Here is a 227,568-nt window from a genome sequence, read left to right as displayed (position 1 = left end):
CTAGTCATGAAGTGACTTTGTCAATAAAACTCTTATAAAAGAGAAAGAGAAGGAAGCACTGTGCAGGAAGCTTGGTAGTCAAATAATCATTTTAAAAATAAGCTAGCCCTTGAGCCTTCCCAGGGTTTCTTGACATAGCTCTGCAAGTCTCCTCCTAGATACAAAGCAATGAATTCAGAGCACCAACTTCTTTAATTTCATTTGATAAATGAGCCTGCTCAATACACACATTGATCAGAAAGCCAATGAGTTAAAAAGAGCACAGCGAGGTAGTTAATATTACTATCCTCTTGAATTCAGATTATTGAAATAGTGAGATATAAAAAGCAAAAACACCTAATCCCTTTTTGCACGGTTGCTAAAAGAATGATAAAGCATCCTTCAAAGTAATTTATTTAAAAATATGATCAAGGAGGGTTTTATTTTGTTTTTGTTTTCAGAAACAGAGTTTCCCTGCCCCCTGGCTATCCTTGAACTCTCTTCGTAGACCAGGCTGGCCCCGAACTCAAAAGATCTGCTTGCCTCTGCTTTCCAATTAAAGATGTGCAGAGTGCACCTCCACTCTTGTTTATTTTTAAACAAAGCTTAAAAAAAAAAAAAAGGAGTGCAGAATAGCCCAGCTCAAAGAACCCAAACCTAGTTTCTCGAACAGGGAAGGTGAACTTTGAGAAATGGGAGCTAACATTTTATAATTCTGTGAGAGGCGGAGAGTGAACTGAGGCAAACCCAGCACAAATGAGGGTGGTAAGAAATCTCACATTGCACATTGCACATTGGAATGGCCAGGTCAAGAGGCAAGCCAGTCAATCTGGAATTTCTCAAACTTTCCAAGGTGTTTTCAGAAGTCTGGAAAATTGTTCCCTCTGGTGAATTCAGTTTCCAGCATAATCTCTGTGTGGCAATTTAGCCCTGTTGGTAAAACCACTGACATGAAAGAGATTTTTGCTCCTTTTGCTCATTCTGCGGCCATTTTGATAGTTATGCTATCAGTAATAGTTTGATGACAGGCTAGAAAATGACTTCCCAGGGAAGCAGATATTATACCCTGTCAAAGACAGACAAGAACTTCCCTCCCTTAAACGATGGGGCCTCAGGACAACCAATTGGACCGCCCATGAGCACCCAGGTCTCCATCCGACTCAGCGCTTATTCACCTAAGTTCCCACTCTCAGTCTCAACCACGGAAAGCAAGGCAAAAACATAAATCAGGCCCCAGATTTATAGATTCATCTTTTTCTACCATAGCCAGAATGTGGCTGGTTTGCTGTTCACAAAAGGTAGTTAGGTGTGAACTTGAAAATCTGACCTTAGGGATGTGGCTAAAGTGAAATACTATTATGTGACTACTGAGCTCAGCCCAGAAAAACGACCCCTGTGGCTGTGGCTGTGGCTGTGGCTGTGGCTGTGGCTGTGGCTGTGGCTGGTTGATCATCCTAGTCCTCTTCATAGCTTTGGATCCCTCCAGAGCCTTCATCTTGCCTTCACCGATCTGGATGCTTCCAAGCACATAACCCAGATGAGCAGACTTCGTACGAATAATTCCTAATCTATCAACTTTATAAGACGTATAAACTAAATCTTATCATTGGCAAGTTATGTAACGTAGTGCCTTTAGAATGGGTTTCAAACATCCTGTTACCAGAAATGTTTTTAGAGTCTCAGTGGGGTTGCTTCGTGTTACCAGGGAAATTGAGGTTTCCTTTGAGGGCTCTTAGACTCATTACAAATAAAATGAAATAAAATAAAGAACAGACTCAGAAGAAAGCTCAAGGAAATTTTTATTACAGTTTAAAAAAAGAAAAAAAACAAACAAACAAAAACAAAAACGGGGCATGCAAGCTATAAATCTTAGCAACTACCCCAAGAAGGAAGATGGGAAGATGGAAAAGAAGAAAAGAGAGAGTCATACTGTTTGTGTTAAGCTGGCATGTACAGCCATGGAAGTAAAGCCACACAGCTAAAATGTGGAAGAATGGTGCTCAGAGTGTTCACTATATAAGACATGCTTAGAAAAGACACAGGGGAGCTGGAGAGATGGTAGCTCAGCGGTTAAGAGCACCAACTCTTCTTCCAGAGGTCCTGAGTTTAATTCCTAGCCACCACATGGTGACTCACAACCATCTATAATGGGATCCAAGGCCCTCTTCTGGTGTGTCTGAAGGCAGTGATCATGTACTCACATAAAATAAGTAAATCTTCAAAAAAAAAAAAAAGACAGAGGAAAAGGGGAAGTTACACTTTTCTGACTCATTGAGAAAAGCAGGCTGACTTAGAAAGGCTTCAGAAGGGATCACACAAGAGCCAGGAATTCTGGGCAAAACAAGTACATTATCTCTTTAAAGAGCTACACTGCTCCTCTCTTTAACATAATAGACAAACCCGCCTTCATAGGCGTGGTCTCTTGGCCAGGATGCTGACCTGCCCACCTGGATTAATTCTTAAGGAAGGAGATAATGACAAGGGCAACAGCTGCCCTTACCAGACTTTCAAAACCTTTAACCCAGAAGGGTGTGTGTGTGTGTGTGTGTGTGTGTGTGTGTGTGTGTGTGTGCGCGCGCGTGTGTGTGTGTGTAGGTCTTGGAGGGTGTGCTCCATGGATAACAGGGACTGCGGTAAATGAAACAATGTTTAATTTTCTTGGAGGAACGTTATGTACTTTCTATGACAGGAGATTACCATGAATTCACTCTCATTGCTAAAAGCTAAACTGAAACATTTCAATGAGTATAATTAAAATTCTAAGTATAGTTACACTCATAAACTACTGCATTGCCCTCTCCCCAGCTTGCTACCAGGCCACAGTAGATTCTGTCTATTGGGGGAGTCTAAGACCTGTTGAGTTTGGTTTTGTAACACCGTTCTCACTTTGCAACACTATCCATACAGAATTTTATAGGGACACAAACTTCCAAAGCTCACTACGTTGCTGCCTTGGTTGAAGCAGGACTTGGGGATGTGGCCTTGTGCTGCTTCTAGCTCCTAGACATTTAAAGGAAATCCCAGGAGCCCTTGGGAGCAGGGTTTAAAGGTCACCGTTATATCAATCAATAATTAGGCAGAGTCAAGCTCTGCACACTTAGTTTCCTTAGAATAGCCCTACTATCTACCAGTTTGTATTGTGGAATTTATTTACATTTTCTACCTGGATAACTTCTTATGCAACAAATTCCATTTTTCCTTAAAATGTATGTGTGTGTGTGTGTGTGTATCCTTGCTCTATTTTTTCCTACCACTGCCCAGTTCAGGCCAAGGTTGCATTACTGCCTTTGCCTCAGTACCCCCTTCACCCTACTTCCAATTCATCTTCTATACATTCTCTAAGAAATTGTTCTCTGGCCAGGCAGCCTTAATGGTCTTCACCAAACATAGTCCTAACCCTCTTAGGCCTTTCCACAAAGCCATGCCATAGCTACACCTTACACTGCAAGCAAACTCCAAAGGCCTTTCAGTAGTACCCAAGGCCTCCCAGGGCCTGATGACGTGCCCACTGGCGCCCCAGCTTGGACTCTCAGTCTAACCTCCTGAAACATGGAGACCACTTCCCCAGGCCTGGTCACGTCTGCTCCCACATGGCGATGCAGCTCGCTTGTTTACTTCTTTCTAATCTTTGGTCCAATTCGATTTACTCCAGTGTTCCTGTGGTAGTTTGAATATGCTTGGCCCATGGGAAGTGGCACTATTAGTGGTCTTGTTAGAGGAAGTGTGTCACTATGAAGTCTGGGCTTTGAAGTCATACACACACACACACACACACACACACACACACACACACACACACGAGCGTGCTCTCAAGTCTGACCAGTAGTCTGACCAGTATGAGACAATCCTCTTCTGCTGCCTGCAGATCAAAATATAGAACTCTCAGTTCCTCCAGCACCATGTCTGCCTAACCCTGACGCCATGCTTCCCACCATGATGATAATGGACTGAACCTCTGTAAGCCAGCCCCAGTTAAATATCTTCCCTTGTAAGAGTCGCCTTGGTCATGGTCGGGCATCACAGCAGCAAGACTCTAAGACACTCAGTCCCTGACCTCTCTGTTTAAGCCCCTTTTCTGTCTGTCCCAAAGCACCTCCCTCCTGGCATTTAGACCTGGGAAGATTTGCACACTTGCTTCCCATCAGGGTCCTTGAAGACGATTTACTTCCCCCCAGTGCTAGAGACCGAACCCAGGGTCTTGCACATGCACCTTTCCGACTGACCTATACCTCCAGCTCAAGGGACGGGGCTTAGGGCCCATTTCTATACTTTCCATCCACTAGACCAGATGCTAGCATCTATCTGATGCTCAACAAACAGCAGCAAAAAGAATAAATCAATGGATTTCCCAGAGCGGTTACAGCACCTGCACCCAATTCCTTCTCTTTCTACCTCAGAATCACCGAGCCCCACAGGATCACCCACAGTTCCTTCGCACAGCTTCATGACCCTTCCCAGAGCCTTGTCAATCATTATACCCATGGATGACTCGCAAAGATTGTCTGCTGAGTGAAAGAAGCCATTTGAAGAAGGCCTGTAGTGTCAGGTTCCATTCATATGACAGTCTCAAAAGGACAAAAGCATACCGGGCATGCAGCCACTGTGCCTGAAGTCCCAGCACTCGGGAGATGGTTACCAGGACGACAGACCATGAGTTCAAAGCCACCCTGGTGTACATAGAGAGTTCCAGGCCAGCCAGGGCTACAGAGTGAGATCCTGGCCAAAAAAAAAAAAAAAAAAAAAAAAAAATCAAAAGGAGACCACTTGAAAGGACAGATCTGAGACCCAGGAGAGACAGTAGGACAGCAGGACAGGAAGACAGGTTGGAGCTGGGCACTGTAAGCTTGTGCACAGTAGGCCTAGGGGTAACAGACCTGCTTTACATCTTAATTACAGTGCTGTGTGCCCATCTGTATGTTGAAATTTATAACACTGTACTCTAAATCCAAACTGATGGTAGTACATCAATTTAAAATGTCACCTAGAAAACAAGTTTCCTATCCTCCAAGTGTGTTCTCGTGTTTGTAAAATAGAGGAAAAAACGACATTATTTTCATGCCTGAAAACCTTCAAAGGATGGAAAGAGAAATCTCTTTCTAATTATTCCCTCATGATTTCCCTTTTCTAAAATTTATATTTTATTTATTTGTTTGAGACAGGGTTTTCACTGTATACGCCGTTGTTATCCTGAAACTTGCTCTGTAGATTAGGCTGAGGAGAGGAGGGGAGGGGAGGGGAGGGGAGGGGAGGGGAGGGGAGGGGAGGGGAGGGGAGGGGAGGGGAGGGGAGGGGAGGGGAGGGGAGGGGAGAGCTCTCTTGAACTCACAGAGCTCCACTTGCCCCTTACTCTGCCTCTCTTGGCCTCTCTGCCCACCACTCTCTTTCTGCCCATCTCTCTCTGTCTCTGTCTCTCCTTCCTTCCCCCGCTCCCCCCTCCTATCTCTCCCACCCCCCACCCCCCACTGCCTCTGCCTGGCTCTCCCCTCCCTCTCTGCACCATCCCCCACACACCCCCAGGGCTGAGGTTAAAGACGTTCACCACCATGTCCAAGCTCCTGATTTTATAGGAACCATTTTAAATTTCCCAAATTGCTAAGTTTCCAGAACCACTACAGGGCCTTCTAATCTGTCCAGGGTAGATGTGCCTAATTTTACTTTCCTTTTGCCACAATAAAATATTGGGAGCACAACTTAAGGGAGAGAGGTGCAACAATTCACCGTTCTGTTAAGTTTGTCATTGGTGGAGGCTCAAGGAGTTTAAAGCTGCTAATCTCAGGCACATCTGAGAGTCAGAAGCCGCACCTAAAGCATGCATGAGGCCACTTACCTCCCTCTCTACTCACGTCCAAGATCCCCTGCCTAGGGAATGGTCGGTTCACTGTTGGAACACGGTCCAAGTATAGAGTCCTGTGAGGAGATTTTTGAGTGCAGTGAGAAAACTCAAGGAAACCGAGACAAGCGTCTCATGACCTCAGTTTCTTCACAAACTCAGAACTCTTCTTGGGTTGTGCTTTCTCACCCCTCCCAGTTGTAGCAGATGAGTGTGAGTTTACTTCAGCATCTTCCTTACAGCTGATTATTGTTATTTGTTTATATGCCTCAAAGGAAACACATGGTTTTACTGCCTGGGCTTGTCCTTGTAGTGCACACTTTATTCACGTGACACCACTTTTCTTTTTTGGGGGGGCGGGGGGTTCGAGACAGGGTTTTTCTGTGTAGCCCTGGCTGTCCTGGAACTCACTTTGTAGACCAGGCTGGCCTCCAACTCAGAAATCTGCCTGCCTCTACCTCCCGAGTGCTGGGATTAAAGGCGTGTGCCACCATGCCCGGCACCACTTTTCTTCTTAAAGATTTATTTATTCATTTATTTTATGTATACAAGTGCCTGTCTGCATGCACTCCTGAATACCAGAAGAGGGACTTGGATCCCATTACAGATGGTTATGAGCCACCATGTGGTTGTGGGGAATTGAACTCAGGACCCCTAGAAGAACAGTCAGTGGTTTTAACAGCTGAGTGGGCTCCCATCCCCCACGTGACTCCTCTTTACCCTCAGAGTATAAATTGTCTGATGCTCTGAATAAAGTGAGCTATTGCATGAGACCTCAGTCTGCTTCATTTATGGGCTCTCAGAGTGATAAACACTATTGTCCTGATGCATTTCAACAAAGCAGCACTGCAACCACACGCACACGTGGACACTTAGATACTCAAATTATAGACAGAGCTAAAAGTGAGTTTAGTGTTTATGTACAAAGGGCATGAAGTACAAACACAACTGAACACTCAGACAGTTACCTATCTGAAAAGGCATAGTAGTGGACCCGGACTTGAACCCTTGCCCAAGTTCTCAGCTCGGAATCAGAACCCATCTTGCAAACGAACAAGTTTATTTTCCAAAACCACAGTAACTGGATCTTCAGCAGCACAAGCCAAGATTCTGAGAACTAAAAGACACAGAAACACAGAATAGAGTCTCCCTCCCAGACTAATGTAAGATCTGCCTCATTGAATTTTAAATAATTTCTCTGTAATGTTATCAAAGCCAAGCCAGAGTTGGGATCATTTATATGAACAAAAGTGTGGACTTCACCAAGAAAGCAGAACAGATTTTATTAGCATCCCTTTGGTGACAGGAGTCAGCCAGATCACCCTTTGTCAAATCTCTTCCATCTGTGCCCCCCTCGCCCAACCCCCAATCATTTCCTTTTTCTTACCCATGGGCTTCCAGCTGCTTGTGGCCTGAAACGTGAGACAGGCCTTCTCATCCTGGGAGCTACCCTTGCTGGGGCTCTCTACACTGAAGATCTTAGAGACTTTCATGTTATGTGGTGCTCAGCTCATCCACGAATGCATATGTACCAAATGAAGCTACCAAAAAATGGTACCACCTGTCTTCCACTGACTGATCTTGATTGTGGAACGTGTGTGGCTGTGGGATATTTGAAACAAACTGTACGGTTTGCATCCAGAACCCTGCCTCACACCACGGTTAGTATATTTACTCTTTTTTTTAAATATTCATTTATTTATTATATGTAAGTACACTGTAGCTGTCTTCAGACACCCCAGAAGAGGGCGTCAGATCTCATTATGGGTGGTTGTGAGCCACCATGTGGTTGCTGGGATTTGAACTCAGGACCTTCAGAAGAGCAGTCAGTGCTCTTAACCTCTGAGCCATCTCTCCAGCCCTATTTACTCTTTTAAAATAATCTCATGACTAAAAATTACGGTAAAATGAAGTAACTTACAAAGGTATAAACGGTTTTGGATTTCAGCAGGTTGGAGTTGAAATTCTGATTCATTGATCAACTGGATAACCTTGTGCCAGAAACAAAATCCTGTGCTCAGCTGGGTGTGGTGGCTCATGACCATCATCCCAGCCTTCGGAGGCTGAGACAGGAGGATTGTCACCAGTTTGATGTCAGCCTAGGCTGTCCAATTAGTCCCAAGCATCTCTGAGCTACAGACCTGGCCTCAGAGCAACAACACTCTTGCCACGTGGTATGCAGAGTGCAATGTATTTGCCTGTGATATCTGTATTTGTACATACAGTGTATGTGCCATGTCGGGAGGAAGCCGTTTAATATCATCCTGGAATGAGGTACTTCACACATGCATGGTGCTCATACGGATTACAATGCACTTGATGTGGCTCCAGTCAGGAAAGTCAAAGATAAACATACATTTTTGTGAATTTTGGTTCTAGATTCTAAATATTCTAACTAGGAAAACCATTCCATTTGGGATTTTTTCCATACTTTTTTTTTCTTGTTCTTTTAAAATTTATTACTACTTTATTTCATCTGTGAGACAGTGTCTCATATGCCCCAGGCTGACTTGGAACTCACTGGGACTCCTGATGGTTCTGCTTGCCCTTGAACTGCTCAGATGAGACGCAGCCCTGTTTGGAGGAGTTCATTCTCAACATTTTTTTTTGAGACAAGATCTTGATCTTGCTATGTGGTCCAGACTAATCTTGAACTCGGCTATCCTTCTGCTTCAGCCTCCCAAATGATGATGTCACAGCCATGTACCACCATGCCTGGCTTTTCAGTTAACAACAACAACAACAACAATTTATGCAAGGTTTAGTGGCTCACACGTGAAATCCCAGTTCTTGGGAGGCAGAAACAGGATCACTGCCGTGATCTTAAAGTCATCCTGAGCTACAGAGAGTTCCAGGCCATGCAAGGCTGCATAGAAAGACCCTGTCTCAAAAAATTAAAAAATAAAAATCTAATGACTTAGTCTACATTCATACATAAGAATCTTTTATTTCTTTTAAGGATTCACTTGAGGGCACAGAGGGAAGCATTTATATTTACTGAGCTTTAAGATAGAAAGAAAAATCACACTGTAATGTGTCTCCATGATGCCTCAAAGTGAGAGCGGTTAGGGATGTGGCTCAAGTGTTTGCCTTGTATGAGCAAAAAGATCCTAGCAGCAAACACACAAACACACACACACACACACAAAAGCTAAAACAAACCCAGCTGTTCCTCTCAGCAACTTCTTGAAAAGGGAAGAAAGAGGGGAGAGAAAGGGGGAAAAATAAAACGGGGTGCTCTTGGCTGTTTTTTGTACAGTAATTAGGACTCCTCCAAGTACACCAATTTAAAAATGGCCCTATGGTTCTGAGTGGGACATGGCGAGTTCAGCTTTGGAGGATGGGCAAGGTGACTGTCATCTAAAGAGACATGAGCTCGGCTGATGCTGAGACCTGTGCCCTCATTCTGATTAGAGGACACTGGAAACGTGGACGATCCCCCCACCTGAGTTAGAAACCTGTGGGAAGCCGCCCCCACATTCGCCGTCACAAGATGGCGCTGACAGCTGTGTTCTAAGTGGTAAACAAATAATCTGCGCATGTGCCAAGGGTATTTCTCCACCCCATGTACTCTGCCTTCCCCGTGGCAACAACTCGGCCATGGGCTGCAGCCAATCAGGGAGTGATACGTCCTAGGCGAAGGATAACTCTCCCTAAGAGGGAAGGGGTTTCGCTTTCGTTTTTGGGGCTTTGGGCTTGGGGCTGTGGGCTTGCTCTCTTGCTCCTAAAGATGTAAACAATAGAGCTCTTGCTCTGCGCTCTGGCGCTCTGGCGCTCTGGCGCTCTGGCGCTCTGGCGCTCTGGCTCCAAAAGATGTAAGCAAAGGGGGGTTTACACTCTTGCTCCTGAAGATGTAAGCAATAAAGTTTTGCCGCAGAAGATTCTGGTTTGTTGTGTTCTTCCTGGCCGGTCGTGAGAACGCGTGTAAGAGAAACCACCCCACCTGAATGCTCCCTACTGACTAGGAGTCTCGGCTTCAGAGATGTACAAGCCCAATTTGGGTCTTCTTTATTTTTTTAATGGTTTTTCAACCAGTTTTTCCTCTGGATATACCTGGCTGTCCTGAAACTCGTTATGCAGACCAAACTGGCCCAGAACTCAGAAGATCCACTTTGTCTCTGTTTCCCATCATGCGCCACCACTGCCCATATCAGTGTGTGTGTGTGTGTTTAATGAAGACAGCTCAGAAGGTTATTTAAGTCCACTCAACTGTGTTTCTTTTTTAAGTCACGTGTTACACCACAATTAATAAATTAGGGGAAATTACTGTCTTCTTCCTTTCCTCTAATTTGCCACATGTACCACTCAAGCAAAGGCAGGCAGACAAGAAGCTAGGTGTTTTTCATAGGAAGGTTTGTCTACAATGTGCTCTTTTTTTTTCTTTTCTTTTTCCTTTTCTTTTTTTTCACCAATAAGAAATCCTCATTTTTTTTCCCCTCTTCCTGAATTTTATTTCCCAGTTAGCCTAATGACAAACCATGGTAATATGTTTTTGCAAGCAATCTATGCTGGAATGAAGCCCCCCCAAATGGATGAGGACACGCCCCTCTATGCATGTGACCTGATCACCGTGGCAGATCCCTGGAGCCTCTCAAGTCATTTTGAAGTGGAAGACAAGGATTCTTGCAATCAAAATTAAAATCATGTTTTGCTAGCTTTTCTGGCTAAACTCTCTGTGTGCAATCCAGCCACTCACTCTGTCGTGCTAACGGACCTCCCCCTTGTGCCTAAATTTTGTATTGAATTCCAGCCGAGCTAAAATCACCAAAGACACCGGCCGTGGCTGTCCTGGGAAATGTGCGAGTATTTATCAACCTGTTAGAAGTATCTTCAGTATGAATGAAGTTCCATGTTTATTTTGTAAAAAGTCTAAAAATAGAGTGAGGTAATGTTCAAGAAACTGTGTAAGGTACTGCGATAGATCCCAAAAGGCAAAAGCAGAGAGAAGAGACCAAACTGAACGGGAGTCTCTGCTGTGACCTCTCAGTGTAGGCTGATGGTCCACAGCCATAAAGGTTCCCTGTTATGTAGGTTACAAAGGCAAGAAAAATCAGTCTTCATGGAATATTCTGGTGACCATTAGTGGATACCACAATGCTAGTTCATTTTTCCTTGTTCATAGCTTCCCTAATATAACCTGGCATTGAGGCTTAATGTAGCCCGACTAGACCAGAAAGAACATCTAGTTTCACAGGATTTCCTGAAGTTATGACTTGGGTGATAAAGTTAAGAGACCATGATTTAAATTCGTCTCCTTCAAAATTCGGGTGTTTGTTGATTAATGGCTGATAAGATGCCATTAGAAGTTGAGGGCTGCTAGGTATAGTGGTACACACCTTTAATCCCAGCACTTGGAAGGCAGAGGCAGGCAGATTTCTGAGTTTAAGGCCAGCCTGGTCTACAGAGTGAGTTCCAGGATAGCCAGGGCTATACAGGAAACCCTGTCTCAAAAAAAAAAAAGAAAAAAGAAAAAAAAAGTAAAAAGAAAAAAAAGGTGTCAAAGATAATCATATTGGGCAAATAAGCCTGACTCAAAATTCCCATAGTGATACTGTGGTGGTTTGACTACTCTTGGCCTATAGGGAGTGGTACTGTTAGGAGGCGTGGCCCTGATGGAGGGAGTGTGTTGCTGTGGGTGTGGCTTTTGGAGGTTGCCTCCTATGTCCAGGCTCCACCCACTGCAGAAGAGAGCCTCCTCCTAGTTGCCTGAGGAAGTCGGTCTCCTGTTAGCCTTCAGAACAAGATGTAGAACACTCAGCTCCTCCTGTACCATGCCTGTCTGGACATTGCCATGTTTCCTGCCATGATGAATATGGACTGAGCCTCAGAACCTGTAAGCCGAGCCCCAGTTAAATGTTGTCCTTCATAAAAGTTGTCTTGGTCACGGTGTCTCTTCATAGCCATAAAACCCTAACTAAGGGGCTGGAGAGATGGCTCAGTGGTTAAGAGCACCGACTGCTCTTCTGAAGGTCCTGAGTTCAAATCCCAGCAACCACATGGTGCCTTACAACCATCTGTAATGAGATCTGATGCCCTCTTCTGGTGCATCTGAAGACAGCTACAGTGTACTTAGATATAATAATAAATAAATCTTAAAAAAAAAAAAAAACCCTAACTAAGACATCATTAACATCTTTACATATTATACGAAAACCGAAGAGGGCATGCTCCAGCTTACTCTCTGTTGTCTGTAGTGCCAGCTTTCGGGCTGTGCTTAGCTTGATTGAAATTACCCCATTTTATAAAGTCTTGACCTGAGTCATACCATCTTGAACCTAAACACCAAGAAAGAATGGCCATAGGACATCTTGTTCAGGGGCACAATAATCACTGTTAGCCAGCGCCGGAGGCACATGCAGATAGTTAAAAAATGACCTACCAATGGATTACAGGAACCGTTCAGACACGATTTCATAGGCAGAGCAACCCTCTGCCTTAGACTACATAAGAGGTACCCTGAGGGTGAAAGATGGCAGGCACACTGGCTAGTCACCCAGGCACCTGTCCCAGGACGGTGACCAGGAAAAACTGTCACAGTGAGAGACTCCTGCCATTGTCCCCAGACTCCTGCTCAAATGCACTTTCTCCTGTCCTTAACATTCAACCTATTTCAAAGTGGCCCATGAAGTGGCCTGTCCCTGGGACCTGCCTCTCACATCTCTGCACCTGAACAGCTCTGGGTCTACAGCTCCTAAGGCCTCCTCTGAGTCTATGATAAAACATGGACCAAAAGCAGCATGGAAGGAAAGACGTTTGTCTGGCTTGCAAGCAGAGCTCATCATCAAAGCAAAGCCTAGGCAGGAACCTGGAAGCAGGCACTGAAGTAGAAGCCATAGAGGAATGCTGCTTTCTGGCTTGTTCCTCTGATAGCCTGAGGACCATCTGCCCAGGCGTGGCACCACTTACAGTGGGCCAGCACTCCCCTATCAATCATTAATCAAAACAATGCTCACAGACATGTCCACAGGCCAATGTGATGGAGGTGATTTCTCCACTGAGGCTCTTTCCTCCCAAGTACATCAACTTAACAACCAAGATTGGCCATCACAAGTCTACCCCTTGTCAACTTGACACACAAATACATCAATGTTGTCACAATCTTTCTTTGTCCCCTATGCCTGTTAATATCACAATACAAAATACAGTTCAACTTTTAAAAGTCCCAACTTTTTTTTTTTTTTTTTTTTTTTTTTTTTTTTTTTTTTGAGACAGGGTTTCTCTGTGTAGCCCTGGCTGTCCTGGAAATCACTCTGTAGACCAGGCTGGCCTCAAACTCAGAAATCCAACTGCCTCTGCCTCCCGAGTTCTGGGATTAAAGGCGTGTGCCACCACCACCTGGCTGAGTCTCAACATCTTTAAAAATTATTTTCAGTTTTTTGGTTTGTCCTGTTTTATGAGACAGGGTCTCTCTCTCATAGTCCTGGCTGTACTGAAACTCATTATGTAGACAAAACCAGCCTTGAACTCACAGAAATCCAACTGTCTCTGCCTCCCAAGGGTCAGAATTAAAGGCATGTGCTACTATGCCTGTTTGTTTTAGCTTTTAAAGTACAATGTCTCTTTCTAAAAATCCAAACAAAGTCTCTTAGTGTGGGGGCTCTTATAAAAAAACAAAACTTTTTACTCCAAAAGGGAAATCCAGGGCAAAAAGACAATCACATTTATTTTGTTTTTTAAGATCAGACACCCCAGAAGAGGGCATCAGATCTCATTACAAGTAGTTGTGAACCACCATGTGATTGCTGGGATTTGAACTCAGGACGTTCGGAAAAATAGTCAGTGCTCTTAACCTCTGAGCCAGCTCTCCAGCCTGACAATCACATTTAAACAGAACTGAAGACCAGCAGTGTGTTTACAAAGGTACTTTGGTGTCTAATACTTGGGCTTCAGGATCTAGGCTCTAGGGGACTTGGGCAACCCCACATTTCTGCCTCTGCTATCTGCAGGACTCAGCTTATCTAGTCAGCTCAAGCTAGCTCCAGGCCACCCCTGCCATTGTCTATGGAGGTTATTCCAGAGTCCTGGTGTCTCCCAAGTGCTGTCATCTCCACTGCCATTGAGGATACACTGGGCTGATGGCTGATGTCAACTGTGCCAAACCTCATCACCTCTCCATGACCATCTCCCATTGTGGGGTTTCCACTGCCTCAGAGGCTGCACCTTCACCTCAATGCCATGCTCCAGCTGCTCTCCAGCACCCCAGGGAGGGTCTTAGAGATTAGCAAGTCTGACAGGCAGCACAAGGTACAACCTTGACCCCTTCTGACCACAGCTTCTGTGAGCTGACCATGAAGAACTACTTCCCGGAAACTTGCACTGCAATGATGCTGGTCTCTTATTTGTCACAACTGACTTTTCAGCCCAGTAAGGCAAAGGTTTCATTTCCTCAGACTCTTTATCTCAAAAATATCACACAAGACAGGCTGTGGCACACTTTTAATACCAGCACTTGGGAGGTAGAGGCAGGTGGATATCTGAGTTTGAGGACAGTCTGGTTCACAGAGTTCGTTCCAGGACACCCAGAGCTACACAGTGAGATCCTGTCTCAAAAAAAAAAAAAAAGATTTTAAAATCACACAAATAAATACCAGTGTGTTCAAGGGACTCTCAAGATCCTAACAGTTCATCTTTTTTCTTCTGAAAATTCTTACCTTCATGGTTCCCACAACAGCTCAGTAAGCTCTGAACACTTCAAGTTCAAAAATTCCAAAAGCTTCAACAATACATCCTACATCAGACCACCATAGGCAGGTCTAGCTCAACAATTCCTCACATTCCCGGTACCAACCTCTGTCCAGTCAGGTCAACGACAGATTTCTTTCCTCACCCTCCCTCCGCTGTGTGTGTGTGTGTATGTGTGTGTGTCTCTGTGTGTGTGTGTTTATGTATGTGTGTGCCCCCATCTATAAGTCAATCTGGTATGTGTAGGTCTATAACAGAGAAAAGACAGACATCTTAGCCCTCAAGATGATGAAGCAGGAGGATTGCAAGTTTGAGGCCATGGCCAGAGCTAAAGCCAGAGCTACAGTCAGAGCTACAACCCAGAGAATAGCAGAAAATATTCACCAATCTTTTATCTGGTAAGACTTCTCTGGCCCGATTTTTTTTTTTTTTTTTTTTTTTTGAGACAGGGTCTAACTGTGTAGCACAGGCTGGCCTGGAACTGCCTCTGTAGTCCAGGCTCACCTCAAACTTACAATCCAAAGGCATGACAGGAATGGCCAGTAAGCTGACCATTTGCTCAGGGTCCAGCACCACGGTGTGATCAAAAGCACCCACAGTACTGTGGGCTAACAAGGATGTGGGTTCCCGGAGCCCAGTGCACTGCCCAAGGAGATAGGAAAACACCCAGAACCTTCTGCCTGTCAATCAAAACATTCAGATGGCCCAGTGGCCCAGCACTTTCACTCCTGGGTATCTACCCAGGAAACAGGAAACAGCAGCAGCTGTCCATCAGTAGTCATAGCAACAGCGTTCCTGCCTGAGAAAGTGGAAATTCGGGGCCAGCCCATAGCTGTAATCCCAGCACTGGGAAGGTGAGGGCTCAGAGATCATTAATTTGCATCATTGGCTACATAGCATAGCATGGCTACATAGTTCAAGGACAACCTGGGCAATGTAAGACCCAATCTCAAAACAAATACATTAAAATAAAATAGACAAGGGGGAAGAGAGAGAGCACTGACCAGCTAATAAAATGGTGTGTATCTCTACAACAGAGTACTATTCAGCTGTCAAAAGGGACAGAACAGGTGATATGCTCCTTTAAAGGGGGCCAATCACAAAAGGCCACACATTTTATTATTCTATTTATATTAAACGCCTAGAATATGTAAACAACTATACAGAAGCAAAACCATCAGTTATCAGTGGTTCTGGGTTTGTTTTCGGGGTACCAAATGTTCTGCCTCCAGTGGTAAAGATGATTGATTGCACCAGGCTGTAAGTGTACCAAAATATTATGCACCTCAAATGAGTCATACTGGATTGTCAATAAAGCTGTTTTAAAAGAACAATCAAGTGGGTGCAGCACACTCATGCAAAGCCAGCATGTGGGAGGCTGACGCTGAGGCCAATGAGGTTGAGGCCATAAGTTCTAGAACTAGCCAGGAATGGTGGCACACAACTTTAATCCCAACACTAGGGAGGCAGAGGCAGGTGGACCTGAGTTCAAGGGGCAGACGAGTCTAGAGTAAGTTCTAGACAGCCAGGGCTATACAGAGAGACCATGTCCTCAACACAGAGACAGACATACAAAGAGCAATGGGCCAGTCATTAGTTCATGTCTGTAATCTTACCACTATTTGGGAGGCTGAGGCAGGAGGATCACAGAGTTTTCAAGCAGAGCCTGGGCTACAGAGTAAACCTGTGGAAAAAAACTGGTAAAAACCCAGGAAGGCACTGCCCCTACTAAGCATCCATGGCCTCTCCCAGACACCCCTTTTTCTTGCTCTAACTCGCTTCTTTGCTTTCCCTTGCTGTGGGTGGACCTGAACCACTTTCAAAAACACTACGATGCCATGTTCTTAAGAAGCCACATAGCAAAAAACAGGGATGCCAGAAGAGCACTTTGCAAAGTGTGGCGTGTGGTAGTTCAGGTTGTCACGAAGCCAATCCACACATTTATGTTCTGAATGCCAGGTCTGCATGAAGTTACAGCTTGCTGAGTTGATGCTTAAAACAGACATGTGAACGAGGAAGCAGCACATCGCGGAGGGCTTCACGTACCCTGAAGAACCCAACCTGAGAAGAGCAGGGTGCAGCATCACTGTCACAGCGCCGCACAGTGACTGCAGGTAACAGCTAAGGTAGTGTGTTGTGCAGATCTCAGGGTTAAGCTGCTCATCTTCACTTATCCCAAAAGCAAATAAAAACCAGTGAGAGCTCTCTGTAAAATCCATTTTATTATTCCAGTATAAGAAAGCATTTCCAATTTTATTTCCAATTTGTTTTGAAACAAAGTACCCTGAATTTATGGACTGTCACAACATCTGAGGTGAGGGACACACAGTGTGAGATGGAGACTGAGCTCAGCCTGGCAGTGTCTAAAACAACACTTAACAGTCACCTCCACTCAACAGTCTGCTGCTGCAGACTGACGCTGGGCTCATCTGGACATCACTGTGGCGGGGACTTCAGCATGGCAGCCATAGGGACAATGAAACACCACTGTACTCGTACTTCGTCAGTCACTCTTTACGATGTCCAGTTTGTGCTTTGACCCATTCCACAGGCCAATCAAAATACAAATCTATGCAAGAAAATGGGCTTTGAAAACTTAAGCATGCAAGAGAGCAGGCTGTAGTTCAGGTCTGAGGTAATTCTGTGTGTTCAAGCATCATGCACACGCCTCCCGGGAGAGCTCGTACAAGGCATGTGTTCACTGGGCCACTAACTCAAGAGCCAAACCAAGTGCAATAACACTTAAGGTTCCTAGCTAGTAAACAATCATTCGCTTTACACAAACAGGATTAACTAACATTTAAATTAACTTTTAAAGCAAAATTCACTTACATTTTTTATAGTCTTTGAAATTAAAAATTAGTTCATTAAAACTACTTGAAAGTTTTGCATTTAACTTAGAATAGTGACAGAAGTATAACTAGCTTAAACCCAAACCAATGCAGCGGGGCAAACCATTCCAAGGAAGCCTCGTCTACTGTACGTAAGATACACAGGAGCTGAGGAAAGGGGCTGCTCACGCTGAGGAGAAGCCAGGCCTAAATCCATGCACTGAGGCTGAAGGGAGACTCAGAATGTTCTCTGCAACCAGGAACTCCTGAGTGGCGTCAAAGTGGCCCATCAAACTGCAATATTCCATACCTGCCAGTGGTCAGCCAGTGGGGATCAGAGGCCGTGAGCTGCTCCGCCTGCCCAGGCTGCAGACCAACCTGAAGCTCGCACTTTAATGTCCTTATGCTACAGAGAGGTGCAGGGTGGAAGCCACTCAGAGCCTGATGGAACGGAAAGGTGAACTTCCATTTTCTGTCACCCATCAGCTTCCTATAATTCAAATCTCCCTTGAATAAAATAAGATGTGCCTTTTGCAGTTCAGCGTATAAGTCAGGGGCGACCTGGGGCATCACACAATATGGATGAGGCAGAGTCCAAAATGCATGGTCGTGGTAAGCCCACCTCCCCATCCTAGCATAGGCCTCCCAGCAGGCCCCACAGGTGGACATGGACTCCAGATTGCTGCTCTTCATGTGCTCAACTATCCAATTAAAGTCATGCTCAGTAACGTCAGACACAAACCATGGGATGCTTTTCCCATGGAAATGAATCTCAGTAGCTAACTCCGAGGAAAATAAAAAGTCCGCCAATACTAAATCCGTAATCAGTTCAAAGCCAGAATTATCCAGAACAATGTCTACTCTAACTACGGGCGTTTCTACTGTTTTCTTTAACTTACTGAGCAATGCCCAGAGAGATTCTGTGTCATTTATCAAAATGAATGGCTTTAGGTCTTGCAAACAATTTATTATATTGGCCTTCTGAGAACTACTTTCTCCACCTGAGAGAGACAGATCACACTTATTCCCCCAGAGGGAAATCTGAAATGAAAAAAAAAAAAAAAGTCATTACTCTTTTATATAACCAACAACTCCACTGTACAGAAAGGTACCCAAAAATACTCATATTTCTATAAAATTCTTAAAATGTCCACTAAATCTATAGTTTCTCTAACACAGAATGTATTACATGATACTGTATTTAGTAAAGTAAGACTGACAGTTTGGTGAATATGTAAAAATTGTAAGTTGCATTAGCACCTACATTTCTAATTTAGAGACACAGATGTTACAATACCATCAGAAGCTCTGAGAGAGAGGATCACAACTTATTTTATAAGTAGAAATCAAGAGAAGAAGCCAAGCTCTTTTACTCTCCACATCCCCAAACTGTTGCATTTCTTTGTACTAACCATACAAACTTAGGAGGGCATGGCAGCCCCAGACCTAGCTTGTTTGCTTGCTAATGGCCATTGGACACACAGACATCTCAAGACCTAATCCTTAAGACCAGGCGTGGAGCCGGACCTGTGTTTAAACATTGTCTGTTACAGATCATCAGCAGTTAAGGTCCCTAAGGCTCAGGTTCTGCAACCCAAACCAGAACAGAGTCCTGCCCACCTGAGGACTGACATAACGCATGTCACGGCACACCAGTCTTGGCTATGGAAGCATTTGGCACAGCAGCTGGCATGAAGCTCAGGCTTTCAGCACTTGCCTGGAATGCCTGAGGGCCTGGGTTCAACCCCAGTATCACCACAAAAAAGCATGAACTACACGGTCTCTGTAATGCCCGTCAGCTCTAGGGGTTAGAAGGGAAGTCACTGCAGACAACGTGGAAATGGACAACTGCCTTCCAATTAACACTTCCTTTTAAAAAATCACCCAAGGGGCTGCAGGGATGGTTCAGCAGCTAAGAGCACTGACTGTGCAATCATGGGGACCCAAGGTCGATACCAGCACCCACATATCACACCCAGAGTCCCAGACCCCTGACTCCTCCAGCTCTGAGTAATCTAGCACCCTTCCTGGCTTCCAAGCACACACATATACACTCATTTGTGTACACACACACACACACACACACACACACACACACACACACACGCACGCACACACACACACACACACGCACACACACACACACACCACCACCACCACCACCACACATTGTCCAGAGAAATTCTACTCTCCTTTATATGCACTTTTTCTGAAATAGGTTTTCACTATCCATTTCTGAATGGCCTTGAATTCACAGAGATCTTCCTGCATCTGCCTTCAAATGCTGGGATTAAAGGTGTGCACCACCATACCCAGCTATCACTTTTAAAGTTAGAAAAATGCCTAGGTACTATGGCACGTGGCTACATTCCCAGCTACTTGAGAGAAGGCTCAAACAAAAGGACCACCTGTTCCATGGGGTGCAGGGCCAGCCGGCATAGCATGGAAGGCCCTGGCTCAAAACAAACCAAACAAACAAAAAACTAAAATCAGGATGATACATCTTCAACCAGGAGTATCATTAAGATCAACTAATGGATCTTTTTTTTTTTTTTTAAGACATAAGGCGTAAATAAAACAAAGTGGGGCTGGTAAGGTGGCTCAGCAGGTAACAGAATTGGCCACCAAACCTGATGGCCTGGACTCAGTCCCTGCATCCCATATGTGGAAGGAGAGACAACCCCTGCAATTTGTTTTCTGACCACCACATGTACACTGTGGCAAGAGTGTGCCCCATAAATCACTGTAAAAAATCAAAAGCAGCCGGGCCTTTAATCCCAGTACTCGGGAGGCAGAGGCAGACAGATTTCTGAGTTAGAGGCCAGCTTGGTCTACAGAGTGAGTTCCAGGACAGCCAGGGCTACACAGAGAAACCCTGTCTCGGAAAACCAGGAAAAAAAAAAAAAAAAGCAAAAGCGAAAGACCCATCCAAGCCAGCCTTCCCCCAGCCTGCAGGGACCATGTGCACACGGCAGAGCTGACAGTGTCCAGCTGAAGTGGTGCCTTCTGGGCCCTTCAACCCATCTCAGGTCATCCATTTGCCCCCAGTATCACAAGTACTAAGCTGGGTGTGGTGTCTCACACTTGTAATCCCAGCACTTGAGAGGCTGAGGCAGGAGGACTGCTGTTGAGTTTGAGGTTAGCCTGCACTGTATGAATTACAGGTCAGTCAGGGTAGGGTGAGACTGTCTCAAAACATAAAAGGTACTAAAGCAGCAAAGGTAGCCATTTCTTTTTCTGTTACCCTATGTCTACAAAAGTGTTTAGCATAGTAGGTTCGTGGACAGTCACAGACCTATACGGCTTGAAAAGAGATCACTGTTCCCTATGAGCTGAACGAACTTCAGGCTTCTCTTAGGACAAGAAGACAACTCTGGCCTTATCTACGAGGGAGCAGAAAGACAGGAGACAACCGGCTGACCCCTCCCCTTTAGGATATGTATGGGACAAAGGACACAGGTTTAAAAGAAACTTTCCTGAAAGAGTGAACTGTCAGGAGCAATGAGCTGGCATGTAAAGTTCTCTTTCTTTTGAAATCTCAGGCTACCATGATGACCGTTCAGTTCAGCAAAAGAAAACACCAAAGGAAAAAGACAAAAGTAGCTAAAAAAGAATCACTCGTAATACAGTGTTACTGAAGTGTAACTGTCTGCATCACACGTCGTGGTTGCATAGGGTCCTGCGTGGAGTACTCTTTGTATACCTGCAGGAGTTTAAAGAACTCATCCTGGATCTGCTCTTCCCTGAGGCCTTTGACGGGCTTCAGCTGCAGCAGGTGTGAACACAGAGCATCGATGGAGCCCTGCGACTCGAAGAAGTTCTCCTCTTTGCTTTCCTTAAACACGTCGAAGTCATGGATTGGCGGACTGTGGCAGGAGAAAAGCAAGGTGAGGCATTTCTGTGAGCCCTTAGCCTTTAAACCCACAACAAGAACCCACAACAAGAGCCCCTCGGGAAGAGAGCACTACCACCTTAGTAACACGCAGATCTGAGACACGGCACCAACTGCTCAGTCCCACGAAAACAAATCTCTGGGCAGGGGCTGGAGAGACGGCTCAGGGGTTAAGGGCACTGACTGCTCTTTTTTTTTTTTTTTTTTTTTGCATTTTTTTTAATTAGGTATTTTCCTCAATTACATTTCCAATGCTATCCTAAAAGTCCCCCCTTAGCCTCCCCCCCACTCCCCTACCCACCCATTCCCACTTTTTGGCCCTGGCATTCGCCTGTACTGGGGCATATAAAGTTTGCCTGTCCAAGGGGCCTCTCTTTGCAGTGATGGCCGACTAGGCCATCTTTTGATACATATGCAGCTAGAGTCAAGGGCTCCGGGGTACCGGTTAGTTCATAATGTTGTTCCACCTATAGGGTTGCAGATCCCTTTAGCTCTTTGGGTACTTTCTCTAGCTCCTCCATTGGGAGCCCTGTGTTCCATCCAATAGCTGACTGTGAGCATCCACTTCTGTGTTTGCTAGGCCCCGGCCTAGTCTCACAAGAGACAGCTATATCAGGGTCCTTTCAGCAAACTCTGACTGCTCTTTTGAAGATCATAAGTTCAAATCCTATCAACCACACAGTGGCTCACAACCATCTGTAATGAGATCTGATGCCCTCTTCTGGGGTGTATGAAGACAGCTACAGCATACTTACATAAAATAAATAAATAAATCTTAAGACAAAACAAAACAAACAAACAAACAAAACCCCAAATCTCTGGGCCAGAAAGGTGGTGCACACCTTTAAACCTGCTGCACCGGGGCTGGAGAGATGGCTCAGCGGTTAAGAGCACCAACTGCTCTTCCAAAGGTCATGAGTTCAAATCCCAGCAACCACATGATGGCTAACAGCCATCCATAATGAGATTTGATGCCCCCTTCTGGGGTGTCTGATGACAGCTACCGTGTACTTACATATAATAAATAAATCTTAAAAACAAAACAAAACAAAAAAAAACCTGCTGCACCACAGGCAAGCCTCCTGTGCATTCCAGGCCAACCAAGGCTACATAGTGAGATCCTACTGTGAGACCCCCGACTTAGAACCTTTCTCCCTGGAAGGTAAAGCCCCTGGACGTTCCCCAAGCTTGTTTTCCCTGATCTCTAAAAATACAGCCAGAAAGAAGCTCTTTGTTCCCTATAGCCAGCAAAAAGCCTTTTTGTTTCTGTGCGCTACAGCCAGAGATGCGATAATTGTAGGAAGACCTACAAGGACATGGAGATAGACGCCGGAGAGGAGCTGTAGCCAACTCTCCTCCCAACTCCTCAGCTAGCTGTTAAAAGCCCCCTACTGTCACCGCTTGGGGTCGAACTCCCCTGCCCGGCACCGTCCTCAGCTAGCTGATAATAAAACCTCTTGCAGTTTGCATCAGGTGTGGTTTTCTCTCGAGTCTTTGGGGAGCTGGCCAGCTCATCCCGGGACTTGAGTGGAGGCCCAGCTTCGGGGGTCTTACACTATCTCAAAGAAAGTAACAAAGCAAAACTGAAACTCAAAGTAAAGTCACTTTACTAAAACTAGCTCGGAATTATACAGACTGTGTCCATGGCCATTTCCCACCAGCAAAGAATGGAAACGGGAAAGGAGATTACAAGGTACCTAACTACGTTAGCTAGACATCCTTTCATCCCCTATGTGGAGGCTCCTAATGACAAGAATGGAGAGTAAACCCACAGCATGAATGCCACAGTCATCACCAAGAGTAGCAGCCAGAGAGCCCCTGAGGAAAACTGAATACTCTGTAAATGATAGTGGCATAACGAATGGATCACTTGTGCACAGATTTAGACACTATCAAACTTTACTCCCAGGTCACTTCTGACCTAAGGTGATGTTTGTGTTCATGAGAAGGTATGTGAGAAAATAACTAGCAAGAAATAAGTACTAACATGAAGGCCGTTAAGGACCTGAAACGACATCCTGATTAACTGATATAGGGTATCCAGGTTAGGATATAAACAATGGAGGTCTCATGTAACGAAGCTCACTTGTTCAATCTTGTTTTGAGACAGGTTCTCTGTGTGGTCCAGGCTGACCTAGATCTCACGGCAGTCCTCCTGCCTCAACTTTCTGCAAGACTGTTCTTATAAAGGACATACCAGGTGCTGCTGCTCCTTCTGAGCAGCAGTGAGTTGGGAAGCCACACCTCTACTCCAAGGGTGCTGTCATTGCCAAAGCACTTTGCAGCTCCTCTTTGGGAACTTCCTTCAGAACCTGTGGCATATTATTAAACATTGTCAGTGACTGGAGCACTCTTGGCAATGGGCAAGAGTCACTCAGAAATGTCAGTAGAACAGACCACAATCAAGCTGTGTAAAAACATTTTGATTAAAAAACTTAAGAGTGACTCAAAATTAATGAAACTAATTTTCCTTTTTGAGGACTGGAAATGGGCTTGGAAATAAATTCCAAAGAATTAAAAGGTATTTTTTAGCAATGACAGCGTTATTAAAGTCAATGAGTCCCTCAAGGTAACTTAAAAGGGCAGGAGGCCATTTGGACGCACAAGTTCAAATGTGGGGGATGGCAAACAATTCCCACAGACCCAGTGAGGCCTGTCATATGTGACCCAAAAACCAAGAATGGTTAGCAGTTAAGTAGAAGAGAAATTCAGTCAGGCGTGGTGGTCTATGCCTGGAGAAGGCTGAGGCAGGAGGCTTTTCTGGAATTTAGAGCCAACCCGGGCTTCATAGTGAATTCTAGGCCAGCAAAGGAAGGAGGGAGAGAGGGAAGAGGGTGTCTATTACACCATGGTGGCAAAACTGTGTTTCTATGACAAAGACCATTGGCCTAGAAAGCTAAAATACTCTAGCTCTCTACAGAAGTCTGCTAACTCATGTTCTTTAACTAATAGTTATTGATTAAAGTCATAGCCCTGGTATGAACATGAATTTTGTTCATGATTAAGGGAGCAAATATCACATAGATACGTGAAGTTTCTCATTTTAGAACATTCATTACTTCAGAATCTAATGAGGCCATGTATGGCCATATGCCCTGAGCAAACGCTACGCATAAAACTATTCCCAAAAGAAACACACATACATCATCATCAAAAACAAGTTTACAACCGGGCAGATGAAATGGGGCTCAGTGGTAAGAGCACTGGTTACTCCTCCAGAGGACCCAGGTACAATTCTCAGTACCCACATGGAAGCTCCAACCATCTGTAACTCCAGTTCAAGGGGATTTGATGCCCTTTTCTGACATCTGCAGGCACTAGTTATGCATGGTGTATAGACATACATGCAGACAACACATACATACACACAAAATAAAAAGTAAAATAAAATAAATCTAACCCAAAAAACCCATGTTACAATGTTTGTAGCTTCATTCTTTATAAAAATCTCAAACTGGAACAATTATGCTATCAGCACCCCAGAGTACGGGACTGAAGGCTCACAATGTGCAGTCCTCCTCAGCAATGTGGACAACTGAGAATGCTGTGCATCAATACTGATGAGCCCACCATGTGACAGTCAGTGGAAGAAGCCTCCATGAGCGGTGTGGTGGCACTCACCTGCAATCTCAGCACTTAGGGGGCTGAGACAGACAGAACTCCCAGCCTGGGATATGGGAGTTCAAAGACACCAAGACCATGTCTCAGGAAGAAAAGACATTTATATATTGTGATGGTTGGTATATGCTTGGCCCAGGGACTGGCACTATTAGTACATGTGGCCTTGTTGGAGTAGGTGTGTCACTGTGGGTGTGGGCTTTAATAACCTCATCCTAGCTGCCTGGAAGTCAGTTTTCTCATAACAGCCTTCAGATGAAGATGTAGAACTCTCAGCTCTGAAAGCACCATGCCTGCCTGGATGCTGCCATGCTCTTGCCTTGATGATACTGGACTGAACCTCTGAACCTGTAATGTAGCCCCAACTAAATGTTTTTTATAAGAGTTGCTTTGGTCTTGGTGTCTGTTCACAGCAGTTAAACCCTAAGACGTATATAATCAGTAAATCAATACATAGCTTAAAAGCAGGCAAAAAAACAAAACAACAACAAACTTGACCCAGGTCAGGTAGTTGTTCCCAAAGATGAATCAAAGTTCTAGAATGTATCTGTTCAGCAAAAACTAGACTCAAAAGTTCTATTATTTCCTAAAATGATTTTGTTTTGTGATTAGTATTGGTTTGACTGGTATGATTCACTGCTTACTCCCTTCTTTTCTTTCTTTCACCAGGTCTCATGTCGAGGGCAACCTGGAACTTGGTATACAACTCAGGTTGCCCTGTAACATGTACTCTTTGATTTTAAATAACCCTATGATTGTGGGTCCAGGGAGCCATGGGACTAGAGGCGCTGGTCAGGAGAAAGAGTGGGGTTGAGATGCGTTCAAACCCAGAAATCTTGTTCTGAGATGGTGGTAGGATAGCTTCATACCTGTCCCAGGCCTGCATATCCTGGCCCATACAGCCCTGCACCCCTACCCTTGCCCCTCAGAGAGGTCACATAACCTGGCAGCCGGAATGAGCTTCCTCTCCTCATAAGGCTATGTCCAGCAGTATCTGAAAATCCTCTCCATGCATATGAGGCATCCTCACTGCCCTGGCCCCTGCCAATGATGGACACTCTTCCCGAAGACCCCTACCCACTCCCTAAAGGTTTAAATAGCCTCTGTTCTCCCAATTAAATATGCTGTCTCACCGAAGCCAGTCTTGGGAGAGTCTTCTCAACCATGCTCACTAGCTGCCTGATGTCTCTATCCCCAGCCATTCCTGCCTTCCTTCCCCAGCTGTGATAGCAGCCACAGGGTTGCAGGCTGGCCGTGAAGCCTGACCTGAACTACGGTGTTTGGAAATAAGTACAAAAGGATTACTCCTACATCAAACTTGGAACCTACAAACTAAAAGAACAGTTACCATCACCACGGTAAAATAGATGCATATCACAATTTCTTTTTTTTTAAAGATTTATTTACTATATGTAAGTACACTGTAGCTGTCTTCAGACACTCCAGAAGAGGGCATCAGATCTCATTACAAATGGTTGTGAGCCACCATGTGGTTGCTGGGAATTGAACTTAGGACCTCTGGAAGAACAGTCAGTGCTCTTAACCTCTAACCTCCGTGAGCCATCTTTCCAGCCCCCACATCAGAATTTCTTAAGTAAAGGTAAACAGAATAAATGATCTATAAAAAGTTTTTGGAGCCCACAGCATCCAGGAGAAGCTCCACTCCCAAGCACTCTAACACGCCCAAGCCCACAGCATCGAGGTGAGGAGGACACATCTGTCCCAACACCACCAGGAGCAACTGGAACCAGAGGGATCCAGGGACACAAGAACCCCGCCCAACCAGTGGCTCGGGTTCCTTTCAGTCTATGCCAGTTTACCTTAGGCACAAACTCCACAGCCAGTCCCACAACACCCAGAGGAAGCTCCACTCCCAGGGACTCAAACATGCCCAGAATCACAGAATCACAGGATCTCAAGAGCATGGCCACACCAGGATCTCAGGGTCCCAGAGGCAACTTGACTCCCAGAAACTCTGACACACTCAGGATCATTCGATCACAGGATCCTGGAGACAGGGGGACTCCAAGGAGTTCTAACACAACCAGGATCACAGGAAGAACAGGCTCCAGTCAGATATAGCGAGGGCAGGTAGCACTAGAGATAATCCTATGGTTGGAGGCAAGCATAAGAACTTTTTGTTTGTTTTTTGAGACAGGGTTTCTCTGTGTAGCCCTGGCTGTCCTAGAATTCACTCTGTAGCCCAGGCTGGCCTCCTTCCTCTGCCTTCCCAAGTGCTGGGATTAAAGGCATGTGCCACCACTGGCCCACCAAGCATAAGAACATAAGCAACAGAAACCAAGGTTACTTGGCATCATCAGAACCCAGTTCTCCCACCATAGCAAGTCCCAGATACACCATCACACAGTAAAAGCAAGACTCGGATCTAAGATCACTGCTCATGATGATGATAGAGGACTTTAAGAAGGACATAAATAACTCCCTTAAAGAAATAAAGGAGAGGGCTGGAGAGATGGCTCTTCCAAAGGTCCTGAGTTCAAATCCCAGCAACCACATGGTGGCTTATAACCATTCATAATGGGATCTGATGTCCTCTTGTGATGCATCTGAAGACAGCTACAGTGTACTTAGATATAATAATAAATAAATCTTTAAAAAAGTTAAAAAAAAAAAAGGAAGAAAGAAAGAAAGGAAGGAAGGAAGAAATAAATACAGGAGAACAGCTAGAAGCCCTTTAAGAGGAAACACAAAAATCTCTTAAAGAATTATAGGAAAACACAATCAAACAGGCAAAGGAAATGAGTAAAACCATTCAGGATCTAATCACAGGGGCTGGTGAGATGGCTCAGTGGTTAAGAGCACCGACTAAGGTCTTAAGCAGTTAAGAGCACCGACTAAGGTTCTTAAGGTCCTGAGTTCAAATCCCAGCAACCACATGGTGGCTCACAACCATCCATAACGAAATCTGATGCCCTCTTCTGTAGTGTCTGAAGACAGCTACAGTGTATTTACATATAATAAATAAATAATTTTTTTTAAGAAAAGAAATCACAAAAGGAGAAAATCCCAGAGTTAGAAAACCTAGGAAAAAGATCAGGAGTCATAGATGCAAGCATCACCAACAGAATACAGGAGATAGAAGAGAGAATCTCAGGTGCAAAGATACGGTCAAAGACAATGCAAAAAGCAAAAAGGTTCTAACTCAAAACATCCAAGAAATCCAGGACACAATGAGAAGACCAAACCTAAGGATAATAGGTATAGAAGAGAGCAAAGATTTCCAACTTAAAGGGCCAGTAAATATCTTCAACAAAATTATAGAAGAAAACTTCCCTAACCTAATGAAAGAACATACAAGAAACCTAGAGAACTCCAAATAGACTGGACCAGAAAAGAAATTCCTCCCATTGCATAATAATTAAAACACCAAATGCATTAAACAAAGAAAGAATATTAAAAGCAGTAAGGGAAAAAGGTCAAATAACATATAAAGGCAGACCTCTCAGAATTACACCAGACTTCTCACCAGATACTATGAAAGCCAGAAGATCCTGGCAGATATCATACAGACCCTAAGAGAACACAAATGCTAACCCAGGCTACTATACCCAGCAAAACTCTCAATTACTATAGATGCAGAAACCAAAATATTCCATGACAAAACCAAATTTACACAATATCTTTCCAGAAATGTAGCCCTACAAAAGATAATAGATGGAAAACACCAACACAAGGAGGGAAACTACACCCTAGAAAAAGCAAGAAAGTAATCTCTCAATAAGCTTCAAAGAATATAGACACACAAACATAATTCCACCTCTAAGAACAAAAATAACAGGAAGTAACAATCACATTTCCTAAATATCTCAACATCAATGGACTCAATTCCCCAATAAAAAAATATAGATTAACAGACTGGATATGTAAACAGGACCCAGCATTTTGCTGCATACAGGAAATACACCTCAGTGATAAAGGCAGACACTACCTCAGCCAAAAGGCTGGAAAACCATTTTCCAAGCAAATGGTCCCAAGAAACAAGCTGGAGTAGCCATTCTAATATGGAATAAAATTGACTTTCAACCAAAAGTTATCAAAAAAGATCAGGAAGGACACTTCAACTGGTCAAAGGAAAAATCTACCAAGATGAACTCTCAATTCTGAAAATCTATGCTCCAAATTCAAGGGCACCCACATTTCATAAAAGAAACTCAAAGCACCCATCATACCCCATACAATAATAATGGGAGACTTCAATACCCCACTCTCAGCAATGGACCAACAGACTGGGAAAAGATCTTTACTAACCCTATATCAGATAGATGGCTAATATTCAATATATACAAAGAATTCAGGACTCCAGGGAATAACCCTATTAAAAATGGGGTACAGAGCTAAACAAAAAATTTTCAACTGAGGAATATCGATCGGATAGTCAAGAAGCACCTAAAGAAATGGTCAATATCCTTAGTCATCAGAGAAATGTAAATCAACACCAGTCAGAGTGGCTAAAATCAAAAACTCAGGCGTCAGCAGGTACTGCTGAGGATGTGGAGAAAGAGGAACACTCTTCTATTACTTGTGGGACTGCAAGCTGGTACAACCACTCTGGAAATCAATTTGGCGTTTCCTCAAAAACTGGACATAGTACTATCTGAGGACCCAGCTATACCACTCCTGGGCATATACCCAGAAGATGCTCTAACTTATAATAAGGACACATGCTCCACTATGTTCATAGCAGCCTTATTTATAATAGCCAGAAGCTGGAAAGAACCCAGATGTCACTCAACAGAGGAATGGATACAGAAAATGTGGTACATTTACACAATTGAGTACTACTCAGCTATTAAAAAACAATGAATTTATGAAATTCCTAGGCAAATGGATGGAACTAGAACATATCATCCTGAGTGAGGTAACCCAATTACAAAAGAACACACATGGTATGCACTCACTGATAAGTGGATATTAGCCCCAAAACTCCAAATACCCAAGATACAATTCACAGACCACATGAAGCTCAAGAAGAAGGAAGACCGAAGTGTGGGTGCTTCAGTCCTTCTTAGAAGGAAAACAAAATACTCACAGGAGCAAATATAGAGATAAATTGTAGAGCAGAGACTGAAGAAAAGGCCATCTAGAAACTGTCCACCTGGGGATTCATCCCATATACAGTTACCAAACCTAGACACTACTGTGGATGCCAAGAAGTGCTTGCTGACAGGAGCCTGATACAGCTGTCTCCTGAGAGGCTCTGCCAGAGCCTGACAAATACAGAGGTGGATGCTCACAGCCAACCATTGGACTGAGCACGGCATCCCCAATAGAGGAGTTAGAGAAAGGACTGAAGGAGCTGAAGGAAAGAACTGAAGGAGCTGAAGCGGTTGCAACCCCATAGGAAGAACAACAATATCAACCAACCAGATCCCCCAGAGCTCCCAAGGACTAAACCTCTAACCAATGAGTATGCATGGAGGGACCCATGGCTCCAGCTGCAAATGTAGCAGAGGATGGCCTTGTGGAACATCAATGGGAGAGAGGCTCTTGTTCCTGTGAAGACTTGATAGATGCCCCAGTGTAGGGGAATCGAGGGCAAGGAGATGGGAGTGGGTAGGTAGAAGCAGGGGGAGGGAGGATGGGATGGGGGCTTCTGGGAGGCAGGGAACCAGAGAAGTGGATAACATTTGAAATGTAAATAAAGAAAATATCCAATTAAAAAAAAGTTTTTGTAATATATGACATTTAGTTTTTTGGATTTTTTTGTTTTGTTTTGTTTTTTAACTTAGCCATTTAAAACAAAACAGCAGGCTGGAGAAATCCAATGGTTAAGAGCACTTCCTGTTCTCCAGGACCCAGGCTTTGTTCCCAGCACCCAAATCAATTCACTGACAACATCTTGTAACTCCAATTCTAGGGGATCCGAGGCCTCCAGCCTCTGCTGCACCCACGTATGCATGCACACTCCAGCGCACACACCCCTAATGTACATGCAGATAGTGCATACACATACACACAAGCAAGTACTGCATACATACACAAACAGTGCATATAAACACAAATAAATCGTTAAAACTAAAAGAAAAGCAGAAGAAAGATTAAGAGTATGTGACCAGAGTCCCTTCTCTGATTATTCCCTTATAGAATGAACTCTGATATCTGATTTTAATGGTGTACACTGATTGTCAGCTTAAGGAGCTAAGCCCTTGGAGGCAATCCCTGAACAAGCCGGTGAGAATATCTAGATCAAGTCAGGACCCATCCTAGTGTGGGCAGCACCATTCCCTGGGCCGCACAAGGAGAGCGAGCTGAGCCCCAGCCCTCCTTACTCTCTGCTCCTGACTGCTGATGTGACCTGACAGGCTGCCTGCCCTCCCATTCATTGCCACATGCCTCCTCTGCCACCATGGAACACACTCTTGTCCCTAGCCACAGTCACCCTTCCTAAGCTGCCTTCAGCCAAGTGCTCAGCACAACAAGAAAGGTAACCAAGCACATTTCTTGTTATCTATAAAAAAATTGCTTTCTTTGCCCCTTTATTAATTGTTTTTTGTTTTGTTTTTGTTTTGTTTCTTTTAGAGAGACAAGTTCTCACTGTGTAGCTTTAGCTGAGCTGGAACCCCCTCTGTGAACGAGGCTGGCCTCAAACTCACAGAGGTCCACCTGCCTCTGCCTTCCAAGTGCTGGGATTAAAGGTTTGAACTACTACCATCCAGCATCTACCTTAGTTTTAAAAAGAAAAATATAAGGCCCCACTATGTAGTTCCGGCTGGTCTTGAACTCAGAGATCTACCTGCTTCTGTCCTTCAGGTGCTGTGGTTAAAGGTGGCCACCACAAACTTCAGCTCCATCTTAAATTTCAAATGAATGCTTTTTATTCAGTAGGCACTATCTGTCCTTACTGTAGAAAACTTTTTGGAAAGCGTTTCTAAGGCTGAGAGTGAAGGGTTAAGAACTGATGTCCATAAGCTGTTCTCTGACCTCCACATGCACACACCGAGTCTTTAGGAAGGTATATCATTCAGTCATTTGTGGAAATGTCCAACAGGATTATTTCTATTTGCTGAATTATTTTCTCTAATTACATTTATTTATTTACCGAGGGTGCTCATGTGACGTGGTATGCCTACGGAAGTCAGATCAAAGGACAACTTTGGGGATTCCGTGCGCTCCTCCCACTATGTGGGTCCTTCCATTTTGGCAGCAAACCCCTAACCTGCTGAGCCATCTGCTGACCCCTGATAAACTATTCAAAAATAGTTGTCAATTACATAAACACTTGTTATCTACTGGCTGTACACTTGCCTCTGCATGATGGCTTCATGAATTCTCCGATACATGTAGCACTCTACAAACAACCAGGGTGAGAAGAACCAGCGTGGCTCCCCATCGCCTTCATTTAAAAGGCTCCGCTGATACTCCAGGTATTGATTCCATATGTGGGTGTCAACACACTTGTCCACCAAGGGGGTGATTGGTTTGTCTGTCTGCAGTTCATTCCGTAATTTAGAAAGAAGAGAGATGGCTTTCTTTTCAGCTTCAATGCCTTCCTGTGAAAGTACAAAAGGAAAAGAAAAAGCCTTGCTGTTTGTGGGTGCACACACGTATGCACATTCCTTCAGGGCTTCGTAGCTTTATAGACCTAAACTGAAGAAGGAAAAACGTAGTGTTTTAAACCCACACTCTGGCTTTTATATGCCCTTACAGACAAAACGTAGATCTTAACAACCGTTCTTTCCTGTTTTCTTTTTTCTTTTTGGTTTTTCGAGACAGGGTTTCTCTGTATAGCCTTGGCTGTCCTGGAACTCACTTTGTAGACCAGGCTGGCCTGGAACTCAGAAGTCCGCCTGTTTCTGCCTCTGCCTCCCAAGTGCCAGGATTAAAGGCGTGCGCCCCCACGCCCGGCTGGCCTTTCTACTTTCAAGGCAGACCAAGGCAGAGGGAAGAAGCACACTAGCATCCCCTCTGCACCTTGCCCACTTGCACATCCTTCCAGGGCCATGACTAGGAAAAAGCTGGAGTCCCTGGGTTCCTCCTGGCAGCTCTCCAGTCTACATCCTTGCTCCCGGGTCAGTGACAGACAGATATCCCATCCCTGTGACACATCAGAGAGGAGACACAGATGGGATAACAAGACAGTGCCTCAATTCCACACCAGCAAGATTCCTGTCTCGTGGAAAAGGGCTGGGCACTACTATAATCCCAGTACTTGTGAAGCTGAGACACAAGGATCAAAGGGCCAACACCAGCACAGGCTGAACAGAGTCTGAGGCCAGCCTGGGCTACATGAAGGAGGGTTTTTATAAGACCGCTATTAGGAAAGTCCCCATTGTGTTTCGATCCCATCACTTGGCCAGTCTATCCTCACTCTTCCTCTCTGCTCAGAGTGGAAGCCAGCACTCCACACACGCTCGGCAGGCACAAAACCACTGAGCTACACCCACACCTAAATCTTTTTTGTATCAAGTAGGGATCCACTTTGCTGCTAGAGGCTGAGGTTTTAAGAGATTTGCAGGGTCACAATGTTAGAAGATGCAAAAACTACCAAGTTTTAGAAACTAAGCCTGAAAGTCCGTGTGTGTGTGTGTGTGTGTGTGTGTGTGTGTATGTGCCTGTGGCTGGAGACTGAACCCAAGGCTGGCACACTAAGCACTCGCCCCGCCACTGAGCCACATCCTCACACAATACATGTCTTTCCCTTTTTGAAATTTTACTTGTTTATGTATGTGCCTCTGTATGTATGTGTGCATTCACAGAAATACATATACAAATACATATATGCACACGCAGAGGCCAAAGGAGAGCACAGGTCCTTCAGAGTTGGAGTTCCAGGGTTTGCAGGAAAGCAGGCTTGCTCTGTGGCTGCTGGCATCCAAATTCCAGTTCTCCTGCTTATGGAGCAAGTGCTCTTAATTGGTCAGCATCTATCTCTTCAGCATGGCCTCCATACTAAGGAGGAACTTACCCTCTGCAACCCTCTGCCCTAAGATCTTTCATTTGAATAGATTGTTTAAGGATAAGTTATAATTGAGATTTTGTTTGTTTCCTTCGAGACAGGGTCTCACTGTGTAGTGCTTGCTAACCTGGAATTCACAACATGACCCAGACTAGCCTTGAACTCACAGAGCTCCACTTTCCTCCGACTCTCAGGTGTGGGGATTAAAGACACACACTAGCACCCCTGGCCCCAGTGGAGATGTGTATAGCATCATCTTCTTATAAAAGCCAAGAATTAATGTGGCATTAATACCTGTTTTTTATCTTGTTTCACTTTAGTTCAAACATTTTCTGAGTCCTATCTGTGCCAGGTACTGTGTTCAGAGTCAGAGACAAAAACAAATGAGGCCTGTGCCATTTACCCAATCAGGTAGTCTAAGGGGCAGGATGGACATTTGAGAACCACAAGACAGACATGGTTCCCTTGAGGATGTGGTATTGCTCATAGAGCCAAACAAAGGAGAGAGGATAGAAAGCATGGGAGCCCTAAGAGGTTACAGCAGTAGAGCTGAGTGGGAGGCTAGAGCAGCAGAGAGGGAGAGGAGACAGTTTCACCGGGAGAGTTTCCAGCAGCTATGGATGAACTGGGTACCTGAAAGGGAGGCTGGAAATGAAAAAGGATAGTGGGGAGGGGGCAGGGGGAGCATGAAGCCAAGACAAAGTTTTCTGATTAAGGCTCAAAGTTTAATATTTAGCACTACGTTAGGGAGAGCCCACAGACCCATCCTTTGTTTCAGGTGGATTATGTTGCAAAGCAAGCTCAGTGGGCAGTCTGCTCCTGTGGGAAATTGCAGGTGAGGCAAGGAGGAAGACTCCACTCAGATGGCAGAAGACAATTAAGGTCTATTTAGCCTGCTCAAGGCTGGGGGAAGGGCACAGTAAAGTTAGTTTGTGGAAGGAAGAGTCCACGTCTGAAAGTGAAGTGTAATTGAGTGGCCAGGTGACAAATTAGAGAAAGACTTGACAGAATAGAATCTGCCTAGTTCTCATGAGAAAAAAAGAACAAAGGGAAGCTACTTACGGGAGAGACAGACAGGACAGGAGAGAGTACAGTGCAGGAATGCAGTCGAGTTCACGGAGAGCAGTGCAGTAGAGTTGAGAAGGAGGGTGGAGCAGCACAGAAGGAGGCAGTGTTATTGGAAGAATTTTACAGACAGATCGAAGAGAGAACAAGCTAGACACAGAAAGATTAGAAAAGACTGCCCGAGTCAGTCTGACGCCAATTCAGAGGCAGAGAGGGAGTTTGAGCAAGAACAGCTGAGATGAATCAGCCAGCCAGAGTTCAGAAAGAACTAGAAAGGGTGAGCTTATTTAACAGCAAGTCCCAGAAGCTGAAAACATTCTAGGCCTAGATTAGACTGGAGGCTAGAAGCTTCCAGGACTAGGCATAGGTTAGCAGCTGAAGACAGTAAGCCTCCCAGAGAAAAATTACAACAGAAGAATAAAAGTTAATTTTACATATTTCTGTTTCAGTAAAGGAGGCAATTATTAAGCAAAGCACCTAGATTTGGCTCATTTATACTTAAGAAAATATACACATCCATCCAGATGAAGCTGCAGGTATGTATAAAACACTGGGACATCCATCAGCCCACATGTCAGTGTCCAAGATGAGCCAGACATCAGCAATGAAAAATAACAGGGAGTGGGGGGTGGGAGGCATGAGCCACTGACCCTAGCCAGGAAGCACAGGCAATGGCTCTGAGTTCAAGGCCAGCCCAAATTGAATAGTCTCAAGGAGTGAGACAAAAGCAAAAGATGGTCCTGTATTATACCAGAATTTATTTAAAAAGAAATTGCTAAAGACCTGGGCTTGTTTCCCCTCATTCACATGAACCCCATCTGTAACTACAGTCTGATGTCCTCTTCTGACCTCCACGGCCACTGCATGCTGTGTGTGGGACACAGACATACACAGAGATCAAACACCACATACATAAACACATAAACACACAAACACACACACACACACACTAAATAAATAAATAAATGAAAGAACTCTATACTCAAAATACCTGTGTGCACCCTTGTTCCTTTTCAATCAGGCCAATAAAATATCACTACAGCTTAGTGGTAGGGGCACACACCTTTAGTTCCAGTACTCAGGAGGCAGAGGCAGGTGGATCTCTGTGAGTTAGAGGCCAGTATGGTCTAGAGAGTGAGTTCCAGGACAGCCATAGCTACACAGGGAAACCAAAATGCTAGAAACCAAAATGTCTCCAAAAAACCAAAAAATACAAACAAACCACTAATCAGCAGTCTAAATGTTTGCTGCAACGTGTTCAAGAAATATATAGGACCTGGCATGCAGCTCAGTGGGTAAAGTGCATGTCTACCATCCAGAACCCCTGGGTGAAAAGGAAAGGGGAGGGGAGGAGAAGGGAAAGGGGAGTGGAGAGGGGAGGAGGAAGGGGGAAGAGGAGGGGAGGGGCAGACTCTTGTGATCATCCTCCAGCAGTGTACAATCTGCATATGGTGGCTCACAACTGTAATCCACGTGTTCAAGATCTTTAGGTACTCAAAACCTTGTCTTAAATTAAAAGGACAGGAAGGAAGCAAGGCAGGCAGGGAGGGAAGAAGGAAGGGAAGAAGGTACAACTGCATGCCGCACAATCCAGAGATAACTGGTCCCATAGCTTTAAAGGCTTTATCCACATTAACGTAATTACTTACTTGTTGTTGTTTTCTCACCTGTTGATTAAACAGGCACGGTGAATTTTAAAGTCGTCCTCTACCCCAACCAGAAAGTCTTTCCTGTGTTTAATCACATTGTGTTGTCAAGCAACTGTAATCCCCACTGCCCTTCACCCCGAGGTTTGCACTTAGGGGACTCAAGGGCTCCAATTAGTAACACAGATGCTGTAAGACAGACAGGTCGCTGTGACACCTCAAAAGCTCTTCAGAGAAGTCAAGGCCATCATTTATGACCACTAAGGTCTAGGGAGACTAAGCTATTAGTGCACAGGTCAACCAGAGGCTACCTCAACACACAGAAAAGCAGGTAAGTATTTATGCCAGAAACAGTCTTTACATGAGAGCGGAAACCTTCTATAAATACTGTTATTCTTGTGAAGAACTAGCACAAAATTAAAGCTGAAATATAGTTCTTACCTCTCCATGTTTTTCAAAAAATTCACTTTTATGTCGATGCAATGTATCAATAACCTTGGTTAAGATCTGCGGTGTTCTGTCCTTAATCGTAAGATATGCAAAGGACCTAGGAGAGAGTCCAATATCATGCATTACTCAGTAGCTTTGACACTAGAAGGCATGCCCAATTTTAGTTTCTGGAACACCTCATTTGGGTCCAAATTCCTTTTCATATGACTATTTTAATACACCAGTTTTATTTGCTTTATAGATATGAGACTGAACTCCTAAACTGCTCACTTGTCTTGTACGAATGAAGCTCCAGAAGAGGAGAAAACACAGCGGCACACAGCTGGAACCCCTGCTCAGGAGGACAGCAGGAAGAGGAGCAGGAGTTTAAGGCCATCCTGGGATAGATAAGATTCATCTGGAAGGAAGGGAGGAAGGGAGGAAGGGAGGAAGGGAGGAAGGGAGGAAGGGAGGAAGGGAGGAAGGGAGGAAGGGAGGAAGGGAGGAAGGGGGAAGGGAGGAGAGAGGGAGGGAGGAAGAGAGGGAGGGAGGGAGGGAGGGAGGGAGGGAGGGCTGGATGAAGGATGGGAGGGAAGAAGGCAGAAGACCCGAGACAATGTGGAACTCTACTGTCATGACCACTGCACAAACTGTAGTACTGGGTTCTGCCCCAGAACTTGACTGAATCATTTTCTTTTCCATCTACTCAATTTCTTTTTCTAAATCAGAAACGACTTCAGCAATGTGGTTAAGTTCAAAAAAGGACAGGTCTTGCAATTCAACAGGCTCTGGTCCTAGGTCACTGGCTTAGAAAGATGAAATGAAAATCTCAAAGTGGTTTTGATTTGCATTTCCCTGGGTAGGGTATGTGCAGGTGACTGCTGGGGCCAGAGGCTCTGGATCCCCTAGAGCTAGAGTTACAGGGCAGGGTAGGCCACACCTAAGCACCTAGGAACTATTCCAGGGGCTGGAGACAGGCCTCAGCAGGGAAGGGCACCTGCTACCAAGTACAACCTCCTGAGTTCGATCCCTGGAACCCACATGGTAGAAGGACAAAGGGGACTCCCTACACAAGTCGTCCTCTGACGTCCATTCCTGGGTAATGTCACAGGTGAGTGCCACACTCCCCCAACACATAAAAACTAATTAAATCATTTGAAAATAAAGTATTTGAAATATGAATTTGGAGCCTAGTGGTGTCTCCCTCTATAATGACACAGAGTATAATGGCAGGAGTATTGGGAGTCCCAGGTCATCCTTCACTACATAATTCAATAGCTCCGTGTCAAAAGAAAACCAACCATCCAGCCAGACAAGAAGATTGGCTACTTAGCCAATGCTTATTTCTGCTCTTACTTATAACTTTGCTCTCAGCGTTGTAGCATATTGTAATTCCCCCTTTGTCCACAGGTTTGCCTTCCCAGGGGCACTCAACCAGTTTAAAAACATTGCAAGTGGAAAATTCCAGCAGTCAACGATCTGTAAGTTTTAAATAATTTTAATTAAATTTAAAGTAAACTAACGTCCCACTAATTGTTCCATTTTGCTATTAGCTGTTTTGGTGAATCGATTGTGCCTAACAAATTTCATGAGAAGTGTGTATAGGGGGGAAAACTCTAAAGATGAAAATTGCAAGAACTACTTCTAATGATGTTTATTTTGGGGGCCAGTGAGATGGCTCAGTGGGTAAAGGCACATGATAAATCTGCTGCCCGCGACCGAGTTCTCGTTGAACTCCTGAGAGGTGAAGGAACAAAATCGGCTCCAGAGCTGTCCTCTGACCTCTAACGCGAATAATGGCATGTGCGCGCACACGCAAAATTAGGACGTTTTTAAATATAGAGTTATTAGTTTGACCCATACCATTAATACACACCGCAGTAGGTATGAGTCCTAATTGTTGGCCCCCGCAGCGCCTTTCCTTCTCACTTGTTAGAGACAAGCTTTTTCCTAATGTATCCCACAGTGAGCTCGAACTCACTACGAGCTCAAGCTGGCTTTAACTCGCAGCAATACTCCTGCCCCAGCGTCTCAATTCGGGACAGAAAGGAAGAAGGTACACAGCGGAACTAGCTAGGTCCTGACGCCGGCCAGCACAGCGAGCCGGCTCTCTCCCACCGAGGTGGGACTCGAACTCTCAGCTTGAGGATCCGGCGCTCCCGACCGCCCACAGCTTCCTCACCCAACATGGGTTTTTTCTCCCAAGAGCGCAAGAAAAAAAAAGCGAGACGCACCCCTCGTCCTTAGCGGAAAGAAACGCCGGGGACTCGGCCATCACACCGGCACCACAAGCCACTCAACTGGCGTCGCCCGGGGTTCAACGGCCGCGGTTCCAGAAAGGAAGCGTTGGAGCTTTTTTTTTTTTTTTTTTTTTTTTTAAGCGCTTTTGAACTCAGAAACTTTATTTGGTGGTCTGGCCAGGGTCAGAACATGGGGCGCAAGGGCCTTCCGGCTACGCGAGCGGAAGCCCTGGAGGACCGGAGGCGGTAGCCCGCCGAGCGGAAGGGGGGGGGGGGGGCGCGGAGCGGTCACGTGTTCGGACGGTCACGTGTCCCAGCTTGCCGGCCTGGGGCTTGCAGTGCGCCTGCGCCGCAGCGGGGCGGGGCGGGGTGTGTTTCCGCAGAGGTTCCTGCGGCGGGAGCGTGCGCGTGGGCGTCGCGGTCGTCCTCTCCGCGCACAGGTCAGTGCTTCGCGCTTCCCCAGCCGGAGAAGCTGGTGAGGAGGTGTGGGCTTCGGCCAGGGCCTGGGAATTTAGCCGGGAATCCGAAGCACCTCAAGCCAAACACTCCCGACCCCGCCGAGTTGGAAGCAGGGCATAGTAGTAGCTGCCAAGGTGCATGAAATCACCTTGAACTTAGGAACTGGAAGAAGTGCTCCCAAAGGTCAGCCCCACTTACCCGCTGAATCTAACCTGGATGCAGCCGCTTTTTTCATTGATGGTATTCTGCATCTCATGTACAATATATTTTGGTTATGTCCACCACCACCCCCAGCCCTGCCGTCAAACGCCTAGGCCTACCCATGTCCCACTCCCAACTTAAAACACTAAGTGCAATTAGTGCTATCCTTAGGCACATGGACATATTATGCTTAAGGATAATGCTCAAAAACTGCAGCTCCCTTGTGTTTCATTTTAAAAATTTACTTGACGCCTCTGTGCCCAAGGACACTACTGTCACTGAGCATAGGGGGACAAACACAGAAACCTGCTTTTGAAGAGAGGCAAAAATCTCCTTTATTGCTTTCTGATATCACTGTCGCTAACTAATATATATTATCCCTTATTTGCTCATTTCCAGAGCTAGCATACTGCACACGGTAAGGAGTAGTCATTGCATGAATTAAAAAGCTAAAAATACAAGGTATGTAAGTGGTGCTAAATATGAGGACAAAGTAAAAAATAGCAAGAGAATGGATGAGTGTTGGTTATAAGTATTAATCCTGTCACTCCAGAGGCAGAGGCCAGCCTGGTGTACAAAGCAAGTTCCAGGCCAGTCAAAGAGAGAAATTATAGGTTATCCAGAGAAATCCAGTCTTGAAAATCCAAAGTGGATGTGATGGATGTGTGTTGGTTATATGTATTATACCAAGTCACTGAGGGAGTCAAGTCCTTAGGAGGAGAGCTTGTGGACAGGTGAGTGGAAAGGCCCAGAGGGCCTGGAACAAAGGCATTCTATAGGGAATGCTGCAGTGTTGCAGAAGGCTCAGAAGGGCGTTTTAGGGGCATTGGCTTTTATTGTAAATGTAAAGCCATCATCAAATTTGACTCTGGGAAAGGATAGGATTCTAGTTAAGGTCTCAGAATTTTTGCTGTAGTCCATTGTGAATGACCTGTAGGAGGCTGTAAACAGTGGCAGGGAGCCAGTGTGCCAGTTGCCTTTCATGTGACAAGCTGCCTGAGGAGAAGCAGCTGAAGGGAGGAAGGGTTTGCTGCTCATCTAGAGTCCTGCATGGCAGATTAGGCATGGAGGCGGGAGCAGGCAGGGGCCATGCATTGCTCCACTAGAAAGTCCAGTGGTGAAAGCCGGCAACCCATCCCCATGGTATAGTCCTATCCATATTTCAGGGGGTCTTCCCTCCTGTTAACCTATCCCAGAAAGTCTGTCACAGACATAGCGGTGAGTCTCCATGGTGGTTCTGAGGCTAGTCAGATAAAGGTGAACCATCATAAACAGGTAAATGGCTATTATAATCATCATGGGAAAAACCAGAAACTCGGGACAGGTGGCAAAAGTGTTTGCGGTGGGTACTGGTCAGAAAAGGCCAGTGGATTTACTGACAGACGAGTAATAGGGACTGAAGAGAAAAGCAGAAGCAACTTCCGGGTTTAGGGCTTAGGCAAATGTGAGCATGTGACTGGCACTTGAATAGGGAAGGCTGTGGTTTGTGGAAGCCTTCAGATGCCCAGTTTTGAGCTTGTTACATTGTTGGTGCTCAGAGGGATTTAGAGATAAATATGTGCTACTCATCCTGATGACGTATGAAACACGGGGTCGGGTAAAGTCACCGGGAGACTGATTGGGAAGAGAAGTGGCCCAGAGTCTGAGTCCTGATGTATCACATTCTTGAATAGATGAGGAACCAGCAAAAAAAGACCGAAGGAAAATGGCCAATGTGGTATTCTAGAAGCCAAATAAAAAGCTGCTTCAGGGAGTGGGCAGTGAGTTGATGGGCATCCAGTGCCCTCTTCTGACCTCGGTAGCACCAGGCATTCTTGTAACGCACAGATACATACAGACAAACACATATGCCGGTTAAATAATAACAGTTTTAAAGAGGGTGGATTGATCGCCGGGTACAGGAGCAGTGAGTGCAGGCTGATGGTGGCGGAGGAGTCATTTTGTAGAACTTTCTGTTTTGTTAGTGGAGGAGGAATTGAGGTCATTATTGAGAGTGAGAAACTAGGAGGCGGCCTGAAAGTGTGAGGGGTTGGGCAGTAGACTTTGCTGAAGATATGGTCCTGAGCAGTGTAGACGACCCAGTGTGGCCCTGGCTGGAGAGGGAGCTAGGAGGAGGTTAGTTGGCTGTCTCCAGTGAGCTGCAAGAGTGTAGGCACAAATTAAATCAGGTGAACCCTGTTCAGTTACGACTGAGGTTATGCCCCGTGGAGTACGGAAGGATGCAGGGGTTCACAGTGAGTGGGAGGGTTATAGTAGACGCGGAACATTAGCTGGGTGTGAAGGACGTGGACACTGGGGAGGAAAGACTGGAAATTGTAGGTCCTGCTGAGGGGGACAACTGTTGTTGACTTTGGGTAGTAGAAGGAATGGACGGGGAAGATAGGCAGAGTCTGGAGAGTAATGGCTAAAATCAGGAATGTGGGAGGAGACCGGGAGATTGTAGCTTTGTAGATGCTGCACTGACAGAAAAAACTGGGTAAATTTTACATTAATATCCTTTAGGCACTTCTGACAGGGCTTTACGGGTGACTAAGAGAGAATGGTAAGAACATAGTCCTAGCAACAGGGAAAGCCAGGGTTGCTTTCTTGCTTTGTTTTTGTTTGGGGTCGGGGAAGGTGGAGTTCAGACATACCACAGCATATGGAGGTCGGTCAGAGGGCGACCACAGGAACCAATTCTCTCTTACCATGTGGGTTTGGAGCACTGAACTTAGGCCATCAAGTGTAGCAGCAGGCACGCTTACCCACTGAGCCTAACCGTGAGCAACTAGCCTCTAGTCTTCTCCTCTGGACTATTGTGAGGTCAAACAGCATTTAGAATGTAGAAGGTACTAGAACATCACATCTGAGTCTTTCTCCGCTTTTTCTTCACAGCATTAGCAGAGACACGTTTCTGAGACACCCGACTATGTGACACTCTGATTTCACAGCCCTGACTTCCCCACCTGTGGAACATGTAGGATCGTTTGGTGCGTCTTTTTGTATACTTTTTTACCCTTATCTCCTGCCGCTCACTTCTCCCTCTGCTGAAGTTGCAGCCCAGTTGTTAGATAAGTAATATGGTGTACCTGGCCTGTTTGCTTTGCTGATCCCTCTGCCCTTTCATGAGCCATTGCAAATGTTACCCCTGAAGGTGCCACGCTCCTCACCCCAGGTGCTCCCTTATCGAGACTGCTAGTATTTTGTGTGGTGTATTCTCTTCGGCTTTTCTGTGAATTATGAAGTCTGAGTAATGCTTGAGTCTTTGGCACCTAATTTTTAAAGAATTGTTATTACCGCTTACTGTAGGCTTGCTTTTAAAAGAGTGCTATTTTATATTGTAAGTAGAGGAGGGAAATTACATATAACAGCCCATTTCCTCAGGCTCTGTGTGTGCTTGCCTATCTAATATGCCTGTCTAATTTATATAATATGTCTAATATATCCTACTCCTATGTCCAGTCCCCACCTGAAAACACCTTCCCCCTTGAAAAACAAAAGCTGTTTCAGTCTTTCTGGGAGCCTTTCCAGTAGAACTGAGGGGGCTCTTTCTGTTTGCTCCGTGTCTTGTACTCAGCTCTGTGGTTTGGTCTCTTCCAAGGCTTTTCAAAGAAGAGGAGAAAATGCCTGTCTTCTCCAAAGGATCTAAGATATGATGGTAGTTGATGTTTTAATTATAAAGGTTGAATAAGTAATGTGTAAGTACGGGTTGGTGTGTGTATGTGTGTGCATATGCATATTTATTGGTTTGGTTGGAGGTTTTTATTTCTTTGGTTGTTTGTTTTTGAGAGTCTCCATCTGTGTCTCTTACTGGCTTGGAACTCACTGTGCAGAGCAGCTACCCTTGAACTCACCTGCCTCAGCCTCCTGAGCTCTGGGACTAAAGATGTGCACCATGACACCCAGATGGTTTTAAATATTTGATATTCTTACAAATAATGAGGAAGAGAGAGAGAGATGTTAGCTAGTTAGGATTAGGTTATGATGTTTCTGTTTTACAATTTTTGTGAGTGTTTTGTTTTTGTAAGTGTTTATACACCATGTGTGTGTCTTCTACAAGAACAGGTGCTGGGCCTATGTGGGTAGCACAAGACTTTAGTCCTAGCACTCAGGAGGCAGGAACAAGCAGATCTTCATACATTTGAAGCCATTCTGCTCTACATAGTGAGTTTGCATTCCAGGCCAGGTAAGGCTGCATAGTGTGAGACTGCGTCTCAGACACCAAACAGAAAAGAGCAAGTGCTCTTAACTGCTGAGCCATCTCCAGCCCATGTGGGACAAATTTTTAACAGAAAATATATTTCCTTAGGAAATATATGTATACTTGAAACATATATTTAAATCCAAGCTGACTTCTTAATTCTTCTGCTTTCAGCCTAAGATGCGACCATGCCATCCAGGCTTCTCCACACCCTGGCAAGTTTACACAGCATATCAGCAAAGGCTCATCAGTGCCAGAGACTTACTTGGCTTACATTAAGACCACTTAGGAAATCTGAAAGTACAACATGCCACAATGGCCTGACAATACAGCAACATTTACACTCATTCTTTCCAAGTATAACAGCTGACAGTTTGAATAAGCCAGAGATCCTGGAAATGAGCCGGATAACATCAGACACAAGCAGACTCTTTCCGTTAAATGCTGTCCATTGGTTGGACGGCAAAGAACACTGGCCAAGCATGCACCCCTTTGGGACTCACAGGAGCATGACCCACAAACCAAATCTCTTGTGTTCTAAGTGGTTTATAAAAGCAGTAAAGAGGCATCACTCATCTGTATCAAATGAAGCACTTGTTCCCAAACAAGACCTTCCGCAGATCAAGAGGCCGCTGAAAGCATCCCGGACCCGGCAGCCATCCAGGACCAACCTTCCAGATCTGTCTGTGAATGAGGTAAAGCCCCTACGTGCCCTCTAAACCAGTGAGTGTCGCACTGTGGCCTTGCTGCTGATGCAAGAAAACTGGGCAACCAGCTCAGAACTCTGTACAAAACTTTTGAAGCCTACCATAGCCAAACCTACAGAAAGCTTAGCTTGCTGGAGTCGGTTGTCCCTGTGAGAAGTGTGGCACAGAGAGGCCTCTTCATTACTCAGGAGGGTTAGTTAGGCCGAGGGAGGGCCAGATGAGGAGCTGCCGTCCAGTCCAGCCAGGGATGCAGCTTCGGGAAACACCTGTGTTTCTAAGAACTGAGCCAGAAATGTGTTTGAAGAGATTTAACTGCCAACCCGCGGGTGCTCGTTGCTAGCCTAGCCTGTGGCGACTGCACAGGGTAAAGAAGTGGCGTGTGAGGCAGTGGGGGCTTGGCTGATTTACTCTCAGCAAGTACAAGGCATTTCTTGTTTTGTTTACTATGGTTGCAGGGTTTCTGGAGATCTTTCAGGTGCAGTTTGCATCTGTCCTATGAACAGTTTAGAGTCAGACTCAAGGCTTCTGTTAACTTTGAATCTTGAGTGATAGATATCCTCAAGCCATACCTCGTACTTAATGCACTAAATTGGAAAAGAGGCAAAGATCTTTTCCATCTGTAGGGCTGAGGTTGGGATGCCAGCCTTCCTACCTCTGGAGAAGTGGAGGAGCAGAAGGTTGCAAGCTCTGAGTCAGAGCTTGTGTTCCCAGCATCCTGTCCTGAGGAGGCCGAAAGAGCTGCATCATCTGAGCCTAGGAGTCAGAGGCTAGCCTAGATGAAGAAGAAAGTGAACACATTTAAACCTTTGTTAGGCCTCCTGGATGTACCAGAACAGTTAGGAGGTCTGTCTTCAAACCTAAGAGAGTGGACCCTGAGTTTGTTTAATTTTGATGGGGCTTACTCTTACTGAACTGCTGACAGATTTTAAGAAGGTAAACTTTGTCAGGCATGATAACAGTCCATGGCTCAGAAAGATAGATAAGAGGATCAAATTTGAGGCCAACCTGGGCTATATAGTGATACCCTTTTTCAAAATAAAGTATTGAGCCCATGCCTTTAATCCCAACACACTGAGTTCAAGTCCAACCTCGTGTATATAGCAGGGTCCTGCCCAGCCAAGGCTGAATAGCAAGACCTTGTGTCTAAAAAAGAAAACAGTGCCAAGGACACACAGCCTGGTCCTGGGGCATGGAAGAGGGGTGAATGAACGGCGTGGGTTTCGATCTGGGTGTGGCCTCACTCCTTGCACTGCCTCTACACAGACACTAACAGATGAAAGTGCAGACAGGGCCTTCTCACAGAGCTGTGCTATGGCCTTAGTTAACTCACCAGCCAGCCAGCCTTCCTACCTCTGGAGAAGTGGAGCAGAAGGTTGCAAGCTCTGAGTCAGAGTTTGTATCCCCAGCATCCAGATCCTATCCTGAATCCACCCAGAGCCCAAGAGTTACCTCAGTAGAATAAACAACACTCCTGTCAGACTAGGAATTCCAGGGCATATAGGCTGTGTGCCAGGAACAAGAACGTAGATCCCCAAGTGATGCTTCAGTGTCCCGTGTCACTAAGAAATTACAGCAGCTTCAGTTCTCCTGGGAGCTAATCTACGGATAACGGCCAGACACAAGTCTCTTCTGCCCCAGTGTCAGTAAAACAGAAGCTGCCCCACCACTGCACACAGAATGCTGCAGGAGTGACGTTCTCAAACCACGAGTCAGCAATAGATTGCTAGCCCCATCTGCTGGACCAAGTCTTCTGTGGCCAAAGGAACACACACGTTGAAACAGTGGATTTGTTTGTTTTGTTTTACATTTTAAAATAGAAAGGTGTAAATCTGAGGCCTTTTCCAATGTCTGTTTTATAAGGCTTTGGTCATCTATTTAGGAACAAGCTCCCTTCCCCAAACCTGAAGTGCACGTGTGTAAGAACTAGAAAAGACAATGACCATGGTGCTACCATTAAACAAAAACCCTACTGCAGGAATCCCTCCCCTTCCCATGTGGGCTTCCGTGAAACAATTCCCAAATAAGATGTCAGAAAGTCACTTTGTAAAACTTGTGATGTGTTTAATAGAAGCAGCCCACAGCCATACATACAGAGCACAGGCAAGTCACCGAAGCTAACTGCATCTATCCTGAGGAAAGCACAAGTAAGTCCTCAGAACAGGCCATCAGCCATGGGGGATAGGAAAGCTTGCACCAAAGACTTAGGCTTCAGTAAAGCATTATGTTTGAAGATGTATTCTACATCAGCTTAGAATACATTTTCTCATCAGTGATTGAGTAATTTTCCTTTGAGAGTCCAAACTTGCATTCTATCACAGAGGGACAGGCCAGCAACATAAACAGGACTTCTCAGCCTTGTGACTAAGATTCAGTGAAGTAGGGGCTGCCTCACCCAGAGACATCCATCCTAGTTGGGGAGGTTCAGATCCTGCACTTAGAGATCCTAGAAGATCTGCGTGACCGTTTTCACAGGTCACATGTTGGAAATGCTCCACTAAGTGAGGTGTGGTGGGGCATGTCTTTAACTCCCTGCACTCAGGAAGCAGAGGCAGGAAGATCTTGGAGTTTGAAGCCAGCCTGGTCTACATAGAGAGTTGCCAGATGGCCAGGGTTTCATAGAGAGATTCGTCTCAAAAAAAAAAAAAAAAAATCAGAAAGAGGGAGGGGGTGAGAGAAAGAGAAGGAAAAGAAAGACATGCTAAACTTGAGTCAGCTCCAGGTATATGGTTTTGTGCTGAGTTTCCAGGCAGTTCTAAAGACTTGCCTGCATTCTCTCATGTGCAGGCCAGCCCCAGGCCCATCCTCTCCTGGTTTTTCTCCTCTTTATGTCCGCTGCAAACCACACTACACCTGTCAGCTGCAGGCATGGGAATCATTCAAGCATGTACCCTGCTACCCTGATTCTGTCCTACAGGCGTCAGGAAATGTTCTAGTTCTCAGTGAGAGAATTCCTTTCAGCCATCTTAACATCTGCTCACATCATGGCAGGCCTCTTTGGAGCCCCTCATGTCTATGCCATAAGCACACTGCTGCCTGCAAGCTGTAAGCTGCCATTCCCACCTTTGGCTCCCTTGACCCTTGGATGGTAGCGTTTTCATGTTTTCCCTGTCAGTTGTCTGCAAGAGGAGGGTGCTTCTGATCCTCACATTCACTAGTTGCAGCTGTCTGACTTGGTTTCTTCTGGAGTTACAAAGTTGCGAGCTCTGCGTGCTAAGCAGTCCACCCTGGGTCCTCTGGAAGAGCAGCCAGTGCTCTCGACTGCTGAGCCATCTCTAGCCCTTGCTCAGTTGCTTCCATTGGGTTACTCCCTGCACTTCTGAGTGGGTATCTCCTTGGTGTGACATTCTGCGTGGACACTGAAGTCTCCTTCCATTTACTCCTGTGCTGCTTATGAAATAGAGCAGAAAGTGTAACTGACCCAGAAGAGGCTAGGCTGGCTGAATCCATCCTTCGGGAAGTTGAGAGTTAGGCCAGGGGAGTGGGAAGAACCAAAGAGACAACTCCAGCTGGGTTCCTTACGGGAATGACAGAGCATGGTGGGGGAGGCTGGCATCTGATGTGGCCGAGGAGACAGTAAATACTGAACAGTTCTGAGCAGTTTATCAACAGTCCCATGAAGTAAGCATTTCATTAATGAAATACATTTTCTCCCAAACTTTTTGTCTGAAATCCTTATTTTTGGTTTTCTGTGACATCAGCTCTGATGCTGATAGCTTTCAAACTTTTGACCATATTTCTAATTTTTTACAGCTGGGTGGTAGTGGCATATTCCTTTCATCCTAGCACTTGGGAGGCAGAGGTAGGCGGATCCCGGAGTTTAAGGCCAGCCTGGTCTGTAGACTGAGCTCCAGAACACAGAGAAACCCTGTCTCACAAAAAAGAAAAAGGAAAAGAAAAGAAAAGAAAAGAAAAGAAAAGAAAAGAAAAAGAAAGAAAATTATTTTACATGCCTAGTGAGTGATACACAATGCATACATAAACAGATGTGTATGTCAGAAAGCTGTGTAATATTTGCTCCTAGGAATAATGCTCTGCAGTACTTCCTGACTGTTAGTTTTGTTTTCCAGTGCTGGGGGTCAGACCAGCATCTATGCCAGGCATGCCCATCCTCCCTCTAATTTATCTGAAAAGCTGGTTTGGGTGCTGAAGAGATGGCTCAGCAATTAAGAGTGCTTCCTGCTGTAGCAGAGGACCCAGGCTCAGCCCCTAGCTAGCATCTGGTGGCTCATAGCTGCCTGTGACTACAGCCCCAAGGGACCATCCTACACCATCTAGCCTCCGTGGGAATCTGCACAAACACAGTGCACAAAACACTCAACACAGGCACACACAGGGACACATAAATTAATCATAAATCTAAAAAGCTGGTTTGAGCCAACTAAAATGATATGTGAACTTCCAGATGGGCTGCTGTGCCATTTGCTGTCTGGAGAAGCTCTGAGCCTTGCTTCCACACGATATGAGTGTCTGCATAGCTTGTACTCTGCTCCGTCCTGTACTACGAGTCAGGGCATGCCCTCAGATATGCAGACCACTAGTTACTACATACCAGGGAAAACACGGGATCCTTTGTGGATTGAGGGGATCTCTGCTCCTGCAAGGCTAGTGACATTAGCTGCTTATGCTGATGTGAATGGAGCCACAGACTTCCTGAACTGGAGAACTGAAATATTTTTCAACTGGCTTTCCCCTTTTCAGTGTGTGCTTGATCCTACCACTTGTGCAATGTGGCTTTTCCTTCAGGGCTTCCTAGTCCACCTTTTTGGCTGGCAGACATGGGTTCTTTTCTAACTAGAGGTGAGATTTGCCTCCATGTAACTCATCCCCTTCATCCTTGCTCAACTCTTTATGTACACCTCTGAGGTTCTCACACACTTTGCAGAGTAGAGTTCCCTAGTGGGGTCCAGCTACCATTGGAGGTGCTTGAGCCCTTCGCTAACCTCAGCCCTATGATCATCCCCCAAACAGGACCTGATGCAGTGCACAGCATTTGCAACCGCAGATGAGTATCACCTGGGAAGTCTGTCTCAAGAGCTGGTCTCCTGTGGCTATGTGGAAGTGACAAGCCTGCCTAGAGGTACTGCTGCCTGAACCCAGAGCCAAGTACACTATGTGTTAGAAAATGACTTTCCTGGGATGACGTTTCTGGTGGACATTTTTTTCCCATTTCATTTTCCACTGATTTGTATTATGAAAACAGTCCCAGCCAGGCATAGTGGTGCATGCCTTTAAGCCCAGCACTCAGAAGGCAGAGGCAATCTGGTCTCAGTGAGTTCAAAGCCAGCCTGGTGTACACAGCAAGTACCAAGACAGCCAGAGCTATATAGTGAGATCTTATCTCAGAAAAAAAGGAAATAGTCTCAAAGGTCTTTATTCAAATGACATGATTAAATATATTTGTAGAGAATTTTTGGATTAAGACAAATATACTGTTTTAATTTTTATAGGATCACTGTCACTTGAGAAGATCAAAGAACATGTGGGCTAGCTTCCTGTAGTGGAATTAAATACCTACAGTAAATGTAAACAGAGGAAAGGTTGATCTTAGCTCACAGTTTGGAGATTTCAGTCCATGGACAGTTCCCCGTTGTTTGGGGGTCTGTGTTAAGGGGCATATCCTGGTGAAGAACTGTGGCAGGGGGAGCTGCTCATGACACGATGCTGGCGTCCTTTTCAAAGGTGTACATCCAGTCACCTCTCTTCCTTCCAGTAGGCCTCACCTCTTAAAAACTGCAGCACTTCCCAGTATGGTGAACTAGGCCCCGTCCTTTAACACACAGGCCCAACCACTGCTCCATATTGCTGCTTTCCTATAACATTAAAAAGCTGCTGTGCAGCCAGCAGTGGTGGGGCACACCTTCGATTGCAGCACTTGGGAGGCAGGGGCAAGTGGATTTCTTGAGGCTAGCCTGGTCTGCAGTGCAAGTTCTAGGACAGCCAGAGCTACACAGAGAAACCTGCTTCCAAAGCAAAAAAACTATTTTGCACATGTGTGCGTGCATACGTGTGTGTATGAACATATACACAACTCATACACGCACACAGCCCTCACAAATAACAATGATAATAACTGATAAACATTTTTTTTAGAATTAATCATTTTTGATTTTTATGTATGTGAGTACACTGTAGCTGTGCAGATGGTTGTGAGCCTTCATGTGGTTGTTGAGAATTGAATTTTTTTAGGACCTCTGCTCGCTCTGGTCAACTCCACTCACTCAGTACCTGCTTACTCCTGCCCAAAGATTTATTTATTATATACATAAGTATACTGTAGCTGTCTTCAGATGCACCAAAAGAGGGCGTCAGATCTCATTACGGGTGGTTGTGAACTACTATGTAGTTGCTGGGATTTGAACTCAGGACCTTCAGAAGAACAGTCAGTGCTCTTAACCACTGAGCCATCTCGCCAGCCCAATAAACATTTTTAAAAGCTATTTTAAAAGCCATGATAGTGACAGGACCTGAGAGAGGCTTTAAAAGAATTTATTAGACTAATACTTTTTTTAAAAATGATTTATTTATTTTATCTATATGAGTATACTGTAGCTGTCTTCAAACACACCAAAAGAGGCTTCGGATCCCATTACAGATGGTTGTGAGCCATCATGTGGTTGCTGGGAATTGAACTCTTGAAGAGCAGTTAGTGCTCTTAACCGCTGAGCCATCTCTCCAGCCTTAACTTTTAAGGAAACAAAATTAAAGCAAAAGTTAAACACATGAATATAAGAAAGAAAACTACCTTAGTATTTTAGGGAAGTTTAAAGGACTCTTGGAGACTGGTCCAGCTGGGTGGTGGTGCACGCTTTCAATCCTAAAACTCAGGGGCAGAGGAGGTCAGATCTCTGGGAGTTTAAGGCAGCCTTGTCTATGTAGTCAGTTCTAGGGCAGCCAAGGCTACATAGAGGCCCTGACTCAGAAAACAAACCCAAAAAAGACTCATTAGTCTTTTTACCCATAATGGATTGAAATGACATACGTTTTCATTGCTAATTGTATGAACAGACTATATTTGATGACAAAACAAGTTCACTTAGAAGAACAAAGCTCTGCAGAAAAGCTGAGATGAAAAATTGGTCAGGGACAGCCATGACTGACATCAGAGGCGGCCACTAGTGTGGCCCTGGGGCTTGTCATTCCCCTTACATACTTGGGGCTATGCAGGTAAACTGTCTTGTTAGCATAAAGTGTTTAGGGGAGTTGGGCGTATGCTCCAAAAGGTTGTTAGAGTTTTTGTCCCTGTCAAAACCCTGCCAGGAATCCTGCGGCTTTGAGAATCCTGATGTGAGAGACCAAGTGTAATGCCTGCACTAGAGGGACTGAAGAGGAGCACAGGGACGGGCCAGGCTCGGGTATGGCTAGACATGGTCTCAAACACAAAGACTAAGAAAACAGAACTTGTACATAACTGTATAAATTAATAGCAATGTCTTAATTGGGTTATATTATTTATAATTTACATTATAGAACATATGCTTATAAGAACTATTACTTACACCAATATAAAAGGTAAGATGAATATTGATACATTCTACAACATTTAAAAGACTAAAAATTATATGGCTACAGGTGACTATACTTCCAATTCTTGTGACTAACCTTGATGTTAGCTAGGTTTTGACATTGTCACGTTTGTGTTCTCCGTGTTTCCTTTCCTCCAAACTTAATACAATTTAAAGTTAATAGGCCTGGGACCAGTTGATAGCATTTGCCTGTTACGCACATAGCCCTGGATTTGATCTCCATCCCTAAAGCCAAGCCTGGTGGTGAACACCTGCAGTCCCAGCACGGCGGAGGGACCAGAAGTTCAGTTATCGTTAGTTACATGCTGTGTTGGAGGCCAGCCTGAAGCACATGGTGCCTTGTCTAAAACAATAGGAGACCTTTAAGTCACTTAAAGAAAATATGTAGTAATTCTATGTATTTTATTTTAGTTTTGTAGAAAGACATTTCATTCTTGACCTATAGTTGTACTGAACATAAATTGTAATATTACCTGGACGACTAGTTACAGAGTCAACATCAGCATGAATGAGTAGCTGTAGACAACACCTCTAGTACTGTAGGTTGGAGCATGTTGTAGGGAAGTAGTTTCTTACTTTCATTTTCCAAGACTTTTCTTTTTTAAACAGCATTTTATTATATGTGTAGGTATTTTGCTTATATTTCTGGCTGTACATCATACTCACGCTTGGTGCCCTTCAGAGTCCAGAAGAAGGTGTTAGATCCCCTGAGACTGAAACTATAGATGGTTGTGAGGCACAGTGTGGGTGCACACAGCTGAACCTAGGCAGTGCTCTTAACCCTGAGCCATCTCTCCAGCCTTGTAAGATTGATTGATTGATTGATTGGTATTTCGAGACAGGGTTTCTCTGTGTAGCCCTGGCTGACCTGGAACTCACTCTGTAGACCAGGCTGGTCTCGATCTCAGAAATCCACCTGCCTCTGCCTCCTGAGTGCTGGGATTAAAGGCGTGTGCCACCATGCCTGGCTAAGACACAGCTTTGACTGGTGTTTTACATCACAGATGCAGCAAATATTTTGGTGATGGGTGTGGAAAGTTCTGCAAAAGAAGGTGATCCCGGAACAATATTCTTGTTCAGGTAAGACAGGAATGGCATGGCTTTGGGAAGATGGTTTGCACCCAGATGCTTGTCGTCCCTAGGGTGGGGTGTGCCTCTCCTGGGATCTCCCGTGTCAGTGCATGAGCAGCTGTAGACAGCATTTGCTAATGCTGTAGGTTGTGGAATGTTGTGTGTCATCTTTTTATTAAAGAGTTATTTATTTTATTATGTGTATGAGTTTTTTGCCTACATATATGTCTGTATACCACAGGCATGCCTGTCCGAGGAGACCAGAAGAGGGTACTGGTTCCTCTGGGACTGGAGTTACAGATTGTTGTAAGTAGATGCGTGGGTGCTGGGAACTGAACCAACTGTTCAAACAAGTGCTAGGAGAGCAACAGGTTCTCTTAACCACTGAGCCATCCCCAGCCCCCGGTAGATGTCATCTTACAAGATGAAAGGCTTTTTTAATGAATTTTAACAAACTTTAATAAAACAAATCATCTTTGCCTGGTATGTCTTTCACTGAATATGCAAATAGGGCAAAGCAGCCTTTTGAGTCATTGTCCTTTTGAGGCTCCATGCCTGGTGTCCTTCCTTACTTCTGCAGCATTTCAAGTAAGATTTTAAGCTTGCCTGTCAGATACGTAAGAGAGGGACGCCGGCTCACATAGTCTTCCTTTTTGAGATTTGAATGAGTGACAGTGGCAGTAGCAGCCACATAAAACACATGCTGTCTCATTTTGTAGCTGATGAAAGGAAGGATCAGATGCATTTGGGGAGCAACCTATAGTCAGGGGACAAGTAACTAGCAGAACAGAAAGATGGACATCCAAAAGAATGCACACTGTAAGCCCGATGTAGTAACGCACAGCCATACACTCCAGCAAGCCAGGCTTAGTGATCCATCGAGTGATTATACTCCCGTATTCTCAGTGTGCTCTCAACTGCTGAGACCCTTTCACAAGGGTCACCTACGACCATCAGAAAATACAGATGTATATTATGATTCATAATCATAGCAAAATTATAGTTATAAAGTAGCAGCAGAAATAATATTATGTTTAGGAGTTATCACAGCATGGTATTAAAGTGTCCCAGCATTAGAGAGATTGAGAAGCACTCTGACAATGGCCACCTTATCATAACTTTCAGTATGACTCTGAGGAGTGTCTTCTGGGGGCTAGAGAGAGGGCCCAGCACATTCAATTCTCACCACATATATTGGTGGTTCATAACCAACTGTAACTCTAGTTCCAGGGATCTGTCACTCTCAGCTGACCCTTCGTGGGCACCAGTCACATACATACACAGTGCACATATATATTTGGAGGCAAAATAAATAATCTAAAAAGAATGTGTTCTCCCTCTGCCGAGGTTGACTCTCCTATTCTTGAATCAGGGAAGGAGCTGCTGTGTTCTGGAATGTAAAAGAAAAAACTGTAAGTATAATAAAGTATAAACTATAGTATTTTAAGAATAACTTGTCACTAGCACCCAGCAGTCTGAAGCCTGGAGTACAGGGACATCACACAATGCACAGTTGATAATACTTATCCCATTTTCCTCACCTTACAAAATATTCTGATTTATGATACAGCTGAACTAAATGAGACACTCATAAGTGCAACCAATATACTATTTGTCATCCAGAACTCAGTAGGTGGAGGCAGGAGGATTATGAGATAGAAGCTAGTTCCTGAGTTAGAAAATCTGCCTCCAAAAAGAAGAGAAGGCTGACTGGACATGGCAATCCGAGCCTGTAATCATGGTGTCTGGGCAGTGGAATCTCGGGATCGGCTGCACTGTGAGGCCAGTCTCTGGGGTAATGTGAGAGGAACCACACCTCTTCTCTGCCTCTCTGAAATCCTGATTCTCAGAGGGAGCCGTGAATAATCTCAGAGAGATCCTTCTCGGTGTTCTCAGGGTCACTAAAAGGAGGGAGAGACACACACCATGGGGGAGGGGAGGTGGGGGTAACGAAGTGGATGGGACCAAGTGGCTGCCTGGCACTGCAGAGACAGAAGAGGCCAATAACAGGCCCTGCCTTATGGGTGCTCATGGATAATAAGATTCTAAGAGGGAGAGCTATTTTGGAGAGCAATTGGAAATACTTACCAGAATTCTAAGCATGTATGTCTATTCCCCACCCTTCTGTGTTCCCTCCCCTTCCCCTTGTCCCCTTCTTTTCAGTACTAACAGTAGTCTCACTTCCAGGATGTTGGACCTCTGCCATAGGGCTGTAGCCATAGCTCTTAGCAGTTCTTCAAGAAATACCTCACAGCAGGAAGACATAGGCAGCAGAGTTGATGCCCTGAGATGGAAGAGCATGGAAATCATCCCACAAGGATAAAGATTCAGGGTGTAGAAAGAAATTGCACAGCTTCCTTTAAAGAGACTAGCAGTGAAGATGTCCATATGTACAGTATTGAAGTGGTAGTATTGTTACCGCTAAACTTCCTGATATGCTGAGCTACCACAATGGCTGGGCACTCCCAAACCTCCCTGCGGCTAATACACTCCCCCCTCCGATATTCTTGAATTATTACTTATTAAAACCTTTATTCTATCCTGGCCGCCACGGACTGAGGCTGGTAGCCCGCATGGGACACATTCCCTGACTCTTATATGTTGGCAGTGTTTTGGTCTCTCTGCTCTACAGGTCTCAGGCCAGGACCTTCTCCTTTGTGGGCAACAGTGATTCTCCTCTTCCCTTGAGCCCCCCTGACACCCAACCTCAAAGTCCTGCCTCTGTTTCCCTGCTCAGCTATTGGCTGCTAACAACGTTGTTTACCAATTAGATCCAGCTGGGTCAAAGACCATCAACATCTCACACGCTGACATGCAAAGTTTCCATTTCATTTGGGAACCCAGTTAACATAATATAAGCAATAAACCAAATACATAATATAGCCCCATTCATATAAAAAAATTACACATATGCTCATAGAAAACATGTGGATGCATGTGGGTCTGTCCTTAGCCCTGCAGAAACAAACATGTGGAAGGATATTCACTAAGTATAACCACAGCCACCTCAGCAGCAGGACGGGGGACCCTTTTCTTTCCTTTTCTTTTCCCGACTTTCCTTTCCCTTTCCCTTCCCCTTCCCCTTTCCCTTTCTTTCCTTCCTTCTTTCCTTCCTTCCTCTCTCTCTCTCTTTCTCTCTTTCTTTCTGTCTTTCTTTTTCTTAGATTTACTTATTATTATATGTAAGTAAACAGTAGCTGTCTTCAGACACCAGAAGAGGAGGGTGTCAGATCTTATTACGGATGGTTGTGAGCCACCATGTGGTTGCTGGGATTTGAACTCGGGACCTTCAGAAGAGCTGTCAGTGCTCTTAACCGCTGAACCATCTTTCCGGCTCCAGATACTTTCTTTATTTACATTTCAAATGTTATCCCCCTGGGGACCATTTTCTAGACCTTCGTGTTGCTTTGGCTTTTGTTAAATTTAGCTTACGTGTGTGAGTATTTTGTCTGCATGTTTGTATGTGCACCATGTGGATGCTGGACGCTCTAGGGGCTCGGGAGATGACATCAGGTCCTGGGGAACTGGATTACAGCTACATACTCTGTGGGTGCTGAGAACTGAACCCAGGTCTTCTGCAACAAATCCAATTAACCAATGGGCCATCTCGCCAGTCCCTATTGCTTTAGTTTTTACAAGTAATTTGTTCAGGTTTTTTTGTTTTTGTTTTTTTTTTTTTAAGAGACTTAACAAATAAACTCTACTGTTAGGAGTGATTTTCTTTCAATTGCTGGATATGGTGATTTTTATTTTCTTTTTTATGCCCATTGGTTAGTTTACTACAATCCATTGGTTAGTTTACTTGTCAGGGTGAACTTGCCTTTTCTTTAAAAGCTAAGATTCAGAAAACACGCTGTTGAACTAGTGGGAGCCATTTATGAGGAAGTCGGTGTAACGCAAGCGAATGCCCTTCTCTCCTAGATGAAGCACGTGATGCAAGTTCTAGAGAGACACGAAACCCAGCCCTATGAAGTGGCTCTCGTTCACTGGGAGAACGAAGAACTCAACTACATAAAGACAGAGTAAGCAGTGTCTCTGCACATGCATGACGAGGGTGAGAGCGGCGAAGCCAAGCAGAGATTACTGCAAATATATGGAGAGCCTTTAAGCTACTGGTACACGCCCAGCACCACACCAGACGACAGGATTTGTGTTTAACTTCTCACGGAATCAGCTAAGTCAAACAAATACAAGTATTACTCCAAAATTAAAATCGTATTCTTTGTGAGCAACCTAAATTAACATAGCACGGCTTCATCAGGCGGGTTTATGAGATTGTTCCGGGAAGGATTTACTGTTAAGTACATCCATGTTTTCCCAGTTGACTTTGTCACAGAACTACAGTGAGCAGATACAGGAGAGCCACTCTGAGAATGCTGAGGCCTGACAGCATTCTCGGGTGAGGAGGCGAGGCCTGGCCACAACCTACCTGAGTTTCTAACTGTAATTTAAACCCTACTCAGCCTCCTCAGTGCTCTGACTACAGGCTTACGCCTTTAAGTCTAGCCTGTTTGTTCTGTGGAATTACTAATCTACTATATCTTTCTATTGAGTCATTTTTTCCCTGATGTTTTACTGATGAACATTTGACAATAAAGTCTATTGTGGAGTTAAAAGATGACTCAGTGGTCAGGAGGACCCAGCTCAGTCCCCAGCACCAGCTCAACAGCAGTGTATTGGCTGGGCAGAGTAGCTCAGACCTGGAACCCCAGCACTCAGAAGCTGAGGCTGGAGAATTCCCATGAGTTTGAGCTCACCTAGGCTACAGTGTGACACTCTCAAAATATAGTAAAAAAGTTCACAAGTTTTACCCGACATTTTTGTGGGTTAATTCCTAGGAATAGAATTATGTGGGTCAAAGGGTAGGAGGACATTTATAAAATGTAATAACAAATTGTTGCCAGGCTGGCGACACCCACCTTTAATCTCAGCACTCCGCAGGCAGAGGCAGGTGGATCTCTGTAAGTTCTAGGCCAGCCTAGTCTTATAGAGCAAGTTACAGGAGAGCCAGGTCTGCATAGAGAAGCCTTGTCTCAAACAAACAAACAAAAAAAAAATGTCAAAGTGGTTTCTAGAAGCTGGTGAAGTGTTTTTCAGAAGAGCAGCTGCTTTTAAGATTTCAAAGCTGATTTTTCTTTTCTTTTCACAGGGGACAATCAAAACTGCACAGAGGGGAAATCAAGCTAAACTCTGAGCTGGACTTGGATGACGCCATTCTAGAGAAATTTGCGTTCTCCAACGCTCTCTGCCTGTCAGGTAAAACGTCCCTGCTTTGTGGATGACCCAGATAACATGTTCTTAAGCACTAGATGATAATTTCAGTCTCAGGACGGCCCCGATATTCCGTTTCTCCTTAGAAATGTATGAATTTATGTTGTCCTTGTTACTGTACTGTCAAAGCCCCACTTCTCCACAGTGTAGTTCCTTAGTTCCTTTTCCCGGACTCACTGCCTTTGTTCTCTCCTCTCCACGGCTGCTCTACTCGGTGCTCTAATTCAGAGATAGCCCAGCTCGTGTGCTGAGATCCGGAAACCATGGGTGCTGTGTAAGGCCTCCTCTGTGCAGCCTCTGAGGTGCTGGGATTCGCTCACAGCCCTGAGGAGTATAAGAAAGGCCATGAAACTCTAACCCCCTGCCTCACGCACAGCACTACCTGTAAGGCTAGGTGTGACTTGTGCCCTCTGAGTTTCAGAGACATGAAAAAATATGGAATTCTAGGAGATATACGTGTTCTTCCAACAGACTTAGAAATCTGGAGTCCACGCCCTCCTTTTCTTTCTTTAACTTCTTTTATCTTTGGCTTTGAAGTTTTAGTTCTTTGGCTTTTTTTTTTTTTTGGTTTTGTATTAAAATTACTAAAAATTTCATTGTTGGGCTGGGGTGGTGCACACCTTTAACCCAAGTACTCAGGCAGCAAAATTAGGCAGATCTCTGTGAGTTCAAGGCCAGCCTGCTCCACAGACTAAGTTCCAGGACAGCCAGGGCTACACAGAGAAACCCTGTCTCAAAAAAATCAAAAGTATGGGCTTGAGATATGGCTCAGCAGGTAAGATCATCGACTGCTCTTCCGAAGGACCTGAGTTCAAATCCCAGCAACCACATGGTGGCTCACAACCATCCATAACAAGATCTGACTCCCTCTTCTGGAGTGTCTGAAGGCAGCTACAGTATACTTACATATAATAAATAAATAAATCTTAAAAAAAAAAAAAAAAAAAAGTGCTGGGCGGTGGTGGCCCACGCCTTTAATCCCTGCACTTGGGAGGCAGAGACAGGTGGATTTCTGAGTTCGAGGCCAGCCTGGTCTACAAAGTGAGTTCCAGGACAGCCAGGACTATACAGAGAAACGCTGTCTTGAAAAAAACAAAAAAGGGGGCTGGAGAGATGGCTCAGCGGTTAAGAGCACTGACTGCTCTTCCAAAGGTCCTGAGTTCAAATCCCAGCAACCACATGGTGGCTCACAACTATCTGTGATAGGATCTGATGCCCTCTTCTGGTGTGTCTGAAGACAGCTACAATGTACTCATATAAAAAAATTAAATAAATCTAAAAAAAAAAAAAAAAACCAGAAAAGAAAAAACAAAAACCAAAAACCAAGTAAGTGAATAACTAAAATAGTTGACTACATAGAAATCATGTGACAGTCCATTGCCTTCGTGTCTGAGCCATACTTAGAGGGCCGGGGTCAGGCTCGAAGTCATCAGGACTCAGGTATGAGCTCCATGCCCAGCTGCGCATTTGCCTGTTAGTGAGAGGCAACAGAGGCCCTGTGCACTCTGTGAGCACTCTGTGAACTTGATGGTAAGAAAACTTTCCTCTTCCTCTTTCCCCAGTGAAGCTGGCTATTTGGGAAGCAACCCTGGACAAATTTATTGAGTCTATTCAGTCCATTCCAGAGGTAATTATATCAGCTCTCTGCTTTTTATCAATAATTGGTTTCTTGGGGGGAAGTACTAATTGCTCAGCATAATAATATGCATATTTGAATATAAATAGTAACTAGTAGTAAGACACTTTCAGTTACACACGAAGCGATGAGCTAACGACCAGGAATCCCACATTGGCTGTGACTTGAGATGACTCTGCTGTGACTGCAGTGCTCTCAGTGTCATTCAGGGAAGGGCCAGCACTGCTGGGGGGAGCCCAGTGGGGACGCGCTTGTCGCGCACTCACAGAGCCCCAGGTTTTTACCAGAATGGACTAATAGGATCAATCATTCCTGGGAAGGAGAACCCACTTTACAGGTAAGATAAGGAGCGGGGCTACAGAGACGGATATTGAGAGCACTTGCTGCTCTTGCAGGTAACCTGGGTTCCCAGCACCCAGATGGGGACTCACACCTGCTTGTCACCCCGGTTCCAGGGTACCCAGTACCCGATTCTGGTGTTCACTGGAACTAAGCACTCATGTGACGCACAGATATACATGCAAGCAAATACTCAGATAAAAATAAGTCGCCGGGCGTGGTGGCGCACGCCTTTAATCCCAGCACTCAGGAGGCAGAGGCAGGCGGATTTCTGAGTTCGAGGCCAGCCTGGTCTACAAAGTGAGTTCCAGGACAGCCAGGGCTACACAGAGAAACCCCGTCTCGAAAAACCAAAAAATGAAAAAAGAAAAAAAAAGTCAGTGTTTGCTGTGATGTTTGTAGAATAACGGGAACTGTGCCTGCTGGAAGGGGTGCAGGTTTTAATACTCTCTGACTGCAGCTCATGGGACCCACAAAGGACCATTGTGTATGTGTTTTTGGGTTTTTGTTTTGTTTTATTCCCAAACAGGCATTAAAAGCTGGGAAGAAAGTCAAACTGTCTCATAAAGAAGTTATGCAGAAAATGGGTGAGCTCTTTGCCCTCAGGTAAATTGTTCTCTTGTAAATGAAGGATTTCCTTTAAGACAAAAGGAAATAAGCAGGAAAACCATTCTCTACCCCCCGAGCCCCCACCCCCATGAGGAGCAGCCAGGCTCTGTTAGGACTGTCGGGAAATCTGATGGGTTCACAAGAGCAGAACTCATCTACATTAAGCCTGTCACTCAGCACAAGACCCCCAAGAAAGCAGGACAATGGCTGCAGGAAGCTTTACCCTTCTTTACTGAGGCTGACGCTGCACAGTAGGCAGCTGAGACGAGCTTGTCACTCAACTGTGCTGCGTTCCTGTCTTTGGAGGGATGCATCCTGGTTGCGGAGGTCTCCCTGGACAGTGTCATCCAGTTCCTTCTGAGTGAAGTGCTCAAAGCTCCTTGTAGATGTTTTCCTGAGAACTGTCATCCGACATGCCCACCACAGGAGGCCCAGCATTTCAGCATCTGTGCTTCTTACCATAGGGCATTCATCAAGAACATCCAACAGTAGAGCCACACAGACTTTGTGTATGTGAGACGTAGGAGAGATTGTGTTCCCCTGTTCTCTAATACAAGCATAATCTATAAGCAAAGTATAATTCCCAAACTCAAAAGTTAGGTCTAAATAGATTTAATTCTCAAATTGAATAGTTTCTACAAAGCCTGACTTTCCTTACCCCGTTTTTTAAATCTTTACAGTGAAAGTTCTTATGTATTATTACAGAGTGTGACAGGCCAGCAGGTGGCTCATTAGTAAGGCGCTTGCCAGCAAAGTTGACAACCAGAGTTTGATTTCAGGAACCCAAGGAAAAGCTTGGAAACACAGAGGCAATCCACAAAGCTGTCCTCTAATCTCTACATGTTTCCATCCCACGCACACATCCACACACACACACCATCCGCACACACACCATCCACACACACACATACACCAAACACACACACCATACACGAACACATTAATAATTCTTTTTTAAAAGAGAAAGAATAGGACTAGAAAGCAATTAAGAGTCTTGTTGCTCTCCCAGAGGACGTGAGTCTGGTTACCAATACATCAGCTCCCAACCACCTGTACCTCCAACTCTAAATCTGACACCTTCTTCTGGCCTCTAAGGACATGTGTACATGCACGCACAACACACACGCACACATCTGCACAGACACATAGATCTACACACACATAAATAAAAATAAACCCCTTTTTAAAAAGAGATGTAATGATCTGTGAAAAGAAACAAAGCTAACTCTCTTAGGTAAAAAGTTAGGTCTCGGTCCTGCAGTGCAGCTCAGTTGGTAGCAAGTCTGTCTGGCATGCACAGTCCTAGCATGCACAGTCCTAGCATGCACAGAGTCCTGGCTTGGATCCCCAGCACTGCATGATCAGAAGTTCAAGATGATTCTCAAGCTAGTAAGAAAGTTTGAGACCAGGGTAGATTATAAGAGACACACTCTTTCTTCTCAATCAGCCTTGTAGACAAGGCTATCCTTGAGCTCAGAAATCTTCCAGTCTCTGCCTTCCAAGTACTGGAATTATAGGCATGCACCAGTATGCCTGGCTGAGACCTTGTCTTAAAAAAGTTAAAAATTACCAGATACAGTGGTGCATGTGGTGGGAGGAAGCAAAGGCCAGCCTGTATATGCTGCAGTAAGTTCCAGGTCAGCCAAGGTTACAGTCTCAAAATACAAAAAAAAAAACAAAACAAAACAAAAAATAAAGTTGCAAATTATTATATGGCATTATTCCATTTGCATAGCAAAAATATTTTTATTTCTCTTAACATAAACATATATACAAATCTGTACATGGAGAAGCCATCCTTAGAGAGTTTGGAACTGTTTGGTAGGTTAAACAGACTCACCACTGTATCCAACATATTTTTTAAAGAATGAACAGCTACTTGTATTTATTTTACTATGTGTCTTAGTTAGGGTTTCCATTGTTACTACAAAACACCATGATCCAAAAGCAAGTTGGAGAGAAAAGGGTTTATTCGGCTTACACTTCCATATCATTTAGTTCATCGTTGGAGGAAGTCGGGACAGGAACTCAAGCAGGGCTGGAACCTGGAGGCAGGAGCTGATGCAGAGGCTGTGGAGGGTGCTGCTTACTGGCTTGCTTCCCCTGGGTTGTTCAGCCTGCTTTCTTATAGAACTCAGGACACCAGTCCAGGAATGGCATCACCCACCATGGGCTAGACCCACGCTGCTTGATCACTAGTTGAGAAAATGCCTTCCAGCTGGATCTCATGGGCATTTTCTCAACCGAGGCTCTTTCCTCTCTTTAGCTTGTGTCAAGTTGACACACAAAACCAGCAAGTGTGCTGTGCAGCATCAATTTTAAAGTAAGCTCAGACATCTGACACAAAAGGATAGGTAAAAATTAAGTCAGCCAGTGCGGTAGCACACACAAACCTTAATGTTCTTAATACACTAGAGACTGAAGCTGCCAATGCCAAGCTAGCCTGAGCTACATAGTAAGTTCCAGGCCAGGCTAACCTACAAAGCTAGCAGAAAGGGACCTAGTGTATTTTTGCCTGTCTTGTGGTTGCGTAACGACTGAAAGGATATAGAGGGACCTTAAAGGTGGTCAATGAGTGAGATAGGAGAGCTGCAGGTAAGAAAAGTGAGGCTTATTGTGTTACCTTATTTCATCCTGGTGTTGTTTTAGGGTACACAGGTACTTCCCCCATATTTTTTGAAGTTACTTTTAAGAGTGCTCACATGACACTATGAAAATATGGGCTAAATAGTAGCTGATATTTAATTCACCATAAATAAGCTAAGCTGTCCTTTTTTTATTTAGGCACCGAATAAACCTGAGCTCAGATTTCTTGATCACCCCTGACTTCTACTGGGACAGAGCAAACCTGGAAGAGCTTTATGACAAGACCTGCCAGTTCCTTAGCATCACGCGAAGAGTTAAGGTATGGTGCATGCCTATATTTCCAACACTCTGAAGGCAGAAGCAGGCCAGAGTTCCAGGACAGCCAGGGCTACACTTGGGCAGGGTTTCTGCTACAATTAGTATAGCTGAAATTTTCAGCATTTGGAGAAATACTCTTTGGATTACCAGTTCCTCGTGTCCTCTCTGCTGTCACTTTCCAGTCTCTCTTTCTCAGGAGACAGACAGGACAGTTGCTCTCAAGACCAAGCTGGACTAGAGATAAGAACCTGACAGCCTTGACCACCTGAAGGAAGGTATAAAACATAATGGTTACAAGAGGAGTTTTAGATACAAAATACCACACTGTAGCCCAGGCTGGCCTCAAGCCCCATGCTCCTCTTGTCCTAGCCCTAGTTCTTGGGTTACAGATGTGAGTCACATTTGGCTCCACTTCTCAGCTTTCTGTGTCAAAGGTTCACTCCTGAGAGTTCCCTGGTTTCAATGCTTGTTTCCTTGTTTGCTTGGAGAGTAGACATCTCACTGTACTGCCAGGCCGGCCTTGGACTTGGGAATCCTGCATCAGCCTCCCAAGTAGCTAAACATGATTTTTCCTTTGCATGTTACATGTGGTGTGATACTTGCTTGTGTTCATTGTATATATACATGTAGATGTGCACATGCCTTATAGACACTAGAGGGTAACTTCAGTCTTCCTCTGTAGTAGTTCCATATTCCAGATGTCTGAGACATTTGCTAATCCAGGTTGTCTGGACAGATGAAACAAGTATGGCTTTCCTGATTGGAGAGTACACAGGCTGAAGATGAAGATGTGAGGGAGAGACCAGAGTTGTGTGTCAATGAGGCCTCTCCAGCACTGGCATCAGCTAACTGCCGTACAGTTTCCCTAAAACTAGCAGCTGACAGCAGCTTTGTCCTAGTTTCCTGGGCCAGGGCCTCTCATAGAGCTGCAAGCAGTTGCGGCCTGCCTGCCTGGGAAGGACCGGCTTCCTGCCTTTTCACATGGCGGCTCATACACTAAGGTTTCAGCTCCTTACCACAGACGCTTCTGCACAGGGCACCTACTAACCATTGTGTACACGGTAAGGCAGTGCTAGAGAACACATGAGGCAGTGTCTCACTGCCTATTTACAGGCCCAGGCAACTCATCCTTTTTGCTGTGTTCTGTTTAAAACAAGTCGGGAGGCCTGCTGACTTTTTAGCAGCCTACTTCATAAACACTGACCTACATATCCGCATAAGACCCTGGCTACAGAGTGAGTTAGAAGCCAGCCTGGGTTCCATGAGACCCGGTCTCAAAAGGATGTTGATTCCCTAAGTATGGAGTGGCTGGCAGGCGAGTAGCGTGTTGCGGAGGGGTTAGTGAGCTGTGCGGGAGGAAGTGGTTCCGTGAGGTCTCTCAGACTAGGATGCTTAGAATAGGCGCATGCGATGCAAATGCTGTCTCCACTTCTGAAAATAAAGCCCCTTGTGACAAGCTTCTAGGTGCAGCCATACTGAAGTATTCTAGTTTCCCCTTTGATGTCTCTTGGTGTGCTTTGTTATAATAGTCATTACAATGAGATGGAGTATGACTGCCACCAAGATGTAGGCAGCTCCCCCTCTTAGAATTGGCCTGTTCCCACGTAAGCTTAATGAATTGGTCAGGATCTAGCCGTGAGCTCAGGGCTGTACACTGCTGCCTGCACCACCACCACGTTTCCTGACCTCTGCTCTCCCTTTCCTTGGAAATTCTTACTGGATTCATCTAGCTGCATTTCCCTTCCTGGGTCTCCAAGTGATCTCAGGCTCTCTGTACTGACATTCTTAGGTATCCACTAAACCAGCAGTTAGTCTCCTGAGTCTGAAACTGCTTTGGCTTAGGCTAATCCAGCTTTGAACTAAAGAAAACTTAAGTTTAATCATCAAGGGACTTCTTGTTTCAAGATGGGGTCAGTGTAGCTCTGGCTGGCCAAGAACTTGCTATGTAGATCATGCTGGCTCTAGATTCTGAAATCTGCCGCCTGCCTTTGCTCCAGGACTGAGATTTCACAATATTCACCTCCAGGAATGCTCCTTATCTGTCTTATGTGTGTCTGTGCGGAGTCACAGGCAGCTGTGAACTGCTGATAGGAGTTCTGGGGAGCAGCCTGGGTGTCCTCTGCAGGAGCAGTCACACTCCTACCGCTGAGCTCTCTCGAGGCCCCAGGAGTCTTTAACGTTGTTACAGGAACACTGCACAGATTGCTGTTAAAGCAGTAAAGTTGGGGAGGAGCATGCTCTCTGTGCTGTGTACAGTTGAAATGGAGAGAGGATCTTAAAAGATGAGCACACCAGAGGCCAAGACTAAGCAGTGGACAAAGACCACAAAGGACCGCAGTGCCACCCTGACATTTATAGGTTAGAAGCTACAATGTGATTCTATCAACCGCTGTGTTCTGTGTGTTGACCCTAATTGGTAAAGCAGTTAAATGCTCTGTGCCAAACCCTGAATATGACCTGCTATGATGCTACATACTGGAAATCTGGATGCTACACCATGGAATCCCTGCCTAGACTGCTGCTCATACTGGCCAAACCTGCACTCACTAACTATAAATGTTCCGACTTTACAGCTTTCAGAAGTGCACAGGTTCTAAGAAGGTAGATAGCTACACTCACATCCAGGTTTAAAGTCAGATGCTATTTGGTGCAACTCCCATCCATACCCCACTCCAGCTTATCCAAGGCGTCATAACCGAGAACCTTTGCCAGTTCAGCTAGTGATGGTGCCATCTAGTGGTGAGTTTCTGTTACAGGTACTACATGTTTGAGTAAAAAGCCTTATTAGCTTAGCCCCTGTGCCAAATCAGTCTTTTTTTTTTTTTTTTTTTTTTTTTAAGATCATATTAAAGGCAGGTTTATTGGGAATTGAGGCCAGGAGGAGTTGCCATTGGGAGGGATGGGGGACAGAGAAAGAGAGAAAGGGTATGAGCATAGAGAAAAGAGAGAGAGGAAAAGTGCCAAATCAGTCTTTGTCATGCTTAATAAAGTTTCTTGTTCCCGTAACAAAATGCTATTTCTTAAACATCCATCAGTCATGGATTAGTATGCAGGGTTTCTTTTTAAACTGCAATACAAAGGGACCAAGAAATAAAACTGACCTGGTAGTTTAGTTTGCCATCAAGCATGAAGCCTCAAGTTCAGTAGCCAGCACTGATTTCATGTGGTGGCCCATGGAATACCAGCATTCCTGGAGGTGGTAGCAAGAAGACTTAAGGCCACCCTAGGTTACATGAGACCCCATCTCAAAATAAGCGGGTGCGGAGATGGCTTGATTAGGAGTGTGTCCTGTACAGAGTTAAGATCCCAGCATCTGCCGGGCAGTGGTGCTGCACGCCTTTAATCCCAGCACTCAGGAGGCAGGCAAAGTTTGAGTCCAGCCTGGTATACAGAGGGAGCTCCAGGGAAGCCAGGGCTGTACAGAGAAACTCTCTCAAAAGAACAGATCGGGGCTGGGTATGGTGGCGCACGCCTTTAATCCCAGCACTCAGGAGGCAGAGGCAGGCAGATTTCTGAGTTCCAGGACAGCTAGGGCTACACAGAGAAACCCTGTCTTGAAAAACCAAAAAAAAAAAAAAAACAAACCAGATCCCAGCACCCATATAGCTCGCTCACAAACGCTTAGTACAAGCTGGCCCCACAGGCATCTATGCACATGTACATTCATAAACATACACAATAAAACAAAACTGCATTACAAAAAGGTTTCTAGATGGAGTCATTAAACACCCTTTGCTAACCGCTGGTCATCTTAGAGGACTAAGCATAAGAATTTGATGACCTAGCATATCTTACCTGTTTTCTCTTTCTTGCAGGTCATGAATGAAAAACTGCAGCACTGCATGGAACTAACAGACCTAATGCGGAATCACCTCAATGAGAAGCGAGCACTCCGCTTGGAGTGGATGATCGTCATCCTCATCACCATTGAGGTCAGCAGCAGCCCCGCCCGGGCTCTACTCCCAAGTACTTGCATCGGATGACTAGGCTAGTGTGCAAATGCAGTAAGTGAGGTCCCGAGTTTTAAAGACGGCATTGGCTCCTTTTCATTAGTTTGCCACGTGGAGCCTAACACCTACTCGGCTACCTGAGCCTCAGCCCTGCAGTCTTGTGAGAAGGCAGGGCCACATCACTAACCGCAGTCTTCAGTCAATGGCCTTCACTGCTATGCTGTTACTTATGTCAGCCTGACACAGTGAAGAATCACCAGGGGTTTGTGGACCAAGGAAAGCCCCTTTTTTCTTAGAAAATGAAATTCAGTTCTACCACAAGAAGTAGTAACTCTCGCTCTGTGTTTTCCTAAGGTAATGTTTGAGCTGGGGAGAGTCTTCTTCTGACCTTGTGATCATGAAAGCACCACACTGGCAAGAGAGAAGTCAAGTTCTGAACCAGCAAAGCCAGCGTTCACTACTGGTGACTCTTACTCTACCCTCTAAGTCAAGGGGCTGTCAGTGCGCAGGGGACACACCTAGAACCTCAGGAAGCTGAAGCAGGCAGATCCTGATGTCCAGAGCAGCCCTGGCTACACAGGGAAACGCACTCATCTCTGCACTGGAAAAGCAGAGGCAGACTGCCCAGTTTGAGGCCAACAATAACACAGCAGAACTGTCTCAAAATAAAACACAAATGACATAATGATCCTTTCAGCTCTTAATTATGTTGCTACCTGAATAAGAAAGAGTTCAGAGTATGGTGTTTGGGTCAATATACTCAAAGTTCTAAAGGAAAAAGAATGACTAGGCCAACTTTCAACACCATTCTTTTTTTTTTTCTTTTTTTTTTTTTTTTGGTTTTCAGAGTTTCTGTGTAGCCCTGGCTATCCTGGAACTCACTTTGTAGACCAGGCTGTCCTTGAACTCAGAAATTCACCTGCCTCTGCCTCCTGAGTGCTGGGATTAAAGGAGTGCGCCACTCGATACCATTCTTAAAACTCTGGAATCATGGCCCTAGCTTACAAGCCATACAAACACTTGTGTTACAAATGTATGTTGTTTTGGCAGTAATACATTGACAAAGTCGGTCTCCCTACAAACATACTGTATTATGTGCATGTCTCATGGATCACTCATATCACAAACACATACAATTAAGGACATAATTACCTTCATGGTAATTATTAGTCATATTTTTAGTCATAGCTCTGCCCCCCCCCCACTCTGCCAAGATCCCACTGTTCATGTGTGTGTGTGTGTGTGTACATTCATCCAGTACTGCTTTGCATACACTACAATGGAGCATTCATTTTGTGCCTTGGCCGACTACACCAGAGAATACACATTCAGTGACATCTTGCTGATGCTGTGCTTGCTAGTACTGCCAAGGCGAGTGTGTGGCCTTTCTTTCCAGCTCTCTGCAGAGATGCTGGGGACCCCACTGCAATCCCTATAACCCAAGGGAACCCAAGTTTCCCAAGGAGTAGTAGCAGCAGCATGAGCCAGCTGTCACAAGCCTGCTGTGAGTGTAAAAACAGCAGCATCTCTCAGCTACCCTACATAGGTCGGCTGCATTTAAACAGCCTTTAAGGCTTCAAACAAGCTGAGTAAAAGGACAATTAAATTGGTGAGTATAGCCTTTTGAACAAGACCAGAAAATCTGTTAAGAGATGTGTTACCAAAAACGTTGACTTCAGATTCCAGTAAATGACAGGTGCTATTATCTAAACAGAAATGGTAACAATTTTAGTAAGGCAGAAAAACTATGGTGCCAGAAGGTCTGACAACTTTTGTTTTGTGAGACAGGGTTTCTCTGTGTAGCCCTGGCTGTCCTGGAACTCACTCTGTAGACCAGGCTGGCCTCGAACTTAGAAATCTGCCTGCTTCTGCCTCCTGAGTGCTGGGATTAAAGGTGTGCACCACCACTGCCCAGCAAAAGTTAACATTTTTAAATGTTGCAAAAAAAAACAAAAACAAAAACAAAAAACAAGCAGATTTTCATAAACATTTATTTGAATAAAGTTTTATGGGGAAAATACAAAAGCAGTAGCAAAAGAAAGAAATATGAGAATGGTTCTGTACTTCAATGGACCATGATAGACAAATGTTTTAATATATTGCATCCATTATGCAACTTAAAGGTGGCGATATAAAAGCAGTAATGATAGACTTTCAGTGTGATAGCAAAAATCAGTATCTTTTCAACTAAGCATTTAAAATTTTTAGTTATACACAAGCAAAACAAATCTTTTAGCTAGTGTAACTGTCACAGTGCAACCCATTATGACATCTAACTAACATGCTCATTAAGAAAAACTACTTTAGGGCTGGTGAGATGGCTCAGTGGGTAAGAGCACCCGACTGCTCTTCGGAAGGTCTGAAGTTCAAATCCCAGCAACCACATGGTGGCTCACAACCATCTGTAACAAGATCTGACGTCCTTTTCTGGAGTGTCTGAAGACAGCTACAGTGTACTTACATATAATAAATAAATCTTTAAAAAAAAAAAAGAAAAGAAAAACTACTTTAGCCTGGTGGGTGGTGGTGGTGCACGGCTTTAATCGAAACACTGGGGAGGTTGAGGCAGATAGGATCTCTGAATTTGAGGCCAGCCTGGTCTACAGAGTAAGTTCTAGAACACCCAAGGCAGAGAAACCCTGTCTTGAGAAACTGAAAAGCAGGCAAGCAACTTTAGATTTAGTACCTCAAGAACAAAACCAAAAACTAAAGCCTTTGTGCGCCTGGACTGTATCACATTTGTATCACCATGAGAAGTCAAGGGTAACACCAAACAGACTCATGTTTGCTTTAGTGTTTCCATCTACTTGGCAAGTCAAGACCCCTCTCTGGACCCTGTGTTCTCATCTCGAAAGTGATGTAAATGTACATATATGTATATATGTTTTTAAGATTATTTATGGGCTGGTGAGATGGCTCAGCAGGTAAGAGCACCAACTGTTCTTCCAAAGGTCCTGAGTTCAAATCCCAGCAACCACATGGTGGCTCACGATCTGATGCCCTCTTCTGGTCTGAACATAGCTACAGTATACCTATTTATAATAAATAAAGTCTAGCCTCGAACTCAGCAATCTACCTGCCTCTGCCTCCAAAGTGCTGGAATTAAAGGTGTGCACCACCACGCCTGGCTAAATAAAATCTTTTAAAAACTTATTTATGAATATATTATATGCCTACAGGCCAGAAGGGAGCACCAGATCTGATTATAGATGGTTATAAGCTACCATGTGGTTGCTGGGAATTGAACTCAGGATCTCTGGAAGAGAGCAGCCAGTGCTCTTAACTTCTGAGCCGTCTCTCCAGCCCTGAAGTGGATTGCTAATGATCTAGCTCACTGGGGATGTAGCTCAGCGATTGTGTGCATCCTAGTATACGTAAAACCCTAAGTCAGTAATTTTGGCCAGGTAAGACCAGCATATTTGAACATTGACAGCCACCCGCCTGGGATCTTGCTTCAAAAAACCAACCAAAAACTCAAGCTGCTGGGAAGTCAGTGGTTAGTACAATATTAAGTTATGATCAAGTTAACTATGAATATAATCCAAGGACAGAAGTCTGTGATTCTGGGGCCAGAAAGATGGCTCAATGGTTAAAAGCACTTGGGGGTATTAATTCCAGTTCCAAGAGACGCTACAACATCCACTAGCCTCTACAGGAACCAGGCAGGCATGCAGGATATACATACATGTAGTCAAAATGCTTAATACACATACAATACAAGGTTAAAAAGAAACCAAATTTTCAGGATCTCCTCCCACTTTTCCTCAACGTGGTGCCAGAGATTGCAGGTTGTTTTCAAGCTCATTACCATCACCATGTGCAATGCTGGCTATCAGAACCCGGAACTTCATACATGCTAAGCAGGTACTCCTGCCAGCTGAGCCTCATCTCTAAACCCACAGGACAGCCATGTTGAGATCAGAGCTAGAGACCAACAGCCCCGTTGAAACTTTTACAGGAGTGCTTTAACACTGAGTCTTTTAATCCGATTGGTGATGCTTAACTGATGGTTCTGTTCTTGTGGGATTATCAAAAAACCCTCAAATATAAAACAGACTATCTCTTCAGAGTAAGCTCAAAAAAGAAAAGTTTTTAGGGCATCTCTACATGAGGCCCATCAATCTTATGACGTGAGCTAATTACGGTGCTTTCTTGTATTTGAGCAGGGGGGGGGGGGGGGGATCAGGACAGGGTTTCTCTTCTATAGCCCTGGCTGTCCTGGAACACATTCTGTAGACCAGGCTGCCCTCTGCCTCTCAAGTGCAGGGATTAAAGGCATGTGCCACCACCACCTGGCTACAAATTTGTGTATATATATTACTCTCAACTTCTTGGGAAACTTCTTCTTCAAGAAGTCATGGGAAAACCGAGACAGGTGCCCCACTGCCTTGCAAAGCTTACAGACAATGAAGACAAGAGGAAACCACTAGGCAATGAGCTTTAGGGACAGGGACTAAGCTGACTAAACAGATATCACCATTTGAATTTTAAAACAACAAACACATAAGCTTTTAAATGTCTAACTTTGCTTCCATACAAAACTGGAATCTGCTTATAACAGTGACCATCTTTAAATACTGCTGTTGAAGAGATTAGGCTGAGGGGATGCTGGCTGCTATCAGCTGAAGTCTTACAGAGGGCGGCAAACTAAGAAAAGCAATGGGCTACATTCAAATCTAAACCATTCCTAGCTCAGGACTGATCTTCACATAAAGGCACGAGGACTGAGTTCTGATCACTCAGTTTTCCTTCTAGGCACCACATGGCAGTTAAGTCCTCTAATTTTGTGACCCTCTCTCTCCTCAGTGTGTCCCAGAAATGTGAAAATCCTGCAAGAACTGGCCCACCAGTCTTCAGACCCCCTCCTCTTAGCCCCTGCCTCAATGGCTACAGAGCCACAAGCATGATGCCTCTCCTGGGGCTGGTCTTGTGTGCTGTGAATCCAAATGCTGAGTTGTGTCCAAGTTCAGGTTGCAGTCTGGACATAGGTGCTGCATTGGCCAATGTGCTGTCAAGAATGCTCTCCCATAATCTCTGCCTGGATGATAAAAGGCTAGAAGCTGTGACTGGGCAGGAGAGGAAGGCAGGGCTTGACATGGAGTAGAGGACCTCAGTAGGAATCACTAGGGGGAAAGGCAGGGAAGATGACAACCATGAGGCAGGGTGGACGATCAAGAGCAAACTCAGCAAGACTCAGTTGGCAACGTTCACAGGGCCTATGGCTGGGCTGTGTTATAAATTCCTTAGGAGCCTGCCCATTTAAGCTTATAACTTGTTAATAAAAATACCAGGTTTGTCTTTTTTATTCAGGAACTATATGGGCTGGATGGAGAGGGGAGAAACCTCCCCATAAAATTACTTCTATTCTACCAATCAACAGCTATTGTCACAAACAAAAATATTATCAGAGGATGTACAGATGTGTCTCATTTACTGTGGGATTCACACACACACACACCCTCCAAAAAAAAAAACCCACGGGTGGAAAATATAGATGAAATGCATTTACCTTACCTTACTGCCAAACAGCAACAGAATGCCAGCTACCAGATGGGATCACCAACAGGGAGCTGTAGCTCACTCAGGAGATTCCTGCTAGAGCACACCTGCACCCTCAAACCAAAACACTGGTGGGATAAGGATACACCAGCGCAGAGTGTTTGCCTACTAACGTAAAGCTCTGCCTTTATTATCAGTACCACATCCAACAGCCCTGGCTGCAACGCCTAGAATGTCAGCACTTAGAAGGATGGCGCAGGAGCAGCACAGCTCAGGTCATTCCTGTCTACATAGGTGAGCTCTAGACCAGCTGGAGCTACAGGAGGCTTAGAAAAAAAATAATCAATTGGTTGAAAAAGTGTAGCACTCTTACAATCTTGGGATTTTCATTTACAAATTCTAGTCACAGCCAGGGCTTAGTGGAACACATTTTTTTTTTTTTTTAAAGTGGAACACATCTTTAATCCCTGTGCTCTGGAGGGATTAAACTCAGTGGGTCTCTGAATTTGAGGCCAGCCTGATCTACATGTCCAGGACAGCAAGGGATACCAGTGAGACCCTGTCTCAAAAATAAAATAAAATAAAAACATGTACTATTGAATAACTACATTAGTACTTCAGCAGGGCACTGGAGCTGTGATCCAAGCACTTGGCAAGTCGAGGTAGGAGAGTTCAACAGTATCCTAGACTACAAAGTAAATTTCGGGACAACCTGGGCCACTAGACCCTGCCTCGACAGGGTGGGGAGGGCATGCAGGGCACTGAGAGATGGCTCAGCAGCTAAGAGAACTCTTACCTCGGGTGAGGACTTCAGGTCAGTTTGTAGCACCCACAAGTCAACTCACAACCATCTGTAACTCCTGTACCAGGGCATTCCGAGGCTGACCTGGGGCACCAGGCACACATGTGGTACACGTGCACACATGTAGGTAATACCCTCATAAAATCGATAGGGCCAGAAGTTAAAAGCACTTGTTGCTCTCGCAAAGGACCCAAGTTCAGTTGCAAACACCCAATGCTTTTCTGCCCAAAGGGCACTAGACACACCCATCGTGCACATGCATTCACACAGGTAAGATATTCATACACATAACTAATAAACCTTATATATTTTTAATCTAAAAATTTCACTTCTTAAAACACTTGTGGTCTAGAGTGTAGCTTAGTGATACAGCACTTTTCCACAAGGCCCAGGGCTCAATCTCCAGCAGAGGAAGAAAATAAAACCAATCTTGAACTACTGAATATGTGCCAGGCAAAGGCTTTATGAACCTGAAATCCTCTAACACTTGGGAAGTGCAACAGGGTGACCAGAAGCTCAATGAGGCAGGAGAAGATCAGGGTAAGAGTACTTGCTGCTTTGAGGACCAGACTCAGTTCCCAGCACCCACACAGCTTCTCACAACGATCTTGAACTCCAGTTCCAGGGGATATGACACCCTCGTCTGGCCTCTGGGCACCAAGTACATAAAGGGTATACAGAAATACTTGTAAGAGAATACTGATACAGCTGGGCATGGTGCACGCCTTTAATCCCAGCACTCAGAAGGCAGAGGCAGGCGGATTTCTGAGTACGAGGCCAGCCTGGTCTACAGAGTGAGTTCTAGGACAGCCAGGGCTACACAGAGAAACCCTGTTTCAAAAAAACCAAAAAAAAAAAAAAAAAGAATACTGATACACACGGGCTAAAAAATGTCTTTGTTTTAAACATAAAGACTAGACTAGGGTATATAGTAAGTTTGAGACTAGCCTAAGGTATATGGGACAACCTACAAAATTTTGTTCTAATTTGGATATATCTCTCATCCTATTTAGCTGGATTAGTGTGTGTGTGTGTGTGTGTGTGTGTGTGTCTCTCTCTCTCTCTCTCTCTCTCTCTCTCTCTCTCTCTCTCTCATACACACACAGAATTGAAATTAACAAGACTGCACATGGAAAGAAAAATCAACTTTATTGTATATATAATATGAAGTTGTTTATATAGAAATCACTTATTTCAGAAGTTTATTAATGAACACTATCATTTATTGAGGTACTGTGCTAGATAATCACCCCCTATATTGTACTGACTTACTCCACACAATCTTGATAAATTTATCCCTGTTGGAAATAAAAAAAAATGAAGTTTAAGAGATTAAACAATGTATAAAATATAGCACAATTCCAGACCAGATGCAAATGCAAAGCCTTTTCCTTCTTGTTTCCTGTGCCTGGTGCATGCGCATCACAGCAAACATTCAGGAGTTAGAGAACAACTTTGTAGGGTCAGTTATTTCCTTCCACCTTTCCATGGGCTTTACTGTGGCGAACAGACACCATGACCAAGGCAATTCTTAGAAGGACAATATTTAATTGGGGCATGCTTACAGGTTCAGAGGTTCAGTCCATTATCATCAAAACAGGAGCCTGGCAGCATCCAGGTAGGCAAGGTGCAGCTGAGAGTTCTTTATCTTCATGTGAGTGAAGGCTGCTAGCATAATACTGGCTTCCAGGCAGCTAGGGTGAGGGTCTTAAAGCCCATGGCCAGTGACACACCTACTCCACCACACCTCCTAATAGGGCCACTCCCTGAGCCAAGCATATACAAACCATCTCACAAGACTCCAGGAATTGAACTCAGTTTACCAGGCTTGCTAAAAGCAAGCTCTTTTATATGATGAGCCATCTGACCAGCACTTCACCTTGTTTCCTGAAATGGTCACTTTATTTAGGCTCCAGCGGCTGGCCAGCCAAACACTAGCAGTGCAGCATACAACTTTTAGGTGGGTGTTGCAGAGCTACAAGTCCTCAAGCTAGCAAACACTGAGTCATCTCCCCAGCCCACAAAGTCTTAACTACAATATAAAATACTGGCTCCACTGTTCATGAATACCAACCACTACCACTCCCAGAACGGCCCTTTTGTCCTTTTCCTAACTCAACACAGAGAACACCAAAACATAGGTGAGTCAAACATGACTTCACAGCAGCTCCATTCAAGGGGGATTCTGCTGTAGTAGAAATGCTCTGTGGTATCCGTCCTGCCATTTGTACCTGTGTGACTTAGCTACTGAAGTGGACCACACAGATCTAGAGAAATCACAGAAATAGACATTCCAGAGGACCAAGTAGCTTATGATGGCAACTTACCACCAATAAAAGTAACAACTCAATGTAGATGTCACCCAACTAAAACTCCATTTGCACACCTTCTCTTCAAGAGTCTGTTTCCATACCATCTTTAGTGTACCACAGCACATCTGTAGACTAGAAACTATGCACTACATTCTCACTGTCACTCCCCAGTGCATCTTTAAGAGCAAGGCTAAGCCGGACGTGGTGGCGCATGACTTTAATCCCAGCACTCGGGAGGCTAAGGCAGGCAGATTTCTGAGTTCGAGGCCAGCCTGGTCTACAAAGTGAGTTCCAGGACAGCCAGGGATATACAGAAAAACCCTGTCTCAAAAAAACAACAACAACAACAACAAAAGAGCAAGGCTAAACACATGCATACACAAATGTGTGCACACATTAACATGCAAACAAGCGCACACATGTGCACACACACACACAACCTATAACCTATACCTAGATTCACTTTTCCATTCAGCTCTAGTGAGAAAAATCATCTTAGGTGCCCCAGCCTTAACTCTTCAACTACAAATTCACTGTAAGCTGTTAAGCCTTTCAAGTACCAGCAGTTCACAAAAGCTCACTCAAGCTTACAGAGGGTAAGGGTTACAAAATACAAAACAAAGTAACCTACATTTAGGGGTAGTCTTATTTTCATTGATAGGTGGAGTGATTGTCTAGCAGGGGAGGACACCCTGGATTAGATCTCCAGCACCCTATAAACTGGGGTGGTGGTGGGGTGGTGGTAATGTACACCTGTAATCCAAGCACTTGGGAGGTGGAAGCAGGATCCCGAAGCTTCAAAGTTCAAGGTCATCTTTGACAACAGAGTTTCAAAGCCTGTTCAGGCCACCTGAACCGTAGTGGGGGGGGGGGGGTGTTTGTTAAGAGGGAACAGGCATCACAAAGTTTACAAAGTGTGGCAGACGGTACCAACACTCCCAGGCAAGGACAGGCCCATATATGAAGTCCCAGGCAAAACCATCTCACAATGTTTTTTAAAAAGACACTGGGCATGGTGGCGCCATGCAAAAACCAAAGAGGAAACAAAAGAAGAAAAGAAGAACAAGGTTCCCAGTGGCAAAGAGCCTGTGATATAATAAACAAAATAAGCCGGTGATACCAGCACACATCTTTAATCCCAGCACTTAGGAGGCAGAGGCAAGCGGATTTTTCTGAGTTCAAGTCCAGCCTGGTCTACACAGCAAACTCCGGAACAGTCAGGGTTGTTACACAGAGAAACCTGATCTCTAAAAACCAAAAACAAACAAGTACAAAATAATCTATGGTGTCCCATGTATTACTTAGAAGGTCAAAGAGAGTGGAGAGATGGCTCAGTGGATAAGAGCACCCGACTGCTCTTCCAAAGGTCCCAAGTTCAAATCCCAGCAACCACATGGTGGCTCACAACCATCCGTAACGAGATCTGACTCCCTCTTCTGGTGTGTCTGAGGACAGCTACAGTGTACTTACCAATAAATAAATCTTAAAAAAAAAAAAAAAGAAAAAGAAAAAGAAAAAAGAAAGGTCAAAGAGAACTGGGAAGAGAGACTAAGATTCACCTACATTACTAACAGCAGAGTCTCTATCTTTTGTTTATATCAGTAAGCAAAAACCAGTCCTAGAAATAATTCTATAGATAAAAGTTTACAATGGACATGGTGGTCTACTGCTTTAATCCCAGGCACGTGGGAGGCGGAGACTGTCACAGATATGTAATGAGAATTTGTCAATGAATGAATGAATGAACAAATAAAACATTTCTATGAAAATTTCACACCAGTTAAAGCTGGGTGGTAACCTAAATTATGTAATGTTAGCTACCTGTGGGAGAAACTTAGCAAGACCTTATCTCAAAATAAAAAGTAAAAGAACTAGGATTTATCTCAGTACCATACACTAGCCTAATACACACAAGGCCTATGTTCAATCCCCAGTACCAATCATCTCACAGTGTAAATGCCATAGCTTTCTTCATCCCTCATTCCTCTGGACTCTGATGGCACCTGCACTTGCACATGTTCACATCCAAACACATACTGTGGTGGTGTCCCCACAGGACATGTAGTTCAACAGTGGTCACACTGGTGGTGCTGTTTGAGAAAGTTCTGAATCCTTCTGGGTTAGAGTCTTACTGGATGAAACATGTGTTGGGGGCAAGCTTTGAGTCTCCCCCTCACCTCCAGCTTGCTTTCTCTGTGTGACTGAGATGTGATCTGTCAGCTTCCTGTTCTGCCATTCAGCGCCCTGATTCCCTGATGTGTCTCCCCTGCTGCCGGAAACTCTACCTCTGGAACCCTAAGCCAAAATAAATTTTCTTCCTTTAGTTCTGGTCATGGTATCTTATCACAGCAACAGGAAAGTAACGGACATATATATACATACACATAATTAAAAATAAATCCTTCTTTAAAATCCACAGACCAGGGGCTGGGGAGATGGCTCAGTGGTTAAGAGCACCCAACTGCTCTTCCAAAGGTCCGGAGTTCAAATCCCAGCAACCACATGGTGGCTCACAACCATCTGTAATGAGATCTGACTCCCTCTTCTGGTGTCTGAAGACAGCTACAGTGTACTTACATATAATAAATAAATAAATCTTTTTTAAAAAAAATCCACAGACCAGAGATGATTCAGTGATGCAAATTCCAAAGAATCCAATGCCCTCTTCTGGACTACAGAGGTGACAGGTGCCCAAGCACATAGTATGCAGAAGTCCTTTAAATATATTTTAAATTATATGTGTACATACATATATATATGTGTTTATATTCTACAGACACACATATACACACACTCACTCAAAGCTGAACATCAGAAGCCTGCAGACTTGGAGACTAGATAAGTGATCTTACTGTACCTTGTTTAATAACGATTAAAAAAACAATTGCCAGCCAACTTTCTCATCACAATCAGATTATTCATGATAAAGGTCAGAACAGTTTACTTTTCAAAGACTGAATCAGACCTCAGGGGAAGTAATTATCTTCTTTGACTCTCCTTTTACAGTTAAGGTTGAGCCCTTAAAGGAAAAAAAAAAACTGACTTAATCAACTAATTAATTACTCACCGATTGACTTCAGCTAGTTATCTGATCCCATCCTAATCCATCTAGGAACTGGAACAACCTAGAACGGAGCCAGCTATTAACTACTCCACTTAGAGACTTATTTCCCGCCTACTGTCAGGCCAGGCTTGTGCTCTGCACTGCCACTAGTCGGCACTGACAGCCTCTACCGGTGTATGGCTGCTTCTTCACTGGGGCTTAAAAGTCTAGTTCTTGGGGAACACCAACCACACCAGGACATTTAGCAATCCAAGAAGAGCTGGAGCCTGCCAGCCAAGTAGCTAGACACCGGGAAGCACCTTGGAAACAGATTCAGCAGCCACAATAACCTGACTGGAAGACCCTGTCACAGAGCCTCTCTCTCAGCTCACTACTCCGATACCTGACCACAAAAACTACATGAGAAACATATGCCTTACTATTATCTTAATGTTGGCCTGGTTTACAGCAGCAAAAATGAATGTTTCCTCAGACTGGGATCCCTATTTCATTTGGGTCATGAAGTAAATGCAAGACAGTTCCATCAATTTTACAGATAACATGCATCTTTCATTCTGGCACTAGGGAAGAAAAGCCAAAGGGCCCAACAATCCAGAGAACATGGCAAGTTCCAGGCCCACCTGGGCTATATGAGACCCTTCTCAAAAAATAATAAAAAGGGCTGGAAAGACAGCTCAGGTTAGGAGTGCAGACTCCTCTTGCAAACAACAACTCAGTTCCCAGCACCCACAGCAAGTAGCTAACTACTATTCCCTAACTTAAGCTCCAGAGATTTGACACCTCAGACTTCAGTGAGCGCACAAAAAACAAACATAGAGAATTTAAGATGTGGCTCAGCAGGGCAGAGTCGCCTGTGCAAGCCTAATGACCTGAGTTTGATCCTCACAACCCTACAGAGCCCTAAATGTGGATGGACCCGAAGCATTCCTCTGCTTTCCAAACATGGGCTGCAGCACACCCCCATGCATGCCACACAGTATTTTTAAAAGGCATTCATTCCTTAGCATTTCAGTGAGTTCTCACAGATTTGCATGCCCTTAACTACTGCGGCTCTCTGAAGCATAGGGAATTCATCTCGAAGGACAGTGATGTAACCAACCCCTAACTGGTAGGTAGTTCCTAACACTTCTATGATACAGCCAATGAAATAAATATAACAGTCTTAAAATTACTTGGTTTTGTGTCTGCTCTATTTGTGGGGTTTGTTGTTTTTTGTTTTAAGACTGGATCTTGTTCTGTAACCCTGACTGGCCTCAAACCCACAGCAACGCTGCTGCCTCAACCTGACAGCTGATTACAGGTATGTGCCATATTTGGCTAAAATGTATCTTTCCCAACATATGTTTATTATATAACAGAGGGCATGAGACAGGCATGCTAGCATAGCCTTTTGATCCCTGCACTCAGGAAGCAGAAGCAGATCTCTAAGTTCAAGGCCAGCTGGGTCTACACAGTCCATTCCAGGACGTTCAGGACCATACAGAAAGACCCCATCTCAAAGCACTAAAGGGCATGGCATGCCACATACACTCTGAAGTCCAACATGCAAAAGCATACCATTGTCCTAATTTAAGAGGTTACTCAACAGGACACCCTTCATGACATCTAGTGGAAGGCAGCACTGGATTCTAGTCACCTTTATGACCAAGCTCTTCCTGTTAACTTTTCTTACCAATGTCTAAAGGAAATTCTACCTCCAACCTTAGCACACACAATTCACCAAGTTTTCACCAAAACCATGGGTTTAAAGGGTAAGTACTGAACTACTAATTTTTTTGTTCACTGTCCCTGTCACACTGGAACTATTCTCTTCAAAACATGCAAATAAATGCCTGGTTTTATGGCAGTATCTCTGCACAACAGAAACCAAATCTTTAATCTACATACAAGACTCCACAGAATACTCATAACTTTTTTTTCCTGATAAATCCACTCAGATTGTTAGTATTGTTTAAAATAAAACTAGTTTGAGCTCCCAATTTACTAGATGTATTTTCAAAATACCAAATCAGCAATAAACTGACAAGTTTCTATCCAACTTGGGGCAGGCATGACTCTGTGTCAAGCAGACTTCCTAGAGAGGGAAGGAGTGTCCTTGGCATTGTCCTGGCCTGCACTAACTGATCCTTCTCTGCAAGGGCTGCTCTTCCCTAGCCTTCCCATGTGAACGCTTCCACTTAGACACGGTAGGAGAAAACACACGGAGCCCATACAGTCCCCTTAAGCTACTAAGCCACAATGGGGACTAAAAACCCAAATACCCTGCACATCTGGTGAGTCAAGCAGGCTGGCCTATGACTTCAAACTAGCTAGCAGCAAAACAGCCCAGTTCCAATCTGAGCAGCAGCTCCTATGGAGACCAAGATGCTCTAGACAACATATTGCTCCAGCAGGTCCTGAGGGAACAGGGATATGTGCTCTTAGCACAAGTCTTTAGAACCAGAGTAAGAGCTTACCACCAGGTTGTTTCTGTGAAACTGTTACAAAGTGCTGACAAACTATTCCTTAAGACTCAGAGAGATGGTATGTGGTACACCCTTATAATCTAATCCCAGCATCCCAAAGGAAATAGAATTGTGACAAGTTCCAAAGCAGCCAAGAGTTGCATAGCTTTTGACATTCTGTCTCAAAGACGTCCTTCCATCAAACCACCTTCACAAAGAACTCCACAATCTCAACTTGAAAGAACGAAGAACCTAAAAACCTTAACCATGACTCTCTCTACACAACAAATCACATTCATGTTGGTCTCTTTCTAAAGGAAATAGAGCATTCCAGTGTGAAGGACAGCACTGCTGTTTTACTGATAATGCCCTAGAACTCGCAGGTCACGGTCAGGACTCGTTTGTGGACGCAGACGTTTAAGCACTCTACAAGCCATTCATCTAGCTGATCAAAGGCTAGGAAAGTTCAAGGCAGGTATCCACGGGATCTGTTACTCACACTGGGCAACACTACAGCTACACAGATGTTTACATCCTCGAAGAAATTAGTCATCAGTAGGTGTACATACAACTGGATTGCTAAGCACACTCACTCGAGGTTTCTAGGACGCACAGTCAGTGTACAGCATTGTGCTAGGAGTCTGACTTTCAAAACCAAACGGGTTTGGCATCAAGGTCCTTACAGACTTCTGTGCTGGCAAGCCAAGTGTTAGCTGCCAGCACTTATTTACAAACAAGCGTAAAATCTAAGCTATGTAAAGTAAACCACTAACTCAAGCACGCAAAAGGGATAAAACTGTACTACCTGAAGCACAACTTCTAGCAAAAGGGAAACATAAAAGGTCAACTTTAAACCCTTAAGAAGGTTCAATCAGGGCATTCCAATTCCCCCGCCATGTTACCTGTTTCAGAATCTCCCTTTAACACACCCCACAGGATGGCAACTCTTGACTCTACTCCACTAGATCCTCAAGAGACCAAAAGTCAACCAGAGTATCGTCCTGTCCAAATGCACACAGCGCAAAGCACCACAAAGCTTAACGCGCAGGGAAGTATCCCACTCAATCCTAACGGAAACAGCTTAGCCTACAAGTCGCCTATGCAACGCAGCAAGCACCTCGACCTCGCAACACAGGACATGCAACGATAGCTACTTCTGTATGACTTTCAGCCAGCACCGATCAACAACAGCCCAACTCCGTATCTTCGGACGAATAGCTAACCCGGAGCAGTCCAAGGACAAAGGCAGAGAGAGCCAAGAGATGTCAAGCATCTCTTGACAGGAGAACGGGCATGCGTCTCCCTCTGCACCCCTGAAAAGACCGTCTGCAGCGGCAGGACTGGTCCTACCTAAACACTCTGTAAACAAGGGGGCCGGGCCGCCAGCCTCCGGGCCCGGCCGCTGAGAAGTTTCCTCGCCTCAGCTGCACATGGCTTGCAGAACTTTGGCTGGGGCCGCGAGCCCAGGCTGGGTGGAAGCCGCAGCGCCGAGCTGCAGGCGGCGGCAGCAGCGGCGGCGGCGGCGGCGACGGCGGCAGAGCAGCAGGAGGCGGAGGCGGGCGGGCAGGGGGGAGGGGAGCGGCTGGGGGGGCGGAGGGGCTCTTGCCGCCACTGCTCTCTCGCCGCCTCTCCCCCCCGGCGGGAGCCGCTCTCAGCCGCTTTGCACTAGTCGCTCCGCTCTCTCGGTCATGTGACCTTAACGTAACCGGACAGGAAAAGCCCCGCCGCCGCCGCCCGCCGCCGCGCCGGAGACACCGACCGCGGCGGCAGCAGCAAGCAGCAGCAGCAGCAGCAACGCGGGGCAGAGGCGGCGGCGGGGACAGTTAGGCCAGGCCGCCCGGCTCTGCCTCCCCTCTCACGCCCCGCCGCGGCCGCCCGCACCGGCGACAGGTAAGCGCGCACCGCCACCGCGTCCCGGGGCCCACGTGCCGCCCCCGGCCCGGGCTCCGGGAAGCAGCAGGGAGGGGCGGGAGCCGCCGGAGCTCGCAAACGGTTCCGGCAGCGGCCGTGGCAACAAAGGCGACGAATGACTCCCGGTCCCGGGGCTCCCGGCGAAGGCAGGCGGCGGGCCCTAGCGCGCGGGGCGCCGGGGCGGGGGCGGCCCCGGCGGGGCGGGGGCGGCGACGGCGCCAGGCGCCGGGGCCCTAGCCGCCTGACAAAACCATCCAGGCAGCCGGGCGGCGGCGAGTCGCGGCCGCTCCATCCGGGGCTTCGCAGGAGGGGGAGGGGACGGAAGCCGAGAGGGCGGGCGCAAGGGGAGGGGGCGCTCCGCGTTCCGGTCCTAGTCGCCGGTGTCTGCTGCCCGCCGCGGCCAAGGGCGTCCGGAGCGGGCGGCTGCCGGTGAGCGGTCCCGCGCCGGAGCCCCGCCAGGTGGGCCCATCAGGTGCGTACTCGGCCGTCGCCTCCCGCCGGGGTTGTTGTCTTCGCCGCCTCGGCGGCCAGGCCGCGAGCTGCGGAAGTGGGTTTGGGGGAGGGGAGGCAGCAGGGAGGGGGAGGGGAGGGATCCGGTCGGACCGGAGCAGGCCCGGCCTCTCTGGCGCGTCTCCCAGCTGCAGCGGCTCCTACAGCTGCTGTCGCTACTGCTACGGCTCCGCCTCCCGCTCGCGGGCGGGGGCGCGCACGCGCGCTTCCGGCCTCGGGTCTCGCGCTGTCTGAGGCTCTCGCGCGCGCTGCTCCCCTCCCCTCCCCCCTCCCGCCCCTCCACCACGCCCCTGGCGCCGGGGCCGTGGCGCCGGCCGGGGCGGTGCGCGCGCGAGGCGTAGGCGTCGGCATTGTGTTGGGCGCCGCGGGACTCGGGGCGCGGGCGCGCGGGCGCGGGCGCGGGCGCGAGCGTGCGGGGCCTAAGGGAGGGGCGAGCGAGCGAGCGAGCGGCGCGACCAGAGTGCGTTGCTCCCCCTCCCCTGGGCCCCTGGGGCGGACCCGGACGCCGCTCCGCCCGCTCCGCCCCCTCCCTTGCGGGGCGGGGCCAAGGCCTCCTGGGCGGGTCTTCGCTGCCTAGGGCTGCAGCCGGAGCGGTCGCGCCCTCCTCTGCCTGTTGGGCCAGGCTGGGAGAGTCTGTGCCGGGGAGTTAGGGGTTTGGGTTGCTGCAGGCGTTAAGCACAAGCTCCCAGACCGTTCGTTCACAGATCAGAGTGCATGCACAATTGAAAGCTGTGTAGGGTGCAAGCTTTCTGTTGCTTTTAGCTGGTAGTGGGTTATAAAGACTCCTGCAAATTAGATCCCGCAGCCGAGCAGTAAGAGGAAAAAATCTTGTGCCTGACAGGCTATTTGCTGCGAGAACTTCCCACCCAACTTCTCGAACAACTTAATCACACCTCGGGGAGTCTCTCTCCCAGTCAGTATTGTTCTTTCCCACCATCATCATACAATACCTTTGGCCCACTTAGCGCGAGCGCCTAGATTTTATTCATCTTCAGGGTGTATTGTTTTAATAAAATATGGCATAAAGAGAATTGATTTGCCGGGCGTGATGGCGCACGCCTTTGATTCCAGCACTTGGGAGGCAGGGGCAGGCGTATTTCTGAGTTCGAAGCCAGCCTGGTCTACAAAGTGAGTTCCAGGACAGCCAGGGCTACACAGAGAAACCCTGTCTCAAAAAGAGAGAGAGAGAGAGAGAGAGAGAGAGAGAGAGAGAGAGAGAGAGAGAGAGAGAGAGAGAGAGAGAGAGAATGGATTTGAGGCTATCGGAAGGGATGAACTCAATGTGTCTAAATGGTCTGTGTGTCCTTCGTGGTTGACACTGTCGGTATAGACCCTGACCACCAGACCAAGGCATTTGTACAACTAACATTTTATTCTGAGAGTCATGAAATTAGAATACATTTTGCAAGTGTGTTAGTCTTAGAGGCAGGCAGATCTCTGAGTTCGAAGCCAGCTTTGTCTACAGAATGAGTTTCAGGACTACAAACCCTGTTCAAAGAAGAAAAAAACCCTAGGACATTTTAATTCTCATTATTATGGTTTCTTACAAACAGAAAAAAAAATCAAATTTGGGGGTGGGGACATTCATAGTAACAGCTTTAGTTTGGTCAGGATATTTGAGACCTTGATAATTTTTAAGAATGTAAATTTTTTAAAGATTTATTTAATATCACACATAAGTACACTGTAGCTGTCTTCGAACACACCAGAAGAGGGCACCAGATCTCATTACGGGTAGTTGTGAGCCACCATGTGGTTGTGGGATTTGAACTCAGGACCTTCAGAAGACCATTCAGTGTTCTTAACCACTGAGCCATCTCTCCAGCCTGTAAATTCTTTTAAGCATGACATTGTTTCTCATTTAGTAAACTTGGGATTCCATGTTTTTTGTTTTTTCCTAGCTAAGGAACTGGCCAATTGTTGAAAACATCGTATTTTTTTTAAAAAAACAGGTGGAAAGTGTGACAGAAAGACGCACTAGTAGGCATTAGAGACCTTTGTCCCCTGGTTCCTGCCTCCTTGCTCACTTGTAAGAATGTGTCTATAAATGGGGGCAAAACTCCCACCGAAGTACTCCAACATGTCTTAATCATAGAACAACGGCTGGTAGAGGTTTTTTATGTAAAATTATATAACTGTACAGTGACTTCCAGATTTTTCATTTCCCAAGTCCTTTGTGGCGGCTTGAGTAGAATGGTCTTGATAGACTCATCTATTTGAATGCTTAGTCACCAGGGAGTGACACTATCTGTGAGAATTAGGACTGAGAGGTGTGACCTTGCTGGAGTAAATCTGTCACCAGAGATGGGCTTTGAGGTTTCAAAAGTTCATGCCAGGCTCAGGCTCTCTCTGCCTGCAGATCAGGATGTAGCTCTCTGCTCCTCTAGTACCACAGCTGCCTGCCTTAATGATAATGGACTAGACCTGAAGCTGTAAGCAAGCCCACAATGAAATGCTTTCCCTTGTGAGAGTTGCCTGCCTTGGTCATGGTGTCTCTTCACAATAACTGAACAGGGACCAAGAAAACCCTACAAAACTCTTTATTGCAACACACCCTCAGGAGCTGAGCCTTTTCAACCCATGATTTTTGTTTTGGTTTTGTTTGTTTGTTTTTGAGACAGGGTTTCTCTATATAGCCCTGGCTGTCCTGGAACTCACTTTGTAGACCAGGCTGGCTTCGAACTCAGAAATCCGCCTGCCTCTGTCTCCCGAGTGCTGGGATTAAAGGCGTGTGACACCACGCCTGGCACCTTCAACCCATGATTTGAAGTACCTACTGGCTTGCCCCCACCTGTGGAGGTGGGGGTGCTTTCCTGCCTGAGAATTCCTAGAACAGGTAGACAGTGAAGAAAACAGCTTGGCATCAGCTTTAGAGTGGGGACTTCAATTGAAGTGTCCCTGGGTCTTCCATCCCTACCCCCAGTGCCCTTCCCTGTAGATGGTTCAGGATGAGGTAGGAGAGAGAAACTGAGGATTCGCTGGCCTGTGGCCAATGGCACTCCTTGGGTCTCCTAACAGGACACTAAGACGCTATCAGGGGATTTTGGAGTGATACTAAATGAGACTCCATGTGTCTCAGTGGTAAGATGGTCATAAAGATGTGGGATCTAGCCAGGCACATGCCTGAAATCCCAGCACTCCCAAATTGGAGGTTTGAGAGTCAAGATTTCAAGTCTGCCATCATGAACACAGAGAATATGAGGTCTACATGAGACCCCAGAAAAAGAGGGGAGGAGAGAGACAGAAATGGGGGAGGAAGGAGAGGGAGAGAGACAAGGGTTATGGGGTACAGAACAGAAGAACAAATATCAGCCACAGGACCCTCACTAAGGAACAGCAGCCCAGGTTGACAGGCAAAATTATTTTTTCCTGGTTCAGAGGCCCAGTTAGATGCTGGTGTTACATTCAAACACAAGCCCTAGACCAGTGCACGAGGCATGTACTTGTGACTCTTCAAGAAAACTCAAAAAAAAAAAACCAAAATCAAAATTTTTATGTCCTGTTCCTTTAAAATTCTGTGTACATTATAGGTCCTGCACCAGGGAAAGTGTAGAATAATTTCAAAATGATTTTAAAATGTGTGAGTATGCTGAGCCAGACTAGCTGATTATTTTGATTTCTCAGTCCCCAAAATGTGTATATAAGTATCTCCAGTCCTTGTGAATCCCATGGTTGAATTCCATATGGCTGAAACAATTTTCACTAATGATGCTGATCTTATTTTTCCAGTGTGTTAGCATTGGGAAACTTTCATAATTCATTGAGCTGATATTTTCCAAATGACCACTAGATAATGATTAAAAAAAAAAAGGCATATGAGTGCATGGCTTAGCAGGTAGAGGGCACATTCCACATTCGGCCATGTCTGATAACCTGAGTCCCACCCTAGAACTCACGTATGGGGGAGGGGGAAGCCTGCACTGTCATCTAACCTCCAAATACTCACAAAGAGGCACAGGCAGGCAGGCATGCTTTTGCACACACACAGGGCATGTGATTTTAAAGCAAGAGGCGAGCTATTTAAGGTGATAAAGAGCCATCAAAGAGGGCGGAGGGAGGCAGGTGAAGGTGGTAAGGGAGCAAACATTATTAGCACAAGGTGGTCGGTGACATAGCTGTGAAAATGCCATGGAACCCGTTAGTCTTTAGAAACTCATTCCAGTTAAAGTACAGGAGTCTGAGTTGAGACCTGGAGGTGGTGTAAAAGGGGAGGTTGTGTTGTCACTTCTGCTGGTGTAATCCTTTGTTGGTTTTGTTTCAGTTGACCGCTGCATAGCTTTTAGAATTGTCACTAGTGTCTCAAGCTTGACTTCTCTGAAATGCAGCATGTCCCAGTAGTCCAGTAAGTGCTGCTGCATTGTTCTCGCCTCTCCTTCTGTAATTACTACGGAAGAGGAGTTGGGAAAGGAAAAAAGATGTATTTCCTACCTCTGACCTCAATTTCTAAAATACATTGAAATCCAGATGACCAGCATCGCTTGGGTTTAGTTAATGCCCCACTCATTAACACGTTAACTTTTATGAGTATTAACTGAAAAGACAGTTTTTCTTGGTAAATGGGCTAAACTATGTGACCGAACCCATCTTATTTGGAATGGTGCTTCTTCAGCTCCTGACGTACCCCATGCATTACAGGATTCGTTATTCTTGGTGTAAATAAAATCAAGTGTTTCGGGGGACCCTGTCAGTGATCTGGAAATGAAGTCTAAGTAGTGTTTGGTGTGTTCTGAGAGCTATTATCTTCCGAAAGGGAGTCGTCTATTCCCAAACACTGCTGTTCCTTTCTCAGTTTCCATACTCAAACTGCAGGAGGACGGGGGTGGGTGGGTAAGGGGGACTTTTGGTATAGCATTGGAAATGTAAATGAGCTAAATACCTAATAAAAAATGGAAAAAAAAAAAAAAACTGCAGGAGGAGCTTAGGTTGGCAAATAGACCACATTTATACACTCTGCTCATGTGTCCCTCCAAAGACAGTGTTGCCTGGGGACTCTGAGAGCACTTGACAGCTAGGTCTTCAGTGTGTCAAAGCAGGAGAGAGGGCAAAGATAAAAACTAAATCAGTGAATATTCTAAACCATTTAACTGGCTCTGGAAAATGTTTGTAGTTTTACTTTTGACATGATCTCTGGATTCACTATACACATACAAAGTAGAGAAAGCAGACATTCTATAAATGCCTTCTTAAGAAATGTTCTCTCGACAGGCAGTGGTGGCGCACGCCTTTAATCCCAGAACTTGGGAGGAAGAGGCAGGCAGATTTCTGAGTTCTAGGCCAGCCTGGTTTACAGAGTGGGTTCCAGGACAGCCAAGGCTACACAGAGAAACCCTGTCTTGGGAAAAAAAAGAAAGAAAGAGAGAAAGAGAGAAAGAAAAAGAAATACTCTCTCCACCAAATGTGATGTGCACATCCCAGCACCCACTGAGAAGGAGGTGGAGACAGTAGATCTCTGAGTTTGAGAGCTACCTGGTCAACACAGTGAATTCATTTGGGACCAGCAAGCACTCCATAGAGACCCTGTCTCGAAAGAAAGGAAGGAAGAAAAGAGATGCTCTTTGACTTCAGTTCCTTACCAGTCACTATTCTCATTTAGGAAAGACACGTTCCTTTTTTATTTTACTATGTTGTGCACCTACATAAGTTCAGTGCCTGCAGAGTCCAGAAAGAGGTATTGGATCCCCCAGGAACTGTAGTTACAAATGGCTTTGAGCTGCCATGAGACCCGTACCCAGTTCCTCTGCAAGTGCTGCAGTGCTCTTAAGACACCGAGGCAGCTCAGCAGCCCCGTGTGACTTTTCATAAACAGCTTTTCTTTCTTCTTTTTTAAGTTCTATTTTGTTGTATTAAGTGGGTGGGGATTTTATTTTTTGTTGTGGAGAAAGTCTCCATTATCAAACGGGGGGGGGGGGGGGGGGGGGGCTTGACCTGGGTTGGAGAATGACAAGGCCTCCCTTACTTCCCTGGTGCTGGAGTTACAGGCATGTACTACCCACACAAGGTTTATATTGGGGGGTCAGACCCAAAGCTTTGTACATTCTAGGCAAGAACTCTGCCAACTGAGGGCTAACCCAAGGCTGCTTGAGGATTCTCTATATAGGTCTAAATGTGCAAGCTCATTGCTGGCTTTGTGACAAGCATTGGTAAAATCTTCTAGAAATGTCCTGTAGAGCGAGGCAGGGCTGCACACAGACCAAACACCATCTACCCAGAAGGCAACAAGCTTGAGTCCTGACTCACAGGACGCCCCTCTGGACCACTCCCATACAATCCCATGACTGCATGCTGAAAATTAAGGGCTCCAGCTCTTGAGTCAAGTAGTCTGGCTTCTCTGAAGACCTTCAAACATCAATCACCAGACTTCAAGCCCCAGACCAGGCCGGCCAGAGCGCTACATCCTGTCCATGTCATCCTAGAGAACCCAGAGGTCTTGCAAATGCAACATGTTCTTTCCTACCAAACTAAGATTTTGGCCTTATCTCCCACCTAAAACCTACCCAGCTATTCCAGAAAAAAGCCTCCAGGGATTTGACTTCTCCACCCTCCTTCCCCCTAGGCAATGATGCGGACTGGAATCTTCCAGATGTCTTTCTAATCCATTCTGTTCTCCCTCCCCCTTTCTTTCTCTCTCTCTCTCTCTCTCTCTCTCTCTCTCTCTCTCTCTCTCTCTCTCTCTCTCTCTCTGTCCCCATCCTCAGCCCCTCTCTTGTCCAGAGCTGGGAAGGACTCCCTCACCTTGGTCTTTCCCACTGTGACCCCTTCTCATTGCTGTAAAGATTAGAGCTGAGGTCCTCCATCTCAGTCTGCAACCTTACCCACTTGCATCTTGCCTCTCTGCCTACCATTCCCCTGGGCTCTTAGGACACTCTAAAGCATTGGCCACAACTTAACGTGTAGGAAACATCCCTGGACATTTTTAAATGAGGCTAGGTCAGAGCAGAAGGAACCATGGCTGGAGCTGAACCCTCTTCCTTTAACACCCAGTTAGTAGTTTTAGTTTAGCAGATGGTAAACACCATGCTGGACAACCTCTTAGGCACCTAGCAGTGGTAGACTCTGCTCTCAGCAAGCATCAGGAGGGCTCAGAACCAGCAGAGCTTGAGTCAGGGCGACTGTATGAGCACAGGAGTGTGAGTGCACACCAGTGTGCATTGAGTGCGCACCTCAGTAGACTGCTCTGAAAGCAGAGTGAGCAAGGAAACGCCCCAGGCTCTACATTCACAGGCCCACCTCACCTTGGTGACCAGAAATGAGGCGGCCCCGTGTATGTGGAGCTTGTAGAATAAGGCCATGGCAGGCAGCTCTATGTTCCCTCAAAAGTCCGTAATGACACCAGCACCAAATACCTAGGGAAATGAAGGCTCTTCCATTCCTCAGCCACTCGTCCAGAAATTTCTGAATGACCATCTTGTCTCCCAGAGCAGCGTCCTTAGCTGAAAAGGGATGGTTCTGTCGGATTGGTCCTTGATTACCAAACACTGCTGATTCAGCACCAGATGTGAGGGTGACAGGTGTGTGAGAGAATCTTTGATGATGCTTGGATTTTAGAATACTCTAGACACTTTGTAAAGATCACCAAGCCGACTGTCTTATATCTTGTGTGCTAGTCTCACACCCAGGTAAAAAAAATCACAGTTTCAAGAGCTGTGTGGGCTACATAAGAACCTGTCTGAGAAATAAATCAAACTTTAAGGCATGATGGCGCACGCCTTTAATCCCAGCACTTGGGAGGCTGGGAGGCAGAGGCAGCCGAATTTCTGAGTTCAAGGCCAGCCTGGTCTACAGAGTGAGTTCCAGGACAGCCAGGGCTATACAGAGAAACCCTGTCTCAAAAAAAAGAAAAGAAAAGAAAAAAAGAAAGAAAGAAAGATCTCTTCCTATCTAGTGGTGCAGTTCTCAACCTTCCTAATGTTGTGTGTGACCTAAGGGGCACAAGATGGCTGAATGGGCAAAGGCACTTGCTACCAAGGCAGGTGACCTGAGTTGAATCCCCCACATGGAAAGAACTTACTCTCCAAAGTTGTCCTGTTCCCTGCACACAGTGCTGTGTTGTGCACACACACACACACACACACACACACACACACACTAAATAAGATCAGAAGAAAATAGAAGGCATGGGGACTCATATCTTTAAACTCAACTTTGAGAAGCAGAGGCACACGGCAGGAGAGCTCTGTGAGTTCAAGGCCAACTTGGTCTACATTTTTTTACAGGAGTTAAATGGATAAAGTTTGTGAAGACACTAGAGTAAACAGAAATAGAGAGTTAATATATGCATCATGTCATTAAATATTCATATCACAGGAAGTAAAATTAGCAAATATTTGGAAGGATTCCTCAAAAAGTAGTACTGTAAAGAAAAAAAAAAGCCGGGCGTGGTGTTGCACGCCTTTAATCCCAGCACTCGGGAGGCAGAGGCAGGTGGATTTCTGAGTTCGAGGCCAGCCTGGTCTACAAAGTGAGTTCCAGGACAGCTAGGGCCATACAGAGAAGCCTGTCTCGAAAAACCAAACAAAAAACAAAGCAATATTGTAGCTCTTGGGTGGTGTGGCTCAGTTGGAGCATGCTCACCTACTAACATGTGCAGAGTCCTAAGTTTCTCCCCAGAACTTAGGTGGGGGAGTGTGCTAATATATATAGTATATATGCAGGGGGGCAGCTTGTATATTTGTATGTCCATACAATTTTACTGTTACATACTATTTCAATCTTTTATAAGAAGTATACATACTTGTAATTATTTTTAAAAAATAGTATCTCTTAATTTAAACCAAATAGCAATCCAATCCTTAAGAGACTGAGGGAAGCTGGGCGGTGGTGGTGCACGCCTTTAATCCCAGCACTCGGAAGGCAGAGGCAGGTGGATTTCTGAGTTCCAGGACAGCCAGGGCTATACAGAGAAACCCTGTCTCGAAACCGCCCCCCCTCCCCCAAAAAAAGAGTTTTTGTCAGGCTGGGCAGTGGTAGTGCATTCCTTTAATCCCAGCACTTGGTAGGCAGATCTCTGAGTTGGAGGCCAGTCTGGTCTACAGAGTGAATTCCAGGACTGTCAGAGCTACACAGAAAAACCCTGCTCGAAATCCCACCCCCCCAAAAAAAAGGATTTTCTCAGGCTGGAGAGATGGCTCAGCAGTTAAAAACACTGACTGCTCTTCCAGAGGCCCTGAGTTCAATTCCCAGCAACCACATGGAGGCTCACAACCATCTGTAAGGGAATCCTATGCTCTCTTCTGGTGTGTCTGAAGACGGACAGATGCAGCATACTCATATAAATAAAATAAATAAGCGTTTTTCTCAAAAACTCTTCAAACACAATCCAAGGAACCGTGGTCTGAGCAAGCCGCCTGACTTCTCTTGCCATTTCCTTGATTTACCCTAAATGCCTCATTGGTGTGAAATAAAATGGTAGTGTATGAGGGGTGCGAAGAGTGCAGCGGCCGCTCTCACAGATGAGGGGTAGACGGCTGGTCTAACCTTTGCTCCTAAAGGAGGAACAGCAGCTTCAGTGTCTTTTTCACCAGTGTTTTGACTTTATAATTGTCAGTACTGTGGGTGCCACTTCACCCAAGCGCGCAGAGAATGAGAAATGGAATGGGCCGGGCGTGGTGGCGCATGCCTTTAATCCTAGCACTTAGGAGGCAGAGGCAGGCGGATTTCTGAGTCCACAAAGTGAGTTCCAGGCTACACAGAGAAACCCTGTCTCGAAAAATCCAAAAAAAAAAAAAAAAAAAAAAAAGAGAGAGAGAGAGAATGAGGAATGGCAGAAGTATACTCAGGGCCATTTCAGAAATCATAGGAACTCCTGTCATAATCTCAGGGTAAACTTATGGTTTGGGTTTTTGTTTTGTTTTTTAATGAAACTTAAGTCAGCCAAACAGCAGAGTGTTTTTGTTTTGTTTTGTTTTTTACAGCCTTGCATTCTGAAGTGTACTGACAACCTAGAGAGAGAGTAACCTGCTACTGAGATGCTAGGGCAGTATGGCAGCAAACACTAAATCACGGGTCTGGATTAAACCGCATAAGAAGCAGACGCTGCAGCTTATAACTTGAAGTGGCCACACACCTGAGCTGAGGCGCTTTGGGCATTACCTTTGCTACACGAAGCACTCCTGCAATAAATCCAAAGCAGGGCTGCAGTGAAGTGCTGGCATGCAACACTTCAGATCTACCACAAAGCTAATGTCACACAAGTGGCTGCTGCGTTGAGAAACACTCTGCTGTTGGCAGTTTTTCATGTCCTACACATTCAGTTAGGAGACACTGTATGGGCCCGGCTGTACCATATCCCACTAAAATACTGACATTGACACTTGTCATCTGTGGACATCTCTGTCACCACAGGTGTCCTTGTTCCCTTTGTAGCAATACCTACCTGCTTCCCCCTCACTAATGCAAGTCTGTTCTCTATTTCTCTGAATTCCCTGGCTATTCTATCAAAGAACACATCAGTGAGTTTTGTGCTTAGTCGGTTTTTGGTGAGCATAATTCACTCAGTGTGCCGGCCACTAAGGCCAGCTGTGGTTCATCTCTTCCAATGACTAAGTGGTTCATGCCACAGCCCAACTATCCAGCGACTGAAGGACAGCTGGCTTGTTTCTGGTAAAATCACTACAGCCGTCAGTGTACAGTTTTGTGTACAAGTACATTTCATTTCTTGGAATACACATATCAGAATAGCCACTGAGCTGTATTTAGTCCCCAGGCCGTGTGACATCCCACAATCCCAGCAGCAGCGTGAGCCAGATCCTCTGTGTCCTCAACAGCAGGCCCTGAGCACTGTAGCCTCTTACCCCTCCTTCCCCTTTGGTCACCACTTTAGGCCCATCCATCACGCTTACTTCCCAGTTTGTTTTTGTATATTGAGTTTCAGAGTTTTTTCCTTACTTTCCGAGCACTGACCCTCTGAGGAGTTGCAAAGTTCCAGATGTTTTCTCCTAGTCCTTAGCTATCTGTCCATCCTTAGCAGAACACTTCCCGGAGACACTTGTAATTTTACCTCTTCCCCCTTCTGTAGGTCCCTAAGATTTTTTTTTTTAAATCCTTTTGTTGTGTGCCTTATGCTTAAGGCCACAAATCATTTTTAGTGTGTTTGTGTGAAAGTGTGAGACTTACTCAAGGCTCTTTCTTGCCTTCGGAGGTTCAGCTGGTCCAGCGCTGTGTATGGGAGTTACGTATGCAGCCCTTGTCAAAGGATCCATCCTGCATCCACCTGTGGGCCAGCCCCATCTCAGTGTCTCTTCCTGGAGTTCTGCTTCCTCTGTTTGCCTCTCCACATCTTTTCCAACAATCTTGTCTGTCTACAGAAAGAACTCTTACAGAAGATTTGAGATTTAGCACTGTGTATTTTTCACATAGAACTCCTATCCAGCAACTGGTAGTTTACCTGTGTACTCCATTATTTGGATTGTGGTGGTGATATTTCTCATTTCCATGTTCGATGCTAGTGTATGAACTCACAATTAGGTTTGGGAGTTTTGGTTTTTGATGCATTTTACACCTTACCAGATTAATGTATTAGTTATGGAGACTTTTGTATAGATTCCTTGGGCTCTGTACATTACAGGTTTGCTTCTTCTCTTTCTGGCTATAGACTTTGATTTCTATCTTGCTTTCTACCTGGCACTCTGAGTGCTGCTGGTGAGGACCACGCACTCTAAGCCTTGCTCTGCCTCTTGGGGAAATGGGTGCTCATCCCTGCAGTGGGCTTTCCTGGTGTGCTGAAGGAGGAATGGATTGCCTGAGCCTGCCAGCTTCCGGCGGCTTCTCACAGTAAATGCGTCAGTCCTCAGGACTTTGGTAGGGTGACGGAATGCTGTAAAGAGGAGAATCTGAAGTAGATGCATTCAAATTTAAATTTGAACTCCTTTGCCTTCCCAGGAGGCCTGGGGCAGCTTACTTACAAGTCTCAAAATCCATTTCCTCTTCCACAAAAAGAAGGCGCAGCTCCATTGCTAATGGTTATGCAAGCCTTTGTGGGGCTGCCTGTAGTGGAGGAGAGGTCTTGGTGAAAGACTAGGCAGGTTCTCGAGAATCATTTAGTGTTAGCTGGACAGTGGTGGTGCAGGCTTTTAATCCCAGCTCTTGGGAGGCAGAGGCAAGCGGCTTTCTGAGTTCAAGGCCAGCCTGGTCTACAGAGTTGAGATCCAGGACAGCCAGGGCTACACAGAAAAAAAAAGAAAAGAAAAGAAAAGAAAAGAAAAGAAAAGAAAAGAAAAGAAAAGAAAAGAAAAGAAAAGAAAAGAAAAGAAAAGAAAAGAAAAGAGAGAGAGAATCATTAGTGTTTGCCTTGGGGATCCTTTAAGAACTGATACTTGGAGGTGTTCTGCCTGGGTTTATTTCCAGCCTCAGCAGGTTCCTCCTCCTGATTTGCCCTAGATGACACCGGGTCCTGTTCCAAGGACTGTTGAACTAATGAAATGAATTGATGTATGTTCCATGTTTAACGGGGCCCGACATGTTAGCCTTGGTGACATGTTAGCTGTGAACATTACTGTAACGTTAGGGACACATTCTTATTTGTGGAACACCTTTCTTAAAAATAAAATTGTTTACTTTGCAGATTTTTTAAAAAATGGATTTGACCAACCATGGACTTATTCTACTGCAGCAGTTAAACGCTCAGCGAGAGTTTGGTTTCCTGTGTGACTGCACGGTTGCAATCGGCGATGTGTACTTCAAGGCACACAAATCAGTTCTCGCTTCATTCTCCAATTACTTTAAGATGTTGTTTGTCCATCAGACCAGGTAACTAAAGTGCTTGATAATAACCTAAGGGCTGTCGACCTCCTGATGCTGGGCCCCTCTTCCCACTGTCTGCTTCACTCAGACCGTGGGTCTCTCTGCCTCTCCAGGATCTAGGCACCCACCCCACGCACTTGAGAACCACCTACCTTTACCTGGCCCCACGCAGCCCCTTGCCCTCCAAACTGCCTTCCTGAGTCTCACCCATGATTGGCCAGGAGACCTCAGCGAACCGTCAGTGAGCCCTCCTGCTCCTTCAGGCCCAATCTCCTGGTTCCCCTTTATTTAGTTTCAAATGAGGAGCTGAAAAGTACAAATTTCCTGTTCCCTCTTTCTTTTCTTTTCTTTTCTTTTCTTTCCTTTTTTTTTTTAAGATTTATTTATTTATTTATTATATGTAAATACACTGTAGCTGTCTTCAGACACCCCAGAAGAGGGCATCAAATCTCATCGTGGATGGTTGTGAGCCACCATGTGGTTGCTGGGATTTGAACTCACGACCTTCAGAAGAGTAGTCAGCGCTCTTAACCACTGAGCCATCTCTCCAGCCCCTGTTCCCTCTTTTCTAATGCAAAATTTCTGTCTTTGCTATTTTTTGTTGTTGTTGTTGTTGTTGTTGTTTTGTTTTTATTTCTCCTAACTATTTTAGGGAAAAGAATCTCTAGGTATGTGAGGAAAATAAATCTCCCCTCTTCCTTATCCCTTCCTTCCACCTCTCCATCTTACTCTGCTCTTCACCAGCCTCACCCCTCACCCCACCCCCAGTCCCTGCCCAGTTTGGGGGGAAGACTGCCCTTGACCTGACCAGCAGGGAATGCTGGCTGATTCTCTGTTCTCCTTGAACCTCCAACAGCTCTGCTCATCCCGCACTCTTCCTGTCCACTGCGCTGTGGTTTCCTCTCTTCCACTGCAGTCGCGTTCCAAAGGACTCCTCTCCACCAGAACACTGCCCTCCTGCAGGCCATGCTCCTGTTCTCCTCAGCCCTCACTGTGACCAAATGTCCTTTGTTCTTCCTGGGGCCTCCTGAGCCCCTGCTGTCTTTGCGCATTGTCTGTGGTGTCCAGGTCATCTTCTCCCTTTCCTTGGCTGGTAGAAGCTTGTTAGTTTCAGGTCTAGCCTCCATCTTCCTAGCTACAGAAGCCTGCCCTGGCTGCCTGATGGTCATTTAGACCTGAGTACCCTCACTCTGTTTTTCTCATTGTGCATGAATAACACAATGAGAACTAAAAGGCTCTCTCCAAAAAGACTCTTGGCTTGCCCATTTTCATCTTCGAGTAACCCAGGCTTCAGATCTATTTCAGATCCTATCTCACCGATCCTAGGCCATAGCTCTTCAACACATGTGCCAGTGCCCTGTCGTTGCTTGCTCACTCCCATTCGTAACCATCCATTGCCCACATCACTGTCAGATTAGTGTCCCTAAAGAGTACTTGGAGTGAGGTGAGCCTTTGTCCGTAACTTCCCACAGTGGTGCACTATCCACTGTCCACCCCTGACTTTCTCTGTCCTTGCCCTCATCCTAGTCAAGTGGACAAAATCCTCAAGGATGACTGTCGTGCCTCCTCAGGAGCTCTGCGTTCACCTAAATTGCTCTCTGTGCACTCCCCCTCCGCTCTCTTGAAAATCACCATCTGTAGACTTGCCCCTTCCTGCTTACAGTGAAAAAGCAGAGGGGTTTACAGATCTACACCACCACCACCGAGGATGGCTGAGGCATCAAATGGTAAACATCCGTCAACATACTGTCCCAGAGCACTGGGAATGAGTCCTTGAGAGGTCATATGACATGTGGGAGGGGGACATGGGAGGCTGAGGCAGGAAATTTGTCAGGTCCAGACTAGCCAAGACCCTATCTCAAAAGAAATTCATAATTATATTCGCCAAAAATGTTATATGCTACATCTAATCTCAACCCAGTGAACTAATTGATATTGAAAAAGAAATGCCTTTAATTTGGAAATGTAAAAGACAATGTAATGCATTGGGTGTTTTTGTTTGTTTGGTTGGTTGGTTTTTTTTCTTTTTCCGAGACAGGGTTTCTCTGTGTAGTCCTGACTGTCCTGGAACTCACTCTGTAGACCAGGCTGGCCTAGAACTCAGAAATCCTCCTGCCTCTGCCTCCGGAGTGCTGGGATTACAGGCATGCGCCACCACGCCCGGCAGATTTTTAATTACATGCAAGAAACATTGTCCCTTATTTTACATATAGGGCGGTGAACCAATGTCTTTCTAACAAAGGGATGTGTCTTTCTAGCTGAGAACCCCCGCCAGGTGACCATCCTTGTCCACACCTGTGCAGGATTCAGGTTTATTGTCACCAATAGAGCAGAGAGCAGCATGCTTTTAAGCAGCTCTTCCTGCCTCCTGGCAGAGGCACCCGCCTGATCTATCTCTAGGCAAAATGGAAAGGTGCTGTCCTTCAGTCACCACTAGGTGTCTCTATCTTTTCTCTGTAGAATAAACGCTGAAAATTCACATCTCCTGGTAAGAATAACCTGCCGAGTGTGGTGGCCTGTGCCTTTCTCTAATCTAGAGATCCAAAGGCAGTGGCAGGTGGATCACTGTGAGTTCAAGGCTGGCCTCGTGTACATATTGAGGCCCTGTCTCCTACTTTAAAACTAGAATTGCAGTGAAGGAGAAACTGAGGGTGGGATTTCTGTCTGTGGTTGTGCTAACACTCCCTTTGCCCTTCTCCCACCTGGCAGATGTGTGCACCTCGAAGCTTAGGTGGGACTACTTGTGTGTGTTGTAGAGGAAAAGTGACAGTCAGGCCCCATCATGTTGAGTGGATAGGAAGAAAGAACAGTCCATCCAGCCCCCCCAGGAAAAGGAGCCCAGGATTCCAGTAGCTGAAACAGCACAGAAGAAACTACGTATATGTGTGTGCACATGTGCTGGCTGGGCTACCCCGGGGACTCCCAGCTTCCTGCCCATAGTATTCTGCCAGTGTTGCCAAGCCCAGGAGCCCAGCACTTACTGCAGTGTATGTAGTGATGGCTTCCCAGGTCTGTCCTTGCATCATTAAGAACTATAAACACTTGTTTAAGTTGTAGAGGCTTACTGTCAGTAACAACTTCCAAGCAATCAACAGACTGGGCCATCTGACCACAGTGAGCAACTGCAAAGCCTGCAGAAAGGGGCTCAGCTGGATAGGACCGGGATACAGGAGCTCAGCTGGGCAGGACCGGGAACACTGGAAGAGAGCCCCGGCTGGACTTCCCTTCCCTTGAGGACCACATCTGACTCCTGGAGAAATGCGCATCTCTGGCCTTGGTCTCTGAGTTCCTGGGCCTCTGCCTGATGATGCCAGTGGCACCTCGCATTTTAGTTCCAGTACTGGGAAGCAGGAGGTGTGTCTCTGTGAGTTCCAGGCCAGCCAGATCCATACCTGGAAACCTTGCCTCAGTCAGCGTGAGAGAGAAAAGGCGAAGTAAAGATAGGAACTAACAATCTTTGTCTTTTTTTTTTTTAAGAAACCGCATTAGGCTTGCATTTCCCATACCTGGGTGCTGGGTTTTATGCTTGACTCTGACGTTTTGTAGTTAAGCGTGTGGAGTCTTAAGTCTTCACAGAATACACACTGTGCTGCCCAGCCAGTGATAGAGCTGTCCCACCAGAAGCCTAGAAGTTGATCTTGACATCACATTAGCCTTTTCTCTGTTTTTCTTTTTTCTTTTCCTTTGTCTTGCACTGTAGCTAGGCTGGCCTTGAAGTTCAGACAATCCTCCTGCCTCATCCCTCTGTGTGCTGAGATTATATATCATGCCTAGCTCATCTATTTTTATTTTAGTAAAATAAAATGTTAAATTTAGAAGATGAGGTAGGCCATTAATATTTTAGCATGGTGAGAGACAATTGATTTAAACAGTGAACATAATTGCTAAACCTGCCAAAAATACTTTAATGACAAGAAGTTATATAATGAAAATTATTATAAATTCTAAGGACATTCAAGGGAACTGTTTCCAGAATGCTTAGAACATATGTACTTGGTGGGTGATCTTGTATGCCGCCTCCTCTTCAGAGAGATGTATCTCCTTGGCCTCTGGAGATGTGAGAAGTTCTCTCAGTAGTGATGGTCTGAGGAGGGGCCCCACTTCTTCCTTCACTCTCAGCTCTGAAGCATCCTATAGGGGACGCTGCTTCTGAAGTGACCTTAGTCTAAAAGATAGACAGCTGGCTGAGCCACCACGCCTGCAGGTGCTTTACTGCTTACCAGAGGAGGCTGCTCAGACACAGCATGTGCCCCACAGCTGCTCTGGGGGGCCTCCGTGTGGCTTTGGAATTAAGCAGGCCTAGCCCCACCACTCCCCAACCCGGAAGTGCACCGTGAGCCCTACCGCCTGTAAAGGAAGCATTACGGTGGTTACTGGAAAGGCCGCAAAGCCCACGGCAGGACGCTTGGCGAGGCCTCCCTCAAGGTGCTTTCCAGTGCCACCTTGCAGCCCTGGAAAGGTGGTGGGAAGGTCTCATAACTCAGAGAGGTCCTGCTCATCTGCACTGTTGTGCTACCAACCCCTCCCATGTCACTTCACAGCTTTAAAGGCTTTCCAATCACAGCAGGTCTTTTCCTTACCTTCCTTGTTCTGCTGAGCTCTGAACTGGGTCTGTGACTACGCTCAGTCAGCGTGGTCATTTGGTTTCGAGTGTCTGAGCTGTTCTTCAGGCTTCAGTTGAGTCAGAGGCTGCTGTTTCCTCACGGGTCTCTACTTTCTTTCAGTGAATGCGTCCGCCTGAAGCCCACTGACATACAGCCTGACATATTCAGCTATCTGCTCCACCTGATGTACACAGGGAAGATGGCCCCACAGCTCATCGACCCTGTGAGGCTAGAGCAAGGGATCAAATTCCTGCACGCATACCCCCTCATCCAGGAAGCCAGCCTTGCCAGCCAAGGCAGCTTTTCCCATCCCGAGCAAGTCTTCCCTCTGGCCTCATCCTTGTACGGCATTCAGATTGCAGACCATCAGCTGAGACAAGCCACCAAGATGAATTTAGGGCCTGAGAAACTTGGACGGGAGCCTAGGCCACAGGCATCCAGGATGAACCAGGAGCCTGTACCAGAGACCTCGCAGCTGTCCCAGCTGACTTCAAACCTAGCCCAGGTGAATCGGACAAATATAACTCCCGAAGACCCCCTGCAGACCTCGCTGTCACCTGAACTTGTCTCCACACCTGTGCCTCCCCCTCCTCCTGGGGAGGAGACCAACCTAGAGGCCTCTTCCTCTGACGAGCAGCCATCATCCCTTACGATCGCCCACGTGAAGCCAAGCATCATGAAGAGGAATGGAAGCTTCCCCAAGTACTATGCCTGCCACCTGTGCGGCCGTCGCTTCACGCTGCGCAGCAGCCTGCGGGAGCACCTGCAGATCCACACCGGGGTACCCTTCACTGCGGGCCCGCCAGGGGAAGGCCGTGGGCCCCTGTCTCTCTGCAGCAATGCGGCCGACCTGGGCAAGGATGCTCTGGAAGTACCGGAGGCGGGGATGATCAGCGACAGCGAGCTGCAGCACATCTCCGACTCCCCCATCATCGATGGGCAGCAACAGTCGGAGACCCCACCGCCCTCAGACATTGCAGACATCGACAACTTGGAGCAGGCAGACCAAGAGAGGGAAGTGAAGAGGCGCAAGTATGAGTGCACGATCTGCGGCCGCAAGTTCATCCAGAAAAGCCACTGGCGTGAGCACATGTACATTCACACGGGCAAACCCTTCAAGTGCAGCACCTGTGACAAGAGCTTCTGTAGGGCCAACCAGGCCGCACGCCACGTGTGCCTCAACCAGAGCATTGACACCTACACCATGGTGGACAAGCAGACACTGGAGCTCTGCACGTTCGAGGAAGGCAGCCAGATGGACAATATGCTGGTGCAGGCCAACAAGCCCTACAAGTGCAACCTGTGTGACAAGACGTTCTCCACACCCAATGAGGTGGTCAAACACTCCTGCCAGAACCAGAACTCAGACGTGTTCGCCCTGGACGAGGGGCGGTCAGTCCTGCTTGGCAGTGGGGACTCAGAAGTAACTGAACCTGACCACCCTGTGTTAGCGTCCATCAAAAAGGAACAGGAAACTGTGTTACTAGACTGAATGTTACTTGTGTTTTTAAAAACTGTCATTTTTTACAAAGAATCTTCTCTATTCGGGACAGTTTCTCCATGGCATGATACAAATGGGCCCCAGCTCTTTCCCGCCCCCTTCTCCCAGCCCCATCTCTGTAAGGCTTTGTGCATTATAATCCTGAACTATATTTACTTTAATTCAGGGGATATTGGAAGGATAATGGTCAGTAGTACTTATAAAGAAATAGGTTTTGAGAAGTTTTAGATTATTGTAAAAACCTACTTGGAGTTAATTAAGAGTATATAATAAAACAACTAGAATATAATTTGGTCAGCTAGAATTATGACTGTCCCTGGGTGATAAGTCTTCCTTCTCACAGAAACAAAGTCAGAAAATACAGCTTCTCAGAGATAAAGCGGGCACTGCTATGCAAATCTGGAAGGTGTGGGAGACTTTAAACCCGAGAGAGAGAATGTTTTTAATCTTTGTCCTCTAGGTGTCTGATTTCAGAATGTATCCTTTGAGATTATGTCCGGTTAAGGAAAATCACTAGTTAAGAGAACTACTTTAACAAATGCAAAAGAGTAATAATGTGACGGCAATCTTCATTTTTGGATAAAACCTGACGGGCTATGAATTTGTCTGCGAGCGAACGCATATGGATACTTGCTACAGGCAAGGGGATTGGTGCGCATGCCTTACCCCATGGCTGGCCTTTTTCCAAGAAGAACAAGAAGATGCTGTGTTTCGGTTCCTGACACACTTGTTTTAAAATGAGATTTGAAAACGTGATCCTGTAGAATGTCTTTCTGAACAACAATGGCCAATGGTGAGCTTGTGTGCTTGTGTGTGAGCCAGCTAGCCAACTGCCTGTAAATCAGTTGTGCGCCCTGCAGTGACGCACCACACAAGGCAAGTTGTGAGCCAAAAGTATAACTTTAATGAGGGCTAAAGTTGATGCTGCCTGGGCGCCAGGTGGGATGGGAGCAGGAGGATTAGGAGTTTGAGGCCAGCCTGGGCAAGACCTTGTCCAAAAAATAAAAAAATGCAATGCCCATAGTTCATTGGTGACATCTACTAAAGCATCAAAAATAACAAATCAGGACACAAAATCTTTTTGGAGGAAAAATAAACACAATTGATTTTGTTGTATATCCTCCAGTTTTTGTTAACACCTGAAATTTTCCCCAGTGGCCTAACAGCATGAAAAGCTGTCCATTAATCTTCCCTTGGGCCAATAAGAAAGTGGTCTCCCAGGATGCAACGGAGCCAGAAGTGAGGACTAAGGGGCAGGGTGAGGGTAGTGCATAGCTATACCCTACGTGTATGTTAGAAACTGAATATCCCACCATCCTCTTATATGTATAGTTGAGTTCTAAGATTTGTAAGTTTTTATACATCCTTTCATTGAATAAACATTTAAGTAAATGGGCATGTGATCGTTTTCTTGCTTATCTGTCTAACTTAAGAACACAGGAATATGGAAGCCCTCTATCAAGAGTCATTCTAGAGGCTGGAGAGATGGCTCAGCAGTTAAGAGCACTGACTGCTCTCCCAGAGGTCCTGAGTTCAATTCCCAGCAACCATATGGTGGCTCACAACCATTTGTAATGGGATCTGATGCTTTCTTCTGGTGTGTCTAAAGACAGCTTCAGTCTGACATTATATAAATAAATAATCTTTGGAGAAGGGGGCTATAATCGCACTGGGTCATGAAGTTGTGAGACTCTAGAACTCCAGACTCCAGAAGACATTAGAACAGACCCACAGGACCACATAGTTCATCAGAGCAACTGTCTTTACAAAGACACAGGGTGCTGCCAACAATAACACAAGGCATAATACGAACCTAGATTATTAAACATTAAGGGGTCCATTTCATCCTTTTTATATTCAAATGTTTATGTAAGTACACATTTAAGGAAGTATCGGGAGTTAAAACTGTGTTGTGTATTATTTACACCTTTTTATTTACCTCCCAGTGCCTGGCTCCTCCATGTTCCTTATCACATAGGTTATACTAAACTAAACTGCTTGGTGTCCAACTTCGGCCTACCCTCCCCTGAAGAGATACAAAAGATAGAAACTTTTCTTTGGCATTTCTCTAAAGCAGTGGTCCTCAACCTTCCCAATACTGCGACCCTTTAATACAGTCCCTCTTGTTATGGTGACCCCCTCCCCAACCATAACATTCTTTTCATCGCTACTTCATAACTGTAATTGTACTACTGTTATGAATCATAAGGTAAATGTTTTTGGATACACTGGCTTGTCTAAGGGGTGGTGGCCCACAGGTTGAAGACTGCTCTAAAAGTCCTCTCCCCATCCCCCTGCCTATGACAGTTCTCTTATTCTTTTAATCCATTTCTCTTTTTGGTTTTTGTTTAGTTTTGTTTTTTCGAGACTGGGTTTCTCTGTGTAGCCCTGGCTGTCCTGGAACTCACTTTGTAGACCAGGCTGGCCTCGAACTCAGAAATCCGCCTGCCTCTGCGTCCCGAGTGCTGGGATTAAAGGCGTGCGCCACCACGCCCGGCTTGATCCATCTCTCTTAATGAAGTGTCTCTTTGGGTTTCACCTTGGACTCTTCCTTTCCCTTTAAGGGCATGTTGTGCATGTTGTTTCTTTTTTTTTTTTTTTAAGTTTTTTTTTTTAATTCATTTATTATATGTAAGTACACTGTAGCTGTCCTCGGATACTCCAGAACAGGGCATCAGATTTCGTTACGGGTGGTTGTGAGCCACCATGTGGTTGCTGGGATTTGAACTCTGGACCTTCGCGCTCTTAACCACTGAGCCATCTCGCTAGCCACCCCCCCTTTTTTTTTTTTTTGAAACAGGGTTTCTGGCTGTCCTAGAACTCGTTCTGTAGACCAGGCTGGCCTCGAACTCAGAAATTCACCTGCCTCTGCCTCCCAAGTGCTAGGACTAAAGGCGTGCGCCACCACACCTGGCTTGCATGTTGTTTCTGATATAACAGACAGTCCCTTTTTAAAATCTATTTAATCTATATGAGTGTTACATCTTCATGTACACCTGCATGCCAGAATCACATTACAGATGGTTGTGAGCCACCATGTGGTTGCCAGGAATTGAACTCAGGACCTCTGGAAGAGCAACCTGTGCCCTTAACCACTGAGCCATCTCTCTAGCTCCTGGACTGTCCCTTTTTAATGCTGTCCCACCTCATGGCCCAGTCAGGGCTCCAATGTGGTAATATTCTCTCTCCTCATAAAGTTCATTCCTAAAAGATCATTTAAATTGTTCACCTACTTAACCATGCAATTAAAGCAATTCTCTTTAAAAAAAAAATTTTTTTTTTTGAGACGGGGTTTTTCTACATAGCCCTGACTATACTGGAACTCACTATGTAGACCTTGAATTCACAGAGATTGTCTTGCCTCTGGGTCCCAAGTACTGGGATTAAAGGCATGCAGCTAGCTCCACCATGCCCTGACCGAGATATTTTAAAGCCTCACATTACCACAAAGGCCCTCAAGTTTCCGTGCCACAGAATTCTCTGGAAGGCTTGAGCAGAAAGATTGTTGGCCCTACTCCTGAAAGGATATGGGTCACTCTCTGCAGGGTGGAACCCTTACGGTTCTTTTGTTGTTTTTTTTTTGGGGGGGGGGGATCTCACTTAACCTAGGCAGGCCTCAAACTCCTTAAGTAGCTCAGGATGACCTTGAACTCCAGCTTCCTCCATCCTACCCCTGCTAAGTGCTGGAATTTCAGGCAAAGGCCACCACACCTAGCTTACAACGGTGCTACAGAAAGAACCCAGAAACTGGGCAAAAGTCCTACTTGCTGAGTCTGGAGCCCAATCATTGCTCAGACATTCCCAGATAATGCTGATGCTGGTAACAATACTATGAGCAGCACAGGATTCCTGGTCATCTTTGCTGTAGAATAACTGTCCTTTCTTCTCTTCCATGAGGTTCTCAGAATTGTTGGAGTTTAAAGGCTCTACAGCTTGTTCAAAACTTTCTGTTCTCAATCTAGATGCACTCGTAATCTTTGAGCACTTAATAAGAATGTAGTCCAAGTGGCACTTGCCTAGGATGCCAACACTTGGAAAGCAGAGGCAGGAGGATTACCATGAGGCCAGTCAGAACTACTAATAAAACCGCCAGGAAACAAACAAAGAAAAGCCAAGACACCTTGGAGGATGGGGTAGGAGGTTCATTAGGTGTTCCAACTGACCTTGGGCTGCAGAGTGAGTTCAGGGTTAGCCTGGGGTAAACTGAGCCTTTGCTTAAGGAGAGAGGGATAGGGTAGGAGGAAGAAGAGAGAAAGCAAGGTAACACATCACTAAATTTTCCAAGAAATAGCCTGGTCTTCCCCTTCACAAGGGTTTGGGGGTGGGGAGTGGAGAAGATGAGAGCCAGGCGTAGTAGCACAGGCCATGAATGCCAGCACTCCCGACAACCAGGTGACTCTTGGAGTTAAGAGGACAGCCTGGTACACACAGCAGGCCCGGTCTAAAAACAGACAAAGCATAGCCCCAGAGGCTCTGCCCAAAGTTCAGAGCTCCCCACCATCGCATCACCATCTTCCCAATACTTCATTCTTCACCATTTTTCTATAAATATTTAAATGGATAGATTTAAAAAATGTTTCTCCTTTAATCCCAGCACTCGGGAGGCAGAGGCAGGCAAATTTCTGAGTTCAAGGACAGTCTGGTCTACAGAGTGAGTTCCAGGACAGCCAGGGCTACACAGAGAAACCCTGTCTTGAAAAACAAAAAACAAAACAAAACAAAAAACAACAACAAAAAAAAAAAACCATAAGGGAGGTCAAAGCCATTATTCCAAAACTATCAAACTATGCAGAGGTGACTGCAGCATGTGCCCTCTCTCACGCAAGGCTTCTGGGGGTTTCTTACTTTCATAGCAAGAAAATACTATATTAGTACATTCCATCTTTACATTCCATCTGCATGAGTGTGTGTGTGTGTGTATGTGTGTGACAGAGAGAGAGAGAGAGAACATGAGTGGTACCCATGGAGGCCAGAGAAAGACATTCTGTCCCTTGCAGCTGGAGTTACCACTGTTATAAATTCTCTCTTCCTCCTCCCACATGAGTGCTGGGAACTGGACTCAGGTCCAGTTAACTGAAAGAAGAGAGCTCTGAATGCTGAGCTAGCTATCTCTCCAGTCACTCTTTACAAAACAGTACGAGTAAGTTCTAAGTATGGCCTGTCTTGCCTCTGTTGGATGGTATATTCCTGTGTGACAACCAGACCCTCCATACTAGGGCATAGAGATCTTGTTGACTTTGAGGTCAGCTGCTATTTGACACTGTTCCTGGGGAAACATAAACATCTACTCACTCCAGATAGGTAAGCAACAAGAGATCAAATTAAGGTTACTTACAAAAGTATAGTGTGAGGGGTTATTTATAGGAGCAGAAAGGTCCCAAAGACAACTCCATCACTGAAGCTTTCCCCAGCATGAGTAAACCCTGGAACTGAGTGCATGACTTGCAGGCAGCTCCATGGGTCCCAGAGTATCTCTTCTAGGTAGCTCAGTTGGTCTGGGCCTCTTCCAGGAAGTTTAGCTGCTCTGAGAGTCACCCAGCAGCTGTTAGTGTTTAAATAAGCCTGGGGAGGGAGGGGCCTATTAATTGTGGTCAGTTTCAGGAACATCCTGAAACTCCTGAGTTGTTGTTTACTTTCTGAGCTTCCAGGGTTGACTGCTTCTTTTGAGGAAATTGCTACACAAAACCAGCTACAGTTCCACAAGGGAGAGAAGAAAGGGATGGAGAAAGAATGCAAAGGAAGGGGGCAGGGTGGCACCAAGCCAAAATTTCTATGATAAACTTAAAGAAATTTTTTAAGGAACTGGGTATAATATGGTGGCCCATTCCTCTGTATCTCAACTGCTCAAAATAAAAATATTGGTAAAATGAGATGGTATTATAGTTTCCATCTCAGTGGTACAGTGTTTTCTGTGGGTTTTTTTTGGGGGGGGGGTTGTTTGTTTGGTTTGCTTGCTGGAAAATGGATGACCAACCCTGAGTGCGGGCAGGATCATCTTGTAAGACCCCCCCGAAGCTGGGCCTCCACTCAAGTCCTGGGATGAGCTGGCCAGCACCCCAATGACTCGAGAGAAAACCACACCTGATGCAAACTGCAAGAGGTTTTATTATCAGCTAGCTGAGGACAAACTCCTTGCGCCCTGCAGGGCAGGGGAGTTCAACCCCGAGCAGTGACAGTAGGGGGCTTTTAACAGCTACAGCTAGCTGAGGAATTGGGAGGAGTTGGTAAGAGTTGGTAAGAGTTGGGAAGAGTTGGGAAGAGTTGGGAGGAGTTGGGAGGAGTGTTCTTCTCTGCCCGGATGTCCTTGGTAAAATTACAATTATTGCATCTCTGGCTGTAAGGCTCAGAAACAAAAAGGCTTTTTGCTGGCTATAGAGAACAAAGAGCTTCTTTCTGGCTGTATTTTTAGAGATCAGGGAAAACAAGCTTGGGGAACGTCCAGGGGCTTTACCTTCTAGGGAGAAACACTCTAAGCCGGGGGTCTCACAATCTTATTGATTGGGATTGTAACAAGAAAGAAAGAGAAGCCGGCTAAGCACTAGTTAGCTTCCAATGCCCATAGTGTAACCAGCTGCCAACTGCTGATTCCTTACGGCCACAGAGTAACTAGCTATCCGTCCCCCCCCCCCCCGACTCCACCCCAGGACAGAAACAATCCTTCCTCCCTTAAGTTCCTCAGTGTCATATTTGCTCACAGCCATGAGACAACTAATTGAGAAAATTTCATGGGCATCTCAGATTGGGCCTTTCCTAGATAACTGCGTCACACTCCACATCCACACTGCCTCTGTGTCCAGGTTACTAATGTAGAACTTAATTCTTTGCCCTCTCAATTCCCGCAACACAATCAGTACTTTGATGGTTCTCTAAGACAATAAAATTATTTATGTGCATGTGTTACATCTGTGTACATAAGCACATGTGTGTGCAAGTACCTGTAGATGCCAGAAGGCGGTATGCAGTTACAGATGGTTGACACCCAGTGTGGGTAATGAGAACTGGAGAGCATCAAGTGCTTTTAACCACTGAGCCATCTCTCCATCTCCTGATAATCCTTTTGATATATTTTTTGTTTTTTATGTATATAGATGTTCACCTATATGTCTCTGTGTGCACCATTTGCATGCCATGCCCAGATTCTAGAAAAGAACCTTTGATCTTTTGCAACTGGAGTTTTGATTGATTGTGAATTGTCTAGTGTAGGTGCTGGGGACCAAGCCCAAGGAATCTGAGAGAACAGGAAGTGCTCTTAACCACTGAGCCATCTCTCCAGTCCCAGAAGAGATCTTCAAATCTTAAAAAGTCATTTTTCTTTTTTTCTTTTTTTGGTTTTTTGAGACAGGGTTTCTCTGTATAGCCCTGGCTGTCCTGGAGCTCTCTCTGTAGACCAGGCTGGCCTAGAACTCAGAAATCCGCCTGTCTCTGCCTCCCGAGTGCTGGGACTAAAGGCGTGTGCCACCACCGCCCAACAAAAAGTCATTTTTCTTCTGAAGTGTGGCCACTGACACATTGCTCAAGCTCTAGTGGAGGCTGGTGAGATGGCTTAGCAGGTAAGAGCACTGACTGCTCCGAAGGTCCTGAGTTCAAATCCCAGCAACCACAAGGTGGCTCACAGCCACTTGTAATGAGATCTGACTCCCCCTTCTGGTGCGCCTGAAGACCGCTACAGTGTACTTATGTATAATAATAAATCTAAAAAAAAAAGTTCCAGCGTACAGCCCCACACCCATGCTCACTGGCAGTACTAACTGCAATTAATGAGTTACAAAAAGGGCACAGTAGAGAAGGGTAGATAACAAAGTTGAGAGAGGGATGTGTTGATTGTAGATGGGGGTATGGTGGGTAGGCATAATTAAAATACATGCATGAATTTCCAGGATCAAATGAGGCTCAAGAGGCGAAATGCTCTCACTAGACTGTATATACCAACCTGTCCTGTATTATTCCTGCCCTACTTCCCAAAAGCTAGGATCAAGTCAGAGGTATACCCCATGGGGCCCTTTCTGGGGAATTGAAGAAAGGGAGTCTTATCTGGTTATTTGTTGATGTCTTACATTTCTATTATGGTGAAGAGACACCAAGGGCAAGGCAACTTATAGATTTATTGGTGCTTAAGTTTCACAGGGTGAGTTCATGGCCGTCAAGGTGGGGAGCATGGCAGGCATGGTGCTGGAGCCATAGCTGAGAGCTTACATCTTGAGACACAACCACAAGGTGGAGAGCAGCCAACTGGGAATATGGTATGGGTTTCTGGAACCTACAAGTCCACCTGCTTAGTGACACACGTCCTTATCCTTCCCCAACAGTTTTTTAAACATATGAGCCTATGTGGCCATTCTCATTTGAAACATTATAGTTGGTGTGTTAGGGGAGTTCATACTGACTATTCAGAAATTGCCTGAAACTGTATTTGCATGCGTTCTCTAGATAGACCTCCATTTACCAGAGCTGCAAGTACCTTTACTATTTGAGCCATTTTGCCAACCCTTATTTTTGTTTAGGGGGGGGAAAAAGGCAACTTTTTTTTTTTTTAAGGAAATAGTTATATTTGTTTTTGTTTTAAGGTTTTTCAAGAAAGGTTTTCTCTATGTAACGCCTCTAGCTGTCCTGAAACTCTTTGTAGACCAAGCTGGCCTCAGACTCAGAGATCCACCTGTCTCTTCTTCACCATGTTCAGCAGGTTGTTTTTTGTTTTGTCTTTATGCTTTTAAAATAAAGCCTCAGTCATTTTTAGCTAGTCTGAAACTTCCAGCAATTCTCTTGCCTCTGCCTTCCAAGGGCTGGGATTACAGGTTTGTACCCCACCTCCTGGTTATACTGGTTTCCTTCAACAAAACCCACCCCGTCATGACTTCTTCTAATTCTGTAACAAACCAGTACAAAGTAATGTCTTCATGGGGTGACTAGTAAGAAAGTTTCTCTCATTGTCTTCTCCTTGCCAGTATCTTATAGTAAGTATGTGATCCAGGCCCCTCAGTATTTAATAAAAAAACAGTGAATATAAGTGAAGCAAATATTTTTATTGAAATCAGTTGTCAAATCACAATTTATCCAAAGGAACATAATGTAACATTGTTCTTAAAAGAAGGGGCACAGATATAATACAGACAAACTCCAGTATCTATCAAAATACCATCTGTAAAGAGCAGGTCTCACTTCAATCTGCATATGAATTCGGTCCAGCCTAGAAGAGTACAATCCAAAAAGTAACAACAAATTCCTTCTGCGTTAGGAAATAGCTCATGGCCATGGCACACTCATCTGTCCATATTGTTAAGAGATGGGGCTTAATCTGACACTAAGGAGACTTCTTTCCAACCTGGACTGGATTAGAAAAAAAAAAAAAAAATGTTGTCGTAATGTTGGGACATTCTGAATGTCTCAAAATGGAGTTTTTATTTCTGAGCTCACTGTGCATAGGAAAACAACCACTTTCAGAGGACTACGAGCCCACAGAGTTAAGCATCAGTAAACTTTAAAAAGACTTGTATCTTCCTGCCAGGAATGTTATTTCTCTGTTTGCTGCAGGTTACAGTTGAGGCTTGGGGCTTCTCAAAGCTTCGCTATGGCTGCACACCCATTATATACTGCATAATACAAAAGGCATGTGCTTAAACCTTAGAAAAAAAATATACAATAGGTACAGGAGGAGGACTACATAAAACATACATATAAATACATAAAGGAGGAGGCTCCAGTTTGAGAAGTGGGACTAGGTATTGCCGACATTGGTTCCAGGTGGAGAAAGCAGGACCTTAACTCTGAAATACATGGCACCAAGGGGCAAATCAAGGGCAGTCTTGAAAAGAGGAAATGTTAGCTGGCTCTAGCTCCCGATGCAGCCTCAGGATTGTCGGGGTGCTCTGCAGGGTTGAAATCATTGGACGGCTCTGCTCTCTGCACCTCAAGGGCTCTGAAATTTTGGTCTCAAGGTCCCAACAGCAGCATCTTGTTCCGTGACTTCACTTCACATTCTAGTTTTACAATGAGCAACTGGAGAAAGAAGAGAGAGAAGAGATAAAATTCCCCTTTCTTTCCTCATTGTATGGACAACAGGATAACTGCCCAAGAGCCACAGGAATGGGGAGCTCTGGGTATGGGGAGCTCCAGGCCCTAAATTAAAGTGTTAAAAGTTTTGGCTGAGCTGGGTGTGATGGTGCACACCTTTAATCTCAGTGGGGGAAGGAGAGAGGCGAGGCTAGCCTGGTCTGCATGGTGAGTTCCAGGACAGCCAGGACTACATAGTGAGACCTGGGCTCAAAACAACAACAGCAGCAGCAAAATTAAGCCATTATTTTCATTATATCAGCAAGACTTGGGATTCTGATGAGGTAAAAAAAAAAAAAAACAAACAAAAAAACCAAACCAAACAAAAAATTCAAATATCCACCCTAGATCCAACTGTAGTTGATAATTATTTCCAACTGAAGGTTGGTTCTGTATAAAATCAGTTATCTGTCTGTGTAATTGCATAGATGGGGCAGGGAAACGGGTGGAGGAGGACTAGCCATCCAGAAGGAAGTTTACCTACCTCACGTCTTAGGATTCTGTCAGGTCTCCCTTTGGCTCCTGTAGGTCGTCCTCTTCTGTCTGGGCCTTGTTCATTTCTTCTTTCAGGGCATCTCCTTCCTCGGTTAGCTTTGGTCCGTTGGTGTCTGGGGACTCTTTGGTTAGATTTCCAGAGGCATCCGCCTCTGCCTTGGCTAAGCTTTGGTGCTGGGGGCCGTCAGCAGCATGTTCCTTTTCATCTTTGCACTGAAGAGGCAGCTTCTCAACACTTTCTTTGACACTGGCACTTTCAACTGCAAGCGTGGTGATCATTTCTGAAGCCTTGCTCATGCCTTCAGAACTATCAGAAACCGCAAGTCCTTCCTGGGCTACGGCACTGAGTGTTCCATCTTGGGGGGAGACTTGAAGGTCGCTTTCATCTTTGTCCAGCATCTGTTGTGCTCCCTGGCTGTCAGCCTGCATCACAGGAACCTGATTCTGTAAATCAGAAGCGTGGGTTTCGGGGGCTGTTTCTGTACGTGCAAACTGGTCGACGGCTGTCTGGATGACACTCTGGACAATCTTATTGCTCTTACTCTCAAGTTCCAAGATCTCAGGTTCAGCCCTGAGGATTTTCTCTCTTGCTGCACTCTCCTTGCCGGCAGCATCAGGACCAGCATCTGGCTTGTTATCTTCATCTGATCTCTGTTTCTGGGATGCGCTCACTTCTCTTTGAAGGTCAGAATGTAGGATGCTTTCAGGAGCAGGAGTTACTATTATTGGGATGGACTCTGCCTGAGACTCAGGCCCCTGGGGCACGGTGTCCTCTCCATGCTGAAGAGTCCCGTAGCCACCGGTTTCGGAGAGCTTCTCAGCTGGTAATGATTGCGCACCTGCACACTCCAAACTTTCATCCATCTCTGAAGTTGCCACAGTTTCTTCGACCTTTTTCACAGCTTCGGTTGTTTGAGTGACTGGTGTGTCTGAGCTTTGAACTTGAACCTCTATGCAATCTGCTTTGTCTTGGTCTGGGAGAGAAGGGCTTCCTTCAAGGCTGCCCAGTGCCTTTCCCCTCTCTGAGTGAGGCATGTCAGCTGTCAGGACTGGCTTAGGGTGGGTTCCTTCATGCTCAGGAGCAGCTGTTTCCTGCTCATGTTCTTCACTGGCTTGCTCTGTCTTGGTCTCTGTTTCCTCCTTTTCAACGTCGGTTCCCATCTCTCTTTTCTCCGGGCTAATACTCTGTTCTTCATTACTCTCAGTTTCCTGACATCTGGCCACTTCCATTACTTCACTGTCACGTGTCAAGTCAGCAGTCTTTTGACTGTTGGGTCCAGTGTGCACAGGCACCTCCAGTTCTTTAACACACTGTCCGTCTTTGACTTTTTCTCCATCAAACTGGCCAGCCTCACCCTCTTGACCCACCTCAGCCTTTGCCAGAATAGGCACTGCCCCGGCAGCCAGCGCTTGTGTGGGTTCTAGAACATCCCTTCCTGGTTTTTCCCTGTGTTCTTCCTGGGCTGGAAAACTAGATGGTGTTGAAGGCCCCTCCGTCTGAGCAGCAGCTGCCTCCTCTTCAGTGACCTGTGACTGCTTGACGGCGGCAATGGCATTACTGTCCTGGCTGTCAACGGTCTCGTCTTGCTGTGTCCCGTTTGGAGTGTCTGAATCTGCGAGGGGAGTACTTCCATTTGTCTCACTGTCTGTCAAGGTTTCAGATGACTCAGGGGCCACAGCCTGTTCCATCAGCTGCTGGTGCTTGATAACCTGGCATGTGGTGGCACGGTCTACATCCTCTGTGACTTCAGGAACTTCAAGGCTCTCTGGGGTAGCCTGTACAGTCTCGGAGCCCTGTGCAAGATGCTCAGTTTCAGCTTCCTGCACGGGTCCTTCCGGCACAACATCCTTCTCTTTCTCGGTAGCCAGCACCTCGGAGTCCTCCTCTACCTCCTCCACCTTCTCCAGTGCTTTCGGCCCTGCTCTCTGCAGAGTCTGGGTTGCAGGCACCTGGGAGTCCTCTTTCACTTTGTCTGCAACGGCTTGGAGGACGGCCTGCGTCTGGCGCTCCTGTTCTTCCGTATCTAGCATGCCACCCTCTACCTCCTGAACTGGGGTGGCTTCCTCTGTGGTGTCCGGGGAGTCGGACAGCTGGGAAACTGCAGACACCATGTCTGTGGTCTCTTCTGCCCCTGATGCTTCGGTAAGTTCTTCAGCGCGGAGCGCCTCTGTGGTTTCTGCGGCTGTCACTGCTTCTGAGGTAAAATCCACTTCACTGGTGACTATGTCGTCATGGGCATCTTTGCCCCCTGGTAAAGTCTGGGCGAGTGCAGGAGTTGCTTCTGCAGTGATGTCTTTTTCAGTGACCTCTCCAACAGGCGGTGTGGCCACTCCCTCTGCGTGCTCAAGAGGTTCTGTCATGGAAGCAGATATCCACGAAGGGGACCGCTCTTCGGCACTGGTGACTGCCCTGGTCCCATCAATGACCGCGACACTCACGGTGTGAACCAGAGTCTTACTAAGCTCCTCAGACACATACACAGCCCCCTTCAGCTGGGGCAGCTCCACGTTCTCCTGAGCTCGCTGCGCTTCCAGCTTCTCTCTCTCTACCGCATCGTACTCAGACAGAGGCACAACAGCTGGGACGTCGGGGTCGTCCTCATTGATCTCTCCTGGCCCCGAGTCTTCAACGGCGGCCTGTTCTTGCTTCCCATCTGCCCTTTTCTTCCGCCGTCCAGGAATAAATTTCTTAATGGAAACCCAAGATTCCTCTCTACTTGGTTCGATCTCGGAGGCCAACTGCTCTGCACCGGAGTCTTCGGCTCTCTCTTCCAGTTTTGACTTGGATTTTTTTCGTGGAGTGACTAATCTCTTAAATGACTCCCAGGTGGAGACGCCCTCCCCTTCAGAAGGGCTTCCAGCTGGCTCGGGTGAGGAACTTCCGTGCGCTTGGTCTTGTTCCTGGGTGCTGGCAGGAAGAGCATCTGCTTCTTTGTCTTTGCTAGCCTCCTCCGCTCTGTGGCCATCCCCTCCCAGTGTTCTTGGCCCTCCTTCATCATCTGAAGAGGATGCCTTCCTCGCTCTCTTCTTGGACGATCCGACACAAATCAACGCCTCCCAAGACACTGAAGTATCCACCCTGCGCTTTGGCTCCTCTGACCTTTGCTCCTCGCCAACCGCTCTGACCTCATCCTGCATTCCAGACGCCGTGCTCTCCGTGGAGGACAAGGTGGCACTCTTGACCTTATCCAGCTCTTCTTCCTTGTCGCTCTCAGAAGGTCTTCGGACCCGTTTCTTGGGTGTCACCATCTTTTTGAAGGATGCCCAGGGGGTGATCCCTTCCCTTTTCTTCTCTCCGTCGGAAGTCGCTCCTTCCTCAGCTTCCGCTTCCTGGGGTGCTTCCGATGGCCCCTTCTCCAGACACGCGATCTCCTCGGGCTCTTCAGGGGAAGAGGCAGAGCTCTCTCCCTTCTGCTCGTCAGCACTCTCTGGGGACTCGGTTTGAATGTGTTGGTATTCTCCTGGCTCTTCATCTCCCCCGCCTCCTCCTCTCTTCCCCTTCTGCTTCTTCCCGGAGAGCTTCTTTAAGCCCGAACTGCTGAAGAGCTTCTTCAGGGGACTTCCCTGTACCTTGATTCTCTCCTGAGAGGACAGCATCTCCACCTCACTGACAATGCCTTCGGGGTGTTTGGGTAGCATCTTCTCTTCAGGACTTAGATCTGTCAGCTGAGTATGGTCACCCCCAGAGACGCATACTTCTTTGGTCTTCATCAGCTCCTCCACAGGCTCAGCTTCCTGGGGGACCTCCTGGGTCTCAGCCAGTTTCTCAGGGGGCAAGGATTCTCCCGATCCTTCCACCACCACATCCCCTTCCACCTCTGCTCCTCCTTGCCCTTTCGTCATCTTCTCCACGGTGCTCACGTGGACCTCTGCAACAACTTCTTGGTGGGCTTCCGTCTTCTCATCAAACACTTCCGTTGCCAAAGGAGCACACTTCTCCGACAATGCCTCCAGGTCACCGACCTGGTCTTCCAAAGGCAACTCCACCTTCTCATAGTCGGCTGACAACCTGGCCTGGTCTGTGCCTTCTGCAGGCTCCTGCTCCTCGGCTGGGGCTGGCTCTGTCTTTTCCCCTTCTTCCTCGTCTACTTTTTCAGCCTCTTGCTCCTTTCTCTTCTCGGAAGTTTCCAGATCATCTTCCTTTGGTTTCTTGAAGCTGGTCTTCTTGCGCCAGCCGGCCCAGCCGTGAGTGAAGAATTTCTTGAAGGAAGATGTTGTCTCATTGCTGACAGGGCTGGTCGGAGATTCTAGGGGCTTGGTAGGTTCTTTCTCTCGGTTTTCTTCTCCATCTTTGGCTGCTTCTTCCTCGGTCCCTTGACCAGATTCGGCTTGAAGGGGAATTTCTGTGCTGCTCTGTGCTTGCTTCAGGGTGCCTTCTTGCTTCTCTGTGGATTGCTTCAGCTCACTTTCTTTGGATGCTGATTCGCCGACGGTCTCCACTCCGGGCTCTTGGTGGTCTCCTGCTCCGACGGAGGCTTCTGCCCCTTCGCCTTCATCCTTCTTGACAGTGAGTAGCTGGACGGTATCTGACTTTTCGTTTTTATCCTTCTTCACCGTGAATTTAAAACCAACAAATTTAAATACCTTCTTGAAGCCGACGTCATTAGCTTGGGACTCAGCAGCCTGCGCCATTTCTTCCACATTGCTCTCTGAAGCAGGGATCTGTTCGATTATTTCCGGTGTTTCCTCCTGCTCGTCCTTTGTGATATCTTCAACAACTGTGGAACTGGCTGCCATTTCTTTAGCTCGGTCTTTTTCTTTCACATCTTCTGACTCTCTCTGTCCAACTATTAACAAGGGAAATGGAGAAGAAGGGAAAATTACTTTGTTCAACAAGCGTAACACTCTCCTTAGTAGTACAGCGTAGTAGATTGTGGAAGTATTTGTAAATGTTTCATAGATTGGACCATGGCTACTCCTTTCCAAGGAGCAACTAAAACCTCTTCAAAGGCGCTACACGCTTGGCTCCTTACCTCTCCTTTCTTGGCTGTTGAGATATTAGTTACATGGACTGCAGACAGAGATGCCTCAGTGCTTAATAGCACATGCTGTTTTTGTAGAGGACCTGGAGGCTCAATTCCAAACACCTACATGGTGGCTGGATCCAACATCCTGTTCTGGCCTCTATGGGCACTGAACACACAGTACACAGGTGTGTATATATGCAAGCAAAATGTATACAAGGAAAGGATATCATTTTTTAAAAATCCTCATGAATGCATGAGTAGGGATACAAAAACAAGATCCAGTAAATGAGGAGTGAGGAGTATTTTTTTTTTTTTTTTTTTGGTTTTTCGAGACAGGGTTTCTCTTTATAGCCCTGGGTGTCCTGGAACTCACTTTGTAGACCAGGCTGGCCTCGAACTCAGAAATCCACCTGCCTCTGCCTCCCGAGTGCTGGGACTAAAGGTGTGCGCCACCACGCCCGGCAAAGAGTACTATTTTTTTAAAAAAGATTTATTTATTATATGTAAGTTCACTGTAGCTATCTTCAGACACTCCAGAAGAGGGTGTCAGATCTCATTGTGAGCCACCATGGTTGTGGCTCACATGTGGTTGTGAGCCACCATGAGGTTGCTGGGATTTGAACTCAGGACCTCTGGAAGAGCAGTTAGGGCTCTTAACCACTGAGTCATCTCTCCAGCCCGAGGAGTACTATTTAAAAAACAAAATCAGGCCGGGCCTTGGTGGCACATGCCTTTGATCCCAGCACTTGGGAGGCAGAGGCAGGCGGATTCATTCTGAGTTTCAGTGCCAAACCAAATATGAAGGTGGGGGTGGGGGGTGGGGGAGGGGGAGTCGGGAAGAGGAGGTCTGTTACTTAGAGAACAGGGGCAGGAAGGACTGCAAGCTTGAGGACCATCCTGGGCAAAGTGAGACCTCGTCTCAAAAGTAAAAAATAAAGCCGGGCATGGTGAGCTATGTCTGTAATCCCAGAGAGCTTGAGAGGCAGAGGAGGTCGATTCCTGTGAGTTCCAGGATGACATAATATGTCTCAATTAAATAATCTGCCTCGGGCTGGCGAGATGGCTCAGCGGGTAAGAGCGCTGACTGCTCTTCCAAAGGTCCTGAGTGCAAATCCCAGCAACCACATGGTGGCTCACAACCATCTGTAACGAGATCTGACGCCCTCTTCTGGGTGTCTGAAGACAGCTACAGTGTACTTACATATAATAATAAATAAATAAATAAAAATAATCTGCCTCAAATAAATAAACTAAAATAATAATAAAAAATATGGTGGTCGGAATAGTACATACAGTCAAGAATCAAACGTTGCTAAATTCACTGGGAGAAAAGTTTACAGGAAGCATAAAGTTTCAGAATGTTGAAGTCTGCCCCCATAGTATAGCTGGAGCCATTTTGTTCCATGCCTGCCAGCTATTTCCTATTGTTGCTATAACATGCCTAACAGTCACTGACTGAGAAAAATAACTTGACTCAGAGCAGGGTCATGCTGACCACATACCCTGTTATGCTCTATATGCTATAAGGTTTATTAATCTTAAGAAATTCAACAACCTGGGCTGGTGAGATGGCTCAGTGGGTAAGAGCACCCGACTGCTCTTCCAAAGGTCCAGAGTTCAAATCCCAGCAACCACATGGTGGCTCACAACCATCTGTAACAAGATCTGGCGCCCTCTTCTGGAGTGTCTGAAGACAGCTACAGTATACTTACATATAATAAATAAATAAATCTTTAAAAAAAAAAAAAAAAAAGAAATTCAACAACCATAAGCTTCACTTAGGACCCAAGTGATCAGGCCTGACAACCTGTGGGAATCACTGAGAAAGCACATGTCAGATTCCCAATGAATGGAATCTAGTTGTGAGGAAATGATAGGCCAAAGGCGCCCCGTGCTCAGCCTGGTCTGCTAAGCCAATGACACAAAAGGCCAAGGTTAAGCAGGAAGGTTTGTTTGCAAGAAACTTCAAAGGCTGGAGAGGAGGGAGAAAGAATGTGGTAGGCTATTGATGATGCTGTGATTTTCTGTTATATCAGCATTTAAGGAAATTAAAAAAAAAAAAAAAAAAAAAGATTGGGTAGGGTCTGGAGAGAGCGGTTAAGAGCTGTGACTGCTCTTCCAGAGGTCCTGAGTTCAATTCCCAGCAACCACATGGTGACTCACAACCATCTGTAATGGGATCTGATGCCCTCTTCTGGTGTGTCTGAAGACAGCTACAGTGTACCCACACACATAAAATAAATAATAAATCTAAAAAAAAATAGATTAGGTGTAAAAAGTCAAACATGATTTAATGAAGCTCACGGGGCCCAGGGAACTGCAGTATGGGGGACATTAGGGACATAACTAGACCCCTCCCCCGGCACTGAATCACACAGCAGCTCACTAGCGAAAACCACCACTGAAAGCATAGTTGGTGATGGGGTGGGGTGGGGATGTTTGTAAGAATGATTTAAAATTAGGTGAGGTTTATTTTTGTAAAATGAGGGAGTGCAGGCTTTGAAAGACCAACAAGTAACTTCATTTTAGCCTAAATTCTCTGCCCCATCTTTCACAAATTATTATCAATTATCATAGGGAGGGATTTAGTATGTGATATGTTTTAATCATTTTGCTAGTCTGAGTTCAATTTCATGCACTTCTAAAGCAGCACAGGATATGTACTTCTTTATGTAACAGACGAAAAGGTCCATTCAAACTGGCGGAACATTTGACTACAGGAAGGGTAGGCAGATTGGCAGTCCAGTGCCAGCTTGGGGTACTCACAAAGATCCTGTCTCAAAATAAAACATAAACTGGGGCTGTAGTTCAGTGGTGGAGTGTTTGCCTAGTATGCTCAAGGTCCTGTGTTCCACACCCATCACCAACAACAAGGAGGATGCTGGGGAACTCCTATGATCTCATCCATCCATCTATCTATCACAAACTCGAGTGGTCCACTCATATAAGGAAGCAATATAGCTAATACATGCATATTTCAAAACTGCTATAATAAAATTTTTAGTGGTGTTACCACAATAAAATAACATGGTCACATAATGGCTACGTTAATTAGTTTGAATGGATCTATAGTCTGTGCATGGCTCCATGATTTTTGACTTGTTAGCCTTCAGAACCGTGTGCAAATATATTTACCACTTAAAACATGGAGAAAAGGAAGAGGAAAACAAAATCATACTTTGATGAAAACAGCAATTTTACTCCAGAAAATATACACAATTGTTATTTCTCTATTGAGAATCTAAAGTTAGCCAAGAGTCAGAGGTAGGCAGATCTCTGAGTTCAAGGCCAGCCTGGTCTACAGAGTGAGTTCCAGGACAGCCAGGGCTACACAGAGACCCCCCCCCCCCCACCCAATCCCCGTCTCAAAAAAAAAAAAAAAAAAAAGAGAAAGGAAGGAAGGAAGATACTCTAATTCTTTGCTTCTTGGAAGGTAAGTTATTGTGGGCTTGTGCTACAAGGTGGAGAAATAAAATCAGTCACTGACAAACTCATTAAATGTTACTAATAACTGGGAAAAGTATAAAGGATTCTCTTACTCCAAGCCCAAGACTAAAATACCCCCTTGCCTTCTCTGGGGGTAGGAAATGCAAGAATTTTCTTGAACAGGGTAATAAAGAGCAGTATTCCACACCATTGCCTCTACAAGTTAATAGGAAAGACTTTTAAATTCATTTTTAAATATTTATTTTTATTTATCTTATGTGTGTCTGTGTGAGTGAAGGCCTCGTATGTGAAATTAACACAAAAGCCAAAAGAGGGAGTCAGATCCCTTGGAAGTGGGGAGCCTGCTAAGTCCTCTTTTTTATTTATTTTTTTTCCTTCTCTCTCTGGCCTGCTAGCTCCAGCCCAAAGATTTATTATATGTAAGTACACTGTAACTGTCTTCAGACACCCCAGAAGAGGGCATCAGATCTCATTACGGATGGTTGTGAACCATCATGTGGTTGCTGAGATTTGAACTCATGACCTCTGGAAGAGCAGTCAGTGCTCTTAACTGGTGAGCATTCTCGCCAGCCCCCCCCCCCCCACCTTTAAGTCCTCTCAAGAAAGCAAGAACTCAATAGAGCAATTTCTCTAGTCTCCATAACAATTAAAAAGATTTATTTTCCCTACAAATAATTTTTTTGGGTTTTTTTTTGAGACAGGGTTTCTCTGTGTAGTCCTGGCTGTCCTGGAACTCACTCTGTAGACCAGGCTGGCCTCGAACTCAGAAATCCGCCTGCCTCTGCCTCCCGAGTGCTGGGATTAAAGGCGTGAGCCATCTCCACCGGGTGGAAAAGAAATTAAAACAAAACAAAACAAAAATCCTAGTTTATTTTTATGTGTATGTTCTGCCTGCATGTTATAAATATACTCGCACCACTCTCAGAGGTCAGGAGCAAGACGGATGGTTGTGAGCCACCAGGTGGTTATGGGAAACCAAACACAGGCCTTCCTCAAGAACAAACTGTTTTAATCACTGAGCCGTTTTCCCAGGTCCACCCTTTTCCCTTTAAATTCTACACTGGGTGCTTAGAGTTGAGCTACAGGACACAAAACAAGCAGGTGCCAGCCAACTAGCAGGACAAAACAGGTAAGGATGGCGAAGCAATACTCAAGGAACTGCTTTATGTACTCTTTTTCTAAAACAATGTTGGGGGTGGGGGGGTGGGAGTGGGGGATGGAGAGATGGCTCAGTAGTTAAGAGCACTGGCTGCTCTTGCAGAGGACCCAGGTTCAGTACCCACAGGGTAGCTCACAGCTGTCTCTAACTATGGTTCCAGGGGCTCTGACACCCTCTCACCAATGCACATACAAAATAAAAATAAATAAATAAATAAATAAATAAATAAATAAATAAATAAATAAATGCTTAGGAAGTCTTAAGTGGCTTACTAGTCCTGTAGTAAATTATAAGTAAGTTTCTTATTTAAGAACTGTCCTCCAGATACAACCCCAAATTATGAACATAGATAGCATCCTTTCCGATTTGCCTATAGGATTAGACTACTCTGCGGTTTTGTCGGCCTCTTCTTGCCTCAATCCCTGACCCCAATTTGTACAGAACTTACAGGGAAGTTCACTTCCAAAAATTCGGCCTCTACTGCATAGCCAAGCTATCAAACATCCGATGGCCCAAGCCTTGAGCTTAGCCTTCGCAACTACCAAGCCTGGTGGCCAAGGCCGTTTAAATCAGGTTCCAACAGGATACAGAAATGTCCTCGCGCACCACTGCGGCGTGGCCCACACGCGCATTTGCAAAGCCTGCATCATGTGCTTGAACCCACAGCCCACGCAGAGATGCGGTCCACCTCCCTCTATGCTCCATGGTTGCTCTCTCCAGGCTGGGGAGGGGGTAAAATGACCTCTTTAGTCTTGGATCATTTTCTGGCTCTCTTCTGCCAACCACCTCTGTTCCTTCTCCAAGCTATGGTACTGAAGGCTGTGCCCTCTGTCTGGCAAGAAGTGATATTTTACTCTTGGGGTAGCCTGTGTATTGACCCTGTGTGAAAATCTATTATGCTCCGCTGCCGCCCCCCCCCCCCCCAACAACTGGAGCAGGGGCTGTCCCTGAATCTGTTCCCTGCCTGTGGATCCTGTTCCCTAACTGAACTGCTCTGCCTTGCCTCAGTGGAAGAGGATGTGCCCAGTCCTGCAGTAACTTGATGTGTCAGGAGATACCCTGGGGGCCCTCCCCCTTCTCAGAGGAAAAGTGGAAGGGAGTGGGCTGTCCGGGAGGGGGGCATGAGGAGGAGACTGCTGAGATCAGAACGTTAAATAAATAAATAAATAAATAAATCAAGCACATGACCTTCATGGAGGCTTGGCCCTGCTCTCCAAGGCTAAGTTGACTTTGGAGTGCAGAGCTCGGGGTTGGAAAGCAATGCCCTCTGTCCTGGCCTGCCTCGCCTCTCAGGAAGACTGAAAGGCTGGAAACCACACACCCCTATCTAGAGCAATCACCATTCCCAGCCACCGCCACGCTACGGCCGCCAGGGGGCGCACTACTCACAACATAAGTTACTCCACCAGGGCATGGTGGCTGGTGGCCCGGAACAGCGGCCCGAGAGGCCCGGCCAGCCGCTCCCGGCTGCCCCATCGCGGGGCACCAACCGGCCGCGGGGCAGGCGTCGGCCGCCCAGTTGGAGAGGGGTACCCTTGGGGACGGCTACATACGTCACAGAGGCCGGGCATTGTCGGCCAGGTAACCAAGGCAAGCCCACCCCCCCACCCCCCACAAAATCCAGAAGGATCTAGAATCACGTGTGGGGGCCTCACCCCCCTAGCTCTAGCACAGGAATAGACGAGGGCTTTCTGGCAGTCCCCACTCTGTGTACCACCTATATCTGACTACCTAGTTAACCCTCAAAGTAATGGCCACAGGCTCTCAGGACACATTTCTGCGTGGGTTTGGCTTGGGTGTAAGCACTTTAAATGGATAAAACCCAACTGTGGTGTGGTATGTTCCAGGGCTAAATTCTTTCCTATTGCCATATACAGTCTTAATGCTTGAAGGCAGAGCCTCCAACTGGTTCAGAAGACACAGGAACTTCAAAAATGGCCACATAGGGAGAAGGCCCCTACAGCGACTTGGGGGGACAACTTGGCAGTTTACTACAATACTAAACACATTTTTTTATCCTTCGAGACTGCAATCAAGATCCTTGGCTCTCACAATGAGTTGAGAGCTATAGTACACACACACACACACACACACACACACACACACACACACACACACTTGACACACTTGTACTTGGGCACTGATTTCAGCTTCATAACTGATCGAGTAGCCAATATAGAATTCAGTAGGCAGTTAGGTAAAAAGATCGTGGGTTGACAGGGGATTAGAGAAGAAAGAATGAATAGGTAATAAGGGATGTGCTAGGCAGGGCTACTATACTTTCTGGTAATAATTATATTGAAAGTATACACACCCTTGACATTTGTCACAATCCATCGAATGTACACCACCAGGACAAAATTACACACTCGATGCTCTGACTGTTGCTGTGCTGTGAGGCTTCGTCATACGTCCATAACAAAGACACCGCTTTGGGAAAGGATTTTGACAATAAAGACCAAACACGGAAACTTTGGATTATGGCTAATTTTTCTATGAACCCAAACTGCATGCATGCATGCATGCATATATATATACACACACATACACATCACACATGTACACACAATACATATAAATAAAATATATAATAAATATATAAAACTAATATATAACATATAATTATAAGTGTATGGTACTTGGAGATAACTGAAGGCTGGCTTGAGTCAGGGCTGCAATGGGAGAAGCATAAAGTTTGTCTTTTTGATTCTATACCCTTTCTTTTTTAAAAAAAAATATTTATTTTTTTATTTATTTATACACTGTACACTATAGCTGTCTTCAGACACTCCAGAAAACAGCATCAGATTTCGTCACGGATGGTTGTGAGCCACCATGTGGTTGCTGGAATTTGAACTCAGGACCTTTGGAAGAACAGTCGGCACTCTTAACCACTGAGCCATCTCACCAGCCCCTCTATACCCTTTCAAAACACAAACACCCCCTACTCCCCATCCCATTAAGTCCTTGTAAAATATGAAACCTGTAAGTGCCACAAGACAAGAATAAGTGTTGGGACATGTCACCTCTCCCATCTGGACAGGAAAATTACTGTATGTGTAAAGCAGACAATGATTGTTCTGGTGTGAAAAGTGGCATTTAAGCCGGGCGTGGTGGCGCACGCCTTTAATCCCAGCACTCGGGAGGCAGAGGCAGGCGGATTTCTGAGTTCGAGGCCAGCCTGGTCTACAAAGTGAGCTCCAGGACAGCCAGGGCTATACAGAGAAACCCTGTCTCGAAAAACCAAAAAAAAAAAAAAAGAAAAGTGGCATTTATTCATGCTTACTTTCAGTTATATTGAAACCAAACAAAAGAGCACACACACACCCCTTGTCCATCCACTGGGAGCGACTTCAAAGATCCCCTGGCCATCATTTTGAAACAAGGGGAAAACTAGCTAGGACAAGAAGTATTTACAGTGCTAAATCAGAATGTGTTTGTCAGGCGAGAAACCAGAAAACAAATACAGTGAGAAAGTGTGTGTGTGTGTGTGTGTGTGTGTGTGTGTGTGGAGGTTCAGTAACCAATAAGGGACAAATGTCACTCTGCCCAGTGTCCTGAGAAGGTCCCAGCATAGCATTCTGGCTACATTACCTAAATATTGAACCAAAGCAGACGTAAGGACAGCATAAAATAAAAGCAGCCAAAAATATCCTAGACAGGGGCTGCGCATGCTGTTCTTTGTGCAAGATGCAGCCACTAAAGTCACAACTCTCAGCTGAGGTAGACAGGTGCACTCGGTTTGCAAAAGACCAGCGAGGTGAACTGAGCTCATCGGTGGTGTGGGTGGGGGGGCAGGGCTGTTTCTCACTGCTAACCGGCTAATGGCTTGTTATATATAGAGTCAGGCAGATAGGGAGTCACTGACTCAGTTACTGATGACTCCATCAGATTCAGTGGATACTTCCAATCCAGTGCTCACACAACACAGGGGGCCCTGGTTAAACTGAACGGTCACAAAACTAAGTCCTGGATCTGGAAAAGGTAGAGAGAGATAAGGGAAGGAGAAGGCTGGGAGGACATAAGAAAGGGGATGTGTGGGGTGAGGTTTCAGGAAACATCACATCCATGGAGGAAAGTCCTAGAACAAAGTCTTTCCTTAGGGGCCAGTGAGACGGCTCAGCCAGTGAAGGTGCCCGTTGACCTGAATTTTATCCTGGGGACCCACAGGGCAGAAGAGAACCAGTTCACACAAGCTGTCCTCTGACTTCCATTAAAGTACTTCGGCATTCACATGTATTTATGTATGCATAAAATGTAATTTTAAAATTGCTAGGTGTGGTGGCACTTGCCTTTAATCCCAGAATTTGGGAGGCGGAGGCAGATAGGATCTCTGAGAGTTCTAGGCCAGCCTTGCCTTACATAGTCAGTTTCATGTCTCTCTATTCCTCTCTCCCAACCCTTCTCTCTCTCCCCTCCCTCAGCCCTCCTTGAGGCTCCCGGGGGCTGGGTTTACAGGTGGGTAAAATGGAAAGTACAGCTTTCCTTCTCCCAAAGGAGAAAGAAGCCAGGTAGTGGTGGCTCGAACCTTTAATCAGCACTAGGCAGAGACAGGGGAATCTCTTGATTTCGAGGCCAGTCAGGTCTACAGAGTGAGTTCCAGTACATCCAGGGCTACACAGAGACAGTCCTAATCAGTCAAGCTATCCCATCCCACCCCCTGCCGCTGTATTGCTCCAGTGAGCCAGATCCCCAGCCCAAGGACTGGGGTCTTTACATTTTGACTAAAACGCTATTCTCACCTGAGGAATACCGAATGGCAGAGAAGCACCTAAAAAAATATTCAACATCCTTAATCATCAGGGAAATGCAAATCAAAACAACCCTGAGATTCCACCTCACACCAGTCAGAATGGCTAAGATCAAAAATTCAGGTGACAGCAGATGCTGGCGAGGATGTGGAGAAAGAGGAACACTCCTCCATTGTTGGTGGGATTGCAGGCTTGTACAACCCTCTGGAAATCAGTCTGGCGGTTCCTCAGAAAATTGGACATAGTACTACCAGAGGATCCAGCAATACCTCTCCTGGGCATATATCCAGAAGATGTCCCAACCAGTAAGAAGGACACATGCTCCACTATGTTCATAGCAGCCTTATTTATAATAGCCAGAAGCTGGAAAGAACCCAGATGCCCCTCAACAGAGGAATGGATACAGAAAATGTGGTACATTTACACAATGGAGTACTACTCAGCTATTACAAAGAATGAATTTATGAAATTCCTAGCCAAATGGATGGACCTGGAGGGCATCATCCTGAGTGAGGTGACACATTAACAAAGGAACTCACACAATATGTACTCACTGATAAGTGGATATTAGCCCAAAACCTAGGATACCCAAGATATAAGATACAATTTGCTAAACACATGAAACTCAAGAAGAATGAAGACTGAAGTGTGGACACTATGCCCCTCCTTAGAATTGGGAACAAAACACCCATGGAAGGAGTTACAGAGACAAAGTTTGGAGCTGAGACGAAAGGATGAACCATGTAGAGACTGCCATATCCAGGGATCCACCCCATAATCAGCCTTCAAACGCTGACACCATTGCATACACTAGCAAGATTTTATCGAAAGGACCCAGATGTAGCTGTCTCTTGTGAGACTATGCCGGGGCCTAGCAAACACAGAAGTGGATGCTCACAGTCAGCTATTGGATGGATCACAGGGCTCCCAATGGAGGAGCTAGAGAAAGTACCCAAGGAGCTAAAGGGATCTGCAACCCTATAGGCGGAACAACATAATGAACTAACCAGTATCCCAGAGCTCTTGACTCTAGCTGCATATGTATCAAAAGATGGCCTAGTCGGCCATCACTGGAAAGAGAGGCCCATTGGACACGCAAACTTTATATGCCCCAGTACAGGGGAATGCCAGGGCCAAAAAAAATGGGAATGGGTGGGTAGGGAAGTGGGGGGGGAGGGTATGGGGGACTTTTGGGATAGCATTGGAAATGTAATTGAGGAAAATATGTAATAAAAAATATTTAAAAAAAAAAAACCACACACACACACACACAGCCGGCTAATTAGTAAGCTGGCTGGTTATGCTCATCCAAAACTCAAATGGCTTTGTTTTGTTTTTCAAAAACAAATGTGCTTATTGTTTTGTGTTGGCTTTGGTTTTTTTTAAAGATTTATTTATTTATTATATGTAAGTACACTGTAGCTGTCTTCAGACACTCCAGAAGAGAGAGTCAGATTTCATTACGGATGGTTGTGAGCCACCATGTGGTTGCTGGGAATTGAACTCAGGACCTTCGGAAGAGCAGTCAGTGCTCTTAACCGCTGAGCACTCTCTCCAGCCTTGTTTTTGTTTTTTTAAGCAGGGCCTCAAATATCTTGAGGTTAATATGAACTAGCTATCTAGTTGAAGCTGGCCTTGCATTTGTAATACCCATGCCTCCACTTCCTAAGTGCCAGATCCACAGGCAGGCACACTATGCCCAAGTACTTAGCTCATTTCTCTGAGTTCTTAACACCATCTATCAGTAATCTATAGAAACAAGGATTCCTGTTAAGACAATATGCAGAGATGATCACTATTAATATTTATGGGCTTTGTTGTTGTTGTTGTTTTTGATAACTTGTTCAATGGTTTGCCAAACTATAGCATAATGGTTGCATGATTCATGTTTATGTGCTCCTCCCCCCCCTCCCTCCTCCCCCCCCCCCCAGCCCCAGGGAGTGTCATTACAGAGTTTGAGCACAAGAGAGCAGTGTTGCCCAGCTGGCTGCTGTGGACCAATAAGGTGCAAGAGCAGAACCCAGAAGGGCGGTCTGGTGCACTTTCAAACTCAGCCAAGTTGCAAGTTCCACTGGTGCCTTTAAATAAGAAAAATAAGAAAGACAACAACAACAGATTTTTAATATAAACCTTTCCAGGGCGTTAAGGAAAGCCTCTGTCTCTCTCAAGTTGGCTCTCTTACCCTTTTCTCTGTTCCATGCAAAGCTGCAGACCCCTCACCCCATTCTGACCCGTGTGAGCCTGGTGTGGCCTCATGGTCTGTGTTTTTACTCAACTCTTTACTCCCCATCCCCTGCTTTTAGCTCTCACTGGCCCACCTTGAAACATTCAAATTACTTACATTCCCGAGTTCTAGCTGGCAGCAGATATCCCCAGACCAGACATCGTTCCCATCCACCCATGGACTGCCTGAACCTCTCTGACAGACAGGGTCCATTCACAGACATCGCTTAGCTAACAAAGAGAGGCTTGTTTTTGGCAGGGCTGCATGTATACAACTCCTCATATAGCTGAGATTAGCCTTGAACTACTGATTCTCTTGCCATGCAATCCAAGAGAATCTTCTCAATCAAGAGCTTGAGAAGTTGTTGAATGCTTGAAAACAAACAAAAAAAACATAAAAAGACCCAAAGATGGGGGTGGGGGTTAAGAAGACCTAAACCACCAGGCTTCTAAGGGAGGGAAGGTGCCATAGGCCTTTAATCCCAGCACTCTCCAGGCAGAAGCAGATGGATCTATGAGAATTGAAGGCCAGCCTGGACTACATGGTGAGATCTGGTTCATGTCTGTCTGCCTCACACACACTCACACACACACACACACACACACACACACTCACTCTCTCTCTCTCTCTCTCTCTCTCTCTCTCTCTCTCTCTCTCTCTCTCTCTCTCTCTCAGTGGTAGAGTCCCTATGGGCAGCAGAGGCTGGTGTTCCCACCAGCTATGTGTGGATGGATGCATGAGCGCCACCACACATGTGTAGAAGTCAGAGGACAGCTCTGTGCAGTGGCACCTTCCTCCCACCTTCACACGGGCTCCGGGGATTAAGCACAGATTACAGCTGAACTGTGGAGCCCTTGGAGTCAGGGCAAGGGGTTGAGTCTGCAGGGCTTCCAGCTCCTGCACAATCACCTGCCTTAGATTTGCCCCACTAGACAGAAAGTGGGAAAGCTTAAAGGTCCCTGGAAGCAACACTGACTCAGGGTACATTTCCTTGTCCCCTTAAAAGTCTATGCATCTAGCCGGGCGGTGGTGGCACACGCCTTTAATCCCAACACTTGGGAGGCAAAGGCAGGCGGATTTCTGAGTTCGAGGCCAGCCTGGTCTACAAAGTGAGTTCCAGGACAGCCAGGGCTACACAGAGAAACCCTGTCTCGAAAAACCAAACAAACAAACAAAAGTCTATGCATCAACAATACAAGCAGTTGTAGAAGAGATCTTTCTCTCTCGGTGTACAGTAACTACTCAGTACAGCTCTCAGCAGTCCTACCACTGTGAAGACAACTGCTATTCACACAGCGAACGGGGCTCAGACTCACCAGGATCGAGACGAGGGCACAAACTCGAAAGGTCCAAGTCAATAGCAATGGGCATCTTCATATCGCCCTCCCCGCACCCCGCCAGCAACCCATCTTCTCCTGTCCCGAGGATAGGGTGGGATGAGTATTCAACCAGACTTAGAGCAAAAAAAAAAAAAAAACAAAAACAAAAAAAAAACAAAAAAAAACAAAAAAAAACAAAAAACAAAAACCATTTTGGGGGAAAAGCTTCATTTAAACTGAACTTGCAGCAACCCCGTTTCTTCATCACCTCTCCTATAGGACAGTACAACCGTGTAACAACGATTTACAGGTGGTGCAAGGACTCTAGGAGTGTTTAAAAGCACAAATGGCATGGGCTGGTTGAATAAAATCACTTTTTCTCTAATGGACACATTTTAAAGGAGTCTTAGAACTAATTTCCCACAAATGTCAAGAGACAACCACACTTAGGAGATGGAGATAACACACACACACACACACACACAATTTGGAAGCTTAAAAGAAAAAAAAAATAAAACTTTCCTCCTATATTTCACAGAAACGTTAAATATTTTAATCTAAATTTAGCCGTTGAGTTTAGGTGACACCACTTCGTAAAAACAAACAAAAGGTGCAACACCACAAAAACTATACTATTCACTATCCAGGTTTAGAATAGCCAGTGCTCTCTGTCCCCAGGCACAGCTTACTGTGTGGGACATCTGGAACTGTTTAACTTTCCCCCCACGAGCTCCTGGAGTCTTTCCAGAATTCTCTGCATTCTGAACCCACCCCTTATATCAAAACACGCCCAGCTCAACTCTGCTCGTCCTGGCGCTCATCAGCCATGAACCCGCCAGGCAGAAAAGCTGCTTAGCGGGGCTTAACACCGAAATGTAAAAGGACCAGCCAGGTGACACCATTACTATGCGGCTCTTTGGCCACCGTGATGCAAGGGTGCCCTGATAGCATCATCTATGCCTTCAGAAAGAGATCCTCTATGAGGTACTCTGAAGCTAGGCGTGGGTAACTTCCTTTTATGACATGAGGAAGCTCACCACTCAGGGTTCTCCCAATTGTTGGAAACAAACAGTGGAGGCCACCAAGCACCAAAAATACTGAGTCAACGGCCGCAGAGACCAGCGCAGCACCTCAACTCTCTGGACTACTGTTCTGTCCTCATCACAAACCGGAACCAACACTGACACCGATCCCAGCCATGTGCAGCATATTGCTCCCCCACCAATAATTTGCATAGAAAAGTACATTATAAGCTCTCTACAGTATGCACAAATGCTTCTGTGGCTTAGGTTTTGTTTTGTTTAATTAAAAAAAATGTAAATCTCACTGGCTCTTGTCCCCCCCCCCCCCCTTCAAGGACACCACTGGCTCTTCCCCTCTCTCTCCATTTTTTCAAAAAAAGACACACTTTGTAGCCCAGGCTAGCCTCAAACCAGAGTTAATCCTCTGCCTCCGTTTCCCAGTGCTGCTGGATGTATAGGAGTGAGCCTCCACACTTGTATCCCCAATTACTCTGCAAGATAAAGAATGATGTTAACTATCAGTTAACCTGAAAAAAAAGTGCGTGAATGAATGAAAATAGAAAAAAATGCCTTAAAAATTTATTTTTAATTATGTTATATGTGGATGTTAGTGTATAGGAGTGCACATGAATGCAGGTGTCCCACAAGGACCGGAACAGAGGAGTATCAGGAGACTCCCTGGAGCTGAGGTTAAGTTAAAGTCACCCGTGAGCCACCTGATGTGGGTGCTGGGATCACACCTCAGGTCCTGCTCATAACCGCTGATCCATCTCTCCAGCTCTGAAAGATACTTTCTCTTAACTCAAAAAAGTAGTTCTGGCAAGTTAAGTATGCATAATCTCTCTCGTGCACACATGCACGCACGCACGCATGCAGGAACACACCCTAGTAATAAATAAGATGCAAGTAAGTAGTGACTCTGGATTGGCACAGGTGGGAGAGTGCCCCTGCCTGGTGTACATGAAAGCCCGGTGCCATCCCTAGCACTGCACAAACTGGATGTGGTAGCAGTGTCCTGTAAGCCCAGCACTGGGAAGGAGACACAGGAGGACCAGAAATGGAAGGCACGGAAAGGGTGATCCTTGCCTAAGTAGGGAGTTTGAAACAGCTTAGGCTAGGTGAGACCCTGTCCTTTGCTGTCACAGCACCACTGTGCATCAGGGAAGGAGCCACTTTCTCACAATCATGTCGCCAACAACTATTTTCTAGTTTCTATGCCCAGTTAATGCTAATGGAGGCCCAGAATGACGTTGCCACGTGCTGTGGGGCAATCCCTCAGATCCTAACTCAGCGTGTACGGCCTAAACCTCATATCTCATATGTCTGTGTGAGCTGGAAGAGAGGCGATAGAAAATGTCTTTAAGATTTCTCCTGCTTTTAGAACTAAAAACATGGGGCTGGAGAGATGGCTCAGTGGCTAGGAGCACTGACTGCTCTTCCAGAGGTCCTGAGTTCAATTCCCAGAAACCACATGGTGGCTCACAACCATCTGCAACGGGATCCTATGCCCCCTTCTGGTGTGACAGTGTACCCACATACATAAAATAAGTAAAGAAATTTTTAAAAAGGGAAGAAAGAAAGGAAGAAAAACAACAGAGTTCCACGTAGTTGCTATACACACTCCATCATCTTGCCTGCATTTAAGAAGTGAGAGCACCAGGCTCCTTCTCCAATGCTACAAAAACTCTCTTCCCTTTTATTTAAACAAGCAGTTTAGAAGCCTTCACTGCTTTTAAGATTCTGAACAACTGTCTGTCTGAGTCAGGGTTAGTCTGTGTAGCCTTGGCTAAGTGGTTCTAGAATTAGCTTTATACATCAGGCTGGCCTCAAACTCAGAGATCTGCCTGCCTGCCTTGGCCTCCTGAGTGCTGGGATGGAAGGGTCACATCACCACGCCCAGCTCTGACCTACTCCTCTTACCCCCCCACCCCCCACAGGGTTTCTCTATATAGCTGTGGCTGTCCTGGAACTCACTTTGTAGACCAGGCTGGCCTTGAACTCAGAAATCCACCTGCCTCTGCTTCCCAAGTGCTGGGATGGGCATGCGCCACCACACCTGGCTCTGACCAACTTCTTAATGGCTACTAAGAATACATCTTCCTTAATCAGTTAACTTACAAAAAAAAACAAAAAACAAAAAACAAAAACAAAAAAAAACCTCAAAAAACCAAAAAATCAAAAGCATAAACACAAAGACACCGAGATTCTCTTTGAAGAAGCTGCTTGCCCTGTAGCTGCCCAGTTCTTTTCTGTTTCTCCCTAGTTTATCTTTTTTTTTTTTTTTTTTTTTTTTTTTTTGAGATGAGGTATCATTAATCCCAGCCAGGCTTTGAATTCCTGATTCTCCTTCCAGATTCAGGCATGCTAGCAAACATTTTACCAACTGAGCTATACCTCCAACCCCTTGCCATTAAAGATTTGTGCTCTTTCTTTCTTTCTTTCATTATTCTTTCATTATTTCCTCCTTTCTTTTGAGGCAGAGTTACTCCATGTCACACCAGGCTTCCTACACCTCTCTATTATAGACCAGACTGGTCTTGAACCCATGGAGCGCAGCTAGCCTCCTCCCCGAGTGCTGAATCCTGCACCAGCACGTCTAGTCTCTTGTGCAGTTTCTGATTACTGGCAAAAAGTATAAAACCAGGCAACACTGTCCATATGCACAGTGTGAAGTATAATCTAGAAAGCCATAGATCCAACCACTTAATAGTACCTTAAAAACTGAACGGTTCTTCTAAATACTCTGCCTGTGGCTCCACTGGGATTACCCGCTGGAACCCCCTCCTTCCCACAAGAAACTGAGCACGAGACAAATTAATAAAAAATGGAATACACAACACCTTATACACACACACACACAAAAAAAATGCCAGGAGAGAGGGAGATCTCAGAGGACCCATTCAAAGTGTTGTTCATCCATCCATCCATCCATGCAGACACCCTGACTCGGGCTGGAGAGAGGGTGCAGCAGTTAAGAGAATAAGAGAATAGACAACTCTTTCTGAGGCCAGAAGTTCAGTTCCCAACTAAAACTATAAGCTGTAACTATAGGCTCTAGGGGAATCCAACATCTCTGACTCTGGAGGGCACCTGTACTCATACACGGACTGACTGGCACACACATATACACATTATCACAAACAAATCTTAAAGAAAACACCTAATGAACTTGGAAGAAGAATGCTATTCATTTTTTTAAAACGTCTTTAATTTGTAGGTTTCATAAATGTCCACCCTGGCCAGCAGTAGAAAGACTAGAGACATGACAGATGGGACAGACTATGAAAGAGCCCTCGGCATAAACAAGCTAAACTATAGGAAGTGAGAGATATTTTTAGCTCTGCTAAACTTTTGAAGTCATTTAAAATTCCACAGGGAGACACGGCTTTGGGGGGAAGAGTCACACAGAGAAAAAATATGGAAGCCCTGGAAAGTCTACGCCCCACTTTGAGACAACAGATTTGGCAGCATTCATCTTAAATATTTAAATCGGAGCCACTTTTGTAAATGTAAGTTAGCAAGTGGAGTTTAATTTTCTAAGAGCGTAAACGGGAAAGTGAGCGTAAACACGCACTCTCCTATATAGCCAGTCTCAGACTATCTATCAAACGCCAAGTTAGTGGATTTGCAAATGCATTCTGAACGCCTGGCGTAGACTGCCCACTTCTAGAAGTTGGCATAACATTACAACTCACACAAGTAGAGTCCTAGAAAACAAGCATGGGAAAAATAATTATTTTCACTACCTTTTTTTTTTTTTTTTTTTTTTTTTTTACTAATACTTAAATGGCATTTCTTCCCTTAGGTTTAGTAACTATGTATTATGTATTAGTATTATGGCTAATACTAACCACGTATGACAGAACTAAACTAAAATATTAGCCTGATACACGACTTCACTCAACGTTCTTATTTAATGAGCTCTAGGAAGCACTGAACGCTTACAATTTCTCAGACATAGGAACTTTTAAAATTAGACTAGGGCAGGTTATCCACAGTGAATCTGATGCTGATTCAACTCGCTAGCTGCTGTGGCTTCTCTCAACAGCACAGCCCCCACTTCTCTAAGGGGACCGGATAAGGCTCCCAACCAGATGCATTGTCCCGTGAGCGCTTCCAGGAAGATTTTGGTTTAAATAAAAATAAAATGTGCGGTTCATTGGTTTCCGAGGGGCTATGGAATGCTCTCCATATTCAATTATCTCTCCCTACACCGGTGAAAGTGTAGGGAGAGATAATTGAAAGCTAATAAAATTCCAGCCACACGGCTCACCTCTTGAGACTCTTCTTCCAGAGTCACATCAGCAGGAAGAAGAGTCACCAGTCTTACCTGTGATGGTAATAGTCCCCAGCATATTTAGTTACAGTTTTCGGCCTCTTACGGCAGGAAGTCTCCTTCTCCTCTGTCTACTCCCGGCTAACCAGTGAGATGAAAAGGAATGCAGTCCTCAGAGCATCAAGGAAGCTCTCCAGCCCTGGAGGTGCAGCAATGCGCACTGGAGAAGCGCTTCTCTGGCTAATTATAGGACGGCCCCGCCCACGCCGTAGGCCCCGCCCACAGCCAGCCAGCCCACACCTCTGTCCGGACTTGGCTGCACCACCCGGGGAAGTCACGTGCCCCATTTTACAGGGCTGGTCTCTGTGCCTGGTCTGTCGCGACCCAGGAGAAAGTTTTAAGTCTCTGGGGTGAGCCAGACCCCGAGCATCAATATTTGATCCAAGCGGTGACTTCATCCCTGGCACCGACTCCTGCATCTCAAACTTTTAAAATTATGTAAAGGCAATAACTGCACAGATATTAAATTCTCCGATTTTTAACGCCATTTTTAAAGGTGGATGAGGTGCAAAGCGGCATTTCCTTTTTAAAGCCCATAGTATGTTGCCAACCGTTTCCTACACTCCGGTCAGCGTAAAGACCCACAACTCTCTGCGATCCCAGGCCTTTTGCAAAGGGTTGTCACAAAGCGAACTATCTTTAGCATTTAACCGAGACAACTTTCTAAAAAGCAGAAATATCTGACCTTTGGGTCTCTCTACTTTTCGTGGTAGAAATGAGCTAAACATTGGGTTGAAACTTCACCAACACTCTCCTCCTGTTACAAGCGTATAGCAAATAAAACAGCTGCATTAAAAATCCAGGCAGCCCAATATTTCTTTTCTGTTAATCTTGAGATTGTTTCTCTACAAAGACACAAGTAATAAATGAGCTGGATCTTCAGTTAGGATAGGTCCAACTGGCCTGTTGGAGCGAACCACCTCTCCCCACCCCAAAATAAAAGGTTATATTATTGCTCTTCTCGTCAGACTTGAAGGCCTTGTTCATGACTACTTAGGGAACTGGAGCGGGGAGATCGGTGCGGGAAAAAGAGTAGACAGAGACAAGCGACATAAAAAGGGGATTAAAAAAATTTTTTTTGAAAGAAAGATTTCAGACATCCACGATGGTTGCTGCTTCTTGCCACCAGGAGGCACAATGCACCACATTCCAGCCCAGAAAGAGCGAAAAAGGGACAACTCCTGGGCAATCAGACAATGGTTACACATATCAGCATTACAAAGATCCAGAAAGGCTTCCCAGCCAACGCCCAACCTGGCTTTGAGTCTCGGCAAGCCAGGCAATGGGTCTTATCCTGGTTGGTTAAGATCTGGGAGCAGACATTTGCCCTCTGCATTCCCAATAGGTGGGGTTTCAGACAACCCAGACATCTCTCTTCCCACCATCTATTCCCTGTGTGTAGATCATGGATAAGAAGCCCTATATGCAGGGTCAGTGGTCCACATTAAACTAGACACTTCCCCCACAGTGTCCCAGGATCCCTGAAGGCCCAGGGAACTAAGAATACAGAACCACTTCCCAGTATTCAGTTGTAGACAGCACATGGCAGTCACCCCACTCCTCTGTGGATTCGGGTTTACATAACTGCATCACCAACACCTTCCCTTCTGACCCCAAATTCTAACAACAGCGACGCCACTTTGATAGCTAAGGGGAAAATTCACCAGATACAAAGCAGACAAAACACTCTTTTAAGAAAAGGCTAAGTAAGGCAAGATCTTTGCTTTCATAACACAGGTGACAATACACTCCTCAAATGAGGTTCAAAGTGAGGCAGCTAAGGCTCAAAGACAGCACAATGGATGCTGTGCTAGAGGCTGACCCTCCCAGCACACAGTTATCTGGAATCACTACCTCCCTGTGTAATGAAGAACAGGGAGTATATATAGCCGTGACCATCAGCAAGTTCCTCTGGGGCTGGCCTTAAAATGGAAAACCATCAATCAGGACAGAGGCAGAAGGAAAGGTCAGACAGAGGGGTCACTGCAAGGGCAGGCACCGTTCCCTTGACATTACTCCTTTCCACTCGCGTGAAAGGAGACGTTTTAGAGCCAGGCATCACCACCTAAAACAAAGATGACAGAATATATGCCCATCACTTGGCGGAAGATTGCTAGGGGGTGTTTTCTTAAATCTGCATGATCTAGTCAATAAATATTTGCCAAGGTCATGCTCCACTTTTGTTGTGCTGAAATCCACTGGGCGCTAATCAGATATTATGGCCTTAGGATACTTAGTTGAGAGTGGCAACCCCTGGGGATACAAGGATAGAGCTAGCCTAAGAGAAGAATAGGGACTCCCTAATGTTGAATACAAAGAAGCAGCATCCTGGGGCAATGTCTGGAAAGAGTGATTTGGGAACTCAGGGGTGGGCTCCTCATAGCTACTGTTACTTACAGTTCATGTTCATGTTCAGAGGCCCAAGACAGCAAAGGAGAGCTAGAGATGCTAACCAGAAATGCTAGTTAACAAGGAAAGATTTCTACGGACATCTTAAGAACTTTGTAATAACACAGTCTCAGCAAGGAAAGCAGACAGCCAGGAATGGTGTACTTGTGTAATTCCATCACTGTGGACAGAAGGCTAGCCTCAGCTACATAATGACTTTGAGGCCAGCCTGGGCTACATGAGTCTCTCCCAAAAAATAAAAATTACAGTAACAGGACAAACAATCTGAGTACAGCATATAACTTCTTTAAGATATACAGAGATGCACATAACAGCACACACCTGTAATAGCAGCACTTAGGTAATAGAGGAAGATCAGGAGTTCAAGGCTACCCTCAGGCCAGCTAAACTATTGGACCACATTTCAAATAAGCAAAGAAAGAAAGAAACAGACAAGAGATGCAAATGTGGGGCTAGCGGGATGGTAGCTGAGTCATTAAAAGAGGATGTTGTTCTTGCATCCAGCACCCATCTTTTTTCTCTGCTCCCCCCCCCCCACACACACAGGGTTTCTCTGTCTAGCCCTGGCTGTCCTGGAACTCACTTTGTAGACCAGGCTGGCCTCGAACTCAGAGATCCACCTGCCTCTGCCTCTCAAGTGCCACCACTGCCCGTCAAAAAATAACTCTGTCTTTTTTATTTTATTTTATTTTATTTTATTTTCATTTTTATTTTGTTTTTTTGAGACAGGGCTGTGTAGCCCTGGTTGTCCTGGAACTCACTATGTAGACCAGGCTGGCCTCGAACTGAGAGATCTGCCTTCCAGCACCTATCTTAGGTGGCTTACAACCATAACTATAACAACCGTAACTCCAGTTCCAGGGGATCTGATATCCTCTTCTGTACTTTGGAGGAAACGCACACTTACATATGCACATATCCACAAATATACACATAGTTTGAAAAGAGGGGGTTGTTGAGATAGCTCAGGGGTTAAGAATACTGGCTGTTCTTTGGAAGGACCAAGGTTCAATTCCAGAACCTAGATGGTGGCTCATGACCACCTGTAACTCCAGACTCATCTTAGAGCCTCCTCTGGCAATGCAACCACAGATATACATTAAGATAAAGACACACATAAAATGAAAGTCAAGAAAATCTCGACAAGCAGTGGTGGCACATACCTTTTTTTTTTTTTTTTTTTTTTTAATCCCAGTGCTTGGAGGGGCAGAGGCAGGCAGTTCGAGGCCAGCCTGGTCTGCAGAGTGAGTTCCAGGACAGCCAGGGCTACACAGAGAAACCCTGTTTCAAAAAACAAACAACAACAAACAAACAAAAAACCTCAGAAGAAAAGGTTTTTGTTCATTTCTTTTCTTTTGTTGAGACAGGGTTTCTTCTGTGTAGCCCTAGCTGCCCTGGAACTTGCTCTGTAGACCAGCTGGCCTTGAACTCAGAGATCCACATGTCTTTGCCTCCTGAGTGCTGGAATTAAAGCACGGCTGGGCAAAAGAAAAGTTGTTGTTGTTGTTGTTGTTTAATTAAAATAAATCTTTGAGATAAATGTTAATAAACCAATGAGAAGATGTTCAACATCATTATCCATTATAAATATGTAAATTAAAACCACTTCACACACCCCCAGGATGCTAATAGCCAAATGACAACAATAACCATGAAGAAGCTGTTGCTGGTAGAAAGGGAAACTGATGTGAAAAGTGCCTGGGACTTCTCCAAAGCCTAACACAGCTGCCGGATGACCCAGCAACAAATATGCACCCAAGAGCATGAGAACACACAATCAGAGGAGAACCTGGACCATTCGTACTGACGTTAGGAACAAAGTGTAAAGCTGTGTCTTTAAAAACAACTTTAGTGTGCCCACCAACTAACAACAGGCTGAAACAAGTATAGTGGGTCTTACACTGTAGTAAGTGGTTCTGTGTAAGGAAATAGCAGTGATTAAAATGGAGTTTGTGGGGGCTGGACCCAGGTTCAGTTCTCACACCCTATGAGGCTGTGCACAACTGTCTATAACTTCAGTTCCAGAGGACCTGATAAATGTCCTCTGAAGACATCAGGCACGCGCATGTATACACACGTGCACACGCGCGCGCGCGCGCGCACACACACACACACACACACACACACACACAGAGGTATATATGCAGACCAAACACCCATACACATAGAAGAAAACTTAAAAATCTCAACCCCAATCCACAAAAAGCTAAGATAATAACATTTTGTCACAATGGGGAAAAAATGACACACAGACATAGCACAGCTAAAGAAAACCAGAGAGAGGGGAGGCGGATCACACATGGAAAGGGAAGGCTTCCCCTAAGCCTGTGACTCACTGAGAGATCTCGGTCTGGGGGCAGTCAGTCCCTGCTAGTATCAACTGTGGACGTTGTGGTCTAGGGCACACTGCTGTTTGGGAGCAGAAAAGGGTTGCCAAGATCCTTTGGGGTACAGGGCTATTATTACCTGGTGGCTGAGCATCTGTGGCCTCCATGCGTAATGTGCACAGTCTTGCACAATGCACACTGCAAGGGACCACCAACAACTGCAAGGTGAATACACACTGACTTCCTACCACTTTGGGTTTGCTGGTTTCCTGCTTGTCTGTTCTGACATACCAGGCTGGCCTTGAATTCCTTATTTTCCCATCTCCCAAGTGCAGAAATGAACACACATGTACAACTATATCTGGCTGTCTGTATGTTTTTGTTTTGTTTTGAGACAGGGTCTTACTGTGTGTATAGCCCAGGTTAGCCTCAAATCTCAACTTTCCTGTTTTGGCTCCCTCCATGCTAAGATTACAGATATGGGAGTCCCCATGCCCTGCTCTCAACAGTAAACTTTAAACCACTCCTGGATTACTTCCAACACCCAATAGAATGCAAACCATCCCAGGGTAACAGTAGCCATTCTGGATTGCTGGATGTCTGTACCTTCAGAGTATCCCAGCCAAACATGTTTGCAAGGATGGACAGACAGACAGACAGACACAAACACACACACACACACACACACATACACACACACACACACACACACGATTGTTCAGAGGCTAGCTGATCCTATGGTTGACTGATTAAGTGTGGAATCTGCAGTTCCAGAGGATGTACTATGTATACCTAATATCAGACTGGATCTCTCTGGGTAGCCCTGGCTGTCCTGAACTCAGAGATCTGCCTGTCTCTACTTCTCAAGCACAAGGATTAAAGGCTATACTGAATATCTGAAGGGATACTGACAAGTTATCGACAGGATAGCTGGTTCTACTGGGCTCTGAGTCTCTGCCCTAAGGAGCAAGAGCACTAGCTAATTGAATTTTATGGTCCAGATGCATTGGATATGTTAACACAGATATGGTTACTTAAGTTTTAAAAATCCAAATAAATAATCTGGAGAGCATGAAATTTTAAAACACTTCAAAAGCGTAGAGGAAAATGGAAAAAAAAAACCAATCTGAAGGAGGGCTGGACGATGGGCTGACAGCTGAGAGTGCCTACTGCTCCCTCTGAGGACCCAGGCTTCACTGCCAGCTCCCATATCAGACAGCTAACTAGACACCTGTAGCTTGCACAGACCTGTTTGTCTCTGCCTCCTGAATGCTGGGATTAAAGGTGGGAGCCAACCCCATACCTATTTCTTTAGAGTGAAAGCGGAGAGTGAATATTTTGATGGAGTCCCAAATGCTATGTAACATGTGTGTTTTTAGAAATTGTTTGTTTAGTGGGATATTGTGTGCTTTGTATGGGTTTGTGTATGTGTGTGCACCTACCTGTGTGTGTGTAGGTCAGAGGTCAGTGTCTGCTGTCTTCACTGTTCTCTACCTTGTTTCTGAGACAATGACCTCGGAGCCTGTCATTTCAGCTAGACCTCAGGATCTGTCTGTTTCTACCCTCCCAGTGCTGGGATTATAGACAAGAGCCATGAGAGCCAGCTTTTATGTCGGGGCTGGAGATCCTCACTGTGCTTCTCGCAGAGCAAGCACGGGACAATGGGAGCCATTGTCCCTACCCATTGTCCTCAAGTCTTAATCAAGAGGAGTGGGGAGGAGGGATAATCTGAAGCTACAGACTCAAAAGAAATAATAGTGATTACATACATGGCACTCACTGATTCTCTGTGACAGCAATAAGAATGAGAGCCCCAAACCACACAATAGCCAGCCTCAAACCTTCAAGTAACCACGTTGGAAAACACAAAGGAAAAAGCTGAGGATTTGCCATATATACATACATACATACATACATACATACATACATATATATATATATACACACACATACATACAATACACACACACATATGCATGCTTAGTCATCAGGGAGTAGAACTATTTGAGAAGGACTAGGAGGTGTGGCTTTACTGGAGTGGGTGTGGCCTTGCTAGAGGAAGTGTGACAGTAGGAGTGGGCTTGGTGTTTTCAAAAGCCTGGATAGTTTCACACATCCTGCCCAGTATTTCTCTCCCTCCCCCTCTCTGTCTTCAGATCAGGATGTAACTATAAGCTACTGCTCCAGCACCAGGAGTGCCACCATGGCCCCTCCATGCTCCTGCCATGTCAATAAAGGACTAATCCTCTGAACCTGTAAGCGAGCGCCCGCCCAGTTAAATGATTTCTTTATAATAGTTGGTTGACCATGCTGTCTCTGCACAGCAATAGAGCAGTGACTGAGACAAGTGGACAATGAACTTCCCCAGGTGAGCTGTCTGCATTTCTAGCTGACAGGTTATCAAGTGGAAATGGATCCTGGAGATTGTTTTCTGTGAGCTTCGGGAGGCTGAAGTCTCCAGGAAGCACACAGGGGATGTCTGGATAAGGGCAGGTTGGACAGCAGTGTATCCATCATGCTGACCCTGATGGAATCTCAATGTGTCTGAACGGAAATTATCTCAGCGAGGGGAAACTCAGAGCCAAGATTTGACAGTCATGATGAAGTGATACACTTCTTTAAAAGTTCATTCACTGACTATCTCAGTTGGCTTGGGCAATGACACAAAGCACCACAAACCTGGCACACAGCTCCCGGACACCCAGGGCTCATTCTCATCACTCTGAAGGCCAGAGGTCTGCAGTTAGCATTCTGTCATGGTGAGGACCTGGTGAGGTTGGACACTCTTGACTGATTTTGGGGATATTTTGTTTGTGTTTGTACTAGGGATTGCTTAGGGCCTAGTGCATTCTAGCCAAGTGTCCTGAAAAGTCACCTCTAGGAGTTGGCAAGATGGCTCAGGGGGTAAAAAAAAAAAAAAAAGGAACTCCCTGCCAAGGCTGATGACTTTAGTTAGATCCCTGTACCCCACTTGGTGGAGAGACCTGACTGCTATAAATTGCTCCAGAGAAAGAGGCAGGGGGTGGAGGGAGAGAGGGGAGAGAGGCTAAATGTAATAACAATAACTTTTTTTTTTAATTGCCATATCTGGGGCTGGAAAAATGGCTCAGCAGTTAAGAGCATTAGCTGCTCTTGCAGAGGACCTGGGTTAGGTTCCCAGCACCCACATGGTAAACAGACATGTAGGCAAAATACCTGTACACCTAAAATAAAATAAAATTATATATATTTTTTTAATTTAAAAGGCAGGGTCTCTTGCCGGGCATGGTGGTGCACTCCTTTAATCCCAGCACTTGGGAGGCAAAGGCAGGAGGATTTCTGAGTTCGAGGCCAGCCTGGTCTACAAAATAAGTTCCAGGACAGCCAAGACTACACAGAGAAACCCTGTCTCGAAAAACAAAAAACAAACAAACAAAGGCAGGGTCTCTCACTGGCCTAGAACACACCAAGTAGAGTAGACTGACTAGCCACCAAGTTCCAGGGACCCTCTTACCTTGGCCTCCCTGGCATCAGGATTTCAAGCATGCCCCATACCACACTTGGCTTTTTAAATATAGGTTCTGGGGGATTGTACTGGAGTCCACAGGCATGTTTACCAACTGAACTATCTCCCCAGCCCTTTTGTTAGTTTAGTCTTTGAATAATGTCTTAGTTAGGGTTTTACCACTGTGAAGAGACACCATGACCAAGGCAACTCTTATAAAGGACAACATATATGTGGGTCTGGCTTAGGAGTTCAGAGGTTCAGTCCATTACCATCAAGGTGGGAGCATGGCAGCATCAGGCAGTCATGGCATGGTGTAGGAGGAGCTGAGAGTTCTATATCTTCATCTGAAGGCTGCTAGGAGAAAACTGACTTCCAGGCAGCTAGGATGAGGGTTTTGAAGCCCACGCCCACAGTAACGCACCTTCTCCAACAAGGCCACACCTAGTAGTGCCACTCCCTAGGCCAAGCATATTCAAACTGTTACAAACTGTATCCCAGGCTAGCCTTGAACTCAATATATAGTAGAAGAGGATCTTGAACTGGTGTTCCTGATTTTACCTCTCAAGTGCTGGGGGTTGCAGCCCCATGCCTGGCTTTACTCTTACATTTTAAAGAGAGTGAGAGATAAGCTTAAAAATGAGAACTAGTACTAGTGAGGTCCAGTTAGTTTTGGCAGGCTTCCACCAGGCACATTCCTCTTGAAACATACGTAAGTCCTGGTGTTTTTTCTTTCAATGCAAGGCAGCTTCTTTTCTCTGGAGATATTAGGGAAGATGAAAGCGGCACGTGATTGATGTTTGCAAATACTTAAGAGGACTGCCTTCGGAAAGGGAGGTGAGTGTGCTCTGCGGAGCTTAGAAGTTAGCCCTGGAGACAGGCAGATTTTCAGGCCTCCTTTTATGGAGGAAAAAAACCAAAACAAAACAAAAAACCTCCCCAGAAGCAGCAGCCACAGCGGGCAGGGACCTGACACATCAGCCCTGTGACTCTCTTCTCTCTTCTCCTTAGGCTTCTTGGTCCCAAATTTGACAATCACAGGATGTTAAGCTAACTGCCCCCTTCCCCTCCACCCTCATTTTAGAGATAAGGACTCACAAAGTGTGAGTTGGCCCTGAATGGGCTAATGTGGCTGAGGGTGACCTTGAACATCTGACCCTTTTTCATTATCTCCTGTGCCACCATACCCCAATTTAATGTAGTTCCAGGGAGAGAACCCAGAGCTTTGTGCATGCTAAGTAAACATTACAACTGGGCCACAGCCCTAGGCTCTGAAGAGAAAAGGCCTTTAAATAGCCAATTAAGCCAAGTATGGTGGCTCTACCTAGAGAGTCTGAGACTAGCCTGGGTTATAGAACAAATTCAAGGCCAGCATGGGCAACTCAGGGAATCTTTAAAAATAAAATATAACATAAAAATGATTAAACAAAGGGTTTAAAAATGAGGTCACTTAAGGTGGGCTCTAAACCAAAAACCATCTGGTATCCTCATGAGAAGAAATTTGGACAATTAAAGACACCCATGGATGTAGAAAGGAAAGACAATGTAGGGATAGCAAGACAGCAGTCATCTACAAGCCAAGGAGAGACCTCAGGAGTTGTTGAAACCGCTCAGACTATGGGAATAATAAATGTCTGTCTCTACATCACAGACTATGGGAAGGATAAATGTCTGTCGTTACGTCATCTGCTCTAGAGTTTTATTCTAGCGGCCCCGACGGACTCGTACAGTGAGGCAATGGCTACACACTTGGCACTTTTCTAAACATGACACACCTGTGTTACGATACAGCAAAGCTGGAAGGCAAGATAGCTCAGCCAAAACAAAGAAAAACCAAAAAAAAAAAATCCCAAAAATGCTTGCTCTTAAGCCTGGTGACCTAAGGTCGATCCCTCAGACTCACAGGGTGAAAAAAAGAATATCAACTGCAGTGAACTCCATGAGCACATAAACACACACACACAGAAAGACAGAGAGAGAGAGAGAGAGAGAGAGAGACAGACAGAGAGACAGACAGAAAGAGAGGTAATTTTAAAATGTTAAAGATACCTTAAAGCAGCCATGCACAGTGATCTGTCTTTAATCCCAGCACTCACCTGAATAACATATATATTCTATACAGACATTTGAGTAGCAATAGCAGTCAGAAAAAACCTCAAAGTATAAGCACACATGGGGAGGGGGGATGTTTGTTTGTTTGTTTGTTTGTTTGTTTGTTTTTGAGCCCTGGTTGGCCTGAAGCTCACTACCAAGCTGGCTTCAGATGGAAAACAATTTTCAGTCGTCACATATTGATTGCACATGTCTGCAGGTTTCCTGTGTGTATGTGTGGGTGTGCACGTGGAGGACAACGTTGTAGAGTCAGTTCTCTCCCTCGACTTCTCTGCCAACTCCAGGGAATCGAAGGCAGGTCGCTAGGCTTGTGCAACAATTAATTGCATTTACCTGCTCAACCATCTTGCTTGCCCAGAGGCTGCGTGCTAAGCTAAGAGAATGCATTTCTCTGCCTAACTGCTGTGCCTAGGTTGATGACCACGCCACAGGGTGGTGTGATTGGAGGATACCACAGGCCTTCAGGAATAGACTGTACTGGGGGACCTTAAGTTATTGGGGACATACTCCTGGCATGGATTATAGTACAACCCCCTTCCTGCTCCTTTTGCTTCCCAGCAGGAGATTAGCATCTCGTCCCATTACATGCTCTGGTCCTGGCTATTTGGCACACCCACCTACCTGAGACCAAAGCAGTGGACGGCCCAGGCTTGGACTGAGGCCTCTAAAGCAGTAAGCCAAGATGATTGGTTTCTTTCTCTTGGTCATTTAACATCCTTAGGTATTTCTTCACTGTGTCAGAAAGTCACTCAGACACTTGCTGTACTGACCCCTACACCATCCTCACAAAGAACGTGACTAAACGGAGTGGTGAACGGACTACATAAAACCATAGCCATCTGTACTTGGCACTTCTAGAATTAGCTAGCTGACAGGAAGCAATGGCTTTTGTCAACATCATTTCCATCCACTCTTCTTTCCCAGTCCTAGCCTTCCAGGAACGCAGCAGCACTAACACACTAGAGATCCACATGACACCTTGTGGCGACATTCGTTTATAAAGCCATTAACCTTGCTCCTCATACCCAAATGCCTCTGAGGCGAGATAGTATTGGATACAATGTCCCCTCACGAACCTTTTATCCAATTACGATTAAAACTTCAAATCCAGAAAAATGACTTTTAGTATCAGATTAAGGAAAACCTCTGAGGTAATTTATAAATAGGCATAATGACATTTTAAGCACCTGTCCAAGGCTCAGGTGTCTGCATGAGCTAATCCTCTGTGCTTCTAAGGCCCAAAGGAGTGACACTGATGAGTCAGCCTTCAGAGGATGCTCATTTTACAGACAGAAATGGATTCCACAGATATATGGAGATGTATCTAAATGAAGGCCGTCTGCATGCCTGTGTGCATATGTGCGTGGGTGCGTGTGCGCATGCGCGTGTGTGCGTGAGTGTGTGCGTGTGCGGTTAAGAGAAAGTAGAAGCAGAGTACAGTGACATGCACCTGTAATCTCAGCACTTAGGAAGCTGAGGCAGGAGGATTGCCTGGACTATTTCAACACCAGCAGGAGTGAATCTAAATGAGTTCCCAGGGTGGCACACCTAAAGACTTTCCCCGGAGTTCAAAGCTTAGTTCACGTTAGTGCTCTATAGTTTTCAAAACATCAACGAGACAGGACGGAGCTTGAGGAAACACCACACAACATTATTGTATCTGAAACACACAGTGTGTGCTGTGTGTGGGGAGGAGGCGCTCCTGGGTCTACAGGACATTTCTAGGAATCCTTGTTCACTTATGGATAGGTCAGGATGGTATTGCAGGCCTCCAGGCAAGATACCAGCCAGCAGTAGACACCCGAGGGCCAGCTGCACACTCTGAAAGGGATCTAGCTTTGTTAACACCTATGCAACAGAAGGGAGTGTGGCCAAGACTCACAAAACTGGGGCCCTCACAGACATGGTGCATGCACCTGTAAGACCAGCATTGCCAGGAAACGACATGAAGACTACCGGGAGTTTGAGGCAATCCTGGGCTACATAGAGAGACTCTAACAAAAATAAAGCAAAACAGATTGACATACTGAACCAAAGGAATGGAGCTGTCATGAACTCTCCCTTCACCAGGTCCCCATTCCCTGGCTCTGTTCTCTATCAAGGAGGCGGTAAGAGAGACATCAGATGTCAGGTGCTAACAACTGAAACCAAGAGACACAGAAGGAAGAATAACAATAGGGTGGCAGGCAGGTCTTCCTAAAACATACAAGATTATATCACATGTTAAATTGGAAAAGGAGGCAAAAATCATAAAATATTTCTTCTGAGTAGGGAAACCACCTTTATCTGAAAAGCAAGTGTGTGTGTGTGTGTGTGGGGGGGGGTGTCTTTGTTTACTAGGAGCTAGGGCAGGCCTTCGCGTGCCTACTCTCCAGATCAAGTTGTTATTCCTCAAACGAGGAAGAAGGATCACTTTTGATTCCAGCGTAGATGATCTGTAAGGGAACAGACTCACTGGGAGAGTGGTAATTATTCAGGTCACCTTTGGTTTTTCCATATCCCAAAGGTACTCAGCATTAGGAAGGGGAAAGCTCAGATTCAATAAAACAAGTATCAATAAAAGCACCATTAGCGAAATGTATTCTCCACAATGCAGCAAATTCAGCCATTAAATAATTGAGTTACCAGTCCTCCACTTATGTTATCCCTGAGGGATAGCATGGAGGTATAGAAAAGTGGATTCTTGTGAAATTGAGAACTAGACACTCTAGACAACTCTGCTTTAACCAGTGCCCTTAGGGATGGAAGGGGTGAGTGACAAGCTCAGACCATGTAACGGGGACTCATTCCCTGCATGCAGCCTCTTACTGCTCTCTGATGAACGTGACACTCACTGGTTCACCTGGCTAATACTTTCAGAGTGGATGAGTTCCACAGGAACAAGTACCAACCACAAAGCAGGGAGGGACAAATACCAGTGCAAATTCCCTCAGGTCAGGGTGCGCAAATGCTGTAATACCTACATGAAGACAATAACTGAAAACAAGGACAGAGCACCACTGTTCTTTCACTCACACAAATGTGACCGGAAAGATTGAAATGTCGTTTTTTGTTACATAGACTCCGCAAACCACAGAAACACCCAGACATCCCTGCCTTGTGAAGGAAACACCCAAATATACTGAGATCTGAGGCAGTGCTGGGCGACTTGTGTGAGGTTCCTTAGACATTTTGTTTAGCAACGGGTTATAGTAGCATCCACAGTAATAGGATGTTTATCTGTTTGAGGAACAGTAGTAAAAGATGCTCAGAGAGAAAGCCAAGCAGTTTTAATCAGAAGATAAATTGACGAATCCCCGGAAGAGGATGCGGAGACTGACTCTGAAAGGGAAGGGAATTGCAGTGATTTTTTTTTTTCACTGCACATAAACATTTGCATTCAAACTCTAAACATGTATGGCCTGAAGATGTCCCTGGGGCTGGCTGGCAATGTGTCTAAGTGGGTAAAAGAGTTCACCATGCAAGCCTGAGGACCCTAAGATTTACCTCTGGAAGCCATGAGAAAGAAAGGTAGACATGGTGGTGGCCATTGGTGATCCCAGCATTCCTAAAGATGCAATGAGAGGCAGAGGCAGAAGATGCACCCAGATGGATGTGGGCCAAGTAGCCTGGAGGATGCAGTACAGTAGCCAAAGCCTCAAATAAGAGCTGACTCAAAAAAACTGTCTTCTAAAAAAAAAAAAAAAAAAAAAAAAAAAAAAAGCTGGGTGTGGTGGTACACACCTTTAATCCCAACACTTGGGAGGCAGAGGCAGGAGGATTTCTGAGTTCGAGGCCAGCCTGGTCTACAGAGTGAGTTCCAGGACAGCCAGGGCTATATAGAGAAATCCTGTCTCGAAAAACCAAAAAAACCCAAACCAAACCAAACAAAACAAAAAAAGTCTCTAAGAAGGAGAGAGTGAGGGCAGAAAGCACCCATGTGTTAGGAGCGGGTGTGGCGGCAGTCCCAAAGGCGCCAGGGACTGTAGCTAAGTCGTATGACTTGCACCTGACTTCCTCATATAAGCCACAAACATCTTGAGAGCTGCACAGGTGCACCAGGATACCGGTGAATCCAGTTTGATGGAAATATGCCCCTGCTGCCCTGATTAGCTGAAGCTGTGTGCCTGGTGAGGCGGCGTGGCCTGCTGTGTGTGGATGAGAGTATAAAAGGAGTGAGAGGCCCAGGGTTCGGGGGAGATATAAACAAGAAGAATCAGGACTGAATAAACTGCTGTTAGAAGGACTGGTGGTCGTGTCGTTCTTGCTGGTCGAGAGCGGACGTGACACCCATGGGGAAAAAAAGATTCCAATATATCTGAATTATTGATATATATTTTGTTTTTCGAGGCAGGGTTTCTCTGTGCAGTCCTGGCTGTCCTGGAACTCACTCTGTAGACCAGGCTGGCCTTAAACTCAGAAATCCACCTGCCTTTACCTCCCAAGTGTGGGGATTGCAGACATGCACCACCACTGCCCGGCCTTATTGATATTTCTTAATTTCAGAAAAAGCAAGCAAGTTATAATGGGAAAATGTTCACTTCTGTCTGTCTAAAACTGTTGTCAGCGACTTCTTGAGTTGTTAAAGTCTGCAGGAGCTAGAATTACCTAGGAGACAAGCCTCCAGGCACCCCTAGAAAGATTTTTCTAGATTAGGTCAGCCTAATCTAGGCCGCTGACCTTTCCTAGAAGGGTTATCTTCAGTAGGTTAAGTGAGATGCAAGACCCACCCTCAAAGTAGACGCCATTCCCTGTGCTGAATCCTGGTCTGCAATAAAAGAGCTAATTGAACATTGTGTTCATTGCTCCCTGCTTCCTGACTGCAGACGCTATGTGAGTATCCACGGCAAGCTCACATAACCTGTCTGCTGTGGGGGGACCTGTCTGTTGTGGGGGGACTGTACCTTGAACTGTAAGCCAGAGGAAACCTTGTCTTAAACTGCTCGTCAGAGTATTTTAGCACAACAGTGAAATCGACTATAGAAAATTAGTATCAGAAGTGCCCTGGGACTTACTATGTAGCCTAGGCTGGCCTTGAACTTTGAAGCAATCCTTCTGCCTCAGCCTCCGAAATTCTGGCATTATAGGCAGGTATAAATTACCATAACCACAGATCATTTCTCTTCTGCCTTTGGTGGTGCTGGGAGTCAATCCCAGAGCCCCGAGCATGCTATACAAATATTCTATCACTGAGCTACGCCCATAGCCTCATAAGTAGCACCTGCTGCTTTAAAGTAACCGTTTGGCAAGAAGGCTGCTTGAATCAGAGGGTAAGTAAAAACACTTGCTGTGGGAGCAAGAGGATGGGAATTTGACTCCCCAGGACCCACGTGAAAGGCAGGCTCAGCTGTGAGGTCAGGTAACCCCGGCATCGGAGGTGAGGATCAGAGACAGATGCCCTGTCTCCAGACAGAGCTGGCTGCTGAAAACCATGAGCTTCTGCTGTTGTGAGGGGATCCAGTCTCTAAAAACAAGGTGTGAGGAGGGGGCAAGGCGCTCTCACCTGGCCTCCACATGCATGCATGTGCTTGCGCACGTGTATATAATTTTCCTAAAGGCGTCTAACAGGGGTCAAGGCCCCTGTCGTGAAGCCTGATGACCCACGTTTAATCACTAGAACTCCTAAGGCAGAAGCAACTCCCATAAGTTGTCTTCTGACTTTTACATATATACACACACACACACACACACACACACACACACTCCACAGGCTTAACACTAATATCAATATGAAAAAAATGCTGATGAAGAATTTAACATGAGGATTCCACCTGCATTAACACAGCCAGGCTGGGAATTCTGATAGCCAGGCAGATAAGAGCAAAAGCAAGTTGGGGAGGACAGGGTTTATTCGGCTTACACTTACACATTGCTGTTGATCACCAAAGAAAGTCAGGACTGGAACTCAAGCAGGTCAGAAAACAGGAGCTGATGCAGAGGCCATGGAGGGATGTTCCTTATTGGCTTGCTCAGCTTTCTTTCTTTCTTTTTTTTTTTTTTTTTTTTTTTTCTTTCGAGACAGGGTTTCTCTGTATAGCCCTGGCTGTCCTGGAACTCACTTTGTAGACCAGGCTGGCCTCCAACTCAGAAATCCTCCTGCCTTTGCCTCCCGAGTGCTGGGATTAAAAGCGTGCGCCACTACGCCCGGCTTCAGCTTGCTTTCTTATAGAACCTAGGACTACAGTCCAGGGGTGGCATCACCTACAATGGGCCCTCCCCCCCTGATCACTAATTGAGAAAATGCCTTACAGCTGGATCTCATGGAGGCATTTCCTCAAGTGAGGCTCCTTTCTCTGTGATAACTCCAGCCTGTGTCAAGTTGACACACAAAACCAGTCAGTACAGTGGCCTCTACAGTCCTCTCAGAGGATGGCTACCGTTCCCAGCAGTTGGGCTTTTCTCGGGGTCTTCTGAAGGAAGTCTGTTCCTCTCCACTCTCTCAGTTCTCGGCATTCGGTGTGTGCCCAGGCTTCCCGGACCAGCCATGGTTAACTGCCTGAGTCTGCTCAGGGAAGCCATGCAATGCAGTCACAGGTGGGGACAGGATGGCTTTTCATAGAAGCTGGTGTTTAGCCATGTGCTGAAATGTCTGAGAAACCACGTCTGGGGAAAAGAAGACAGCAAACAGCAAGCCTCCACGAGACAAGTCACAGATGACAAGGGACACCATGCTTTCCAGGATGTCATGGGATGAGTGCCTGGCCCCGATCCCAAATATCTAGCCTACACATTGTACGAAAATCACTCATGGACTTGCAATACTGCACAGTGGAAAAGACTTGAAGTCAAACATTGGGTTTCATACAATAGAAGGTGAAAACTGACTTGTGTGTGCACCACACACACACACACACACACACACACACACTAAATAATTAAAAATAAGAACAGTCGGAGTCAGGGTGGGTGGCAAGATGGCTTGCCCCTGGTTCCTCTCACCAAATCTGATAACCTGAGTTCAAGCCCCAGAACCAACATGGTAGAAAGAGAGCCAATTCTTGCCAAGTTGTCCCCTGACCACTACAAGCACACTCAGACCTCTGAACACTCACAGATAAGTGAGTATGTGAACACACATCCACACACACTCACAGCAAAGAAATTAAAATATAGCAGATTTAAAAAAAACAAACAAACAAACAAAAAAAAAAACAAGACAAAACACCTCACTCAGACTGTCTTTTTTCTGCCACATTTCAAAGATCTCAAATTGTCCACAAAATCCTCCACAAACCAGTGGTTTGGCTCCCTTTTAACCAGCCCCAGTGTTTTCTGTCTGGGTTTGTATTCAGGCTTTGCTACTACAACCCAATGTTGTCATCTATAAAATTCACTCTTGAGAAACATGAAATCAAGTCACACACACACACAAATCCCTCATGACGTTTTAAGTAAGCTTGTGATCTCGCGCTGAGTCACATTCTCAGCTATGCTGGGCCACGAAGCAAAGTGATCAGCAGATGAAGCTCAAAGGAAACCTCTGGTGTCACACTTTCTCCAGGCTGCTTCTATATGTGCCCCACATGGGGACAGTGCAGTGGTTAATAGTCAATTTAGAATACTAATAACCTAGCTTTGAGTCCCTAGAAGAGTACCTAGCCCACAGACATTGCCATAACTACTGACAATGAGGATGAAGTTTAGGGAAGCTGTGGTGGTTTGAATATGCTTGGCCCATGGGAAGTGGCACTATTTGGAGGTGTGGTCTTATTAAAATAGGTATAGCCTTGTTAGAGTGGGTGTGGCCTTGTTGGTGGAAGTGTGTCACTGTGGAGATGGGCTTTAAGTTCTATACTCAAACTCTGCACAGTGTAGAAGAGAGCCTCTTCATGGCTGTCTGAGGAAGACAAAGTTTCCTCCTGTTTGTCTTCGAATCAAGATATAGAACTCTCAGCTCCTTCTCCAGCACCACGTCTGCCTGCACACCACCATGCTTCCTACCATGATGATAATAGACTAGACTTCTAAAACTGTAAGCCAGCCCCATTTAAATGTTCTCATTAATAAGAGTTGCCTTGGTCAAAGATAGACACTGGCAATTGTCTAGAATCTACAGGACCCTGACTTCCAACCCTAACACCACAGGGAAGTGATCAGACATCAAGTGTTGGCTCTGGATGGTCTCGGTTCTGCTAAAAACCCATTTCATTTCTTACAGTACTATGCATAAAACCTGGGCCTTGCACACTATGGATAAAAAGTGCTACAAACACTGGGCTTCGTCCCCTAGGCCTTATGGTGACATATCTGATTCCAGCTTCCTCAGGTGTTAGTGCTACCCTTGAACTCAGGGAGATGCTCCACCCGAACTCTGAGCAGCTCCCATCTCTTGCAAAATTCTTAGGTAATCACCAAGCAGCCTCTTCTTCGTCTTATGTTTTACTTATTTATCTTCTACTGGCTGCCTTCTCAAGTCCCCTGTTGGGAAGAATCAGAAGTAGAAAACCTGAATAAATGGTCTCTGAAGTACCTGAGCCACAGTGACTTCAATGGGATGAAAAATAAAAATAATTCATTGGACAGCTGTAGAGATGGCTCAGGCAGTAAAGTTCCAGAATTTGATCCCCAGAGCCCATGAAGAGAGCCAGGCCACGGTGGCATGAGCGTGGTCTCTTAGTGCTAGAGAGGCAGATCCCTGTAGATGCTGTTCAAACAGCCAAGCCTTTTGGAAACGCTTCGGCCATTGAGAGATTCTGTCTCAAAAATCCAAAGTAGATGGCCCCTGAGTAATGACGCAGAGCTTGTCCTCTGGCTTCCTCCTGCACACACGCACCTGTACACACAAACTTACACACACAGACACACCAGCCACTGTCTGGCTCAACTCAGAAATGAACATGGAGAGGACAAAGGGTTCTCCTCGGGAATTTGATTTGGGTCCACGCCAGCTGTCTGGTGGGGATTATTTGAAAGTCTCACACTCAGTCGGGGAAATACTTCATCTGTGAGACTATGTATGCATTTCTAACTTTATATGGTGCCTGTGGTGATATATAAAGATCAGTTCTTCCCACCAACTTCAAAGCAGCTCCTGGCTTGATGCAGCACTGTGGGGGTATAGGAGAAACGGGTTCCATGTGTTCAGAGGATCTTATCCAGCGAGGCAATGCCCAGTGCTTTCATCTGTGCCTTATCTATATTACACAGAAGAGCCAAGTTACTACATGGAATATACCCTTTAAAACTACATTTATATATGTATATATCTGTGTGTGTGTGTATGTTTTAAGTGTGTGTGTGTGTGTGTATGTTTTAAGTGTGTGTGTATGTTTTAAGTGTGTGTGTGTATGTATGTTTTAAGTGTGTGTGTATGTTTTAAGTGTGTGTGTGTATGTATGTTTTAAGTGTGTGTGTATGTTTTAAGTGTGTATGTATGTTTTAAGTGTGTGTGTGTGTGTATGTTTTAAGTGTGTATGTATGTTTTAAGTGTGTATGTATGTTTTAAGTGTGTGTGTATGTGTATGTTTTAAGTGTGTATGTATGTTTTAAGTGTGTATGTATGTTTTAAGTGTGTGTGTGTATGTTTTAAGTGTGTGTGTATGTTTTAAGTGTGTGTGTGTGTGTATGTTTTAAGTGTGTATGTATGTTTTAAGTGTGTGTGTATGTGCGTGTGTGTAGAGTGTATAGGGCAGAGAGGACAACTTTCAGGAACCACTTCTTTCCTTCTATCGTGCAAGTCCTGAAAACAACTCAGACTGCAAGCCTCAACGGCAATCACCTGTACCTGCTGAGTATCTCAATGGCTCCTCTATATCCTGAATTGAATGGCAAATGGCCCCAGCACTACTGCCCCATGAACAAACATGGAAGCAACACTTTGGCTAAAGATGCAGCAGCCCATTGTCCCTTCTTCCCCACTGCACTCAAGAGCTAGATGTGACTTCCCTGATCACAGCTGAGGGAAGGAGATATATGTACATGCCAGGAGATCTGTGCGTGTGACACAGGCATCTTTGGAATGATGCTAAACTGTCGCTTTCATTTTTAGTTGGATCAGGTGTTGGACCCTCACTTTTATAAAGCAAGCATCTTTCTAATGAGAATTCATACTTAACATCATCACTCAAGAATGAGGGTCTGGGCGGTGGTGGCACGCACCTTTAATCCCAGCACTTGGGAGACAGAGGCAGGCAGATTTCTGAGTTCAAGGCCAGCCTGGTCTACAGAGTAAGTTCCAGGACAGCCAGGGCTACACAGAGAAACCCTGTCTCGAAAAACCAAAAAAAAAAAAAAAAAAAAAAAAAAAAAAAAAAAAAAGAATGACGAACAATGATTTAAAAACCAAAAAAACTCCAAGAGAAGACCATTGAAGAGAGTGTGATGCTAACACCGGAGTACAAGGGCTACCCAGACTGCATGTTAAACATCTCCTGAGACCAGCTGACTGTATCGTTGGCATTATGCACTGTGAGTCAGTACAGTACGACAGGGTTTTCTGTTGACAGCATGTGACAACCCAGTTCACTGCAAGTGCAGTCTACCCTCCAGCTCCCAATGTCCTGCCAAAGCCAGTCTGGCCTGCAAGGACGGCTTACCATCTTCAACAGTGACTTCTTCCTCTTGCCCATCCTGGCTTTCCTCTTGGACGTGGACATCTTCTTGTTCAGCTACACCATTGACGGCAGACAGCTGACCATTCTTCTGTGGGAGCTGGGGGGAGGAGGGAGACAAAGCCACGTAAACATGAGATCAGTCACATACTGTCCCCACCCCACCCCAGTGCAAGTTAAAAGTAATGCCTTGACTTCCGGTGTATAAACTATGAAATGGCGGGGGGCGGGGCGGCGGGGAACCTGAAGATGAAAGTTCTAGAAGATTCAGTAACCATATAGAATACCTGATGTTCTGTCACCAAAAGATTGACCCTTGCATGTGCAGTGTGTGCACAAGTCCATGCACTCATTCCTCTGTCCATTAGCTATTTAAGAGCCTGTTTCAGAAACTGCAATGCAGCACTTGGGTGAGTCTCAGCCCTGAGCTTACATCCTAGCATAGCACAGAAGCTAAACTTACCTTGTCCCTTCCATCTTATTCTTGTGATGCTGGGGGCTGGAGATCCAGGACCTTGATACGCTAGGGAAGAAATCTATCATCTGTGGTCCTAGAAGTGTGTGTGTGTGTGTGTGTGTGTGTTACTATAAAATAGTAATTCAACGACTCTGGCTTTTAATAGGCCACACCCACTCTTGGATGTATTCCTTGAGCATCTCTTCCTACTAACAGCTATTCCTAAATCTGTTAAAAATGCCTTTTAGTAAGGCCCAACCCTTGGGCTGGAAAGTTGGCTCTGTAGAACACATAGCTCTTGCTGCCAAGTCGGACGGCCTGAGTTTGATCTCTGGTAGAAGGAGACTCAATTCCCCACAAACTATCCTTTGACCTCCATGTGTGCACCACAGCACTCATGCATACACATGTGCCAGCACACACCAATAAATGTTAAAATTTAAAAGAAGGAAGGGATGGAGATGACTTAGGGCTAAGAACACTGGCTGCTCTTACAGAGGCCCATGTTTGCTTCGCAGCAACCACATGGGTGGGGGACAAACAGCCATCCAGAATGTGTGCCCTCCTCCAGGAGGGTACAAGGCACACACGGTGCACATAAATACATGCAGGCAGAACATTCACTTACCTAAAGGAAGGACATTTATTTTAAAAATTATAAGATCCAACTCAGCTTCTTAAAAACATTTAAAACTAAACAAGTAAAACCACATTTCTTTGTGGCCAGATACAGGTTAGGAAAAATAACTGAGCTTTATAAGTAAGGTGTCCTTAAGTTAGAGCTTCAAACTTGTATGTAGATGGGTGTTTTGCCCCGCATCTATGTATATGTACATGTCTGTGCCATGTATACATAGAGTGCCCAAGAAGGACAAAAGAGGACATCAGATCCCCTGGAACTGGAGGCAGAGATGGGTGCTGGGAATCAAACCTGGGTCCTCTGGAAGAACAGCCAGTGCACGCTTTTAATATCTCTCCATCCTTCAAATCTGCTGATCAAACACAGTTACTGAGTGGCAGTTATAAAGAGTGCCACGAACTGACTGCTCTTCAGAGGTCCTGAGTTCAATTCCCAGCAACCACATGGTGGCTCATGACCATCTGTAATAGAATCTGATGCCCTCTTCTGGTGTGCCTGAGGGCAGCTACTCCACTCATATACATAAAATAAATAATGAATAATTTAAAAAAAAAAGCACCATGAAGCAATTATGCAAAGCAAGTGGTAGCAGTAGATAGCTCCAGGCTGTGGTTGGGGTGTCCAGGGCTTTATCAAGGAGGTAGATAGAGCTGAGGGTTCTCCTAGAAAGGACTGTGTGAGAACAGAGGACACAGCGACGGGAGAGGGTCAGTCCATAAAGAACTTGCCTTAGGTTAACTAAGACCTGAATTTGTTTGGATCCCCAGACCCTATGTGAAAGTGTGGTGACATGTGTCTGTAAACCCAGAGATGTCAAGAGGGGAAATGGAGACACAGAGATTCTTGGAGCTCATGGGCCAGCTAGCCTGGTCACTTGGTGACATTCGAGGACAATGAGAGGCCTTGACTCAGACAGAAGGTGAAAGGTGACTGACTGAGGCTGTTCCACATATCCGCCATGCGCATGTGCATGTGCACACACACACAGAAAAGAAAGAGAGAAGAGGGGCTAGTCACAAACTCAGCTAACCCCATGCTGTCACTGCTCATGGGGCAGTGGATAGCTCCAGACAAAGAGGTACTGCTCTTTCTGGAAAGTTCTGTGGCCTTTAGACTAGTGTACGGATCTCACCGTGCAATTCTCTATTCCCAGCAAAGCCCTTCCCCCTCTTGCATTTCCTCTGAAGTAGCACCACACACGGACACTGCAGACAGAGCAGTCAGCTTCAAAATGCCCATGCTGAGTCCAGTTATTAGACGAGATGCTCGGATTACAGTTCTGCTTCAAGGGTTCACTTACCAAAATATGAAAGATGGGAATTTTAAATGAAACAAAGTTAGAGGAGAGATGGTGTCTCATCAGGAAAAAAAAAAAAAACAAAAACGCCAGCACATTTTAAACTGAATAGTGCAGGGCTGGGCCGGGGTTGGATCGGATTGAGTTAGCAGTCTGAAGGGCAGGGGGATGGGGAGACCGAATCACATGTTATGATGAATGTGTGGTAATTGAAAGAATCTTTGGCTCTGTTTTGATGTGCTAGTGGTGATGGTACAAATCTGTAATCTAGGGTACTTGGGAGTGGGGGATGAGGCAGGAGAATTGGGGGTTCAAAACCAGCCTAGGCTCCATGAGACATTGCAAGCACCAAAAGAAATTAGACAGAGATCTCAGGAAGGATGCAGTGAAAGATGTATCTGTGAACACACACACACACACACACACACACACACACGAATCCATGGAGGCTGGGTTTACTAGGGCATATCTTCCCCAAATGCTCTCCAGTTTAGTAAGGTCTTGTACTAAACCCAGGTCACCTGTCTTTGCTGTCCACGCGTGCTTAATAAAACCCACTTTTAATGCTGTAAACAATAGGTTAATTGTAAACTCTAAACAAACAACGGTTCTCATCTTCTTCTTCTTCTTCCTCCTTCTTTAATATTTTGGCTTGTTTTTGTTTTTATGTAGCCCTGGCTGGCCTGGAATGCTCCAATAGATAGACCAGGCTGGCCTCAAACGCAAGAGATCCATCTACCTGCCCAAGTACTAGAATTAAAGACATAGACCGCTATGCCTAGCTCATACATTTATTTATTAGCATGTGCCTTAACTTTTTCTCAAAATCACACGTATGTGTCTGGGTATAATATATGTTTGAGTGTAGGTGCCTTCAGGTCCCCCGAGGCTTCAGATCCCCTGATGCTGGAGTTCCAGGTGGTTCTGAGCAGCCCCCTGCATGGGTGCTTGAAGCCAAACTTGGCTCCTTTGCAAAAGCAGTGTATTCACTTAGCCACTCAACTACCCCTCCAAAACCAATACCAGCATGTGCTTTTTTTCCCCCCACAACCACAAAACTGGAGCATCTGCACTGGTCCCCGTACTGAGAAGAGCTCCTCACTAACTCTTCCTATCCATCATCCTTAGCCGGGATCTCCTTTCCTGGGACTCTCACAGGACCTCTGAAGACAGGATTTACACTCCGCTCAGGGCAGGATGAGATGTGAATGGACCCAGATGACGTCAGCTGGTGTCCAGTTCAGGGAGAAAGGTAATTTTGAAATTCAAGGTTTTCAAGAAAGAAGGTGATCCAGCTATTTTTCTCTCTGGAGCTTTCTCACTCAGCTTTACCCACACATCTTGGACTTAAGTATTAGGGATACATTTATTTCTTTTGAGACAAAAAATGGAATAGAGAGACACAGCCCTCACCCCATAAGCACAGTGAGTACCAGAAACCCAATCTCCCCACTGGATTTGCGATTCAAAATGTGAAGACGCCTCCTCTGACTAAATCAAAACCCTAAGTGTTTTGGAGCTCATATCCTCTGGGCAGGTCAGCCAGAGTTTATCCCAGTAAAGTATTACCATGTTACAACAAAGCAACACTAAAATAATCAAACCTCTCAAATGTTTCCAACAACAGCCTTCCTCTAGGAACACCCGGGGATATTCAAGGCAGTTGTAAGACATCTGAGAGTGAGGACCGGGCATCTCTCTCTTCCCTTCGTTCATTATAAAACTGTCTAGAGCTTGCCCTGAATTCTCTGTGTGGAATATGAATTTCTTAAACAATGAACAAAATCCATGATGTCCTGCCATCTTTCAGGATGGTGAGGATGGAGGAGAGGCTGGTAGAAGAGCCACTTCCTCTGCAGGAGCCATCTTCCTATCTTACGTTCTTCCCGATTGGCCCACACAGCTGGGGATGACCCAGCATCTGGAACATATAGAGGAGGCAGCTCCAACTCCTGTAACTTGCCCTACCTATGATACCAGAAATCATGTGTACAAATAATCAGAATGGGTGTGGGGGGGGGGGGGGGACTGGGATCAGCCAGGCTTGGTGGCACACACCTTTAATCCCAGCGTTCAGAAGGCAAAGGCAGGAGGATCTCTGATTTGGAAGCCAGCCTGATCTAGAGTGAACACAGAGTCAGTTTAAGATCAACCAGAGCTACACAAGAGAAACTGTGCCTCAGAGGAAAAGATTATCTCAACCATTATATTATAGTTGAGTCTGAAGTGCCAATATTTATTGTCTTCATCATCCTTAGCATATTAATGTCCTCAATCAAGCCATTCACCAAAATACCAACCAAGGCTGGGATATAGGCCCATGGACAAAGCAATCTCTTATAGGACAGTCCCATGTTTGATCATCAGCAACACATGCACCCCTAGAATACCACCTGACACATGTTAAGATCCTAATAAGTCAACTATAAAATTCTTGATACGTTATGTGTTGTCAACAAATGGGGTCTCCTGACAATTCCTTGTCAAGCGTATGTTCTGTGGGCAGAGCACTCCGGGGACTCGTGCATGTGTTATTCATGCTTTGGATCCAAGGAGGAATCTGGCGACTGGGGAGAAACCACAGTCTCTTTCTTTTTTTTTTTTTTTTTTTTTTTTTTTGCTGGTCTGGGAAAGAAAGCAAGGAAGAGCCACAGAGGTTGATGTTAAGGAGGAGAATGGCCTGAAGTTTTGTTTCTATCACTTGGTTGTTTGGGGGAGGGGGACATATGACTTATCCATTGTTCTATAAAATAGCATGACCAGAAACAACTTGAGGAAGAGTTAATTTTGCCATATGGTTCCTTCCACATGGTTTCAAGCAGCAGGCAAGAAGCTAAGGGTTCCCATCTTTGACCTCAAGCGTTAAGAGAAAGATCTCTGGAAGTAAGGCTGTCTCCTCTCGAGTCCCCTCCTAGTGATGCACTTCTTCCTGCAAGGCCACAACTCCTAAACCTACCCAAAATGCTAACAACTGGAGACCAAGCATTGAGATGCCGCAGCCAGCCAATGGGGGACATTTCACATTCAAACCACTGCAGGAGGTTTTCAATCAGACTGCATGGGGTAAGTAGTACTGAGGTCAAGCTCTCATCCCCCCAGGCTCTGAAACCTCACCTCAGCTCATTTTCCCAATTATAAACCAAGACCTAATACACTTTTCTGTTTTTAGACTGTCTGGAATTCCAACGAATAGTATCTGGGACATTCTCTAAGTCATAAAAGCACACACTGAGCCGGGCTGTAGTGGTGCACGCCTTCAGTCCCAGCACTTGGGTGGCAGAGGCAGGTGGATTTCTGAGTTGGAGGCCAGCCTGGTCTACAGAGTGAGTTCCAGGACAGCCAGAGCTATACAGAGAAACCCTGTCTCGAAAAACCAAAAGAAAAAAAAAAAAAAAAAAAAAAAAAAAGCACACACAGGAGACCCTTTATGTCCTGGTCCAGTCCATTTGTTTAAATGAGGACATATGCTCTAGGCCAGTCTTTTCTGGCTCTTGTATCACACTGAGGCCATCATTTCTGAATTGTCCTCTTGTATTGACAAAACAACATTAGCAAATAAACTGACATATTTAAGATGTTACTGTCAAATATTCTGCCAGAACAATGAAAAAAACTAGAGTGCCTTTAGATTTTCCAGAGTTGGAAGAAATGTTTTCTTTAGGGAATTGTCTCAGCATTTTGGCGACAATGAAACCTGGCTCTCTGGTAGCATTGGCCACCCTAGCACTGGGGAGACAGAGGCAGGAGGATTAAAGTTTGAGGCCAAGCTGAGCTAGTATAGCAAGAATTTCTTTAAAAAAAAATAATAATAATTGGGGGCTGAAAAGATAGCTTAGTGAGTGGTTAAGTTGTTCTTGCAGAGGACCGAGTTTGATTACTAGCACCCACATGGCAGCTCACAACCATCCATAACTGCAGTTCCAAGCGATTCAACGATCCCTTCATCTCTGCAGTCACCAGTCGTGCACATGATTTACATAGACATATATACACAAGCAAGCAAAACACTCATACAAATAAACTTTTTAAGTCTAAGAAGCTTTCTAGCTAGTTAATCAGATGTCAATACAGGGGATTGGAAAGACTCAGATTAAGAACTCTTCCAGACCCTAGTTTGGTTCTCAGCACCTTCTTTAGGCACCTCATTATATCTCCAGCTCTAAAGGATCTGACTTATAACTTCTATGGGCTTCATACACATGTGGCACGTACACGTGCGCACACATACTTACATACATACATACATACACACACACACACACACAAATCTTAGAAAACAATCCTTCAGTATAGATAAGAAATTTTCAATTTTTTTTCTAGTTTAAACAGAAGAGGGGCTGGAGAGATGGCTTCTGCTTTTCTGAAGGCCCTGAGTTCAATCCCCAGCAACCACATGGTGCTTCACAACCATGTGTAGTGGGATCTGATGCTCTCTTCTGGTGTGTCTGAAGACACAGTGTACTCATATACATAAAATAAATAAACTTGGGGGGGAGAGATGGAGAGAGAGAGAGGGAAGAGAGCAGAAGAACTAAGGAGATAGCTGAGTTGGTGGTGGTGTTGGGGAGGCACAGTAGGTGGATTTCTGCAGTTAGTCATACCTAACTGGTGAGTTCCATGCCAAGGAGAGAGAGGGAGGGAGGGAGGGAGGGACAATGCCTCAAAGCAAAAAGAGCATGTACTACACACACACACACACACACACACACACTAGTGTAGCTTATTGGGCAATGGCACTTGACACTAAGCGAGCCAAGAATAAGACTTAAAATGCAAAGAAGCAATTTAAAAATATAGTGCAGCGAGTGATCAAGCCCTTGGTTATGGTACAATTTTATGTATTTATCTATTTATTTATTTATTTATTTATTTATTTATTTATTTATTTATTTAGAGGCAGGGTTTCTCTGTGTAGTCCTGGCTGTCCTCGAACTCGTGGTGCAATTCTTAAAGTAAGAGACATGTATTTCTCTTCAGTACATTTAAAGAAAACTAACCTTCAGGCAATCAGAAAGGCCATGAGGAGCGCTCCTAACTAGCAAGAGCTTTCAAAGACAATAAACGGACTGCTTATTAGGTTTCAGGGGATTACGGCGCTGCTGAGCCAAAAGCTCTCTCCAACCACATGAAACTGAGAAGAATCCATCAGGAGACTCCAGTGACCTCCAGAGAGATCTGGGAAGTCCTTATCTCAGGCAACTGAGATAAAACAGTCACTCCAGAGCATGGAGTGGCCCCACCACACACACACTCAGCAGGATACAGAAGATACCTCCACTGAGCTTTCTATAGAATCAGGTTGTTTCCTTCCCCTCCCATACAGCAGAACCAGAAGCAACAGAAAGCCTCCTTAGTGACTGGCTTTAATTTGAAGTTCAGAAGACAGGATACTTACATTGCACAGGAACATCCTGGTCTGCAACCCTCCCATTTCAGAGCCTCCAGTTCTAGGATCTCACTTAGAACCAGTGGTACTGTCCGCCATCACCCAAAGACCAGAGTACAAGCGTACACAAATCGCCACTTAGCCCTTTAAATGCTTGATTGGCATAGGAAAAACAGATGTAAATTTAATCTCAGTGTGAAATTCTGATTTTCAGGGAGCTGCAGAGATGGCTCAGCAGTTAAGACTACCTGTGCTTTTTTTTCAAAGGACTAGTCTAGTCCCAGCCCCTAGTTGGGTGACTCACAATCACTTAGCACTCCCAGTCTCAAAGGATTTGCTCTCCATTGGCACCCACACATGTTGGTACACACACCACCACCACCACCACCACCACCACCACCACCACCACCACACAATGAAAAAAAAAAAAACAAAACTTTCTGAAAATGAAAATTCTAAAAAAAAAAAAAAAGTGTATCAAAAGATGGCCTAGTCGGCCATCACTGGAAAGAGAGGCCCATTGGACTTGCAAACTTTATATGCCCCAGTACAGGGGAATACCAGGGCCAAAAAGGGGGAGTGGGTGGGCAGGGGAGTGGGGGTGGGTGGATATGGGGGACTTCTGGTATAGCATTGGAAATGTAAATGAGTTAAATACCTAATAAAAAATGGAAAAAAAAAAAAGTGAAAATTCAGATTTTCATAGAAGAAAGAAACTTCTCCGATGCTTTTGACCAGAGTCACATTTATTATCTGAGGAAGGATCTGGGATGCTATCTGCCCAGAATACAAGCTCCGGCCAGTCAGTGCCCCTTGATGCAGCTACCTTCTTTGGCAAGTCTCTATGGCAACTCTCTATGGATGCTCGACCTTCGTGTTCTTGTAATTTTAAGTAAAATTCATGAGAATCTCTTAACATAATTTCAGGAGGAAGACCTCAGCTTTATCTTTATCATGAGAAAAAGTGTTCCAAGACAGCCACTGAAATGACCAGTTCGCTTTTAGTGGGCACAATTCGCTTTCTCTTCAGCCAAACACTTCAAATATTCCAACTTTTGAAAGTCCTAGAGAGTAATTAACATAATATTGTTCATGCAAACAGACCCTGAGGTGGACTCATCTAATTAGGAGCATTGTCTACAAATTAGACCTCTTAAAAACCAGCCCTTTTTCAAACCAGGATCGGGATCTAAAACCATCATCGGCACAGCGGGCACCCGCCTAAAAAGGCTCTGCACTCCGCTGTGCTTGGAAAAGTGAGCTTTCTCGGAATTGAGCTTGTTTACTTAAATTTAAAAGGACCCTTAATGTGCATTCTGAGCCTCTGTGGAGAAAAATCACTGTAGCATTTTCTGAGAGGATTTATCCAAAGCACCCCTGTGAGTTACAGCTAGTAGCCCCGTCCCTAAGTAAGAGACCGCGAACACACTCCAGTGTGTCAACACACGGCTCAGTCAAGTATCCCCCAACCCCACCCCATACACACACACTTTAAATGATAGAAATGTTTTTAAAAATATTAAAACTTCTGGGTTCTCTGGGAAAGTATGTAAAAGAAAACACAGAGTTCTAAATCTGGTTAGGGGGAGATCAACCATACTGACTTCAGGCAAAGGGAATTTATAAGACCTCTGCTTGAGACAAGGGACATAAAAACTACCATCTAGCAGCAACAGCAACCCACTGAGAAGACCGTCCTTAGGGCAGCTTCTCCCTTGCAATGTTTGGAAAACCCATAGCCTCAGTCAGGGTTATGCAGACGCTCAGGTAACACAACAGTAAAAAGGTGTGTGAATCTAAAACTGCATCCCTGATGCTTCTAGCATCTTCCTCTGCATGGACGTTGTTAGGATACAGGCGATCCTACCAGCCTGCTCTCAGGGTCGTAGCAGTCATCACCTGCTGCTTCCAAGGGGTGTGCTGAGGATAAAAAGCCCCCCCCATTCCCCTCTCTGCCTCCTCTCTCGGGCTTCTCCTGTGCCCTCTCTCTTTGCCTTCACCTCTGCCTCCCTCCCCCCACCACTGCCCTCTGCCTGCTGTCTGTGGATTATTAGTATGGAAGCTCTCAGCCACTGCTCCAGTGGCATGCTTGCCTGCCTGCCTGCCTGCCTGCCTGCTGTCATGCTCCCCACTATATTGGTCATGGGCTCACCCTCTGAAACTGTAATCAATCCCCCAATTAAATGCTTTCTATTGCATGTCGCCATGACCATGGTGTCTCTTCACAGCAGAACAGGAAGTAAGACATAGCTAGAGCTTTGACCTCTACTGTGAGGTCAAGGGTGAGTTCAGAGCTGCAGAGCATACATACAAGCTATCCAGGACAAATCACGGGCCATCATCCGTCGTCCTAAACACAAAGGCAGCAAAGTAGTACTCTAAAGTGACAGAAAAATGAAAATGGCAGCTGTGAGCTAATGCAGGAGTATGCACCTGTAATCCTAGCACCCAGGACAGCGAGGCAGGTGGATTGCTGAGATCAAAGCAAACAAAATATACAGTGAATTCATGGCTAGTATGGATATACATGATGAGACTCTACCAATAATATAAAATCGGGTGGCAGAGTGGTTTAGCTCACACCAAGCCTGATAACTGATAAGTTCGGTTTTCAAGATCAACAATGTGGGAGGAGAAAACCAATGCCAAAAAGTTGTCCTCTGATTTCAACAATGTATGTTGTGGCATCTGTGCTCGACTCCAAACACACGCAAAGTAGGTAAAATATAAGCATCAAATAGTCTCAAGACACAAATTAGGATGCAGAAACATTTCACACAATTCTGGTAACCTGCATCCTGGGTTTCTTTTAAACCCTGTACCCAGGAGTTCCTAACAGGATGTATTTGGAGCAGACGTCAGTATAAGGACCTAAATCCTCACTTAACTGCTACGTGCACCACATAGCCAAGGACTTCAGCCATGGCTTTTCCCAAAGGAATCTGCCATTTCAGAGTAAAATAATTACATTATGTTGCTGCCTAGTAAATTTGATTATAAAATTTGTTTTGAGCCGGGCGTGGTGGCTCTCGCCTTTAATCCCAGCACTCGGTAGTCTGAGGCAGGTAGATTTCTGAGTTCGAAGCCAGCCTGGTCTACAGAGTGAGTTCCAGGACAGCCAGGGCTATACAGAGAAACCCTGTCTTGAAAAAAAAAACAAAAAAACAAAATGAACAAAAAAATTGTTTTGAAATTCACTGTGTGCCGTGGAAAACCTACAGCCATGGGATGACATAAAATTTCAACCAGGAGAAAAAAACAAAACAAAACCCACACACACCCAAAAGCCAGTGGCATCCCCAGTGAAGTGTTTTGGTTTTTTTTTTAAGATTTATTTATTTATTTTATGTGTGTGAGCACGCTGTCCTTGACACACCAGAAGAAGGCATCAGATCTAACTACAGATGGTTGTGAGCCACCATGTGGTTGCTAGAAATTGAACTCATGACCTTCTGAAGAACAGTCAGTGCTCTTAACTGTTGAGCCATCTCTCCAGAACCTGAAGTTTAAATTTTAAATTTTGAAAAAAAAACAAAAAGTTTTGGAGACAGGGTCTCATTACGTAACCCAGGCTGGCTTCGAACTCACAAAGATCTACCTACCTCTGTCTCTCAAATGCCGGGATTGAAGTTGTGCACCATCAAGTCAATGGTGATCCCTGCCTTTAATCCCAGCACCAGGGAGGCAGAGGCAGAGGCAGAGGGATTTCTATAAATTCAAGGTCAGCCTGGTCTACAGAGTGAGTTTCAGGACAGCCAGGGCTACACAGAGAAACCCTGTCTCGAAAACCAAAGCAAACCAAATAAACAAAAACAGATGTGCCCCCACCATGACCAACCAAAGTATGAGAAACTGTCAATGCCAATGCAGTTTCTCATCAAAGGCATGTCCCCAAATCAAGGGTGGTGCCATATACTTGTCATCCAGCACTGAGAGGACTGTTCAAGGCAATCATTTATGGCCGTAATTCTCAACCTTTCTAGTGCTGCAACCCTCTAATACAGTTCCTCATGTGATGTTGACTCCCCAACCATAAAATTACTTTCAACTGTAATTTTCCTACTGTTATGAATCATAATCTAAATACCTGGTATTTCCAATGGTCCTAGGCTACCCCTGTGCAAAGGTTGTTCAACACCCACCAGGGGTGGAGACCCATGGATTGAGAACTGATGAGGTATTACACAAGATCCTGTCTAAAAGAGGTAAGACATCCCTAACATAGGTACCAGTAACTTCACCATGTGAACGTGATCAAGCTACATTGTATGTATGGATGGAATTTTCAAAGAATTACTAAAAATGTTTATAGTTCTTAAAAGATAAAAACGTGCTCATGGAGAGATGGAGAGTGTGGAATTCACAGAGTTCCAACTTTACAGGATCCCCCTTAACATCAGGGCAGAAGGCAGAGCTGGCCAGGAGGAACACACTGAGGTCTCCATACTAAAGTTTTCCCTACTCTGCAAAAGGCAGCAGGCACCAGCATTTCTTGGCGGTTCTTCGTCATGCCGGTGGTTGGGATATACAGAAAGGGGAGCAGACGTTTACTACTAATTTAGCTCAATACTGGCAACACGTAAAAAACATAAAAACCATCCACCCTAAGAAAATTCAGTGGCTTTGAGACATCTTCATAGAGGGATTGCTGTCTTTTCTTTTTAACCCACTCAGAATGTATTGACCATCCCTTTGCGCTTTTCAATTCTCTTCTGTGTGCCACGTTTCTGTTGAGAAGGAAATAACAAGTGAAACCGCTTGTCTTGTTTTTTGCAGACTGCATCTAATGCAAAAGCATTCCAGCAGTCCAGGAGAATGTGATTTTCCCAGGAGCCGACAAGTGCTATGCCATCATCCGATGCACAGAACCGTTCTAGCACGAAGAAAACAGCAAATTGCTAATTCACCAAGAGCCATGCAAGGATTGCCAAAAGCATCCATGCTGGGTTCTACACCACTTCTCACCTGATTTAAGCATCTCTGACTTTTATTCCTTCCAAAGTCTGCTAAGGAGGAGGCCCACGGCCAGGCGGCTCCCTGAAGGTAAGTTAGAAGGCACAGGGAAGAATGCTGTGGAGCAAGGTGGCCAGGTGGCCCAAGGACTTCAAAAAAAGGTTCCTTTTGTGGGAAAAGAAGAAACAAAGTGTCCCACACACCATCACACAGATTCTTTAATGAAGTCATTATATATTTAGGTCTGATAATGGACCAGAGGGATGCCATCATGGTGAATATACTTCAATGGTTATTAGCAAAATTAAAATGATAAATTGGAATTGGATCCGCTGACATATATTCTTAGGTTTGTACTTCATAGAATCCAGGCCACTGCAAATCAAAATAAAAGTGGTCAGCACCCTATCTTGCAGCCTTCGGCACCATCAAGATTTACTAGACTGGCCAGTGGGAGAGAAGGCTTTTATACATCAACCCACTGGCTCTAAAGATGTTGACAGTGGTTCCTTCTATAAATCATCTAACACTGTTCTCTGTTAACACTGCTCCCAGATTTTCTTGGTCAGGAAAATCAGAATGCAGGTGTCCCCAAGTTTATAGGAGGGGCCTAAAGTATCTGAGAAGAGAAGCAGGGGGCTTACCTGCTGGATCGTGGGGGCAGAGATGGGGGAGGGTTGGAGGCAGGTTACAAAACAGACCCACACAAATCTAGGAAGTTGGAGATCAGCACTGCACAGAACAGGAGGCCAAAATAACATTTGACTTGGTGGTTTTGTTAATCTTTTAAGTTTTGTGTGTGTGTGTGTGTGTGTGTGTGTGTGTGTGTGTGTGTGTATGTGTGTGTGTGAGAGAGAGAGACAGACAGACAGACAGACAGACAGACAGACAGAGACAGAGAAGGAGTCAGAGAGAGACAGACAGAGACAGAGAGAGATGGAGAGGGGATGGGCCATGAACACGGAAAGTCAACATCAGGAGTCTGTTCACTCCTTCTACTGGGAGCCACTAAGCCATCCTGCCAGCCATTGTTTGGTTTTGCTATACAAACCAGGGTGCTGAGATTGTAGGCCTGCTACACCATGCCTTGCTGAAGGGCACCAGTAAAGAAGCATATAGGGTCTGGAGAGATCACTCAGTAGTTAAAAGTGCTTGCTGCTCTTTCAGAGGACCTGAGTTTGGCTCTCAGCATTCACCCTGCGGTGCTCACAACCACCTGTAACTCCAGCTCCCGGGCATCCTATACCCTTTCTCCTGGCTTCCATAGGTACCAGGGCACCTGTATCTTACAAACATGCAAATATACATACATATACAGAGTTTTTAAAAGTGTTGCTCTCTTTACTTTAAAAAATATATATATTCTCAGGACGGGCAGGGGTGGTCCACATCTTTAATCCTAGCACTCAGGAGGCAGAGGCAGGTGGATATCTGAGTTGGAGGCCAGCCTGGTCTGGATTCCAGGACAACTAGAGATACACAGAGGAACCCTGTCTTGACACAAAACACACACACACACACACACACACACACACACACACACACACACACACATACACACCACACACACATACACACACACACACACATCCCCCCCTTCAGAAGATGGTCGTACTGTAGATGGGAGTCGTGGAGCCTTTGCTTTTTCTAGACAAATACGGGATTACAGAAAGTAACTTGCTCTGAATCTACAGCATATAATAGAAACTGGGAAACTTTTGGTTTTCCTCATCACACAGCTCATACAACTCCTCTTTCTCCAGACAGCTCATCCAAATGACAGACTAGCATACTTGGGAAATATTCTTGTTTTTACATAATCCCTCACTCTTTCATTGTTGGAAAATCTTTGACTTCATGGTCTCACCATATATACCAGGCTGGTCTTGAACTCAGAAAGATCCTGAGTACCACACTTGGTGAGAGCAATTTTCCGAGACATCTGAAGAAGCAGGTGCAATAAAACAAATACAAGATGCATTTTTCTCATCTTGAACTTGCCTGTCACTCTCCTAAGACAAACTCCTCTTTCCCTTGAGAATTCTAGGTTTGATAACTAGGGTTTTGTGAAAGATACATGAGATCAAACACAGTGTACCCCCAGGCAAGGCCAAAATGACAAACCGTTTGATGGGAATCACTGTCGAGACAGTACCTGTCTGAGTTTCACTTTTGTTGCCATGATAAAAGACCCTGGCAAAAAGCAGCCTAGGGGGGAAGGGTTTATTTCAGTTAAAGCCAGGTCTTAGTCCACCACAGAAACTACAAAGAGTAAATCACACCACATGTAGTTATGAGCAAGATCGAGGCATGCTAATCCCAGCACTTGGGAGGCAGAGGCAGGTGGATCTCTGTGAGTTCCAATGACACGAGGGCTACATAGTATTGCATGCTCTCAATTTTGCTCTTTTATAGCTCAGGAACTCTACTTAGGGAATGTTTCGACTCCCAGTGAGTTGGGTCTTCCCACATCAGTTAAGATTCCAACAGACTTGCCCACAGCACAACCCACCATAGACAGTCTTTGAGACACTCTTTGAGAAACTTGCAAGGGGACCCTGGGTTGTGTGGACAACTAAAGCTACCCGTCACAGTATCCGTCTGTATCATAATGAGAGAAGTTTTGATGTTAGAAAGCAGGCAAGCTTGCATGGACAGGCAAAGTTTTAGGATGGATCATGAATTTGATAACATCCCCCACTCTGTTGATTCCTGGACCATGATCTCTTTCGCACCATTCTCGATATGGTACAGATAAGACTTGAGTACATTCTAGAAACTTGGTACCCGGTGTAGCCATGTTCCATAGATGGAGCTTTGGAGAAGTAGACTAGAAGGAGGTAGTCAGGTTTTAGGAGTTACACCTCAGGAAGTGATTCATGTGTGCTTCCTTGAATGACCAGAGCAGACCTTCCCTCATGCTTGACCCCACTCTGCCTTTGTTTCTCCAACACATTGCAAAGTAGTCTGGGGGTCTTTGTGAAGAAGTCAGCTCCATGTTGCTGGGGTTCTCCAGCAACCAGAATTATGAACCCCGTAATCACCTTTACCCTACCCCTCATAGTCTTTAGAAAGAGGTCGGGTTTATTGTGTGTGCTGCAAAGGACACTGGGCAGGGCAGCAACGAGAGTGCCACTAGGCATTTTGTTACAGTAACAGCAGGCAGACTAAAGTCTCGGGACTAACTTTGCAACTCAAACCATCATTTTCCCCAAGCCTCCAACTCTTCAAGTCTCTGGTTATTATTAGACACATGATTTACTGCTCTGCTGGGTCCCCACAGCCACACAAAGCTGACCTAAGGAGCCAAGCTGTTCAGGCAGAAGTCAGCTTGGGAGGTGCAAAGAGAAGAAGCTGAAGGGAGATATTTGGGGCCTACAGCCTGCCTGAGGATATGGAGATGTAGGAACTATTACAGCTTTCCTAGGTAACATCCAACAATCCACACACTCTAAAAGTCTACAGACCAGCCTGGCCAAAGTGAGATGGATGAAGAGAACTGCAGGAAGCCCAGAGGGCCGGAAGGACATTCATGAGTAAGGAGGCATGAGGGAAGTGCCTGGGCTAGCAGAGTGGAGCTGAGAGACTTCCTGTTCTCCACTGTCAAACACTAAGCCCAGAGGGGAAGGGGCACTGGGCAGGCTGGGTTCAAATCTAGACCTCACAACCTTGCACAAGCCACGTCCCTAGCCAGGCTGTACCTCAGCCTCCTTTCTGTAAAATGGGAATAAATGTGTCCAGACAACAAAGAGTTTATTAGAGGAATGCATGGAGTAGTGAGGGAAAGAAAGGGAAGCAAATCCTGGAGAACAAACAAACAAACAAACAAACAAACAAACAACAAAGGTGAGGTAGAAGGAGTGTAAAAAGCAAACGAAAATCAGAGACACTGAGTGCCTTAGGGTCTCCATTGCTGCGAACAGACACCATGACCAAGGCAACCCTCATAAGGACAGCATTTAACTGGGGCTGGCTTACAGGTTCAGAGGTTCAGTCTATTATCATCAAAGCAGGAGCCTGGCAGCATCCAGGCAGGGATGGGACAGGAGGAGCTAAGAGTTCTACATCTTCATCTGAAGGCTGCTGACAGAACACTGGCTTCCAGGCAGCTAGGGTGAGGGTCTTAAAGCCCACGCCCAGTGACACACCCACTCCAACAGGGCCACACCTTCTAATGGTACCATTCCCTTCGCTGAGCATATATACAAACCATCACACTGGGTCTCAACTTCATAGATGGCCCCCAAGGCAAGGCTTACACTCCTTCAATATCAGCTACAGCAGTGGTTCTCAACCTTCCTAAAGCTGTGACTCTTTAATACATGTCCTCATGTTGTGGTGACCCCCCTCAACAGTAATTATTTTTTTGCTACTTCATAACTGTAATTTTGTAAACATCTGTATTTCTGATGGATTCTAACCCTTTCACAGGGGTCTGAGACCCACAGGTTGAGAACCCCTGGTCTAGACACAATGGACCACACACAAATCCTGGGTAGAGAGCATCTGCTCCTATGTGCAGGCTCAGAATTCCTCCCCCGCAGCACCATGGACAGCAAAGGGTAACAGTGGGTTGAGTTAAGATTTGGGGCTTAGCGTAGGAAGCTAATCCTCACACACAGAGAATGTCTATGGGAAGATGTTTTCAGATCCTCAACAAACTGGGAGCAAATTTTGGGAACAAACAAAACAACAAACAAACCTGGTAGCCCAGGTTGTGCTGGATTAAATGAGAAATGTCCACCATAGGTTCACGCACTTGGACATTTTGTGTCCAGTGGGTAGTGCCATCTAGTGGGTAGTGCTGTCTGGGGAGGTCCTGGAAGGTGCCCATCACTCAATACATCACTTTGGAAGCTTATAGTCTTGCCCCACTTCCAGTTTGATCTCTCACTAAGCGCTTGTGCGGAGGATATGATCTCTCGGCTCCCTGCTCCAGCCACTGGCTGCTGTGCCTACCCTGACTTTACGGCCTCCCACTCTGAAACTGTAAGCCCAAATATTCATAAGTTACCTTGGATCATGGGATTTTACCCCAGCAACAGAAAAGTGACCAATACAAAGGGCCGACTTACAAACAGGGTATGCCTTCTGAGGTTGCACCTCCTCACCACCCTAAGGCATTCTCTGATTGGTTTAATAAATCTGATAGTCAATTAGCTGGGCAGGAAATGGATGGCAAGACTTCCTGGGAGGGAGAAAGGAACTCCTGGAAAACGAAAGAGAAAGACCTTTTGCCAGGAGACATGGGAAGAGACGTGTCTATGGGCCTGGAAGGTATAGCTAACCGTGTGTCTGGATGGGGCTAGGTAATCAGGTCAACTTAGATGAGCTACTTAAGAGTCTACCTAGTTGCCGGGCAGTGGTGGCGCACGCCTTTGATCCCAGCACTTGGGAGGCAGAGGCAGGCGGATTTCTGAGTTCGAGGCCAGCCTGGTCCACAAAGTGAGTTCTAGGACAGCCAGAGCTATACAGAAAAACCCTGTCTCGGAAAAAAAAAACAAAAAACAACAACAACAAAAAAGAGTCTGCCTAGCTGGGGCTGGAGAGATGGCTAAACAGTTAAGAGCACTGACTGCCCTTCTGAAGGTCCTGAGTTTAAATCCCAGCAACTACATGGTGGCTCACAACCATCCGTAATGAGACCTGACTCCCTCTTCTGGTGTGTCTGAAGATAGCTACAGTGTGCTTACATATAATAATAAATAAATCTTTAGAAAGAGTCTGCCCATCTAAGGACTATGCTTTGAAACAGTAAAAAGTCTCTGTGTGATTATTTGGCGAACTTGCTGGTTAAGGAATAACTGCAGCCATATCAATTTCCATTAATTAATATGTACAGAATGTTAGTAATCTTTACACATATGGCCAGCAAGATAGCTCAGTGGATAAGGGTGTTTGCAGCCAAGCCTGAGGGCTCTTGTTTAATCCTCAGGACCCACAGTAGGAGAGAACTCACTCCCACAAGCTGCCTTCTGACCTCCATGGGTATACAATAATACATAGAGCTTGTGTGCACACACACAGGGGCTTCCCCTAACTGCCCCTATAAATAAAAGTAACTGAAAATATTGGTAAGACGGGGATGGAGAGATAAACTCAATTTTTGTGCATATTGTATTTTCAGAGGACCCAATTGCTGGCCCCAGCACCCATGTCAAGCAGCTCTCAATCCCATATATAGTTCTAGCTCCACAGCGATCTGATATTTTTGGCCCCCAAGGGCATTTGAATTTATGTGCACATACCTACACAGGCACACACACACACACACACACACACACACACAAAAGGTGTTTTTTTTTTCTTTTGGTTTTTCAAGACAGGGTTTTGGTGTATAGCCCTGGCTGACCTGGAACTCTCTTTGGAGATCAGGCTGGGCTCAAACTCACAGATCCATTTATCTCTCTGCCTTCTGAGCTGGGAATAAAGGTGTGTGCCACCACTTTCCAGCAGTTAATAATAATAATTTTTTTTTAGTTTATGCTCTGACCTCTCTCTTGCTCCCTTGCTCCCCCTCCCCATTCCCTTGCCCCGCCTCCACACGGTCATGGCCGGCCTCCACATATCTACTCTCTGTTCTCTGCCTTTCTCTCTGCCTCTGCTACTCTCTTAACTCCCCTCCCCATGCCCTAAATAAACTCTATTCTATACTAAAAACAAAAGCACGAGAGGTTTCTTGTTTCATTTGGACAGGGTTCCGTATCCCTCATGCTGGCCTTGAACTTGTTATATAACTGAAATAACCTTGAACTCTGGATTCTCCTGACTTTATTTCCCAAATGCTGGGATAATAAGCGTGCAACAACACCATGCACAGCTTGAACCACCAATTTCAAAGTAGATAATGACATAGGCAAGAGCCAAGTGGCCAATAAATATGGCTCATAGCCTAAAATTACTGGCTGGCATATGGAATTATATTTATATACGTTCCATAGCCTAAGGAAATGCTGAAACCAAGCCAATGCTAAGGCTTCACCCTTCACCTATCAAGGCAATCAAAGCACGCGTGACACTGGAGTTCATGCTTCAGGACGGAACCCAGGACGGACCCTGAAAATCTTCCATCTAGCCTGCATCGAGGCACACACAAGTTCAGCCACACACCCTAGGAAATGGCAGCATTAAAGACTCAGTCCATACCTTCATTTCCCCAGTATATAGACCCTTCCCACTGAGCAGCGAGGCCCAGCAGCTTAGGTGAAGGAGCCCTCAGGAGGAAGGAACAGAGACAAAGCCATTTCCTGCAGAATGGCAAGCTGCTGTCAGTGTGCTCGCTCGCAAATACAAACGACAGCCTGCTTAGCTGTAAAGTGCTTGTTACATTACACAAAATATAAGGAATGAGTGTTCTACAGATGCAAGCAAAGTGAGACTTTTCCAAGCTGACTACAGCCTAGAGAAACCTCATGCTCATCAATGGACGCCAGCATGGGTGGGGCCGGGTATTATCTAATAAAGAAAGCATGGGTGTTAACCATATTTATTTTTCTGGCAGCAGACTGCTAAGGACAGAAGGATGCTGAGATTAGCATGGGCCCTATGCAGGAAGGACACAGAAATTTGCAAAGTGTTCCACATTTCTAGATAGAGTCTATGCTAAAGAGATACTGGAAGCTGAAGGGGTTGAGCGTATTCAGAGGCCTGACTTGTTCCTTGTTTAACAAGTAAATTTGGAAGAGATTTACTGTATGAAAAACTGGGACGGTGTAACTCGAATTTTGTATACAAAAGTTGTTTTCCTATTGCACGGGTGCCTATATGCCCATTTTAGCATTTGTAATAGCAAAACAAGGGCATTGCCCTAAATGTCGATGAGCACATATATTAATAAAGGATATTTATATCACTAAACAAGTAGCCATTAAAGCTTTGAGCTGGATGTTTGTGTATATGTACATGTATACACACACACACACACACATACACACACACACACACACACGCTTGACAGAAATAGGAAAGAGAAGGGGAATAGGAGATGGTGGTCTGACTAGCTTTGGCCCCCATACACTCATGTGTTCGAATGAGGTGTAACCTTGTTGGAAAATTTCTGTCCTTGTTGGAGGAAGTGTGTCACTGTGGGGGTGGGCTTTGGGGGCCTATATGCTCAAGCTCCTCCCATTGTGGAAGAGGCAGCCTCTCATGGCCGCCTTCCGATAAAGATGTAGAACTCTTGGCTCCTTTTCTAGCACTGCGTCTGCCTGGCTACTGCCATGCTTCCTGCTAGGATGATAATGAACTGTAGGCAGCTCCAATTAAATGTTGTCACTTATAAGAGTTTGACTTTGGTCATGGTGTCACTTCTTAGCAATGGAAACCCTACCTAAAACAAGACTGTCTGCCCAACAGGAGGGTCAGGGTAGGACTTGGGAAGCCACCAAGGCAGCATTGGTGAGGCATTTGTGCATGTGCATGTCTGCAGCTAACTACTGAAATCTTTATGCAAATGATACAGAGGGGTAAGGTAAGTTTTTCTGTTGTTTATTTTTGAGACAGGGTCTCTTGTAGCCCAGGCTGGCCCAGAATTCATAGTGTAGCTGCGGGTGACCTTGAACTCCCTTAAGGATGTGAACCACCACACAGAGTCTGTGAGATACAAAGGATGAAAGTCAGCACTTCACGAATGCCAGTCAAGTGCTCCATCAGTTCAGCTCCAAGATGAAGTACATCCTAACAAAGAATGCTTTTGCTTTGATTTTGTACCCTGTGCTCAGGCTAACCTAGAACTCACTAGGTAGCACAGGATGACCTAAAATCCAAGAGGTAGAGGTAGAGAGATGCCTCTACCTCTGAGTGCTGGGATCCCAGGCATGTGCCTAGCCTGGAGGATGTTTTTGAGCTGGTCATTCCTATCTTAGCCACCAATCACTTCCTCCTGCTAACAATAGTACCATTACTACAGAGAGCATAACCCAGCTCATGGTGGACATTCAAACCCCAGGCTTCCCAGAAGCCACGCTCTGCTCATATTCTGATGTGCTGACTCTTTGATAACAGTAAGCTACTCTTGGCTTCTCTTTCATTGAAAGTTTCCACATAGCTACAATGGATGCAAACAAGGAGCTCAAAAGCAGAATGTGAAATAAAGCCATGAAACTTTAAGCTTCTTTTAAAATTTTGTTTTCTGGAGACAGCTTCTCTGGGTAGCTAGCCCTGGTTGTCCTGGAACTCACTCTGCTAGCCTCAAACTCAGAGATCTACCTGACTCTACCTCCCCAGTGCTGGGATTAAAGGTGTGGGACACCACCACCCACCTAAGACAGGAAAAATGTAAGAACTATTTGGTGATACAGTTTCCTCTCTGAATACTTTAATACTTCCAGGATGCACCCACACACATGCCTGAGTGGCTAATATGAATATGATTAATCATTTTGTTGTTGTTTATCATCACCTATAATTCCAGCCTTCGGAGGCTGAGGTAAGAAGGTCTCAGGTTCCAATTAAGACTAGGCTATACTATTAAACTTTATCTCACTAAACAACAAGCCAGGAGGATGTTAATTTTATCATAAAGGATGAATGTAGAGGGCTGGAGAGATGGCTCAGCAGTTAAGAGCACTGACTGCTCTTCCAAAGGTCCAGAGTTCAAATCCCAGCAACCACCTGGTGGCTCACAACCATCTGTAATGATATCTGATGTCCTCTTCTGGTGTGTCTGAAGAGAGCTACAGTGTCTTCACTGTATATATAAATAAATAAACCTTTAAAAAAGACACAAACCAAAACCAAACAACACAAACAAAAAACCACAAACCAAAAAACAAACAAACAACAACAACAACAACAAAAAAAAAAAAAAAAAAAAAAAAGAACCCCAGAAGGATGTAAAGTCCCATTAAAAATATATCATGCCAGGACAAAAAAAAAAAAAAAAAAAAAAAAAAAAAAGGTTAACAGTTGTGGGGCTGGTGAGATGGCTCAGTGGGTTGGGTAAGAGCACCCGACTGCTCTTCCGAAGGTCTGAAGTTCAAATCCCAGCAACCACATGGTGGCTCACAACCATCTGTAACAAGATCTGAGCCCTCTTCTGGAGTGTCTGAAGACAGCTACAGTGTACTTACATATAATAAATAAATCTTTGAAAAAAAAAAAAAAGAGGCAGTTGTGTGTGTGTTTTACACACACACACACACACACACAGAGTCAATTTTCTGACAAAAAGCTCATCTACTCCAGGTGGGCTTCAGGCTCCTCACCTCCCCCTTTCATCTGCTAAGTTCTGGGATTCTGGTCAGTGCCATGCAGACTTTATGTGAGATGAGAAACACGTGTATTGCTTACTAAACAGTCCAGCCTGAGCCTCATTTGTAAATGACAACCATTTCTTTCAGTTCCATCCATCAAGGGCTCCATCCCCCTCTGTTGTTTCTGGAGACCAGTAGTAATGGACCTATCTTAATTTGTGCGTGCGTGTTTGTGTGTGCGTGTGCCTGTGCGTGTGCGTGTGTGTGTGTGTGTGTGTGTGTGTGTGTGTGTGTGTGTGTATGTGCTTAGTGCATGAGTCAAGGTGGCAAGGTCAAAGAACAATTAGCAAACACTGGTCCTCTCCTCCCACCCTGTGGGGTTGGGGAACTGAACTCAGGTCAGTGTCAAGTTTGGTGACAGATACCTTTTCTAGCTGAGTTGTCTCACAGGGCCCCAAATACCTTTTTAAAGTGATGCTGCAGTCACTGAGAGATGCATCCAAAACTAGGGGAGCTGCACCCCTCCAGAGCTAGAGTAAATGCCTCCCTTCCACTGGGTGGGGCTGGCTGACTCTGCAGGGGGTTTAATGAGCCGCGCTTTCCTGTTCCACTAAAGCCCTAAGCACAACTGTAAGCGGGCACTCAGATATTAGCAACAATGACTTAATTCCTTACAAGTATGAGGGGAATTCTTAGAGAGAGAATTGCAAAATCTTAACTTATTCCTGGATCCAACAAGTCATAGCAACAATGATACTTCACAGCAGCACTGTGAGCGACAGAATCCCCTCGGAGGCTGTGAAGGAGACGCCACAGGTACTGTGCTAGCTGTGCACATAAAGACCTGGAGTGGGTTTGACTTAGTTCTGTTTGTATTTTAATGTTAATTTGCCCCCCCCCCAAACTGTTTGCAGGAGAGAGTCCACCCTTGAAACACTGAGGGACCAGCCCCCAGCTAATTCTGAATGGTAAATAAAGATGCCAGCAGCTCATAGCTGGGAGAAGAGACATAGGCGGGGTTTAGGTTTCCTGGACGGAGGAAAGAAGCAGAAGGGGGAGACACTCTTAGAAGAGTATGCAGGTGTAACCTCCCCCAGCCTGAAGCAGGCTAAGCCAGACCTTGACCTTGATGCCACAAAGATTACCTAGGGAGGAGCCTTCCTCCCTAGATCACTCTATTGTTCAGCCACTGCCTCTGTTCCCCTTCAAGACACTCCTACCTGCTGGGAGGCCACTATTCCGGAGACTACACCCTATCATGCACATAGTTACCTGCAGCTGGTTCCAGGCCCCAAGAATGAATTGGTGGGAATGGGCCTCCCCCACTTTATAAGGGCATTTGCCATTAAACATTTGAGCTTTGATCAGGAATCTTGACTTAGCTCCATTTTTCTCTCGACCGCCTAGTTCCCCTCCCTTTTCAGCCCCTGCTTGCCTCCCAGGTGTTTCTTGTGAGCCACAGGAAGGCTTCCAACAGGCAGGAGAGAGATGGAAGTCACCATGGAGTAGAGAAGCAAGGAGAGCTCCCTGGGCTCTGGGCCAAGAGAACGTGGCCCAGAGGGCTGACTAATTGGAATTAAGAGCAGCCAGGATGAAACCTAGAAATTAGTAAGTAGTCACTTGGAGTTATTGATGGGAAAGTGGTCTCTTAACAGCATGGAGGGGAGGCAGTTGCCCAGCTATTGAGCTACTTAAGGCATATTAAAATATAAAGGCTGTGTGTGTCTTTCATTCGGTGGGTCGTAACCCCACGCCAGGATTTATTCATTTTTAACTACAAAGACTGGAGCACCACCGAAAAGCTGAGTGGTGAGTACCTGTAACTCCAACCCTGGGAGGGATGGAGGCTGGAAGATCCCAGCTGATTGCTAGCCAGTCAGTGTAAGCTGACCTGTGAGCTCCAGATTCGGGAAGAGACTCTCAAAACTAAAATGGAGCGGTCAACAACATGGCTCAGGAGGTAGGGGGGCTTGCGGTCAAGACTGACAACCTAAAGACCGACCCAAAATCCACATGGCAGAGAGAAGTAGCTCCCACAGGTTTTCTTCTGCCCTCCACATAAACACCGTGAAACACATACAATAAAAAGATAAAGGTAAAAAGCATTTGAAAAAAATCAAAACCCAATCAAGGACAAGAGAGATCAAGGACACCCAATATCAACAAACACACACATGCATGGATAACCACGCCCACGCAAGCACCACCCTCTGTCACACACAAAACCAATTCCTATAGTTTTTTGTATTACATCTAACTTTCATTCAATAAGTTTTGGTTTTGTTTGCCTTTTTTCCAGTCTAAGACAGGGTTTCTCTCTATAGCTCTGTATCACCAGTTTTGGTTTTCAAAGTTCAGTTTTTCAGCAGGTCTATTCCCGTGTTTTCCTTTTCCATGTGCATGGTGTGTATATGTGTATGTTTGCATACAGGCACATGCATGTAGAGGATAAAGGTTGATGTTTAAAATGATGCCCTGAGGCTAGACAGATGGCTCAGCGGTTAAGAGCACTGACTACTTTTCCAGAGATCATGAGTTCAAATCCCAGCAACCACATGGTGGCTCACAACCATCCATCATGAGACCTGACTCCCTCTTCTGGTGTGTCTGAAGACAACTACAGTGTACTTACATATAATAAATAAGTAAAACTTTAAAAGAAAAAAGAAAAAGAAAAGAGAGAGAGAGAGAAAGAAAGAAAGAAAGAGAGACAGAGAAAGGAAGGAAGGAAGGAAGGAAGGAAGGAAGGGAGAGAAAAGAGAGAGAGAAAGAAAGAAAGAAAAGATTCCCTGGAACTCAGGCTGGCCTCAAACTCAGATCTTAATGCTTCTGCCTCCTAAATGCTGGGATTAAAAGCTTTTGTTTCGGTTTGTTTTTTTTTTTTTTTTTTTTCCGAGACAGGGTTTCTCTTTATAGCCCTGGCTGTCCTGGAACTCACTCTGTAGACCAGGCTGGCCTCGAACTCAGAAATTCGCCTGCCTCTGCCTCCCGAGTGCTGGGATTAAAGGCGTGCGCCACCACGCCCGGCTTCGGTTTGTTTTTTGTTATCTATTTTTACTTGTATGTGCGTGAGTGCGCTGTACTGTAGCTATGTGCAGGCTTCTAGAGAAGGCAAAAGAGACATCAGAGCTCAGGAAGCTGGAATTACAGGCAGTTATGTATGAGCCATGGACATATGGGTGTTGAGAATGTAAGCCAGGTCCTCTGAAAGAGCAGCCAGTACTCTTAATCACTGAACCATCTTTCCAGCCCCATCACTCAAAAAAAAAAAAGATTTGTTAAAAAAAATAACATTTAAGCCAGGCGTGGTGGCGCACGCCTTTAATCCCAGCACTCGGGAGGCAGAGGCAGGCGGATTTCTGAGTTCGTGGCCAGCCTGGTCTACAAAGTGAGTTCCAGGACAGCCAGGGCTACACAGAGAAACCCTGTCTCAAAAAACCAAAAAAAAAAAAAAAAACAAAAAAACAAAAAACATTTATTGTTGTACATTGAAAATTATATTTCAAGTTCTCTATGCTGAACATTACCAAAATCATGCTTACATATAAAATTTCACTCTGGCCAATTTGTTAATCAAGAACTATTGGGATCAGGCAAATACTTAGTGGTGTCACCAAGTAATTTTTACTCACACTAATGTTTACTTAAAGCAGCAGACTCCCTTCACACACAAATGCTAAACAATTAAAAGCAGTCAAAATGAGCAGAAAATAACAAATAATTCTTCAGGAAAACAAGGAATTCTATTGATTTCATCTATATAAAGACATTTAAAAAAATTAAAACCACCCTCTCTGCACCCCTCAGTGGAGAGGAATATACACAACCTGCACTTATCCATCTTCAGCAAGAAATGATGTGGTGCAGGTGGTCCCAGGCCAAAGCAGATGAAAAGAAAATAACCCTGTAAGTCTTTCTTTCTGCCTTGCCAGCATGCCATAAATAAGATTTCTCAGATTTGCCAGGCATGGTGGCGCACGCCTTTAATCCCAGCACTTGGGAGGCAGAGGCAGGCGGATTTCTGAGTTCAAGGCCAGCCTGGTGTACAGAGTGAGTTCCAGGACAGCCAGGGCTACACAGAGAAACCCTGTCTCGAAAAACTAAAACAAACAAACAAAAAGATTTCTCAGATTTAATGTTCCCAAGTCAATATAATATGTAAAAAATATTCTGATTTAAAAAAAAAACTTATAATTTTAACTTCTGTGTGTGTGGGGGCAGGGTGTACATGCAAAGTTCTGAGGACGACTTGTAGAAGTGGAATTGCTTCTCTCTTTCCACTGGGTAGTAGGTCTCAGGGAGAGGAGGAAGGTTGGTTGTAAGGTTTGCTGAACCCTCTGGCCAACGCCCAAGTGTTTCAGCAGGTTAGTGATTTTCTTTTCCTTGTGTATATGTTTGCATATTCACACATGCACATACATGTCGAAGCTAGAGGTTGATGTTAGATAGTTTCCTCAGGTGCTCTCCATTACTTAATGAGGCCGCACCTCTTCAAAGAACCTGGATACAAGTTATAAAAGAGTTCTTGATGGTGGTGGTACATGCCTTTAATTCTAGCACTTGGGAGGCAAAGACAGATCTTTGAGTCCAGCCTGGTCTACAGGGCATGTTCCAGGACGGCTAAGGCTATATACAGAGAAACCCTGTCTCAAGAAACCAAAAAGTTCGGGTTGTTATAATTCCCAAGGTATGGTTATTTTTCTTCTCTAGTAATCAAACTATAACGCTTTAGGTGATCAGACTCAAGGCAAAAACAAATCAGGGCCTTCTGAAGCTCCGACTTTATATCTGAGGCTGAAATAAAGCAGCTGGTCAACTCCCAGCAAAGGGATCGAAAGCCTTGGAGGTTTTCCTTCTTCATGACCATAAAAAGCAACAAGCGGGTGACATTTCCCTGCACTCGAGTTTGCCAGCAGAGGAATTTGCAACCCCATTCAAGCAGGCTGTCTGACCCTTCCCTGCTCTTCCTTCAAGTTCACACACAGGCACAAATCTAGTATTCACTCTGCAGGATCGGGCAAGGGCTTGAGGAACATAGTAATTTATAGCTTTTAAACTCCACAGTAGTCCAATTGTCTCCAGCCCTAGAAAACGGGGTGAGGGAGAGTGCGAAGGCTTAATGCGGGGCTTGAAATTAAACCTGTAAACAGTTATTATTGCAGTCAGAAAGTCGAATGAAATCTGAAGCAGGTTATCTGGATTCTTTGAACAATAAGGTCAACTCTGAGAGTTCTGGAAACTAAATTTTCTAAACCATCCCTATTGTTGCCCCATTTTCTGCTTCATCTCCTATGCGCCTCGCCCTGTTGACTATCGCCACATCTGGCTGCAATTAAATAAGAAGATAAGATTTTTTAAAAAGGGATAGGTAGGTAGGGTGGCTCTGGGCTCCAAACCTCAGCACTTGGGAGGCTGAAGCAGGAGGATCAAGAGCTCCTACCTAGCAGGGATAGCCTGTCTCAAAAGAGGCACAGGACATAGGTTTGATTCCCCAGTGCCATAAAAAATAAACTTAAAAGCCTGGCGTGGTGGCGCACGCCTTTGTTCCCATCACTCAAGAGGCAGAGGCAGGCGGATTTCTGAGTTCGAGGCCAGCCTGGTCTACAAAGTGAGTTCCAGGACAGCCAGAGCTACACAGAGAAACCCAGTCTCGAAAAACCAACAAAACAAAACAAAACAAAACTTAATCCATTACTTAAATCAAATCCTGGTGGAGGGGCGAGGTGGCTGCGGTTAAAGGGCTTGAAGGTCTGAATTCAGTCCCAAGAGGCCATGGGAAGTCAAAAGGAAAGAACAGACTTTGTTAGGTCTCAAAGAAACCTGGGAGGAACGGCAAGGTCCCTATTAACATATCAGAACAGATCTCAGCCAGTTCCCCCAAACCCAGAGCTTGTGGCTCCTCCCACTTCTCCCAGCATCACTCAGTGCCTGTGGCTCCTCCCACTTCTCCCAGTAACACTTTGAACTTGTAGCTCCTTACCCTAAACTTCTGGGGGGGGGGGGGGCTGGGCTTCCTCTTCCTTTTCTCCCATCTTCTGTACACTAGGGCACCTCCCACTTAAATAGGGTCTCACTGTGCAGCTCTGACTTTGTAGACCTGCTTTGTTGACCAGGTTGGCCTTGAAGATCTTCCCACCTCTTCCTCCCCAAGTGTTGGGATTAAAGGTTTACACAATGCCTGGCGATAAACAAGAATTTAAACGTAGTAATATATATGGGGATAAAGTCTCACAGTGCAGCCCATGCTAGCCTTTCTTTCTTTTCTTTTTATAAGATTTATTTATTGTTGTGAGTACACTGTAGCTGTCTTCAGACACACCAGAAGAGGGAATCAGGTCTCATTAAGGATGGTTGTGAGTTACCACGTGGTTGCTGGGATTTGAACTCAGGACCTTTGGAAGAACAGTCAGCACCCTTAACCACTGAGCCATTGCTCAAGGGCCAGCCTCTAACTTTCAATCCCCCTGCCTCAGAGACTTTGGTGTTCAAATTACAGGTGTGTGCCACCCCATGAGTCCTGCAGAAAACTTACTTTTACACAACATGAAACCAGCCCTCCCTTCCTCTACTCAAAGAGATTTTCTTTTTTGTTTTTTGTTTTTTTGTTTTTCGAGACAGGGTTTCTCTGTGTAGTCCTGGCTGTCCTGGAACTCACTTTGTAGACCAGTCTGGCCTCGAACTCAGAAATCTGCTTGCCTCTGCCTCCCAAGTGCTGGGGTTAAAGGCGTGTGCCACCACACCTGGCGAGATTTTCTTTTAACGTTTAAAAATTATTTCAGTTCTAGCTGTGAGTGAGCATGGTGGGAGAGCCTGGAGGGCTGAAGCAAGACTGAATGAATTTGAGTCAGTGTGAGCTACCCTCAGAGACCTTGTCTCCCAAATTAAACACACATTACTACATTTGTGTGTGGGCATGCATATGCCACAGAATTCCCTTAGGGGCCAGGGGACAAATCCTAGGTGTTACTTCTTTCCTCCCACCATGTGGGACCTTAAAAATCATGTCACCAGGTTGAGCCTTTTTCTCCTTTGAAAACCTTGAGGTTTTTCAGTAGAGTATATGTGTGTGTGTGTGTGTGTGTGTGTGTGTGTGTGTGTGTGTGCGCGCGCGCGCGCGCGCACATGGGGGGGGGGGTCAACCGTCCTGGGTTTTATCCCATTACAGGGCAGGCCTCTCTCACTGGCTGTATTCGCCGTTTTAGCCTTTATGGTGGAGCACTAATTTACAATTCTGGGCAAAGTACAGTTTCCCTAAGCACAAGTTCTCCATAGACCGCAGGTGCCGTGGTCATCTGTAATTCTACCCGGTCAAGTTCAGTCCCCCTAAAGTGCCTAACATCACCAGAGAGGATCCCCAGTTCGCTTTATGTGTATGTTTGCACACAGGATTTCCTGTACCCCAGGATAGCCTCTTATTCTGTAGAGTAAGCTGGCCCAAGTGCTGAGATAACAGGAGTTTGCTACAGATGAAACCCAGGGCCATGTGTAATGCCCAAGTGTTGTATCAACTGAACTGTATTCCCAGCAGCCCAGATCCCCAGTTCTTCTTAAAGGACTCTCCTTCCTTTTCTTGCTAAGGGTACTTAACTCCTGTTTTCTCCCCCTACTCCTCTTCTCTTGCCTATGACTATTACTAGTTTATTTTAATATGTGTATTTCTCGTCTATGAGAGTATATGTCACCTGTGTGTGGGTTCCCAAAGAGGCCAGAAGGGACCATCAGATCTTCTGGAGCTGGAGTTATACGCAGTTCTGAGCCTCCGATGTGGGTTCTGGGAACCAAACTCAGGACCTCTGAAAGAGTGGGAAGCTCCTACTTATCAATCTTTAAAATAAAATCTATTTCAGGTTCACACAGCCACAAATATATATATCTCAATCCCACATATGACTTTCCTTTTCTTGGAGACACAGGCTTTAACAGTGAATCTGAACTTTGAATCCAGCTCTCCAGAGATGGAGATGGCAACTTCATCCTGCCTGCCGCCTAATTTGCTTAAGATGGCAGCATTAGAGCTGGAGAGATGGCTCAGTGGTTAAGAGCACCGACTGCTCTTTCCAAGGTCCTGAGTTCAAATCCCAGCAACCATATGGTGGCTTACAACCATCCGTAATGAGATCTGACGTCCTCATCTAGTGCATCTGAAGACAGCTACAGTGTACTTAGATGTAATAATAAATAAATCTTAAAAAAAAAAAAAAAAAAAAAAAAAAAAAAAAAAAAGATGGCAGCATTCTGGGAGAGGGATCTGCTGGGTTCCAGGGCTCAGAGAGACTGCCTGAGAAGCTTTCTCTGGCCAGTGTAATACTTTAAACCGTGGCCTACTTCCCTGATTCCTCGCATTCCTCGCATTCTTTCATGTCATAAGGGACTTGACTTGAAATCTCACTGTTTTCAAGAATCTAGATAGCACTGTTGGGTCTCAGTCTGTCACCACAAAAATCTCCACATAGAATAGCAATTTAAAAAAATCTTATCTAAAGACTCCAGCTTCTACTAAAAGAAGTACTGGTTTTCATGTTGATCAAAGCAAACAAGTTTAGTTTATTATAAACAAAACAAAAGGCTTACTTAAGACTTACTTGAATTTCTTTCAAGGAAATTTTAGCCCTTGAGGCTTTGCAATCAAGAGTATGTGTGTATAAAACTCAACCAACCTGGGTTTTGTTTCCATTACAGCCCAGTATTCTCTGCCTCACTTTTATTTACCATTTTGTGCCAAGACTGGGAGAAACTGTGATAATAAGGAAGGATTTGACAACATTTATAACATTCCCTACCGTGTGAGTGACTTATTTTATACAAAACAGAGCAGAGAGATTTCGAATTTCCATTTAAATGTCCACAGTTACAATACAGAAGTTGGAGCTCAACTCTAAATACTGATTTGCTTGTATATGTCATTTCTGAAGCAATTAAAAAATTCTCAGCTCTCGGGAGGCAAAGGCAGGCGGATTTCTGAGTTCGAGGCCAACCTGGTCTACAAAGTGAGCTACAGGACAGCCAGGGGTATACAGAGAAACCCTGTCTCGAAAAACCAAAAAAAAAAAAATTCTCATAACCCAGGTGGTGGTACACACTTTTAGTCCCAGCACCCAGGAGGCAAAGTCAGGAAGATCTCTGAATTTGAGGCCATACTGGTCTACAAAGAGAGTTCCAGAAAGCCAGGGCTGCACTGAGAAACCCTGTTTCAAAAAAACAAAATAACCAAACCAACCAACCAAACAAGCAAACAAACATCGATCATGGAGAGTGGATGTGTAATGGTACCCACCTGTATCCTCATCATTTGGGAGACTGAAGCAGGAAAACTGCCTTGAATTCAGGGCCTGCCTGGGATATACAGTGAGACTTCGATTCAAAAATTGAAACAAACAAAAGTGGCCAGTTGTTAGTGATCTAGAGACCATCTTGTTCCACCTCACCTGTCATTTGCACTGTAGTGTCAAACCAAGTATAAATTCAGGGTAGAGATGGCACAGCATGGAACTGTCTACAGAATTTAGTGCTCACCCCCCCAGTGAAGAATAATTCCAAACAAAAGCTTCTAAAAAGGCATTCTCCAAAATGTCTGCTAGGACTTAGCTTAAATGATTGCTAAGAACCAAATGTATAAAATCTAACAATCATTAAAGCAAAGGATAAGGGCGCAAACCTGTGAACCCTGGGGTCAGGAAGCATCTATCTAAATACATTAATTCAGCCAGGAATGGTGGCCCATGCCTCTAATCCCAGCACTTGGGAGACAGAGGCAGGAAGATTTCTCTGTGAGTTCAAAGTCAGCCTGGTCTACAGAGTGAGTTCTAGGAAAGCCAGAATGATATAGTAAGACCTTGTCTTGAGAGAGAGAGAGAGAGAGAGAGAGAGAGAGAGGAAGGAAGGAAGGAAGGAAGGGAGGGAGGGAGGGAGGGAGGGAGGGAGGGAGGGAGGGAGGAAGGAAGGAAGGAAGGAAGGAAGGAAGGAAGGAAGGAAGGAAGGAAAGAAGGAAAGAAGGAAAGAAGGAAGGAAAGAGAAAGAGAAAGAGAAAGAGAGAAAAAAATGAATATATTTTAAAAAGTTAAGAACTGGGCTGGTGAGATGGCTCAGTGGTTAAGAGCACCGCCTACTCTTCCTAAGGTCCTGAGTTCAAGTCCCAGCAACCACATGGTGGCTCACAACCATCTATAATGAGACCTGACTCTCTCTTCTGGAGTGTCTGAAGACAGCTACAGTGTACTTACATATAATAAATAAATAAATATTTTTTTAAAAAGTTAAGAACTACAAATCAAACACCACCACTGCACACTGCATAACAACATACCCTTCATGAAGGAAAACTACCAAGTCACAATGAAGCACCTGTATGTGTGTGTGCATGTATGTGTGTGAACTGGTGGTACAGGTGCAAGTGTGTGAATGGAAGCTAGGTCTTCTCCAATTGCTCATCTTTCACAAATTGTATTACGTGTATTTCTTGTGTGTACGAGATCACGTGCACTCATCCACCCATGGCATGGGGCACGTGTCCAGGTCAGAGGACAACTTCAAGGAGCAAGTGATCTCCTGCTACCCTGCAAGCTTCAGGGATCAAACTCAGGCCGGGTGCAAGTGCCTTAATACATCAAGCAATCTTGCTGCCCTGAACTTATATCTATTGTTGTTGTTATTTGTTTGTTATGACAGGGTCTTACTAAGTAGCCCTGGCTGGCCGGGAACTGGCTATGTAGACTAGGCTAGCGTCAAACTCAGAGATCTCAGCTTCTGCTGAGATTAAGGGCATGTGCCACCATGTTCAGCCCCAATTTAAGTTTTTAAGCTATAGTCTTTCATAAAACCTGCAACTTAACAATTTGGCTGGACCGGCTAGCTAGCAAGCCCTAAGGATCGATCCTGTTCATTCAACCCCAGGGATAGATGGGATTGTGGGTACATGCCAGGCTTTCTCACTTGGATGCTGGGGACATGGCTCGGGCCATCATGCTTGTATGAGAAACACACTGCTGACTAAGCCATCTCCCTGGCCCTCCTTTTTTCCTCATCCCTCTCCTTAGGAGATAGGTTTACTATGTAGCCCAGGCTAGCCTTGGAGTTGCTCTCCTGCTGGGATTTATAGGTGTGTGCCATCCTGTGTGGGTCAAAGTACACTTTAAGAGAGGATCGCCAATATCAAGGAGAATTTAGCCAGTATGACGGCACATACCTCCAATCATAATACTTACGAGGCCGAATCAGGAAGATTATCACATGCTAAAGGCAGCCTGGGCTACATAGTAAGTTCCAGGACAGCTTTCGCTACAGAATGAAACTGTGCTTAAAATTAAAAAACAAGAGAAGTAAAAAGTGACCTGAGCTGCAAGATGGCTTTAACGAAAAGCAAGCCTGGGTTAGGTCTCTGCAACCTAAATTAAAAAAGACTTTAATTACATCCGGGACCCCAACAGGCCCTGTGAGATGGAAGGCAGAAACAGGAGAGAAGTGCTTGGAAGCTCCAGTGCCAGCCGGCCTGGAGGGCAGCACAACAGAGACAAGACAGACTCTCTAACACACACACACAAAATAATAATAGCATTAGTAGGAATAATAATAATAATTGGGACTTTCTTTGTTTTGTTTTGTTTCTGTTTTTTAAGATAGGGTCTCGCCGGACATGGTGGCGCACGCCTTTAATGCCAGCACTCGGGAGGCAGAGGCAGGTGAATTTCTGAGTTCAAGGCCAGGCTGGTCTACAGAGTGAGTTCCAAGACAGCCAGGGCTACACAGAGAAACCCTGTCTCGAAAAACCAACCAAAAAAAAAAAAAAAAAAAAAAAGACAGGGTCTCTCTGTGTAGCCCTGACTGTCTCTGAAATTCACTCTGCAGACCAGGCTGGCCTCACACTCAGAGACCCGCCGCCTCTGGGATTAAAGGCGTGTGCCACCACCCCTGGCTCATCAGAACATTTGGAAAAGAAGCTTGCACCGGATCCACTGATAAGCAAGCACACGCTCAGACACTAACAAGGAGAGCAACCACCAAAGGCCTTGTCCTCAGCACAAGCCCAAAAGCAGGCACGGGACATGCACATTACACTACAGACACTTTTGGAATTTGGGTTTCTTTAAAAACACAGAAATATTATAAGAATAATATCTTTTGTTTTAATCCCAGGTGTGGGATACAGGCTGCTTCAGGTGGTCTGCAGCAGCTGATTATGAGTTGCCGTATGCTCTAGCAGAGTTTTTTTTTTCTGTGATTGTGTGACGTTTGGAATTCTGAGAACTTTTCAGAGGGTATATAAATGCTAAAGCCCTGATAGGCGGTGTTGCTTCAAGGGGGTTGGTTGTAGTTTGTTAGCAGTCATGCTCAGAGAAGAAACAAGACAAAAGAAATTAGATTTAAGGATTGCCCCCTTCTTTCTTTCCTATCTAGTGATGGAAAAAGAAGAACTCACAAAGTATCAAAGACCAGTACAAGCAAAGAAGAAACAAGAAAGAAATTAGACTCACGGACCCCTATCTCTTTCTCCCTCTGTCATTTCTCGCCTATCTAGTGATGGGGTGGGGGGATAAAAGGTGGAAAAAAGAACCCACAAAATAGCAAAGACTGGCAACAATATTCCCCCAAAGCGAGTCATCCCTAAGACATCTCTTCGGCCTGCAAACAGAAGGGGTGTGGTCAACCCTCAGGGACCTTGTCTCGGATGGAGAAGTCTGGCTGGCTGGAGTAAGTGCTGTTCTGGCAGCTGCCCAGCTCACTGCCTTTCCATTTTATCTTCTACTTCCGAGCTCTGCCCCTCCCTTCAGGTTCCACAGCATTACCCACTTCTATTGATGACCTCCGTGACACACCACACCCAGTCTTTATTCTCAGGGAAACAGCACTATAGGAGATATATAGCTAAGTATAAGATGCCTGGGCCATTACTGAAGCCCCCACTTACATATTTATATACCTGTGACAGGCGCTGGCCATATAGCTGACCTCAAACTCAAATCTTTGAGGGTGCACCCTCCTGTAAACCAAATTTTATTACTTACAAGTGATGTCCTAGCTTCATTTCTGTTGCTGTGATAAAATACCCCGACAGAAAGGAGCTGAGCGGAGAAGGGATTATTTGATCTCCGTTCCAGGTTACAGTCCATCACTAGTTAAGGCAGTGGGAGCTTGAAGTAGCCACATCCACAGCCAAGAATAAAGAGATATCACTGCGTGCATAATTACAGCTCAGCTAGTTCTTTTCTTAGAGTTTGGGGCTTCAATCCAGGGAATGGGACCACTCCCCTTCAGGCTGGGTCTCTCCCCATCAATCAAGACAATCTCCCAGATATGCCCATAAGCCAACCTGCCCTAGAGAATCCTTCACGGACACTCTTTCCAGCTGATTTTAGGTTGTATCAACTTAACAGTTACAAGTGTCTCCCTTCAGTGGGGCAGTGGTAGTGCTTGCTTTTAATCCCAGCACTCGGGAGGCAAAAGCAGGCAGGTCTCTTGTGAGTTCAAGACGAGTCTGGACTACAGAAGGAGTTCTGTGTAGCCAAAGCTGCCTAGAAAAACAAATAAGGGCTGGAGAGATGGCTCAGTGGTTAAGAACACTGACTGTTCTTCCAGAGGTTCTGAGTTCAAGTCCCAGCAACCACATGGTGGCTCACAACCATCTGTAATGGGGTCTGATGTACTCTTCTCGTATGTGTCTGAAGATAGCTACAGTGTACTCATATAAATAAGAATAAATAAATCTTAGAAAAAAAATAAGCAAAAAAGTCTCCCATCTAAGTGACTCTCCCTTTAGGTGAAGCCACTCCTTCGACTTGAGCTCAAATGCCTGGGAGGCAGAGCCAGAACCATCACTTGAACCCGGATAGCCTGGAAAACACTGGCAGTGTTGTGTTTTGGTTTTCGGTCTTTTGTTGTTGTTTTTGGTTTTGGTTTTTTGGGGGTTGGTTTCTCTGTATAGCCCCGGCTGTCCTGGAACTCAGGCTGTTGGGAGAGGGTTTGACTTAACTTGGTTTGTAACCCAATCTGACTAGCACATCATTATTCTCCTCTGTCGATCTTCTCCAGGGCTGGGATTACAGGCATGTGCTGTAACTGTAATTTTTAAATTTGGAGAGTTGGTTGCTTTCTCTTGTTGTCCTAGCTTTCAGGTCTTTATTATTTTATTTATTTATTTATTTATTTATTTATTTTGGTTTTTCGAGACAGGGCTTCTCTGTATAGCCCTGGCTGTCCTGGAGCTCACTTTGTAGATCAGGCTAGCCTCGAACTCAGAAATCTGCCTGCCTCTGCCTCCCGAGTGGCTGGGACTAAAGGCGTGCGCCACCACGCCCAGCTTCAGGTCTTTATTATTAATGGGGAAGGGGATATGTGCTGTTTCTGTGTTAAGTCTGGGCACACAGTTACCACCGCATGTGTACAGAAGTCAGAGGATGAGTTTTAGAGTCTCTTCTCTCCTTCTGTTGTGGGTTCTGGGTCAAACTTAAGTCATCTAGCTTGGGGTGGCATCAAGCAAGTGCAGTTACCTGCTGAGCCTTCCTGCTTGTCCCCTCGCTGGTCCTGTCTGCCCCGTGCCAAGCCTGTATCCTGCTCAAATTTCACTGACCTGGCAGAGATCTGAGCCAAAAGTGTCCTTTGAAAATGCTCGCTGGCAGTCTCCCTTTGCAGCCTCCCTACCCACCTGTCTCCAGCCCACACTGTCCCCCAGATGGACAGATCTAGGGTGTCCATCGAGACGGCCTTCTCGGGATGGAAGGCAGACATGTTCTCCGTCTGTGCTTTGCTGCGTCAGAAGCTTTCGGCGCGTCTCTAAAGCCTCTCCACCTCCCGGGTGGCTCTTACGCCCTGGGTGAACTGAGACTTTAGCATCCCTTTTCCATTATCCCCTTAAACACATCCATCTCCCTAACAAGTCTCATCTCTTCCCGTCTCCCCACCAACGGCCTTGGACGTGACTAGAATCCTTTTCCAAAAATATTCTTTGCTTTTCAAAGTAGTTATCTAGAAAATCGTCTTTGTGGATCTGGACCAACTGACGGCAGGTCTCCGACCCTCTCTCTCACTTCCCTGAGTCTGTCATTGAACACTGCGCCTGGCCTGAGGAGGGCTTCCAAGGTTGATGAGCGATGCTGTGCACTTTCCTGTCACACCCTCACCGGTGAACACTCCATGCTTAAGAATTACCTGTTTGATGTACGTGATACTGGGTATCCAACCCAGGGCCTGGTGCACAGCTAGACAAGCACTGTTGCTGGGCTCTAATCCAAGCTTAGCTTAGAAAATACGCATGCACTTTGCTGTTAGAAACCAGGGCCTCTCCGTGTTAGCCCAAGCTGGCTTCAGCCTCTGGAAGCACTGAGCCTACAGTGCTGTACAGCCATGCCCGCATCATACTTGGCTCTCTTGAATATATTATGGTATCATTTGCTAGGACAACAAGTGACAAATCTCCACTTCCTTTCTTTTTTTTTTTTTTTTTTTTTTTAAAGATTTATTTATTTATTATATGTAAGTACACTGTAGCTGTCTTCAGACACCAGAAGAGGGAGTCAGATCTCATTACAGATGGTTGTGAGCCACCATGTGGTTGCTGGGATCTTGAACTCTGGACCTTCGGAAGAGCAGTCGGGTGCTCTTACCCACTGAGCCATCTCACCAGCCCTCCACTTCCTTTCTACACTCAGATAACCACAGCCTCAACACTCACCTCAGCCTTGAGAAACAAGGAAAATACGTGCAATAGGAAAGAGGAAAATACTTTACACCGTAACGTTTGGCGCTATAGTTGACCAGATGTTTTTAATTTATTGCACAAATACAGAGGAAAGTCGTCTAATTTTTTTAAAAATTGAAACAGACATACCCATATGTAGAAAAAGGTACAAGAGAGACTACGTGACCCATGGCACAAGGGTAGTAGGAAATATACATGGACAATAAAATCAGATTTCTCCTTTTAGGCATGAAAATAAACCTTGTGGATTAGGATCTAAATGGGATTGGAGTTGGGGGATGGGAGGAACACCTTTAATCTCAGCACTCTAAAGAAGCAGAGGCAGAGGCTGGTGGATCTCTGAACCTGGTCTACAGAGCAAGTTCCAGGGCAGCCAGGGCTACAAAGAGAACTCCTATGGGTGGTGGGAGGGTGATTTAAATGGGATTGGGCAGAGCCCTGCACTCACCTGTGTGAAGCATGAGGCACTGGGTTCAATCTGCAGCATATACCTATATTCCTAGCAAAGCTGTGTCTCGAAATAAAGCAAAACAGCCAGACAGTGGTGGCGCAAACCTTTAATCCCAGCACTTGGGAGGCAGAAGCAGGCGGGTTTGAGTTCGAGTCCAGCCTGTTCTACAAAGTGAGTTCCAGGACAGCCAGATCTACACAGAGAAACCCTGCCTCAAAAAACCAAACAATCAATCAATAAAATAAACAACAACAACAAATTGCCCCTGGGACTTTGTGTGTGGTAGACCCGCTTCTTCTACCCCAGAACCTTCTCCACCAAGGTGTATGATGTGTATACACAACACCTGACCTGGCCTGTGTGCACCAGCCTCCCCCAGCGCAGTCCAGGCACAGCAGCTTCAACTCCCACTACATAGGAGAATAGTTCCTTTATTTTCTTCTCCAGACCAGTGAGAGGGAATAAATGCCTTTATCATCTTACATCTTCCCTTCCACCCACGCGAGCTCCAACCTTAGTGATTCTTAAGTTGTCACCTAAGCCTTAAACACCAGGGGGAGGAGGGGCTTGTGTGCCAGTTCCTTTCCTCTGAGGCCACAGGGCACACACTGAACAATTAGAACACACAATGGCCTTTCAAGAATCCAGACTGTGGTGCTACAGTGTGACTCAGTCTCAAACACATATGCACGTGAACACACACACACACACACACACACACCTCCCTCATATCATGCTAATGCATACCTACCATTCCAGCACTTGGGAACCAGAAGGGTCAGGATACCAAGAGCAAACTTGCATACAATGATTTCAAGGACAATATTGGTCATTAAGATAAATCCTATCTCTAAAAAAAACAAAGACAAACAAAGCACCAAAGTATAAAGAAGCCCAAAGCCCTATCTGCATCCTCCAGCAGGTTCTGATCAGCAGGGTGACCCAAATAGAGGTGCACAAGTCAAGGATGGATGTGCACAAGCCCTGAGGACCCGTTCCTCGGGGTAGGTGTTCTGCTCCCCAAGCGCTGAAAAAATATATTAAAACTCACAGAAGACAAGGAAAACAGTCAGTTCCGTAGTGTTGAAAACAAAACACCTTTGAGTGTGCTGTGTGGGTGGAAATAAAACCCAGGTCTTCCCACCAGTAGTTAAGAACAGCATATCAGTCGGGGGTGGTGGCACACGCCTTTAATCCCAGCACTTGGGAGGCAGAGGCAGGCAGATTTCTGAGTTCGAGGCCAGCCTGGTCTACAAAGTGAGTTCCAGGACAGCCAGGGCTACACAGAGAAACCCTGTCTCGAAAAACAAACAAACAACAAAGAATGGCCTATCATCCTCAGCTACCCCAGGCCCAACACAAAATCTACAACTTCCTTTGTGTTGATTGTCCTAAAATTCACAGGGTTGAAAGAGTTTCTACAGAGCTCCTCCACCAGGCCCAAAGGATCAGAACAAAGTGGGGTGACTTGCTAAAGTTCCAGGCCACCAAGCTGGAACCAAATTGTTTATCTGACCTTTCAGATATCAAAAGATGAAAAGTTAGGTAATGGCCAAGCCCAGCTATGTGTGACTAGAGTCATCACACAAGAATCTGAGGTAAGAGGACTGCCTGTTTTGAGCCTGGGTTACATTAAGAGACCCTGCCTAAAAAACAAACAAACAAATGAATAAAAGTTTGGGCTGTATAAATGAGTTCCCTATGCATTAATCTTTACAAGATGAGTAACTTTTGTCTCTGGTTTCCTTAGCCATCTCTTTGCTACAAAGTCAACCTCAAGTCATCTCATCCAGACAACTATTCCATTTTATAAAAGGGTTCTAGGTAGAGGCCTGTGAGAGCAGAGCACAGCCCTGCATGCCTGGAACCCCAGTTGCTGAGAGCTGAGACAGGAGAGTGACTCCAGCCCAGGCAAGAGTGAGAACTGTGCTTCACAGACACTGGAAGACTGATGGTTTTTCGAGACAGGGTTTCTCTGTGTAGCCCTGGCTGTCCTGGAACTCACTCTGTTGACCAGGCTGGCCTCGAACTCAGAAATCCGCCTGCCTCTGCCTCCCAAGTTCTGGGATCAAAGGCGTGTGCCTCCATGCCCAGCTCTGATTAAACTTTTTTTTTTAAAGATTTTATTTATTATTATACATAAGTATATTGTATGTCTTCAGACACGCCAGAAGAGGGTGTCAGATTTTGTTATGGGTGGTTGTGAGCCACCATGTGGTTGCTGGGATTTGAACTCAGGACCTTCGGAAGAGCAGTCGGTGTTCTTACCCGCTGAGCTATCTTGCCAGCCCCCTGATTAAACTTTTAAACTGGATAAATGTACATTTGTATATTTCAAAAGTGGATCTGCGCAAAGCCAAAAGAGGAAAAGTTCAAAACCAGCCTGGGCTACAGTTCCAGGTTAGCCTGGGACATAGAGTACAACAACTTATAGTCCCCAAGGCTCAGCCTTTCCGTTTTATAAGAGGTCCCGGATTCTGGAGACTCAGTCTTCCAACTGCTGGAATGAAGCCCTGGGGGCAGGGTGCTGGGGACCTAGCGTAGCCTCTCAGTCCTAGCAGCCCAAGGGGAGGTGTTGGGTTTTGTCTCTGATGTAGTGAAAGAACAGCACCTTCTATAATAGGGACAATCTATTGGCATATAGGTAACCACGCAGGCAAAACCATCACTTTACTCAGGAGTAGAGGAAGGTTGAATCTGATGTTCAAGGACAGGATCCTCAACACATTGAGTTTGGGGCCAGCCTGGACTACATGAGACACACATTTACCAAAAACAAACAAACAAACAACAACAACAACAAAACCATGTCATTAATAAAGATGACTTTCATTACTTTAAATTCTAGACCATTCAGGGTAAAGACAGATGACTTGGGCCTTAAAAGCCTGTTTTATTATTCTACTTCAATTTCTCAGACACAGTAGCTCAGGGTAGTCATTTTAGAATAATGGCACCCACAATATCTGTCTCACCACAGACACACCCTTTAAAACACTGGCTCAAGGAGCTGGAGAGATGGCTGAGCGACTAAGAGCACGTGTTGCTCTTGCAGAGGACCTGGGTTCAGTTCCCAACACCCATCTGGTGGCTCACAGCCATTTGTAATTCCAGTGCCAAGAGATCTAATGCCCTCTTCTGACCTCTGGCAACACCAGATGTGACAACTGTGGTGTATATAGATATATATATGGGCAAATCACTTGCCCATATGTACATTAGAATAAATTATATGTTAGTGACTCATAACTCCTGCAGTCAAATAGAAGCACGTCCTGAAAGACTTGACAAGGGTCTCCAGCTCCCTACCTCCTGGGGACACTAGCCTCACCTAGCTTTCGGTAGCCCTGTTGTTTTCAGCTTTGGACTCACTGAGGAGGAGAAAACATAGAAAGGTTAATTCAGGGCTGCCAAGAAGGCACAGAATGTGAGGTGCTTGTGGCCTAACCAGATGACATGAGTTCAATGTTCAGGCCCCACATGGTAAGAGGAGACAACTCCTATACTTGTTCTCTGACCTCCAGGTATGTATATGCATGTGTGCACATGCACATGCACACACACACACACACACACACACACACACACACACATACAAATATGTAATCATTTATTTAAAAATAAAGGTTGGGGGACTGGAGAGATGGCTCAGCAGTTAAGAGTGCTGGCTGCTCCTCCAGGTTCTGAGTTCAATTCTCAGCACCCATGTGGTGGCCCATCTGTAATGAGATCTGATGCCCTCTTCTGGCACGCAGGCATACATGCAGGTAGAGCACTGCACACATAATTAATTAATTAATTAATTCAGAGGCATTCTGATTGCTAAACTTGGTCAGCATGTTGGCTGCAGAAACCAAGATTTACCAGAGCAACGGAAGTCTATTAGTCATTGGTCACCCATGGTCTGTCAGCAACTGAATGAAAATAAACCTGCAGAGACCAGAGATTATAGACACACAATTGAGAAAAAGAGAAGCCAATCTTACTGTCCCCAGGAGCAGTCTTAAACCAGGAACTAGGGAAATAACACAGGAAGCCATTTCCCCTTACAATTTGCATATGAAGAATAACTATAGGACTTCTAGTTTTACTGAAGTACAACATAGATAAAACCTAGGCTGGGGCATTTAAATGTTATAACTCTTGGGCTGAGTCTGCAAAAGTCCGGCTTGCTCTGGCAAGGCCCTGGGTTCAATCCTAGGCAAGAGGAGGAGGAGGAGGAGGAGGAAGAAACAGAAGATCAGCTTTAGTTCCCAGAGGCTGGAGAGATGACTCAGAGGCTAAGAGCACTGGCAGAGGACCAGAGGGATCCCAGAACCCACCGCAGGGAACCCACATCTAGCTTCCACCGGCATGAATGCTGGAGGGTGAACACACAATTTTAATTTAAAACAAACAAAAAAGCTTACCTCTTATGTGACCTCATGACAGAGTTCAACAGAAGAGTTGCTTTGGGGCACTCTTAGAAATAACGGCTAACTAAAGTCAGCAGAACGAGGGGCTCAGGACTGTAGCCCAGCATCCTGCCCAAAACTCTAGGTTCACGTTCTAGCATCCAAAAAAATAAGTAAATAAAAATTTGGACAGTATAGAGATGCCATGATGTTAATACATATAACATGTATTTCAGGAAAAAAAAATTAAACTGAATAGAATGGTGGATCCTAACTGTAATTTCAGTCTTCAGAAGATCACCAAGGGTTTGAGGCCACCCTAGGTTTAATAGTGAGTTTGAGGCCAGCCTGGGCTAATGAGTTGATTTCTTGTCTAAAAAACCAAAACAGCAAAAACCCCAAGCCAACTGATGTACCAAATATGTAGCATCTGATATAAATATTTGAATATATATATATATATATATACATATATATATATATATATATGTAAGGATCCTAGCACTCGGGAGGCACAGGCAGGTGGATTTCTGAGTTCCAGCCCAGCCTGGTCTACAAAGTGAGTTCCAGGACAGCCAGGGCTATACAGAGAAACCCTGTCTTGAAAAACCAACAAAACAAAACAAAACAAGGATAAAAGTCTTTAATGATCAATTCTATAATAAGAAGGAAAAAAGGATATCATTCTATCTAAAGACGGAAAACTGTCGGGCAATGGTGGCACATGCCTTTAATGCCAGCACTTGGGAAGCAGAAGCAGGCAAATTTCTGAGTTCGAGGCCAGTCTGGTCTACAAAGTGAGTTCCAGGACAGCCAGGGCTACACAGAGAAACCCTGTCTCAAGAAAAACACAAAAATAAAAAATAAAAAAATAAAAAAAGAGGGGAAAAACTATATACTACATAGCAAACCTCCTCAAAATGTCTACAGATCCATCAAGATTATATATTCATGATGTAATCCATAAGTAACTCTGTGAATGTTTCATCTGACCCCACCCCCCAATAGGGGGTGTGTGTTCATGTAGCCTAGATTGAATCAGCTTCAAAATCACAGTGGTCCTCAGACTCCTGAATGCTGGGATTGCAAATGCAAGTCTCCACACCCAGCCAGACCTCTCTCTTTCTAAAGAGCAAACAGGTCTTCAAATCTGATTTTCCTCCTAAATCATTTGCTCAATCTACTAAGTACTAGAGAGACTGTCATTATCTGATACACAAAACGAATCCTCATGAGGTTAAAAGTGAAGCCGGAGAAGGGGACAGCTGGCATTCACCAATGAGATCCCAAGGGCCAGGACCACCACTTCTTCCATCAGCTCTTGCCAAGTTCCTGATGTTTCGCGCCATGCACCTTGCCTCACACAGGGGACAGTTTGTCAGGAAATCGGGTAAGCCCTTCGCCTTGTGGAGCATGGTAGTTAAAAAGCCCCTAAGTCCACAAAGGTAGAAACTGCGGATAGGGGACAAGGGGCTAAGGAGACGAGAGTGATGGAAGCCTCTAAGGTCAGGCATTGGAACTTAAGATAGGCCGGGCGTGGTGGAAAGAGTAAGAGAGGACTTAGAGGTGCTGAATCATTCTTAATTCTGAGATCCTACTGAAAAGTCTTAGGTCTTCAACCCTAGGTAACCTGTGGGTGGAAGGAAGTAACATACACGTATGTGTGCAGCAAGCACGTGCATGTGGATCGATCCATCTTCAAATTGATAACTGGGAAGCGGGCCAACAAATTAATGGTGTCACCAAGTCATCTTTTAAAAGAGACTGCTTGGATGTTTCAAGATGGCGGTTGATGGCGAGGGGGAGGGGGGATGCAGGCTACGGGATGGCGTGGAAGGAAGAAAAGAAAGGTTCATAACTTACTGTAAACAGATAATAAACCTTGACGTCATATAAAAACCAAAGTTAAAAAAAAAGTCTCCTGACTGCAGATTTTTAGCAATTATATCTTAAAATGACTATATTTCCAAACTGGAGCTATGTTGATGGTGATCGCCAGCAAAGCAAGGTGAGGGGCAGTGAGGTGATGAGTCAGCAGATACAGGTGCCTGCTGTGCAAAGCCAGCAGCATGAGTTCCAGCCCCACAACCCACATAAAGGCGGAGGGAGAAAACTAACCGCACAGAGCTGTCCTCTGACCCCCACGCACGCGTGCCAAGGAACAGTTGCCCTGACCACCACCTGCCCAATGTACCCACAAACTAAGCACTAAGGGCAGGTGTACTCAAAGAAGTTTCCAAAGAGTGTTACACGGAGTATTAAAATGTAAATGAGGCATCCAAAAGATGGAGACTGACTGGATGGCAGAAGTCTCTCAGAAGACCTGCGCATCTGAGGCAGTGAGGACTTTGGACTTTATAAGTGGTGATGAGTTAAACACTGGAGGCAGGAACTGTTAAGAGAGGCCACCCAGCCTACATTATACTAGGCAACATAAAGAGCTCAAAGCCATCAGGTCCCACCTCTGTTAGATTTACCTGGAACTCAGTGTTTTATTCTCACACAAAGATGTTTCCACTTCCTGACCCATTTCTAAAGGTCCTCGCTGCTCTCTATCACCAAATTCTGAAATTGGTTGGTTTTTCCTTTAAGTTGTTTGGTTGTTCAACACGTTTCTGTAAAACTATCTTAAATCCACCCGAGCGAACTCTTGCTCACAAACACGTGCTGGAAAACAGCCAACAGGCAATGTTGCCATCCGGGCGTGGCTATGAAATCATTTGAGAGGCTGAGGCAGGAGGACTGCCACTAGTTGGGCTAGCTAGTGAGTTCCAAACCAGCCCTGGGCTACAGAGTGAGACCCAGTCTTAAAACAAGTAAGCAAATTAATTAATTAACAACCCTAAACAATAACAAAACAAAAGGAACAGAAGTAAAATACAATAATGAGAGCAAGACACAAAGGTAAAGGCTGTGATGGGCAGGGCAGGGTCAAATATTCCAGTCTCAAACTAAGCATCCCTATAAAATGCAGTATATCTAGAGCTTTACAGTGGACTCGACAGAAAGAGTGCAAGGAACGCTTACTTAAGCCTTTTCCTACATCCGTGCAGAACTTCTAACTCCAATGTTTGTTTATCCAACTGAGTCCACAGGCAGTAAACTGTGAGAAAGGGAGACAGGACTCCAGGAGCTTTGCCTATCCCTCCATTCGTGCTTCTGCTCCGGTTCTCTCTGTCTGGAAGAGAGCTACATGCATGGCTCTCTGCATTAGCTAGGCGGTGTCCCAGGCGCTGCCGCAGGACTCTGGGTACCAGACCTGGTGGCCCGGGTGGAAGCTGGTATCAAGGCCAACACTGGGCGGGGAACCTAGAACCTAGGTTTGCCCTGCTTCAAAGCAGGTCCCGACTTCCCCACTCTGGGACCTGGGATCTAGGGGTGTGTAAAGTGGCTTAAGAAGCCTGGCCGTGGTCAATTCTTACGGATGCCCCACCGGCCATCCCCCAGGCTGCCAGCCCACCGGAAGAGAGAAGAAAGACTAGAGAACGGCGGTCAGGGCAGATATGATGGTTGCAGAAGGGCTGGCTAGGTCGCCGCCCTTAGAGACCCTCCACAAAGATGCCAGCCCCGCCCCGGTGCAAAAGACCCCAGAGACTGCACAGGGCTGCGCTCGAGTTTGCAGATGGGCTGTACCGGCGGGAAGTTGTGGCAGGCGGAAACCGCCGGGACGCCCCATCTCCATCCCGCCCCACCCGGGCAGGTGGCTGCAGCTTACCTTGGTGGCGGGGTCCGCGTCAGCGGGATCTCCAGCTGCTCCCGACGCTTCCGCTGCGGGCCCATGGCCACTGAGCTCCAGCTCGCTCGGCGTGTCGCTCTCCGCCGGCTGCTCGGGGCTCCGCTGCTCGGTGGAACTGCCTGCACCCATGGCTCAGTGGCTTTCCTACTCTCGCCGGCTAGCCGTCTTCCTGGGACCGCGGAGAAGCAGAGGGGCGAGGAGATGTGCGCCCAGGACCACAGGGACTAAGGGGTGAGGAGCACCCGCTCTCCACGATCCTGCTGAGAACACACCCGGACTGAGAATGAAGGGGACGCGCTCGTGGCAAACTCCTTAAAAGAAAAAAAAAAAAAAAAAGCCACCTCGTAGCCTCCTCCCCCCTCCTTGTTTTTCCCTCCCTTCATCACATGAGCACAGCCCAGACACGCCTTGCAGCATCTCCCCCTAGGCTGCTAGGACCAGAGGCTCCGACACCAGGCCCCCAGCAGCCCACCCCGCCCCCAGGGCTTCTCGGGTCATTAAAGGGGGACGAGGGGTTTGGGGTCTGTCCCAGGGCTGCAGAAGGTTCAGGAGCAGCAAAGAAGGGGGCGGGGGCAAAAGCTTTGTTTTTTTAATGTAATGATTGATAACCCAAGGTTGGATCTTCTGCAGACTAAGGATTTACATTTGACCAGGCGGGAACCCAAATCCCCATTTGCTTTTCTTCAGGTTGGGTTTGACTTTAAGCATTTGTTTCTAGCTTTCTCTCCTTCAGCCGGAGAAAGGAAGCCCTCCTGGGCTGCTCCTGAGCCTGGCCATATTAGGGCGGCTCACGTGGCAGGAGCTGGGAAACCCAGAGGTTGATGCAGTCAGGCCACCGCTGAGGTGGGCCCAGCGTCCCCATGATCCCAGCCAGTGATGTCAGCTGATGCCATCAACAGAACTCGCCGCCCTCTTTCCCCGGGGAACGCGCGGGGAAATGAAGCTGTTACTGGAAATGTGCCTGTCCTTTGAGCGTCTGATGCTGAAGGTTACACATCCAGGCCATTCGTCTCTCTCCCGACGCTTAAACACCACATTGGCTTAGGTCTGCTTAGTCGCCATCGGCATTATCAAAACACGAAGATTTCTCTCGTACTAGCAAAGAAAGGGCCTGTCTGTTTTCTTCCTCCACTTGATTAAATACTCATTGTATTAACATGGCAGCCAATAAGTCTTAAATTGAAATTTTGTTAGATTACCCGTCACTAAGCATTAAAATGCTAGGGGGAAAAGATGAAATGATGTCAGGTGAGCCCGGTGCCATGATTCGTGTCTGAAATCCTGATGCTTCAGTGGCTGAAGTTGGAGGGTTAGCTTGAGCCTGAGGCCTGCATGGGGTAGGTAGTGAGTGAGTTTCAGCCAAGTCTGAGAGCCACAAAGCGAGGCTCTGTGGATGAGTGAAGGAATTAGTGATTTAAAATCAGTAAGAGCATTGAATCTAGATGCCAGATAAATATCTTGTCCCTAGATTTGATACAGGTTACTTGAGTATCAATGAAAACATTAATTTAGCTAATAACACTTGGTCCTTATTCATGGTCATTTAAGTGTTTATTGGGAACAACTCGGTTTTTCAGGATAAAATTTGGTTTCTCCACTTATTTCGGAAGGCCAGTTTCTTTGGGGTTCATTCATTTAGAAACAGACTTTCAAGTTGCTTTTAGTTATTTGTAAGTGTGTCACCTATCTCAATTTGTCTTGTTTGTTGAGAAAGAATTTCTCACAATCTAGTTCAGGCTAGCCATAAGTGTTGTAGCCAAGTCTCTGGAGGGAAGACAGTATAGACTTGTGAGACTGAGACCACACCCTACTTCAATTTAATTTTTGAATATTTAGAGAACATTAGCATCTCCCCTCCCCCACCCCTTACAGTGCTGAGGGGTGGGGGATGGAACCCAAGGCCTTGTGCACTCTGAGACAAACACTCTAGCTTTGAACCATGTCTCTGGCCCAAACTTGAAAGTTCTCATTTTGTATCAGGTACTATTCAAAAAACAAAACAAAGAACAAAAAAACATTGCGTATATCATCGTATGTAATCCTTATAACAACCCAATGGCATACAGATTACCAATAGAGAAAGGGAAGGGGATTAACCAAAGAAGGCAAATTTTTGTGTATCCAAGGATTCATAGTCGGTAGATGGATATGAGGGAGGGATCCAGTGAGCATGTGACTTTAAGGTCCACCCTAGTCCTTCCTCAGGATGGTAGGAACTTAAAAACGCTGCTGAAACAGCCTGGGTGTGGCTTTGATGCAGAGCCTAGGATTAAGGGCATTGAGTTCTATCCCCACAGCAAAAGCAGGGGAGAACAATAAAGTCAGCACATTTGAAAATAGAGGAGGAGGCACTGTTTGTCCCACCGATTTGATACAAATAGTATCAACGTTCCCCCATTTTGTGAGATTGTATTATTCAAGTTCCTGGGAAATTCTTCACAAAGCTTTTCACATCCACTAGCCTTGAAATGTTCAGAAAGATTGCAAGGTCAAAGATTTCCAGCTAGCAGTATCCAGTCTAGGGCTGAGGAAGGCCTTGCCTGGGCCTGCTTGGAGCACAAGCTGTTTCCCTTATGCTTATTGTCCAGGCTATAAAAATGTGTGTTTTCTTACTTTTGAAAATTAAAATCGAGGGGATGAAGAATTGGGCCAGTCAGGTGGTGCAGGAGTCCACAGGACATGAATTCAGATCCCCAGATCATGACATCTAGTGAGGTGGGCTTGTGACCCGCAGTCCCAGCAAGGAGAATGGAGAAACTGGGGGATCCTTGAAGCACCTTGGCCAGCCTGGACAAATCAGTGAGAGACCATGTTTAAAACAAAAACAGCCAGGTGTGGTGGCACATGTCTTTAATCCCAGCACTCGGGAGGCAGAGACAGGCAGATTTCTGAGTTCCAGGCCAGCCTGGTCTACAAAGTGAGTTCCAGGATAGCCAGGGCTATACAGAGAAACCCTGTCTCGAAAAACCAAAAAAAAAAAAAAAAAAAAAAAAAAAAAAAAAAAAAAAAAAAAAGAAAAGAAAAGAAAAGAAAAGAAAAAGAACCAATCATCCAAAACACCTGGAGAACAAATGAGAAAGGCACCTGCATAGACCTCTGGCCCTACATGGCCGCACATGGCCCCATGTGCATGTGCACTCACACACACACACACACACACACACACACACACACACACCACACACCACACTTAACACTCAATAAAATAAGGAAAACACAAAACAGCTAGATCAGGTGGCACACCCCTGTAATCCAAGCACTTGTGAGACTGAGACAGATTGTGAGTTCAAGGCCAGCATAAACTACATAGGGAATCCCTGGTTTAAAGAAAAAACAAAACAAAACAACCCAACAAGACAAAACTTAAAAAGTAAGATTGTATTTTAAGGGACCAGGTGGGCTGGTGAGATGGCTCAGCGGGTATGAGCACTGACTGCTCTTCCGAAGGTCCTGAGTTCAAATCCCAGCAACCACATGGTGGCTCCCAACCACTCATAATGAGATCTGACGCCCTCTTCTAATGCATTGGAAAACAGCTACAGTGTACTTACATATAATAATAAATGTTAAAAAAAAAAAAAGGGACCAGGTGTTTGGTTTATGATCCCAGGACCTGGGCTGAAGTGCATATTTAACATCTCCAGGTTCTGCCAGCATCCCTCAGCATTCCCACCTGTCATACCTTGCCCCCAACTCTGAACTTTCCAGCCCAGGGGCTGGATTGCCCTTCCCCCCAGAGGCTCCTCCCTACATTATTCAGGCATTTTGTTCCCACAGATCCCCTTCTCATGCCCCCTTCTACCCTCACCTGAGTCAGTCCACACTTTTTTTGTTTTGTTTTTTTGTTTTGTTTTCTTTCCTTTGTTGTTTTGTTTTGTTTTGTTTTGTTTTTCCAAGACAGGGTTTCTCTGTGTAGCCCTGGTTATCCTGGAACTCACTTTGTAGACCAGGCTGGCCCGGAACTCAGAAATCTGCCTGCCTCTGCCTCCCGAGTGCTGGGATTAAAGACATGCGCCACCACTGCAGGGCCAGTCCACACTTTTATTTCTCTCTCTTACTCCCTCTCCTTTCCCTTCCCAAATACCTTCAAGGATACTGGTACAGTAAACAGGCTCAGCCAGGCTTGGTGGCACATACCTATAATTTTAGCACCAGGCAGCCTGATGCAGGAGGATTCCCACGAACCCAAGGTTAGCCTGGGCCACATAGTAAGTTTGGGGTTAGTTTGGGTTACATAACAAAACCTCAGAGTTAGGGGGGTTTTGTTTGTTTGTTTGTTTTAAGGCAGGATTTCTCTGTGTAGTCCTGGAACTCTCCCTCTTGTAGACCAGGCTGGCCTTGAACTCAAAGGGGTCTGTCTGCCTCTGTCCCCGGAGTGCAGGGATTAAAGGTACACAGCAGCACTACCCAGTTAGAGAGTTTGCCTTCACTGGTTGCTCTGGGTTTTTCCAGGTTAGCTCAGGCTAGCCTGGGACCTTTATGGGACACGACCTAGAATTTCTGTTCCTCTTGCCTATTTAGGGCATACATGAATCACTATGCTCAGTTTGGTTTTTTGTTTTTTATTCAGTGCTAGTAGAATACTTGTTTTGTTTTGTTTTGTTTTGTTTTTCGAGACAGGGTTTCTTTGTGTCACACTGTCTCTCCTGGAACTCTGTAGACCAGGCTGCTCTCGAACTTACAGCGATCAGCCTGCCTCTACCTCCTGAGTGCAAGGATAAAAGTTATGTGCCACCACCACTCAGCAGGTAGAATACTCTCGTATCTTAGGGTTTCATGCGCGCTAGGCAGGCCCTTTAACAAAGTGTGCAGCATCCCCAGCCCCCAATACACATTTATCACGTGCCTATCCTATGTGAAACAGAGGTGCTACTATGCTGCCCACCCAACACTAAGATGCAAGTCTACAAGGTCTCCTTGTGTTGGGTTTTGTTAATATCTGAAGATTTGCTGTCTTGTCCTTTGTGGTGGAACAGTAAGGCAGCTGGCCCTGGTTTCCACCCCTCCCTCAGAGGCGTCAGTTACAGATTCTGTCTAGCAGGCCCAGGCAGCACAGGGTACAGGGCGCAGGTGTCCTCCCCGACACTCTCCCATGGGACAGTCAGAGACTAAGATGTTTCCCCGAGAGGGTTAATTCTCTCATCAAAAACAGTTTGAGATCACTCAAAAACAAATGCACGTTGCAGGAAGAGCAGGCTGAACTTGTCCTTAAGTTTACTTCTTCAGAAATTCTGGTCACATGACATTTAAAAGACAATGTTGAATGCTGCCTGAACACCTTGTGTGTGCACTCACAATTTTAAAGGAGGTACAGGCCGAACGAAGAAGCTTGAAGCACTCAGTACCATTGCGCTATTCAATAGGGTGGCAGGCTGAGCGCAGTAAACAAGAATACATTGCATAGCTTAAAATAGAGGAAAATGTGAATGTACTCACCATAAAGAAATGATAAGACGTAAATTTTAGTTTTAAACATGGTCTCAAGACTGGGGCTGTAGCTCAGCACTTGCCTTGTAAATTCAATTCTTAGGACTGCTGAAGGAGCAGAGGGGGAGGGGAAGGAGAGAGAGGGAGGGAGGAAGTGAGCATTGCCTCTTGTAGCCCACACTGGTCTCCAACTCGCCATATCTAAGGCTGGCCCTGTCTCACCTTCCTGCTTCTATCACCCAAATGCTGGTGACACAGGGGTGCTGTATCATACCTGGTTTTATGCAGGGCCACGGGTCAAGCCCAGGATTTTCCTATACTGTAGATAAGCATTCCCCAGCCCAGAACTGATGAAAGTTTAAGGTGAGGTGTATACAAATTATCCTGAGTTGGTTACTTGAACAGGTATTCACAAATCAAAATATCACATTCGACTTCACAGACTTCACAAATATATAAAATAAATTGTATGTAAATATGAAACTATATATATGAAAACAGACATATTTTTCACGTTTTCCAACTCAAGATGGTTTTCAACCTTTCATAGGATCAATTATTTACAGAGAACTAATTCAGTCTAACTGCAACTACTTTGTCCAAGGACAGTTTAAACTGAAATAAATTAAATAAATGCTGTGTAGGGCTCATGCCTGGCACCTCAGCACTTAGACTGCTAAGGCAGGAAGATACCCAGAGCTGTAAAGCTAATCTGAGTGAATATATGAGAGACCGACCATCTCAAGAAAGAAACAAGGAACCGGAGAGATGTCTCAGCCGGTTAAGAGCTTCTGGCTCTTGTGGAGAACATGGGTTGAGTTCCCAGAATCCAAGCCGGGACTCTCTGCTATCTGTAACACATATGTAGGCATACACACAAGTGGGTACACACATAGTAAGTGATAGGTGATTCAAAATAGAATGCATTAAGAAAATTAAAAGCAAAACAAACCCAGTAGCTATTCACAGTAAGGGAGAATTACTTTTAACTATAACAGCTCATGTGACTCTTTTGTCCTACCTGTTTGCTTTCCCACCCAATCTGTCTCCTGATAAAGATGCATTCCTGTGGGCGGATCTCTTTTTTACCAACTAGTTTTAATTCTGGTTTTGTTGTTATTGTTTTTCTTCAATGACTTCTTATCACTCTCACAAGAATAAAAGAGATCAGGGTGTGGTACCACAGCCAGAAACCCTAGCCCTCGAGAGAATGAGGCAGGAGGACCAAAAAGCAAGATCTTTGTCCCAAAACCCTGAACTAGGACTGGAGAAGTGGCTTGGCTGCTTAAGAGCACTCCCTGTCCTTCCACAAGTCCTGAGTTCAGTTCCCAGCTTCACCAAGAGCACCTCAAAGCCACCCACCCAGAACCCAGTTCCAGGGGACCCAATGCCTCTGGCTCCTGCACTTTGTATGCATATACACACACAGACATGTACACATAGTTAATATTCTTTCCAGACAGGTTTCATTACATTACTCTGGCTGGCCTAGAACTCATGTGTAGACCAGCCTGGCCTAGAATTTACAGAGATCCACTAAGTGCTGTAATTTAAGGGACTCATCATTACATTCAGCCTATAATAATTTTTTTTTCCGAGACAGGGTTTCTCTGTGTAGCCTGGCTGTCCTGGAACTCACTTTTATAGATCAGGCTGGCCTCGAACTCAGAAACCCACCTGCCTCTGCCTCCCGAGTGCTGGGATTACAGGCATGCGCCACTACCACCTGGCTAAAAATTTTTTAAATGTAACCATAACTACACTAAAGTAAAAAAAAAAAAAAAATTAAATAATTGGGTGTGATGGGTCGTGCTTAGCATATTCAAACTGGAGTTTCATCTTGAACACTATATACACAGGCGTGGGGTTGCTCACCTCTTATCCTAGCACCGAAGAGGTAGAGGCAGGAGGGTCAGAATTGAGAAACCAGGCTGGTGAGATGGCTCAGCTCTTCCAAAGGTCCTGAGTTCAAATCCCAGCAACCACATGGTGGCTCACAACCATCCATAACAAAAATCTGATGCCCTCTTCTGGGGTGTCTGAAGACAGCTACAGTGTACACACATATAATAAATAAATAAACAAATCTTAAAACAAAACAAAACCCAAAGAATTGAGAAACCATCAGCTATAAGCCAAGTTCAAAGTCAACTAGTGTGGCAAGACACCCAGACTCTAAAAATAAATAAAATATTTTTTTAAAAAATCAGGTTTTTAGCCAGGCGGTGGTGGCACACGCCTGTAATCCCAGCACTTGGGAGGCAGAGACAGGCAGATTTCTGAGTTCGGGGCCAGCCTGGTCTACAGAGTGAGTTTCAGGACAGCCAGGGCTACACAGAGAAACCCTGTCTCAAAAAACCAAAAAAACAAAACAAAAAAATCAGGTTTTTATGGCAGCACATACCATTAATCCCAGGGGGAGGCAAAGATAGGCAGGACTTTGTGAGTTCAAGGCCAGCCTGATCTACATACTAAGTTCCAAGCTAGCCAAGTCTGCACAGTGAGAATGCCTCAAAAAAAAAAAAAAAAAAAAAAGCAAAACAAAACAAAACAAAATCAGTAATAAAACTAGATTTTCCCCTGGCCTCCTTTCTCCCCATCTTGGACTTCATCACAATATCCCTGGGAGCCCAGTTACATGACCCCCCCCCCAAAAAAAAAACCAAAAACCTCCAAAATACGTATCTTTTCAATGCTACTGTGTTCTTGAGAGTTGTGTGAAAGAAATTATTTGAAATTCACTTTCATTTTATTTTATTTTATGCACAGGGGGAATGAATTCAGGACTTCACAAATACTAGGTAAGAACTCTACCCCTGAGACTGAAACCCGCAGACGACGACGACTTCTTCTTCTTCTTCTTCTTCTTCTTCTTCTTCTTCTTCTTCTTCTTCTTCTTCTTCTTCTTCCTCTTCCTCTTCCTCTTCCTCTTCTTCTTCTTCTTTTTCTCCTTCTCCTTCTCCTTCTTCTCCCTCTCCTCCCTCTTTTCCCTCTTCTCCCTCTTCTCCTTCTTTTTTGCTGTGTCATTTTAAATTTTGAGTTTATTAGCTGGCATGCCATCGTGTTCAGGGTGGAGCTCAGAGGACAGCTCTGTGGACTCCATTCTCTCCTTCCCTCTTTATGGGTTCTGGGACTTTAACTTGTGCTGTCAGGCTTGAGGAGCAAGTTCCTACCTCTACCCAGAGAGCCACCACATTGCTGGCCCTGTTATTCAGGTATTTGTTTGTTTGTGAAACGAGATCTCACTCAGGGGAAGGCTGACCTCAAACTCCCAGTGATCCTCCTGCCTCAGCTTCTCAACCTTTCATTAGAATTATAGGTGAGAACCTCTGGGCCGAGTTTGGATTTTTCTTTCTGTAGCAGAACTTGAAATGCCAATTATTTTATCCTGGGAACTTAATGGGCTTCTTTCCAAGAGCAAACGACTCATTGTTGACAGTAGTACCTACCATGTGGTTACAATATCCACAGTACTGAACACGTTTGGTGGTTGGCAGTGCCTCACTAATGTATTAGTGCTACACTGTAAATGCAGAATTAACATAGTAGGAACTGCACTCCGCTGGAATGGTGCACTCTTTCTATTCTGGCACTCAAGAGGCTGAGGTAGATCTCTGTGAGTTCAAGGCCACCCTGGTCCACATATAAAGTCCAGGCCAGCTAGGGCTACATGTTAACACCCTATCTCAAAACAGAACAAAACGAATAACAACAAAACTCCCAAATTATACAAAGGTGTGGTGGGGCTCACCTGTAGTTCCAGTATCCAGGAGTATCTTGAGTTCAGTTTGGGGCCAGTCTGGGATAACCAGCAAGACCTTATCTGGAAACAGAGAAAGGTGACCCTTACCATTGCCTCTCTGCCCCCCAATCACTGTGTGCCTTGAAGCCCAGGTCTTTGCTCCCTGAAATCTCACTTCCTGTCAAGTAGCTGATGACTTGCTTTGGGTCTAGATTAAGGTGCTACATCGCTCACCCTCACTGGTAGAATGCTTGTTCTACAACACAGGATCAATTCCCAGTACTGAAGAAAATGTAACTGTGAAACACTCACTCTCTTTGTAGACCATGCTGACCTCTAACTCACAGAGATCCACCTGCCTCTGCCTCCCAAGTGCCCAGCTGAATATCTGTTCTTCAATGAGGAATAATTATCAGAAACATATGCAGAGACAGTAAAATGGCTTGGTGGAGATTTTTAAATAAATAAATATTTCTATTAGGGCCAAAGAAATGGTTTAGCTGTTAAGAGCACTGATTGCTCTTTCAGATGTCCTCAGTTCAATTCCCAGTATTCACATGTGGCTCACAACCATCTGTAATGGGATCTTATGCCCTCTTCTGATGTGCATGAAGACAGAGTACTCATATACATACCATAAATAATTTTTTTGAGACAGGGTTTCTCTGTGTGACCCTGGCTGTCCTGAAACTCATTCTATAGACCAGGCTGGCGTCAAACTCAGAAATCCACCTGCTTCTGCCTCCCAAGTGCTGGGATTAAAGACATGTGTCCCCACTGCCTGGCAAAATAAATAAATCTTTAAAAAATGGCTTCCAAAAAAGGAATTGCCATCAAGACTGTCCGGCTGAGTGCTCTCCCTGACACCTACGCCCACATGTCCTCTGACCTTCATGAGTAAAATCTAATAGAAAATTTTTAAAAAGATTTATTTATTGTATATAAGTACACTGTAGCTGTCTTTGGACACACCAGAAAAGGGCACCAAATCTCATCACGGATGGTTGTGAGCCACCATGTGGTTGCTGGGAATCGCACTCAGGACCTCTGGAAAAGCAGCCAGTGCTCTTAACCACTGAACCATCTCTCCAGCCCCCAGAAATTTTTTTAAAAAGAAAAGGGAAATGTGATTAATCAAAGTCCATTTGCCTTTAATCAGTTGTAATTAGTCTATGACTTGACCAACTTTTCTTTCTTTTGAGATTGTGTCTCAAACTCAGATCCATCTGTCTGTGCCTCGCCAGTGGTAGGATCAAAGGTCTGTGTCTCCACATCCGGTTGTGAGCAGTGTTGTTTTGGGTCTCAAGTTTGACTGGATCTCATTGTATAGTTAAATATGTCCCTGAACTTTGACCCTCTTGAGTCTACCTCCCAAATACTAGGAGGACAGTCACATGTCACCAAGTCCCAAAGACCCATTTCTTGGGTATGTCTTTAAATTGACTTGTAAACACTTAAAAAGTAAATATAAAACACTTCGGCGGAGGGACAGCAAACCATTAAAATATGCTTTTTTTTAACAGAGAAATATCAATTCCGTTGAGGAAGAAATGCTACCTTTTAACACATTGCAGGGGCCACATTGGAGCTTGGTTGCTCGGGATTATAATCCTAGCATTTATGAAGCAGAGGCGTAAGGAATATCACAAATGCAATCTGGTCTATAAAAGGAGGTGGGGGACCGTATTCTGTATAGTCAACAACAAGAGGAAACAAGTGTTTTTTATATGCAATAATCAGAGAATTTGCTAAAACAAACCCACCAATACGCCAAAGTTCTATTTGTTCTATGACAACCTTAAAATGACAAATTATAGAAACTACAAGATTGGTGGTGTCTGGGAGGGTAGGGCTAGGGGATGTAGGTGTGGCTCTAAGATAACAGCAGGATGGTCTCCTTGGGTGGAGAACATTTAGTTCCATGGTTGTATCAAAGTAAAGGCGCTGGCTGCAGTGTTGCTGGGTTTTTGTAAAATGTTGCCATTGATGGAACAAAAGGGTGAGTTAGAGCTCTCAGAGCTGTTTCTCCCAGTTACAATGAACACAAGATGGAAAAACTGTCTATATATATTTTATCTATATGTACATTGCCCTGTGTGAGCATGTGCGTACTCATGCGGGGGTGTGTGTGTGTGTGTATGCACTCATGCAGGTGCTTGTGAATGTGTGTGTGTGAATTCGTGCAAATACACTAGCTGGGGTTGTACGTCAGGGTTACAGAGTATTGCTCTCCATACCCAACCCTGAGCTGGGATGTGAACCAAGATGGGTGTCAGCAGAGTATTAATAGGTTGGTGTTTGTTTTGCTTATAAACTGTTATCTCTGAAACAAACAGATTCCATCCAACACAAAAACAATGGTTTTCCTGCCCGGTTGTTACTCCCAGGCTTGGAGTTACAATGGCCACCAAGTCACACACCTGCAATTTCCCTGGTCACTATTTCCACATTCTCCTGCCCGGAAAGGCCTCAAAGGGATGAGACAAAATCAAAAGCGAAGGCAGCTGTGGCCATGCAAGTGCCTATAGTCAGCTTAGAGGCATCTGAGGCAGGAGGATCACTACTAGTTGGAGGGCAGCCTGGTTTAGGTAGAGAGTTTCAGGCCAGCCTAGGCTACATTCTGAGAGCCTGTCTTAAAAAAAAAAAAAAAAAATCTGGAAGTCAAGAAACCTTGGGCTGCCTCTTTGAAATCAGCTGACATCCCATGCCCAGAACAGTTTCTTCTAGTTCTTTCTATAAGACTAACTCCCTATGTACTGTGCTAAGGCGGCACCTCGGTTCTTTGTAACATTTCAGTTTGCATATTCCCACCCTACCCCCACCTCATTCCAGGCTCACTGTGAGAACTGACGCTGCAGTTGGAAGCCCATTAAGCCATCCACCCCGACTCTGTACTGTTTTGGGCTTCCTTTCCCTCTTGGTTTTGTACCATTCCTCTGGGGCCTGAGAGACTCCAGGGCAAACACCAGGTCTCCCCTGGGGGCTGACCTGAGAAAGCAGACCCTTTTTAGAAACTCGGGCTTTTCTTGATCTCTCTGGGTCCTTGGTAGCTTGAGCAGAGGGTCCTGGACTCCCACCTCCCCCAAGAATGGTACAGAGAACTAAACCCAGGGCCTAGCACATGCCAGCTGGTCAAGGCTACTTCCTTTTGCTATGATAAAGCACAGACCTGGGCTGGAGAGATGGCTCAGGGATTAAGAGTGCTGACTGCTCTTTCAGAGGACCCGAGTTCAATTCCCAGCAACCACATGGTGGCTCACAGCAATTTCCCTGGTCACTATTTCCACATTCTCCTGCCCGGAAAGGCCTCAAAGGGATGAGACAAAATCAAAAGCGAAGGCAGCTGTGGCCATGCAAGTGCCTATAGTCAGCTTAGAGGCATCTGAGGCAGGAGGATCACTACTAGTTGGAGGGCAGCCTGGTTTAGGCTTCTGGTGTGTCTGAAGACAGCTACAGTCCCCTCCACTCCCACCCCCACCTGCACCCCCAATCCCCACCGAACTCTTTCTCACCTCTGGCCTGCTCAGCTACCTTATTCAGCCCAGGCCCACCTGCCTGGGGATGGCACCACTTTCAGTGGGCTAGGCCCTCCTATGGCACCGCCCAATGTGGGCTGGGCCCTCCTATGGCACCACCTGCAGTGGACTGGGCCCTCCCACATCAATTAGCAAGTAAGAAAATGCCCCCATAGGCATGCCCTCCTCCGGGACAACCCTTAGTGCATGCTAAATCCACAAAACCAGCAGTGAGGTGAGTACTCTCCAGAGCCTGAGGTGAGTGTTCTCCAGAGCCTGAGCCACATCCAGACCGTGTGTTGGTGTGACTCAAATCTTGTGCTTTTCAAAAAATTTTGTTATAGCTACATAATAGGGAAACTAAACACTATGATTTCACTGGCAACTGGAATAATAATTTAAAAAAAAAAGGTATTAAGGCAGGGCTACATAGTGAGACCCTGTCTCAAATATATATATATTTACTCACACACACACACACACGATATACATGTGTATGTATAATGTACGTTTGTATATATGTACGTATGTGTCTTAGGGCCAGCAAGAGAAGGAAGGTGCTTGTGCTAAGCAAGAGCGCCACAGATTACCAATGGTTCTCAACCTGTGGGTCACGACCCCTTTGGAGGGTGACTATCAGATAATTTTACATTATGATTCATAACAGTGGCAAAATTACAGCTATGAACTAGAAATGAAATGACTTTTGCGGTTGGGGGTCACCACAACAGGAACTGTATTAGAAGGTTACTGCAGTAAGAAGGCTGAGAACGAACATCTGGGTTAGAGAGTGAACATCAACTTACAGAAATTATCCTCTGACCTCTGTGAAACACCTTGCCACACCATGCTCGTGGTCCCTTCAGAATAAATAAATAAAAGTGCACTTAAAGACAATGCCTTCAGCCGGGCGTGGTGGCGCACGCCTTTAATCCCAGCACTTGGGAGGCAGAGGCAGGTGGATTTCTGAGTTCGAGGCCAGCCTGGTCTACAGAGTGAGTTCCAGGACAACCAGAGAAACCCTGTCTCAAAAAAAAAAAAAAAAAAAAAAAAAAAGGTGAAAAAAAAAAAAAAAAAAGACAATGCCTTCATCTGGGCAGTGGTGGCACCCTTAATCAAAACTCTCAGGAGACAGAGGCAGGCAGACTTCTGAGTTCAAGGCCGACCTGGTCTACAGAATGAATTCCAGGACAGCCAGGGCCACACAAGAAAGAAGGGAAAAACAAAATAAAACAAAAACTTGTCTAAAAAAAGCCTTTTATCATTGAAGGTGAAGTTTTTGGTTTTTTGTTTTGTTTTTGGTTTTGTTTTGTTTTTTAGACAGGGTTTCTCTGTGTAGTCCTGGCTGTCCTGGAACTCACTTACTAGCTATTGAGCTCAAGCTAGACCAGAACGATATAGCCCAGGCTTGCCTCAAATTTACAGAAATACTTCTATCTCTGTCTCTGGAGTGTTGAGAGTAAAGTCACTCTCTACCATGCCCTCTGGGTATCTGGGTATGTTTTTCCTGTTTTTTTGTTTTGTTTTGTTTTTGTTTTTTTGGTTTTTTGGTTTTTGTTTGTTTGTTTGTTTTTAGAGAAAGCATTGCTAAGGGTGAAACCAAAAACCAAAACCAAAACCCCAGAAATCACACTTATTTAATTTATTTTTACAATCTAGAAAATTAAGAGATTATGTGCGATGGTGTTTTCTTTTCTTCCCTTTCTTTTGTGCTGGACTCAACCCTAGGCCTGAGAGCCTCCCGCTCCCTCTGTTTCCTCCTCCTCTTTCTCCTCTTCCTCCTCCTCTTCCTCCTCTTCTGAGTCAGGGCCTACTATGTAAGCGCAGCCTGCCTCTGCTTCCCAAGTTCCAAAAGTAGAGGTATGAGCCACTACCCCCAGGAAAGCTACTTATCTCAAGAGCTATCTTTACAAGTGATTGCTGCTTCTCGCCGAGCTCCTGGGCCTGCCCTAACTTCCCACTAACACTAGCATCCTAAGACTGAGACATTCCCAGTGTTTCTAAAAACTCACTGCCTGGCTCACAGCTTGAATGCAACCTCCAGGGACCCGAAACAGGGACAGCTCAAACAAGCCATTTCCTGGTTCCTGGTCCTCAGAAACCATGGAAAGACACAAATTCTCTTCTTTTTGTTTCTTTGTAAATGCTGTGTGTTTGTGTGCTCTGAACAAATAATTCAGAATGAAAAAGAAATTTTTTTAAAAGTAAAGGACATGACTTTTCCTGGGTATGGTGGAAGACAGAGTTAATTGTAGATCTGAGGGAAAGCATTGTCTGAGACAGGGAGACCTGGGAAAATTTAGAGTGGCCACGAGCCAGCTGAGCTGGGCCATGAGAGGAGATAGGGGAAAGAAGGGGAAGAGGAGCCACGGACCAAAAGTATGGACCAAGAGAGTACGGGATAGGACCGAAGGCCAGGTAACCAAAATGGCTTGATGATGTAGGGAAGGGCAGCCTAGTCCCTGGGCTGGAGAAGTTTTGGCTTTAGAGTAGGGAGTAGAATATGGGAGCCATCACACAGTAACAGATAGAAACTGAGGGATGCTGGGAGAACCTGGAGGTAAAGTCTGCTTTGATGTGTTAAAGAGTCCTTTTGTCCTGGATTTGAGACCTAACGTCCTCAAGGTGAGTTTCTGGTGCTTGAAAAAGTGGACCTTGTAGACAAAGTGGACCTTGCTAATACTAGTGTTTGAGAAGTGTGGGCTGGAGGATCAGAGGTTCAAGGTCAGCCTTGGCTACTTAGAGGCACTGAGGTCACTTGGGGCTACATGAAACCACGTCTCAAAAAAAAACCCCAAAAAAACCAAAACCAAAAACCAAAAACCAAAACAAAACAAAATCAAACAAAAAGAACTTGGTGATTTTCAGCAAGTTGTGAAAGTTTCAGGACTATGGCTGTTCCCAGGGTTACAGTTTGGGGAAGGCTCTTCCAGGAAGGGGAGGGCTCTGCTACTTTCCCCTGAGAAGGCTGAATTGAGACCTCAGAAAAAAATGGCTTCCTTCAAGTGGTAGCACTCACTAAGACTGCTGCAACACCCCAGCCCAGCCCAGCCCAGCCCAGCCCAGCCCAGCCCAGCCCAGCCCAGCCCAGCCCAGCCCAGCCCTGCCCCGCCCAGCCCTGCCAAGGGCCCTGAGGCAGAACCACTGTGATCTTTTTAGGAGCAGATACAGCAACTGCTTGGCTGAGTGTGGCTTTGCACCTGGCTGGGGAGCCGGCCATGGCTCTCAGGAAGCCAGCCTGATAAGATCTAATGCTCAGCCAAGGGTTGAGGTGCACGCCTTTAATCCCAGCACTCAGGAGGCAGAAGCAGGCAGGTCTCTAAATTTGAGGCCAGCTTGGTCTACAGAGTGAGTTCCAGGACAGCCAGGGCTACACAGAGAAATTCTGTCTCAGAAAAAGAAAAGAAAAGAAAAGAAAAGAAAAGAAAAGAAAAGAAAAGAAAAGAAAAGAAAAGAAAAGAAAAGAAAAGAAAAGAAAAAGAAAGGAAGGAGGAAGGAAGGAAGGAAGGAAGGAAGGAAGGAAGGAAGGAAAGACCTAAGGTTCTTAGTGCCCTTATTCCTGCAACACAAATTAGGTCCTGCCAGTTTCTCAACTGGAATTTGTTGTTTTATTTTGTTTTTGAGACAGGGTTTCTTTGTGTAGCCCTGGCTGTCCTGGAACTCACTCTGTAGACCAGGCTGGCCTCAAACTCAGAAATCCGCCTGCCTCTACCTCCTAAGTGCTGGGATTAAAGGTGTGCGCCACCATGCCCGGCTCAACTGGAATTCTGTAGTACACTTTCCTTTCAGAGAAGAGTCCTAACCGTTAGCCATGCAGCCAAGCCTTTTGGGATCTGCACTAGGCTTCTTCTGTCCTCTCTCTGGTCTCTGTCTCACCTTATCCCTGGAGGCTCAAGGATCAAACTTCAGAGCCAATAGGACAACCCTCGCCGGGCGGCTGTGCACGCCTTTAATCCCAGCACTTGGGAGGCTGAGGCAGGCAGATTTCAGAGTTCGAGGCCAGCCTGGTCTACAGAGTAAGTTCCAGGACAGTCAGGGTTACTCAGAGAAACCCTGTCTCGAAAAAAAAAAAAAAACAAAAACAAAAACAAAAAAGAAAAGAAAGAAAAGAAAAGGAAAGGAAAGAAATGGAAGGAAGGAAGGAAGGAAGAAAGGAAGGAAGGAAAGAAGGAAGGAAGGAAAGAAGGAAGGAAGGAAGGACAACCCTTGGACCTATGCACGGTTTTCCCACCTCCTCATCTGCACACACAGTCAGTCCAGTATCTGACTCTTCCTCCTCTGACTCACAGACTTCTGCTCAGGGGGCAGGATGCCAGGTCCTCCCCTACCAGGAGAGCACCTGGGCCTGGAATTTGGTCTTCTGGTACCCTCTCCTTTCAGCACCACTCTCCTTTCAGCATTGATGAAAGCATCCATTTGACAAAGAAAGACACTTAAGACACAAGGGAAAGGAATGGAGACAGGCTGCTCCCAGAGAGAGAAAAAGAAACCAGAGGGCAGTGGCTTTTGTTCCTCAAATAGCCTCACACCGGGCTCCCTTTGCTTCTAAGAAGCTTGAAGGGGCCTCTCGCTGGGACTGGCTGGAATGCCTTCCTGTTGAGTCTTGACCTGGATGGCAGATTTGTAGAATCTCTGTACCAGAGCAGAGGCCAGTCCCCGGTCATTAGGACAATGGATGGTGGTACAATGGAAGCCAGGACAATGGATGGTGGTACAATGGAAGCCAGGGCTATGACTTAACTTTTACCTCAAGCTTTTCCCAGCGGGTCTTGGGGCAGCCCGATCTGATCCCTCGACTTTTGGAAGAACTGGTTTTTAGCAACCTAGCATCTTAAAGTCAAATTAGGTAATTTGACTTGTGCCTCGCTCAAGTGGCCATCAAAACAAGATTTTGATAGTTGAAAGGCATTGCTAAAAACATCTTCCGGAGGGCAAGAGAGATGGCCCAGTGGTTAAGAACACTTGCTGCTCCTATACAGACCCTATGATAGAGTGAACTAGCCTGCCTGCCTGCCTCCCTCCCTCCCTCCCTCTGTTCCTTCCTTCCTTCCTTCCTTCCTAAGTCTCCTCCTTCCTCTATGTCCATTTAGAAAAGTCTCTCTCTCTTACTGTGTAACGTAGGCTAGCCTCAGACTTTCATTCTCCTGCTCAACCTTCAGAGCATTGAATCCTGAAGGGCCAGAGGCCACTCTGCCCCTCTCCCAAATTTTTTCCTTTTTCTTTTCAGGCTGGCCTTAAACTTGCGATTATTCTACTCTCTCTCTCTCTCTCTCTCTCTCTCCCTCCCCCTCCCCCCTCTTTCCCCCCCTCGTGTGTGTGTGTGTGTGTGTGTGTGTGTGTGTGTGTGTGTGTGTGTGTCTCACAGGCGAGAGCCACCTTGGCCTTTGTGTCTCAATTTTTCTCTTTTGTCTCCCAGCCTCTGTGGATGTCATAAAATATAGCCAATTAATTCACAAGCTTGTAGTGGAGCTTGGAACCATCGTTGTGATTAACAAGGGTACAAGTGGAGGGGGACAGGAGGTTGAAATCACCTTCTCTGGTTCCAGAATACCTTAGTGTCATTGCTTAAAGGCAATTATCCTAACTAAGCTTTTTTTTTTCCTCAAGTAAAAGCTGGGTGAAGCATTGTTTCTTCCAAGTGTGCTCTTTAACTGAGTGAGTATAAGGGCTCCTGCTATATCAGTGACATTTCTAAATCAAAATTATAGAAACCCATAGGAATGTTCATTCTTCAATAAAACAATGGTAGCTTCAGCAGACTGGCTTGTGCTCTTGCTTGTGGAAGAGACACTTTCTTTCCCAGGAGCTTATGCAGGTACAAGTCGTCCCCCCTCACACACACACATACACACACACACACACACACACACAAACACACACAACGACTGGATTATGGTACAAACCCTGCCCCCAACAAACACATCATTGGCTGGGTTATGCAGGTCCAAGCAGCCTCCTCGGCCCTCAAACACACATATACTGTGACTTAGTGAGATTTTTTTTAGATCACCTTGTCAGGTTATCCTTGTTTCATGGGTTGAAGTACATAGAGAGACCTGTTCTGTCAGGACAATACCAGGGAAGTTCATGGACCAGTTTTTCAGGGAGAGATGAGTAGGAGTCCCATTGTTACAAAGAAAGCCTGCCTCCACTCTCAGGCAGGCTCCAGCACTATGACCTTGGCTGAATCACTTCATGTCTCCAAGGTTACACTTGTATATCCGGAGTAAAGAGTCAATTTGCAGGTTGCTGAGATGGTTCAGTGTATAGAAGTGCTTACAGCAGAGCCTGGCATGGTAGGAGGAGAGAGTCCCAAAGATTGTCCTCTGACCTCTGTATGTGCACACACTATACAAAGGGTGTGGCCATACAGAAGTGACTGCACTCTCACAGTAATAATGATGATGATGATAATAATAGTAATAATAATAATAATAGCCAGAGGTTGGAAAGATGACTCAGTAGTCAAGAGCCCAGACCAACTGGGATTGTCACAAGCACCTGTAACAACTGTATCACCAGCTCCTGGAGATCTGACATTCTCTTCTGGGGTCAGTGAGCACCTGTATTCACACACACACTCACAACACTCACATACACATACATTCACAGACACAAAAATATTTCATTTTTTATTTTATTTTGTTTTTCCGAGAAAGGGGTTCTCTGTGTCCCCACTTGGCTGGTTTTAGTTCAGCCTTCTCTCTCTCTCTCTCTCTCTCTCTCTCTCTCTGTAGAGATCAGCAGATATCAACATTTTATGTTATTTTGCCTGCTTCCCTGTGAATAACCCAGAGTTATAACTTCCCGTGTTCCATCTGGGCTGCTCTTATTCCAATCAGCCAGCCCTCGTGGCCATGATTTTATGATTCACCTACCTACCCCCTGGCATCTTCTCCTCTCTCCTCTCCCCATGTGATCTCTCCTCAGACCCCAATCAAGGAAAATGAAGACCTGCCTACTTCTCTTCTGCCTAGCTACAGGCTATAGGCATCTTTATTGACCAATCAGAGATAACTTGGGGACACGATTACAGAGCATCATCTGGGGTATGTGAGGATTCCTGGTCCCTGGAGGTTACCAGACCTTGGGGGCTGGTATTAAGCATTATAATTCTTACCAACAGACCAAATCTCAGCAGCTAGAGCTGGAGAGATGTTTGATAAGAGTTCATATTGCTGTGGCCAAGGACCCAAGCTTGGTTCCCAGCACCCACATAGGGCAGCACACCGCCGTCAGCAGCTCCAGCTCCACAGGATTCGCCACCCTCTTTTAGACTCCTTGGGCACCAACAGGAGTAGAAATATGCACACTCATGCGCAAAAATAAAGAAAAACCTTGAAAAGAAATTGAGGGCTGGCAAGATGACTCAGCAAGAAGAGACTGGCTGCCAACCATGAGGATGAGGTCGGAGTTCCGTCCCCAGAGACTCAGTGTACATCCTGGAGAAGAACTCACACTTGTGTAAGAAGAAAAGGAGCGCTTGCAAGATGCCCTCTGACCTCCACATAAGCTCTATGGCACCCATACAGGTGCACACACAAGCTTGCTTCTCTGCACACACACACACACACACACACACACACACACAGAGAGAGAGAGAGAGACAGAGAGAGAGAGAGAGAGAGAGAGAGAGAGAGAGAGAGAGAGAGAGAGGAGAGTCTCATATTCCAACAGTAAATGTAAAAACCATCGAGACAGAGTCTCACGAGTTGCCCAGGATACCCTTGAACTCAGGATTTCAGGATCCTCCACTTTAGGATAGAAGACATATACCACCATGCCTATGCCCAGCTAGGACAAGAAAGGTTTTTAATATCAGTATTCTTCTTTAATTTCTGTTTATTTTCCTGGAAGGGACAGAGTAAATCCTTACCGGCAAGAATCCAGCCCCACTCCCCACTCCAGGAGCCTCTAACTGGCTGGAGTCCACCAGTCCATCTGGATATCACAAGATGAATCCAGCAAAGAGGACAAGGCAGAGGAAGAGTGAGGAGGGCTATCCAGCCCTAGGCTGCCCGCCTCTCATCCCCTCTGGAACTCTGTGGTCTCCCTCAAGAAACCTTCCCAAGCTCACCTCTCATCATGTGAGCTACCTGCTGTGCCCAGAATCTGACCCTCCTCCTCCTCTTCTTCCTCCTCCTCTTCCTCCGCCTCCTCCTCCTCCTCCTCCCCCTTCCTTCCCTTCTTCTTTCCCTTCCCTCCCTCCTTCCTTCCTCCCTCCTCCCTCCCTCCCTCTTTCCTCCTCCCTCCCTCCCTCCTCCTCTTCCTCCTCCTCCTCCTCTTCCTCCTCCTCCTCTTCCTCCTCTTCCTCCTCCTCCTCCTCTTCCTCCTCCTCCTCCTCCTCCTCCTCTTCCTCCTCCTCTTCCTCCTCCTCCTCTTCCTCCTCCTCCTCTTCTCCTTCTCCTCCTCCTCCTCTTCCTCCTCCTCCTCCTCCTCCTCCTCTTCCTCCTTCTCCTCCTCCTCCTCCTCTTCCTCCTCCTCTTCCTCCTCCTCCTCTTCTCCTTCTCCTCCTCTTCCTTCTCCTCCTCCTCTTCCTCCTCCTCCTTCTCCTCCTCCTCCTCCTCTTCCTCCTCCTCTTCCTCCTCCTCTTCCTCCTCCTCCTCCTCTCCCTCCTCCTCCTCTTCCTCCTCCTCCTCTTCCTCCTCCTCCTCCTTCTCCTCCTCCTCCTCTTCCTCCTCCTCCTCCTCCTCTTCCTCCTCCTCCTCTTCCTCCTCCTTTCTCTCTTCCTTTTGGGTTTTTCAAGACAGGGATTCTCGGGCTGGTGAGATGGCTCACTGGGTAAGAGCACCCGACTGCTCTTCCGAAGGTCCGAAGTTCAAATCCCAGCAACCACATGGTGGCTCACAACCATCCGTAATGAGATCTGACTCCCTCTTCTGGAGTGTCTGAAGACGGCTACAGTGTACTTACATGTAATAAATAAAATAAATAAATCTTTAAAAAAAAAAAAAAAGACAGCAGGGATTCTCTTTGTAGCCCTGGCTATCTCAAAACTCACCCTGTAGACTAGGCTGGACTGGAACTCAGAGCTCTACTTGCCTCTGCCTCCTGAGTGCGGGGTTAACGGTGCCTTCTTCCCTCCTGCCTGTGAGCTTGGGAGGAGGGTGGTTCTCTGCTCTCCTGCTTCTTCAGAGTGAGCCACAGACTGAGCTGTTCAGAATCCCAGAGAACTGAAGACTACAAGACACAGGGTCTTAACTGGTTTCTCTTTTTTGGATTTTTTTTTAAAACAAGTAATATTGAAGACAGATTTACCTATTTTTATAGGTATGAGTGTTTTGCTTGCTTGTATTGTCTGTATCATGTGCATCCCTGGTGCCCAAGAAAGCCAAAAGAAGGCATAAGATCCCCTGGCACTGGAGTTATGGGTGGTGAGTCAACATGTGGTGCTGGGGACAGAACCTGGGTTCTTTGTTAGATTAGCCTGTGCTCCTCACTGCTAGGCCATCATCCTAGCCTGCCGCCCCGCCCCAACCCCCCAACTCTGCTTGGATTTCTGAGATAGAATCCCACCCTGCATCACAGACTAGCCTAGAACTCATGCATTCCTCCTGCCTCAGCCTCCTAAGTGATGGTGGGGTTGTTTATTATTTAATTTATTTATTTAAACACAGCCCCACACTGCCTACCAAAGTACTTCCCACCTGATCCATGTATAGAGCGAATATTTGTTACATTGATGAAAAGAACGACA

At 45.6% G+C, this 227,568-nt stretch overlaps 4 protein-coding genes and 1 long non-coding RNA gene across 16 annotated transcripts; 3 read left to right on the top strand and 2 right to left on the bottom strand.

The window, feature by feature from the left end:
* Positions 1-16,694: 16,694 nt before the first annotated feature.
* Positions 16,695-42,560, bottom strand: Armt1 (acidic residue methyltransferase 1). 6 transcript variants are annotated; one of them, XM_011243102.3, is made up of 6 exons: positions 42,477-42,560; positions 36,902-37,007; positions 32,099-32,343; positions 23,412-23,526; positions 21,026-21,188; positions 16,695-18,363 (listed from the first exon to the last, which is right to left on the bottom strand). In XM_011243102.3, exons 3-6 carry the CDS (start codon positions 32,115-32,117, stop codon positions 17,599-17,601), a joined length of 1,062 nt encoding a protein of 353 aa, XP_011241404.1. In that variant the 5' UTR covers positions 32,118-32,343; positions 36,902-37,007; positions 42,477-42,560; the 3' UTR covers positions 16,695-17,598. The 6 variants fall into 6 exon arrangements, with proteins under 6 accessions (XP_011241404.1, XP_011241402.1, XP_011241403.1 ...); XM_011243100.3 differs by lacking the exon at positions 42,477-42,560 and adding an exon at positions 39,124-39,244; XM_011243101.3 differs by lacking the exon at positions 42,477-42,560 and adding an exon at positions 38,753-39,053.
* On the top strand, positions 39,430-68,666 carry Rmnd1 (required for meiotic nuclear division 1 homolog). 6 transcript variants are annotated; one of them, XM_017314053.2, is made up of 14 exons: positions 39,430-39,569; positions 42,664-42,758; positions 43,370-43,466; positions 44,144-44,664; positions 49,645-49,753; positions 53,204-53,279; positions 54,643-54,682; positions 57,192-57,292; positions 58,420-58,526; positions 60,104-60,168; positions 61,046-61,122; positions 63,910-64,030; positions 67,845-67,961; positions 68,334-68,664. In XM_017314053.2, exons 4-14 carry the CDS (start codon positions 44,158-44,160, stop codon positions 68,364-68,366), a joined length of 1,353 nt encoding a protein of 450 aa, XP_017169542.1. In that variant the 5' UTR covers positions 39,430-39,569; positions 42,664-42,758; positions 43,370-43,466; positions 44,144-44,157; the 3' UTR covers positions 68,367-68,664. The 6 variants fall into 6 exon arrangements, with proteins under 6 accessions (XP_017169542.1, XP_006512540.1, XP_006512541.1 ...); NM_001358796.1 differs by having other exon boundaries at positions 39,447-39,569; positions 43,370-43,426; positions 68,334-68,666; XM_006512477.4 differs by lacking the exon at positions 43,370-43,466 and having other exon boundaries at positions 39,430-39,771.
* Positions 68,667-83,726: 15,060 nt separating this feature from the next.
* Positions 83,727-104,761, top strand: Zbtb2 (zinc finger and BTB domain containing 2). 2 transcript variants are annotated; one of them, NM_001033466.3, is made up of 3 exons: positions 83,727-83,990; positions 97,081-97,265; positions 101,984-104,761. In NM_001033466.3, the coding sequence occupies exons 2-3, from the start codon at positions 97,093-97,095 to the stop codon at positions 103,353-103,355; spliced, it is 1,545 nt and encodes a 514-aa protein (NP_001028638.2). In that variant the 5' UTR covers positions 83,727-83,990; positions 97,081-97,092; the 3' UTR covers positions 103,356-104,761. The 2 variants fall into 2 exon arrangements, with proteins under 2 accessions (NP_001028638.2, NP_001346740.1); NM_001359811.1 differs by lacking the exon at positions 83,727-83,990 and adding an exon at positions 84,360-84,483.
* Positions 104,762-112,363: 7,602 nt separating this feature from the next.
* Positions 112,364-205,506, bottom strand: Akap12 (A kinase (PRKA) anchor protein (gravin) 12). The gene is made up of 4 exons (NM_031185.3): positions 205,167-205,506; positions 157,978-158,092; positions 113,896-118,693; positions 112,364-113,357 (listed from the first exon to the last, which is right to left on the bottom strand). Exons 1-3 carry the CDS (start codon positions 205,314-205,316, stop codon positions 113,904-113,906), a joined length of 5,055 nt encoding a protein of 1,684 aa, NP_112462.1. The 5' UTR covers positions 205,317-205,506; the 3' UTR covers positions 112,364-113,357; positions 113,896-113,903.
* Gm40592 lies at positions 161,125-194,457 on the top strand. The gene is made up of 5 exons (XR_003948988.1): positions 161,125-161,638; positions 163,209-163,449; positions 169,882-169,977; positions 170,549-170,815; positions 193,309-194,457. It is a non-coding gene; the product is annotated as a predicted gene, 40592 (long non-coding RNA).
* Positions 205,507-227,568: the final 22,062 nt, after the last annotated feature.

This window comes from Mus musculus, chromosome 10, assembly GCF_000001635.26.
Source record: "Mus musculus strain C57BL/6J chromosome 10, GRCm38.p6 C57BL/6J".
In the NCBI taxonomy this organism is placed as follows: Eukaryota; Metazoa; Chordata; class Mammalia; order Rodentia; family Muridae; genus Mus; species Mus musculus.
This window is presented reverse-complemented; position numbering and strand designations above follow the sequence as displayed.

What these genes read in the sequence shown, in the direction of transcription:
- Armt1 (NM_024261.2), bottom strand. Translation starts at nt 39,164, where the DNA reads ATGGCCGAGTCCCCGGCGTTTCTTTCCGCTAAGGACGAGGG. An exon ending in TTTTTGAAAAACATGGAGAG is followed by an intron (nt 32,344 to 36,901) that starts GTAAGAACTATA and finishes GTACTTTCACAG; the next exon opens with GAAGGCATTGAAGCTGAAAA. An exon ending in AGTTCTTTAAACTCCTGCAG is followed by an intron (nt 18,364 to 21,025) that starts GTATACAAAGAG and finishes TTTTCATTTCAG; the next exon opens with ATTTCCCTCTGGGGGAATAA.
- Rmnd1 (NM_025343.6), top strand. Translation starts at nt 44,158, where the DNA reads ATGCCATCCAGGCTTCTCCACACCCTGGCAAGTTTACACAGCATATCA. An exon ending in CTCAACTACATAAAGACAGA is followed by an intron (nt 57,293 to 58,419) that starts GTAAGCAGTGTC and finishes TTCTTTTCACAG; the next exon opens with GGGACAATCAAAACTGCACA. An exon ending in GGTGAGCTCTTTGCCCTCAG is followed by an intron (nt 61,123 to 63,909) that starts GTAAATTGTTCT and finishes TTTTTTATTTAG; the next exon opens with GCACCGAATAAACCTGAGCT.
- Zbtb2 (NM_001033466.3), top strand. Translation starts at nt 97,093, where the DNA reads ATGGATTTGACCAACCATGGACTTATTCTACTGCAGCAGTTAAACGCT. An exon ending in TTGTTTGTCCATCAGACCAG is followed by an intron (nt 97,266 to 101,983) that starts GTAACTAAAGTG and finishes ACTTTCTTTCAG; the next exon opens with TGAATGCGTCCGCCTGAAGC.
- Akap12 (NM_031185.3), bottom strand. Translation starts at nt 205,316, where the DNA reads ATGGGTGCAGGCAGTTCCACCGAGCAGCGGAGCCCCGAGCAGCCGGCG. An exon ending in ACGCGGACCCCGCCACCAAG is followed by an intron (nt 158,093 to 205,166) that starts GTAAGCTGCAGC and finishes TCCTCCCCCCAG; the next exon opens with CTCCCACAGAAGAATGGTCA. An exon ending in AGAAGTCACTGTTGAAGATG is followed by an intron (nt 118,694 to 157,977) that starts GTAAGCCGTCCT and finishes CCTTGTTAATAG; the next exon opens with TTGGACAGAGAGAGTCAGAA.